The 243,793-nt window shown below is 37.5% G+C and overlaps 2 long non-coding RNA genes across 2 annotated transcripts, besides 4 other annotated features; one reads left to right on the forward strand and one right to left on the reverse strand.

Moving 5' to 3' along the window:
- Window positions 24,467-24,968: an enhancer, noted in NCBI's record as "NANOG hESC enhancer chr13:37846978-37847479 (GRCh37/hg19 assembly coordinates)". NCBI's record gives its function as "activates a minimal SCP1, AML or CMV promoter by ChIP-STARR-seq in primed H9 embryonic stem cells {active_cell/tissue: H9 hESC(primed)}" and the evidence as "EXISTENCE:reporter gene assay evidence [ECO:0000049][PMID:30033119]".
- Window positions 31,446-32,005: an enhancer, noted in NCBI's record as "H3K27ac hESC enhancer chr13:37853957-37854516 (GRCh37/hg19 assembly coordinates)". NCBI's record gives its function as "activates a minimal SCP1, AML or CMV promoter by ChIP-STARR-seq in primed H9 embryonic stem cells {active_cell/tissue: H9 hESC(primed)}" and the evidence as "EXISTENCE:reporter gene assay evidence [ECO:0000049][PMID:30033119]".
- Window positions 32,006-32,565: an enhancer, noted in NCBI's record as "NANOG-H3K27ac hESC enhancer chr13:37854517-37855076 (GRCh37/hg19 assembly coordinates)". NCBI's record gives its function as "activates a minimal SCP1, AML or CMV promoter by ChIP-STARR-seq in primed H9 embryonic stem cells {active_cell/tissue: H9 hESC(primed)}" and the evidence as "EXISTENCE:reporter gene assay evidence [ECO:0000049][PMID:30033119]".
- LOC124903159 (uncharacterized) lies at window positions 113,796-242,459 on the forward strand. The gene is made up of 4 exons (XR_007063761.1): window positions 113,796-113,884; window positions 115,623-115,776; window positions 230,231-230,329; window positions 242,053-242,459. It is a non-coding gene; the product is annotated as an uncharacterized LOC124903159 (long non-coding RNA).
- Window positions 147,238-147,532: a silencer, noted in NCBI's record as "tiled region #1712; K562 Repressive non-DNase unmatched - State 24:Quies". NCBI's record gives its function as "represses a minimal TATA promoter and a strong SV40 promoter by Sharpr-MPRA in K562 cells {active_cell/tissue: K562}" and the evidence as "EXISTENCE:reporter gene assay evidence [ECO:0000049][PMID:27701403]".
- LINC01048 (long intergenic non-protein coding RNA 1048) lies at window positions 233,090-236,410 on the reverse strand. Its single transcript, NR_125762.1, has 4 exons — window positions 236,331-236,410; window positions 236,096-236,171; window positions 235,911-236,019; window positions 233,090-233,353 (listed from the first exon to the last, which is right to left on the reverse strand). It is a non-coding gene; the product is annotated as a long intergenic non-protein coding RNA 1048 (long non-coding RNA).
- Window positions 242,460-243,793: the final 1,334 nt, after the last annotated feature.

A 243,793-nucleotide genomic window follows, 5' to 3' on the forward strand; every position in this document is an offset into this window, starting at 1 on the left:
AATGTAAGTAACTATACACATATATAAAAAGGATTTTAAAAATCATAAGCAAATATGAATAATCACATACTAATTTGAAAATCAAAATGACATGGTTACATTTCTGGAAAAAATTAAAATGCTGCAATTGGTTCTTAATGAAATAGAAATAGAAAAGAAACAAAATACTTGAAAAGATAATGAGCATGAAATAATTTGAAATAGCGATAAAACTATCCCTTCTGTAAACGTACTAGTTTAGATGATTTTTCAGGCTAGTTCTACTTTCAAGTGTGAAAGTTGATTATACAAATTGGGTCATTCTTGTCATACCCCACTAAATCAGAATCAAGGGGCCAAAGGAAAATGTTACATAGTACCTGCTCCAATAACTGAATTTTCTGCAAGCCCAGTGGCTGAAATGGCCTGCTGTAAACCTCAAATCAGTTTTACCTAGTAGCTGCTGAAACAACCTGCTGTGATGCCAGCATCACTCACCTATCAGAGCTTGCCAGCTTCCAAAAACCTCTCTAGTGTCAATGAGCTTGTTTTCAAAATAGTATGTAGCATTTTTCTAACAAAACCCCAACCTTTCCTTTCTTCTTTGGACACACTGAAGATCACCCTGCTCTGTGTGTATGCCCCTAATCGCAACTCAGCAATTCTCAAATAAAACTTTAAATTTAGAGATTTGTCTCTATATTTTATTTTTATTTCAATGCTAATACTACCCTAAATTAGATTGTCCGTGAAAAGAGTAAAAGAGGCAAAAAAACCTGATCAATTCCTGTGAGGTTTTTTTTTTTTTTTTTTTTTTTTTTTTTTTGAGACAATGTTTCACTCTGTCACCCAGGCTGGAGTGCAGTGGTGCAATCATAGGTCACTGAAGCCTTGAACTCCAGGGCTCAAACTATTCTCCTGCCTTAGCCTCCTGAATAACTGGGACTACAGGTGCACACCACCATGCTGGGCTAAATTTTAAATTTTTAGTAGAGATGGGGTCTTGCTATGTTGCCCAGGCTGGTCTTGAACTCCTGGTTTTAGACTTCAGCCTCAGCATGCCAAAGTGCTGGGATTACAGGGATGAGCCACCATGCTAGGCCAAACTCAAATTCTTTTTGAGGCTAGTATAATGTAGATATCAAAAATTCAAAGACAGAAAGAGAAAAGAAAGTTATGGACAAATTACATTTATGATTAGAGGTGAAAAATCTATAATAAAAACATGTAACAGTAATTAAAAGGCTAAACCTGCAGATTTGGTGTTTTGATAAATAATTTAAAGAATATATTACAGTTGTTAAAATAAGAAAAGTGCATTGGAATTAGTATTATCTTGATTCCTTAACTCTTTTTGCATATGCAGAGTTAAATAGGTGCTTCTAAATGAAAAACAATGGGTATAACTAATATTAATGTGGCAGGTAACTTGCCAGGATTAACTTGACAAAGATATTTTGATATACCTCTCATAAAATGAGAATATGAATTGTTCTATTAATTAATTGAGTTAATTGTGTAGCAAATTCTTTGCAATCAGTTGATTTCCAATGCTTTGTTTTCAACAGTACTGGGGAAAGACCTAATTGAATTTTCAGCTGGTTGATCAGAAAAAGTAATTTTTGATTTTAAGTCACTGTAATTTTGGTGAAGGAGTACAAAAAACTGCATGACATTTGCTCAACAAACAAAATTTCTCCCATTATCATCTGTCTTTTTATGTGACTAAGGTTTCTTTGTACTTAGGCCTATAAAAACGAAAAAATACAAGGAAAATCAGTGCTGTGCATTATTTCATGCTAGCCATAGGTCATATCTACTGTGGATACATTACTTAATGGAAAAACTAAAAAATACCTTTAATCAATGGATGCATTTCTAATAAGATTTACTTTTGTGTTTTAAAGTTATTTAAGAAAATTTATAATGTTGTTTTGATGAACTGTGTGTTAATAATATTAACAAATCTATTCCAAATAATGTTTTTGGGGGGAGCCAAGATGGCCGAATAGGAACAGCTCCGGTCTACTGCTCCCAGCGTGAGCGACGCAGAAGACGGGTGATTTCTGCATTTCCATCTGAGGTACCGGGTTCATGGTTCATCTCACTAGGGAGTGCCAGACAGTGGGCGCATGTCAGTGGGTGCGCGCACCGTGCGCGAGCCGAAGCAGGGGGAGGCATTGCCTCACTTGGGAAGCGCAAGGGGTCAGGGAGTTCCCTTTCCTAGTCAAAGAAAGGGGTGACTGACGGCACCTGGAAAGTCGGGTCACTCCCACCTGAATACTGCGCTTTTCCGACGGGCTTAAAAAACGGCACACCACGAGATTATATCCCGCACGTGGCTCGGAGGGTCCTATGCCCATGGAGTCTCGCTGATTACTAGCACAGCAGTCTGAGATCAAACTGCAAGGTGGCAGCGAGGCTGGGGGAGGGGCGCCCGCCATTGCCCAGGCTTGCTTAGGTAAACAAAGGAGCCAGGAAGCTCGAACTGGGTGGAGCCCACCACAGCTCAAGGAGGCCTGCCTGCCTCTGTAGGCTCCACCTCTGGGGGCAGGGCACAGACAAACAAAAAGACAGCAGTAACCTCTGCAGACTTAAATGTCCCTGTCTGACAGCTTTGAAGAGAGCAGTGGTTCTCCCAGCACGCAGCTGGAGATCTGAGAACGGGCAGACTGCCTCCTCAAGTGGGTCCCTGACCCCTGACCCCCGAGCAGCCTAACTGGGAGGCACCCCCCAGCAGGGGCACACTGACACCTCACACGGCAGGGTACTCCAACAGACCTGCAGCTGAGGGTCCTGTCTGTTAGAAGGAAAACTAACAAACGGAAAGGACATCCACACCAAAAACCCATCTGTACATCACCATCATCAAAGACCAAAAGTAGATAAAACCACAAAGATGGGGAAAAAACAGAACAGAAAAACTGGAAACTCTTAAAAGCAGAGCACCACTCCTCCTCCAAAGGAACGCAGTTCCTCACCAGCAACAGAACAAAGCTGGATGGAGAATGACTTTGACGAGCTGAGAGAAGAAGGCTTCAGACGATCAAATTACTCTGAGCTACGGGAGGACATTCAAACCAAAGGCAAAGAAGTTGAAAACTTTGAAAAAAATTTAGAAGAATGTATAACTAGAATAACCAATACAGAGAAGTGCTTAAAGGAGCTGTTGGAGCTGAAAACCAAGGCTGGAGAACTACGTGAAGAATGCAGAAGCCTCAGGAGCCGATGCGATCAACTGGAAGAAAGGGTATCAGCAATGGAAGATGAAATGAATGAAATGAAGCGAGAAGGGAAGTTTAGAGAAAAAAGAATAAAAAGAAATCAGCAAAGCCTCCAAGAAATATGGGACTATGTGAAAAGACCAAATCTACGTCTGATTGGTGTACCTGAAAGTGACGGGGAGAATGGAACCAAGTTGGAAAACACTCTGCAGGATATTATCCAGGAGAACTTCCCCAATCTAGCAAGGCAGGTCAACGTTCAGATTCAGGAAATACAGAGAACACCACAAAGATACCCCTCGAGAAGAGCAACTCCAAGACACATAATTGTCAGATTCACCAAAGTTGAAATGAAGGAAAAAATGTTAAGGGCAGCCAGAGAGAAAGGTCGGGTTACCCTCAAAGGGAAGCCCATCAGACTAACAGCGGATCTCTCGGCAGAAACCCTACAAGCCAGAGGAGAGTGGGGGCCAATATTCAACATTCTTAAAGAAAAGAATTTTCAACCCAGAATTTCATATCCAGCCAAACTAAGCTTCATAAGTGAAGGAGAAATAAAATACTTTACAGACAAGCAAATGCTGAGAGATTTTGTCACCACCAGGCCTGCCCTAACAGAGCTCCTGAAGGAAGCGCTAAACATGGAAAGGAACAACCGGTACCAGCCGCTGCAAAATTATGCCAAAATGTAAAGACCATCGAGACTAGGAAGAAACTGCATCAACTAATGAGCAAAATCACCAGCTAACAGTATCATGACAGGATCAAATTCACACATAACAATATTAACTTTAAATGTAAATGGACTAAATGCTCCAATTAAAAGACACAGACTAGCAAACTGGATAAAGAGTCAAGACCCATCAGTGTGCTGTATTCAGGAAACCCATCTCACATGCAGAGACACACATAGGCTCAAAATAAAAGGATGGAGGAAGATCTACCAAGCAAATGGAAAACAAAAAAAGACAGGGGTTGCAATCCTAGTCTCTGATAAAACAGACTTTAAACCAACAAAGGTCAAAAGAGACAAAGAAGGCCATTACATAATGGTAAAGGGATCAATTCAACAAGAAGAGCTAACTATCCTAAATATATATGCACCCAATACAGGAGCACCCAGATTCATAAAGCAAGTCCTGAATGACCTACAAAGAGACTTAGACTCCCACACATTAATAATGGGAGACTTTAACACCCCACTGTCAACATTAGACAGATCAACGAGACAGAAAGTCAACAAGGATACCCAGGAATTGAACTCAGCTCTGCACCAAGTGGACCTAATAGACATCTCCAGAACTCTCCACCCCAAATCAACAGAATATACATTTTTTTCAGCACCACACCACACCTATTCCAAAATTGACCACATACTTGGAAGTAAAGCTCTCCTCAGCAAATGTAAAAGAACAAGAACAGAAATTATAACAAACTATCTCTCAGACCACAGTGCAATCAAACTAGAACTCAGGATTAAGAATCTCACTCAAAACCGCTGGACTACATGGAAACTGAACAACCTGCTCCTGAATGACTACTGGCTACATAACGAAATGAAGGCAGAAATAAAGATGTTCTTTGAAACCAACGAGAACAAAGACACAATATACCAGAATCTCTGGGACACATTCAAAGCAGTGTGTAGAGGGAAATTTATAGCACTAAATGCCCACAAGAGAAAGCAGGAAAGATCCAAAATTGACACCCTAACATCACAATTAAAAGAACTAGAAAAGCAAGAGCAAACACATTCAAAAGCTAGCAGAAGGCAAGAAATAACTAAAATCAGAGCAGAACTCAAGGAAATAGAGACACAAAAAACCCTTCAAAAATTAATGAATCCAGGAGCTGGTTTTTTGAAAGGATCAACAAAATAAATAGACCGCTAGCAAGACTAATAAAGAAAAAAAGAGAGAAGAATCTAATAGACACAATAAAAAATGATAAAGGGGATATCACCACCGATCCCACAGAAATACAAACTACCATCAGAGAATACTACAAACACTTCTATGCAAATCAACTAGAAAATCTTGAAGAAATGGATAAATTCCTCGACACATACACTCTCCCAAGACTAAACCAGGAAGAAGTTGAATCTCTGAATAGACCAATAACAGGAGCTGAAATTGTGGCAATAATCAATAGCTTACCAACCAAAAAGAGTCCAGGACCACATGGATTCACAGCCGAATTCTACCAGAGGTACAAGGAGGAACTGGTACCATTCCTTCTGAAACTATTCCAATCAATAGAAAAAGAGGGAATCCTCCCTAACTCATTTTATGAGGCCAGCATCATTCTGATACCAAAGCCGGGCAGAGACACAACCAAAAAAGAGAATTTTAGACCAATATCCTTGATGAACATTGATGCAAAAATCCTCAATAAAATACTGGCAAACCGAATCCAGCAGCACATCAAAAAGCTTATCCACCATGATCGAGTGGGCTTCATCCCTGGGATGCAAGGCTGGTTCAATATACGCAAATCAATAAATGTAATCCAGCATATAAACAGAGCCAAAGACAAAAACCACATGATTATCTCAATAGATGCAGAAAAGGCCTTTGACAAAATTCAACAACCCTTCATGCTAAAAACTCTCAATAAATTAGGTATTGATGGGACGTATTTCAAAATAATAAGAGCTATCTATGACAAACACACAGCCAATATCATACTGCATGGGCAAAAACTGGAAGCATTCCCTTTGAAAACTGGCACAAGACAGAGAAGCCCTCTCTCACCACTCCTATTCAACATAGTGTTGGAAGTTCTGGCCAGGGCAATTAGGCAGGAGAAGGAAATAAAGGGTATTCAATTAGGAAAAGAGGAAGTAAAATTGTCCCTTTTTGCAGACAACATGATTGTATATCTAGAAAACCCCATTGTCTCAGCCCAAAATCTCCTTAAGCTGATAAGCAACTTCAGCAAAGTCTCAGGATACAAAATCAACGTACAAAAATCACAAGCATTCTTATACACCAACAACAGACAAACAGAGAGCCAAATCATGAGTGAACTCCCATTCACAATTGCTTCAAAGAGAATAAAATACCTAGGAATCCAACTTACAAGGGATGTGAAGGACCTCTTCAAGGAGAACTACAAACCACTGCTCAATGAAATAAAAGAGGATACAAACAAATGGAAGAACATTCCATGCTCATGAGTAGGAAGAATCAATATTGTGAAAATGGCCATACTGCCCAAGGTAATTTACAGATTCAATGCCATCCCCGTCAAGCTACCAATGCCTTTCTTCACAGAATTGGAAAAAACTACTTTAAAGTTCATATGGAACCAAAAAAGAGCCTGCATCGCCAAGTCAATCCTAAGCCAAAAGAACAAAGCTGGAGGCATCACACTACCTGACTTCAAACTATACTACGAGGCTACAGTAACCAAAACAGCATGGTACTGGTACCAAAACAGAGATGTAGATCAATGGAACAGAACAGAGCCCTCAGAAATAATGCCGCATATCTACAACTATCTGATCTTTGACAAACCTGAGAAAAACAAGCAATGGGAAAAGGATTTCCTATTTAATAAATGGTGCTGGGAAAACTGGCTAGCCATATGTAGAAAGCTGAAACTGGATCCCTTCCTTACACCTTATACAAAAATGAATTCAAGATGGATTAAAGACTTAAACGTTAGACCTAAAACCATAAAAACCCTAGAAGAAAACCTAGGCAATACCATTCAGGACATAGGCATGGGCAAGGACTTCATGTCCAAAACACCAAAAGCAATGGCAACAAAAGACAAAATTGACAAATGGGATCTAATTAAACTAAAGAGCTTCTGCACAGCAAAAGAAACTACCATCAGAGAGAACAGGCAACCTACAGAATGGGAGAAAATTTTTGTAACCTACTCGTCTGACAAAGGGCTAGTATCCAGAATCTATAATGAACTCAAACAAATTTGCAAGAAAAAAACAAACAACCCCATCAAAAAGTGGGCAAAGGACATGAACAGACACTTCTCAAAAGAAGACATTTATGCAGCCAAAAAACACATGAAAAAATGCTCATCATCATTGGCCATCAGAGAAATGCAAATCAAAACCACAATGAGATACCATCTCACACCAGTTAGAATGGCGATCATTAAAAAGTCAGGAAACAACAGGTGCTGGAGAGGATGTGGAGAAATAGGAACACTTTTACACTGTTCGTGGGACTGTAAACTAGTTCAACCATTGTGGAAGTCAGTGTGGCGATTCCTCAGGGATCTAGAACTAGAAATACCATTTGACCCAGCGATCCCATTACTGGGTATATACCCAAAGGACTATAAATCATGCTGCTATAAAGACACATGCACACGTATGTTTATTGCGGCACTATTCACAATAGCAAAGACTTGGAACCAACCCAAATGTCCAACAATGATAGACTGGATTGAGAAAATGTGGCACATATACACCATGGAATACTATGCAGCCATAAAAAATGATGAGTTCATGTCCGTCGTAGGGACATGGATGAAATTGGAAATCATCATTCTCAGTAAACTATCTCAAGAACAAAAAACCAAACACCGCATATTCTCACTCATAGGTGGGAATTGAACAATGAGATCACATGGACACAGGAAGGGGAACATCACACTCTGGGGACTGTTGTGGGATGGGGGGAGGGGGGAGGGATAGCATTGGGAGATATACCTAATGCTAGGTGACGAGTTAGTGGGTGCAGCGCACCAGTGTGGCACATGTATACATATGTAACTAACCTGCACAATGTGCACATGTACCCTAAAACTTAAAGTATAATAATAAAAGAAACAAAAAAAGAATGTTTTTAACCCAGCTTAGTTCCCCAGTAAGCTCCCACTTGATGACAATGCTGTTGGTCTAGAACCATGTTTTGAGAAGTGAGGTTCTAATACATGCTTGAGAAGCTTGTTAACTGTTCTGAAAACACCAACTCACTGACGGAAAGTAAAAAAGGTACCGTGGCCTGTGTGTTCCAACTAGGTGAGGCACCAGAGAGCCATTCAGAAGAAGGTGAAACTGTGAAAACTAACAAAAGTCTAAGCTGGCCCCTGTTGTGCAGTTTGGATGACTTAAAGTTGACACGATCAGAAACAGAAGTCAGTGATCTGGAATCAATAATACCTCATGAATGAAACCATGAAATGAGGGAAATTTTGCTACATTTGAACAGCCAAATAACTCTTCTTTTCTAAAGAAGTACAGTCTTAGTGTCTGCTCTTAAAGGTGGATCAGAAACTTACCTTATGCAATGATGCTTTTAATATAATATTATTAAGTGGTTTGGCTCAAAATAATCAGTCTTTTCAGGAGTGTAAAATTGAGGCAGAATGTGAGTATACCTGTACTACTTTGATTTGAGTCTGAATTGAGGGCTTTTAACTATGAGGAGAGTCCGAGTACACATTTAATAACCTAATTACTCAGTAAAAAAATTCACTACATGCATGTCATATTGAATTATTAGGTTTATGATATTGAATTAGGGAAAATTCATTTAAAAATGAACTAGTACTGTGGTTATTAAGAAGTAAAACTTAATTGCTAAATTGTGTCAGTGATATTCTCCAGCTGCATGGGTATTTTGAGAATATTAAGTTGTGATGTCCCTAGACTTGAAGGATATTCCTTCCTTTAGGCAATGGTATACTTTAACTAGCTCCCATGGGATATTTAGTATTTGTCAATTTCCCTGTGGGGCAATTTAAACTTTTGCTTTTTACTCCTATGCTGGAACTGTGGCTAAATTACTATATCTTGCAGAAATTAGTTCTACCTCTTTATGAAGATAGTCTCATCCGGAATTGTGCAATACCAATTTGAAAACTAATGACATTCATGATGTGGTTAAGAGAGCAGTTTTCAAGATCAGACTGATTGTGTTTAAATCCTAACTCTATTATTAAATAGTTGGTTAATCTTAGTTAATTTTTAACTTCTCACAGCTTCTGTTTTTCTCCTCTGTAAATGGAAAATAATAATTAGATTAAATAAAATAACACATGAAAACACTTAGCATGGAGGGTGGCACAGAGAAATTATCAATAAATGTTAGCTATTATGGTTATTATATTTAGTCATCTATTCATTTGTTCATTCAACTTATTTTATATTGCATGCCCACTGGTTAGGTGCATGGAAATCAGAGATAGACTCTGCTCCAGTCATTGATGCACTAATGAACTCATTGTCCAGTTGGAGATAGAGACAAGTAAAGAAATGAATACTATTCAGTGTTATAAGTGGTAAGACAGAGGATCTAATGAGCCATCTATCATGAGTGGGAGTGGACGTCATAGAAGATTAACTGGAGGAGGTGATATCTGGATTGAGGCTTAAAGGATGAGTGGGATTTTCTAGGGCAGTAGGTAACAGTGTTCCAGGCAGAAGGAATAGGATTTAGGACTGATATTATATCTGAGTGTGACTCATCCATGTAAGATCATCTTTTAAAGTTTATGATAGCAATTGTAAGATTGTTTGGTTTTTGATTCGTCAATTTTTATTTCTCACTCTCTATTTTTAATTTGAATCCTACTCAATCATGAGCTGGATCCTGCCGGATCATGGCACCTCGGTGACTAATAGAATGGCTGGCACACAGCAAGAGATAAAAAATGTTCATTGAATTGAATAAAATGAAATTAAATATCAGGAGGAAAAGTCTTTTAGGGTTAAACATATAAACCAGGATATCTACTCCAAGGAAGGTCTAGCAATGAAGAGATTAATTACAAATATATCATGGGTTGCAGTGGGGAGGTAAATCAAATTCAGGTTGAATGGGCCAGAAACTCTATTACTCTTTTTGAGGCAAGTCAATCAAAATACATTTTTGTAATATCAGATAACTTTAAATACAAGCATGAAGAGAATTCTAAAAATAATTCAAAATATTTTCATTATTTCACTTGCTCCTGTTTAGTAGTATAAACAATTGAGAAATATGTATAGTCTAATATACTTGAGATTAAAAATAAATATAAGATGAAAACACAGTTTAAAACATATAAAAGGATGTCTAATTTATTGAGCATTAAAAAGATGTTTAGGAATGACAACCTGAGAAGACTTGCAAACCCTTTGCTATAGAACAAAACTGTTTTATCACTGAGGAACAATTTTCAATTGTTTGCATATTTTCTGAGCAGCATGTAGTCTAGACAGGTAGATCTCAAGTGAGAAAATGGGGACATTTGGCTGTATTGAAATAATGATCTGAAGCAGTAAATTGATTTTCAAAGGACATTTTTGGACTTTGGTGTTCTTGCTTCAGATAATTTGTTCTTATCATTCTCCCCAGCCTTTGGTGTTATCTACAAATGCTGTATAATTGTACCAACAACTGAAATTATTTTGTGACTACTTTATTATTTTCATGCCTTGAAGATTATTCAGTTGTGTATCAAATCATACAAATCAAACTAAGGAAGGAGAACAGGATAGGCAATTGGGGACTTGCATTTAATATACTTTTATAGTTAACACCAAATTAGATAATCATGTCAGCCTTAATATTCCCTTCAGATTGACTAGATTTTAGACAGGCTAATTCCTGAGTCTGGACTCCTGACACCCCTTTTCTTAAAGCATTTACTTAACTTGTAACTGTAAATTTTTTCTCCACTCCTTTGAGATGTATATAAATATTTTATAACACAACTTGCCAGTTTTACAACCCAGGAATGTCTTTCTTACGAACCTGGGATCCATCATCTATGGCCTGTTAAGATCAGAATAAATGACTTCTTATTTAAGATAGTAAAGAAGAGCCAGATTTTAAAATTCCCCCCAAATCTAAAAATATAAGTAAAAATTATTAGGAAAAAAGAGAATCTGGCAAAAAAAAAAAAAAAAAAAAATGCCAGCACACATTAAACAACCCAAAGGAAGAGCTTGTGGTCTATAAAAGAATAAGTGGGGTTTCCAAGAGTTAGCAAGGCATTGCTTGGGGCCACTCAGGGCATCTCCTAAGTTTTTCACAGAGAGACAATTTGGCATACAGGTCAGGGTGGAGATGGAAGTGTGGGGAGAGGGCTGCGAATAAACACAACTCTGAAACATCTAACTCCTCAGGAGGCAGATGGAGAGACAGAAGAGGAGGACAGGCATGGGAGAAGTGAAAATGTGCTTGAAAGATAAAAATTATTTTTTGCCTTTTCCTTTACCCTTCAGTGTCAGAGAAAATAAGAGTTTTCCATATGATAGCCCTCTGGTTGGAATGAAAGAGGAGGAAAAAAAGACATGATGATCCCAAAAATAACAAATACTCATTAATACAGGAATAACCAGAAATCAGGTGAAACAAAAGGCAAAAGAGGGGATCTTAGATGAGATCTTCTGAGGGAGACAGAAAAGGAGGTGAGTGGGAGATTCTGGTAAAGTTTCCTCCAACGAGCTGTGGCCTCAACAAAGGGGTAAAACAAAACAAACAACAAAACAAAAAGAAACAAACAAAAAAACCACAAAGGCAAAATTTTCAACTTCTTTTGTAGAATAGAAGTGGCTGGTGAGAAAGGAAAGGTAAAATGTGATTAGGAAAAATCCAGGCTGACCTTCATAGAACTCTCTGTAGGGACTTATGTTTAATTGAGGAATTATTTAAATTTCAAATTATCTTGCACTGGATTAAGACAAACTCAAGATTAAGTAGAGAGAACTGGGAGACAGGCTATTTAACAAAATCCCTGAAGACAGAGAAGAGCTCAGTTTTGCTAATCAAGACTGCTCACAACCTCAACTGAAACTTACTTTTCTCCAAACCTAAGTAATAAGGCCTGAGGCTATTAAAATAGAACTATAAAACTACAGTGTGGAAAGGGAGTAAAGGGAAGTCCATTCAGAGTCCATCAGATCAAATAGCAGATCCTGGCTCAGTCACTCAATCAGCCCCTTTGCATGAACAATATACAAATTAAACAAAAAACAGTACATAAGCCTGGAGTCTATGTAGCTAAATTGTAGTAAATATATTAGGGAAGAAGTAACAGGCAGGGGAAGAAAGAAAAAAATTACTGCAGGAAAAATACAGATTTAAAAACTTTTTAGAAGTCAACTTGACCCAAGAAATAGAAGAAGCATCTCTGTAAAAGCATTTCATTATTTAAGAATTTACAAAAAGTATGAATTAAAAAACTCCTCAAAGATAAAAACAGAAAAATCAGACTGAGAATGAAAAAGTAAAAGACTGCATGGAACTGGAAACAAATTGAAGACAAAGAATTACAATTGAAGAACTAATAAAAAATTACAAACAGAATAGATATAGCTGATGGTTTATTGTCATAATGAAAGACTTAAAGTAATTAAAGTAAAAGTAGAAAAGAAATACATGAAGATTAAAACAATTAAGGAGACTTTAATAGAGACATAGAAGAGCTAAAGATGGTCCAACAAAAGGATAAATGATGTCCCTGGTGCAGAGAATTCAAGTTTTAGGAAAAAGTGAATCATCAGGAGATTTATGGACTCTAAATGAATAACCCCTTATAATGGTTAAATCTTATTTTGAACATGTATCTTCCTTCCTGCCATTTGATTGCTGATACATTGAACTTAAAACATAACAAAACAAGATCCCCCAAAACATGTTTATAATTGATATTTTAGGCTAGCTTTTTTTTTTCTCAAAATGTTAGAATTTGAGCTTGTTAATTACTGAGGGAAGAAATGTTAAATGATCAGCTAATATTTAGTGACTATTTTCTGGACTCAAACTTGAGATGCATGGTCTGACAAATGTGTTTACTTTTTAAAAACTGTTCTTGCTGGTCTTTAAGCATTGTTAACAAAGCTTTTTATCTAGAAGTTGAGAAACCATGGGATTTGGAAAAGCAAAGACAGGTAAATTATTACAGACCCACTCATTCAAACATCCTTTGCTTGATGCTTACTACATACAAGAGTCTTCATCAGAATCTCTTGCACTAGGTATCTTATAATTCAATATAGGAGGCAAATCAGCAGAGGCAGCTACATTGCTGTGTGATTGGGTAGCATGGTGTGCTATGATAGCATAACTATCAAGGACCAAGGTATGCTTTCTCCTAGAGAAGCTGTCTGCTAAGGAGGAACTTATTCAGGAGGCTCTTTCCATTATGCCATATAGACTCTTTTTAAAACTGGTTTTAAGAGGATATCTACTTGGTTGGAATCTAACTGAGGGGTTGACTTTTTAGAACCTTCTGTATACAGTATATAAAAAATAACAGAATTCAGGTTGTTTCACAAATAAACTTTAATTTAGATTTCTCTATATGTAAGGCAAGCCTTTCTTCTCCTTCATCCCAAGGGACCATATTGTTGAATATAATGTAGTTATGGGGAGATTACTGAAGACCATCCCTACTAATCCCTGAGAATGAATTCCTCCTTCCTCAGTGCTCCTACAGCAAATGGTTGATTCTCCTGTAGCACTTAGAGATTGAACTTAATTATTTATGTACACACTTTGACCCATCCTTCCAGTACCTTCATATTCCAAAGACTGAGTAAAATTTTGTAAAATTTCGAGAAAAGGAAGGTAACATGTTTAATTTGATATCACTTAGTAGAGAGCTGGGCATATAGTTAGTTCTCAATAAATATTTGTTAAATTGACTATTGGAAGATTGAATTAACATGTAACAGCATGTTAAAACAAGTTTCAGCTGAGGCAGACACCAAAGTGAATGTAAGTCGTATGACTGCAAAGGAATCTTCAAAGCCGATTATTGAAGAACTACGTTTGTGATGCTTAAATCCCTTTCTCACTTTGAAAATATAAAAGAGCAGAGTGAGAGGGTGGATCTAACTACACTACTACCAATGGCAGGGCAAAAAGACAGGCAGCCTACCCTAGATGATCGTTCCACGCTTGAGCATTGATGGGGAAAGTGGCCAGTGGAGGCGCAGCACAGCTCATGTCAGGGGAGCTGTGGTCAGAAGAACCCACAGAAAGGCCCACAAGAGTCCAAAGCAGAGCTTATGGTAGAGAGAGTAAATTTTTGACACATGATGGGGCCAAAGAGACCAGAGTTAATCCCAGGACCGCCCATTCACTAACTAAAACTTTTTCCATCTGGTTTCCCTGCCTTTCCTCCATCGCCTTGACTGGGTGGAAATGAATGCTACAGAATCAGGAGGAGGTGAGAGGAGAAGACAATCACATCATCCCCATCCCCCAATTCAGACACTCTGCCAATGCAAGCCTTAGGCAGCCAGGAGGTTGTCCTACATTTCAATAAACATTGAAGTGTCAGTTAATACCTTCGACTGAACAGATTACGTTTCTGTGATACATCCAAGGGACTGTAGAATTATTTTATATGCAAAGTGAAAAGAAAATCAGGAGTGATTTCTGGTGAGATTTTATCCAGTGACAGGGACATGCTTCTCCCATTGAAATGGAAGACCAAAAGAGCTGCGTTTTCATGATGCTTCTAGTTGTTCTTGTTCAAGGTAATATAATGATTGTCACGTGTCTCTTAGTACATTTTCTGTCTTTCAAATCTGGGAAATATCTCAGTGAATAGACTGTGTGGATCTGATCTTGTTTCTGTTGAGAAGGAAAATTATAACTTGTGTTCAGTTGTGTTGCTTTGGGTGTGTCGGAAACCCAGTGGGATATCTGGGTGATTACATTTGGTAATAGGAGGCCAACTCCCCTTCATGCAGGACAGGGGAAGGAGGCAGAGACTACTATGCACCTAGTGTCTATCTCTTAGAGCTCTCTGAGCCCTGGACAGACTCCCCAGCAAACAGCCCATCTCAGGTTTGGAGCACAGCTTCAGCAATACTTTTGAAATTAAGATTAAAGACTAGGTGTGTGGGGTGCTGGCCAATCATGTTTTCCCTCAGGCCATTTTTTGCATGTTTAATTTGTAGACAAACTGCCTGTTCCAAAATTGAAATAGCAAAATCTCTGTGGAAAAGGCATGTATGTGCGAGCCCATGGGAAGGCAGAGCACGTGTTGCCCTGGGGAATGCCAGCAGTGTTATCTTGATGATTTTGTCTCATGCCAACTTCTTCTGACTTTTATCTTTTGGAATTAGAAATATGATTTTGGCAGTGCCAAGATCAGATCCATTTCATGGGAGGAGATTCTCAGAAACCAGGTTAAAAATAATCATATATAAAACTAAAATGACAACATAATAATTCAATTATTAAGAGGGAAAAGGCCAGGCGCGGTGGCTCACGCCTGTAATCCCAGCACTTTGGGAGGCTGAAGCAGGCAGATCACTTGAGGTCAGGAGTTCAAGACCAGCCTGGCCAACATGGCGAAACCCCATCTCTACTTAAAATACAAAAGTTAGCTTGGCATCGTGGTGCAACACCAAACCTGCAGCTCTAAAAGTGGAAAGCACAAACAAAAGCTAGGAAAGAGATTCTTCCAAGCAGCCTTTGTGTTGGGTTGTGCTCCTGCCTCCTAGTTAACCTGTCACTCAGAGGTTGAAATGTTAAGAGTGTTTCTGAGCCCTGTGGGAACCTGCTTCTTTGTATCTCAGGTTATGCAGAAAGCAGACCCCCACCTGCTGTGACTACCCTGGACTGAGACAAGCAGTAGTGCCTGAAACTAACTCCAAATACAAAGAGTCTGGCCGTTTGGAGAAGCTTTTTCCTCCTCCTCAACTCAGTTTTCTCCACAGTGACCTTGGTTCTGAGCAACCAGATCAGGACCAGTCCAGAGCAAAGAAAGAGGTGGGAAGTATGAAGGATGTAAGGGTGACAGGGAGAAGAAGAGAGGAGAAAGAAAAAGCGGGGACTTATGGGTGGTTTATCTCAGCCCTGGCTCTCTTTTGTTAAGCAATGATTCTTTCAATTATTTTGATTTTGGGGGACTGACAACCATCTTACATGAGCCAAAGATATGAATGCTAGCCACAGATACAGATTTTGCTCTTGAAAACAAGACTTCAATGACCTTTCAACAAAAATAGCCTAGCACATTGAATGACAAACATGATGGCATTAAATTGTATGATAATTTGAAATAAGTGACAAGTAATTCATACAAGTGACTATAATTTCTGTTAATTTTATAAGACCATAGTATTTTTATCCTATGTCTTTTTACTTCGTGACTTCTCTAGCCTCTGTTACCATTATCAATATTCAGTCTTCCCTGAATACTCTGTGCCATTTAATTGTCTTGCGTGCATGCACACACGCACTCAATCCACACCACGTACCGCACACCACACGCAAGTATTCCTGGCTTCTACTTTGAATCCCACCACATTTCAGGGCATCATCCTTTATCCATGCATCCATAGCCTGTACCGGCTATTCTGCTCCCTCCGATGGCCTCTGCTCCAGTGTTGGTAACCCTGGAGATGGCCAATGGTTTGCGGGAGCAGAAACACAGGTCATGAGACTGTGAACTCCCTGGCTGTAAAAGCATGATCTCCTTACTTCAAGAATGGGGAGGGAAGACTCATGTGAATTGGTGGCACAGAAAAGGCACAGTTGAGGAGGACAGGCAGGGAAGATGGGCATTCAGGTCAGGAAAACAGCATGAATCATGACCAGCGGATTTAAGTGTTTGGCCTGTTAGGATGATGCCATGGGCTAAACTGGGTCTGCCTCCTTCCTCCCAAAAGCTACATTGGAGCTCTAACTACCATTACATCAGAATGGGACCTGATATGGATTGGATTTGTGACCCAACCCAAATCTCATGTTGAATTGTAATCATCAGTGTTACATCTGGGGCCTGGTTGGAGGTGATTGGATCATGGGGGCAGATTCCCCCCTTGTTTTCGTGATAGTGAGTGAGTTCTCACGAGATCTGGTTGTTTAAAAGTGTGTCGCACCCCCTCCCCTTCCTTCTCTTCCTCCTGCTCCAGCTATGTAAGACGTGCCTGCTTCCCCTTTCCCTTCTGCTGTGATTGAAAGTCTCCCCAGCCATGCTCCCTCCACAGCCTGTGGAACTGTGAGCCAATGGAACCTCTTTTCTTTATAAATTACCCAGTTTTAGGTATTTCTTTATAACAGTGCAAGAATGGGCTAAGACAAGACCTTATTTAGATATAGGTTCTGATATGGTTTGGATGTATGTTCCTGGCCAAATCTTATGTCAGGATGTAATCCCTGGTGTTGGGGGCGGGGCCCTGTGGGAGGTGATTGGCTCCTGTGGGCAGTTTCTCATGAATGATTTAGCACCATCCCTTTGCTGTTCTCACAAGAGCTGGTCTTCTGAAAGTGTGCAGCACCGCCCCTCCCCCTTCCTGTCGCTCTGGTCACGTGAACTGCTTGCTCCCCCATTGCCTTCCGCCATGATTGTAAATTTTTCTGAAGCCTGCCCAGAATCCAAGAAGAAGCCACTATGCTTCCCGTATAGTCTGCAGAACCGTGAGCCAATTAAACCTCTTGTCTTTATAAATTACTCAGTCTCAGGTATTACTTTATAGCAAAGTGAGAACTGACTAATACAGGTTCTTACAGAGGTAGTCAAGTTAAAATGCAGTCATTAGGGTGGGCCGTAATCCAATAGGACTGATGTCCTTATAAAAAGGAGAAATTTGCGCACAGAGACAAACAAGTTTAGTGGAAAAATGTTGTAAAGAGACAGGGAGAATATCATGTGAAGATAGAGACAGAGATTGGAATTATGCTACCACAGGCCAAGGAACATCTGGGGCTACCGGAAGCGAGAAGAGGCAAGAAAGGATCCTTCCCAAGCACCTTCACAGGGAACACGTCCTTGCTGACACTTCAGTTTTAGACTTCAGGTCTCCAAGACTGTGAGACAATACATGTCAGTTGCTTTAATCTGCCCAGTTTGGTGTACTGCAGCCCTGGAAAATGAATACAGATGGCTACAGGTAGTTTTCTGATACTGGAGGACAAGAAATGCAGGATCAAAGTCAGTCTTGATCCTTGAATACCATACTAAGGAAATTATATTTTATTCTCTAGGCAAAAACTGGATGGAGAAAAAGCTAAAGCAAATATTGATCTATCAAAGGTATTAAAGAGAGGATTAGCATGATCAGAAGTGTCCAGAGAGTGCTGGGCACGGTGGCTCATGCCTGTAATCCCAGCACTTTGGGAGGCCAAGGGGGGGCAGATAATCTGAGGTCGGGAGTTCGAGACCAGCCTGACCAACATGGAAAGATCTCTTCTCAACTAAAAATACAAAATTAGGTGGGCATGGTGGTGCGCGCCTGTAATCCTAGCTACTCGGGAGGCTGAGGCAGGAGAATTGCTTGAACCTGGAAGCCGAGATTGCACCATTGTACTCCAGCCTGGGCAACTCTGTCTCAGAAGAAAAAAAAAAAAAAAAAAAAAAAAGAAGTGTCCAGAGAAGTATATCTAAAGATGCTCTGGAAACAGTAAGCTTCTATAAAATCAAAGTTATCATTAGTACAGACATTCTGAGTTCTGGAAACAGAGGGTGAGTTAGAAAAGGTTTATAATTGTGTAATAGAGCCTAGTTAGGAAGCTTTCATAGTAATCCAGGCAGTGAGGAAGTGGCTTTATACTAAGGCAGTGTTCCTTTGGGTGAGTAGAAAAATGCAGTTTTCAGAGACTTCAGATAGGATGATCTAGAGAATTTTGAGACTGATGGATGGTTGGTTTTGAAAGAGATCTGAGTTGAAAGTGCCTCAGTGATTCAAAATTTTTGGTTACGGAATAGTCGTTAGCCAGAAAAATGGTTACAGAAGAAAGAGTGTGTTTGGAGAGAAGAAGATGAATTCTATCTCAGCTGTGTTTCAGTTTGAGGTGCCTTTAGACATAGTGATATTTAGTCTGCCATTAAAAACCTGAATTTTGAAGAGACTGGTATCCAGACATTTTTGTTACTAGTCTAGGGCACTTTCAGTTTATCACAGTAGCTGTGAGAGGAGCCACGGAAGTGACTGGACTTCTACTGTACGATGGCAAGCAGGGACGACTGGTGTCTAAAAGCAATTATAAAATAATGGGGGAATTTATTACACTGAGAATTTTAAAAATGATCTTTTCTATCCAACAAACATTTTCTTTTAGGCTCCAATATTATGATGATAGTATTAGTATATTTTGTAATCCTGTGGCTATTTAAAACACATGAAAGTAATCTGTCATGAGATTAGAGTAAAAGGAAAAAATTGCTCTTAAACATGAGTTGCTTTTGGATGTACATTGTGGGCTATATATGAGCATTTTAAAGTTCTTCATTAATTTTTTTTTCTATCGAATGTATCCCAGATATGTGATAAATAAGGGCGAGGAACTAGAAGTAACTGTTTTTGTGAAACCAGAACTAAAGCAAATAATAGGCCAAATAGAGGGGTTTTGAGGTAAAAGAAATTTTTGAACTAGAAAATTGTGAAGATCTATGTAAGAACAAGAAAAAATATTTCTAGGCAAATTCCCCAGGACATTTAATTTATAGAACTTTTGGAATCACAAGAGGACACCTATTGATATTGGATGCTTTGCTTAAATTCTCATCTATAAAATTATTTCATGTCATTTAACCTCGGTTATTCAGTTATAAACTAAATTATCAAGGCAGTTTAGCAAGTTGAAGTTGTCTGGGATGTAATATAGATTAATGGCATTCCTTAGAAAACCAGTAAAAGAATGATAATATTTTACTCTTCCTATAAATATAAATAAATAAGCAGGCTGGGCGTGATGGCTCACGCCTGTAATCCCAGCACTTAGGGAGGCCGAGGCAGGCAGATCACTTGAGGTCAGGAGTTTGAGACCACCCTGGCCAATATGGTGAAACCCCATCTCTACTAAAAATACAAAAAATCAACCAGGCATGGTGGCGCATGCTTGTAATTCCAGCTACTAGGGAGGCTGAGGCAGGAGAATCGCTTGAACCCAGAGGCAGAGATTGCAGTGAGCTGAGAGCACCACTGCACTCACTCCAGCCTGGGTGACAAGAGCAGAAACTCTGTCTCAAAAAAAAAAAAAAAAGCAAATAATATGATACAATTTATAACAACAACTTGTAACATGGTTTTCTCTCTTGCTTTTGTCCTTGTTGGCCTGAGGTACCCTTCTACCTGAAGGATGACTGGGGGAATAGGCAGCCTCTGATGTCCAAAACAGGACATTTCAATGAACATCCACCTTGCAAACCAGATTACTCTCTTTAGGCAGGTTTTAAAAAATTATATCTTCTGTCCCTTTAGATGGTTAGTAACAAAGCCTGGAGAATTAGGCTCCCAGAGTTCCACTTGCATACAGAGATGATATCCCTTTGCCTATAACAGTAAGTTCATGAAGCCTCCTTTCAGGGAGGATGTGACCCAGGGGAAGTGAAACCAAAGGCAAACTGCTTTCCACCATGCGGGAACTGTGGGGTGGAGAAAGAGGGGGCACAAGGCAGGTATGTGTGTGTGTTCTGATTTTCTACTCCCCAAACTTTGGCCCCAAGTAACGTGCATTAGTTAAGTGGGGGTAACATGGAGAGTGTAGGGAGGTCTCCTCACCCTCCACTCTTTGACCCTTTCCTCTTCCCCTACCTTTCTCTACCCCTGCCATAATGTCTGTTTATTATTTTGGAAAGTGATCACCTTGCCACAGAGCCAAGCTGACTTGTTGGTACTGTAGGGAAGCAGAGGGAATCCCTGAGGTTGAGCTTTGCTCATCTGCCTGTGGTTCCCTTAAGGCGTGGATGGGTCTGGCTGCTGAGCTTGCTAGAGAGGGCCACTCTAGCTGGGGCAAGGTGTATGGCCACGCCAGAGAGAGTGGACTGCCTGGACAGGGACAGGAGAGAGTCCTAGGTGACTTTAGAAGGGTTGTTAGCATCCATGGGAGCTGATGTGAGGCTGAGTCAGCCAGGAAGTGGCCACAGACCTTACTAAGCAGATGAAGAGAAGATCAAGAGCAGCCCCACGAATGGACCTCTGACATGAATGTCAGCAAGGTAAGTGACACCAGGTCAAAAAGCACATTGCCCTGAGACCAGGGGTGCCAGAAGACCACTGTAGGTAACAGAAGCCACAGCCCTCCCTCATGCATCCCCACAGTATCTTAGAGAACCAAGCTGGGGGCAAGGAAAGCTGTCTGAGAGGCCAACTTGGCATTCATGAGATAGTGAGAGGAACAGTTTAAATGATCAGATTGGACTGAGGTTTAAACTACACTGAACACCATTATTTTTCCATCATTATTCCATCCTCCTGTGCCCCTTCTTTTCCCCTGTCTTTAACTAAAGGGTTCAAAGCAATCATGTGGGAGACCAGGTGATTAAAGGACAAATTTAAGAAGTTAAACTTTCTCTGCATATATGAGCTGCCCTTGGTAATACGTAATATACTAATTTTGCAAGTTGAGTTTGCATTTCCTCAATTGCTAGTGAGGCTGATTATCTCTCTTGGGTGATTTTGTTTTCCCTTCTAGGAATTGCCTAGTTGTGTACTTTTTCCTTTTCTTCGTTAACTTTCCTGACATTTTCTTTCTGGATTGAAAAATTCCTCTATATTTTGGATACTAATCCCTTGTCAGTTTTATATGTCACAAATATTTTTTCCCAAGTGGTCTATTGAATTTTCTTTGATGACTTTTATTTAAAAGAACATTTTATGGTTGTCAAAATGATGTAATTTATATATATTGTTCTGTTGTTTAAGAAACCCCTTTACATCTTAAGATTGCAAAGGCATTCCTCTGTATTTTCTTCTATTAGCTTTATAGCTTATATTTCACATTTGGACCTGTGAGCATTACTGTGGGGAGGGCTCCCTTAAAGCCTGCTTTTTGCAATTTTCATCCTTCTGTTCATTAACTTATGAATTATGCAGGGAACCACAGTCTGCTATAAATATGCTTATTTTACAGATGAGGAAACCAGCTAGTCATAAAATGATGAAGCATCTTCTTAAATACTTGCCAAGAGAATTCTTTTGCCCACAAACAGCTGTTTCGGCTCATGCAGATGTTTAAAATATAGATGTGAGGTTGGGTTTTTCAAGACATTGCAGGCGGATATACTAATATGCTAGAAAAATTGGCAAGGATACAAGTAATTTATGAAGGGTAAACAAAAGAAAACACACTGAAGAGCTGTTAAAAATAAAATGGTGCCTGAGAAAGCCCAAGTACCTTTGGTCAGAGCAAATGAGTTTCCCATAGTGTATACATACTAAATGTATACATACTATACACACACTTCCCACAGGATATACATACTAAGCATATACATACATATGCTTCCTACAGCGTATACATACTTTAGACTTTGGACTAAAGGAGTGGTCCTCAAGTGGGGGGATTTTTTTCTCTTCCTCCACACTGCCACCCACTGGGGACATTTGACAATGTTTGAAGGCATTTACGGTTGTCATAAATGTGGGGGAAAGGTGTGGGGAGTGTTGCTACTGGCATACAGTAGGTAGAAATGACGGATGCTGCTAAACATCCTAGAATGTGAGGACAGCCCCTCATAACAAAGGATTATCTGGCCCCAGTGTCAATAGTGCTGTGGCTAAGAAATTCTGAATTAGAGACCACTCAGAGCCTGAGGAAACAGTGACTCCAAGTAGATGAGGTCAAGTGGTGTGATGGGTAATTTTATGTGTCAACTTGATTGGGGTAAGGAGTGCCTAAGTAGCTGGTAAAATATGGTTTCTGGATGTGTCCTAGAAGGTGTTTCCAGTCCAGTTAGCATTTGAATCAGTACTGAGTAAAGAAGATCTGCCCTCACCAATGTAGATGGGCCACATCCCTGGAGGGCTTGAATAGAACAAAAAGGCAGAGGAAGGACAATTTCACCCTCTCTGCTTGACCTGGGACATCTGTCTTCTCCTGCTCTCCTTCTCTTGACATTGATGCTCCTAATTCTTGGACATTCAGACATAAACAATTGTCCCCTCTACACTCCCAGTTATTGGGCTTTTGGACTGAGACTTTCATCATTGGTTCTTCTGGTCCTCAGGTCTGTGGGCTTGGGCTGGAATTACTGCACTGGCTCTTCTTGGCGTTCAGTTTACAGATGGCAGATGGTGAGGCTTCTCTGCCTTTATAATTATGTGAGCCAATCTTTCATAATAAATCCATTTCTTTTTATCTCTGTATATCCTATTGGTTCTGTTTCTCTGGAGAACTCCCACTAATCTAAATGGTAATTGCAAGGATGAGGAAAATTGATTTGGAAGTGTCCCGAAGTTGGAGGCTATGTAAGGTAATGGGGTGCCCTTTGTGCAGAACATATCCTTATGAAGAGCAGAAATTTTAAGACTGAAAAGGCCTTATCCCACCAAAGCAGAAGCATGTATATATTTATTTATGTTAAATACATGCTTTTGGATGGTTAGAATGATCTGCAGTCATGCTGCCTCCTTCTGAGAGGCCTCCAAGTGCTTTTCATGCCCACAGACTCTTTCTGAGAGGTTCTTTGTGCGCCTGGTAGCTCTATTCTTTTCCCTGAGATCTCCTCTATTCATCCTCCCAACACTGGCCACTGCTAATTTCCACCAGACATGGATATTGAATCCAATAAGGCTTTCATCTATAAGGTTTCCAAGAGCCAAATCATGATCTTTAGCTCTTGGTAAATGGCAGCTTCATCAAAACCATCATTGGGAGAGTTTGAATTCTGTACCTGCAGAGAGAGACTTGTTCAGTATCTAAGCAGGAAGAGGAAGCAACATTCCTTCTTTCATGTCAAATTAAATGGAAGCAATTAGAAAATGGGTCAAAATCTAAGGTCATTCAGAGTCAGATCCCAAAGGCTCAGATCTGTAGGAGAGTAGAGGTAGGACTCTTGGGACAACATCCCAAGAGCCAGGTTAGTAGCACTAAGATGGGGAGAAGCTCAGGATGGGAAGCACTGTCTTTGGCTTCTCTTTAGGCCTTCTTCTTGGCATAGGTAGGTAAAAACAGGCTTAGTCCATAGATGGCAGCTGGCTCCCAGGCTGAGGCAGGATTCTACCCATGACAGTGACTTTGGCAAAAGATAGGCTGCTGGATCCTCTGGGTTGTCTGCCTGGCTCCAAGGGCTATGCGCTGTCTCCTGGACCACATTGTGGAAACATATTTCAGAAAGGAACTGTAATAATAGATGCTGAAGTTTCACAGACAACTGGTCCCTTACTCAATAGGTAAGATCAGTTCTTTTGATTTTCTAAATATTATTGGACTTATTAGGTTATGGAATAGTGCTAACAATTCTGGAATACTGGTGATGATTCTCAAGTTTAATCCAGATACTAGATGGCAGCAATATCATTTACCGAGTGTTTCTTATGTGTCAGGCATGGCTTTAAGTTCTTTATATATATTAACTTTTGAAATCCTGATATTGATCCTGTGAAGTTGGCATTGTTTTTTTATCCCCATTGTACAGGTTTAGAAACTGAGATATGAAGGGATTGTGCAACTGCTCATGGTCACACAGCTAGCAAGTGTCTGAGGTGGATAAGCACCCAGGCAAGTCTATTTTTAGAGCCTGGGCTCAAACTCTCAGCTCTGTTGCCTGCCTGACTGTAGCATCTTAGTATCCATGCCCATTTGGGCCCTCAGGTACTAGGGGTGCTAGTTCCATCTCATGGGGTGCCTAGGCGTACTCATTTTGGCTTTCAAGTTCAGAGGACAGAACCTCTCTTCACCAATCCATTAGGTATTCATGGGGTGTCCTCAATGGGTTGCTGAAGCTTAGCTTGTGTGTGGTTCTCATTTCCACAATAATGGGTTAAGGTACTCTTTGAAGGTAAAGGGAAGTTCGTTTACTCGATGCAGACAGTGTAGCAAGCTGGCTAAGACTGTTCAACAACAGAGCTTCTAGACTTGAGCAGAGGCCACAGCAGCAGTTCTTGCCTGGGTCACTTGCCAGAACCTCCCAAAGCAACACTCCACTTTTGTAACTCTCTTAGTTTGGTGGCCCATGGCAATTAGGTTCCTTTCTCCATCTGTCTTCCTTCCATTCCTTCCCAAGCTCCCCACTTTCTACTCTTCCCTGGTTTTATTTCCCTATGCAAGAAACTTATTCTTTTTCTTCTCTCTCATAACATTGACCTTGATATCTGATCTGGAAGGTCTGCAATCTCTCGTTTAAAATTGCTTCCAAAAACAAATGTAGAAAAACAGAAAACTCACCTTCCTCTCCCTTTAGGTAGAAAGGCTTCCTCTTTAGAAACACAGTATCTGATTCTTATTCCTCACATCTGAGAGCAAAGATTCAAATTCCATTGAGGGGAAGGTTGTCCTCCTTCTTAGCCAAAACAATAAAGTCATGGAATACAATTGAGATTTCATATTAAAAATAGATTAAATATTTGTGTCTTGTTACAACTGGTTGAGAGCTAGAAGGAATCTTAAAATCCCTTATGGCTCTTTGGAACAGTTCAAACAGTTTCATTCTATAATACTTTAAGAAAAAGATGAAACAATCCTGGGCAGTAGAAAAAAGTTTGGAGTCAGGTGGTTTGGATTTCAAATCTTGATTCTACCACTTGATATTTAAAGGTCTTGAATAAGTAACTTAAAAGTTTTTTGAGCCTTGCCTCAGGGAGCTAATTATGATCAAGTGGTGGTAAGTTTTGAGGGAGTTGGGGAGGACAGCACGTATTCCTTGCCTTGTAGATTCTTCCCAGTGAAAGAGGCTTTAGTTTCACTAGCAGATGGCCTCATTCTGCCATCAGCATCTCTCCAGGGAAGATGTGGCTTATTGATGGTAGATTAGGGAGAGAAACTAAGCATGCTTAGCTCAAGCCTTTATTCTCTCTTCTTTCTCTTGGACCCACTCCTGTCCTGTCTATACTTTATGCTATGGTATGAGATTGTACAGATAAGGATCCTGGACTGATCACTGGTCCAGTTGGGGTAACCTGCCTAATTCCAGGACTCAACACACCTGGCCATGTTCTCTCCCATAGACTTCATCAATGATGAAGGTGATATTTCCATCTCTTTCTGGATAAACTGTTTTGTTTTTTAATTGGTTCTGATCTTTGGCTAGGAAAAGGGAAACTATTTATGGAGTCTCTTAAATTTTAAAGGAGAATCCGTATGTTTAGAGGTGATCAGCTCTTAAAAGTGCTTTACAAATTTAGTTCTCTTTCTCTCTTTGGTTCTCTCTCCCTTTCAGTTGACTGTTCTTCTCTTTAACAGGTCTTACTATCAGAGAGTCTAAACCAATCTTTTCTACCACAGCCTGTTTCTTTTTGTTCGCTTTTCAGAGAAAATAAATTGATGGTGGAAGAAGAACAGCTGGTTGCAATTTCTTTGGGTTTTTTAATCAGAAAATTCCCCAGTTTATTTCATTTGGCTGCTTTTTAGAGTATTATTGTTTAGATTGAACATTTAAATAGCTTTCTTGAAACTTCCACCAAAGATTTGGAACCCAAGGGGAATAAATGTATAAACTAGAAATGTTAGTGAAGATGAAAGGTAAAGCTTAAAAATAACTAAATTAAAGATCTTATAAAATATTTAGACTCAGCCTTTCTTTATATAGACTTAGAAAACTTTATATATTTGTCCTTGGGGACTACTGTACTGAAGATATATGCCTGCATTCCAATTCATTACTCTGAATGGGGAAAGAAAGTGAACGACAATTATTACTGTATCGCTGGGGCCATTGTTTCTTGAGTTATTCCAATGCCATAGTTGAAAGTTTCTTTATTACACTGCTTTGTTTCAAATTTCTGTCTTAGTTTTAATGTTTCTCACCTGTATAGTTTAATTCATGCACAGTCTGACTGTCTCTGTTTAGGTCAAGTGAAATAAAGAAGAGATGGGAAAAGCCCTATGATTGACGATAAAACAGATTTCTCATCTGGATTTATCGAGGTTATGCAATTGCTCACATTTATGCTGTAACTGCTAGTATTCAGTTGGCTTCCCACAGATACAAACTCAGTAAGAAAAGAGCAGAAAAAATAACATCACACAGCGACACCAGGCATTAAAATTCCTCTCTTCTAGTGTTCTCTCCTTCTACCTATTTTTAGCCCCTCCAATCCAGTCTCTATATAGTTTGTAAAGTGATTTTTCTGAGGGTCCAGTTGTAGTTTGTTAGCTTTGTACAAAAACCTCTGCAAGAACTGACTGGCTGACATCACCATATCTTCCCACAAACTTTAGACTGCAACAATGTCAAAGGATTTGTGGTTCCCTATGTTAGTTGTAAGGAAGACAAACATCCTTGGTTTCTTTAGTTTGTAGGATTTTATGGTAAGAAGATGTGGGGAGGTATGTGAAACCATGGCAGTCCCTTAGACAGCCATGTGGGGAGCAGGAACTGTGTCATTCTAGATCAGCCCCATTCATTCAATGGCCACCCAAAATTGATCTCCTCGGACAAGGGCAACTGTGGCCTCTCTTCTAGGGTCTGCAGTCTGTTCTCAGCTTCTTGTTTTTGTTTTTATTTCTAGCTACTTCTTCCTGCTGTCTTCATGATTCCTTTTCCATGGTCTCTGTCTTCCATTCAGGAGAAGGAGTACTGTAAGAGTAGTAACAGGTCATCCTCTCCTGCGTGACTTGGGGAAGGGCCTTCTCAAAAATATCTCTGATTTGGTCACTTGATAATGGGACTTAATGGAGAAGACTGAGTTTCCTACCGAGGAACTCAGGACCAGCTACTGGGCTGTTGTGGGTTCTGATGGTCAGCTTTGCTAGGTTCTGTGTGAAGACAGCCCCTGTGACAAGAGCTATTCTTTCCTTTCTTCCCAGTGAGTTGGAGGAACCAGAGACCACATCAATCCTTACCCAGACCTCTAAACTTTCAAAAAGAAAGAGGACTAGGGGGTCAAGCTGAGATCTCCCCATCCCTGGGGGGAGTAGAGTTTCCATGCCAAGGTCAGGGGTCAATGGGTGAGGGCCCATTGCACTTCTTGGACCTTTCAGATACCGGTGCACAGGTGACTGTGATCTCCACAACCCTGGGTACTAGAGTGTGGGTGAAGCAGACGATGCTGTCTGGTTTTAGGTTCTGTTTAGGTTTTAGATGCTAAGGCTAGCATCACTGAGACTCTTGCTTGGGTACTTTCAGGCTCCTGCAAACCTCCATTGTTATGGCGTCCACTACCAAAAGTATTAATGGTATCGATGTATTGTCTATGTGCATTCATGACTAAGTGTCTCCTCAAACTCTGATTGGAATTTCTGCAATTAAGATTGTGTTAATAGGGTATGTAGAAGACCATGAGCTACTTGACTACAGGTGCCTAGTACCATTGTCTTTCCCAAACGACATTGACAGCTTGGGGAAACAAAAGAAAGAACTGCCCTCACACTGCCAAGCTTAAGGAAGCCAAAATCCCCTGGAAACTATTTCTCCACTCAGTAGTTCCAGCTGGCCTGCGTGTAAGGGAAGGCACTGGGTAGCTGAAAAATCACCATGGAGGTGGCTCAACACAGTGCTGGCTTTGGCACTGGCAGAACCTAATGTGACTATCACAGATGCTGTTGCCCAATCTGAGAGAACTTGGTGTACAGCAATTGACATCTCAAATGGCTTCTTCAGCATAACTGATGAATTGATCCTAATCATCCATCTAGGTGATCAGGATCAATTTGCCTTTATTTGGAAGTGGGAGCAACATGCCTCTAATGTCCATTCACAAAGGTAACTAACCTCCTTGTCTACCTGCTATCGGTGGGTATGCCATGCCCTAGTAAAAGTCCTGCTTCCCAGTGGAGCACTGGCCTTTCACTCTGTTGATCTCTTGGTTAGCCCAGACAAGGGAACTGCCTGGTAAAAAGTGGATATCCTGTTGACCCATGTGCAGTAACAGAGCTAGGCCATTAACACAGACAATGTAGAAGGACTTAGTACCCAAGTGAAATTGCTGGGCCTAATCTGGAAAGGGGAAGAATGTCTCATTCCAGAGATGATTGCCAAGTTTTGGCCTTGTCTGCCCCAACAGATTTTAAAAAAAGCCTAGTGATTGGAGGACCTATGTGGCTACTGGCATTCTTCCAGTTTATTGAAGGTATGTGAGAATCTTGATAGTACCTTTCTATTGAATTACCAGACAGGCTGCTATCTTTGAGTGAGGCCATGACCCATAGGATGTTCTGGAAGTCCTCCAATGAGACATTCAGGCTGCCCTCCCCCGGGCCCCACATATCCAAATTGCCCTTTGAGTTACAGGTTTTAGCAATCTCTGTTTGCCGACTAGAATCTGTGGCAGAAGGGCACCACCATAGGCTGGTAATTCTCACTGGACTTTTAGACCCATGAGCTCCCGGAATCACCTAAAAGCTATACACCCTTTGAGAGACAATTATTGGCTTCTTATTGGGCCTTAGTGGATTTTGAATGCATGGCTCATGGCTTTGAAATACTCTCATTATCAGAAATCCCAATCAAGTTGAGGAGCCAAGCAGAAGCCTCAAGTGTAAGATAGGGGTGGCTCAGGAATTCTCTTTAGTGAAATGAAAATGACTCATCCAGGAGTGAGAAAAACTCTGGATGAGATTTCTCAATTCTATGAAAAGGTCTCAGGAATGTCCCTCTGTCTGCCAAAAGCTGCTACTTCCACTGACCCAATGGGGGAACATGAATGGCCCTAGTTGTATGATGGCTTCTTCTGGTTAACTTTATTTATTTATTTGACACATTTTAATCATACATATTTATGGGGTACAATTTGATATTTTGATACATATCTATGTTACATAATGATCAAATCAGTGTAGTTAGTATATCCATAACTTCATGCATTTACCATTTTTTTTGTGGTGAGAATTTTCAAAGCCTCTCTTATAGCTATTTTATAGTATGCAATATTTTACTATTAACAATAGTCACCCTATTGTGCAAAAGAACACCAGAATTTATTCCTTATATCTAATTGGTAACTTTGTACCCGTTGACCAACCTCTCCCCATCATCCCCTCTTCCCCTCCCAAGCAGTCTCTGGTAACCGCTATTCTACTCTCTGCTTCTATAACTTTTTTCTTTTTTAGATTCCACATAAAAATGAGATCATGCAGTATTTTTCTTTTCCTTTCTGGCTCATTTCACTTAACGTGGTGTACTACAGATTCATCCATGCTGTCACAAATGATGTTATTCTTTTTCATGGCTGAATAGAATTCCCTTGTGTGTATTTATCACACTTTATTTATCTATTCATCTGTTGTTGGACACTTAGGTTAATTTAATATCCTGGCTGCTGTAAATAGTGTGGCAATAAACATGGGAGTGCAGATATCTCTTCAAAACACTGATTTTATTTTCTTTTGGTATATACACAGGAGGGTAATTGCTGAATCATATGATAGTTTTATTTTTAATTTTTTGAGGAATCTCCATACTCTTTTTTTTAATAATGGCAGTACTAGTTTATAATCCTATCAACAGTATGTGTTTCCTTTTCTCCACATCCTTGCTAACACTTGTTTTCTTTTGTCTTTTTCATAATGGCCATTATAATGAAGTAATATCTCACTGTACTTTTGATTTGCATTTTCCTGATGATTAGTAATGAGTATTTTTCAATATACCTGTTGGCCACGTGTATGTCTTCTTTTGGGAAATGTCTATTAAGGTCTTTCACCCTTTTTTTAAGTTGGTTGCTTATTTTTTTGCTGTTAAGTTTCCTGTAAAGTTTGGATATTTACCTCTTGTCAGATGTGTAGTTTGCAAGTATTTTCTCCCATTTTGTAGGTTGTCTCTTTACATGCAGAAGCTTTTTACATTAATGTAATTCTATTTGTCTGTTTTTACTTTTGTTGCCTGTGCTTTTGAGGTCTTACTTTAAAAATCTTTGCCCAGCCTGATGTTGTGAAGAGTTCCCCAACATTTTCTTTTAGTAGTTTCATAGTTTTAAGTTTTACATTTAAGTATTTGGTTTATTTTGAGTTGATTTTTGTATATGTTGAGAGGTAGGGATCTAGTCGCATTCTTCTGCATGTACATATCTAATTTTCCCAGCATCATTTACTACAGAGGCTGCCTTTCCCCCAATGTGTGTTTTTGGTACCTTTCTCAAAAAATCAATTGGCTGGATAAGATTGTCTTAAAAAGTATTACTTTCCCTCTCCCTCTCCCTCTCCCTCTCCCTCTCCCTCTCCCTCTCCCCACGGTCTCCCTCTCCCCACGGTCTCCCTCTCCCCACGGTCTCCGTCTCCCTCTCCCTCTCCCCACGGTCTCCCTCTCCCCCTCCCCACGGTCTCCCTCTCCCCACGGTCTCCCTCTCCCTCTCTTTCCACGGTCTCCCCCTGATGCCGAGCCGAAGCTGGACTGTACTGCTGCCATCTCGGCTCACTGCAACCTCCCTGCCTGATTCTCCTGCCTCAGCCTGCCGAGTGCCTGCGATTGCAGGCGTGCGCCGCCACGCCTGACTGGTTTTCGTATTTTTTTGGTGGAGACGGGGTTTCGCTGTGTTGGCCGGGCTGGTCTCCAGCCCCTAACCGCGAGTGATCCGCCAGCCTCGGCCTCCGGAGGTGCCGGGATTGCAGACGGTGTCTGGTTCACTCAGTGCTCAATGGTGCCCAGGCTGGAGTGCAGTGGTGTGATCTTGGCTCGCTACAACCTCCACCTCCCAGCCGCCTGCCTTGGCCTCCCAAAGTGCCCAGAGTGCAGCCTCTGCCCGGCCGCCACCCCGTCTGGGAAGTGAGGAGCATCTCTGCCTGGCCGCCCATTGTCTGGGATGTGAGGAGCCCCTCTGCCTGGCTGCCCAGTCTGCAAAGTGAGGAGCATCTCTGCCCGGCCGCCATCCCATCTAGGAAGTGAGGAGCTTCTCTGCCCGGCCGCCCATCGTCTGAGATGTGGGGAGCGCCTTTGCCCCGCCGCCCCGTCTGGGATGTGAGGAGCGCCTCTGCCCGGCCACGACCCCATCTGGGAGGTGAGGAGCGTCTCTGCCCAGCCACCCCATCTGAGAAGGGAGGAGACCCTCCGCCCGGCAACCACCCCGTCTGAGAAGTGAGGAGCCCCTCCGCCCGGCAGCTGCCCCGTCTGGGAGGGAGGTGGGGGGGTCAGCCCCCCCGCCAGGCCAGCCACCCGTCCGGGAGGGAGGTGGGGGGGTCAGCCCCCCACCCGGCCAGCCGCCCGATCCGGGAGGGAGGTGGGGGGGTAGCCCTCCGCCCGGCCAGCTGCCCCGTCCGGGAGGTGAGGGGCGCCTCTGCCCAGCCGCCCCTACTGGGAAGTGAGGAGCCCCTCTGCCCGGCCAGCCGCTCCGTCCGGGAGGGAGGTGGGGGGGTCAGCCCCCCACCCGGCCAGCCGCCCCGTCCGGGAGGGAGGTGGGGGGTCAGCCCCCCGCCCGGCCAGCCGCCCCGTCCGGGAGGGAGGTGGGGGGGGTCAGCCCCCCGCCCGGCCAGCCGCCTCATCCTGGAGGTGAGGGGCGCCTCTGCCCGGCCGCCCCTACTGGGAAGTGAGGAGCCCCTCTGCCCGGCCACCACCCCGTCTGGGAGGTGTGCCCAATAGCTCATTGAGAACGGGCCAGGATGACAATGGCGGCTTTGTGGAATAGAAAGCGGGGAAAGGTGGGGAAAAGATTGAGAAATCAGATGGTTGCCGTGTCTGCGTGGAAAGAAGTAGACATGGGAGACTTTTCATTTTGTTCTGTACTAAGAAAAATTCTTCTGCCTTGGGATCCTGTTGATCTGTGACCTTACCCCCCAACCCTGTGCTCTCTGAAACATGTGCTGTGTCCACTCAGGGTTAAATGGATTAAGGGCAGTGCAAGATGTGCTTTGTTAAACAGATGCTTGAAGGCAGCATGCTCGTTAAGAGTCATCACCACTCCCTAATCTCAAGTACCCAGGGACACAAACACTGTGGAAGGCCTCAGGGTCCTCTGCCTAGGAAAACCAGAGACCTTTGTGCAATTGTTTATCTGCTGACCTTCCCTCCACTATTGTCCTATGACCCTGCCAAATCCCCCTCTGTGAGAAACACCCAAGAATGATCAATAAAAATAAAAATGAAAATTAAAAAAAAAAATCAATTGGCTGTAAGGTGCATGAATTTATTTCTGGGCTCTATTCTATTCCATCAGCCTATGTGTCTGTTTTTATGCCAGTATCAAGCTGTTTTGGTTACTACTGCTTTGTAGTATACTTTGAAGTCAGGTAGTGAAATGCCTCTAGTTTGTTCTTTTTGTTTAGGATTGCTTTATATATTTAGGCCCTTTTGGAGTCTCATATGAATTTTAGGATTTTTTTTCTATTTCTGCAAAATATGCCTTTGGTATTTTGATAGAAATTGCATTAAAACTGTAGATCGCTTTGGGTGGTATGGGTATTTTAACAATAGTAATTCTTCCAATCCATGAGCATGAGATACCTTTTCATTTATATGTGTCAGTTTCTTTCATCAAAGTTTTATAGTTTTCAGTGTAGAGATTTTTTTTAACCTAGTTGGTTACATTTATTTCTAGGTATATTATTACCTTTTATAACTATTGTAATTGAAATTTTTTTATTGATTTTTTCCAGATAGTTCACTATTAGCATATCGAAATGCTACTGATTTTTTGTACGTTGACTTTGTATCCTGCAACTTTACTGAATTTGTTTGTTAGTTGTAACAGTATTTTCATGGGGTCTTTAGGGTTTTCTATATAATGTGATCATGTTTTCTGCAAAAAAGGACAATTTGGCTTTCTATTTTCCAGTTTGGATGCCTATCATTTCTCTCTCTTACCTAGCTGCTCTGGCTAGAACTTCCAATACTATGTTGAATAGAAATGGTAAAAGTGGGCATCTTTGGCTTGTTCCTGATCTTAGAGGGAAAGTTTTCAGCTTTTACCTATTCAGTATGATGTTAGCTGTGGATTTGTCATATATGGCCTTTATTGTTTTGAGGTACATACCTCTACACCTAATTCATTTAGAGTTTTTATTATGAAGGGATGTTAAAGATTGTTAAATGCATTTTCTGTGTTTATTAAACTGATCGCATGATTTTTGTCTTTCTGTTAACATGGTGTATCACATTTATTGATTTGTGTATGTTAAATTATACTTGCATCCCTGGGATGAATTCCATTTGATAATAGTGAATGATATTTTTAATGTGCTATTGGATCCAGTGTGCTGCTTGTATCTTGCTAAGAATTTTTGCATCTATATTCATCTAGGATATTGGCCTGTAGTTTTCTTTTTTTGTAGTGTCCTTGTATGATTTTGGAATCAGTGTAATGCTGGCTTCATAAAATGAGTTCAGAAGTATTCCTCTCTCTTTAATTTTCTAAAATAGTTTGAGGAGAATTAGCATTATTTCTTCTTTAAATGTTTGGTAGAATTCAACAATCAAGCCATTGAGTCTTGGGCTTTCCTTTAATGGAAGACTTCTTATTACTGATTTAATTTCCTTACTTGTTATTGGTCTGCTTAGATTTTCTATTACTTCATAATTCAATCTTGGTAGATTGTATGTATCCAATAATTTGTCATTTCTTCTATGTTATCAATTCATTGGCATAGCTGATCAGAGTAGTCCATTATGACCCTTTGTATTTCTGTGATGTCAGTTGTAATGTCTTTTTTCATTTCTGATTTTATTTATTTGAGTCTTTTTTTTTCCTTAGGCTAGCTAAATGTTTGTAGATTTTACCTTTTCACAAAATAATCTCTTCATTTTGTTAATCTTTTGAATTGCTTTTTCAGTCTCTGTGGTTTGTTTCTGCTCTGATCTTTATTATTTCTTTCCTTTTACCAAATTTTGGGTCAGTTTGTTCTTGTTTTTCTAGTTCCTTGAGATGCATCATTAGGTTATCCCATCTCTACTAAAAATACAAAAAATTAGCCCAGCATAGTGATGTATACCTGTAATCCCAGCTACTCGGGAGGCTGAAGCAGGAGAATCATTTGAACCCGGGAGGTGGAGGTTGTGGTGAGCCGAGATCGTGCCATTGTACTCTAGCCTGGACAACAAGAGCGAAACTCCATCTCAAAAAAAAAAAAAAAAAAAAAAAGGAAAAAAACTTTCTTGTTTTTTCCATGCAGGTGTTTATCGCTATAAACTTTCCTCTTAAAACACTTTTGCTGTGTCCCATAGGTTTTGATTTGATGTGTTTTTATTCTTGTTTATCTAAAGGAAATTTTTTATGTTTCTTTTAATTTTTTGAGAGATTCATTGCTAATTTAAGAGCACATTGTTTCATTTCCATGTATTTGTAAAGTTTCCAGAGTTTTCTTGTAGTTGGTTTCTAGTTTTATACCATGTAGTCAGAAAAGAGACTTGATACAATCTCTGTCTTCTTAAGTTTGTTAAGACTTGTTTTGTCACCTACCATCTAATTTAAACTGGAGGCTGTTCTATGTGCAGTTACAAAGAGTATTTATTCTGCAGTTATTTGATAGAATGTTCTGTAAATTGTTTTGAATTATAATGTAATGGTTTTGAATTGTTCCTGAACTAAATGTCTGTTAGGTTGTGTTGGTCTGTGGTGCAATTTAAGTCTATGATGTTTCTTTGTTAATTTTTGGTCTAGATGATCTGGCCATTGTTGAAAGTAGGGTTTTGGAGTCTTCTACTTTTATTTATTGTATTGCAGGCTATCTATTCTCTTAGGTCCAGTAATGTTTGTTTTATTTATTTGGGTGCTCTGGTGTTGGGTGCTTATATATTTACAATTGTTATATTTTCTTGTAAAATTGGTCCCTTTATCATTGTATAATGACTTTCTTTGTCTCTTTTTTTACAATTTTTAATGTCTATTTTATCTGGTTTCTGTTTGCATGAGATATCTTTTTCCATTTCTTCACTTTTATTCTGTTTGTTTTTAGCAGCGAGGTGAGTCTCTTCTTGGCAGCACATATTTGGGTCTTGAAAAAAATCCATTTGGCTACTATACATTTTTTAGTTGAAGAATTTAATCAATTTACGTTCAAGGTTATTACTGATAAAGACTTGCTCTTGCCATTTTGTTAATTATTTCTAGTTTCTTTGCACAGCCTTTGATTTTTTCTTCCTATCTTATTGTTTACCTCTGTAGTTTGGTGGTTTTCTGTGGTGCTAAACTTTGTTTTCTTTCTCCTTCTTATTTGTGTATCTGCTGCAATTTCTTTCTTTGTGGTTACCATGGGGCTAGGATTAAAAGTGCTATAGTTATAATAGACTATTTTAAACTGATAGCAACTTAATTTTGATTGCATAAAAATACTCTAGACTTTTCCCCTCCACTCATAATTCATATTTTGTGGCTGTAATTTGCTTCTTTATCTATTATGTCTTCCTTAGCCACTAATTGTAGCTGTTGTTATTTTTGACTATTTTGATTTTAAACCCTTCATGCCAGAAAATTAAGTAATGCTCTGATTGCTGTGCCACAAATGGATGTTTCCCTAACCATAGACTTTTCTGACACCTCAAGTACCTAACTTTATTAATCTAGACTTGATGCATTTCTGCAATTGGACTCTGACACTGCAGGAGCAAAATGTCCTCCTAAATGCAAACTCCTCCTGTCAAAACTGGAACATCTGTAGGATAGGGTGCAGGATCCACCACTGGGGCTATTTAGGTTATAATGATAGTGGCCTTCTCCTCCTATACATGCACTCTTGATATTACTCAGAGAAGTTGCCAGATGGTATTACTGATGTTTTGCTCATGTGTATATTCTGGGTGGTCATTCCTGCTATTGGGGCTATCCAATTAGAAAAGGTTATGCACAACTTGTATTTGGTTTCTCTGATTTTCTCTATTATTTTCTATTTTCTATTTAATTTATTTCTGTTGTTATTTAATTATTTTCTTCCTAGGCTTAGTTTGCCCTTTTGTTTCTATGTTCTTAAGGTGAAAAGTTGGGTTATTTATCTTTTTTTTAATAATTAGATTTTTACTTTTCAAATAGCATAATATTCTTAAAGCTGTAATTTGTCTGTAATCAATGCTTTAGATGCATTCTATAGGTTTGGTATGTTTTATTTTCATTTATCTTAAAAAGTATTTTCTAATTTCAGACCAGATTTTTTATTTGCTCTTTGTGATTCATTTCCTGGCAATTTCTTCTTTAACTCCTTGTTTATTTAGCAGTGTATTGTTTAATTTTTACATATTTGTGAATTTTCCAAAGTTATATTATTGATTTATAATTTAATTCTATTGTGGTTGGAAAACATACTTTGTGTAATTTAAATTATTTAAAATTAATCCTTTTAAATTATTTTAAATTTATTAAAGGTGTTCTATAGCCTAAAATAAGGCATATCCTGGGTAATGTTTTATGTGCACTTGAGAAAAATGTGTATTCTGGTGTTTTTGTGGAGTGTCCTGCAGATATCTGTTAGATCTAGACATACTTATTTTTACGGAATTTTCCTAGGGGTGACAATTAACAGTTTATTTATATCAATCTAGTTCAAAAATAACACCAACTAGTTTTAATAGTATACACAACTTTGTTCCTGTATAGAGCTCCATGTCCTCCCCACTTGTGCTATTGTCATAAAATACATCTTTAAACATTACAAGTCCATTCACACCGTTTTATAAATATTGCTTTATGCAATTTTCTTTTAAATTACTCAGAAAAAGAAAATAGTTGCAAAGGAAAAAGATATCTATACTGTATTTTATGTTTACCTACATAGTTAACATTACTGATGTTTTTTATTTCTTTGTATGGATTCAAGTTTCTGTCCAGTGTCCAGGGCTCCCTAGGAGCCCCTGGGAACAATCATTTCATTTCAGCCTGCAGGGCTTCCTTATTGTTTCTTAGAGGGCTGCAAGTGCTCTCAGTGTTTTGTTTACCTGGAAATGTCTTAATTTAGTCCTTGTTTTTGAAGGGTTATTTTCCTGGATTCTTGATTAGCTGTCTTTTTCTTTCATGACTTTGAATATGCAATTCCACTGCCATCTGGCCTCCATTGTTTCTGATGAACTGTTGCCTATACATCTTATTGATGATTATTTTTAAATGTTGAATCACCTCTTTTACTGCTTTAAAAGTTCTCTGTCTGCCTTTTGACAGTTTGATTATTTTGTATCTAGGTAATCTCTTTCAGTTTATCCTACCTGTAGTTTGTTGAGCTATTTATATGTATGGGTTGATGTTTGTTATCCAAGTTGGGATGTTTTCAGTTATTGTTTCCCTCAAATATTCTTTCTGTCAGTTTTCTCTTTTCTTTTCCCTTGAGACTCTTATTATGTGTTTGTTGCTATGTTTGATAGTGTACCATTGGTCTCTGGGGGCTTTCTTCATGCTTCTTGTTCTTTTTTTTTTCTGCTACTCATGCAGGATAATCTCAATTTGCCTATATTCAAGTTCATTGATTATTTCTTCTGCCAGCTCAGATCTGCTGTTGAGCCCCTCTAGTGAATTTACAAATTAAATTATTATTCTTTTCAACTCTAGAATTTCTATTTGGCTCATTTAAAAATAATTTATATATTTTAATTTATGTTCTCTATTTGGTAAAATATCATTCTTATGCTTTCATTTAGTTCTTTAGACATGGTTTCTGTTATTTCTTTATCATAAGGAGTTAAAAATCTTTGTCTAGTAAGTCTACAACATGGACTTCCTAAGAGACTGGTTTTCCCCTGCATATGAGTTGTACTTTCCTGTCTTTTGCATGTCTCATATTTTTGTTGTTGTTGTTGTTGAAAACTGAACATTTAAGATAATATAATGAGGCAACTCTGGAACTCATATCTCCTCTCTAAGGTGTTTTATTGCTGTTTTTATATTGTAGTTGTTGCTGTTGATTTTGTTTGTTTAGTGACTTTCCTGAACTAATTTTCTAAAGTCTCTATTCTTTCTCATGTGTGACCACTGAAGTCTCTACTTCGTTAAGCTTGTGGTAAGCCAAAGCTTGGACAGAGATGTTCTTATTACCTTACCCAACTTGTCTCTCAACCTTTTTTGAGTGTCTCTGTGTAAAAATTGGGACATACCTTCACTGTCCTGGTAGTTTACAACTCTGTTTAGTTTTTATTTTGCTTGTACAGAGACTCATGGTCAACATAAGCAGGAAGTTAGGAATTTCTCAAGTCACTCCCTGCTATGTCCATAGTCCTCCTGTTTTTTTTTTTTGTGATTATCAGTAAGGTGTTTCCACAAGAGGGGACATAGGACAGACTCAAAATAACAAAGTTTAATGTACTCACAGGTCTTAGAAACAAGAGACATGACATAACTACCACAACTATGTGAAAAACTTCTTTGGCAAACTTAACAAAGTAATAGGCTCGGATGTTTTCTCTAATTCGGTGCACTCTACATATGTTCTCCTCGATCTCTGCTCCTAAAGATGAAATATTTGTAGCCACATAAAGAAATTTACCATGATTTCTCAATGCAATATGGAATCTTCTTGTGTATAATCTTTCTCTATTTATTGCTTTCTATATAACGTGTGTTTTAATAGCTTTCAGAGATAATTTGTTTTATTTTTCCAACTCAAATGAGAGACTCTAGCAATGAATATATATAAGATAAAGTGGATAAAAAAGGTGAGAAATGTCAAGGCAAAAAAATGTAGATAATTTAGACTTCTGTGGATGTCTCTCAAATAATACTCTTCAGATTATGGCTTATTCCATTTATGTTTAAGGCTAGCACTATGTAAAACCTCTGTCTCTTAACCCAAAGTATAACTTGCTCTTTCTAAATAGGAAACTAGAAATAATTTTGAAAACGAATCAATAAAAATTTCAAATTATTGCATGAGTAGAACTCAAATTAAAATCTGTCTAGTAAGCTACATTATGCAGTTGCCAATGAAAGCAGCAGGAAGTGTCAACTGTTTGGGAGGATCTGCGGTGTACTTGGACTTGCCTGGCATTGTTATTTGCTTCTAATCACTCTGGGAAGTGTTGTGGTGGAAAATAAGGCTAAGAGGAAATGTGCAGAACAGCCAAGGAAGCTCCTGGGAACAATCAAAGCAGGCTATGCCAAAAGGTTCCTGATATTCCTTCTAGACGCTCTGTACTGCTTCTCTGCGCTATCACTTCACAAAAGAGGGGCTCTGCTTTCTTCCACTTCAGATTTTATGTTGGTTTGCATCCGTAGATTATCTCCACCTGTGTTTAAAATGTCTCATGTGAAATGCCTGCAAGAGAGTGGGATCACTGGGTTATCCTGTATCTGAGCAGTGTAAAGGAAAATTTCTCTAATTTTGGTAACTATCCAAGGTTTGGGTTTGAAGAAGAACATATACAGCATGATTTAAAGGGAAACAAGGACTATTTATTGATATATTGGCCATATAGCTCTTCGTCTTTTAAATTGTTTTTTTAAAAATATGCATTGAGGATTTAAAAATCCTTTAAAACTAGTTTTAGAAGAACTGGTATAATATTAAGTAGATTATTTTAACTTACCTAATAGTATGATTCAAAGTAGCACAAGTTTTTTTTTTTTTGCTTTTCCCACAAAATCCATTTTAAAAAGCTATAATTGTCTTTATATCTATATGCTGATGTTGTGTGCAATATAGTGGAATGAAATGAGTCTGGGTCATACTTAGTTCAAAATATTATTCTACCTCTTCTTTTTTATGACTCCTTGAATAAGTTACTTAACACTCTTGCATCTCAATTTTTCTTCCTGTGATGTGGTTAAGTATTTAATTGTAAAAAAATGCAATCATTTATGAAAGTATTAGCTTAGTGCTTGACACAGTGAGCACTTGATAATAGTTACTTTGAATTGGAATATGGTCTCTATTGCTCCTCTGTCCTTACCTCCATGGATCATCCAACTGGGAGGTAGAAATCTTTTTCACATCACCTTTGTAATTGTAGAGTTGCTAAATAGCCTTATTTACTACAAATTGTTACTTTTAAGAAGCATATTTCTTCTAACCATTTGAAAAAGGAGGAAGAGTAGAATTCAGCAAATATCCAGTATATACTGTGTTCTGGGAGTAAGGAAGACAAATATTTCTTGGTATCCAACTCATGTTGTTAGCAAGTAAGTGCCTGGAGCACGGTAGGTTGTTTTGTAGTCTGTTACATGATAGGCCCTGTGCCAGGCTCTTTGCACATTGCTGGCGGTGGAGAGAAAGGTCCTATCCACAGAGTTTGTCTTTCCATGTGGAAGGAATTCCACAAGTATAAGACTCTTGGTGGCTTATCCAACTCTCTCCTTCAGTGCTCCCAAGATTACTCGTGAGTTTGGAAAGAGGAATTTTGCATATGTAGCCTAATTCTTTTTATCTCATCAGTGTCAGCCTGCAGAGAGAACATATTCATCTATGACCTTCCTTCTATTCCAGTGGAGAGATCTACAGCCTTCAGTATTGCCTGTGACTGGAGTAACTCTGTTTAATTTGAGGATCCAGTATTAGAAAGCTCGTGATTACTGAACACTGAAGCCACATTCATGAATCCATCAGTAATAAAAGCTATCTTTGTTTTCCTTCTGCCTAACCCTGCTTTAATCTCGCAAACATTTCTAAAGTTAGGAGGGAAAAGGATGTTTTCACTTATTAGCTTTAAAAAATCCTATTATACATTTAACCCACATATCTGCTGACTTGTTCGCCTCTATCTGCATAACAGCAGGATCTCAATACCTCCCAGTTATTTCCATATATTTCCAGAATGATGTCTCAAAATGTCCACACTCTAGATGTGGTTGTCCTTTGGGCCCAGACTTTTTCTTCTTATGTTTTAGCTCCCAAGTGCATAGAACTGCTACCTGAGAAGGTTCATTACTGTCATTGCACATCATGGTTTACTAATTTACTTTAAGATAAATGTCTCCCCCCAAAATACTTTGCATCAAGCTATAGCCCTTGAGTTGCCAAAATGTTGTAGGGTTTCATGGATGGCCTTTTCCCAATACTATCCCTCAATTTAAAATAAAATTAAAGGCCCAGAGAACCTCTTCTTGGGCTCAATGTCTTACAGAATCTTTCATGGAGAAGAGTTTAGTAATTTTTGACCTCATCCCACTAATTATACGGGCTGAAACATAGAACTGTAGTTCTGTTTGGAACAGACATGATAGCATCCCTACCATTTATCTCTTCTCAGAGTATAAAACTCCAGTCACAAAGTCCCTTTTCTTATTCTTTTTGCAAAACACAAGCTCCTATGTATATCACTTGCTGCAAATGGTTATCTTGGATATAGGTGTCAGAATGAGGGTTGATGGATGGTGGCCTGGTGATGAGCCCTGACTTAATCTGCCTTAGACCATAGATTGTGTACCTTTTGTTTTACTTCTTTTCAGTGTTACTCTAAACACCCTTGGGTGTTTACTACTATTATAGAAGACAGGTTGTATAGGTATCTCCATAATCTGATATATATTTATCTTCATGAATAGAGAGGCATGGTATGTGAATAATTGGACTTTATGTATTCACCATTGCTTAGCCAAGTGCATTTCCATGAAAATTATCCTGTGGAAATGACAATATTCATTTCATTAAGAGGTGGTTGGTTAGAGAGTCACAAAACATATTTTTGTTCTCCTAGTTATGTGCAGGTGTTTGGAGGCAACTCAAACCTCAGACTTTGTGGACCAAAATGAATCAGAGACCTGAAATTGACTCCTCTTTTCCACTTTGGCTGACTTCCTTTAGTTCATGAAATTAATCTCTGAGTCTGAGAACTCATTTTAAGGTCGACTATGTGTACAGATGAGGATAAGAATAAGAGATGTAGGTAGAGCAATGAAGAGGTAACACGACATAAGCATTTAGAAAGCAGTGTTTAATCCTTGACTTTCCACTAAAATGGCCATTAAAAATTAATCCTACCCCAACTCCGGCTACATACAAATAAAGTAATTTTCAAGGAAAATAAAAAACACAAGAGAAAAATCTCATCCTAAAGTGTGTTTACATTTTCCAAGAGATTTCAAAATGGCAACAATAATTCATTTTCAATTGTTTCCACATTTTGCATTGAAAATATGTTGGCTATGAAAATTACTAGAAAACAAATACAGAAATGTGTTCTTTACCATTGATATAGATGCGTCGTCATGAATCTAATATCTATTTAGCCTTCTTCCTTTCATTTTGGCGGGGGCTGAAATTTCAGCAGGGACAGTGAAAAGCCCATGGAAATAAAAATTAGAATGTCTCCAGAAAGAAAGAGGAAGTAAAAGGCAAGTACTAACTGGTAAATATCATTTGAGGTGATTTCAGATAAGGCCATAACCCAGGTTAAAAATATATCAAAACACAATTGTCATTATTATAACATAAACTAATAAATATTAATTAGATCCCTATTTTGGGCGAAGTACTGTGTTGAGCACTATGGTAGATACAAAGATGTTAAAATGGACTCAATGTGTGTAAGAGGATTACAGTCTAGAACAGGTAGTTGTATATATGCTATTGAATACAGCTATGCATGTAAGATGTAGTCTATTATAGTACAGATGTATAAGTTATTTCAAAGTAGCACATTAATAATTGACAAATAAATAGTAAAACTAGTAAGTGCTTAAGAGGAGAAGTAAGGCAGAAAGACACCACTGCCTTCTGGGGTGAGTTTAATTCTAGCATCAGCCAACATTTATTCAACCCTTACTATGGGCCAGGCAATGTTCTATGGACTTCACATGTATTAACTAATTTTATCCATATGATAACCCTACGAGGTAGAAACAATTATTATCATTCCATGTTGCATATATGTATTTGTTTTCTAGTAATTTTGATAGCCAACATATTTTCAATGTAAATGTGGAAACAATTGAAAATGAATACTTCTTCTTGCCATTTTGAAATCTCTTGGAAAATGTGAACATACTTTAGGATGAGATTTTTCTCTTGTGTTTTTTATTTTCCTTGAAAATTACTTTATTTGTATGTAGCTGGAGTTGGGGTAGGATTAATTTTTAATGGCCATTTTAGCTATATATGGAATGATATTATTATCATTCCATGTTGCAGAGAGGTTGAGTAACTTGCCTAAGAATTCTGGAGAGTCAGAATTTGCACCTCAGCTGTCATGCTTCGGATGCTGTGTTCTTAATTACGGCTCAAGACTCTGCATGAGGAATTTTGGTTGCTGGTCCTTCAAATTGTTGTGATCCAGATATGTCCAAGCAATTTGCTTCTAAAACAACTATGAATACTAAATGCATAACACAAATCATACATTATCTAAATTAATTGTTAAATGTATGTTTTTTGGAAATTAATGGCCAGCCAGGGTCATTTGGTCATTTTTGACTCTGCCCCATTTCTTTTTCCCTTTACTATTGTTAAGAGCTATTGTTGGAGAAAAATGCTTGGGAAAGCTCATGGGTTGGATGGTGAGACCTTGTGAACATTTCAACAATGAAAAACAGTCACCAAATTGTTAAGCCATAGAGAAGAAAAAAACTTTCATTTCCTAAGATGGAGGGGGAAGAAAATAAGAAGAAAGGTCGGTGGGAAGTAAGAGCAGTTAGGAAGATGTGAGGTTGGGAGACCAGATGAGGTACAAGCTGGAGAAGGGGTAAAGAAAGGAATTCCAAAACCCATGTTTGTCAGGGAAATTTTGAGAAAAAAGGGTGTCTGAAAGATGGAATTTAAAATTTGAGCTATGCCACATCCTTCTTTTCTGAAATCTTGAATACAATCTCCATTGCTCATAAAGGTCAGTGTGAGTAAAATTTTTTAAATAAGGTAATGTTTGTTTTAAGTTTTTGAAATCAGTGAAAGGTATGTTTTCACAATTCAATTGCCACCATGAAACACTGAGACAGACCGTCCATGGGGAAGGAGAGGATGAGGCAGAAGGAGATCATGGGAAGGCTTAACACACTCCCACAGCTGTGGAATTGTGGGCTGAAGTCTCATTCAGATTTAGTGGGACGGGATATCCACCAGTCACTTCCACTGACACAGCTGGCATAGTTACAAGACCTGATCAGTTGAAGGTGGTTAACGATTTTCTTTTCAGTTACAATCAACTTCCAGACTGTGAGTTTTCCCTTTGCCTGATAATACTGTAATTTTCCTCACAAGCCTTTTTCAAGTTGTCATGTCTTTTGGGAGTCTTACGATTACACTCAAATTCTATTAAACTCTGTTTTTACTTGACTATGGTGGAGATATTAATTACCGGTTACAAGCAACTTTCACCCACAGCTATCCTGTTATGGCTGAAATCGTGGTGTTCTAATCCCAGATTCTTCTTCTTTTTTTTATAGCACCTGTCAGGACTTTTGCATTAGTGTCAGTCATACTAATGCTAAAGCTGTTCTCATTTTTTAGTGAATTCCTTAGAGGTTGAAATTATTACTTTTGATGTCAGTTCTCCTTCCTTTATTAAAAATTTTCTGTCAGAGACCTAGTCAGAATTGCTAAGGATCTTTTGAGGCTCCATTAGTCTCTCTTCCTTTTAGATCATGTGTTTTCTTTTTGCATTTCACCCAATAGAAGGGAATTCTAAGCGGCCTCATCCCTTGCACATTTTCGGAGCAGTTGCAGAAAATGCTTTGTGCTGAGGGTCAGGGGCTTAGAATTAGGTTCTGGCTTTTATTTCTGCATCTACAAAACAGTGGTCGGAACATATGATTCTTAGTGTTCTGGTTGTGGGGCAGCATTTTGTAAACTATAAATAGCTGTAAACATTTTTGGATATTATTATAAAAGAAAAAGATATAAAAATGTCAGTCAAAATATTTTCTGGGTTGAAGAAAATAACCTGTTTTTCCTCTTAAACTCTTTGACGTTAGAAAATGGGTGCAGAGGAAATCTTAGCTGCTTTGGCAAGGGAACTCACCCAGGGTGAAGTCTTTCACTCTTGGTTGCCACTTGGGAGAAGAATCATAATTCTGAGTTTTTACTGAGACAATAATGAAAAATAGAGTTGCAAAGCACAGTGATGTGGACCCAGGAAGGCATGAAGAAACACAGCAGAAGGCGGAACTGACCTTTTTGTTAAAATTAACAGCTTATGATAATTTTCGGCTCTCCCTTATTCTTTGCATGATAAGACATAGATCAGATAGGATTTTATTTTATTTAATGTATTGTATAGAACCTCAATACATTTATTTGGAAAGAATATGTTGTTTCAGTAACAAGATTTTTTGTGTCAGAAAATATGTATCTTTTTGTAAATTGAATGTAAATAGCCATTGTAAGACAGAAATGTTAGTATGTGTAACATGAGTAATCGTATTTATATAGCTTCCCAAATCTTTGAAGTTCACAGAATTTTAATAATTAACCTTTCTTTCCACTTATAGGATCTTTTGGCATGCTCAGGTGCTCCGTGAAGTCTACTGTAATATGCTATATGTAAAGTGATTTCCCGTCTGTTTTGGGAGAATATCTAGCTCTGCATTCGCCACGTACAGGCATGCTCATATTTTCCAGTTTTAGACATAATGAGTAAATGCCACATAGTAGCATTTGAAATAAATTAACCAAAGAAGACTTAAAGATTGTGTGAATAAATATTCAATAATTGGCTATGAATCATGTACTTGTCACTATGCAAGGTGTATAGAAACTCGGTTTCTAACTACTGAATTTGCAATTGAAGAACAAGGGCAAGAATAGATGGTGGATCTGGTAGGGTACATTTTGTGAGTTAAGTTTTCTCTTTTAATTTTTTCTCCACTTTGTAGAGATGTGAAGACAAGGTGCCTTCTCTTCTGGCCTAAAAGGGAAAATATTTAGACATATGGGTCACAAAAGCCATTTATGCTTAAAATATTTCCTTAAAGCCATGATTAAATATCTCTGGCGTTACGAGTTCCTGGAAAAACTCAGAGTGTACTCTTCTGATTAGGCCTGGGATGTTGTCCCAGCCGTCTTGTCTCCTTGCCTCCACCTGGCTGAGGCACATCCTCTGTACAGTATGTGCAGTACTGTTGGACTGCTGTTTCACTACTAATCAGAGTAGGTTGCACACGTGGGCTGGCCACAGGGGGCCTGCGCCCATGGTACACTGTTTGAGTGGAGTTTTCCACTCAGTGTTTGGTTTGGCCCGATCTGCGCGATGTCTTGCCAAACCTGCAACTCCTGTCAGAAGTCACTCATCCCTGGATGGGAAATACTCCTCACGCTGTTGTCAGCAAACTCTGATCTTTCACTATAAACCTGGCAGGATGTCTTTTTGGCCAGACAAAAGTATCGAGAAGACAGATTTTTACTCTGTGAAGAACGTGTCTGCAGTGGATAGTACTTGTACTAGTAAAAGTATTTAGGGCTGTGGTGTGGGTCAGCTTTATCCACTTAAAAAAACAACAAACTCATAAATGTAGCACTGAGAAGCCCCCCAATTAAAAATAAGAGAGGCAATGACTATTCCAGTTGAGTTGCCAAAGTAAAGCGTAAGGTATGGTACAGGATGTTATCTTAGAAACAGAATTTTGTGTTTGGGTTTTCTTCTACAAAGTGATTGTGAGTTCTTCTACAAAGTGGCACATGGGCATACACATAGCTGTGCCAAGGGTGTAGTGATTTTGGCACAGACGTTCGGGTCTGACTTTCCACAGGTGTGAGAACAATGTTCTGGTTTTTATATTTTGTTCCTGTGCCCAGATCTCCCATTCTTTTGATACACTGTGGGTATGACAAGTGAAGTCCACAAATTAAATCAATAGATAAATGTTTCCTTTTATCTAGTATTGTACTAGGCATGCAACTTATTATTTTTTAGAAGTTAAGTACACAGATCGTATGTGTACTGCTCCATAAATGTTCACAGACTAAACACCCTCATATTCCTACTACCCATGTCAAGAAATGGGACATATATCAGCACCCCAGGATTCTTTCTGTGCCCCTCATTGTCACTACCTGATGCTCCTTTTCCTGAACAATCTCCATGCATACTTTTGAAGTATATATAAATGAAATTATACAGTCTGTACTTTTTCAGGGTTTGGTTTTGTTCAAAGTTAAGATTCTGAGATGCATCCATTTTATTGTAGGTAGCCATAACTTGTTATTTTTTGTCATAGTGTTCTGTTGCATGAGTATGGCAAAATTGTTGGTCTGTTCTGTTGTGAATGGATAGCTGGGTTGTTTTCAGTTTTGAACTATTGTAACTCAGGCATCTGTGATCATGTGTGTATAGTTTTTGATGAAAATTTATATGTGCATTTTTGTTAGCTATAAAAGTAAAAGTAGAATTTCTGGGTCATGAGGTATGTTTATTTTAGCTATAGAAGATATTGTTGAAAGGTTTTCCAAAGCAATCATAACACATGCTCCAATCAGCAATATATGAGAGTTCCAGTTTCTCTAGATGCTTACCAACAGTTAGTATTGCTGATAGTTTCAGTTTTACCATTCATAGTTGTAAAGTGCTTTTTCCTAATGACTAATGAAGTTGTACACTTTTTCGTACGTTTAATGGTCATTTATTTGCATATGAACCAATTCTTTTAAATAATTTGTCAAGTTTTTTGCCTAGCTTTGTATTGGGATTATCTATTTCTTATTGATTTAATAGTTGTCCTTTGACGGTATAGAATCAAATTCTTTGTTGATTCTCCCATTCTGTGTCTTTCTAATGTCATAATGGGGTCTTTTGATGAACAGATGATTAGTTGTGTGTGTGTGTGTGTGTGTGTGTTTCCTGTTTAAGAGACCTTTTCCTATACCAAAGTTACAAATATACTTCTCTATATTATCTTCTAGAAGCTTTACTCTTTTATCTTTTATATTTATATCTACAGTCCATGTAGAATTGATTTTTGAGTATGAGATGAGGTAGGTGATAAGTTTCATTTTTTTCATATACAAATGAATTGATTCAAAATTTTATGTTGAGATGACCATTCTTCCCCTGTTGCTCTTCAGCATCACCTGGTCATAAGTCAAGCGTCGGTCTGTGTGTTTCTGAACACTCTATTCTATTCCATTGGTCTATTTAGCTATCTTTTTGCCACTACCACATTCTTTTCATGGCTGTGGTTCTATAAGTTATGATTTCCTATATTAAGTAGATTCCCCAAATTTGTTCTTCTTCATTTGAGGGAGGAGGTATTTGCTTTCCATATAAATGTTAAAATCAGCATGATTTTTTTTTTTTTCTGAGATGGAGTCTTGCTCTGTAGCCCAGATCTGGAGTGCAATGGTGCGATCTCAGCTCATTGCAACCTCCGCCTCCTGGGTTCAAGCAATTCTCCTGTTTCAGCCTCCCAAGTAGCTGGGATTACAGATGCACAATATCATGCCTGGCTAATTTTTGTATTTTTAGTGGGGACGGGGTTTCACCATGTTGGCCAGGCTGGTCTCAAACTCCTGACCTCATGATCCACCCGCCTCGGCCTCCCAAAGTGCTAGGATTACAGGTGTGAGCCAGTGCACCCAGCGAAATTTTTTTTTCAAATAGAACTTGCTGAGGTATTTGTTGGGATTACATTTCATTTGTAGGTCAATTTGGGGAGAATAAGAATCTGTGCAATATTGACTTTCAGTCCATGAACATGAATTATCCCTTCATTTACTTTATCTTCCTTAATTTTTCTTAATATAATTTTGCATTTATTGAGACCTCATGCATCTTTTGTTAGATTTGTTCTTGGATATTTGGGGTTTTTTTTTTTTTTTTTGAGACAGGGTCTCGCTCTGTCTCCCAGGCTGGAGTGCAGTGGCACGATCTCAGCTCACTGAAATCTCTGCCTCCTGGGATCAAGCGATTCTCCTGCCTCTGCCTCCTGAGTAGCTGGGATTACAGGTGCCTCCCACCACACCCAGCTAATTTTTGTATTTTTAGTAGAAATGGGTTTTCACTATGCTGGCCAGGCTGTTCTCGAACTCCTGACCTCACGTGATCTGCCTGCCTTGGCCTCCCAAAGTGCTGAGGCGTGAGCCATCATGCTTGGCCATTCAGTGTTTTTCGATGATCATCATAGGTAGAGTACTTCAGAAGCTGCTAAGAAAAGGTTTGGTGAACAGGCTATTTATGAGGGGTCAACACCTGCGGAAGGAAGGAAAAGGAGGCAGGATTGGGAAGATGAAGAAGTCAAACTGCAATGTAAAGGTGACAAAGACTCAGCCAACCCAATGAGGTGCTCTAGAGCAAATATAGCTCTTCAGAGAAGACCCTTGATGGGCTGAAATGGTCAGACCTTTATGCTCCTGCAGCAATCAGTCATTGGGCATGGACTGCCTTGGAAAAGTACACACTCGTGTGAGGTGGCTCTTTGCAGCTGACATCTTTAAGGAGCTCCCAGAGCTCCCAGCCCCTAGGACAATAAGACCTTCTTTGGAGTGGAATCTAGGTGGTGCATCTCTATGTCCACTATAGTCTACCCTCTGTGGTGTATCCATCACACAAGACCTTTTATGCTGCTCAAATCCACTTCTTCATGTAATTCAAGCAGTAGCTCCTTCAGGACTCTGGTGGACCTGAACTTAGAAGAGGAAGTTTAGTAGGAAGAACTGTATCCCCCAACAGTGCAGATGGTGTTGGGCTGGAATTGGTATTCATTGTCTGTGTTAGTCCATTTTTGCATTGCTGTAAAGAAATATCTGAGGGTGGGTAACTTATGAAGAAAAGAGGTTTAATTTGCTCACAGTTCTGCAGGTTAGACAAGATGTGTGGTACTGGCATCTGCTTCTGATGAGGCCTCATGAAGCTTACAATCATGGCGGAAGGCAAAGGGGGAGCAGGTGCATCAAATGGCAAGAGCAGAAGCAAGAGAAAGAGATGGGGGAGGTGTCACATTTTTTTAAACAACCAGATCTCACATGAACTATCAGAGTGAGAACTCACTTGTTACTGTAGGGGCAGCACCAAGACATTCACAAGGGATCCACCACCATGACCCAAACACCTCCTACTAAGCCTTATCTCCAGCACTGGGAATTACACTTCAACATGAGATTTGGAGGGGACACACATCCAAACCATATCATTGTCTCTTCAACCTCCACTTCCTACCCCTACTCTCTATTCCAGATTTCCTTCAGTCTCAGCTTATCTTTATAGCTAATCCTGAGGGGTCTGAGATCCTAAATTCCTTGCTGTTTTCAAGCCCAGGTTTCCATGCCTGTCACAATGTGGTCACAAAACGTTGGTCAACCCCAGGGAAACTTCTAAGCAAATAAGTCTTATCAGAGTTGCTGCAGTCAACTGATCAGAGTTGCTGCAGTCACTCTGAGCCACTGCTCAGAGCCGATTTACTGAGACAGCAGAACTGCAATAGTAAAAGAGTTTAATAAATGCAGGGCCAGCTGAACAGAAGACCACAGTTTGTTATTCAAATCAATTTCCCCAGATTTGGAGATTGGGGCTTTTAAAGGATAATTTGGTGGGTGGGGAACCTACAGAATGGAGAATGCTGATTGATTGGGTCAGGGATAAATCACAGGGGGTCAAAGTGGGATCTTCCTTCTGTCTTCAGTTCCTGGGTGGGATTACAGGACTGGTGGAGCCAGTTTATTGGTCGGGTGGCACCGGCTGGTCCAACAGAATGCAGGGTCTTAAGAATGTCTTGAACACCAACCTTAGGTTTTATCATAGTGATGTTATCCACAGGAGCAATTGCGGAGGTTACAAATCTTGTGGCCTCTGGCTGGATGACTCCTGAGCCATAATTTCTAATCTTGTGGTCAATTTATTGGTTTTACAAAGGCAGTTTTGGTCCCCAAACAAAGATGGGATTTGTTTTAGGAAGGGGCTGTTATTATCTTTGTTTAAAAGTTAAACTCTTAATTCTTCCTATAGTTAGTTTGGCCTATGCCTAGGAATGAGTAAGGGCCACTTGGAGGTTAGAAGCAAGATGAAATTGATTAGGTCAGATTTGTTTCACTGTCATAATTTTCCTATGTCAGATTTTTCTTACAGTCATAATTTTTGCAAAGGCAGTTTCATTGCCTTCCAGGATGATCAGTTATTGTATGTGAACTGCCTCAGGAAGGGCGTGCTCTTGAGCAAGATGGCTCTTTGATATTGAGGGAAATCACAAAGGGACTGAGAGAGAGGATGAGACCAGAGGACTACTTGAGCCCAGGAGTTCGAGACCAGTCTGGGCAACATAGTGAGACCTCATCTGTATAAGAAATAAAAAAATTTGGCCAGGCGTGGTGGCACACGCCAGTAGTCTCATCTATTCAGGAAGCTGAGTGGGGAGGATCATTTGAGCTCAGAAGTTCAAGGCTGCAGTGAGCCGAGATCACGCCACTTCACTCCAGCCTGGATGACAGAGTGAGACCCTGTCTCAAAAAGAAAAATAAGTTAATAATAAAAGAGAAAATAGGACATATTGAAACTTGTGGGAAACAGCTAAAGAGGCAAATGTATAGCTATAACTGCATATACTAGAAAGGAAAAAAGAATAAAATTAATGATTTAAATATTCATCTCAACAAATTAGAAAAAAATTAGGAAAGTAAATCCAATTAAAATAGAAAAAATAGTAAATATAACAGAATTTCTACCCTAGTTGCTAAGAGATTATACATATGTTTTTGACATATTAGATCTACTCCAAAATAGTATTTTTATTACTTTCTAGATCATGTTAGGACAGTGTATTTCCATCCTTTTTGTGATTTTATGACACACATTTTAAATTCAAATAAGTTAATATTATTTTTATATAATAAATAGTCATTTAGATTTACTCGTATATTTTTACTCTCTATTGTTGTGCATTTGTTTCTCAATTTCCATGCTTTCACCTGGGATATTTTTCCTTTCGCTGGAAGAAATCTCTTTAGTATACTTTTTTGGAGCAGTTCTCCTGGAGATAGATTTTCCTCAATGTTTGTTTGTCTAAAGACATCTTTATTTTATTTTCCTTTTTGAAAAATATTTTCTCCAGATGTAGAACTCTAAGCAGTTTCTTTTCTGCACATCAGTCACATTTTTCTATCATCTCATGGCCTCCATTCTTTTTTTTTTTTTTTTTTTGTAGACAGTCTCACTCTATCACACAGGCTGGAGTACAGTGGCACGATCTTGGCTCACTGCAGCCTCTGCCTCCCAGGTTCAAGCTATTCTCCTGCTTCAGCCTCCCAAGTAGCTGGGACTGCAGGAGCCCGCCACCATGCCCGGCTAATTTTTGCATTTTTTAGTAGAGACGGCGCATCACCATGTTGGCCAGGCTGGTCTCAAACTCCTGACCTAAGGTGATCTGCCTGCCTCGGCCTCCCAAAGTGGTGAGATTACAAGCATGAGCCACCATGCCCGGCTGGCTTCCATTACTTCTGTTGAAAGTCAGCCTTATTCTTTGGAGCTACTAACTATTTTTTTCCCCTCTGGCTAGTTAAAAATGTTTCTTTTTGCCATTGGTTTTTGGCATTTTTACTATGATACAAAACTGGATATGTTGTTTTGTATTTATCCTTCTTGGGTTTGATAGAGCTTTTTGAATTTGTGGATTGAAGTCTCTGTTGTTTTGGAATATTCTCAAGCAATGTCATATAAGATACTTGTGCCCTACCAGCTCCTCTCCTTCTAGGGTTTCAGTAACTTGTCTGTTAGATCTTTGAATCATGTCCTGTAAGTTTCTTATCACCTTTGTTTATTTTCCATCTTTTTTCTCCTTCTCTGTTATTTAGTTTGGATACTTCAAATTGACCTATTGACCTATTTTCCAGTTCCAATTCTCTTTTAATTAATCTGGAAATTCTAATCTATTTAATAAAGTTCTTAATTTTAATATTTGCCATTTTCATTTTAGAATTTTTAAATGATTATAGTTTTTGGTCAGTTTCTTTATCTTGCCATCTATTTTTAAAAAATGTTAATCACATTTATTTTAACATCCTTCTGTGAGAACTCAAAAGTCTACATTACCTGGAGTCTCTTCCTGTATTTTATTTTTACACTTTTTCTTGATTTCTGAACATTTAACTCTTTCTCTCCTGGTATACCTAAAAATTTTGTAAATTAAATGCCAGATAGGACTGAAAAAATACAGAGATAATTTGTAGAGTTTTGCCTCTTTCTCCAGGGAGGACTTAATGTTAATCTACCTGGCAGTTAGAGCGGGAGCAGATTACCTTTACCAAATCTGGGATTGAGCTCGTTCAACACTGGATTTTTATAAGAGCTTTGTTCTTAATCCTACAGTCTGGTCCTTTCAAAGTCTTTTCCAGAGGTCTGGGTTGTTTATCGGGGCTGTCTTTTTTGGGAGCCCCAGAACTCCCATGTTTTCCTCCTCAGGCTCATTAGGCTGTTGTGAAAACTCAACTCAACTCATAGTTTCAGGGTTTTGGTCACTGTTTTCTGCTTTGCTTCTTGGCCTCTTCACCTGGCTCTTCTTATAGCCTGACAAATGCCTGGAAGGGAAAAACACTATGCTCCACTTCCCTTCTCTTCATGATCTTGAATTCTCAAATTATTATCTTCAAACAAATACATGGTGTATTTTCTCCAACTTTTCTAATTGTTTCAGACTAAGCTTGTGGAAGAATTGTTCTGCAATTCTGCACTAACATCAGGAACAGGCAATCTTGTAGGCTTTCTTCAGTGAGAGAAAGGTACTCAGTTTCATGTTATACTCCCAGTGACTTTCACAACTCTTGATGCATGAAAGTGCTCAGAAATTTTTTCAACGAATAAAAATGTGCAAGAGAAGCATGACCTAACCCATATTCAGAAGCAGGTTTTGATCTGAAGAAACAGCCAAGGTTTAGTCAAGAATTCCTTAATGCTTAGTTTAATACCAAGATATTTCATAGAATCTTTCTTCACATCTTGAATTCTCTTATCCTTTTCTGCCCTGAAAAATATTTGAAATTCCTCAAATACAATTTATCCTTTAATCTTATATTGTATTAATAGTGCATTTGATGTTATAAGCTGGGAAATATATTGGGCATATTAGCATAAGGTGAGTTCTAGAAGACAGGCTCTGTCATATGTCTGCTACGTTCTTCAAGATATCTCAAGCAGTGCTAAACACATCGATGGTGTGTGACACTTCCTTTAAGATATAATACAGTCAATATTGAAATTTTATATTCTAAGAGTGAAGGGCTAAAAATATGTATTTTATGCATATTTTAATAAAAATCATTTTGGTGTATTTAAAAAGTTTTAGGAAATAGGCTGCATATAAAGCATTGTTTTTTATGTTCATAAGTAAGCATCCAAATACACCATCAGTGTCATTCATGGCTGCCACCATGGCCTGGTGAGAGGGTGGCAAAATCATAGTGACAAAAAGCAAGAAGAGCTGTTTATTGCAAGCTTGATATGCACCCAATACCATGGTAATTATTTTATAGAGATGGTCTCATTAGTCCTTATAATAACTCAATTCAGAGGTGCTATGGTAGTCCCAATTTTTAGATGAGGACACTGAAGCAGAGAAAGATTAAGTCACTATCCAAGGTTATAGAGCTAGGAAGAGGAGGAACTAGGTCAGTGATTGTGGTAGGATGTGACCTAGGAAAATATGTTACTCTGTTCAACTCTCCATTTCAAATTCTCCAGTCAATCCCTGATCCTGGTAATGAAGGAGAAAGAGAGATGTATGACTCACTTGACTGTTTCATTGCCATTAGCATAGAAACACTGAAAGGGGTGGAGTGCTTATTTGAAAGTTTCCTTTCGCCTTAGGTGTATATAATTAAGCAGCGGTTGGTTTTTCCTACAGTAAGCATCAGTTGGCTGAACAATTTGTTTCTTTCATATTATGGTTTCCCTTCTTTCTTCATTTTCCACTGGAAAATTCTGTTAAACTCAAGAAATATGTAACCTAATGTTGAAAGTGTCAGAGAAGCACACTTAAAGTATTAAATGAGATAAAAGTGTTGTTCTATAGAAACAGACCAAAACATTAGGCTGTTATTTTTCCAAACCTTTAGTGGGGAAGAATAAGTGCTAAGTGGATATCCTCAAAGTCGAGAAAGTGACAAAGATTATTTTTTGGATGAACAAAGATATGTGAAAGTGCTAGAGAAGAGCAGTAAAAGTATTAAATGCAAAACACTAAAAGTATTAAAATATTGTATAAGGAGTTGCAGAGAAGTGCTGTGACATGGATGAACCAAACTACAGGATGAAAGGCCAGGAGAGAGGGTTTCCTGAATGGATCTTTTGCTAATGGTGAAAACGGACTAGCATGTGTGCCCCATGCCAAGGAGAGAGAAGAAAGAAAAAGTAATGGTGGGATAATGTAATTTTTCTCTCATTAATATCTCTTTTGATCTGTAAATAATACATTCCTCCACATTCTATATTAAACCCAGAAATAAAATCACAATGTTAATTAAAGAGAAAGTGAGGAGAATAATTTCTAACATGTTGAAGGCACAGAATAAACTTTAGAGAATTATTAATATGTCATGAATTTTTCTCTCTTTCTACCAGAAGGCATCCCAAGAATTATGTGTCCCAGACAAATGACTGTTTACGTTTCTGAGCCTTTATGTTAAAATCTGGTGATTGTGGAGCATAAAATATTTGAAATTGTTCAATCTGTGATGTTAAATATCTTAAGTATATAATTTATAAAATAAAATAAATCACTGAATCAAAAGAATCATTAAACATATAGAAAAATTATTTTAAAAATTTTGAATAAATAAAATAATGTGTATAACTATAATAAATACTAGATCATATCCTAAAGGTGGCAAAATACCAAAAAAATTTTATATTAATACCAAATTTTTTATTTGACATAATTGTTTCAATGATGAATACCAAAATGACAGTAACTTAAAAAAGTTAGAAAGTGAGATCCGTGTAAGGCAAAGGTTTGTAGGTATGTAGATCAGCCCTGTTGTGGTGGCTTTGCTTCACAAAGCAGTAAGGACTTAAGATTTCTTCTAGCTTACAGTTTTTCTGGGATGTCCTCCATTTCCAAAGACACCCCATGGCCCATAATGGCAGCTTTCTCTTTAGCCATCATATTCATATTCTACTAGCAAGTAAAAGCAAAGGAGAAAGAAGAAAGGGAAGAAAGGGAAGATCATGTATCAGCTGCCTTTTAAGGAAAGTTTTCTTTCTGTTTTTTTTTTTTTTTTTGAGATGGGGTTTCACTCTGTCACTCAGGCCACTGGGTGGCGTGATCATGGCTCACTGCAGCCTTGTGACCTCCCCAGGCTCAGGTGATTCTCCCACCTCAGTTTTTATATTTTTAGTAGAGATCGGTTTCACCATGTTGCCCAGACTGATCTTAAATTCCTGAGCTCAAGTGATCCGCCTGCCTCGGCCTCCCAAAGTGCTGGGATTACAGGCGTGAGCCACCATGCCTGGCCTACCTTTTAAGGAAAGTTTTCTGAAGCTACCTCAAGGAACATCTGCTTACATCTTATTGACCCGAAGAACCAGGTCACTTGGCCAAATCTACTTGTAAGGGAGTCTTTATTGTGGCTCGCTAAATGCCCAGCTGAAATGAGGTGTCCTGTCAACATGATAGACGAGCAGAATAATTTTTGGAGAACAACTAGCATTCTCAAATATGCAGCGTTTCTAGACTCGTATGTATTCTGGTTGCCCTTTCAGAGGTGAATTTTAGTTTTTAGTTGTTTTATCCTAATGAACACAGTACTCTGGGATGTGTAAAAATGTTATATGCTTTGATTTTCAACATCACCTAAGATAGCGGCTGTTTCAGAGTTCACATCTTCACCATGGGTTATAGTTAAGAGTAGGTAAAAAGCTGTTCTGTGCCATTCTGGCCTCCTTATTTTGTGACACACAAGAAGTACAGCATGCTTTTAGGTCACCTAACACATTTTTGAATAAAATCTGAAACGATTTGAGTTGATACTTCTAAGATTTAATAAAATTAAATATTTCATCAATATCATCATTGTAATTGCCTGCTATGTTATAGTCACTGTGCTAAGTGCTTTACACACATTATGTCTGTTAATACTCTCAATAATCCTGTAAGGTAGATATTTTTGTGTCCATGTTAGAGTGTGAATATTGATGCTGAGAGATTTAAGCAACTTACCCCAAATCTCAAAAGTGGTAGCAGAGTTGAACTTTTAAGTTCAATTCAAAATCTGCTTTTAATTACTATGCTGTATTGATTCTAGCCCTCTGCTGCTGCTTCTAAAATTAACATTGATTAAAAAAGAGTATATATATATATATACATATACCTATATATATACCTATATATATATACCTATATATATACCTATATATATATACCTATATATATACCTATATATATATACCTATATATATACCTATATATATATACCTATATATATACCTATATATATATACCTATATATATATATACCTATATATATATATACACACACACACACACACATATATACTGAATATATACATATGTTACTACTCTACTGTTTATACACACACAGTATATATCATCACAGTATAAATTTTTTTCTGGGTATCTGAATTATTGTTAAAACTGTCTTTGAATATGTTTATAAGGCCATTTTATAAGTTTCAGAGATAAAATCTTTTAGATTTTCAGTTATTACCCATGGATTTTTGGGCTTTGTGAAAATATATAGTACAGAAAATTTCTGCAGGTCCAGCAGAAATCAACTTTATGGGGATAGACTGGGTATAAAAATTAATGGAGAGTATAAAGCCACTGCAGACTTCTTGGATTACTAGTAGATTCGAAAATGAACAAGTATTTGCATGAGCAGTAGTTTGACTGCTTATTATACTTTGCTCTTTTCTCTGGTCACATTACATGATGTAAGCCGATGAATCAGAAATTGGATCTGCATGGGGGATGTGGGTGACCACAATTTCCTACTAGTCATTGCTTCTACAGACATTCCCAAATCCCCTGAAGTCATTTTGGAAATCAACCAAAGCTCCAGATTTGTTAGGGACATTTGCTAAAGTGCTTACAGGTAGAGCAGATAGTGCTGATCTGATGCCTGTTCCAGAAACATCTGTGCCTGACCTTCAAGTAATCTTTCTAGATTTAATCCCTTTGTTTTATATAATCCTGCTCACTGTCTTCACCTCAAAAATGCACCATGTCCCCATTGTGTCAGTGTTTGTTTTCAGGAGTCTTTGTGTTCATCATAAATTCTGCTCTCTATGTCTCTAGTAACTGGTCTTCATCCACATTTTCTGTTCTCTGCAGGCTTGTATTTATAAAACAGAACTGAACTAGCTGGTAGCATTTACTCTGGAATGAAGGATGGAACTGGTAAGTCCACTCTCCCCTACTCTTACAATGCATTGTAGTTCTTCTTAAAATTTTGGGTTTATTAGTTAGACCAGTTTTTGATTTAGCCCTAAAGAAATTTGGGAGGCTGAGGCGAGTGGATCACGAGGTCAGGAGTTCAAGATCAGCTTGGCCAAAAAAGTGAAACTCTGTCTTCACTAAAAATAAAAAAATTAGCTGGGCATGGTGGCGGGTGCCTGTAATCCCAGCTACTCGGAAGACTGAGGCAGGGAATTGGTTGAACCTGGGAGGCAGAGGTTGCGGTGAGCCGAGATCGCACCACTGCACTCCAGCCTGGACAACAGAATGAGACTCTGTCTCAAAAAAAAAAAAAAAAAAAAAAAAAAAGATAGTATCTTAGCCTCCTTCCAAACAAACAGAATCAGAATGTCTGGGAGTAGGGCTCAAAAATCTGCATTTTAAGTGTTTCCCTGGTGACCTGATGTACATGATAATTTATAAACTTCTACCTTGGAGGACTAAGCACCTTGTGTCAAGGTGTTTGACTTTCTTCTTTCTCCTTTTGTATGAATTTTTTTTCCTTTTCCTTATCTCCTTCTTTCCTCTCCCCAAATGTAAAATGAACCTTGGGACAAATTTGTGATCCGTAGGGAATTTCAAGTTCTATTCTGCAGGTGTCTTTTGACATTCACTATGTCTGGGTTTTGGGGCTGATCATATATATCGGGGACCCTTAAATTATTTGACCGTCTGGGCACTGCCAGGTTTCTCTTATCACTAAGAATCTCCCATTATAGGCTTCCCAATCCTTTCTCTCAGACGGATATTAAAAAACAAATGTCATATCTTTGGGTTACATGGTGGCTTTTACAGTTGTCCAGTTACAGAGTGTGTGGCAGTCATAAGGTTCTAGAAATGTTTAATACCGTAACACATAACAAAATTATAGTTAAATAATACTTTATATTAAATACCATCTGCTATGGTGAAGAACCCGATTCTTGGATTATGGCATTTTGATAGTAGAATGCTTCATTTAGATTCTTGTGGTTTGAAGTGTAAAGGTGAAAAAAAGGGGAAAATACAGTAATTGTCAATACATTTCTGTTAAGATGAGTCCTTGTTACATAGGAAAGAAGAAATGGTCCAGGAAGTTATTCTCAAAGTAAGATGTTCATATTTTCTCACAACGCTTAGTAACAACATGCACACATTGATGTCTAAGTCTAGGCCTACACAAATAATTGTGAGTGTGTTGGCTGGATCTGACATAATATGGTATCTGTTTCCATGAGACAATTGCCATAAATATTGGCCTATTAGTCAATCACATTCTCCAGACTATGATCGTTGGCTCAGAATGCATCTATTAATAAGACCAAAGCAGCTACAATCAGAATGAATCTCAGGGCTCTTGAGGAACCTATTGGAAAAGTGGCTCTCTTTTGCTGTTCCTGAAATTTTGATGATATGAGGCTACAGCTACTATAGCTATCTCGTCTCTATGAGGTGAGAGCTAGTTGGATAATGCCATCATTTCAGAGAAGGAGAGCCAGAGGACGGAGACAAAGAAAAAAGTTTGGGGTGACATCATTTAAACTTCTCTATCAAACATCACTTGGCGTTAAATGTATGTTTAAATTTTTTTCAGTTGTATGAGCCGTTACATTTCCCCCACCTTTTTTTTTTTTTTTTTTTTTTGGCTTAAGCCAAACCTCTGTGTGTGTGTGTGTGTGTGTGTGTGTGTGTGTGTGTTTAACTTACAACTAAAAAAGTGTCCTAACCAATATGTCTTCATACAATGCTGATCACCCTTTCTTATTTTTGCTTATGTAAGATCTGACCTGACTCCCTTGCTAGACTGTAATCTCCATGAGAGCCATGTCTGTCTTACCTGCTGTTGTGATAGATGAAGATCTACCACAATGTTAGCACAGAGTAGGTATGCAATAAACATTTTTGAACAAGAAATATATAATTTATTACACTTAATGAATTTAATGTTACAGCATTTTTGTTATAAATTATTTGTTTATTTCCATATTTTTAAAGAAAAAACATCCTACATTCCAGATCCACTTTCCTTATTTCCTGGGCTGATCTTAAGATACATCTTGCCATCTACATTGTTTTCTCTTGTACCTTACTCTGGCATTAAAATGAATTAAAACAATTTTTTTTTGTCTGCTGATTTTTACCAGTTACTCCTGTTTTTTTAGCCATTCCTTTGTCTGTGTTCACACATTATTTTATTGGTACTCCAATTACAGCAGATTTTACAGCATATTATAACTAATAGTTCATTATTTTCTCTGTTCCTCAAACTGTATTGTTTGAAAACAACCAAGTCTCTTTTTACCTTTATATTGCCAGTGACTATTACAGTGCTTTATATTTGTGTTTCAAAAATGGAAAAGCTTGCAGACATTTTTCCTTAATTTTTTGTTTTACTCTTGCCAGTGTTTTATGCTATAATAAAAATAACTGAATATTCCAATATTTTTCTTATTCTCATTTGAGGGTTGTTATTTATACTTATATGCCACCAGTTGGCATATTTTGTATGCACTCCAAAAAGCACCTCAGGGATGGCCAAAATACTGTGAAGGGAGGCTTGAAAAAATTAGATTTTGGCAATAATCATCCATAAGCACGGATTTTGAAAATCATCTGGAAATGATAATTATCCCAGGTAAAAAATGAAAATAGAAAATTCAAGAACTGAACTGTGAAAGCAGAGACCCATGAAGAATGCTCACAGTGAGGAGAGAGCATTTGTGTTAAAGATGTTTTGGATTACTTGGACTTTCATAAAGAATTTATGGACAGCGAGGTGCTAGTGGCGGTCACTGTTGCCTATTGACCTATTGCCTATTGCCCCAATCCTTCTTTCTTGACAAAACCCACATTGGTTTAGGTATTGGGCAGATAGTAATGTTCTCAGGAAGGTAATTTCCTTTTTCATCAGTAGATGATATTATTTTTCTCTGTCAATGATGTTCTAATTGCCAATGACATTCTAATGATGAGCATTTGACCAATTCTTATTAATGAGATATAAGTCTATCTGGGTATCTAGGGATTATGGGAAACATTTTCTCTCTATATATTATAATACACACACATATGGAGAGTGCTATGAAAGGAGAGCACTCTGGCTACTTGTTGCCTTTTGTTTTTGGATGCAATTATAACATCTGGCTCTACAGCAGCCATCTTATGCTCATGAGGAGACAAATCTAAGGATAAGGAGTCAAAATATTCAGGATGGTGAAGCAAAGTACAGAAGGAGCCTAGGTTTACTGATGGCATTGTTCAATGGTTGAATCAACACTGATACTGCCTACTTCTGGACTTGTCAAATGTCTGATCTAAGTCATTAAGATTTCTGTCACTTGTAAACACACTCTAATAGATACACTGCCATAGTTAAGGCAAAGAGCAAAAAGGTGGGGATGTCTTCTTCAGATGTCTGCCTCACTTTGTGGTGTGCAATTGTGTGAGACTCTGGATTACAGAGATTTGTTACAACAGATACTATGCAATTCTAGAATTTTGTGGAAAAGTAACTTGGCATGTCACATTGGTTTTGATTGCTCCATTTCATCTTAAGCACTTCTACCAAGTTTAGTGTAATATGAGGCATTTAAAAGTTGTCTGTAGGTTGACAGAATTTGAATGAATACTTTTCTAGTAAAATATGATGGCTGCCTAAGCCCAGCCTTTTGATATGTATAAACTGAAAAAGGAAAAGAAATCCATACTTTATGGTAACCATACCTGCCTTGCGGTAACCATACCTGCCTTGCCTGACACTATTTATTATCCCTGTGGTTCAAGAGATTAAAACTCCCTGGCCTCCAGTGATTTGTCATTGGGAGAATCCAGGCATAAGGGCATATGATCTCCCTGAATTAACACCATCCTGCTTAACATGGAGCCACCTATTCAGAATAATCAGTATTGTTTACATTTTGACTAATTTGCCTCCCTCATATACCTTTGTCAGCAAGATATCACACAATGACAACTGCAATGAATTCAGAAAATATAAACACTTCAGAGAAAGATTATGGTGACTATCTATGTATGTAAGAAAAATGAAATTGTGTTTGTACATTTGAAATGTGAAAACATGGAATATGTAAATGTCCAAAAATGTTGGAGTTTTATAAAGGCTATTTGAAGTTTAGTGATACAATAAATTTCTGATCAGCTTGGAGATTTCCCTGCTGCCTCTCTTTAGAATATAAAAATACTTGTCACCCGTTGTGCTCTGGAGCCTGTAATGGTTAATTATATGTGGCAAAATGGCTAGATTATGGTGACCAGTTGTTTGGTCAAATACCAGTATAGATGTTACTGTGAAGGTATATATTTTAGCCATGATTAGCATTTAAATCAATAGGCTTTGACTAAAGCAGATTATTCTCCATAATGTGTGTGGGGGGGCTCATCCAATTAGTTGAAGGCCTTAAGAGCAAGCATGGTGATTTCCTGAAGAAAGAGGAATTCTTTTCAAGACTATCACAACATGGAAACCCTACCTATTTTTTCAGCCTCTTGCCCTGCTGAATTCAGACTCAAGACTGGAACAACAACTCTTATCTGAATTTTCAACATGCTTGAAATCTAGATTTCAGATTTGTCAGCTCCCCACATTGTCTGAACCAATTCTTTAAAATAAATCTCTCTCTATCTCTACCTAAAAGATATATGTACATATCTTATTGGTTCTGTTTCTCTGGAGAATCCTAATACAGGGGGCCTCAGTTCAAATTCCAAGACAATAGCATAAGTCCCTTTGAATTACCTATTACACAAATTAAGATCAAATTTGATTAATTCTGAAAATTTTTAATACCTCTCAGGAGATGTTTCTTGTAACATCTAGTCACACACACACATACACACACACATGTTTAAAGAGAGAGAACCCTCCAGTCCCCTGCAATAAGTCACAACAGATTACAAGATGAACATTAAATATTAGGGAAAAACAGAAATAGGCAAATATTAGAAGAGAAGCTAAAAAAAAGGATTTTTACAAATTTGGAAACCTTTCCCTGGTGGCAATTGGCTGTAGCCATAGAAAATAATAGACTGTTGCTCTACACATTATCAGAAAGTCCTTACCCCGAAATGTTACCAATCTAAGAGGATTTATAAAGTTAAATGTTGGTAATAACTGTACAAGATTACAGAAAAAGAGAGATGTTATAATAGTAACTATAAGCAGACGGGATATGACCCTTGTGTATAAAAAGAACGTAAAGTAAAAATATATCATTGTAACTTCAGTATTACACAAGGAGGAGATAACTTGACCCACTGACATGAGGATCCTGTTTGGGTTGATATTTATACTCTTTTGAATGAGAAAAGGGAGAATCAAAAGATTACTATAGCTTGAGAAAAATATTCACTTGTTTGCCCTGAGTTGGTTATCATTAAGCAGAAGTCTGATTATGCATTAGATTTCCCAAATAACTTCATTTTAAGAAGAAGAAAGTTTGATTATCTGACTGACACATATGGCTAGTCCAGTGGCTATCAACATTGCTTAAGTTATCACGAACCCATTTCTATGAGCCTAGTTTCCTTTATGTGAATTTGATATCTGGACCTGTGTGCCCTTGGAATATAGAGAAGATAGCTAACCTGAAAGACCATGCCAGCCTTGCATGAAACGTTAACTCAGCCATCTTGGAGATGACCAGCCTTGCACCAAGAAGGACCAGACTGCAGCTGTATCTTGAGGGGAGAGGCAACCCAGTCACCTAAAGACACCCCTTTGAACCAAGAGAGTTTCCTGATTGAATGGAGCTACAGAATGATGCTTTCCTGCTGGGCTGTCTGGTGCTTCCTTCAGTTCACTTCCACTGATCTCCGAAGGTACAGGACAAGCTGTGGGGAAGCACCCAGGTGCATGATTCTGGCTTTCAAAAAAGTTGGAACAAATCTAATTGCCTCTCAGCACAATTTAAATTCTAAGCCTGCAGGGTAGGCTCCTATCCATCTTTTTTGTTTGGCACATTGGGAGTATTCCACTAGGAATGCAATAGGAAGCACTTTATTCCACACACAGGTGTCTTGGTAGATGTAGGGGAAACATTAACATTTCTGTAGGACTAGTTAAAACTTGCTTTCCGAAATGAAATTCCACAGCAGCTTAGTCTCCTTTATGAACAAACCAACCACATGACTGCCAGAAATCAATGCACATTGATTCTATCCAAATGTTTTCAGTGAGTCAGCGCTAGAATTCTTGCCAGTAGGTTTGTTGTGTTTTTTGGATAGCTTCTTATGCATTACCAAGAGTTCCAGTGTGGGTAATATATTTTATTTAATATTTCTCCTCTCAATGAAAAATAAAGCAAATATTTATATGGTTTTACCTAAATTTGACTTTCCACTAGCAAATCAGTGCTATAGCTTGTCTTTTATTGGTGAAAATTGACCTTTTAATTTTGCCAATACCACTATTTTTTTTGTCTGTCGAGTTTCTTACCTATCCAAAAGCATCTTCGAAGAAAACGTATTCATAATGTTGAAAATAAAAATTGGAATTTGTTGTCTACTTTACTGAGTTTTAGTAAAAGCTCAATTTCTCACATTGCCTGTTATAGCCTTTTATGGTGTAACAAACTCATGATGAAAACTTCCCCAGGAAAAACAACCTGGGAGAGGGAGCCAAGATGGCTGACTAGATGCAGCCAGAAAGAGACTCTCCCAGCAAGAGACCAGACTGTCAAAAAGACTGACACACTACTCTGAGCAGATCTTCAGGAGGAAGGCATTGAGAGTGGTCAAAGGGAGGATGCAGACCCCGGGCTGAAAGAGAGAGGAAACTAGCAACCCTGCATAGGACTGCTATGCATCAGGACTTGTACTTGACCCCCAGCGGCTCCAGGGGAAGGGGTGAGTTAGATAGGTGAGAAGTGGCCCACTTTTATCATAGACCACCAGAATCCTAGCATCAGGAATGCCATGTCCCCCACAGACATTTGAGCTGACAGAGAGAGCTACTGGGAGAGGTGGCAGGGACAGGATTCCAGCCTGATTCCAGTTTTAGTTTCATCAGTCTTTTGGATGGTTTATTGCATCTCAATTTCCTTCAGTTCAGCTCTGATTTTGGTTATCTCTTTTCTTCTGCTAGCTTTGGGATTTGTTTGCTCTTCGTTTTCTACTTCCTCTCAGTGTGATGTTAGGTTGTTAATTTGAGATCTGTCTTATTTTTTGATGTGGGCATTTAGCAATATAAACTTTCCTCTTAAAACTGTTTTAGCATGTCCCAGAGATGCTGGCATGTTCTGTCTTTGTTTTCGTAGTTCCAAAGAATTTCTTGATTTCTACCTTAATACACTGTTTACCCAAAAGTCATTCAAGAGCAGATTGTTTAATTTCCATGTAATCGTGTGGTTTTGAGAAATCTTCTTAGTATTGATTTCTATTTTTATTGGTGCTATGGTCCAAGAGTGTGGTTGGTATGATTTCTGTTTTTTGAATTTGTTGAGAATTGTTTTATGACCAATTGTGTGGTCTATTTCAGAGTATGTGCCATGTGCATATGAGAAGAATGTATATTCTGTTGTCGTTGGGTGGAGTGTTCTATAGATGTCTGTTAAGTCCATTTGGTCAAATGTTAACTTTAGGTCCCAGATATCTTTGTTAATTTTCTGTCTCAATGATCTGTCTAGTACACACTCAATGGCGTGTTGAAGAATCCCACTATTATTTTGGGGCTTACCTAAGCCCTTTTGTAGGGCTCTCACAACTTGTTTTATGAATCTGAGTGTTCCTGTGTTGGGTGTATATATATTTAGGATGGTTAAGTCTTCTTGTTGAATTGAATCCTTTATCATGTAATGGTGTTCTTTGTCTTTTTTGATACTTGTTTTAAAGTCTGTTTTGTCTGAAATTAAGACAGCAACCTCTGCCCTTTTTGTTTTCTCTTGGCTTAGATTTTTCTCCTTCCCTTTACTTTGAGCCTATGGGCATCATTTCATGTGAGATGGCTCTCTTGAAGACAATATACAATTGGGTCTTGCTTCCCTATCCAACTTACCACTCTTTGCCTTTTAAGTGGGACATTTAGCCCATTTGCATTCACTGTTAATATTGATATGTACAGATTTGGTTCTGTCATCGTGTTGTTAGCTAGTTATTATACAGACTTAATTGTGTAGTTGCTTTATAGTGTGAGTGGTCTGTGTACTTAAGTATGTTTTTGTGGTGACCAGTAACAGTATTTAATTTCCATGCTTAGCACCCTCTTGAAGACCTCTTTTAAGGTGGGTATGGTGGTAATGAATTCCCTTAGCATCTTCTTGTCTGAAAAGGATCTTATTTCTCCTTTGCTTATGAAGCTTAGTTTGGCTGGATATAAAATTATTAATTGGAATTTATTTTCTTTAAGAATTTTTAATATAGGCCCATTCATCTTTTCTGGCTTGTAGGGTTCCTGTTGAGAGGTACGCTATTAGGTGTCTTTATTTTTTTTTTTCTTTCTCATTGACCTTGGAGAACCTGATAACTATGTGTCTTGGGATGGTTGTCTTGTATAGTATCTCACAGGGGTTCTCTGCATTTCTTGAATTTGAATCTCAATCTCTCTAGCAAGGTTAGGGAAAGTTTCATGGACAATATCCTCAAATATGTTTTTCAAGTTGCTTGCCCTTTCTCTCTCTCTTTCAGGGATGCCAATGAGCCATAGGTTTAGTCCCTATATATAATGACTTGTTTCTCGGAGGTTTTGTTCATTCTTTTGTATTCTCTTTTCTTTAGTTTTGCCTGACTGAACTGATTCTAAGAACAAGTCTTTGAGCTCTGAGATTATTTCCTCATCTTGGTCTATTTTGCTGTTAATACTTCTGATTGTGCTATGAAATTCTTATACTGTATTTTTCATCTCTATCAGTTTGGTTTGGTTCCCTCTTAAAATGACAATTGTGTCTTTCAGCTTTCGTATCATTTATTGGAATCCTTAAATTTTTTTTTGGATTGGGTTTTTACTTTCTCCTGAATCTTGATAATCTTCATTCCTATCCAGATTCTGTATTCTATGTCTGTCGTTTAAGCCATTTCAGCCAGTTGAGAACCATTGCCAGGGAGTTAGTGTAGTCATTCGGAGGTAAGAAGACACTCTGGCTTTTTGAATTGCACTAGTTCTTTTTCATATGTGTGGGCTGATATCCCTTTATTGTTTGAAGTTGCTGTCCTTTGGATGGGTGTTTTGGGGTTTTGGGGTTTGGGGTTTTTTTTTTGTCTTTATATTCTTTGATGTCCTTAAGTGTTTGACTATGGTATAAAGTGGGTTCTGTCAACTGACTTCATTTCTGGAAGATTCTAGGGGTCTGAGACTCAGTTTAGCACTCCTGAGCTTCATGCTTTAACCCTGCAGGGCAGGTACCAAACACAGGGCTTTGTTCTCTGGCCCCTCGAGGGTAAGCACCTGCTGTGCTGAAAGAGTGAATGCGTTCCTGGTCTGCTGACAATAACACTCAGTGGAGGATGCCAGCTAAAATGTTTCATTGGGGTGGTGGCAGCAGGGCCTGCACTCACATGTGCATGCCAGCAGCAGTGGCTTGTGGTGCGGGCATGCATTGGTGGAAGCAGAGCACTGGTGGGGATAGGGTAGTAACATCCCTGTGGAGGCAAGGTGGTGTCTAGCCAAATGTGTTGACAGCAGAGGCTGTGCGGCAGGGCACACTCACATCAGGGGCAGGGTGCCAGCAAGGCAGGTTGGTGGCATCTGCACAGGGGCAGGATAGCAGCGTAGGTGTGCATGTATCGTCGGTGCATGGCAAGGTGCATACACTTATGCTGACAGCAGCTGGGTGGTGGGGCGCACATATGTGTGCCAGCAGGGGAAGGCAGTGAAGACCACTCACTCATGAGCACTGGCAAAGCAGTGGTGGGGGCACAGTGAATGAGTGTATGGCAGTAAAGCAGTGGGGAGAGGGGCTGCAGGTGAGTGTACCTCAGCAAAGCAGTTGGGGAAGGCTGTAGGTGGGGAGGCTTCAGGGGGGTGGGTGCCTGTCAGTGGGGGCTTGTTTGCTGGAACCCCGCAATGGTCAGGTGCAGTCTGCCACCAAAGGAGCTATGGTGGCCGCTGCTAGAAGTACCATAGTTGGCCATTCCAGGCTGCACTGCTAGTGGGTGCAGCCAGGCAGCCACCTTGAGAGAAGCCGACAGAAAGGGAAGCACTCAGATCAGACCGGCCCCATTCCACAGGCAAGACCACCATGCTGTGTCTAGGTTTGACAGTCAACAAGGGCCCAAGCCACCTAGAGGAACTGTGTGAGCCTTGGGGGATGGGCATCCCTGACTGTGCCCTACTGCAGTCGTTCTTGTGCTAAACCCCCAACACAGGAACACTCAGATTCATAAAACAAGTTGTGAGAGCCCTACAAAAGGGCTTAGGTAAGCCCCAAAATAATAGTGGGATTCTTCAACACGCCATTGAGTGTGTACTAGACAGATCATTGAGACAGAAAATTAACAAAGATATCTGGGACCTAAAGTTAACATTTGACCAAATGGACTTAACAGACATCTATAGAACACTCCACCCAACGACAACAGAATATACATTCTTCTCATATGCACATGGCACATACTCTGAAATAGACCACACAATTGGTCATAAAACAATTCTCAACAAATTCAAAAAACAGAAATCATACCAACCACACTCTTGGACCATAGCACCAATAAAAATAGAAATCAATACTAAGAAGATTTCTCAAAACCACACGATTACATGGAAATTAAACAATCTGCTCTTGAATGACTTTTGGGTAAACAGTGTATTAAGGTAGAAATCAAGAAATTCTTTGGAACTACGAAAACAAAGACAGAACATGCCAGCATCTCTGGGACATGCTAAAACAGTTTTAAGAGGAAAGTTTATATTGCTAAATGCCCACATCAAAAAATAAGACAGATCTCAAATTAACAACCTAACATCACACTGAGAGGAAGTAGAAAACGAAGAGCAAACAAATCCCAAAGCTAGCAGAAGAAAAGAGATAACCAAAATCAGAGCTGAACTGAAGGAAATTGAGATGCAATAAACCATCCAAAAGACTGATGAAACTAAAACTTTGTTTTTTGAAAGAATAAATACGACTGATAGACTTCTAGCTAGAGTAATAAAGAAAAAAGGAGAAAAGATCCAAATAAATATAATTAGAAATGACAAAGGGAACACTACCATTGGCACCCCACAGAAAGACAAAAAAACCCTTAGTGACTATTATGAACACCTCTATGCACACAAACTAGGAAACCTTAAAGAAATAAATTCCTGAAAACATATGAACTCCCAAGATTGAGCCAGGAAGAAATGAAAAACCTGAACAGACCAATAATGAGTTTTAAAATTGAATCAATAATAAAAAGTCTACAACCCAAAAAGATTCCTGGACCAGTTGGATTCACAGATGGATTCACCCAGACATGTAAAGAAGAGCTTAGTACCAATCCTACTGAAACTATTTCGAAAATTTGTGGAGGGGAGAACTCCTCCTTAACTTATTCTATAAGGCCAGCATCATTCTATTACCAACAACCAAAAAAAAATTTTGGGGCAATATCTCTGGTGAACACAGATGCAAAAATCCTCAACAAGATACTAGAAAACCAAATCCAGCAACACACTGACAAGCTAATCCACCATGATTAAGTAGTGTTTATTCCTGGAATGCAAGGTTGTTTCAATATACACAATTAAATCAGTGTGATTCATCACATAAACAAGAACCATATGATTATCTCAATAGATGCAGAAGGGGCTTTTGATAAAAGTCAACATACCTTCATGTTGAAAACTCTAGACAAAGTAGGAATTGAGGGAACATATTTCAAAATAATAAGAGCCATCTATGAAAAACCCACAGCTGATATCATAACAAATGGGCAAAAGCTGGAAGCATTTCCTTTGAGAACTGGAACAAGACAAGGATTCCCACTGTCACCACTCCTAGTCAACACAGTACTGGGAGCACTTGCAGAGCAATGAGGCAAGAGAAAGAAATAAAAGGCATCCAAATAGGAAGTGAGGAAGTCAAGCTATCACTGTAGACAATATGATTTTATGCCTAGAAAACTGCATTGTGTCTACCCGAAAGCTCCTAGGTTTGATAAACAACTTCGGTATCAATGTACAAAAATCAGAAGCATTTCTACACTAACAACATCCTAGCTGAGAGCCAAATCAAAAATCAATCCCATTCACAATTAGCTGGAAAAAGAATAAAATAGCTAGGAATAGAACTAACGAGAGAGGTGAAAGATCTCTACAATAAGAATTACAAAACACTGCTGAAAGAAATCACAGACAATACAAAGAAATGGAAAAAAATTCCATGCTCATGGATACGAATAATCACATTGTTAAAATGGTCATACTGCCCAAAGCAATGTATAGATTCAATGCTATTCCTAGCAAATCATCAATGACATTTTTCACAGAATTAGAGAAAGCTATTTTAAAATTCATATTGAAACAAAAAAGAGCCTGAAGAACAAAGTCAATCCTAAGCAAAAAACAAAATTGGAGACATCACATTACTCAACTTCAAACCATACTACAAGACTGCAATAACCAAAACAGCATAGCTCTGGTACAAAAACAGACACATAAAACAATGGGATAAAAATAGAGATCCTAGAAATAAAAGCTCCATACTACATCCAACTGATACTTGACAAAGTCAACAAAACCAAGCAATGGGGAATGGAGTTTCTATTCAAGGAATGGTGCTGGGATAACTGGTTAGCCACATGCAGAAGGTTGAAACTGGACACCTTCTTTTTACCGTTCACAAAAATCAATTCAATATGGATTAAAGACTTAAATGTGAAGCCTAAAACTAGAAAAATCCTAAAAGAAAATGGAAATACCATTATGGACATAGTCCCTGTCAAAGATTTTATGGCGAAGACTATAAAAGCAATTGCAACAAAAACAAAAATTGTCAATGAGATCTAGTTAAACTGAAAAGCCTCTGCATAGCAAAATAAACTGTCAGTAAAGAGACAACCTACGGAATGGAAGAAAATATTTGCAAACTATGTATCTGACAAAGTTCTAATATCCAGAGTCATAAGAAACTTAAATCAACAAGCAAAAAACAACCCCACTGAAAACAGGGCAAAGGACATGAACAGACACTTCTCAAAAGAAGACATACATACAACCAACAAGCATATGAAAAAATGTTCAACATGATTGATCATTAGAGAAATGCAAGTCAAAACTACCTGAGATACCATCTCATGCCAGTAAGAATGGCTATTAATAAAAAGTAAAAAAATAAAAGATGCTGGTAAGGTTGTGGAGAAGAGGGAATGCTTATACTTTGCTGGTAGGAATGTAAATTAATTCAGCTACTGTGGAAAGCTGTTTGAAGATTTCTTATAGAATTTAAAATGGAGCTGCCATTCGGCCCAGAGCTACCATTCAGCTCAGCAATCTCATACTGGGTATATACCCAAAGGAGTGTAATTCATTCAATCATAAAGGCACATGCATGTACATATTCACTGCAGAACTATTCACAATAGCAAAGACATGGAATCAATCCAGATGCCCATCAATGGTGGACTGGATAAAGAAAACGTGGGTACATATACACCATGGAATACTATACAGCAATAAAAAAGAATGAGATCATGTCTTGTGCAGCAAGTTGGTTGGAGCTGGAGGCCATTATCCTAGGTGAATTAATGCAGTTATGGAAAACCAACTACTTCACGTTCTCACTTATAAGTGGGAGCTAATCATTGAGTACCCAAGGACACAAAGAAAGGAAGGATAGACACCAGAGCCTACTTGAGAGTGGAGAGAGGGAGAAGGGTCGAGATAAAAGAAGTACTTCTCAGGTACTATGCTTATTGCCTGGGTGATGAAATAATCTGTGCATTAAACCCCCGTGGCATGCAATTTACCCATATAACAAACAGACACATGTATCCCTGGAACCTAAAGTAAAAGTTGGAAGAAAAGTAAAAAACGGCCGGGCACGGTGGCTCACGCTTGTAATCCCAGCACTTTGGGAGGCCGAGGAGGGCGGATCATGAGTTCAGGAGATCGAGACCATCCTGGCTAACGCAGTGAAACCCTGTCTCTACTAAAAATACAAAAAATTAGCCGGGAGTGGTGGTGGGCGCCTGTACTCCCAGCTACTCGGGAGGGTGAGGCAGGAGAATGGCGTGAACCCGGTAGGCGGAGCTTGCAGAGAGCCAAGATCGCGCCACTGCACTCCAGCTTGGGCGGCAGAGCTAGACTCCGCCTCAAAAAAAAGAAAAAGAAAAAGAAAAAGAAAAAAAATATTTCCCAAATATAATCTCTGAATCAAGTTTTTTTCTTACATATTTTTCTTTTGTTAGTAGAAGATAAATCTTTATTATTTTATTATGTGGCATAATTCTTTCTTTTTGTCATTACTTAACTTACATATTTGTAGGACAACTTCACCTTCTCTCCTCCACATCTCTGATATATCTTCTTTTCAATATCAGACATCATTTCCCTACTTTTTATGCACACTATCAGGTACTCAGACAATGGCTTTAAACCTTATTTTATTTCCTTTTGTTCCCAATCATATGGACAGTTAATTTTCCTTGATGTAGTATTTTGGTTACAAAAGAATGTGATAATATGCCTTCTAGAAAGTGCATATTAGAAAGAAGCACTGTCATATTTTTCCAGTTGTACCAAGGAGTGGGTTTTAAGGTTTCAGTAGAGAATCTTGTGATATTGTTTCTTTATAATAATGATCATAGCAATGGCAACTTATTGAGTATTTACTTGGTGTTAGATACAAAACAAAGTGTATTATTTAAATGATCATATTCAATCTTTACTGCTGCTCATGAGTGAATATTGTTTCCAAGCTAAGATAAAGTAACTGGAGACCACGAATGGTCTGGCCAAGATGGCCTTAGCATTTTCCTTAATTGACTTAATTTAACAGGCTTCTTTGTAACTCAGGCCCCTGATGTCCTTTTTCCTTAGAACATTTTCTTGAGAAAACTTGTTATTGTCAATTCTTTCTTTGTCTATTTGAGATATACATCTTTTTAAAAGCTTCTTGCCAATTTTACAACTCAGGAATGTCTCTCTCAAGGTCCTGGAAGACATGTCTTTGAAATGTCATCAGCAGGAAAAATAGAGCCCCTCTGTGCCAGTCTCTGTGGGAGGGCAGGAGTCTAACTTGGTGGGCTTATGTATTTATTTTGAAAATAAATACTGGAATAATAAATATATAAATAAAGTTTTCCTTGCAATATAAATGGGTGTATAAATGAAGAATAGGGTAAAAGGACTGTAGCGTTAGGAATATATATTGACGTGTAGATTAAAACCATTCGCAACTACAAACTAAACACAAAATGCTTCCTGACCGGTGTGTGCATTTTCATCTTTTACTGTGGATTCTGATGATTAAATAGCCAACTTTTTAAGCACATACCCAGTATATAAATAAATGATGATAGAACTTTATAAAGGACTTTCTGTCTGAAACCTCCAATTAGTGTTAAACGAACTGAGTGAAGATCATCTTGCTTATGGCTTAGTAATCTTTGACTTTATGTTTCTTATTAAAGATAAACCCATACGTTTATTGTGTGTGTGTGTGTGTGTGTGTGTGTGTGTGTTTTATTAAAGCAATGAGAGATAATAGGAGAGGCATCTGAGATGGAGTCTTGCTCTTGTCGCCCAGGCTGGAGTACAAGGGTATGATCTCCGCTCACTGCAACCTCTGTCTCCAGGGTTCAAGCAATTCTCCTGCCTCAGCCTCCCGAGTAGCTGGGATTACAGGTGCCTGCCACCACGCTCAGCTAATTTTTGTATTTTTAGTAGAGACAGGGTTTCACCATATTTGCCAGGCTGGTCTCGAACTCCTGACCTCAGGTGATCTGCCCGCCTCAGCCTCCCAAAGTGCTGGGATTACAGGAGTGAGCCACTGCATCCAGCAAGTTCAAAATATATTTCTGATCAATGATAAACTAGAATAAACTTGAGTGGACAGATAGGTATTTGAATAAAAAGATTCTGGCTATACGTCTTTTAAATAATACATTTATGGTTATGTTAATTCACAGGACCTGGTTTTATTAGGGAACTAAAATATGTCAAAAAAAGGAGAAAAGTTTTTGCCTTTATAATACTAATAGCATTATTAATACTCTTGTGAAAGACTTGAAAGAGAGCAGTTTTTCAATAAAAACTTGAAGCAGAGCAAAAAGTTAACTGAGCGTCTTCAACGGAAAAACTAGGCCTTGTCTAAGTACATCCCCCGGGTTACTTGATTCTATGATGTCTCTGAACCTTTCACTGCAAATTATTCTTGCTCATAGATATGCAAATGAATATCATCTGGGTGTGGTGCAATTGATTCCCTATTCTCATCTTTTGGAATAAGCTAATTTTTCAATTGTGTATGTTAATTTCAGCAGTTATAACAACTTACTTGTTTCTTCATTAACTCACAAGTTAAATAAAATATTTGACATGTATTTATATTTGTATGAGTCATGATTATATCTGTTAAAAATTATTTAATACCATACTTAGCTATGTTGTTAGAATATCTTTTGTTTATTACCTAGAGGTGTTGAAGTACGTCTGAAAATTTATTCTTAAGATGGAGAAATAACACCTTGATGAATGACATGTGTGGTATAAAAATATTATTATGTTTATATGGCTATTTAAAGTTTCCACAAATATTAAATATTTATAAGACTGATATTGAGAATTGCTAAGTAACTCAATGGCAATGTTGAAAGTGTGGTTCAGTTCTAATTTTTTTACCACTTATGTCTCTATTAAACAATACAATTGGCCAGGCATGGTTGCTCACGCCTGTAATCCCAGCACTTTGGGAGGCCGAGGCAGGCAGATCACCTGAGGTCAGGAGTTCAAGACCAGCCTGACTAACATGGTGAAACCCTATCTCTACTAAATACAAAAAAATTAGCTGGGCATGGTGGCGCATGCCTGTAATCTGAGTTACTTGGGAGGCTGAAACAGGAGAATCGCTTGTACCTGGGAGGCGGAGGTTGCAGTGAGCCAAGCTTGCACCACTGCACTCCAGCCTGGGCAACAAGAGTGAAACTCTGTCTCAAAGACAAAAAAAAATAGTAGTAATAATACAACCATTATGGCCCATTCTCCAAAAGTATAATAGATGTCTTTGAACTTAAAAATTGTGCTAAAATTCCGTCTCAATAGAAGGCTTATTTCATAGTTTCTAATCAAAATAATTTTGTAATGATTGACTTTGAAAGGTTTATAATTGAATAAGTAGTTTTCATTTTCTTGATAATTTTGTTTTTGAGACTCATACGGTAATGTAAAATACAGAAATGAGACTTAAGCCTTTTAATAAAAATGCTATTTTGTCAATTTGTCTTGACTCATTTTTTTAAGAAAGCAAAAATATGAATAAGAAAAATTTTACAATAAATAATAATATCTAGTTATAATTATATTGAAGTTGAAATGTGAAAAGACAAGTGGTGCTGCTTCAAAGAATCACTTGTTTGTCATTAGATAGATGGATCTTTATATGCCAAATCTACCTACCTAGATAGAAACAACTTAATGCCTGTGGAAATAACAAATGCCATCTATCGTTTGTCTACCCTTTGTAGGAATTCATTTTTATGCAGAACAATTTGTGTGGGCATTTTACAGAAGAGAAAATCCAAATGGCCAAGGAATAAAATGAAGCCACTCAACTTCACTGGTTGTCTTCAAAATGCAAATTGAACACATAATAAGCTGGTATTTCTTATCCATCAAATTGACAAAAGGATGATAACACCTAGTATCTATAAAGATATGGTATATTTTATACATTGCTGTAATAATTTTATTTTATTTTATTTTTTGAAGTGGAGTTTCACTGTTGTTGCCTAGGCTGGAGTGCAATGGCGCGATCTCGGCTCACTGCAACCTCTGCTTCCTGGGTTCAAGCTATTCTCCCACTTCAGCCTCCCGAGTAGCTGGGATTACAGACACCTGCCACCATGCCTGGCTAATTTTTGTATTTTTAGTAGAGATGGGGTTTCACCATGTTGGCCAGGCTGGTCTGGAACTCCTGACTACAGGTGATCCACCTGTCTCGGCCTCCCAAAGTGCTGGGATTACAGGCGTGAGCCACCACGCACGGCCTTGCTGTAATAATTTTAAATGTGGTTAGCAGTATCTATTAAAATTAATGTATGCATATTCTTTGGCCTACATATGAAAATATTTCATTTACATATGAAAATCTATGTTACAGAATTTAAAACATCAGTATTTAAGAGGTTATTTTAAAAGCTGTTTATTGTGGCATTGTTAACGGTGTCAAAAATCTCCAAAAAACATACAAATAATAAAATTCCATTAAAACACCCCAAATATCCTTCACTAGGGGAGCAGTTGGAGAAACTGTTTCACATTCCATCTATGGAATACTGTGCAACTATTGAAAAGAATGATTTAGATCTCTATTGGCTCACTTAGGAGATGTTCCTGGTGAACCAATGGAGATGATTATTTAAACTGAAGAACCATGTTGCTATTTTAACTGAAGGAGCAAATTGATTTAAACAATGTTTACAATTAGATACCTTTTTAAATATAAAACAAAAACAGTATAGAAAGCTCTGAATGCAGATATTGATATGTTTGTGTATGTTTGAGGGTAGGAAAGTGGAAAAGGTAGGAGATGACTTACATTCTCTGTAAATGTCCTTCTAGAATTTCATTAGTCATAATGATTAAATGATACTTTGACAAATTAAATAATAATAATAATGAGTTTAAGAGAAGATTTATGTAGAAGTCATATGAAAAAGAATATATTTCCCTTTATGTTTATTTTTCTGTTTTTTTTCTCCTTTTCAGATTAGAGTGTTTTTTTGTTCAAAACTTAGAGAATAATGCATATGTATTGTTAAACTTCTTGGGAAGAAAAACACTCATCAGCTCTGAGCACACTCTCTGAATTCACATAGCTCTGATTGGAAAGTTGGTGTAGCTACTAATTAGCTGTGTGACTGTGTGGATATCACTGGCCTTTTAAGAACGTATTTCATCATCTCTCAAAAGGGAAACAACTGCTTCTTGGAGTCTTTGTGAGAATTCTGGGCTAGTGGAAGCACAGCACTTAATACCATGACTGCTGTGTTATAAACATGCAGCAAATGCTCCTCATTGTCATCAGTAACATGCCGGTTACACAGTGGGCACTAAAAGAGTGCTAGTTTCCTTATGTTTCAGCCCACAGAAGACTTTTCATATAATCCTTATTCATTTCCTAGTAAATTATTGATAGTTCTCAGATATTTGTAATCATGCATCATTCTAAGTGCTGGAGATACAGCAGTAAATAAAATTGACAAACTCCCTGCCTTCTTGTAATGTACACTCCAGTGTGGGACCATACACTGTATACAAAAGAAGTAAACATGTAATGTCACATAGAGATAAGGGCTATGACATAGAGCAAGGCGAAGGTCAAAAAGTGATAGGGGCTGCTGGATTAGATGGTCAGAGATGCCTCTGTTGTAGCTATTATTAAGCCTCAGTAGAGACTTAACTGAAGGAAAGGAATGAACCTTGTTATTAACTGAGAGGAGTGCATGTCAGCTGGAGGAAAAAGGAATTATAAAGCCTTCAAGCATTTTTGGTTTGTTGAACAGCAAAGAGGGCAGTGTGGATGAAACAGAATGAATGAATAGAGTAGTGAGATGAGATTGAAGAGGGCGCCAGGCGCTAAATTGAGTAAGGCTTTGAATTCTATTTTTAGTGGAATGGAAATTCACTGAAAGGTTTTGAGAAGGTATGGGGGCTGAGCGAACATAGATTAAGGCCATTGGTAAACATATGAAGTGGCAATAGCCCAGGTGAGAGAAATGTGAGAGGATTTAGGCAAAGATCCTTGAGCAGGAGGGGTTGAAAAATGCTCACATCCTAGATACCCTTTAAAGTTATAACTGATTGACTGTGGGGTGTAAGAGGAGCTAAGGATGACTCCACACTTTTATGATTTATGGTTATTCTAAACAGAAAGAATGGTGTTGCATTTCTGGCATGTGGAATATGGGGGAAGATGGGTTTTATGGAAGGGAATAAAAAGTTATGTTTTGGTTATTTAGATTTCAGAGGTTTATTTAAAGTTCAAATGCAGACATTATTAGTAAGTCAGATATAATAGGGTGACCAAATAATTGGTCATTTTAAACAGGGCACTTTTTAGAGTGAAAGAGGCTACTAACTTGTGGGAAGCTAAGACAGGTATGAACTTGAACTGTCCTAGGGGTGAGTGGTCACCTTCAATGTAAGAATTTAGAATTTAATGAAAAGACTTAATGGCTAGAGTTATATGTGGAAGTCATCAGTGTATAACAGTATTTAGCCAGGGGATCAGATGAGGTCACCTAAGGAGTGAGTATAAAAAGACAAGAGGTTAGGAGATCAACAACTGAACGCTGATTGCAACACTTAGTAATAGAGAATAAATTTATAACAAAGAAATAAGGACCATTGTGTGAGAGATATAAGTACCATGTTATATAAGAGTAGCAAGTGGTAAATTAAACCTAGAATCAAGATCTGTCCTTTTACTTAGGTTATTTACATTACTGTAGGTGATAAACAAGGAAAATATGCTTGGTAAAAGAGCAAGTTTAATTTTTTAGTTGATTTTTATTTTTATTTTATCAAAGTACGTATTTGGTGAAAAAAATCAAATATTATTATAAGATAACTTAATCAGAATCATCCTTTTCTAATACTTTATATGACATAGGTTGAAAATGAAAGGGCAATTGTTTTTACCTCTTCTTTTGACCTTTAATTCGTATTTCTAAATATTAAAGTAATGTGAATAATAATAGCACCTACCTTATAGGAATGTTGGGAAGATTAAATAAAGTAATATATATAAAATGTAAGGGCTAAATGTGTTAATTGTTGTATTAGTCCATTTTCATGCTGCTGATAAAGACATACCCAAGACTAAGAAGAAAAAGAGGTTTAATCGGACTTACAGTTGTATATGGCTGGGGAGACCTCAAAATCATGGTGGAGGCAAAAGGCACTTCTTAAATGGTGGTGGCAAGAGAAAAATGAGGAAGAAGCAAAAGGAGAAACCCCTGATAAACCCTTCAGATCTCGTGAGACTTATTCACTATCATGAGAATAGCACGGGAAAGACCAGCCCCCATGATTCGATTACCTCCCCCTGGGTTCTTTCCACAACGTGGGAATTCTGGGAGATACAATTCATCTTGAGATATGGGTGGGGACACAGGCAAACCTTATCAGTTGTTATTGTTACTTTTAAAATTCATTAATATTTTTAAATTTAATTTTTCTTTTTTACTTTTTATAGACAAGGTTTTGTTATGTCCCCCAGGTCTTGGGCTCAAGTGTTTCATCTTAGTCTCACAAGTAGCTGGACCTATAGGTGCACATCACTATACCTAGCTGTTACTTTTAATTTTTAATTACTGTTATGGGAGAAGAAAGATTGGTTCCTATATACATTTCCTTACATTTCCCTATATACATCGCTTCTATATTCTTCCCAATATTATTATATGATGATTTTGAAATAAATCAATATTTAGTGTTAAGATTAATAACACTGTAAATACGTATTAGCGACTTACTATATAATGATCACTCTTTCTTATACAGCATTTAAATGATTTTTCCTGAACTTAATAATTACCTTAGTTTTTGTTTGTTTAGTTTTCTGTATTTCTCTCTACCCTGCAGACTCCTCTCAATAGAACCAAAAACATCAGGAAATTTATTCTCTTTAAAGAATTTTTAGTAAACAGAAGTTTCAATTTTAGTGAGGTCAGACTTGTTAGTTTTCCCCTTCCGAAGGCACTTTTCAGGTGTTTTTGAAAGACATTCTTCCCTATCCCCATATTATAAAGATATTGTTCTACATTTTCTTCCAAATTAAAAAAAATTTAAAACCCATCTGGAATCAACATTTTGGTTTAGTGTTAGAAAGGGATCAATTTCTTTTTTCACATATAAATAAGCAACTGCCCCGGCATTATTTGTTGCTTAATCCTACATTTCCCCACTGATTTAGAATCATGTATCAAGCTTTCAAATATGTGTTTCTGTTTCTCAGATCTCTAGATTCTAATCTGATAGAGTACATGAGGTAAAACCTCATTTTCATTTCTTTTTCTTTGTTATATTCCCTGCTTCCTCCCATTGTACCCTCAGAGTCTTCTCTCTCTTCCTCCAAACTGTACTAACTGCTCTCCAGGCTTATTGCATGGCTGTTGTGCTGGGATATGTCTTCACCACTGAACTTGGAATTTTCTTTTTTTTTCCTCCCCTATTTTGGTCTTCTAGTGCCTCCTAGACCCCATGTTTCTTTCTTTCTTTCTTGTTTTACTCCTTCCTTTTGCTGAAGCATATTCTATAGTAGCTTTCTGAGAAAAGGTATATGCAGGGGTGCATTTCAGATTTTGCATGTCTGCAAATGCTTTTATGTCTATACTCTCGATTGATACTTTGGATGAATATGTAATTTGAGGGTGAATACTATTATCTCTTAAAATATTTTTTCCTAGTTTCTGCTATTGGTCTTGAGATTTCAGATACCTTTCTGACTCTCGAACATTTCAATAAAAAAATACATTTCCTTCAATTATCTACCATTCTATGTTATCTCTATTTGCATTTTCTGGAACTCTAATTAGTTGAATGTTTGATGTACTTAATGTTATAGCTATTAAAAAAAATTTCTTGTCCTATTTCATTTTCTTTTTTTTTTAAACTTCATTCCATTAAAGTCAGATATATTTAGAAAATGTAATTTAAGGAAAAAACATTTTTGTAATCAATGATAAATACTGCATTCCAAAGATTTATTTGTTTTAATTTAGGCTAAAAGAAGATAAAACTTGATTTAGGATAATATTTGTGTAAAAGAAAAAGATTTCCATAAACTCTAAATTATTAAACAGATGATAAACTTCTGATTTTTTCAAAAGAGCAATCAATTACTCTTCTCTTTTTTCCTGCTCCAAAATATGTGCTAGGGCATCACAGAACTTTCTTATGTTTGTTCTCTGGATAGGAAAGAACATACATACAGAAAACCTGAACCCCCCATTCCCTTTCCAATTCCATTTATTTGAGGGTGGTGTGGTGAGGAAAATTCCAATTTTACTGTCTGTCCTGTTAAATAAAGTTGGGCAGAGTACTGACAGGTTGCTTGCAAAGGGATAAATGTAAAAGGACATAGGAAAAAAAAGCTTCATATCTTTCTGTTTCCAAGTCTAATATTCTACCAAGTAGCCTACACAGAATATTATTTCTGTAGACAACAGTTTAAATTATATAAGTTTATCCTGATATCTAGGGGAATCAGTTGGCTATGCAAAGAAAAGTCAATTAGTGATATAGATCAGTTTTTATTCATTCTTTCAGAAAATTTAAACTTTGCTAGGTGAAAATCACATTTCTTTACTTACTCCACAAAATTGTCACCAAAGTTCTACAAAGAGTAGAAAAATATGCCTAAGTGAGTTGTATAAGTATCATTATCTATCTTAGCCTTTTAAAATTTCTATAGGTTTAGGCATTATTCAAAATACTGTATATTTCTAAAACCTGTTCATTCAAACCTCTATAAAGTATCAAACTTGCAAAGACTGAATTAGGTAATTATTGGATCTTATAAGGTTCTGTTCTATCTTCTATCTCTTTGTGTTTTGCTAGTATCTGGGAGATTTCCCCTACCATAGATTACAAAACTAATGTTGAATTTTTACATTTATACCACCACATTTAAAAACTCTTGGTAGTTCTTTCTTATTCTGTGGATATTTTCAAACCTTTTTTTTTTAATGGCATCCTACTCGTTTCCTAAAAGCAATATTTTCTCTTATCTGAGGATCTTAACGTTTTGAAAAAATAACTTTTCTCCTGTTTTCCGCAGCATCTTTGTTTTATTTTAGTGAATCTCTTTCAAGTTGGATGGCGTCCTTACATATCTAGCCATTGTAGGCTATTTATATTTAAGAACAAGACATTTAAAAGCTTATTGGGGCTGTATAGATTGTAGGGCTGCCAAGTGGATTTCTGATTTTTTCATTGAGGAACCACCAAATGTTTGATTCTGTGGGTTTTTTCCCTTGAATTGATCTGTTTCTTTAGAATCTTTAAATCTCTCATCCTTAGAGGTATCAATGCACGCATGCTATTCTCTGTTCAGTATGTTAAATTCTCATTTCTAAGTTTGGCACTTCTTTTTTAGTTTTAGCTCAGACTATTATCCTTTAGCTCAGAACTTCTCTGGACTAAACTCTCCAGAGAGTAAATCTCACATTTTCAGCCAGGGTAGCAGAAGGAGAGTTGCCTGGTTGTGCAGGATAGTCAAAGTGTCTAGGGATCTGTCTGACTTTTTTTTTTTTTTGAGACGGAGTCTAGCTTTGTCACCCAGGCTGGAATGCAGTGGCTCTATCTTGGCTCACTGCAAGCTCCGTCTCCCGGGTTCATGCCATTCTCCTGCCTCAGACTCCTGAGTAGCTGGGACTACAGACGCCTGCCACCACGCCTGGGTAATTTTTTGTGTTTTTAGTAGAGTAGGGGTTTCACCGTGTTAGCCAGGATGGTCTCGATCTCCTGACCTCGTAATCCACCCACCTCAGCCTCCCAAAGTGCTGGGATTACAGGCGTGAGCCACCGCACCCGGCCAGCTCTATCAGATTTTTAAACCAGCCTTCCTGGGCTTAGTCACAACCCACACACTTTTGAAAGGTGAAGTCAGCTGGACTTCCTGGGTCAAGTAGGGGCTTGGAGAACTTTTCTGTCTTACAAGAGGTTTGTAAAACGCACCAATCAGTGCTCCATAAAACACACCAATCAGCGCTCTGTAGCTAGCATGAGGTTTGTAAAGTGGACCAATCAGCACCCTGTAAAATGGGCCAATAAGCACCCTGTAAAATGGACCAAACAGCAGGACGAGGGTGGGGAAAAAAAAGGGAATAAAAGCTGGCCACCCCAGCCAGCAGAGGCAACTTGCTCTGGTCTGGTTCCACGCTGTGGAAGCTTTGTTCTTTCACTCTTTTCACTAAATCTTGCTGCTGCTCACTCTTTGGGTCTCTGCCACCTTTGAGAGCTGTAACACTCATGGTGAAGGTCCGTGGCATCATTCTTCAAGTCAGCAAGAACACGAACCCACTGCAAAAACTCCAGACACGTCTGAAGGAACAAACTCCGGACACACCACCTTTAAGAGCTGTTAACACTCACCACGAAGGTCCGCAGCTTCATTCTTGAAGTCAGCGAGACCATGAACCCACCGGAAGGAACAAACTCCGGACACACTTTCAGGATGCCAGTGTTTCCAGGAGTTGCAGCAACCTATAGTGGCATCCTCCTTCTTTGGGCTTGTTTAGATTAGGTGAATTAGGTAACACACATGTATTAGCTTTCAACTTGTTTCCACCTCTTATTTTATGTTTTTTAACTGCCAGTCTTCTTTTTTTAGAGTTGTCTTATTCCTTTGAGAATTTATTAATTCTCTGTTCTGTGTGATGTCAGTAGGAAAAACATGTATGCTTAATCTACCATGTTTACATAGTTTGTCTCCTTTCTTTTTTAAAAATTTCTTCCATAAAGTTTTGGTCTCAGGGATGCATTTCATCTTTGAGTTTTGCAGTCTTTTAATACATCAGCCTGAAAATTAGTATGACTTCTCTTGTCAATAAGCTGGAAGTATGATTGTGATTGTCTTCTATTGCTATCACTATTTCAGTGTGTGTTTGTGGTATTTAATTTCATTAGTACTGGAGAAAAATGCTTTTGACACATATTTGCCATTACGGCAAAAACTGTCAACACAAAAAGAATTTGACCGCTTGGCAAGTGGACTTGGATAACAACTAGTTCTCAGTGAGACCTTAATAATAATGGTCAAATAATAATAACTGTTGGATATAAATCGATTTGGCTGAAGAAAATGTTGTAAGGCTGTTTCCAAGCATAAAATACGAACTTTTATTTGTTAGGTTTAAGGAAATGTACAGCTAGAAATCTTAACTGTTCTCACCAAGATAAATCAATGGAATTATATATTAAACCACTCCAAAAGCTGCATATTGAGAGCCTTGATCAGATTTAGCACGGAAAAATGCTAGTTCTGGTTGTTACTTGCTTTCATTATTTATCTGCATTTCTCTATACAAGTGTCTGAATTACAAAGAGCAAGTTTAAAAAGTAATCAGCCCAACAAACCAACACAGACTTTGCAATTCATTTGGATTTGCATTCATAGTTGTAGGATCAGATTTTACCAAGTGAAGCAAACTCGGCCAGTTAAAAATACATTGACATTGTATTAGTAAATATGCCTTTTTTAGAATTCCTTTTGGGAAAGTTAGTAATTCTCCTCTTTTAATTCTAAAATTTGCATATACCACAGGTGTTGGTAACTGATGGCATATTCAGCTCAGCAGAACTAGATTTACGTTGGGGGTGCATCGTGTTCCAAACTTAGGCCGGTCAAAGGATAAAAGACAGCGAAGGAGTAGAAATAATAGAAAAGTTTACTCTGAATGGTAATACAGATTCAGTCTCCAGTCGTTCTTCTGTGGAGGAGGTACTTTCCTCTTCTTTTCTATTCACATCTGGGTGGGCATTTGTACTCATTGCACCTCTCAGACTTCAGTGCTCAGAAGCACAATAGTTCATTAGATAGGTTATTATATTTGGCTCTGGGAAATTAGGCTTGTGAATTTTGAACTACTCAGTCCAGTAGGTAAATATCACCCCAGATGATCAAGAATTTAGTCTTTTGTATGTTTGACTATGGAACAAAATTCTGAATATAAAGTAAGCCAAAAAGACCACAGAAAGTCAAAATTATACTCACAAAGTCCCAGTAATAAAGCTCACATTTTTCGTTAAAAAGGCTTTCATCCGGGGATTATATCAATGAACTAGACATGATCTTAGTATGTTTGTTATATAGTGTTTCAGCCTCCTGTTCTCCTGTTGATAAATAACATGTAGGTGGCCCGAGGTAGTAGAAAACTTTTAGAGGTAGAAGTGATATGATGGCTGACTGTTAGAGAAGGGAGGAAAATATCATGTCAATAAAGAGAAGAACTACTTATAGTATAGTAGTTTGGGGCCATTAAGTGAAAGAGTAAGCATATTTATATAACTAAACATTTGATGCATCTCCTTTTAGAACAGAACAATAATTTTTAATTAGGAGGGCTAATTATTAGGACATTGCTGTGAATTAGCTACAGTTTTTAGGGCCGAAAGATTGTTGTTATTTACCTCCGGTCACCATCCCTTCCTCCATAGAGAAACTGCACACTGGACAAGCTGGGACTTTTTTATGGCCTAGCCATAGCAGATTCTTTCATGCGTTCATGGATTTGCTCATTCTGAATTCTTTGTTAGGAAGCTGGTCTCTTTATTTGGTGAATTCCTGTGCATCTTGTAGAGACCAGCACAAACGTAATTTCCTCTGAGATTGCTGCATCCTTACTCTCCTCTGGTGGAATGTATACATAATATTGAAACAAAAGTACACACACACACACGTATATTGTGTTGAATCAATGAAATTGCCTTTTATATCGGTCTTTATAAATTCAAGTGTTGGCAGTTTCATATAGTTCTTTGTCTTTTGGCCATTATGATTCTGGAAAATAAGTGCAAACACTTCATGAATAAATTCATAAAATAAATCTATTTTTCTAATTTTTATGTGATATATTTCATTAATACCTACACCGTATGGAATTTTCAGAATCAAAACAGAAACGTGATTATCACTGTTGAATCAAAACAGAAATGTGATTGTCACTGGTAGACACTTTCTCAGATGACATAGGCCCTAGCTTGAAAACCCACCACTTGGAAGGGAAATATTGTTATAGATAAAAAGATCTAAGAAATCATATATTTAAATAAGACAATGAAAAAGAGAGAAGAGAAAAATGCATAAATATGTATGTTTATACAAATGTTATTAATTTATAACAAGATTATTATAAATTAATAATTCCATTACACCATTTACCCCAATGCTTATTATTTAGGTTTGATTATTTAAGTTTCTGTTTCTCATACTGTGTTATTAATTCCTTAAGGCAAAGTGCTATATCCTATTCATTTTTGCAGGATCTTTCAATTAAAATGGTGAATTTCCAAAGTAGGAAAACGGTGTTGAGACATTGTATTGGTTATGGTATTTAAATGGATATAACCTATTGGGGCAATATTTACTAAGAGATGTAAACATTTTCTTTACATCTAATCAAATAATCACACTTCTTGGATGTTAATCTAATAAAGTCATCTGAAATATGGAGAAAATGCAAATGCTTGAATGTGTTTATGGCGCTGTTCCTTAAAGCAGTGAAATACTAGAAGCAATATAAAGGGTTAATATTAGGACAATATTTAAATAAATAACAATTTATCTATTTAATAATATGCTCTATAATGACAAAAATGATAGCTATGAATATGGTGAATTAGCAGTGGAAAAATGCTAAGTAAAGAAAAAAATCAGGTATGAAATATTACGATGTTTTAAAATGACACATATGCATATTTATAAAAGCCTGAGGGACATACATAGTTTTTGTTGTGTTCTTTGAGTTTGAGGCAACTGTTTGTTATAAAGTATTATTATTATTGTGTAAAACAATTTCAAATTATTTCTATAATTTAAAAATATGTAATGACAAAACGCCTAAAATTTGGGGCCCAAATCAGGTGAATTTGTAACTAATGTAAATAAAATATTGTTCATTGCATTTCCATTATTATTCTTTACATGCTGTTTATGAATATATAATAGGAAGTTGTCAACATGTTAATCCTCATGAATTTCTATATGGAATAATCTTGTTTCCAATGATGTTTAATGCATAAATATTTACTTAAAAAGACTTTTTAGTTCCTTTGTTTGAAAGTTCTTACACTATAAAACAATTTGCTTTCAATTTACTTTAACCCTTTCTTTATTAAAAGTTATTTGTAATTTCTCTCTTACCATACTGAAATAAAATTCACAGGTAGTATAATATGCCTAGACACATAATTTAACTATAATTATTATAATTATCTGGGTTTAATTTTAATATGAAGAGAAGCAGAATAAAACTAATTTTAATAAAGTAATATGCATTTTAATTGAAAATAAGCATAAGTAGGCAAGAAGATATAATGAAATATAAAATATTTCTGATATTTAAAATAGCATTTAACATAAATGAGCTCACAAGCCAGCCTATTTGTGTAAGTTCAGGAAAAAGACGGAACAAAAGTATGAGTATACACTACAATAAAACTAGTGTTATAATAAGTGATATATACTTATTTGTATATGATGAAGTAATGAGGGAAATGACCTTAGCTAATGTATTGATATTGTGCCAAGACTAATTACAAACTATAGACTAGAGTAAATGAGGAAGTGTGATACAAGCTGAAAATAATCTGGGCCTTAGGTGTAGTGTCAAAAGTATTCTTTATATTATGACATAGAAAAGAGTAGTGACTTTCTTAGATGATTTCTCCTAATGTGAACTCCCATTCAGGCAGCATACATTTTAGTAACTGGTACTTAAAAGATCATGGTGGACATATCCTTTGATAGGCAATTATAAATAGATGATGGATTGGAAAAGTAAGCATCGATACATAACAGGTTATTAGAAATGATGATAGACCTTTTGTATAGTAACAGATATGAAAACAATAGGCAACCCAACAACATTTCTAATGGTCAATTTTGTAAACAAATTTTAAAACAGTATAAAAATATAGGGTGGCCATAACATTATATATTTTAAAATTGCATTTGTTAATGAAATGCAGATTCCTGTATTTCCTGTGCTTTGGTAATTTTATAGTGTTGGTCTTATGTCTGTTAAAAGCAATCTCAAACCTCCACTTTATACACATATGCAATTATTTCATTATTTTTCAGTGCCTGCATCCTAGCATTGAAACAATTCCCATATAGATAATTTCAGTAGAGTGTGATTGTATGTGTATAAGTGTGCATATGTGCGTGCCTGGGCAAACACCATCAGCATTTTCAGTATAAACATTTCCTGAAATCGTTAGTTAAAATTTGCATTAGGTAATGAATAATGCTGCTTTTGATTGGAAATATAAGAAAGAGTTTTGTGAAATGCTCCATTCAACAACTAATCCTCAATAAAGGCTTCCAATTTGATTTTGATGGATAATGTGAAGAAAGACCCAAAATGTGGAAATAAGGAAAATGCTTTTTGCAAAACTTTATTACAATCCACAAAAAGTGAGGAAAATAGGGTTTTGCATATTAATGCATAACTTCCCAAATTCTAAGGAAAATAATTCTAGTTATTGTATCCGAGTCTCCTTTTAGGAAGATGCAGTTTATAATTTTGCAGATAATATACTACATGACAAGGTTTAGGAAAACCTAATTTTTCGAAGCTGAGATATAGCATTGCTAGATAAGTCCTTATGTTCCTAGAACAAGTGGCCTAGGCAGGGCTCATTGCAAAAAGATATTATTTGTATACACAGTCATCTTTTTGGTATCCTGAGGAATAGGTTCCAGGACTTCTACAGATATCAAACTCCCCAGATGATCAAGTCCCTTATATAAAATGGCATAGTATTTGCATGCTGTGTAACCTACACAATCCTCCCCTGTAGTTTAAATCATCTCAAAATTACTTATGATACCTAGTACCACGTAAATACTAGGTAAGTAGTAGTTATACTGTATTGTTTTTAAACTTGTATTTTTAAAATTTTTGTTTTTTTTATTATTTTTTTCAAAATACTTTTAATCTGTTGGTTGAATCTGCAGCTGTGGAACCAGTAGATACATGAGGTTACTGTATTTTTGCATATGATATAAGATAATAAACATGTGTCATATAATTATTGCTATTATTATTATTGTTGGGAAAAATAGAATTATGAATGACAATTAGCCCAAGTCTCTAAGCCTTCAATAGGGGTGAGATGTGGGGAGAAACTACAATGTGAACCAAAGCACTGGGTAGGGCTCAAAGGATAGAAAAAGTACTTAACTGAGAGGGATTTCTGGATCCATCATTTATTTATAAAGCAATTCTTATGTTCTTTCTTTAGCTAAAAAATTTTCCAATCTTCATACATATTTCTACATGTATTATACAAATTATGGTATAATTATTGTATTGTTTGTAGGTAATATGAGGTATAGACTAAAAATAAGTAGTTAAAGCCTACTATTCTGTGCCAAAGCAGGACAAAAAGTAATTTTCAGTGAAGGGTGGGTAGGGGATTTTAACGTAGTTCATATATCAGCAACTTTCTCTGCAGTGCATAATTTCCTATAGGTCTGGACAAATTATGTAAGTTTATAAAACCCTAGGACTAGGGAAGTTGGTGGTGGGGAGGTGGCTGGCTGCAGTTCAAACAGCATTGAATGTTAGTCTTGCCAAATTTCCATAGCTTGTAGCTAAGGAAGGTACAGAATACAATCTGATTGATACAAATTCCTGTTTCCTTCCATATAGCAAACACATACTTTCCACAGCAGCATAGTAACATGATTCATAATTCCTTCAGGTATTAAGTGGAAAAACATCTGTTCACTTGATTACATTTATAGATATACACAGATATTATAATGGCTAATTTGGAATAGGTCATTTACTTGTCAGTTATAGGTAATGTTAATATACATAAATTCTGTATATGTGAAGAGTTGCGATCTCAAAAAGATCTAGAGGCAAAATCGACTCTAATTTTTTTCTTTACATGTGTTGTACATGTGAGCAACTCAGCTCTGATTCAACGGCTTTTTCCTCTGCTTGTAAACGAGCTAATATGATAGGTTATAAATAGGGGATGCCAAACTTGCATTTTAAGTTTTTACTGAGCCAGGAGAGAACCATTAATATTATTAAATGATTGGCCAGTATCCTCAAGGAACTTTGAATTTTTAAATACGAAGGAAGGCTTGAGGGAGGAAGATTAACTAACATTTGTTAAACCTATGGATTTATTCAATTTACGGTTAGCTCTTAGCAAAATTGTAAGAGAAATTTGCCTCTAGGGAGATAATCTATTGGCTTTCTTCTCCCTTTATGATCTCCTTTCTCTGCCTCCACCCATTTCAACATATCAACTCCTTATTTCCTGGGTAGCTTCCATCACCAATCTCTGCACTAACAATCTACTCTCTTAGCAATAATCAAATCTGTAATATATTAATATTAACTATAGTCACCATGTTGTACAAAAGATCTCTTACATTTCTTCCTCCTGTCTAAAATTTTGTGCCCTTTGACCAACATCTCCCCAACTGCCTCTCCCCAGCCTCTGGTAACCATCCTTCTCCTCTGTTTATATAAGTTTGATTTTTTTAGAGTCCACACATAAGTGAGTAGATTTTAAGTATTCTAAATGCAAATAGATAAGTATATGAGGCAATGATTATGTTAATTAGCTTGATTTAGCCATTCCACAATGTATACATGTTTTAAAACATCATACCCCATAAAATATGCATACTCTTTATTTGTCAACTAAAAAATAAGTCTGCCCTCAGTCACACATTAAGATATGACACACTCATATCATTCTAAACATATTTCTTGGTATAATAACCCCACATTAAAAAGATTGGCCAAAATTGTAAAGCTCTTTTGAGGACTTTTAATAGGAGGTATGGACTAAAAATAAGTAGGTAAAGCCTACAATTCTGAAAGAATGTTCAGGGAACCTGAGTCTTAAGTAACTTTTTAAAAGAAGGTTCTATGGTCAAATGTTTAGTAAAGGTTATTTATCCCTATATTGGGATTTCAGTATTCACTTTAGGACAGTTAAGACTCAGTTTTTGAAAAAAAAATTCTTTAATTCTGTTTGACGTGGCATTTGGCAATTGTATTTGACTACGAAAAGCAATTACGGTTGGCCCCCTGTATCTATGAGTTATGCATTGATAGATTCAATTAACCACAGATCAAAAAATATTGGATAAAAAGATGTGCCTGGGCTGGGTGCAGTGGCTCATGCCTGTAATCCCAGCACTTTGGGAAGCCGAGACAGGTGGATCACTTGAGGTCAGGAGTTGGAAACCAGCCTGGCCAACAGGATGAAACCCCATCTCTACTAAAAATATGAAAATTAGCCGGGCATGGTGGTGGGTGCCTGTACTCCCAGCTACTTGGGAGGCTGAGGCAGGAGAATCGTTTGAACCCCTGGAAGGTGGAGGTTGCACTGAGCCGAGATTGTGCCATTGCACTCCAGCCTGGGCAACAGAGTGAGACTCCATCTCAAAAAAAGAAAAAAAAGTTGTGTCTATACTAAACATGTACAGACTTTTTTCTTGTCATTATTCCCTAAACAATGCAGTATAACAACTATTTACACAGCATTGACATTGTATTAGGTATTGTAAGTAATCAAGCAATGATTCAATGTATAGGGGAGGGTGTTCATGGGTTATATGCAAATAACCACTTTATATCAGGGACTTGAGCACCCTTACATTTTGGTATCCATGGAGATCCTGGTAGCAACTGTCCAAAGATATCAAGGAATGATTATTGATGGCAGCAGTAGCTCATCTGGAGCAGCCGCTGCCATGACGCCAGCTGCAATGGGGGAGTTGCAGCTGGGGTTGCATGCTCCATGGAGCCTGGCAGTAGCCAGGAACAGGCAGAAGCCCTGCCCCCTTCCAACTTGGAGGGGCAGGAGCTCCACCTTCTTGGGTGGCAGCCACCCAGCCATGGCTGTAGATCCGGGCATCTCAGCACTCTTGGGGGCTCAGGAAGCCCCTCTTCCCCTGCAGGCTTGGAAGTGCCTGCTCCCGCTGCCTAGCCTTTCCCTGCTCCCAGCACCTGCTTCGATTTTGGAGCAAAGTTGTGGCCAAGCCTAGGCACTGTCACCAACCAGCTGAGTGTGCACACACCTGGGGCAGTGCTGACATGCCAGGCCCCTGCTGCCTCAATCCTCTCCAAACTTTGGGCACTGACGAGCATGGGAGGGAGGCCAAGGGAGACTAAGGGCAGCTTGGTGCAGGCCTGCAGCCACCCCTCAGCACAAACAGCCTGGGTGTCATGAGCACCATGGATGGCAGGTTAATGGCAGCAGGAGGCAGACAGGCTTCTGGGTGGAAAGGGATGGGTCCCAGTGAAACCCCACCTTCAGGCCATGGACGGCCTGAGGGCTGGGCACTGGGCTGTCAATTCTGTGGATCAGAGTGAGAACTTATAGTGCTTTTCTGGGCCCACCCATGGCCACCCATGGACCAATCAGCACACACTTGCTCCCCTCTAAAGCCCTTAAACCCCTAGACTCAGCCAGACTCTGAGAGACAAAAAGACAACCTGCCTGCAGAGAGAAGCTAACCACTGTGTGTTTCCTGTCTGCTGAGAGCTGAACAGACAATGGATGCCCTGCCTGCAGAGAGAAGCTATCCACTGAAGGTCTCCTCTGAGCTGTTGTTGCTCAATAAAGTACCTCTTCACCTTGCTCACCCTCTACTTGTTGGCATACCTTATTCTTTCTGGACACGGGACAAGAACTGGGGACCTGTCAAATGGTAGGGCTGAAAGAGCTGTACCCAGGGTTTTTATGGCCTGCAGAGGGGAGGAAGTATGTGCTGATTGGTCCATGGGCAGCCATGGGCAGGCCTGGAAAAAAGGCTGAAACATGCCCCTTGTTCACCATGTTGCAGGTGATGACCTAGGAGCTCCCTGAGCCAGGGCTGTGATACCCTCTTTGGGCCTCTGCGGTTCTTGCTGTCTCCAAGCTTCTGGGTGCCACCACATTCCCCACTGCCAGCCATGGAAGCTGCTTGCAGTATGCCTGGTGTAGCCACAGCCTCAAAGGGAGCTGGCACCCATGCTGGCACCTGGAGCTGCCCTCCCCACCACAGCTAGTGTCCCTGCCTGTGTGCAGTGGCTTGACCTCATGCTGGCTTGCTCACACAACCCTTGCCAGTCTGCACCTGGCTCGACCTTTGCAGGTGTGAGATCCAGGCCACTAGCGAGAGCTGAGCACAGCCTGCCAGGCTGAGTGGCGGAATGAGCCCAGGGGGTCCAAGCAAAACTCGGGCAAAGGAGCCATCGGCCACAGAGCTTTCCAGGGAAAAGCAACACCCTGAGGATCCTGTGACAGTATTATTTGTTTCTATATCACCTATTAATATTTATCAGAGTAAGTGTTTCATGAAAAGCTTTACTGAAAATGCTGCTTTAGGGGGCTTGTCCATTGCCTCTGAACTTACACCACACTAGTGGTTTGGCATTATGACATTCTTGGGACAGAGGACTGTGCCCAATGGTCTTTTCCACAAAGTACAGAGGAAATAAACTAAAATTATTTACTGATAAGATTTCTGTGACACTGATCATACTTTATATTTCACATTATCTCGAGAAGATCTAAGGACTTTAGAATGAAAGATGGTTTTTAATCTTTTTGGATTAATTTAAGATGTGAGATGTTGTATTGTCTTATTACATGAGGCCCAATAAATATACATGAAATTTCCAAAGTTTGTTGCAGAAAGATTTTATTTTGCTGGACTTTAAATTCCTATTGTTTAATGCTCAAATAAGTACTATCTTCTTCCTTCTGCATTATTTTCATCATAGCATTTACTACCATCTAATATGTATTTTGCTTATTTATTTTGCTTATTGTTGCTTTTCCCTTCCTCCACTAGAATGTAATCTCTAAGATGAAAGTAACTTAAAATTTTTTTAAATTGATGTATAATAGATGCACATAACTTTGGGATACATATAATAGTTTAATGCATTCATGTGATTTGTAAAGATCAAATCCATTTAATTGAGATATCTATCACCTTAAATATTTGTTTTTATGCTAGCAACATTTAAATTATTCTTTTCTAGCTATTTTGAATATAAAGAGTAGATCATATTTTAATATAAAATAGAAGTATAACCAATTATTATAAACTATAGTCACCTTACAGATCTATCAAACACTAGATCTTATTTCTTCCATCAAACTGTACATTTGTACTTGTTAATGAACCACAAATGAATTCCCCCCTTTTACTTTATTGTTGTACCTCCAGACTCTAGAATAGTGCTCAGCACATGAAAAGGATTCAAAATGCTGTATTTTTTAAATAAATGAAGTAGGCCCTGAAGTGAATATATATTAATATTTAGCAGTTTCATCAGCATATAGGTAATAGATATATCGACAAAAATAGATGAACTCATCAAAAGAGGATATGTAAAATGAGATTCTAAAAATTCTTGAGTTGAAACAATGAGCCTCACCAACATGTACAGGGAGGCAGGGGAAGACAAACCCCGGTGGGCACTGAGAAGGAGAAAGGGGGAGTCAATGGGAGAACCAAGAGAGAATAGTGTCTTAGAGATAATTGGAGAAGAAACCGCAGAGAGGGAAAATTTGCTAAGACTTCAGAAAGATTGGATATGATAAACATCTCTCCTCTGTAAAGGCCCACTTTTAATTATCATGCTATCTTTTGTAGGAGGTATTATATACCTGATTTTATATAATTTGTACCAGGGAAATTTTTTAGTAGCTTTTACACCATGGTAGTTATAGAGAACTTTTAATGCTCATCTTATGCTGTATTTATTTATTTATTTAATGTGCCTTTGATTTGGAAAAAAACAACATGTAATCAGATTAACCTTTGGAAGTGACTCTGGAAGTGAAAGAGTTAATTTTTTAGCATCCTGTGTAGCTCTAGGGGAAGCGTGCAGAGTAAATGAAAAATGGAGCCGTAGTCCCAACTCTGTATAATCTCGAATCATGTGATATTCTCCTGGGGCTGATTCTAATCAAGTTTGCTGTACAAAAGGTCATTTCCATTACCCTGTGAGGCAGATCCTAAATAGAATTATGACAGACATTAGCTTTTAATAATGCAATAGGAGTTGAATTCTCTTGACCATAGGCAGATGTCAAACCTCTTTGTGGTGGCTTTTATGCCCATTTACATGTAATTTGTAATATATTGGTGAATTGGTATAGTATGAATGTGCTATGGATATTTTTTCTTTCTAGCTAAGTCTGTTTATACATCCAGAGCTCCCTAGTTGTTGGAATAATGACAATGAAATTATTTATACTTGACATTATATTTGGATTCAGAGTGTGGTGGCCTTTTAAGTTTAATAAGGAGGATTCTAGGAATATATGTATTTCTGGTGATTTGTAAAAATATTAAATCACCATCTCTATAACCAATAGCAGCATGCACGTTTGGGAAGCTGACTTCTACTATTCTCTTAATGATTGAATTCAGTGAAGTTTTCATTTACTACTTTGTACTTCAGAATTATACATGAGAAAGAAAAGGTAAGAGTTTATGCGTATATTCTTTAACATCAACAGTTGTGGTCCCATTTACTATGTTTCTGTAGTGTATACATGTGCTACAGCAATTATAATGATTAATATTGATTGATAAGTGATTATCGTATTAGCCTATTTTAAAAGACATACCAGAATGGCATAAAAATCTAAGTTACCAACTACTGTTATACTTTTTAAAGAGTGGGCCACACTTTAATTCTAAAAAAAGAAAATGCTTTTGCCTAAAATAGGTGTTTTTATTAATAGTGAATATATTAATATGAAATTTGACACAATCAGCATCTTGATGTAGTGGAAAGAAAATTAGACTCTCAATTAGGAATCTTGGGTTCCAGCCCTAGTTCTATCACTATGTGTTTGCCCTTTGATGATCTCTGGGCCTCTGTTTCTTTGTATGATTCCTTTCTTATCCCACTCTGTCTTTAATATCTTATGATTATAAGTTATATTGATGAATGAAAAAAAAACCCATGTACAAATTTGGATTATGTCCACATTTGGATAATCTATTGAAATTGCATCAGGTTTTTAAGTACAATAAGATAAATGAGGGATTTTATTTTTCTTTTAATGCCAGAATCCTCATAGAATAAGAGATGTTCAAATCCTATGGTAGAGAGTGTTGTAAATTTTGTTCTATCAACAGCCAAATTCTCCTGACGTGTTTTATTTTTGCTGTTGAGGGGTCTTTGAAGTTTCTTGGAAGAAGCTCTCAGTGTTCGATGGAGAGACAAACCAGGATAGTCAAAGTTAATATGAGGAATGCGGCACATGAGCTTGAGGTTGCTGGTGCTATTTGTCATTTCTTGCCAAGGATGGGTGCAGCTTTAGTTGCTGGGAGTGGGAGCCTGGCGTTATCTTTTCACTAAAGCATTAAGCCGGGGCTAAAGAATTGCTGTCATCTTAGTTAGTACCTCATTTTGCATTCTTTAAAATATGAACTGTCATTTTCTTAACTTTTTTTGCAATAATTTTTTATGTTGGTGATCTGTGTTGAAAAACATCGGGGAAAATAAGAATAATCCGAACTCTAGGTCTCTGCTACAGTTGTAAAGTTCTAGGTGTGTGTTTGACATGCTTTTTAAACTTAATTGGAAAGCAGAGCAGGAGAAAATATGCTTTAAAAACACTTGCAGTTCTTGATATATGAGCCAGAAATGGGAACGGCTAGGAATAGGTTTGTTTGATGTGCAAAAATCCATTTAACATTACATAACCCACCCCCCAACAGCCCCATCCAACTCTTTGATGTGGGATATCAGGAGTCTCCTAAGTGTATTCTGTTGAAATAGATAAGACAATTACAGGCTCTGGGCTGAAGTTCTTAGGGTATTATGTGTGTGGGTATAATCATACCTTTTCATCTGAAACTTTTAGAGAACACTTTCCAGATGTGGTCTTTATTCATTTTGGACATTAAAAATATTGTGTCTTGAATATACCCAGAGCTTGTGAGAACAGGCTTGGAGAAGAAAAGAGAACTGCTGAGTAAGATTATATTGAAGGAACTCACAGTCTAATTTTGAGGAGACATTAACACAAATAAAGCAAAGAGAGTACTCTACAAGATGTTGTTAGATTATGGACTAAAGGAATTCTGAAATACAGTAATTCACTTAGGTCTCTATTACAATGTTTTTAAAAATTTATCTCTATTCTTGGAAAATAAAATATTCCATTTGGGAATTTTTTCAAATAATTGAAACGTACCACCTTGATATTTTTATGACATATAATCTCTTCCTGAATAAAAATCTTTTACTTTTATCATGTGATATATCAGGATCACATTACGGACATTACATTACAGATTCTTTGAGCTAGAAATAAATTTAGAAATGGTCTTGTCTAATCTTTTCATTAGATGGTTGCAGAAACTGAGCCTAGAGACTGTCCCAAGGGAGAACAGGGACTAGAATCTAAGCTTTGCTGACTGTTGGGATTTTATTGTGTTATCATATTGTGCTTTGGATATTATCTTCTGGCTCTCTGAGGTATGTAGGGCTATTTTTTTTTCACTGTGGTAAATGGTCCTAGGCTGTTACGTTTTTATAATTTTTCTCTTTGTTATTTATGGTTTTCTCTACGTTTTTCTCCACTGTCAGCCTTACAGCAGTTTCTAGCACTGCCAAGGTACCTGGCTTAAACTGGGAAATGGGTTCTAATTGCTCCTCCCAAAATTCAGTAAGTACCGTGGAGAAAAGGGAAATGCTTATTTCATGGGTTTTGAGAAGACAAGCATGTGGTTTCCTGTCTTCCCTTCTTTTCCATATTTTATCTTCATCCTGGTTGATTTCAATAGTTCTGATGATGATGGATCCAAATGCTGGATTCCCAGTTCTTTGAGGGCCTCATTTCCCTTGTTATTTACCTCTACTCCACTTCAGTCACTCATTTTCATGACCATTCCCTTGGCCTTGTCATTACTCAGACACTTTACCACTGAAATTTTAAATTAAGACATTCTTTCTCATTTAGTGCCTTTCACTGCATCAGTGCTAAAATAAAGGGACAGGTCTGGCATGGTGACTTATGCCCGTAATCTTAGCACTTTGGGAGGCCAAGGCAAGAGAAGCATTTGAGGCCAGGAGTTCAAGATCTGCCTGGGCAGCACAGTAAGTTCCCCGACTCTACAAAGAAAAAAAAAATAAATAAATAAGCAAAGTGTAGTGGTGCATGCCTGTAGTCCTAGCTACTCAGAGGCTGAGGATTGTTCCATTGTATTCCAGCCTCAGTGACAGAGAGAGACCTTGCCTCTATTAAAATTAAATAAATAAAGAGACACCTAGGTCCTTGAACTGATTTATATTTATTCTTCTGTCTCCTCCTGTGTCTGTTTTCTTTCCTGACCAGCTTGTAGTTCATACTCAATCACTTTTATCACTCTCTTGGCATTATTCTTAACTCCTTTCAACCCATTTTTAAATTTCTTAGTCTGTGATCAGCAACTTATGCAAAATGTCTCCATTAAGTTTATACCAGAAAGCTATTGGAAAGCTGAATAGCTTTGAGATGGGTGCCACCATAAATTCAGTTTCCTATCTCTTATGGTATTTTAATACTGTCCAGAATTTCCTCTTCCTTTGCCTGGAACAACTCTTTCTCCTATTCTCCACAACTTACAAAGCTCTTTGTTTTTTCAAACATGTTTTTCTCTTACTTTTGCTGTCACTCTCATTGGGCGTTCTTACCCCACAAAAAAAGAAACCACCAGGTGAGAGCACCTCAACCTCCTGCCACCAACCCTAAAATACAGTAGCCTTTGTATCTTTTGTTTCCTTTTTGTTAAAGGGTAGATTGTGAGCTAGGGACCAATTTTATTTTACTTTTTCCATATGAATAATTAGTTGTCCCAAGGCCATGTATTGATTAAGTAATTTCCTCACAGGATTTTTTGAAAAGTTATTACCGTATTTTTTTCCTTTTATGCTTGCTCTGTTCATGAACTCTGTATCTGGTTAATAAGTCGATTTCTCTTTCATTTGTAAATTATCATATAGTTTAATGACTACAGCTTTTTTGTAGATCTTGATATCTGAAGGGCAATTCCTTCTACACATTCTTTTCATCAAAATTATTTTATCTATTATTGGGGCTCTCTTCTATATGAATTTAGAACCATGTTTTTAAGTTATGTTTAAAAAGTCTTTTGGGGATTTTAATTGGAATAGCACTGAATTTATACATTAACTTGAGTGAGAACAGAAATCTTTATAACACTGAGTCTTCCAATCCATGAATATGGTATATCCCTTCATTTAATTATTCTTTTATCTCCTCTAATAATGGTTTATATTTTTCTCTATGAAAGTGTTTTCAATATTTCTAGAATTTTCTCTGAGTATCTTATATTTTTTTAGGCTATTTTGAATAAGAATTTTTCTACTAGAGTAATCTTTCAAATCACTCAATGATCTTTGAGCATTATTTGCTCAAAGCAAGACAGCTGCCTAAAATCTTTTAAGATATTTTCATTACCCTTGGTATTAACATTTAGACTCTGACAGGAGATGTATATTTCTCTTAAACTGTTTCTTCTCTCCCCAGCCTCATCTTTCTTACTAGCCTCATCATTCTCTTTAAATTCCAGCCAGGTAGAACTTGTGTTAACCTTGATTTATTTTTCCCCTTAGCTCCTCATGTCTATTGAATTCATGGATAAGTGCTGTTAACTCCAAACCTCTATATCCAAAATGCAACCACTTTTGTCATCTCCAGTGCTTATATTCTAGACTGAGCCAGCATTCTCTCTATCGTGGCTGACTATAGTAGACTCTGATTGATTTCCTTGCTTCCTTTGTCAGCTCTCCACAATACATTTTCTACATAATAGTCAGAGTGATCTTTGAAAAATGTAAATCAGACTACTTACTTCCTCTGCCTAAAGCCGTCTGGTGGCAAATAAAATAAAAACCTCTTATTCTAAGAAAGCCATATAGGACTTGATTTCTGCCTAGATGCTCACTTTATTGCAGGCCACTCTTCTCCTTGGACAGTATATTGCAGCCACTTTGGTCCATTCTTTGTTTCTCAAACACATCAGGGCCTTGCAGTTTTTACTGTTTCCTCTGCCTTAAATGTATTTTGCCTAACCAAAATGTAAACAGTAATAGAGCAGAGGCTTTGTTTGTCTTTTTCATGGCTCTATTCCCAGCCATCTAACGGTTCAATAAATATTTGTTGAATAAATGTCTGAATGCATTTTTTTTTGTTTCCTCAGATGCACTGGGCTCTTGTCTTTAGTTCATCTCATATGTTTCTCTTTGCCTGAAACAACATCTTTCTCTGTTTCTCTCTCACAACCTTTCCCACCTTTGCCCAGAAATATTAGTTTGCTTTCAACCTTTGGAAAGCTTTCCCTGATCCCTATCCTGTCATCTTCCTTATGGACTTATGGAGTGTTGGGGACAAGGGTTTCTGATATGTATCCTGTATACTATGTACCTCTGCATTTTTTTTTTTTTTTTGTGACAGAGTCTCACGCTGGTGTGCAGTGGTGTGATCTTGGCTCACTGCAACCTCCACCTCCTGAGTTCAAGCAATTCTCGTGCCTCAGCCTCCAGAGTAGCTGGGATTACAAGCGTGTACCACCATGCCTGTTTAATTTTTGTATTTTTACAGGTTTTCACCATGTTGGCCAGGCTGGTCTTGAACTCCTGACCTCAAGTGATCCACTTGCTTCGGCTTCCCAAAGTGTTGAAATTACAGGCATGAGCCACCACGCCCGGCCTACATCTGCTTTTATATCATTGTATTTTCTACTAGACTATAAATCCCTTGGGGGCAGGGGTTATTTCCCCCACTGTGTTTGCAATGTCTAGCACTTTCCCTTGCTCATGGTATAATTACTCAACAAATGTCTGATGAATCGACAAAAGAGTGAATGAATGACTAAATCTGTTTTAAATTCCCAAAGCACCCATTCAATTTCATTTATCTCTCTTATCTATGTCCTAGAATACTGGTAGTATCTGAAAAATAAACTCTAGAGATCAAATTAATATAGTTCATTTGTGGTTCCTTTTATCCAAGAACCCCAGAGAAATTTAGAAATATTATTTGAACAAAGTCTATTTTTCTGGCTTTGTAGTGTATCCCTAATGAAGGTGGATAAAAGTTGTTGACAGGAAAAAAGGAATATTTTCAGGGTACTAACATACTAATCTCTACCATTATTATTATTGTTTTCTTAGACCACACATCAACCCTTTAAATGCCTCAAGAACATCCTGATCCAGGAGCAAGAAAACACTTTGGACCAGCAAGCAATCTTGTTGGAGTAAACGTTCTGCAATTTGGGATCTGCAAATCTCTGAATTTGGTGTCTTTTCTCTATTATCTGGAGGTTTTCTCTGGTTTTATCCTGGCTTCATTCCTTGTCTGTCTGGCTTCCTGGTTTATTCCGTCTTGGTTCTCTGAATATCTGTGCTTGCTCATTTGTTGAGCTGCATTTTGGACCTGGGTGCAAGCCTTCTTTTGCAGGTTACCTTCCCTTTCTGACACTCAAGCACTGGACCCAGCCATTGCCATTTTCCAGTTCCTCAGGGAGCAACATATTTTCTAAAACAAAAAAAAGCAAAGTATTTAAAAACCTATATTTACAGAAATATGGCATCTTAATCTTTATTTTTACATGACTGGTTAGAAGTTATAGTTTTAAAAATCTAAGTAGTAAATACTGCCTACTTAAAAGTAGTTCTACATTAGAAATCCTGTTTATCTTGGAGATTTTAATAATTAAATATTTTAAAATTACTATACCATAGACCAAATTTTAGCAATTAAATAAGGATTATCAAAAAGGATGATTTAACCATCAGAAAGATACTAAAATCACACATAACTGTGTGAGAAAAAAATCATCTTCAAGCTATGTATTAAATTAAAGCAAAATTTAATTTCAATGATGACGATGATGATGATGATAATGATGGTGATGATAAACTAATCTGGCATCTATTAATACAATGCTAAGTTTAGTTCAGCTAATGTTCTTCTTACTTGACATTCTCAAATATGGCATGATGAAGTTATTTTTCACTTTGGCTTCAGCTAAAATGATTCTTTCCAGTTTTCAGGAGAAAACATTTGCCAGGAAACAGATTATACTGTCCAACTTCTAATGAGTTACTATGATCAGTGAGCCAATTTTTCTTTAGCCTAGGTAATATTTTACCAGTAATATTTTAAAAAGCATAAAATATGATGGAAGTTACCTTTCCTCCATAACCATACCTAATAAATTCACCTCATGTTATATACCAGTTCGGCTTAAGAATAGTTTCAAAACAAGCGTTGCACTTTAAAAATTGCCTAGAGATCTAATTTGCAGTGGTATCTAATTTTCAGCTAGGGTGAGGTGAAGCATCAGAGCAGATACAGTTTACCTTGCCACAAAATATTGCTCAGTAAGAAGTAATTATCAATATTATTATTAATTACCATAATTCATTTCTCTCAGGGGATTTTCTTCCCATTGACTATAGGTAAGTGAAAAGCCCAGAACAATTAGTAATTGGAGATAAAAATCTTTCAAAACTGCATATGGTTGAAACACTGCAACAATTCTATAAGTCAGGGGTTGGAAGGGAGGGAGAACAGAAATTTTCATTTGAATTTTTTTTTTTTTTTGCAGAGGCTAAGGGGAAAAAATAACTACTTCAAGAAATGAAAATGGGTAGCCTAGACGTTTTTTTTTTTTGAAATGTAGAAAACCCCAGAATTCTGGAGAGCCATTGACCCAGTTCTTCCCTTTCTACTGCCCCTATTTGTCTGTGATTGAGACAATTCTGGGAGTATTTAACTCTATCTTCCTTTGTTTCTACTCTGAATCCTGGTCCCTACTGGTTCTGAGGAGCATTGCCTTATGGATTATTGTCTCTGTTTCATATATCTTAAATATATTTGTTTTTATAACTTCTTTGTCCCAGGTCATAGGCATACTCAAAGTGTTCCCTTCCAAAAACCAAAACTTATCACAAAATCCCACTCTGTTTCTCCTGCCCTTCTTACCTTCAACCTAGTTATATATCCCTTTCCTTCATTTCTTCAGGTCCATATTGCCTTTTATTTGCCTTTATTATCTTATTGAATTACCTAGGAATTCCAGTACAATGTTGAATAAAATAGGGTGAGAGGAGACATCCTTGCCTCATTCCTAATCATAGCAATAGAGTATCTAATTTTTCACTGTAAGTTTAATATTAGCTGTAGGTTTTTCATAAATATTCACCATCAAGTTGAGGAAATTCTCACTATTCCTGGTTTGGTGAGAGTTTTTATCATAAGCAGGTTTTGGATTGTCAAAAGACTTTTTCTGCATCAGTTGATAAAAAAGTGTTATCTTTCATTAGCCTGTTGATGTAATGGGTAAGACTGATATTCTAATGTTGAACCAGGCTTTCATATGTGAAATAAAATCCACTTGGTTATGATGTGTAGTTCTTTTTATGCATTGATTCTATTTGCTAATATTTTGTTGACACTTTTTGTATCTGTGTTCATAAGAGATACTAGTCTGTAGTTTATCTTTCTTTTCGAAAAAATAATTTTATTTTTTAATTATTGATTTAATTAATGAATAAAAAATTATACATGTGTATGGTGTATGACATGTTTTAAAACTTGTATACACTGTGGAATGACAAAATCAAACCAATTAACATATGCATTGTCTCATATGCTTGTGTTTTTGTGGTGGAGACCACTTAAAATCTACTCTCTTAGCAATTTTCAAGTATATAATATATTGTTATTAATTATAGTAGACATGATACACAATAGATTTCTTGAACTTATTCTTCCTCTGTAACTGAAATTCTCTGTCTTTTGGCAAACATTTCCCCTATCCCCTCTGGCTCCAGCCCCTGACAACTACCAACCAACTCTCTGGTTTCTGTGTATTTGATTACATTAGTTACCTAGTATAAGTGGGGCCATACAGTATTTGTCCTTCTGTGATTGGCTTATTTTGCTTAATGTCCTCAAGGTTCATCCATGTTGTCACATATAACAGGATTCCCTTCTTATTTAAGGCTAAATAACATTCCATCATGTGTAAATGCCACATTTTCCTTATCTATTCATCCATTGTTGAAATTTAGGTTGTTTCTATATCTTGGATTGCAAATAACATTCCAGTGAACATGTAAGTGCAAATATCTCTTTGCGATTCTGATTTAAATATTTTTTGAATAAGTACCCAAAATGGGATTACTAGATCATGTTTTTTAAAAATAGTTTTTCACATTTTAAATTGTAGTCATTTTGAGGAACCTTCATATTGTTCTCCATAGTGGCTGCACCATTTTACATTCCCACCAACAGAGCAGAGGGGTTCTAATTTCTCCAATTCTTGCTAACACTTAAAATTATTATATACAGTATATTTTTAATAGAAAAACATTCTACCAGATGTCAGATAATATCTCATTGTGGTTTTGATTTGCATTTCCCTTATGATTAGTGATTTTGAACATATTTACTTAGGTATGTTGGCCATTTATTTTTCTTCTCTTGAGAAAATGTATATTCACATACTTTGCCCACTTTCTAATTGGATTTTTTTTTTTTTTTGCTATTGTGTTCTAGATCTCTTTCACTTTATAAAAATGATTTCTCTGGTCAGGGAATGCTTTTTATTATTTCTTTCAACACTTTCTATCTCGTTTTAATCCACTATAATCATGTGCAATTAACACTAATGACTTTCCCCTCTAGTTGGAATAAAATCTAAATTCCTTATTATGACCAAGAATGTCCTAGTAATCTGACCTCCACCCAAATCTCCAGCCTCTATCTGTTTCCTCCACTCCATCCACACTGACTATCTGTTCTTTTGGTCCCTCACATCATAACTGTATGCTCACTGGGGCAGTTCATGGCACGCGCATTCTCTAGCTCAGTGCTTCTCAACTTTTGGAACTCATGCTTCCTCCTCGTGAATGTAGAAGGTGCAAGCCCTACTTTGTGCTCCCATTTTCTAATATTTTTCCAAGAGGCCAAGAAGATTTCACTTTAATTTCTACAGTTATTATTATCAAAATCAAAGTGTTTCATTTATCTTCCAATTATAAGATTATATTCTTTTTTTTTTTTTTTTTTTTGAGATGGAGTCTCGCTCTGTCACCCAGGCTGGAGTGCAGTGGCGTGATCTCGGCTCACTGCAAGCTCTGCCTCCCGGGTTCACGCCATTCTCCTGCCTCAGCCTCCTGAGTAGCTGGGACTACAGGCGTCCGCCACCACGCCAGGCTAATTTTTTGTATTTTTAGTAGAGACGGGGTTTCACCTTGTTAGCCAGGATGGCCTCGATCTCCTGACCTCATGATCCGCCTGCCTCGGCCTCCCAAAGTGCTGGGATTACAGGCGTTAGCCACCGCGCCCGGCCTATAAGATTATATTCTGATATATGTCTCTTTGCGGTTAAGGTGTGGATTAGTGGGAAAAGGCCAACACACAATAGCTACTTTAAATATCTAGTATATAGTGGCATGCCTGTAATCCCAGGACTTTGAGAGGCCGAGGTGGGCTGATCACCTGAGGTCAGGAGTTCGAGACCAGCCTGGCCAACATGGTGAAACCCTGTCTCTACTAAAAATACAAAAAATTAGCCGGGCCTGGTGGAAGGCGCCTGTAATCCCACCTGCTAGGGAGGCTGAGGCAGGAGAATGGCTTAAACCCAGGGGGCAGAGGTTTCAGTGAGCCAAGATGGTGCCACTGCACTCCAGCCTGGGCAACAAGAGCAAAACTCCATCTCAAAAACAAAAACAAAAACAAAAACAAACCCCAAAAACCAAATATCCAGTATATCTCAGTCCAAAACATAGAATTTAATAGAAATGAAATGGCTGCATTCAGCAGGAGCAAACAGCAAAATCTCTTGGTTTTTGGTTTCTAGCTGGTGCCAGTCTTCAAGATGGTAACATCCTGCTACAGTTGAGAAAGAAGTACAATTTTTGCACTGCCACTGCTTGACTTTACCTTACAAAACAAATCTAACTTACATTGTTGTTGCCTAGATACAAATATTTGTTTCCTGCCTATAATACAAACAAAAAATTAATTTTAACTTTATTTACCAATGTGTCAAAGGACTTGATTAGATTAAAAAGATACCCAAGAACTGATTTATAGCAACTTGTCAGCACATAATTATTTTAAAAGGGTAACTATGTAGTGGAGGGTGGGTATTTGGTATTTTTTGGAAATATTTATCATTGTTTCCTTATCAAAGTCATTGAATGACATGAAAAAGGACTTCCACAAGTTTTCCTGGATATACAACTTACGCAACTAATTAAAGATCTAAAAATTTAACTATTTTTGGAATTGAATTAGACGATTTCATTTGGTAAATGGGTTTTAGAAAAGATAGAAAAAACAAGGATGGCATTTATTTATTATTCCTGCTGTCTGTAATTTTCAGGAATATAAAGGGCACATACATTTACAGAGTATAAAGTGGATGACTTTTATGTTCTGAAAGACAGATAGAGGCATGAAAACACCAATAAGAATGTAATGGGATTCATTTGACTTTCATTTTGCATGGCTGCACATGTCTAGAATTCAGTGTGGTATCTTTAAAATAGTAAGAACTCCCTTCTCTATGAAAGTATAAATAAATACACACATATTAACCAAAAAATATTTGAATGTATATTTTAATTATATAAAAATATTTGTTGATGTGTTTTTTGATTGTTAATGAGAAATAATTCACAAGAATTGAGAAAATAGATGGACTTACTGTTAAGTAAATCAATAGAATTGCTAAAAAGTTTCGAATTTTATATTTCAAAATGTGCAAATAACCATAAAAATTAAAAATAGAGTTGCTTTTTTTGAAATTTACTTTTTATTATTGCCTATCACAAGTATCTATCCCACACATTCATTTGAAATAAAGTTAAATTCGTTAATGTCATAGAGGCTAGCAGGACTGGATTAATGAAATGTTTGCTTATATTAGATAATATTTAGGTTGTTTATGAATAGAAGTATTAGAGAAGTAATTTTTTTTTCAAATCTGGTTTTCATTCTTTACCAATTTTTATCTCTTTGAAATTGAAGATAAAAATATCATAGCACAGAATATTTTTGATGATTAAATAAAAACTGAGGGATATATAATTGTAAATGGAGTTACATTAATTAATTCAACAAACATTCATTGAGTCACTTACTTTGTGTTGGGGATACTGCAGAGAAAAAGATGATAAGGTTTGTGATCTTATGGAGTTTGTACTATCCCAGCGCAACCCAGACAATGAAATGTAAACAATACAGTTCATTTGAAATTGTACTGATTGCTGTAAAGAATTATCTGTAACTGGATGATAATAGAGAGGGTGCTGTTTTGGTAGTATGGTGGAGGAGGGCCTTTCTCCATTATATTTGAGCTGAGAATTAATGACAACAGTCAGTCCTACTATGATTTGGGGTCTGTGCTTCATAAGTGTAAAGGTCCTACCTGGTAGTTTAGTGATAAAAAGAGACGTTAGAACCCAATAAATAGTAGAGAAGAAAGATTATGATTATTTATACCTCTGATTAGGTATAAGTAAGACATCATAAGCTGATTTTAGGGTGTAGTAAGTACCGGAACACAGGTGAAATACAGGGTGTAGTAAGTTCCTGAACAAAAGTATCCAGTAACTTACTTCATTTACATGACATTTAAAATGGTAACAACCTATTTCCCTTTTCAGATGTGTTACCTGGACTTTAATGGTTGCAATGGACTGAATGTTTGTCTCCTTTCAAAATTCATATGTTGAAATCCAATCCCCAATGTGATGGTGTTTGGCGGTGGGCATTTTGGAGTTAATTAAGTCATGGGGTGGAACCCTCATGAATAGGATGAGTGCCCTTATGAGAAGAGGCCAGAGAGTTAGTTCACATGGGAACACAGTTAGAAGTTGGCCCATCTGCAACCCAGTCAAGAGTCCTTAGTAGAACCTGATCATGCTGGTCCTCTGCTCTTGAGCTTTCAGCCTCCAGAACTGTGAGGACATTTCTGTGGTTTGTAAGTCACCCAGTTTATGGTACTTTGCTCTAGCAGCCCAAACTAAGACAACTGAACTTTATTAACTCATCCATATATTAATTTTCAAATGGTGTATTTTAAAATTTCCAATTTATTAGTCTTGGAAGACATAGCCATAATAAACATGAGAGGTAAGTACATTAGTTTTGGAAGGAGGTGGGCTTAGAGAACCATGATTTAGTAAGCATATTTAAAAAATGTAAATTTGATAATGTCATCTCTGTGCTAAAACTTTCCAGCAGTTGCCATTACTTTAGGATAGTGTCCCCCATTTTTAACATGGCTTCTAAGTCACTGCATGATCTGGCCCTTGCTCATGTTTCCCCAACCCCTGCAACCCCACACTGAAGTGCACTCTCACTTCCTTGCTATGCTTCTGATTCAGGACTTAGCACACATGCTGGTCCACCTGCCTGCAGCACTTTCTCTGGCTGCCCTTGGGAGTCTGTCGCCTCAATAAGCCCTTCTAACTCTAGCTTATCCTTTAAAGTTCCAGGTTATGTCACTTTCTCAGGAAGTTCCTCCTTGATCCCCTGACCTAGCTTTAGTTTCTCTGTGAAATGCTCTTATGGCAGTCTTTCTTTACCTTTTCTGTATCATTTTTATTGTTTATTTTTCTTGCTATGTTATAACACAAAATGGGCCAGGCCTGGGTCTGCCCTGTTCTCTGTGATTTTCCAAGAGATTCAACAGTAGGGACTATGCTAGCAATTTGTACATATTTTATTTAATCTTTATTTCAATGGCATTAGCTAATTAATATTTCCATTTTATAAACGAAGAAACTGAGAGTCTGAAAGCCAGGAATTCGGAGCTATGAATAAAAAGTCCAGGTTGGTTTGGATACATGCTTGTCACTGCTTACTAATAGGTTAAAATAGAAGGGTAGGATATAAAGATAAATAGAGATTAAATAAATTTGCAGAGAAGTTAAAAGTGATTTCAAAAGAGCCTGGGGTTAAATCAGAGGCTTGAGGACAGTGGTAGAGGTTTGGGATGGCATCTAGAGGAGCAGAGAAAAGAAGCTGACAAAGAATAAATAGAATTGTCTAGCAGTTTCAAAGGCCTCATTTGTGTTAGCAACTGTAACTTTGAAATGGTACCAACCAGGACAGCTGGGTGACTTTCTCCAGGAAGGCTCGGCTGTGTATGGGCAAGGGCAGCCAGAGCTTGATGCTGGTAAGACCCAGAGCTGGAAACAGGTGAGTCAGCTCAGTGAGAGTGAGCTGTTAGGGGGATTGGAGGTACTGGAGAAAATAGTTAAAAAAGAAAGCCATCAGATCCAAGTTAGATAAGGAAAGGAGTAAGAATACGGGGATGGATTGGGAAAGTGTACATCAGGTTGAAGATATACTGAACTTGAAAAATTGTTAATAGCTCCAAGCACGTCACTGCTTTTGTCAAAACACTTTAAATAGCTCCCCAAATTCAAAAGGACTATAATATCCTTATTTTCAACTTGGAAAATAGATCTACCCTACCTGTTTGGCCTCTCCTCTTCAGTCCTGTTTTTCATTATTGAGCCTGGGCTTCCCAGGTATTTTCCCACATCTGCACCTTTATTCCTGCCAGCCTGTTCTCCAGGGTTGATTTCCACTGTCTCAGCAGCTGTTTCCTCATTGCAGTTTAACTCATGGAAACACTAGTATGGATTGGCTGAGAAGGGAGCAGTCTGACACCAACAGGGTAGGCCAGAAAGTAAAAGGTCAGGCCGGGCACGGTGGCTCACATCTGTAATCCCAGCACTTTGGGAGGCTGAGGCGGGCGGATCACAAGGTCAGGAGTTCGAGACCAGCCTGGCCAATATGGTGAAACCCATCTGTACTAAAAATACTAAAATTAGCCGGGAGTGGTGGCAGGTGCCTATAGTCCCAGCTACTCAGGAGGCTTAGGCAGGAGAACCGCTTGAACCTGGGAGGTGGAGGTTGCAGTGAGCTGAGATTGTGCCACTGCACTCCAGCCTGGGTGACAGAGTGAGACTCCATCTCAAAAAAAAAAAAAAAAAAAAAAGTAAAAGGTCAAGTCTAACACTGGAGACTTCAAATAAGCCACAGATGAAAACAATATCAACATACTAAAGCTGGAGAAGATACTTAATCAGGTCCTTAAATTGCACATTGATGCGTCTTTTTGAAAGTGTTTTGGAAGGTTGAGCTTGTGTCTGGGCATCCACAATTAAACTGACCCTTCCCTAAGAGGAAAGAGGTAAGCATGACTTGATGATTTGATTGCTAATTAATCATGGAAGGCAAGTAGGTGACAGAACAGAAGCCAAAGTGGTGCGATATCAGATTGTCTGGCTATCCAGTGGCTCTTATTGGGGGTTGGAAGTGGAAGATACTGCAGATTGACCCTCCTCTGATGGTCATTTGCAGGAAATCTCTAGTAGTCAAGTGAGGACTTTCAGGAGAAATGGAATTTGTCTTGTTTATGTCCATGCTGCCAACACCCATGCGCATGGCTGACATATAGTGAGTAGCAAATAAATGTTTGTTAACTGAATCCATGAATATTTTGACTATTAGAAATAGACTTTCTTAGAAATAGGTTGTGAAATTGGGTTTTAATTGTGCTGTGAGTTTATTTAGAGGTACCACTGCCCCTGTTTCCTGTATATGCTACTGGATTTCTCTTCCACTATTAATCAATTGCGTTATCTTAATGATCAGGTTAATGGAGTTTTTATGTTCTTTATTATATGAAAATAACCTACAAATTTTCATGAAAGCCTTATAGGCACAGATTTAGAATTTAGTGTGCATTTTTAAATCATTAACTACAAACTGGAGAAACATCCCACTATGGGATTATATATTATAGTTTTGATTAACAATTCTGTTACACCCTTTTCTGCAGATAGAAATCATAGAATTTAAAAAAAGTTGTTTATTTTTTATTCTTTAGCTTTTTGTATTTTAAGAAATCATTGCTTTCATTTGAAGTTAATAAGTATTCTGGATTTTATAAATGATATAATGTTTCTAAAATGTTTCCTTAGGCTATGTAATAGCAAAACTGAGGCACTATAAGACACAAGGTAAACTAAGGACAGGGTCATGTTTATGGGAATAAAACCTTCCTGACAACGTTTACATGCTTAAATAGAAGTGAGTGGTAAAATAATAAAAAAAAAAAGAGAGAGAAAGAAAATATGCTCCAATGTGTGCCTTAAGTTTTACCTTGTTTTCATTTTGTTCATTGTTTCCTTGTGAATTGTCTTTGCTTTTTCATTCTGTAGCCTGTTTTCAGTGAACAGATCACATTCCATGAGAAAGCGGAGCTGCTACAAGGGATAATTCATCCTTAAAACATTGTTTTTTTTTTTAAGTTCTTATAAATGGAAAAATGAACTAGCATATCCTCTTCAGCTATCAGGGAAATTGCCAGAGAGGTAGATTTTAAGCATGGGAATATGTTTAAGATACTTGTTGTAAAATACACTTCCTGGTCCCTAAATTCCTAAGAATTTATCAACATGTTTCATTTCCTCTTCTTCGGAAAAAAGCTGTTTCACAACCTCTAATCTTTACTTTTATAAGGAAAACCAAAAACCAAACCCCAAAACCCTACTGCATCACTTAACCTCATTTTGGATTTTCTTGAGGTTATTCAAGGTAAAGTAAATAATAAACAATATGTAATATGTACACAAGTGTTAACTTGTTTGTTTATGTTGGGCTAATTGTGAAGGAAGAGAATCTGTCTGACTGAGGACTGGTCACTGTGATGCTTTCACTCATTCACTGATGTCCGACAAGGAGCAAGTAACTATTGATTAAATAGTTGTCAGGAATTTCTGATTTTCTGTGCTAGCATTTATTCATATTTGTGCTGTTGATTAGGGCATAAATAAGAGCTTATTTTGATACTAAATTGTCAGAGTAATCATTAATACAAAATATTTAATAACCCATGTCTCCTCAGCTGTATGATCACTTACATATTTTCCTGAGAAAAAAATAAGTTGTTTACTGAATGCTAGCTTTTAAGTCCTTTGAGAATTTGGAGTAGAGGGAAAAACAGCACAGTCAGGAGGACAAAAGAAAAAAAAGTAAAACAAAATCATCTTCAGACAGATTTGGGAAAAGTTATCCTAGAATACTTTAAAAGCAGAAGGAAAGCATTGCAGAATAAAAGAACTCCTGGGGATGAAAAATACTAGAGCAGGAATAAAAATGTTAGTAAAGTTTGGAAGATATTAATGCAATTTCCTCATAACTAAACAAGTAAATAAAGAGATACAATATAAGCAAAAGGATAAAGGATACAAGAGGTAGACAGTCAAGCTCGAAGATCTGACATCTAGCTAATCTTAGTTTCGAAAGGATAGTGACTATGGAGAGAAGAAAAATAGCAACACAATGCCAGAAAATGTTCTATAACTGAAGTTATCAGTTTCTAGACTGAAAGGTTTGGCCAGGTATCCAGCACATAAATGAGAAATGAGTCACGCTAAGCCTCATCATTGCAAGAGTCCAGAATACCAAGAAGAAGACAACCCTAAAATCTTCCAAAGAGAACCAAAGCAGAGGATATACACAAAGGGACAGAGATCAGGATGACAGATTTTTCAAGGGCAACAATACTAACTGGTGGACAAAGGAGCAAATTGACCATGGAAATTAACTTTTCAACCTAGAATTATACATCCAGCCAAATTATACATCATACATTGCAGCTATAATAAGACAATTTGAGACATGGGAATTCTAAAAAATGTTATGTCTCTTAAAAGCACTCTTATCTCATGAAGTGAACAGTTGATCTGCTGCAACAGAAAGAGGGAGAAGCCATGAATGAGGATGACCTGGGGTCCAGAAAATAGAGTCCAGCAGGAGAGAAGAAATCTCCAGGATGTGGATAAAGAGAAATACCATTGGCCAGCTGAGCAGCAGGTATAGCTGACAACAGGCTGGAGCAGGTTAGGGAGTGCTCCTGGAGCCATGCAGCAAAGAAAGAGAAGTTGGAACCTTTTGATTAGGATGTTTGATTGTATTAAAGGAGCTTTTTTTTTTTTTACTAGTCCTTTAAAATAACGTGGGTAAGAATTAGTGTTAGGTGTTTAGAAAACAAGAAAAATGCAAAAATTGGCAATTCTAAGAGGAACAAAATTTTAGTACATGATGTGAATCAGTTGTGGATAAGATTTAAGTCCTATTAATGTGAGCTATGACCATTGCTTTGACATTTGTGATATTGAGAGGAGTGATATTGAGAGGGGGGTGGTAGAAGAGGAGTGAGAGAGCAAGTTTGTGGGAATACAAAACAGGTAAATCTCCATCCTTCATAGGAGGAAACTGATCAATAATGTTTGAAACTGTCAAGTCAAAAGTAGATATGTATGTCTGTCTTTAGAAATATAGAGACAGATACCAGAAGAAACAGCTAAAAGGAGTTGAAATTGGTTTCCTCTGGAGGAAGCCCTAAAAGGGTGGGTATGGTAGAAAGGACTCTTTTTTTTTTTCATTATAAGTTTTGTAGTACTATCTTTTAAAGCTAAGCACATGAATTCTTATTCTTATTCTTATTTTGAGACAAAGTCCACTCTCTTGCCCAGTCTAGAGTCCAGTGGCATGATCATAGCTCACTGCAGTCCTGGAACTCCTGGTTCAAGGGATCTTCCTGCCATTTGTGTGTGTATGTAGAAAAGGGGTCTCACTATGCTGCCCATGCTGGTATTCAACTCCTGGCCTCAAGCAGTTCTCCCGCCTCGGCCTCCTAAAGTGTTGGGATTACAGGCGTGAGCCATCTCACCGGGCACACATGAATTATCTTGATATTTAAAAAGGAAGTAAGAGAGGCTGAGGGAAACCTCTGTTTTCTTGTTCTAGTGGGTGTTCATTTCTGGTCATGAAGCCCTAGAACTTGTGTGGTGGTTGATTATTGGCTGGAATGAGTTTAGTGCTCAGCCAATTAAATGGAAGAAGGAGACCTGAAGTAAGTACACTCCCAGGTTAATTCCAGCTCCACCATCTTCCTTATGACCTTGTTCGTTGGACATTCAGGAACGCAGGACTCACTCCGGAAGCTACTGCCCATAAAGAGTCGTCAGCTGTCAGTCCCCAGTGGGGATGGTCATGGCTGAAGAGAGTGAACCTGGGACGTCTTGCCAAGTTGCTTCATTTTCCTGAGCCTCAGCTTCTCTCATTACTCTTTCACAGAGATGATAGGGAAATCCCACCTCAGACTCACATCCACAGAGAAGGGTGGTTGTCTGTGTGGAAATAAAGATGTACTGGAAAATATAAACTTGTTACCTACATGGCTAGCTTCATCCAGCTGTGGAAAGAGTAGTTAGACAGAGTTGGAAGACTTTCCTTGGAATAACACAGGCCTAACTACTTTGATTAGTTATTGGATATTATAAGGGGATAGGAGAGGAGAAGAAAGGAGCAAAAGGAAACTGATCTTGCTTCAACATCCTGGTGTTGACAGTGAGGGAACCATTAAACTCAACACATGAAAACTGTTTGAAATTACTAATTAAGAAAATAATGTCGTACTTTTATAAGCATGAAAGCTGACAAAATTACCACCATGAACTATAATCCGGAGTTTATCCCTAAAGTCCCTTCTAGGTTACATGCAGGAGCACATTCAATCAAATTGTCAAATTGCTGTTTTCTTCTGCAGATGGGATTTTCCAAAAGGAGCAGAAAGTCAGTAGGAGAAAAGTTGGAGCTGTACATCCTCAATGAGTTGCTACTTCTGTTATACACAGAAAATTAAAAGTTGAATGAAACCCGCAACTAAGAAATACCAAGTTCAACTAAATTAATAAAATGTGGTAAGTGGCTATGATTCATGTAGTTGAGCTTCACCATTGATCTGTAGGGAATAAAGAGGCAGCTGAGTTATCAAAATGAACAAAAGCAGTTGCTAAAGTTGGCAGTAAATGAGGGGCTGACAGGAATTTCCAGAGTTCAGACTTCTTGTAGTAGACACAGGAGTAAGCAGCCATAAGCCTCTTTTTTTTTTTTTTTTTGGAAATTAAAAGGAAAGTGAATCTATTTTTTTATCCTCAATTAGCAAGTGATTACCATATATCATGAACATGAATATAATTTTTTTAATTTTGTATTATAAAAATAAATTTGAATGAGGCAGACAAGCAAAAAAGATATCACTTCTAATCCAAGTATACAGGCATAATCACTATCAAAACTTAGTAGATGTCTTTTAAGAAACTATCAAAACTTAGTAGATGTCTTTTAAGAACTTTGTCCTACTTACTAACCAACTATTAGCAAGATACATGATGATACAATATTTATTAATTTTATCTATATGTTTTACGTTTCAATGTCAATTCCATTCTTTAATGATAAATTTAAACCATTGCAAATGTGATTCAGGCAACCAGAATATTATTGATAACTTACTTATGAGATTATTTGCCTGTTTGTGGTTATTTGCCTTATTAATGAGATTATTTGTTCTGTTCGAGGAATTTTTTTTTTTTTTTTTTGGATGGAACACTGTGTTAACCAAGCCTAGTGCAGGATTTCTTTTGAGTTATAGTACGGCTAAGAGCAAGTATAGCCTTTTTAGTCTACCATTCCAAATGTGAGAAATTTTCTGAAGCATCTATGATGTCGAACTTCTGTAAATTTGATACAAGTAGCTTACTATTTATCCAAATTATAAACCTGGTAGTCTCTGTTTCTTAGTGGAGTCAATTGGGTTAGAGTATTATTAATGTGAAAGTAAGTTTTCCATATGAATATATTATTAGGAATTTAGAAAATGTGTGTTTTCCAGATTCCCAACTTATGTTTTACTCTGAGTAGCTTGAGTGTGTTCTACAAACACCGCTTTCCTGAATACCAAGGGCTCTTGATTGACAATTATTTTTCTTTGAAATAAAGAGCAATAACTAGGACAATGTATTATGGAATGGAAAAAAAGCACTGATAAAAATTTCCTGCTCTTTATGCTTCCAGAGTTTTCCTTATGACCCACCTTTAGCTTTATCTGAGGGGTGATATAGACGGGGTAGCCTCTGTTTGTGTGTGTGTGTGGGCAGGGCAGGGGGCGGGTGGGTCGTTGTGGAGTGTAGCCAAATTAAAAAATAGCTCTTGAGTGATACTCTTTTCTGGTTTTCTACTTTTCACTTTCCCTTTTTAAATAGTAGGATTTTTGTTCATTAAAAATAAATTTTATTTTACCTTTTTTGCCTAAACTGCCTCTCTTCCTCTCTGTATCGATGAATCAGGATCACATGTGATCATCATTCATTCATTCATTTATTCAACAAATATTGTTTGAGGGCTGTGTATCAAGTGAGCCAATGTTCCTTTGAAAAAAAAAAAAAAGAAATACTGCCAAGTGGAAACACATCACTCTTTATGCCTACTCTCCTGGGAAAGACAAAACAAAGTGTTCATTTATGTAAAAAATAGACTATGTAAAACATTTCTTTATGTTCATAGTAGCAAGAACTAATTTGAATAAGTTCTTCTTAAATTAATGATATTCCAGGCTATAAAGCAGTAGGATGTAACACGTTAATGTCTTTCAGTCAATATTGCAATCAAATTTTTGTGTAGTACTGTTTATTAATATTTAATATATTAAAGACATGAATTTATTGTTTTTACTCAGTTCTTCAAGCATTAATTTTTTAAAAAGCTTGATCCCCGAGGATGTATTAGGATAACATGAAATTCCATACTCTACCAAAATGCTATATTGATTTCAGTTCATATATTAAAACATCTGTTCTAATTCTCAATGTTATTATACACCAAAAAATAATGAAGTGGCAAGTTATCTGAGAAATTTGTCAATCCACAGCACACATTTTCTTTGGATAGTTTTAGATTTCACAACATGAGAAAACAGGCCTAGAAGGAGCTGGAAAATATGTTAGTCAATGGATGATGGAGTATTGGATTTTGGCTCTGCTTAGATTTCAAATCCTAACGTAGAGAAAGGAAAAATAGAATGCATTACGCATAGAGGCATAATGTGAGATGTCAGTGACACTTATTTAATTTTACCTGAAATAACAAATTTGTTTTGAATGTCACTTAATGTCTTACAGCACTTTTCTCAGAAATGTGAATCACTGCTGGTCGAGTCCCTAATTTGAGGTCTCAGGTCTCAGCCTACCTGCAAGGAAGGCAGTAACTATGTGGTGTTAATAAAACTGTTTCCCCTCTGCTTGCCTCCTCTTAGTGCTGTGGGCTGAAGATGTATATTCTGGCATTCCTCCTTTCCTCGAATGTCCTGCCAAGGCATTTCTGCCTGAATACACTGAGACCAAGGATGGCATATTAGAAAAAAATTTCTTTTCCAAGCTAGATGAATCACTGCTTCTTCTCTGAATTTCAGCTCTCCGTGACTATGGTGGAGAAGCTGTTGACAAAGTGTTGTATGCAGGGGCCACCTTTGACTCTCTTATCCTTTTCTTTATCTCCACCTTATACTCATCTATAGTTCTATGAACTCTATCTTCCTCTCCCTATTGTTGGAAATTCTGATTCTGAATACTAAACCAGAATTAGACGTGGAAGTCTGGTAAAGATTATTACCTTTATTATTGCTAAAACTGGGTTGGAAAATGAAGCCTGAATTGATGGTCAAAATGAGGCTTCCCACTGCTTTACCCAGGTTTGAATCTCAGGATTCATCTGGGGAAACCATGGTACAGCCTACACTATGTAGCAGACAGCACAGGGAACAGAAACTCAACTTACACACCTGAGGAGAAATCCTGAAAACAGGGATCTCTAAGTAGACATGGGCCTGCTGACTTGCCTCTGAAAGGCAGTCCCTGGACTCTGACACGGGTTTGTTAGTGTGTGATGGACTCCAGTGGAGAAGGGCAATGACCCCTCCTTCATGCGGGTCTGTTCTCAAAGGCAACTAGAGGCAAAGCCTGCACAGTGGAGCCGTTTCCTTTCCCCTGTGCTGTCCATTGGGTCAATCAGTTCTCCTCCTGGGAGCAGAGTGAGCAGGTGGGTTGGTGAAGTGGTGGAGAGGAGGTCTGAAGCCACCTTCCATACTTTTTTGGTGGTGTTTGTATTTTATGTGTTGTTGATGGGAAATGTGGAGAGAAGGAAAAAGAAGTGCTTTTCCATGTTATTCTCCTCAATCATCAGCTTAATCAGGCCTTCGAGATATCTACATTGAATTGATGACTGTCTGACTGCACTTAAAATCCATTGGAATAAATGTTCTCTTAAAAAAAAGATTATGTCACCCCCTCAGTTAAAATTTCCCTATTGGTTTTCCATAGTTGTTTGGATGTAATCCAAAATCCATGCTGTCTTGCCATGGCATTCTAGCCTTTTTATACCCAAGTCCATGATCAACTACTCAGTCTGATTTGTCATTACACTCGCTGTCAACTTTTGCTCCAGGCTTATCGAACTCCTTGCAGTTTTCCAAGCATGTATGTCTTTGCCTACCCCGTTGCCTTCATTTTTGCTGCTCCCTTCCCGGGAAATACATTCTCTTGCTTTCTTTATCTGGATAGATTTCACTGAGCCTTCAGAACTCAGCTTAGGCATAATTAGCTCCTATTGGACACCTTCACTGAATTATTGAGGTGTGCCACCTCAAGTGAGGTGAGGTTTCTTCCAATGTTCCTTATAGTATTTCCTGCTTGCCTACTGTGATAGGGTCTTCTTATCTGCATATTCATATTGAATGTAGTCCCTAGCATATAATAAACCATTGATAACTATTGCCAGCATCTCTCACATTGCTTCCTTCCTTAAACAGAGCCATAGTTTCAATATTTGTTTTGCTCTCAAATGTGGATTACAATAACAATTGCCTAGATTTGTATAGAAATAGGCTTACCAGTTGTTTATTAAAATCTTGATAGCTTTGCGGATATTGGAAGAATGTTTTTCTCACTAAATAATATTTTTGTTTTTCTGTTATCATTCCTTCAAAATATAAATAAGATGATTTTAATAAACTTTTTCTAGTGTTTATAGTGATCAAATTGTAATAAAAATTACTGTACATCATTATTCAAATTCTCAGATATTCATTTTTAACAACTTATAAACCTTCATGAAGAGAGATTTTTACTCTGACCCAAGTGGTCTGGATGGTGTAATTGTGAAATGGATTTCTTACAAATTTAGTGACATGCTGCATCAAGCAGTAAAAATGACGGATGGATCATATGGGAAACAGAAAATATGTTATGTCATCCTGTTCTGAAAGGCATCCCGAAACCTTATCAAATAGATGTTCAATATTTTACACAAAAGAAAAGTTGCATGCCCCATGAGAGTTAAAGAGTTGAGAGCTAATTTGTTACGTACAGGTTGAAGTAGAAAGTGACTGCATGGTTAGCCTTTTAACCTATCTTTAAATCCACTGGGAAGAAAAGCCAAAATGATTTTGGGGATAAATTGACTTCTTGTTTATCTTTGTGCTCGAATTTGTCCAATCAAGTAAAAATATTTGCATGGTGTGCATTGTGATATGATTATCTGGGGACTGAAAAATGTGGTATGAATTATAAAGATTGGATCTCGAATTCTTAATAAAACCTTTACTGTTTCACAGTTTTTTCCTAACTTACAAAAAGCTTTTATATTTGTAAGAAGACAGTTTTATTCATTCAACCTTTAATAAATATATATTGAGCACCTTTTTTGTGGTATTTTTCTGTGCATAAGAAACTTCATACTCATTTAAAAATATTCTGCAGGCTTTTTTTTGGTAGTTTTAGAGTTTTTATTTGATTTGTTTTTAGTTTTATATGTAAATTTAAGGAAAAGTTGCTAGAACAGTAAAAGTACCCTGGATATTCTTTAATCTATGTTTGCCAATTGTTTACATTTATTTCATTTGCTTTATCATTTATATTTATATGTATTTGTAAAATTTATATGAATATATATAATTTAAATTTGTAATTATGAATTTATAAATTCATAAGTTATGTTTATAATATACATGTATAATTTATTTGTATTTTTAATATTTATATTTACACATATATTTATGTATGTGATCATAGTTTATTTTCCTAATCATTTTAGGATAAGCTGGAGATATGGTACCCTTTTACAATAATTCTTCTAGTATACTTGCTAAAATTAGAGGATTTTCTTACCTTACCATTGTATAATTATTGAAACCATGTGCTTTTTCATTGGTGCATTAGTATTATCTAGTACACAGCCCATATTTAAATTCTATCAGTTGTCCCAATAATTTCCTTTATAGCTATTTTTTTTCCCTGATCCGGGATCCACCTAATAGTAAATTAGTAATGAAGCAATTCAATCATGCATTGCCTTCGGTTTTTAGCCAGCTTTAAGCTAGAACAGTTTGTGAGTCGTTTTTGACCGTTTTGACTGGTATTTTTTAAAGATTATGGACTAGCTGTTTTGTAGTATGACCTTCAATTTGGATTTGTGGGACAGTTTTTCATGATTATATTAAAGCTATCCATTTTCAGCAGAAATACCACAGCAATGATTCGTGTCCTTCTGAGTGCATCATGTCAGGAATCATGTGATGTTGGCTTGGTCCAAAACTGCTTATCATTAAGGTTATGTCAGCCAGGTCTCTCCATTGTAAAATAATTTTCCTTTTGATTTAACAAGTAACTTGTGGGGAGATACACTGATAACATGTAAATGATGCTCCTTAAAATTTTCATTCACTGATTTTAGCATTCATGGATGTGTTTCTCCTTGTTACTTCTACATGTATTAGAGTAGCATTCCACTACTCAAAGGATGTTTTCTTCTCCTCCATTTATTTATTCATTGTTCCAGAATTTTTTCATTGTCTGGTAGGAGCCTCTTCACACTGTTCTCTGTGTCCTTTTGTTGTCTACACAACTTTTTGAGTACTTTCTTGTACTGTAAGTCAGATATTCTAGGCTCATTTATGCCCTCCTTGTCCCAGACCTAGAATCAGCCTTTTCTCTAGGGAGCCTCGATGCCGTTTAGTGTAAAATGGTATTTAGAAACTAAAATCTCCGTGCTAGGTATGGTTACTACTACTGGCCTGTCCTTGTTCCTAGGCTTTGTCAGCAAACAGAGGTAGGAAATGTGTGTGCGTGAATGTGGGTGTACATGCAGCTGTATCTATATTTATGTCTGTATCTATTCAGTAGAAACCATGCATTCATACTGATACCTCCAATTCCGATTCAGTGTCACAGGATATATTTTAAAACTTCTTCATTTTTATAGTTGTAAATCCCTTTGTGATGGTTAGTTTTATATGTCAACTTGGCCAGAGTATGGTAACCAGTTATATGGTCAACAGTCTAGATGTTGCTGTGAAGATATTTTAGGTGTGATTAACATTTAAATCAGTAGACTTTGAGTAAAGCAGATTACTCTGCATGTGGTGGGTGGGACTCATCTGACTGAGATCCCTCATGGAAAAGGGAATTCCACTTTCAGACTGCCTTTGTATTCTGGACTGCAGCATCAATGGTTCCCTGGGTCTCCAGCTTGCCAGCCTGCTCTGTAGATTTTAGACTTACCAGCCCCCATCATCATGTGAGCCAACTCCTTAAAATAAATCGCTCTATCTTTTTTCTGTATTCACGTCTACATCTATATCTTTATATCTATGTCTATGTCTATATCTATATCCATCTATTGTCTGTATATCTACATACATCTTATTGGTTCTGTTTATCTTGGGAGCCCTAATACACCCTTCTAGACTAGAATGCCTAGAAAATAGTTTCAGAATTGCTAACCCACACTACCGTGAAAAGCCAGTCTCCAAACAAGAGTTCAATATTTGTTTGCAACATTTTTTGAAGGTAAAATTATATACCAAAATTTTGTATGCACAAAATTCAGTGGAAAATACAACAAATTTAGGCAAATGCATTCATTGATGTGAAGCACACACATCTGCAAGATAGAGAGTAGTTTCATCATCTCAGAAAGTTGCCTGAAGCCCCTTCTGAGTCAATACCCTTGCCTTTCCTTTAATTATTGTTTTCCTGATTTTATTGGCCATGGATTAATTTTTCCTGTTCTGGAACTTCATCTATATGTACTCTACCATATTCAAATCCTTTAGCACAGCACAATGTCTGTAAGATTTATTCATGTTTTATTATAATAGTTCTGTTTTGTTGCTGAATAGTATTCCATTTGTGAATATATTATAATTTATTTGTTTTCCTGTTAATGGACATTTGAGTTTTTTTCATTTGGAGGCTATAATGAAGGAAACTTTGTAAATATTTGTGTACCAGTCTTTGTGTGAACAGATGTTTTTAAATTTCTGTTTAATAAATACCCAGAAATGAAGTGCTGAGTTGTAGTAGGGGTGAATATTTAACTTTACAGGAAACTGAGGAACACTTGTCCAAAGGGGTTGTACCATTTACATTCTCATCAGCAATGAATGAGAGTTCAAATTGTATCTGCATCATATGCATCACTTGATATTTTCAGTCTGTTTAATTTTAGTTATTCTAGTGGCTATAAATGGTATTTTATTGTAACTTTAGTTGTAATATTCTGATGATGAATTAATGATGTTGAGCACTTTTGTGAGCTTAATGACTATTGTACATCTTTCCTTGTAAAGTGTTCACATTTTTGCTCATTTAAAAAAAGTGAGTTGTCTTTTAAAACTTTGGATTCTAAGAATTCTTAACATATTCTGGATATGGGTCCATGATCAGATATATGTTTTGTGAATATTTTCTCCCAGTGGTGGTTGCTTGTTCATTTTCTTAACAATTTCCTTTGATGAGCAGATATTTAATTTTGATGAAGTCCAATATGTCAATATTTTCCTTTTTTCTTATTATTTTCTGTGTCTAATCTAGATCTTTTCCTACTGGTAGGTAGTAATGCTATTATCCTATCTTCTCTTCTAAAAGCTTTATGTTTTTGAATTTTCAGTTAGGTCTATGATCTATCTCAAATTGATTTTTATGTATGGTGTGAGTAAGAGTTGAGGGGTTTTTTTTTCCGTATGATATAGACTTCTTTATATTTCATCAGTTAGAAGATTTTCCTTTCTCCATTTAATTGCTTTAGTCCCTTTGTCAAAAATCAATTGGCTAAGTGTGGGTCTCTTTCTGGACTTTATTCTCCATTTGCCTATCCTTGTACCAATATCAAAGTATTTTCATTGCTATAGATTTGTAATAAGTCTCCAAGTGAGGACCCATAAGTCCTCCAGATTTGTTCTTTTACAAGATTGTTTTGGCTATGCATTTCCATATCAATTTTAGGAGCATCTTATCAAAGTATATTAAAAAATTATCTTGTGTTAGTATTGAGATTATATTAAATCTATAAATTAATTTAAGAAGAATTAACATCCTAACAATATTGTGTCTTTCAATCAATAAACATGTATATATTTCTCCTTTTATTTAGATCTTTAATTTCTTTCAGAAATAGTTTTTGTGGAGGTTTTGTGTGTATTTTGTTAAATTTATTCTCAAATATTTAATGTTTTTTTTACCATGTGTTAAAAAATTGTTTTAAATTTTATTTTCCAAACCTTTGCTGTTGGTATACAGGACTGTAATTATATTTTGTATGTTAACCTTGTATCTTACAATGTTATTAATTCACTTGTTAGTTTTAGCAGTTTCTGTTTTAACTCCTGAGAGTTTTATATCATCTTCAAATTGAGTCAGTTTTCTTTCTTTCATTCTGATCTCAATGCCTTCAAATTTGCTGCCATAATATTGCAAATAATACTCATTATATTTGTAATATCTATAGGAGCGCTGGGGAAAAACTCTCTTTCATTGTATTATTGGTAAGTTGTGTTTTCTCTTTTCTTCCTCATTAATCTTTCAAAGGTCTTAGATTCAAAGAGCTAACATTTAGCTTCGTGAATTTTCTCCATAGTTTGTTTCCTGTTTCACTGAGTCCTCCCTTATTTTCTTTCTGCTTAATTCAGGTTTAATTTGCTTATCGTTTTCTAATTTCTGTAGGGAGACACATAGATAATTGATTTTGAACCTCTCCTCTTTAGAAAATAAACAAATCTATCAGTTTTTTTCTAAACCCTGATTTAGTAGTATTCACAAGTTTACAAACACACACAATTTTTTAAATTGTCATTCAATTAAACATATTTTCTTATTCCATCTGTGATTTGTTTTTTATTTATGGGTTATTTATAAGTTGTTTTTTAAAATTCTAAATGGGGGATTCCCCAGGTGCGTGTGTACGTGTGTATATATTTTTAAAAAATTGACATAAAATATATGTATTTGTCATGTACAGCATGATGTTCTGAAATATGTACACATTTTGGAATGACTAAATCTAGCTAATTAACATATGCTTTACCTCATATAGTTATCACTTTTGTGGTGGGAATACCTAATATGCACTATCTTGGCATTTTTAAGAATACAATATATTGTTATTAACTATGGTCACCCTGTTGCATAACAGATATTTTGAACTTATTCCTCCTAACTAATTGAAATTTTGTGTCCTTTGACCAACCTCCCAAATCCCCTCCCCAAATGTTCCAGCCATTCTGTAAAAAATGGCAAGATTTCCTTCTTTTTATGGCTGAATAGTATTCCATTGTGAATATATATCACCTTTTCTTTATCAATTTATTCACTGATGGACACTTGGGTTGAGTCCATATGCTGGCTATTCTGAACAATGCTGCAATAACATGAAAATGCAGATGTCTCTTCACATACTATTTCATTTTCTGTGGACATCTTTTCATTCACAATTTCTGGTTAAATCTTGTGATAGAGAGCATGCTCTATAAATTTCAGTCTTTTAAAACTTATTAGGAATTACTTTGTAGCCAAACAGATTTCTAACTTGGTGAACATTCTATGTGTACTTGATAAAAATGTGCATTTTGTAGTTGTTGAATGAATAAAAAGGTTGTTAGGTAAAACTGATAGATTCAGATCTTTTATATTCTTATCTTTTTTGTCTCATTCAATAAATTACTAGGAGAGTATTTTTAAAGACTTCACCTATTATTGTGGATTTGTCTATTCTCTGACTTACAGCTTTTTTTGTATGACAGTTTAAATAAGTACCTTGTGAAAATGTACGGTAACTTTTAACATCTTTCATACAATAAAGACAGCAGACAGCAATTATAAGTATTAAACAGAAATAAAATACTCCATGGATATGCCATTTAAACTCACTATATTCATATCTCAAAGCTTTTTAGAACCTACTTTGTGCCAGGCCACATGGTAGATACAGATAAACATGTTTTCTATCCTGAGAGTCTCCTTCTCCAGATAGATACGTAAATGATGTAAACTCTTAAAAATATAATGCTATGTACTCTACAATACAGCAAGTCATAATTACAAAATATAAGACTTCTTTGTCAGTAAGTAAACTATCTTTGTTAAAATAAATCTCTATCTTAAAGTCTGAAATTATATTTAGACATTACATGTCTGGCATATTGAGAAATATTTTAGTGTTATAAAAATACTATTCGACTTGGTGTCAGTGCTGAGTTTGAGTTCAGACTCTATCACTGGTTGTTTAATCCTGGGCAATCGCCTGAGTCTCAGTTTTCTGAATTGTAAAATGAGACAAATATTAACATGCATATAAACTAGCTTTTAAGGTAAAGTAAGAGAAGAATATATAAAAGATTGCTATAAAGTGCTACCAAATGTAAGATATTGTTAATAAAACTAATGCAGGTTGCTTCGCGGTAGTTCCAATTCACAGCATTCATTTAACTCTTTTTACTTTGGCTTTAAAAAATAGACAATTGAATAATATACTCAGATAACATGTGTATGATATTAGAGTGATTAGAATTTGACCAAATTGGTGATGAATTTGGCAGTTTGTCTGCTGACAGCTGAGGCTTCTTGGGCTGGAAGAAACATTAGAAGTAGTACATTCCCTATCCCTCAGTATCAAACAATAAAACAGACACTCAGATCACTTGAGTGACTCACCCAAGTTTGCACAGTCAGGTGCTGTAAGGGCTAGGTAAGGCTGTGATCCAGACGTTTGAACTCCAAGACCAATAGAATTTTCAATACACAGTTCTGCATTTCTTGTTTGTCTGTAGAGTATCTTAATAATACTGTAACAAGAAGTCTGAAACTCTGGGTTCAAGAAAGTCTACTTTCCTATTAAATGTGTAATAAAAGGGATATAGATGAATTTGGAGAGCTGCTTGGAAATATATTAATGGAAATGGAATAATGAGAATTCTTACAATATTTTCCCATTTACCCATGAAATAAAATGGTAGTGATCTTGGTTGTTTTGAATAAGATTTCTAATTTAATTAGAAATGTGTAGATGAGGGATATTTAGAAAAATTTTATGACTTGACAGCTCAATTTGGGTATACACTATCATCACTTTATCTCAAATTTAATGAACCCGAAATTGAACCAATCTATCCTTCCAGAATAATTTTCATTCTCAACTCCCTATAGATACTATTATTTCAGCGTTTTAAGTTAGAAAACTTATGATTGATTTTTCTTTCTCCTTGAATCCTATTTTTAGTACCAAGACCTTTATTTATTTTTTTGTCTTTGCTGCTTCCTTTCAATTCTTGGGTGTATACTTTGAGTCATAGCATTTCATCATCTTACCTCTGGATTATTAGAGCATTATTTGTATTGGGCTCTCAGTATTCTCCTGTGAGATAAATCTCCCTAAAATACTGCTTTCATCACCTCTCTTAAAAACTCACGTTTCCCTAGCATCAATTATTTGGCTTTTGGGGCACTGCATCATCTGTGCCAGTCTTATCTGTTCGATACTATTCCTATGGTTTCCCCACACATACTCCCTATTTAACCTCTGTTTGCATCGTGGCTACCAGGTACAGTGGTGCCCTGCCCTTGGAACAATTTCTGACCACTGGCAGCATCCCATCCCTGGTGCCTTCTTCTCTGCCTGCGACTGTCTCCTAAATCTGTGAATTTGCTCAGCTGTATGCAGGTACAGCCCAGGGCAACCTGCAACCAATCGTCCAGGCTAGAAATTAGAGTCGTGTGCCCCAAGTTTCCCATCCTTGTAGTGGTGGGAGAATGGTTCTGAAGTGTTTTCCACATGGTATCTAAGCAGGCAGAACAATGGTCACCCAAAGATACCCACGTGCTAACCCGCAGACCTGTGACTAAGTTACCTGACAGATCAAAAGGGACTTTGATGACTGATGTGACTGAATTAAGAATTTTGAGATGGGGAGAATTATGTTGGTGGTCTCAATGTAATCACAGGGGGACTTATAAGAAAGAGATGTAATGATGGAAGTGGAGTGAGGCTGTTAAGGAAGGGGCAGCAAGTCAAGGAATGTGGGCAATCCCTAGAAGTTGGAAAAGGCCAAGAAACAGCTTTTCCCATAGAAGTTCCTGAAGGAACACAGCTTTGTTGATGCCTTGATTTTAGCTTTGTTGGACCCATTTTTGCACTTCTGACTTCCAAAACTATACGATAATAAATTTCTGTTGAATTACACTGCTAAGTTTGTAGTAACTTGTTATAGCAGCTATAGAAAGCTAATAGAATGTGTTAGATTCTCCAGGAAAATTGAGCTACAGTGCCCATAGCGGTTACCCAGTCATTGTCATACACTTGATTAGTTTCTGTCTCTTTTCTGTGTCATTTTCCCTCCTTCCCCACTTGTGCTTCCTGGAATTACATGGAAATAAGTTGTCCTCCCCCCAGGTCGGCTTGAGGGATAATCCAAACTAAGATACCGTCATCATTTCTGTTCCTGCTTTGCCAACTTTTCCTCCCTGCTCAGAAATTTCTTCTTCCTCCTCATTCCTTCCAGTTCCATTTTCTTCAAGGCCAAGCTTAAGAGCCATTTCCCTCTCTATGAGGCTTCTCTCCTACGCCAGCCCCCAAGGTTCTCTCTTGATTTTCTCACCTTCCTTTTCTCCTGTCATGAGTAAGTATATCCTTATCCCTTGAGTGTTTTCCTTGCTCTTTCTATTTACCTAACCAGTCCACATTCCAGATGCTGAAAGTCTTGTTTCTTGTGAGATGGACCATATTGGAGAAGTGAGGCTACTTGAACTGAATAACTGGTCACCCTCGGTCAGACTCAAAGGTAAATGTCTATTGAGGGAGCTCCTTTCCCAAATCCCTGCCTATAGGGAGTGTATATATTTGAGTGCCTATGTTGGAACACAGATAATAAGAAAATGAATAAAATGAATAAGTAAAATATATAGCCTGTTAGATAGTAATAATGGCCAAAGAGAAAAACAAAGCTGGAGAAGGATACAGATTAGCTATGTGGTAGTTTTAGATAGTGGATCAAGGGGACACCTGACTTCACTGAGGAAGGTAAGGACTCAAAGGTGAGGAAGCAGACTGACAGAGTTTCTTGGAGAAGAATGTTTAAGGCAAAGAGAATAGTGGTGAAAAGGGCCTAGGCTGAAGCATGCCTAGGTGTATTCAAGAAACAGTGAGAAGCACCATGCAGCTGTAGTAGGGTAAGCAAGGGAAAACTAGTAGGTCATAAGATCCAAATCCACATAGGTGAAATTCACTTCTCACTTTGCCCAAATTTCCAACTAATGTGTATTGTTCTGATGTAGTTATCAATGGTGCTCCTTTTTTATTCTACTCTTAGGCCATTGTAGGGCATAACTTTTCTGCTGAGCATGATGGAAAGTCATTGGGGGTTGTGGAATTGGGGGGGTTCTAAGGAGATAAATGACACAATCTGATTAACATTTTAATTAGACCAATGTGGCTGCTGTATTGAGAAGAAGATCAAGGGCAACTTCTAGTTTTTAGGGAAATAGGCAGTAAGATTATCAGTTCAGTGTGTGGATAGGTGACAAGATGTTGGAGATTGAGAAGAAAGGAGAGAGATGGCTAGAAATTGAGATATGGTAGGTCTGCAAACATTGGTAATGACAAGTTTGAGGCTATGGCCATGTGAGTGAGTGGTTGAAGTGGAGTAGAGGAGAAGGCCATTGGTGGAGAAGGTGGTCAAGGCACTGAGAGCCAGAGTGTTGGAAACACATCTATAGCCACACAAATAAAATTAGAATCACATTTGAAGATCTGTATAGTAAAAGTTATGGCCATCAATAATAAGCACTCCACATGGAATGTAATTTCAAATATGATTTTCCGATGTGTTTTTCAAATGCTATCTGCAGATAAATAGAAAAGTATTAAAGAGTTTTGAGTTATAAATGAGTGGTCAAGGGAGGCAGTGTAGTGCAATATCAATTTGTATGTCAGCATGATAGATTCACTTAATAAAATATTTCTTCCATAATTAAAATTCAGCTGTACTGGTTCATTGTAGTTCTCATGTTTTAAAAAATTTCTGGCAGCAAAAACAAAAGGGGGATTGGATTTAGTTTTCCAGGGTAATTGCACGCTATGATTTCATTTCCAGGCAGACTGTTCTGACAACTTGGAAAAATAAGTGGAGCATTACATGTGGTGGGACCTGGGAAATCATGATCATGTTAAGGATCAACATTATCTTTTACTATTTATTGAATTGCCATGTGCAGGGTTTATGTTATTGTAAACAACCTTATGAAGTAGGTATGTTTATTGTCGTTTTTAGTGACATGTCAAATTTCAGAGTGTTTAAGTAACTTGCCCACAGTCCTCCACCACTCTTGGTGTCTTGCTCCTGCAACTGGCAGTGGTGGCATTGGAGGCCATCGCCTTTTGTTTTGAAAACATAGTGGAAGAGATGTGAAGAAATGTTCCCCAGGGCCTTAAGACTGTTAGTCTCAGAGTAGATGTTTAAGGATATGGGTTGCAGTGTGTCTGGCTAGGCGCCTATTCTACTGATAAAAGCTCCAGGTGCTTTTTAACATAGTTTCTATGTGCATGCATGCACATGTGTGTGCTTGTAGATGTGTGTGTTTGTGATATGTGGAAACTTCCAAAATGAGCACCCTACCAGATGTCCTTGTGGCCTGGGTTTAAGGGAAGCACTTTAGGAAATATGTATGGAGAGGGACAGAGGACCAGAGCATGTTGTAATCATATCCAAATTTTTGGTTTTCATCATAAAATCAATAAGAAGCCATTGGCATTTATTATTATGGACTCTTGCATTATTGTGGAGAAGAGACAAGGGGGAATAAAAGTGATTTGTGGGGAAACTAACCAGTGGGCAATTTCAAGAGAAAATGGTGACTTGGACCAGAACAAAGGGATGGGGATGCAGAAGAGTCTATTGATACAATACTTACGAGGCAAATAGACAGCCTCACTGACAGACTATATGATAAGGGGAGAGGGGTAGTCCAGAATGACCTTTAGGCATGTGGCTCATGTAACTGGATGGACGGGGGTACTATTTCTGAGATGAGAAAAACTGGAAGAGGAACAGGCTACTGTTCAGGTTAGGGGTGTGTTAAACTTTGGAGGAGATTATAACTTCAACTTTTGAACTGTTGATTTTGAGATGTTTTTGAGAAAATTAAATGGAGATGCCAAGTAGACAATTGATTATAAGGGACTGAATATCAAATGAGAGGCATCAGTGGAGAACATAAATGAAATGTGAGCCATCCATGTGTATGTATGCGGTAATTGAAGTCATGGACTTCGATGAGCTTGCTGAAGGAGGAGACACAGAGATCAAAGAAAACTCTAAGTCTTCAAGAGTACCAGTATCCCAAATATCTCAAGGCTAAGCACTTCTCACTATCTTCAATGCCACACATTCCATTCTCAGTCGCCATCAGCTCTCATCTGGCTTACTGCATCACCCTTCTTATTGGTCTGTAAGTGGCAGTGGGGAAAGAGTAGGATACAAACTGTCTTAGTCAGCTCTAGCTACTATAGCAAAAAAACCCATAGACTGGGTGGCTTAAACAATAGAAATTTAATCCTTACAGTTCTGAAGGCTGAGAAGCCCAATATCAAGGTGCTGGTGACTTAAGTTCCTGGCGAGGTTTCTCTTCCTGGTTACAGACACACACCTTGCTGTATCCTCACATGTTGAAGAGAGACACCACCTCTCTCCTGTCCCTTCTTATAAGGGCACGAATTCCATTTATAAGTGTTCCACCCTTATGACCCAATTACCTTCTAAAGGCTACATCTCCAACTACCATCATCTTGGGGTTTAGAGTTCAACATATGAATTTTGGGCAGGACACAACCTTCAGTCCACAGCACCAACATTCCTCTGCATGCTGAGGTACTTAGTGTGAGCACTCACTTATAAGGCTTGCAGGGGAAATGAGTATCATCAGACAAGTTAAGGATATGAGGGACAGGGGGAAGCTAAGAAAAGATACAGAGAATTCCAAAAAAAATTCTGATTTTACAAAGGCGGTTCCAGAGGGCCTAGTGCCAGGGTTTGGGATGTGGGGCAGATGTGATTTGAAGTTTTGATATAACCAGTAAAAGCAAGAATGAAAAGCCTGGTGACAGCATTATCAGTCTCTTTGAGGGGGGAGACTGGGCTTAGTGCCCAGACACCATTTTTCCAATAGAAAGTTTGACTGTGGTTCTTCAAGATTCTATACATTGGTGTCCCAAAATTATCAAACACTTACTGAGTAACTTTTCTGTTAGTGGTTATTAAACTTCAGTGTCCATAAGAAATACTTGGAGAACTTATTAAAAGTGCAGGTTTCTGTGATCTACTCAAAAGTTTCTGTTTTAAGATATAAGAGGTGAGGCCTACAAATTTGCACTTGAACTCCCTGTGTGATAGGGGCAGGTGGTTTTCATTGTCCTGGGAGGCAGGCACTGTGCTAGGTCCTCTGGTGTCAGCCATGTAAATAAGAAATATTCCTCACTCTCGAAGGATTTACATTATTTCAACATGATGTGGTAACAAAATCTTTCTAGTTTTTCATGAGGCCCCAAGCAGAATATTTATTTTAAATAAAATATAATTAAGATGGACTATACATATTGAAAATGCTTTTTTTTTTTTTTTTTTGCACCTGTGTAAACTTTTCTACCAGACTTTTATTTTAAATGAGTCTATCATTTTTGGTTGTTATGGTAGTACGTGGATGTGGGATTATATCACCATCTGACATTTGGAGTTTTGAATGTTAGTACTAAATGTGTTTGGCATTCAATTTTGGGTGGCTGTTCCATTATTGTGTCTTTTGGAAAAGAGTAATTTGTGATCCGTATTTGCTTTCTGGTAGCTTTCTAATTCATTATTATCTGAAATTTTCAAATGTTTTGAAAAGTCTAATTCAGACCTATGTCACAAAGACAGATGACACAAAGTAGTTTAACAATTGTATATTTGACTTTCTTCTCCAATATATTGATTAGTTACTTTACCTCCTAGTTACTTGACCTCCTGAAATCTAGGTCATGCTTATTCTGAAGAAATGTCTGCATAAGTTGGTGAAGGACATATTTTTTTTCTGTCATGACTCACCCAGATTGGAAGATGACCGAATGAAAAATTTCAGACTAAATGTGGCTTTAAGTGTTATTTATTTAAAATTCCTTGGGGGAAAATCTCCATTACATAGAAATGATTTTCTTGTCATCAAAAAACCAATTTCCTTACTAGGAAGAAAAATATCTAAAAATATCTATTTCTAGCTCTGGAGAACTTTTCATTCAAGTGTCTCATAGGAGGACCCAGTAAACTGATGCAAGTCGGACAAACTGGAGGTTGGTTGGGGAGCAAGGGTGGGTGATGGAGAAGAATGTCCAAACATCTGGATAAATGTATATGGGCAATGAGAGAACCTGTAAATGTTAATAATTCTACCAGTTTAATAGAGGAGAGTCAACACTACTTAATGTGTAATGATTCTGATCAGCAAAGCAGCAAGTTAATAACACAGTGTCTTAAATTTCAGGAAGCAAGAAGTTTAAATTATTCTTTAAGTTGCCTGTATCAATGCCCACAAATTGCAGCTATACAGTACTTCTTCCTCCTTTAGATGTGTAAAGTTTAGATGTGTAACTCACAAACTATTCAAACCTTATAGAAAACAAAATCAGGGAAGTAGCCACATTTTTTTCCATCTGGGAATGTTAGCATTCTCAGAGTCTGTGAGGCTTACCCGTGGTTTTGCCAGGGCTACATTTTTGACAAATACTAAACCACTATTCTCAAATGTCAGCATTTATTTTTGATGCAAATCTTTGTGTACCATACAGACTGTTTGTGGATGGTGAAAAACCCTTTAAGCTTTTTGATTTCTCTTTCCAAACTTTTGATGTCCCTTTGGGTATTTGGTGGCGTGGTTTACTGTCCTTGAAAGGGAGTTCAGTGGTTTGGGACTGCAACTAAAGCAAGAATAGCAGAGTTTGATATCAATCTGAGTTCTAGGACTGTGAATAAACTGTCTTTATCTTATCCAAACATTGAATATATGGTAATTTTATGAAAGCGGAGGAAACCAGAAGCCACATCAATCTCTGAACCTCATGAATATATCAGATAAAATTTTAGATATGATCTTTTTGAGAAAAGTACTTATTTTAACTGGACACTTTTTTGCATAACGTATTTTTTAAAAAACATATTTGCTATATTTTCAGAACATTTTTCCATGTATTTTTACAAATGTTCTACTGAAGAACCTGAATATATATCACACATGTTCCCATTTTGTGATGGGAAGGCTCTTAATGGGTTTGAAAGTCAAGACCAGTGGACACAATTGTGAAACCATGCTTTGGGTCAGACGAATGCAGGCTTACTTATGAAACTTGTGTTTTTGCTGAAAGATTTGTTTACCAGAACTTACTATAGTTTTGTTTACTGAGTTAAATAATTTCTGGGTAGTCCAACCTGATACTCTTCAAGATTTTAAACTTACAGAGAGCTCCCAGGGGAAGTCGTAGAATCCCCTTGTCTCCCTAATTAGAATCAAGTGCTCCATCTTGCCTGAGTTTTGTTTTGTGATTAGTGGAATCTTAGAAATGTTATGACAGAGGCAGTGTATCTATGGTATAAGGGCTTTAGAATGAGGCAGCCTAAGACTGAATCTCAGTTCAGGCTTTTACAAGCTGTGTCACTGTGGGCAAGTTATTTGATCTTATTGAGCTTAAATTTGCTCCACTGCAAAATGTAGATAATGACATTTCTTTTATTTTTTCTTCCTCCCCTCAGGGTTTTCGTGAGAATTGAGATATTGCATGGAAAGCATGTAGTGACTGGTGCATGTTAATTCAGTAAATGATTATAATGATTATTTAAATTAATGTTAACACTGTAAACTGACAGTTTTCACGTGTGTGGGAACCATTGATCATTTCATTTCCCTATCTTCCAAGATATAAAATTGGTTTAGAGTGGTAACAGTAGTCAATGGCTTGCAAATAAAAGGTGACACATATGTCATATAAGGTATACACATATACTATTATACTTTTTTTTCATATTTTTGGATTTACAACAAATAGCTAGATTGAAGCTTTTATTTATAAATTTCTAATATTGAGGCTTCTGAAAAGCCAGAACTTAGTAAGTAGTATACCTCATTTTCTCTGTCAGTATAGCAGCTAAAAATGTAAAGAAATTATCTGAAGGCTTAAATGAATAATTATCTTTTCAAGCTATTAAGCTTATTGACTTAACAGATGCAATTTAAAGAGGTAAAGAGAAGAACAGTGAAGTAATTACTTTTGAAAACAGAGAATCAGCTTAGCTTGTTCAAGTTCCCAAATTGCCTTAGTAGCTCTAAAGAAACAAAGAATACTGTATGCCCTGCAAATCAGGAAAGCCCTTGTTATCCCCACTTTACTTTCTTTATGTTGAAGAGCCTTTATTAAACAACTAAGTTGTTGTTTAAGATTTGAATGAATCAGAGACTCTTAGAAAGCAGAGGTTGTGTCCACGCAACATGGACTGCTACCTCCCACTAAGTGCCTGACATTTGATGTTGGTTGAATGAATTATAAAGCGGGGTCTGGATTTTCTTGAAAAATGAATTAAAGCACTAGTGATTGAGATAACTTGGGGCAAACAGAGATTAGGATGAGTACTTTCCATCTGTCTGGCTTGTGTCAGGGCCAATCTCTCCAGCTTTTCTCAAGAAATTGGAATATTAAATCTGTGATGAATAAATGGTTGCAAAATCTTTGTATTATGGTAGATGGTACTTATTTATACAAACTGTTGTGCTGCTTGAAACATCTGTACTTTTGGGTGTAATTCATAATTCTTTCAAAAATCCAAATTCTTTGTTTGGATTGTAATAAAAGGAAAATTATTTCCTTGACGTAGTTACAGTTAATATTTTGGGTATGTCAGAGACATTTGAACCAGAGCAACTCCATCTTGAATAGGGGCTGGGACTTTCTTCAGCCTTAAAATAAGGCTGAGAACTGCTGAGCTGCATTCCTATTAAATTAGGCATTCTAAGTCAGAAGATGAGAAAGGAGGTTGGTGCAAGATACAGGTCATAAAGATCTTGCTGATAAAACAGTGTGCAATAAAGAAGCCCGCCAACACCCACCAAAACCAAGATGGCAATGAAACTAACCTTTGGTTGTTCTCACTGCTCATTACAGGCTAATTATAATGCTAAGAGACACTCTCACTGGTGCCATGACAGTTTACAGGTGCCATGGCAATGTCAGGAAATTACCCAATATGGTCTAAAAAGGGGAGGAACCCTCAGTTCCGGGAACTGGCTACCCCTTTTCCAGAAAACTCAGTAATAATCCACCCCTTGTTTAGCGTATAATAAAGAAAGAACCATAAGAATTGACAACCATCAGCCCTTGGGGCTGCTCTGTCTATGGAGTAGCCATTCTTCATTCCCTTACTTTCCTAATAAACTTGCTTTCACTTATCAACATGGACTTTCCCAAATTCTTTCTTGTGCAAGATCCAAGAACTCTCTCTTGGGGTCTGGACCTGGACTGCTTTTTGGTAACAGGTAGCTCTGACTTGCTTAGGCTGAATTTTTGTTCTTTCTTGAAACTATGAAAGGAAAAGTAAATCTTGGGACCCCCCAAATCACTAAGCCAAGAGAAAAGTGAATCTGGGCACTATGTCAGGCAAACCTGCCCCTCATTTCATTCCTAAATAAGAGAGCTACAAGGTAAGATACGTACCTCCTTCACAATTTGCCCACAGAAAATTCCTTGTGGACAAAGAACAGGCAGAACTCAAAGTCATCCCTCTGAGGCTCACCTGAGACAAAGGTTATCTAATTGCTTCCTTTGACCTATTGTTTACGTAAAAATGCAGGTTCGCTGAGCCAGACTAAATTGTGTATTCAGCGGAAGGCTGATCAAGGACTCAAAAGAATGAAACCTTTTTGTCTCTTATCTACATCTAACCTGGAAGCCTCCACTTCTAGTTGTCTCACCTTACCAGACTGAACCAATGTATATCTTACCCATATTGATTGATGTCTCACATCTCTCTAAAATGTATAAAAGCAAATTGTACTCCCAATCACCTTGAGCACATGTCATCAGGCCTTCCTGAGGCTGTTTCATGGATGCATCTTTAACTTTGGCAAAATAAACTTTCTAAATCGACTGATACATGTCTCAGATATTTTGGGTTAAAACCAAGAAATATGTATTTTTATAATTATAATTATTAGCTAGTATCTTGCTTGGTGCAGATACTGGAAGCCTGCTCTGTTAGACAAATGATAAATCCAGCATTCTGAATTTACAAGTCTTTGGGACAGATACAGAAAATTCTTATTTTCTGTCTCAAAGAAATGTTCAGATCTCTGAAAATCTTCACTTCTCCTATTTACCTGCCTGTACTTCATCCAGACCGAAGACAATAGAATGATGCTTTCATTTTACTTCTCCTCCCTCTTCCCTCATACTCAGTAGCTTGACCCTGCTGAGAGATGATGCATCTTATTCCTGTGGTTCCTTTCCACTCCACAATGTGAAAAGTGTCTCATCACCTCAAGCAGTCTCCTCCTGCCAATCTTGTCTCCACTTTGTGCCCATGGCCAGCAAGCACCCATGTACACCCATCTCTGCTCAGGGATTCTGGGGACTTCCTATTTCCTGAAGAAAACTTTCAAATTTCCAACTCACTAATGTTATTATGGTGCCTACCTTCTCCTTTAACCAATTCTTACCCAGCTTCCTGTTCCCACCAAAGTGGCCACCCTTGTGCCCATTCCTGCTGTGAGGCTTTGCTCCTGGGACACCATTCCTCCCTACCCCCACCGCCCTGATGCTGACATCCTTCCAGCATTTGTGATTCATTTCCAAGTTAGCTTTTCCAAGAAATCTTCCCAGACTTCTTCAGCCTGGTATCATTCAGATTTCTTGAATTCCTTCTTTTCTAAATACCAGAAACTTTAGTGTCTCTGCTCTTCAACTGGTAACTAGTGTTTGAGGTAGCAGAGAGAGAACAAATATCAATTAAGCATCTACAATGAAACATTGTTCTGGACACTTATTGTCACAACCTGTGGAAACATAGGCTCAAGAGGCCACGTTATTTTCATATGGGTATAAGAGCTGTTGATTCAAGGTTTAAATTCAAGTCCATCTGATACCAAAGTTCATGTTCTTTTTATATAGCACCTTAGCCAATCACTACAAAATGACAAATGGAGAACAAGAGCTGTGTCTTTGATTTGAAATTTCCGTTCAACATTCATTTAGCCAACACGTATTTTATGAACAATTGTTATGTGATAGACATGGTTGTACATGCTTTGGGAGGACTCAAATAATAATGATGATAGCAATGAAAATGATAGTGGTAGCAGTAGTTAACAATTATGTAGCAGTTTGTGTGTGGCAGACACTGTTCTAAGTGATTTACATGTTTTATCTAATTTCTTCTTTATAACGACACTGTGAGAAGGCTCTAGAATGATCCTCTTTATACCTGAGGAAACTGAGGCACATGAGGAACCTGCATGAGATCACAAAGCTAGTAATGGCACACTGGATTGGAACCCAGGGGTCTGGAGCCTAACCACAGTGCTGCACTGTTCCTCAGATAAGACCCCATCCCTGTCCTCAAGGTGATAAACCGAATATGCTGGACAAGTTTGGTTCTTAATTCTATCCATGAATACCTAGGACAATCAGTAATATGGGTGAATATTTTATTACTTATTCTATAAAGTTTTAATTTATAATTTTCTTCCCTCTGCTGTGTATTTTAAATAAATGATAATTTGAAACAGGTGCCTTTTCTCTCAACCTAGAAAAGGCCAAGCTCTGATCTGAATTTCAGATGCCAACTTTCTCTAGGACATCATTGTCCCATGGCCCTAGCTAGGCTTGAGTAACCATTTATTCATTGGTTAACATCAACTTCCCTCAAGCTGGCAAAACCAACAAATGATATCAGAAGCAAGCAATTTTGTCATCTAATTTAGATTAGATCTGTGATGTTAAGGAAGACCTTTTTGAGATTATATATATTATATATATATATAATGCAAATTATCTGCTTGTATTATCTGATACCAATAAAAACAGATGTTGAGTAGATAAGGACTTGGTAAAGCATTGTAAAATAATGGATAGCACTATTTAGCAAAGTTTTCAGAACATATATACCTGGTGAGTTCTTTCTTTCATGGATTAAAAGCTATTGTTAAAAGAAGAACAGAAAGATTCCATCATGGCTTGGGGGAAGGCTGCCCACATGTGGATAACACAGCGGCCAGTGTGTGGACTTTCATGGTGTTGCTGGCTTCACCCAGATATTGTAAAAATGTGTAAAAGGTATTCTTATCTCTCCCAGTGGCTTCCTAACCCCTTTCCCACTTCAAACAGCATTGGTACCTATTTGGAGTCTCCAAGTTAAATGTTTGGATGTGTCTTTTTTGGTGCTCATCCATATGATAATAAGAAATTCCAGGAGAAAATGAAAATTTTTGTGAGCGCATTGTTTTGTATTAGGAGGCCATTTTATTGTCTCTGTTCTAGAGTTCTGGAAATGTTTCGACCCAGGATAGCCTGGCCGGGATTTGGTCAGATTTGGGCAGTTGGACACCATCTAGCATAGCCTTCCCATCCTTTTTTTGTTGTTTTTGAGACGGAATCTTTCTTGTCAGCCAAGCTGGAGTGCAGTGACACGATCTTGGCTCACTGCAACCTCTGCCTCCTGGGTTCAAGCCATTCTCTTGCCTCGGCCTCCCCAGTAGCTGAGATCACAGGTGCGCACCACCATGTCCAGCTAATTTTTGTATTTTTAGTGGAGACAGGGTTTCACCATGTTGGCCAGGGTAGTCTCGAACTCCTGACCTCATGATCCACCTGCCTCGGCCTCCCAAAGTACTGGGATTACAGGTGTGAGCCACTGTGCCCAGCCACCGTCCATTTTTTCTAGAAATAACAACCTTATAAGAACTGCCAGTTTGGGCTGAGTGCGGTGGCTCAGCACTTTGGGAGGCCGAGGTGGGCAGATCACCTGAGATCAGGAGTTCCAGACCAGCCTGGCCAACATGGTGAAATCCCGTCTCTACTAAAAATACAAAAAATAAAAATACAAAAAATAAAATAAAATAAGCCTGGCGTGGTGGCACGTGCCTGTAGTCCCAGATACTTAGGAGGCTGAGGCAGGAGAATCACTTGAACCCGGGAGGTGGAGGTTGCACTGAGCCGAGATCACGCCATTTCACTCCTGCCTGGGTGATGAGAGCGAAACTCCTTCTAAAAGAAAAAAAAGAACTACCAGTTTCATTTCCATGTCTACCTACCATTCTGCCATCAGGCTCAGTAAACGAAATGGGCAAGTAACATTTATCCAGCATAGACTACTGGCCATAACTCAAATTAGCTGTTGATGAATATCACTTTATTGAACTATTCATAAGACTTTCTGAATTAGGTTTCTTAATGTATTCATTTTATAGAGAAACAAACAAGCTCAGAGACTTAAAGTTGTCCAAGATCAGTGTATTTGGTGGCAACACAGACCTAACCCAACTTACTATGAGGGCATCTGTACCCAAGAAGAATGGAGATGGAACTGAGAACAGGCACATATTAATTCAGGATCACGAATGTTTATCGCACTCTCATTCTGCCTCTCTCCATTCTCCTTCAGTTCTATATCTCAGGTGCATTTTCCTTTGAGTAGCCCTCATTCTTTTCAACCAAACAGGGCTTCCCCTGTACATACTGGGCAGGTAGTTCTTCCCAGCTTAGCCACCTCAGGGGAGAGCGTTTCTCTTTTAATGTCTGAAACAAATCTCTTCAAGACAAGGACTCTTATTGCTCTGCTTGAGAACATGCCCATTTCTGAACTGTCACTGCATCGAGGGGCATAGGATCCTGTCCCTGAGAAGACCAGATCAGGTGAGGGACTCCTCCTGCTGGGACGTATATGTGTGTATGTGAGTGTGTGAGCCTGTGTGAGTGTGATTGTGTGACTGTGTGTGTGTATGGCTTTATAGCACACTAAAGGGTATTAGGAAAAGGACATATAAAATTGGAGCTGAAGATACATTTTTTGCCCTCCACTAACTCTTAAAAATGGTTTTTCACATCTAGTGGTAATGGGTAGATATCATAAATTATCTAAAGATAATTATTAATGTGCTTTAAAAAATACTTTTTTTCCAGTCATATACTTATGGTTCAAGGGAATTTGTAGACAAAATAAGATACTACTCCAGCTTTGTGACATGGCATGCTTTGTGATATGGCACATGCTTTGCGATATGGCACAGGTCACTATAGGAAAAGTTAAGACTCAAAAATTCTCCTGAGAGGCCATCTTACTTCAATTTATAGGAAGAAAATGTCACTGTGTAGATCATTACTTATAACAAAGACTCTATATACATTTTATAGATGGTCATTATGCATATCTTTTCACAGAAATTTCTTTTTTCATTGACATTTAATTTTCAGATAGCAGGAGATCCTTGAACTTCTTTTTGGGCAGGGAAAGAATAATTTCAGAGGATAATTATTACTATTGTTGATACTTGTTGTATACAAACTCTTTCTAAAGATGAAAGCCTTTTCCTGAGAATAGCTGCTTAGAATATGTAACTGAGCATGAAAAGAGAAGGTAGAAAGTGGTTGGCGTCCTAGACATTCATGTGTAGCCTGAAAGTAGGATTTGGCTACTTTTTTTTTTTTTTTTTTGACGGAGTCTTGCTCTGTCACCCAGGTTGGAGTGCAGTGGCGCAATCTCGGCTCACTGCAAGCTCCACTTCCCGGGTTCACGCCATTCTCCTGCCTCAGCCTCCCGAGTAGCTGGGACTACAGGCGTCCGCCACCACGCCTGTCTAATTTTTTGTTTTTTAGTAGAGATGGGGTTTCACCATGTTAGCCAGGATGGTCTCAATCTCCTGACCTTATGATCCACTCGCCTCGGCCTCCCAAAGTGCTGGGATTACAGGCGTGAGCCACCACGCCTGGCCTTGGCTACTCTTTAAGTTGTCTTTTTAATACAATGCTTGTTTCAAACAGATGTCATAAATAACCAATTTGGTGTGTTTTGAGGTGATCACAGTAAGATGAAGGCAGCATGACCTTCAGAGACAAGGAAGTAGTAGATAATGTAAAGCGACTAAAACATTCCACCACTTTTTGTCAAGGCAGGTTATTTTTCCATGAGAAATGACTCTTCAGCTATGGTCAGGAGGATGCTAACAAACCAGACCCTAAAAAGTCAGACTGTTCTGCAGAAATCATTAACCCACTGTAATTTTGGTCCATTTCAAGACGAACTGAGAGCATAGCTTTGTCCAAGACATACATCTGGGCTGTCTGCCATATACTGGCAAGGAAGGAAGTTGCTCTTTTGGAGGTAAGATTCAGATAGACTTGGACTCTGCTGTCTACCTGCACAAGCAAGCTGGACTCGACCTGGCTCGGTGGGATCTCATCTGGTCCTATTGCTTTAACTGCACCTTAGTGGATTTATTTCTAAAATGAATTTACTGCTTCATTTAACATGTCTCTCTTTTTTTTTTCTTTCTTTCTTTCTTGAGACGGAGTTTTGCTCTTGTTCCCCAGGCTGCAATACAATGGCGTGATCTCAGCTCACTGTAACCTCTGCCTCCCAGGTTCAAGCTATTCTTCTGCCTCAACCCCTCCGAGCTGCTGGAATTACAGGCACGCGCCACCATGCCCAGCTAATTTTTGTATTTTTAGGAGAGACGGGATTTCACCACATTGGCCAGGCTGGTCTTGAACTCCTGACCTCAATTGATCCACCCACCTTGGCCTCCCAAAGTGCTAGGATTACAAGCATGAGCCACTGTGCCTGGCCATTTAATAGATCTTTATTGAGCAATGATTTGTGTCAAATTTAAGCATGAGATATTCAGGATGAATAAGAAAGAGTGCCATGGATCTTGTTCAATTAACAGCGTCCTATCAGGCATTGTTCTAGAAAAAGTACTTGTGAACACAGAGTTTATGTCCACAGCAAAGCAGCAGAAAACAAACAAATGATGCACATACAAATGTTATTATGTGAAGTGGGGATCAGCGATGAGAATTTAAATCAAGCAGTGTCAAAAGACTGAGAGTGACTTGAGCCAGTGCTGTGATCTGATGAGGTGAGACATGAATTTAGTGAGAAGAGCTATGTTAACACCTGGATGAACAACGTGCCAGCCAGAAAAGAGAGCAAGTACAGTGGCCATGAGGGGGACCATTTTTGGTGGCTTTGAAAAGCAGCAAGGTGGCCAGTGTTACTGTGATAGAATAATAAGGGGCAGAGAAGGAGTAGGGGGCATCTGAGCAGTAGCCGGAGAGCAGATCATGTAGGGCTTTGCAGGATATGGTAAGGAATCCTGGCTTTATTCAGAGTAAGATGGAAAGGAATGGGAAAAAACAGTATGATCAGAACATGATCTGAGTTAGTTTCTGCAGGGATCCCTGTCATGTGGGATGGGGGTTGGGAAAGTGGAAGTCAGATGAACATCTGGCAGCCCTTGCAATGGTCCAAACCAGAAGATAATTGCTTCAATAAATGCTGTGTGTGTTAAAGGATTAGTGATTAGCTGGAGTGGGAAGAAGCTGTTGGATTCTGGATATAGTTTAGGACTGAGCAACAAAATTTGCTGCTAAGTTGGATATAGGATGTGAGGGAAGGAGAGAGGAGTCATGGTTGACACCAAGATTTTTGTCTGTGATGTGCAGTTATCATTTGCTGATGTGAATAAGACAGAAGAGAGATGGGCTGAGGGGGATAATTAGAAACCAAGAGTTCAGTTTTGGATACATTAAGTGTATACACAAATGTGCACATACAAGTGCACACACTTATACACACACTTAAGTAGAAGTGTTTGAGTGGGTAGTTAGATATATAAGTCTGCAAGTTCAGGAAAGAGGCCCAGTTGGAGTGGGAGTTGTCAGCGGATAGGTGCTATTTAAGGCCATGCTATTAGATGAGGCCACTCAGAGATCTAGAAAGCATGACCTTCAGATAACACAGTCTCTGAGTAAAGAATGTGGCGAGAACACTTTATCTCATACTGCTTGTACGTTATTTATATCAAATCAAGGATTCATTCATTCTCATTTACTCATTCCTTTATTTATTCACTCACATTTTATTTAACAGATATCTGATAGTGCCCTGCCAGGCACTAAACCAGGTACTAAGGACATAGTGAAGAACAACAGAGGCATGCTCGTTGGACAGTTCTATAAATCCCAGCTACAGGCATACCTCATTGTATCACATTTCATTTTACTGCACTTTGTAGATATTGCATTTTTCGCAAATTGAAGGTTTGTGGCAACCTTGCATTTAGCAAATCAATCAGTGCTGTTTTTCCAACAGCGTTTGCTTACTACGTGTCTTTGTATCATATTTGATAACTCTCACAATCTTTGAAACATTTTCGTTATTATATCTGTTATGGTTATCTGTGATCGGTGCTCTTTGATGTTACTATTTTAGTTGTTTTGGTGCATGATGAAGTATGCTCATATAGGACGGTGAACGTAATCAATAAATGCTGTGTGTGTTCTGACTGCTCCTCTGACTGGTCATTCCCCTGTTTTTCTCCCATACCCTGAGATACAATATTGAAATTAGACCAGTTAATAACCCTACGCTAGCCTCAAAATGTTCAAGTGAATGGAAGAGTCACCCATCTCTTACTTTAAGTCAAAAGCTAGAAATGATTAAGCTTAGCAAGGAAGGCATGTCAAAAGTGAAAAAGGCTGAAAGCTTGGCCTATTGTGCCAAATAGCCAAGTTCTGAATGCTAAGAAATAGTTCCTGATGGAAATTAAAAGTGCTCCTCCTCTAGTGAACACATAAATGATAAGAAAGCTAAACAGCCTATTGTGTGGTGTTTTGTTTGTTAGTTTGTTTTTACAGGGTCTCACTCTGTGGCCCAGGCTGAAGTGCAGTGGTGTAATCACAGCTCACTGCAGCCTTGACCTCCCAGGCTTAAGCGTTCCTCCCTCCTCAGCCCCTTAAGTAGCTGCGACTACAGGCAGGCAACACCACACCCGGCTAATTTTTGTATTTTTTGTACAGCTGGGGTTTCACCATGTTACCCAGGCTGGTCTCAAACTCCTGGACTCAGCTGATCGGTCTGCCTTGGCCTCCCAAAGTGCTGGGATTACAGGCATGAGCCACCGTGCCTGGCCAAGGCAGCCTTTCTTATCAAATTTTAGTAGGCTGGATAGAAGATTAAAGCAGCCGCAATATTCCCTTAAACCAAGTCTAATCCAGAGCAGGCCCTAACTCTCTTCAATGCTATGAAGGCTGAGAGAGACGAAGAAACTGCAGAAAAAAGTTTGAAAGAGGAGTCGGCTGACTGGAAGCAGCTGGTGGGTGCCGCTCACAGGGAGAGAAGAAAGAGTGGTGAGTGGACACTAGCTCTTCAACTGGAACATCCAGGTGGACACACTGGGATTCATCAAGGAAACAATTTGACCCCCATGCAATGAAGGGGAAGGAGACTGGATGACTGCCTGCCATGGAATGGCATGGAGCCGGGGCAGTCCCCTTCACCATGGAGAAATGGGTGAGTGAGAGTCCTTGCCACGACCTTTGCAACCCTGTACCCAGTACATGCCTCTTGGGGGGGAGATCCCCTATGTGGTGCCTTCAGACTGACACAGAGAGCTACATGGAGTCTGGGCAGAGCCTCCACTCAGGCACACATGGAGTCCTGGGAGCCTTGGATCCCACGGCATCCTGGCAGTAGTGGCTGCAGCTCCCGCAGTGGAGTAGGTCAGTCTTCCTCACATGCCTGCATGAAAGGGGCTGAGCATTGAGGAACTGTAGGCCTCCCCACCCCTTATGTTCACAGGATAAGGCCTACTAGCCTCTGACCCTAGCCTGGCCATACCAGCCCTGCCTGGGCCCTCAGGCTGGTACCAGCTCTTCACTTCTCTGGGATAGAGCTCCCAGAGGAAGAGGCTGGCTGCCATTTTTGCTGCTCTGCGGCCATCACCCCTGTTGCCCTCAGGCTCTCGGGTGTGGGCAGTGACTAGGGTCTGGTGCAGACCCCCAGCAAAATGCAGCCACGCTATGGAAAAGTGGCCAGATTGTTCTCCATATGTGTCTTCACCCCTGCTTCTCACAGGGCAGGGCCTCCCAACCCAGGACTTCAGCACAACTGTCCCCATCAGAACACTTCAGTCAGTGGTGGCTTTGCATTTCTCTGAGGAGGAATTCCCAGGGACAACCCACAGCCTCTCTCCCACTGCAGCTGCAGTGGTAAGGCCCTTGGTGCTCTCCAGCTGGGGAAGGAACAAAGAGCCTGGTTGCTACACTAGCACCTCCAGCACACCACAGCCACCATGTGGAGAGGATCCCAGTCTCTCTTCCCTGTACTACCCGACTCTTCACCAGGCAGGCCCCTAGCTCAGGACCACAGAATAGCTGCCTACCCCTGCTGAGCATACCCACTGCTAGTGGCTCTTTGTTTCCCTGGGGAGTGGCTCCCAGAGACAACCGATGGCCTCTCTTTCACTGCCATGGCTGCAGCAGCCTGCTTTTGCTGCCCTTGGACTGGAGAAGGAACAGAGCCTGAGGGCTTTACTCATGCTTCTAGCACACCACAATCACCATACAGAGAGAAGCCTAATTCTCTCCTTACTGTGAGCCCCTGTCCCCCACCACCCATCACCAGCCAGAGCCCCCAGACTGGGGCAGCAGTGTAGCCACCCCAACCCCTGGCTGAATGTTCCCAGTAACAGCGGCTCTGGGAGTGGTGCTGCCCTGGCTGCCCTAAGACCAGGGAAGAAGCAAAGACCCTGCATGGTTTAAACACATATCCAGCAAGCCACAGCCACCCTAAGGAGAAGAGGCCAGATTGTCTCTCCTGCATCCCACCCACCACCCCTGCTCATCACTAGGCAGAGGCCCCCCAGCTTGGGCCCATAGCACTACTGCCCCATCCTTGGCCGATCACACTGATTGACAGCAGCTCTGCATGTCTCTGTTGTGGAGCCCCAAGAGACAAATGAAAGACCCTCTGCTGCTTTCTCCTGCTGCCTCCAGGATGGGAAGAGAACATAAAGCCTGGCTGAGATCACCCTAGACTGTGGTATGCAGCTCAGGAATGCCCAGCCAAGATCTGCAGCCAGCACTCAAGTGGGAGAGGAGTCCTCACTTTCAGAACACTGAGAGGGAGCACAGCTCCAATCCTGAGGAAATACAGAGGAGCCGCGTGACTGAACAAGCACCTACCTACTGGCCATTACACTTAAGTGCCACCTACTGGATCTCAGCCCAAAACATCAACACCAAAAATACTTTATAATATATCCCCATGAAACCAAGGACAAGAATCAGCTACGAATGAACAACTGGCACAAAAGCCTGGGCCCTCTGAAAACATCCAGAAAAGAAGTCAACTGTACTCAAATTACACCACAGTTAAAGGAACAGTTACCCACAAAGATGAGAAAGAATGAGCGCAAGGACTCCGGCAACTCAAAAAGCCAGTGTGTTTTCTTTTCTCCAAATGACTGCGCTAGTTCCAGCAAGGGTTCTTAACCAGGCTGAAATGACAGAAATAGAATTCAGAACATAGATAGGAATGAAGATTATCAATATGCAAGAGGAAGTTAAAACTCAATTCAAGGAATCTAAGGATTCCAGTAAAATGCTACAGGACCTGATAGACAAATGGCCATTAGAAGAAAGAATCAAACTAATCTGATACAACTCAAAAACATACTACAAGAATTTCATAATGCAATCACACATATTAACAGGAGAATAGGCCAAGCAGAGGAAAGAATCTCAGCGCTCAAAGACTAGTTCTCTGAACTTAGACAAAAATAAAGAAAAAAGAATTAGAAAAGAATGAACAATACCTCTGAGAAATATGGGTTTGTGTAAAGAGACCAAATTTACAACTCATTGGCAACTCTGAAAGAGAAAGGGAGAAAGCAAACAACTTGGAAAACATATTCAGGGTATCATCCATGAAAAAACTTCCCCAACCTTGCTGGAGAGGCCAACGTTCAAATTCAGGAAATGCAGAGAACTCCTGTGAGATACTACACCAGAATACCATCCCCAAGACATGTAACCATCAGATTCTCCAAGGTCAAAATGAAATTCAAAAGTGTTAAAGGTAGCTAGAGAGAAGGGGCAGGTCAGGGAACCCCATCAGGCTAAACCCTACAAGCAGAAACCTACAAGCCAGAAGAGATTGGGGGGGCCTATATTCAGCATTCTTAAAGAAAAGAATTTCCAACCAATAATTTTATATCCAGCCAATTTAAACTTCATAAGTGAAAGACAAATAAGGTCATTTTCAGACAAGCAAATGCTGAGGGAATTCATTACCACCAGACCTACCTTACAAGAGATCTTGAAAGTAGTGCTAAGTATGGAAAGGAAAGACCATTGCCAGTCATTACAAAAACACATTTAAGTACCAGACCATTGACACTATAAAGCAACCACACAAAAAAGTCTGCCTAATAACCAGCTAACAACATGAGGGCAAAATCAAATCAGCATCATATCACATTAGCTTTAAATGTAAATGTGCTAAACGCCCCAGTTAAAAGACACAGAGTGATAAGCTGGATAAAGAAACAAGACACAATGATACGCTGTCTCTTGGGCAGCATAGGCTCAAAATAAAGGAATGCAGAAAAATCTACCAAGCAAGTGGAAAACAGAAAAAAAAACTGGGGTTGCTATCCTAATCTCATATAAAACAAACTTTAAACAAACAAAAATAAACACGCAGACACACACACACACACACACACACACACACACACACACACACAAAGAAGGGCATTACGTAATGGTAAAAGGTGCAATTCAACAAGAAGACCTAATTCTCTCTTAAATATGTAAGCACCCAACACAGGAGCACCCCGATTCATAAAGCAAGTTCTCAGAGACCTATAAAGACACTTAGATTTCCACATAATAATAGTGGAAGACTTCAACATCCCTCTGACAGTATTAGACAAATCATCGAGGAAGAAAATTAACCAAGATATTTAGGACTTAAACTCTGTACTTGACCAAATGAACCTAATAGACGTCTGTAGAACTTTCCACCCCACAGCAACCGAATGTATATTTTTCTCATTACCAGATGACACATACTCTAAAATTGACCACACAATTGAACATAAAACAATCCTCAGTAAGTTAAAAAAAACAAATCATACCAACCATCCTTTCAGACCATAGCACAATAAAAATAGAAATCAATACAAAAAAAAACCTCTCAAAACCATACAATTACATGGAATTTCAATAAACTGCTCCTTAAGGAGTTTTGGGTAAATGAAATTAAGGCAGAAATCAAGAAATTCTTTGAAACTAATGAAAACAAAGAAGCAACACACCAGAATCTTTGGGACACAACCAAGGCAGTGTTATAAGGAAGTTTACAGTGCTAAACATCAACGCCCAAAAGTTAGAAAGATCTCAAATTAACAACCTAGCATCATAACTAGAGGAACTAAAGAACCAAGAGCAAACCAATCCCAAAGATAGCAGAAGACAAGAAATAACCCAAATGAGAGCTAGCTGAAGTCAATTAAAATGTGAAAACCACACAAAACATCAACAAAACCAAGAATCTGTTCTTTTGAAAAATTAATCAGATAGACTGCTAGCTAAACTAACAAAGAAAAAAGAGAGAACATCAAAATGAAGACAATCAGGAATGACAAAGGGAATGTTACCACTAATCTCAAAGAAATACAAAAAATGCCCTCAGAGACTACTGTGAACACCTCTATGCACACAAACTAGAAAGCCTAGAATAAATGGATAAATTACTGGACACATGCAACCTCCCAAGACTGAACCAAGAAGAAATTGAACTTCTGAACAGACCAATTATGAGTTCTGAAATTGAATCAGTAATAACAAGCCTACCAAGAAAAAGCCCAGGACCAGACAGATTCACAGCTGAATTTTTACCAGTTATACAAAGAAGAGCTGATACCATTTTTATCAGAACTCTGCCCCCAAATTGAGCAAAACACATTCCTCCCTAACTCAATCTATGAGGCCAGCATCATTCTGATACCAAAACCTGGCAGAGATACAACAAAAAAAGAAAACTTCAGGCCAATATCCTTGATGAACATCAGTGCAAAAACCCTCAACAAAATACTAGCAAACTGAATCCAGCAGCACATCAAAAACCTAATCCACCATCATCAAGTAGACTTTATCCCTGGGATGCAAGGTTGGTTCAACATACATGAATAAATAAATGTAATTCATCACATAAACACAACTACAAACTAAACCACTGATTATGTCAATAGATGCAGAAATGTTTTCAATAAAATTCAACATTTCTTCATGTTAGAAACTTTCAACAAACTAGGTATTGCAGGAACATACTTCAAAATAATAAGAGCCATCTATGAAAAACCCATGACTAACATCATACTGAATGGGCAAAAGCTGGAAGCATTCCCACAGAAAACCAAAACAAGACAAGGAAGCCCTCTCTTGCCATTCCTATTCAACATAGTACTGGAAATCCTGGCCAGAGCAATCAGGCAAGAGAAAGAAATGAAAGGCGTTCAAATAGTAACAGAGAAAGTCAAACTATTCCTGTTTGCAGACAAGATGATTCTATGCCTAAGAAAACTCATAGTGTCTGCCCAAAAGTTTATTGACCTGATAAACAACTTTAGCAAAATTTCAGGATATAAAATTAATGTACAAAAATTAGTAGCATTCCTATATGTCAACAATATCCAAGCTGATAGCCAAATCAATTATGTAATACTATTTACAATAACCACAAAAAGTATAAGATATCTAGGTATTTCAACCAGAGAGGTGAAAGATCTCTACAAAGAGAACTACAAAACACTGCTGAAAGAAATCAGAGATGACACAAACAAATGGAAAAACATTCCATGCTCATGGGGAATAGGAAGAATCAATATTGTTAAAATGGACATACTACCCAAAGCAATTTATAGATTCAGTGCTGTTCTTATCAAACTACTAATAACATTCATCACAGAATTAGAAAAAAACTGTTTTGAAATTCATATGGAACTAAAAAGAGCCCAAATAGTCAAGGCAGTCCTAAGCAAAAAGAACAAAGCTGGAGGCATCGCATTACCCAACTTCAAATTTTACTACAAGGCTACAGTTATCAAAACAGCATGGTACTGGTACAAAAATAGACAGATAGACTGGTAGAACAGAATAGAGATCCCAGAAATAACATCACACATCTACATCGATCTGATCTTTGACACAGTGGACAAAAACAAGCAATGGGGAAAAGGTTCCCTATTCAATAAATGGCGCTGGGATATGGCTAGTCATATGCAGAATATTGAAAGTAGATCCCTTCCTTACATCATATACAAAAATCAACTCAAGATGGATTAAAAACTTAAATGTAAAACCTAAAACTATAAAAATCCCAGAAATAACCTAGGAAAAACTATTATGGACATAGGACCTGGCAAAGATTTCATGAGGAAGACACCAAAAGCAATTGCTGCAAGAACAAAAGTTGACAAATGGGACCTAATTAAATAGCTACTTCACAGCAAAAGAAAAATATTGACAGAGTAAACAAACAGCCTACAGAATGGGGTAATGTATCTGCAAACTATTCAACTGACAAAGGTTGAATATCCAGAATCTATGAGTATCTTAAATTTATATGCAAAAAACAATCAGGCCTATTAATAAATGAGCAAAGGTCATGAGCAGACGCTTTTGAAAAGAAGGCATACATGTGGCCAACATGCATACAAAAATGCTCAATATTTTGTTATTATGCTCAACTAGTTATTAGAGACATGCAAATCGAAAACATAATGAAATACCATCTCACACTGGTCAAAATGGCTATTATTAAAAAGTCAAAAAATAACAGATGCTAGTGAGATTGCTGAGAAAAGGGAATGCTTATACACTGCTAGTCGAAACTTAAATTAGTATAGCTACTGTGGAAAGCAATGTGGCGATTCCTCAAATAACTTGGAATTATCATTTGACTCAGCAATTCCATCACTGGGCATATATCCCAAGGAATATAAATCATTCTGCTACGTGTATGTTTTTTGGAACACTATGCACAATAGCAAAAGCAGAAATCAAACTAAATGCTCATCAATAGTAGACTGGATAAAGAAAATCTGGTACATATACACTATGGAATATTATGCAGTCATTAAAGAGAATGAGATCATGTCTTTTGCAGCAACATGGGTGGAGCTGGAGACCATTATCCTAAGTAAACTAACAGAGGAACAGAAAACCATATACTACATGTTCTCACTTATAAGTGGGAGCTAAACACTGAGTATGTATGGACACAAAGAAGGGAACAACAGACACTAGGGCCTACTTGAGAGTGGAGGGTGGGAGGAGAGAGAGGATCAAAAAACTACCCATCAGGCACTATGCTTATTACCTGGATGATGAAATAATCTGTACACTAAACCCCATGACATGCAGTTTACCTATATAACAAACTTACACATGTACCCCTGAATGTAAAATAAAAGTTTGAAAAAAATAGAAAATAGAGAGAAAGGTTTGAAGGTAGCAGAAATTAGTTCATAGGGTTAAAGGAAACTAAACTATCTATATAATATAAACCAACATAAAAATGCAAGGTGAAATTGCAAATGCTGATGTAGACGCTGCAACAAATTATCTAGAAAATCTAGCTAAGATCATTGATGAAGGTGGCTATGCTAAACCATAGATTTTTAATGTAGACAAACAGCCGTATATTGGAAGAAGATGCCATCTAGGACTTTGGTAGCTAGAGAGGAGAAATCAATGCCAAGTTTCAAAGGACAGGCTGACTCTCTTGTTAGAGACAAATGCAATCAGTGACTATAAGTGGAAGCCGATGCTCATTGTTTATTCTGAAAATCCTAGAACTCTTAAGAATTTTGCTAAACTACTCTGCCTGGAGTAACAAAGCCTGGATGACAGTATATCTGATTATTTTATGGTTTACTGAATATTTTAAGCCTGCTATTGAGACCTACTGTTCAGCAAAAAAGATTCCTTTAAAAATATTATTGCTCATTGACAATGCACCTGGTCACCCAAGAGCTCTGATGGAGATGTACAAGGAGATTAATGTTGTTTTTCTGCCTGCCAACACAACACTCATTCTGTAAGCCATGGATCAAGGACTAATTTTGACTTTCAAATCTTATTATTTGAGGAACATATTTTGTAAGACTAGCTGTCAGAGATAGTGATTCCTTTGATGGATCTGGGCAAACTAAGTTGAAAACATCTGGAAAGAATTTATCATTCTAGATGTTATTAAGAACATCCATGATTCATGGGAGAAGGTCAAAATAATAATGTTAACAGGAATGTGGAGAAAGTTGATTCCAACCTTTATAGATGACTTTGAGGGGTTCAAGACTTCAGTGAAGGAAGTAATTGTATGTCTGGGGGAAGTATCAAGAGAATCAGAAGTGGAGCCTGAAGATGTGACTGCATTGCTGCAATTTTATGGATGATAAAACTTGAATGGATGAGGAGTTGCTTCTTATGGATGATCAAAGAAAATGTTTTTTGGAGATGGAATCTACCCCCTGGTAAAAATGTTATGAACACTGTTGAAATGACAATAAAAAATTTAGGCTATTACATAAATTTAGTTGATAAAGCTGTGGAAGGTTTAGAGAAGACTGACTCCAATTTTGAAAGAAGTTCTACTGTGGGTAAAATGCTATCAAATGCTTGCTACAGAGAAATATTTCATGAAAGGAAGAGTCAATTGATACAGCAAACTTCATTGTTGTCTTATTTTAGGAAATTGTCATAACCACCACAGCCTTCAGCAACCACTACTTTGATCAGTCAATAGCTATCAAGACTGAGATAAGACACTCCACCAACAAAAACAGGGTAAGCCACTGAAGGCTCAGATGATCATTAGCAATTTTTAGCAAAAAATATTTTTTCCAGTCAACAATATTTATTGAGTAGTGATGCTGTGGGTGGTCTATATATCCCCTTGGACTTCATCTTTCCTACACATATCAATAGGTTCTTTTTAAAAATTATAAAACAAAATTTAAAAAATATTTTTTGACATAGTAATTTATTGTTACATAATTATACATATTTATGGGTTTCATGTGATATTTTGGTACATATATACAATGTGTAATGATTGAATCAGGACAATTAGATACCCATCACCTTGAACATTGATCATTTCTTTGTGTTGGGAGCATTTCAAATCTTCTAGATATTGTATATTGATATATACAATAAATTATTGTTAACTAAATTATAGTCACCCTACTGTATTATCAAACACTAGACTTTATTCTTCCATCTGACTGTATGTCTGCATCCATTAACCAACTCTCTTTAGTCCCCTTCTATCTTCCCAGCCTCTGGTAACCATTATTTTACTCTCTACCTCCATGAAAGCAACATTTTTAGCTCCTACATATGAGTAAGAATAAATGATATTTGTACCAACAAAGTATTTTTAATTAAGGTATATACATTGTTTAGATATAATGCTATTGCACACTTAATAGACTACAGTATGATGTTAACATAACTTTTGTGTGTACTGGGTCACCAAAAAATTTGTGGTTTATTTTGATATTTGCTTTATCCTGGTGGTTCAGAATATCTGCAGTATCTCCAAGGTATGCCCATATAGTGTACACCAAAGCACCAAGACCAGTGTAATATTAACGACTAGCTTTTAATATATATTTTCACCTATAATTCCTATCTCTTGTTATTAACCTAGTTATCTTTAAAGAATACTCATAAATATTGAGTGGTTAGGGTTATCTGATATTTGACTCTAAATGTTTGCTTTGGTTATATAATAGATGTTGTCCTAATAACTTGTGTGGAAATCATATTTTGAAAATTCTTATTTTAAGACTTTGAGAGGAGGTTAGTTCTTAAAAAATAATCCTAGTACTTTCAAGTATTAGAATATAGAATATACTTCATTTGGTATTTCAGATATAGAATGCTGAATTTGGAGTCCTTGGCTAACCAACTTTATTGAAATAAAATTTAGGGGAAAAATAGAACAGTTCATTGAGTTATATTGGTCAGGAATGACTGAAAATAAGTCAACTGCACTTTTCCATATAGTTTATAAAATATGGTTTCATGACTCGTGAGATGAGGTAAGCTTCAGTAAATCCACTGGATTGACTACATGTGAGTTTCTAAAAGTTACGGGGTTACAGAAACGGAGCAGGAGATCCCATGAAACAATGATGATAATGTTTATTTGTGGTATAAAAGTATGCCATAGTCTGATTGAGATGGACCCACAGCGTGATCTTTTTCTTGTGTAACTGAGGTTGTTTCGTGAGGGATAGCCAAGCTTGAGGTCAGAGTCTTGCCAGCCAGACCATTTTTTTTCCTGGCTTGGAGAGGCTGCCATACATTCCAGTCCAGAGAGTGAAACATTAGCAACTTTTCACTTGAAGGATTATAAAATTACTGGAAAGAGAAACTGGACAGTTGCTCTGGCCCTTTTTAGACATTTACCAAGCTAAAGTCCAGTTAAGACTTCCTCAGCAATACGTCCTACTGGATAGGTCAGAAACCACTTCCATCTGATTTCAGCTTCAGGCTATGTATTTCTAACTATCTGTGATTTTAATCAATTCCAGCAGCTAACCAGTCGCTTCAGGGAGTGGGGTAGCAGCATAGTACACACATAAATACACAAAACAAACACAAATGGTCAAGCTAGTTTCTGATTTATTTGAGTACATATTGACATTCACTTGTGTGCTACTGGGGCCCACATGTCTGCTGCTGTGGGCTCTGTTGGTAGGGAATAGATCTCTGGACTTTCTCCCATCCAGATGATTCTGTACCACTCAACCAGAACAACTATCCTAGCATTTGTCAAACTTAAGAGACACAAGCTAAGAAATCTTCAATGTTTTCCCACTTCCTAATAAAGTATATATCCAAGTTTGGCACTAAAATTTTTTACAAGGTAGCTCCTAAATACCTTTTATTTATTTAATAATTTAGTTTTCAAGCATCTTTTTAGTTTTTTTTAGATGAAGTCTTGCTCTGTCATTCAGGCTGGAGTGCAGTGGTGCTATTTTGGCTCACTACAACCTCTGCCTCCTGGGTTCAAGCAAGTCTCCTGTCTCAGCATCCCAATTAACTGGGATTAAAGGTACCCATCACCACACCCAGCTAATTTTTGTATTTTGAGCAGAGACGAGGTTTTAACCATGTTGGCCAGGCTGGTCTTGAACTCCTGACCTCAGGTGATCTGCCCACCTTATCCTCCCAAAGTGCTGGAATTACAGGCATGAGCCACCATGCCTGGCCACATCTGCTTAGTTTTTAAGCAGCATATATTGTGTTTGGTGCTGTCTATAGAGTAATGAGCTAGAGTGATATGTCCTTATGAAACCACCTATTTTCCTGTGGTAAGGCAGGCATTTAACAAATAGACACAAAATGATTAATTATAATGTGAAAACAAGAACATGCAAAGAAAACTGAAAAGGCCCTTAGCTCTGGCAATTAAGTCATTGACTTTAGTCTGTAAAGACTGTGGTTTCAGAAGTGGGAGACCAGTTTTAGGAGTGTAAGGGGTAATCCAGAAAACACACAGACTTTAGAAGAAAAGGAGTATGACTACTGGATGCATCAATGCCTGGCTGATCTATGGCTCCATTCTGATAATTCATTTGCTTTTGCCTTAGTGTGTGCCTCACAGTCACTCTTTAGTAGTTACATTGGCAGGTGTAACTATTGTGCAAAATGGTCGCAACATGGGACAAAAGTAAATCTAAAATCCTGCTGTTCATGATGATGTGGAGTGAGGGCTGGGATCTCCGCAGCAACCTCCAGTTCCTGGAACACTTGATCCTCAGCACTTTCCCATGTTTTAATTTGCCTGGTGTCAGAACAACGGATGTATACTTTCTTTATTTAACACATCAAATATTTTTGCTCCTAAGTAAAGATGACTCTTGAATTACTCTAATATAACCAATGTTGTAGTCACTTTGGGCTGCTATAACAAAGAATTATAGAACAGACGATTCTAAGAACAGGTCTGGAGGCTGAGCGAGGCCCTCTTCCTCTTTGCAGACTGCTGATGTCTCATGTCTTCACACGGCGGAAAGAAAAAAAGGCAGCTCTCTTGGGCCTCTCTTATAAGGGCACTAATCTTATTCATGAGGGCGCTACTCTTATGATTTAATTACCTCCCAAAGGCCCCACATCCTACTATCATCATCTTGGACATTAGGATTTCAACATATAGATTTTGAGAGCTACAAACATTTATCCATAACAACTGACCAGCTATAAGATGTATCCTTTCATGTGTTTTAATAATATCTTTGAGAATTTTCCTGGCTCCCTAACATAATAATCAGTATCATATTTCCAGTTTTGTAACAAAGGAAAGAGCTATGCATCTATAGTGGGGCAGTGGGACCTCATAGTTCCTATTCTTATTCCACTGTGATGCATCTCCTGGAGGCTATTAATGCCATCACTGACCTAGTGGACGTGAGTTCCTACTCCTTTAAGGCTCTGACTAACTAGACACTACCAGGTAGTACCAGGCTGGAACATTGTAATAAGACATTACTAAATGCTTAGTGCAAACACAAGGGAAATAACTAGAAAGCAACATACACCTACAGGAAATGACAAGGCAGATTCTGTTTATCCTCATTTGTAGTTTGCTAAAGTGATGACCTTCTGTCAGCTAAATCTCCTGATTTCATAGGACAAAGAGTGTCTGTGATCCTTAATGCTGTCAGTTTATTGAACAAGTTGGTGGCTAGGCACAAGAAGATCTGTTATTTCTCACCACACTTCATTAAGCTCCATAAAATAGCACCTGCATCTTGGCCATGTGACATGATATTTCTGGTTACTCTTAAACAATAAAATGTCTACTTTGGGCCAGGCATAGTGGCTCACGCCTGTAATCCCAGCACTTTGGGAAGGTGAGGTGGGCGGATCACAAGTTCAGGAGTTCAAGACCAGCCTGACCAACATGGTGAAACCCTGTCTCTACTAAAAATACAAAAATTAGCCGGGCATGGTGGCACATGCCTGTAATCCCAACCACTCAGGAGGCTGAGGCAGGAGAATTGCTTGAACCCAGGAGGCGGAGGTTACAGTGAGCCGAGATTGTGCCACTGCACTCCAGCCTGGGTGACAGAGCGAGACTCTGTCTCGAAAGAAAAAAAAAATTCCGTAATCACATTATCTCGCATTGTGTGCAGTTTCAAATTTATCTCTTCCCCCAGTTCAGGTATATTTCAGGTTTGGAAGGCTCAGACCCCCTGCAGTAAGGGAGTCACTATAGTCAGTGTCTTTTCTGTCTGTCCATCTTCTTCAGCTCTACTCATTCTCTATTATTCTGCTGGGCACGTGACTCTTCCAGGTTCAGAGCAGGAGGGGCAGGAGACCTAAGGTGTAGAAAGGTCTTACTAGGTGAGGTGTATCTGGTGTTGATGTCCTCTGGAAGGTGCTGACTCAAAACGATATTTTGTTGCTGTTTTTAGGGACTCTTGTGATTCTTTTGAGGACTCCCCTTTCAGTTCCTTTGACATGGTAGATGCTTCCTGTTGTTAGTTGCTTACAATCTTCCTCCAAGGCCCTTGGATTCCTAGTGATGGATCTGATTATTCCTGCTTGATCCTCTCATACCCCTAGGCCTTCCTCTTTAGCAGAGGCCCACTCAGGATGACTCAGTCCAGCTTCTCTCTGTGGCGTTCCCATCCAACTCTAGAGAAACTCACACAGCCCCGAATGTACAGGACATTCTAACCTAGCTGTCGTTTGTTGCTCTAATGCCCCAGGACAATTGGCTAACACAATGCCTTTCTTTTGTACTCCAGGTGGGAGACCAAACCAGCCCCCTTATCCCTCAACTTTCAGGGAAAGCCATCATTTTTTATAACAGTCTCTCTTAAAAGCTTGCTGTTTTGCAAACTAACACGGGAACAGAAAATGCAACACCGCATGCTCTCACTTGTAAGTGGGAGTTGAACGATGAGAACGCAGGGACACAGGGAGGGGAACGTCACACACAGGGGCCTGTCAGGGGATGGGAGGGCTAGGGGAGGGATAGCATTAGGAGAAATACCTAATGTAGATGACGGGTTGATGGGTGCAGCAAACCACCAAGATAAGTGTATACCTATGTAACAAACCTGCACGTTCTGCACATGTATCCCAGAACTTAAAGTATAATTTTTTTAAAAAAGAAAGAAATGTGCAGAATAGGCAACTCTATAGAGGTCGAAGGTAGATTAGTGATTGCTTAGGGATGGTGGGTAGTGGTGGGACAGCAGATTGGTATCTAAGGGCTATGGAGTTTCTTTGTGAAGTGATGAAATGTTTTAAAAATAACTGTGGGGGGATGGTTGCACATATATTGAAAAATGTTAAAACTGCTGAATTGTATATTTTAAATTTGTGATTTATATGGCATGTGAGTTTTATCTCATGAAGGCATTTTTAAACAAAACAACACTGCTGTAACTTAGACCAAACCAAAGTTTGTGTCAAATCCTGCTGTGTAATATTGGTTAAATTTTATAGTCTAAAATCTAAGCTTCATTTATGAGGATACTCACTTAATTGCTGAGGTGTGACGACAAAACATATTAGTAAATTTATAGGAACAAAATATTAGACCTATTACTGAGAAAATACAAAACCTGGAAATATGATTATATCTTTAAAAAGAATCTTATTTAGAATCAAGGGAAGTTATGAAACATATCAAAGAAATTAGTAGCTGCTAAATACAGAGTTAATACGTTAGACATTCCTTATCAGTGATTACAGAATACTTATATCAAATGAAATTAGATTATATATATTTGAATGGTAAACATCCAAAGTAGAATAAATTTATCATTTTGTATCCTAGAAAAAAAAGGTTGCTGTTTTTAGAGACGCTTTGCAAGAAAATGAACATGGAAAGCATCTCTGTGGAGCGAATTGTTTCATATTCTGCAGTATTTCACCAGTATCCCACATTCCAGATGAATGAAGAAACTAATTCTTCTACTTGTTTGTACACAAATTTCTCAAGATATGAGCTTTCCATTGGCAAACAACAATTACTCAAACATTGAATAACTACCATGTTGTGACAATATTTTTGGAAAATTTATCCTTTAGTCTTGAAACTTCTGAAATCATCTGAAAGTTATCTTTCTATTAATCGATCTACATGCCTCTGAATTCTGAAGAGAGAAAATTATGTATTGTCCCAATGTCCACAAGTATGGATTTAAACTGGGAACATTTATGTGGCAATGCATTAATGATTATTTGTGTCTGTGTCTATGTTGCCAATAGATGTTCATTTGTCTGGCTTGGACTTAAAAAGAAAACAGGCAGATTCCATTGTTATTGTAAGGCTTAGGTTTACCTGTTGCCTTCGTCTTCTCAGTGACCCCAAATACAGTCACCAATGCTCTCCACCTTCAAACTCAGCTTTAGCTGAATTTCCAAATCAGTCCAACCTTGTAATGGAGCCCGGATCTAGAATTCAGAGTTCCAGGAATGGACCCTGGGCATCTCTTTAGTTCCTTAGCATTTCTCCTTGTTCCTGCATTATTGTCCTATCTGGGAATAGGTGGCTTATTGCTCATCAGGGGCTTGAAATCCTGCCTAACTTCTGAGCACTGCCTTATAGCACTATTGTTGTTGGACCAGAGTCCTTCATAAACTTACTAATTGCTTGGAACCAAGGCCCTCCCTGCTGCCTTCATTAGGGCTTGCCTCCTAAACCTCTAATACCTTCTAGGCCGGATTAAATTCTACTGATATTAATGATTTGCAAACCATATCTAATGCAAATTTTCCCAAACAGCTATTCTTGAAAACTCCACTCTCTACTCTCTCCCTTTTTTCCCTGCTCCACATTTCTGAGATTCTAGAACACCTTGTACTTGTGCTCTAGCAATTGAGGGAGGGTCTGTAGAAATGAACATTCATAGCATACCTGGAATTTCTAAGAATTTGGCAGATGTGGACAAGAAAATCTCATTGACGAAAGGCAATAAATGGGTGGAAAAAAGTCCTGTTGAATGAATTATAGGTGTTTGATGATCAGTGTGTATTGGTAGAAAGCAAAGCTTTGCTAATAGATTTGGGTGTGAAGTTCAACACTTCCAATTTCTAAGTTTGTGACTTTTGGCAAGTTACTTTGCTACCCTGAGCCCCAATTTCCTCATCTGTCAAAAGAAAGCTTCTAATAGCCAGCTCCTATGACTCATATGAGAATTAAATAACACATGCCACAAGCTCTAGGCACTCATTGATCTTGCATGAAGTGTCTAATCCATATTTGTCTGGGTGCTAACCTGGAGAGCTGTCTTTAGTGGTATCCTGTTGACTCAGAATATGTTTAATACATTAATCTTTCTGGTTGGTTGAAGGTTTTTATTATACACTTTGGGTACATAAGCATGAATTGAGTTTATTTCTTCTAATACTGGCCCCCAACTCTGTTATTCAACCTTTTTTTCCTCCTCTACTGAATAGTAAGTTCCCTAAGAGTGTTTTGGGCAACAGTGCAGACGTATAAAAGTGAATTACTCATTTGGAAAAAGTCAAATAGTTTGAGTAAGCAAATCAAGAAGATTTTCTGTCAGGAAGAGGTGTGAGTATTTTATAAATGAGGCAAAGATGGCCTCTGTGTATTGACCCCAAGTTGTTAATTTCTTCCCCAGAGGCTGAGAACTGTTAGCACAAAAGCCCACCAAGTGCCAAACTCAAATTTCCTCCATATTCAGTTATTTCAAAAATAGCACAAACAAGCAGATTTTTAGCTACTTAGAACTACGCTGCTTCTGCCCTTGGGACGGATCCAGAGACTCCCCACAGTGCTGCCAAGTGGATATCGGCAGACACCTAAGCCCCTGGTCCAGACTGCCTCGCCCCCAGAGGCTTCTTTGCCCTCTACCGCCTCCGTGTTGGGACATCTGTGCCATTCATTGGGACAGACTGCTACTGTTAGGGACTTCACCCACATGCACACCCATCCAGCCATCACCCAGTAAAGCTTGTGTGTGCTATTGCTTCTTGGCATATCTTTTCTTTTATCAGTTCCCCAAACCTCTCCCTACAAGAGGTTAATGGGTTCACAGATATAGTTAGATAAAACAAATAATATGTTGTATTAGATAACACAACAGGGTGACTACAATCAATAATCATTTATTGTATATTTTAAAATAACTAAAAAAATGGGATCAGTGTGTTCATAACAGAAAGAAAGGATAAATGCTTGAGGTGATGGATACTCCAATTATCCTGATCTGATTTTAACACATCGTATGTCTGTATCAAAACATCACATGTGTCAGGCTTGGTGGCTCACCCCTGTAATCCTAGCACTTTTGGAGGCCAAGGTGGGCGGATCACTTGAGGTCAGGAGTTCGAAACCAGCCTGGTCATCATGTGAAACCCCGTCTCTACTAAAAATACAAAACAAACTAGCCAGGCATAGTGGTGGGCATCTGTAATTCCAGCTACTTGGGAGGCTGAGGCAGGAAAATCGCTTGCACCTGGTTGGTGGAGGTTACAGTGAGCCGAGATCACGCCATTGCACACCAGCCTGGACAACAGAGTGAGACTCTGTCTCAAAAAAAAAAAAAAAAATCACACAGACCCCATAAATATACACATCTCGTAAATACCCATAATAATTAAGAATACAAAATAATAGGTAAGGTTGAAGAAGCAGCAGAAGATAGTTTGTGAAGGAACTTGCATATTATGCTAAGATGTTGGGATATTATCTTTAAGGACAGTAAGCAGGGGAGGGACATGCTTCCCTTTATGTTTTAGGAGGTTCACTCTGGCTGCAGTGTGGAGAATGAGTTGAAAGGAGCAACGATGGAGGTAGAGGTGCTGTTGTCATAATGAAGAAAAGTAGTGCTGAAGACTAGGGGGAAGGAGATGCAGGGTATAGAGCTTGGTGGTCAGTTGGAGTTTGGCAGGTGGGTGGGTAAAAAATGAAGAGTCAAAGTAACTCCAAGACTTTTGGTTTGGGTGTCTAAAAATTATTGTTGTCATTATCCTTGGCAGAGAAAATAAAGGGAAAGAGCTGATGAGGTGAGAAGGATGAGAGTTTCAGCTTAGGGTAAAGTGGTTTTCATAGGAACAAGGTGGTGAGGCTTTTGGAGTGAATTAATCCTCTTAGAAGAGTAGGCAAAGTAGCCAGGTATGGTGGTTCACACCTGTAATCCCAGCGAGACAAGAGGGTCACTTGAGGGCAGGTGTTGGAGACCAACCTGGGAAACATAGAGACCTTCATCTCTACCAAAAGTTTAAAAATTACCCTGTTATGGTGGCACCCAAGTAATCCCAGCTACTTGGGAAGCTGAGGTGGAAGAATTGCTTGAGCCCAGTTTGACGGTGCAGTGAACTATGATCTTATCACTGCACACCACTCCAGCCTGGGCAACAGAGCAAGGCCCTGACTCAAAAAAAAAAAAAAAAAAAAAAAAAAAAGGAGCAGAAGATTGTAGAAAGTAAGATGTTAAGAAGACTGAGGACTGAAGATAGAAACTTCAGCAACACTGGGATCTAAGAAACCTGCAGAAGACGGCCAAGAATCCACAAATGAGGCTGGGAAGAAAGAATGTGAGAAGTTGGGGAAAACTCAGAATAGAGTGCTGTTGTGTGAGCCAAAGGTAGAATATTTCAAAAAAAAAGAGCAATGATCAGCAACAAGTCAAATGCCACAGAGTTCACATCACAGAAGGACTGGGAGTTGTCCTGGAATTTTAGCAGCCTTGAGAGCATCTGGACTTCTTTGAAAGAGATAGAATTCATTTCTCTGATTACATTACCTAGAAATAGACATTACATGATTAACATTCATGAGCAATGATGAGGCATATGAATAATTATTAGAAAATTGTGCAATTTAAATGGTTATGTCAACTAAGTGATACAAATATGATGATAAATTTATAGATGCATTGCCTCTGAGAAAACAGCACTAAACATATCTGAACTTTGCATTTGACCTGGTGAATTTAAAACCCCATGGAGATCCCAGATAATATGGAAAATATGTATAACTTTAGTTCATATGAATTCCTATGTGCCTAATGATGATTTGTGTTTGAAAGAAAAAATGTGTTGGAAAGAAAAAAAGACTTTTCCACCAGAATTCATAAGGTTTTATGTCAGTATACATAATAGTTGTTGCTATAGAAATTTTATTTGTTTTACTAAAGTGATTTTCAACATTTTACATTTACGCAATAAAAGCTGCTATAATGGGTTTTCTTCCTAATACCTTTACTGCATTAAAGTATTTACATATAGTCATATTGTATGTTTTTCTTCCTAAAGAACAGTATGTAGATACCGTCCCAAAATAATACCTTATTATTAGTTTCTAATTGTTTTATTTCTCACTCAGAATTTGGCTATCATAAATATTGTCTTTGCACTTGAGAAAGTTAACTGGATTGTATCTATATGTCAGTTAAAAACTACTTTTGAGTTCTTATTTTTTCTTCAGGGAGAAAAAATGTAATCATATAATCTAGAAAGAACAAACCAGATGGGATTGATAGACAATTACTGGGGCAAATATTTCTAATGTCTGACTGGAATATCCTTCCTCTTCACTCTCCAGCTCAATTCCTCATTCTTTAACTGGCAAATCTTTATTCTTTAAAACAATAGTACCATCCTGTTTGTGCGGTAGCGTCAGCCCTGTTTTGCCCAGGCAGTATCCATTGCCCTGTTCTTATCTCCGGTATAGGACATTCACCCCATTGTTTGTTGATGTCTATTTGAGTTCCTTTAAGTTGTGATCACTTTGAGGGTGAAAAGTGACATCTTTATATTTGCAAAGGGCAGAAAATGTTATCATATGTTTGTTGTACAATAATATTTTTAAGTTACTAGTGATTAATTTCACTTTTCTAATCCTAATCATACAATTAGGTAGGCAGGCTAGATTATCTCCGTTTTACAGATCAAGAAACTGATGACCAGAATACACCTCTGGCAGACGTGGAAAACCATGCTCTGATTCTATTTCTACCACAGGATACAAACAATCTTTTAGTAGTTGTCTGATTACATTGTGATATCAATGTTATTCTTACGAACTGTTCTTTATACTTCTTTTATTGGAAATTCTCATTAGAATTTCTTGACCACTGTGATTTTCTTTTTATTTTCGCTTCCCATTTCCACCAAGGATTTTATCTTTGGTAAATTGTTTCTATATCAACTTGAGGTTTAGAATCTTGGATGGGAAAAAATATCTTTATTTTTATTTGTCTCTAACCATAATTTAGCATCTGTGACTGGTTACTGGTATAAAACACAGATTTCATTTAATATCACTGCTGTTGAAGCTAGCTTGAAAAATGATTTATATTCATCAGTGCTTTGAAATTATGGTATTTATTAGACCTGCTAGATCCCTTTATTTAATGTATTAATAAAGGAGACTGTATTTTATTGTATCACAAATGTAATTGTTAAAAATATTGATAGCTTTATCATAAATGCTTCTCATTTTAATCTTATGTATTTTATTTTTTAATTTGAAAACATTATTCTGGGAAGGGGACTAAGTTTCAAGGGGTCTATGATGCAAAGCATTTTATTATTATTATTATTATTATTATTGAGACGGAGTTTTGCTCTTGTTGCCCAGGCTGGAGTGCAATAGCACAATCTTAGCTCACTGCAACCTCTGCCTTACTGCAACCTCTGCCTCCCAGGTTCAAGTGATTCTCCTGCCTCAGCCTCCCGAGTAGCTGGAATTATAGGTGCTTGCCACCAAGCCCGGTTAATTTTTTGTATTTTTAGTAGAGATGGGGTTTCACTATGTTGGCCAGGATGGTCTCGAACTCCTGACCTCAAGTGATCCACCCGCCTCAGCCTCCCAAAGTGCTGGGATTACAGGCATGAGTCACCATGCCTGGCCTAAAGCATTTTAAAGAATGACTGCTACAATGGAAAACCAGTTTCACAGAATCCTTCCCTTTGAAGCTTCGTGTCCAGACATTCCATCATCGAATCTACTTTCTTTTTTTTTCTTTTTTTTAGTGAGTGGATGAGACTGGGTAACTGTAGTGAAGGCTGCGATGTGCCAGTTAGGTTCCCTCCTTCCCCTGAATAGGACAACTGCTCTCAGCTGATTCTGGCGGAGAGTTTCCTTGGCTGAAAAGAGCCACCTGGATGAGGTCATGCCCCCTTCTGGGACAAACTGCATTCAATGACTGTTGTGAAGGGGTCCAAAGGCCTGGCTCCTCCCTTCCCAAATGGGGGATGATTCTGAAGGGTCATGTATCTCCAGAGCTCCCTCTAGAATGGGCCTAGTGAGACCTTTGCTGTAATTGCAACTTCCTTTTCTGTGGAGTGTTTCTTCACTTCCCATGGTAGTTGATCCTGAAAGTACTTCCAAGTAGAGTGCCACGTAAAACACAATTAAATTAGAATTTCAAACAAATAATTTTTAGTAGAAGCATGTCCCAAATATGACATGGGACATAAAATATACTAAAAAAATTTATTGTTTATCTGAAATTCAAATTTAACCAGGCATCCTGAATTTTTGTTTGCTAAATGTGGCAAACCTCCCCTAGCACACAAATATCTGTCTCAGAGTTTACTTCCCAGGTAACCCAACCTACAACAGCAGGTCCTTATGATAGTTAATGACAGCCAGGACTACAGCTAGGGTGGGCTGAATCATACATAACCCTTTCTGAGTCCTCTACACACTGCCTTCTGTGATGTCAGGTAGGAAAACAACAAAGGACAATGGGGTGATAATGAGTAGACAAATATTCACTAGTTTGAGGATACCTGAGATTGGGGAAATCTGTCATGTTAGGTATGAAAGTGACACTATCACTCATTTCAAAAACATCCTTGGAGCTGCATGAGGCATATGTGAAGAGTGTTAAACATAAGAGTGTACAGAGCATTTAATATAACTTGCCCAAACTTCATAGCTTTAGAGCAGGGCAGAATGTTGTAATTGCTTTTACTGTCACTATCTACACTAGTTATACCAAGAAACAGTAGAGCTTGGTGATCATTTAATTTTTAGCATGCAACAATAAAAGCATTATTATGTTTTAAAATTGTTTTAGAGATGAGGTCTTGCTATGTTTCCCAGGCTAGACTCAAACTCTTGAGCTCAAGTAATCCTCCCACTTCAGCTTCCTGAGTTGACTACAGGCTCACAGCACTATACCCAGCCCAGAAGCATTATTTTATCTGTATGAAATAGAACACAAAAAGTTTAGGGATTCTAGTTCTACTTTTGCTTACCTTTTAAGTGCTCTGGCACTTTGAGAAACATAAAATATGGCAGCATGCTACTGGAGGTTCCACCAATGATTAAAGACCTTGCTAAGAGGTCATAGACTGAATATATATTAAGGAACATCTCACCTTTCCAGGAAGGCTTTTTGCTGGTGGTTTCTGTTACTCTGAAGAATGGGGATGGGACAAGGGTAGGAAAGGGATATTGAAGTATGATGGGAGTAATAATACTTTCTGATTTCCAACATGTAAAAACTGAATTACTCTTTTAATATTTTACAAGAAGAGCCAGGACATATATTCAATAAAATAAATGTACTCCATTTTTTCTTCCTGAAGCTAGATTTAAAAAAAACTGTGGAATCAAATGTCTCTGGTATGCTGTCTTTTACACATCTTCATGTCACAGAGTTCAATAAATTGCCCATAATGACAGCCTTTATGATTTTAATGTCTGTGTAAACATTCCTTTGGAAGCTTTCTCAAGAGTATCTTTCAACATATGTTAATGTTTGCCAACAGAAAAAAAGAACAAATTATTTAAAATAACATATTTGGATCTTAATTCCCCTTGTTATCTTTGACAATGACACTTGTAAAAAAAAGAAATCCCAGTGTAACAAATGACTTGAGTTGTGTATGAGTTAAGGGCCCAGTTATGAGCTTCATTCTAAACCTAAATAATAATAAATAATGTTTTATTTAATTACGTCGTTGGTAATACTTATTTCTAGAAGTAGTTTTCTATGAGTTTCTGTATTCAACTTGGCATGTGGAAATAAATCTGAGATTATTATTTTCTCAATTTTTATTAGGTGGTTTTTCAAACTAAATGAGGCAAGAATCACATTTATAACCCTTGAATACTGTTTAGCTTCCTTCTGGACCAAGTAAGCCCATTTATTTAACTACATAAATGGGAAACAGCTTCAAGTATTAACTTTTTGCTTGTTAAGTGTTAGGACTTGACTGCAGAGAATTGTTCCATCCAGAACTTTAGAGAACAGTGTAATCTATCACAGTTAGACAGATGTGTGTGTGTGTGTATATATGTGTGTGTGTGTGTATGTACATACACACACACTTTTATTAAAGAAAAACAAAAATCACTTGGTGAATATTTTCAAATCCCTAGAAGTGAGAGAATTCTATGGGAATTATCTGCTCTGAAAACTCAATATGTTTAAGCTACACAGAATTGCTAAATACTTGTCCATCAAGATTAGTTTTCAGACAGGGTAATGGTCTTAGCCAATACTATGCACTATGTTTCACAAACTAATACATACAACGAACCATGCCAATTACAACTTCCGGCTAAGTGAATCAGTGCATCCTGTCTTCAAAGTAAACACTTTATGTATCTATTTTCAACATGTGTGGAGATTCATAACACATATATCCCTTCCTGTAAACCCTATGATTAGTAATAAAAACCGTTTTTTCCTGTAATATAACAATATAGGAGTTAATATAAACTCTTTAGCACAAAAACAGACGAATCTACACATTGTATTTTTCAAGGCACATAGAAAGCACTCGCCAGTCAACGTGGATGAGATTAGTTTATTTCATTAAAACAAAAGAGAATACTTTATTCTCCCAAATCAATGACCAAGATGTATTTATTTGAGGTATGTGGCACAAATCCTTTTTTTCATTTTTTTTTTTTTGGTGCATACCAATAAGATATCTGAGAAGGCATTTTATTTTGATGGAAGTAACAATTTAAACTAGAAACAGGGGAAATAGCTGAAGATTGAATTGAACTTAAAAAACAGTAAGGAAATATTGTAAATGATTCATTTTCACCTTGACAAGGAGGAGGAACGTCTGTGGAAGATGTGGTAGAGTGCTTTCATCCTAGATGCCTGCATTCTGGAGAGTGACTTCCAGGCAACGCTACTTGTTTGGTGTGCAGGGTATGAATGAACAGCAGAGTGCCTCCTGCATTTGGTGCCAGAAGAAACTCTTAAATGCTTCAAGGTCCTGAGTGAAAAAAAAACGTCTTATACAGAGAAACTAGTTAATGTTAAGAACTGTCCTTTATACAGAGATTCTGATCTTTTTAGTGTTTGGTACGATATATGATTCCTTTTATGAAATGAAGGTTACAGTACATGGGAGGGTGCTTGTGTGTATTTTCTTCTTTTCCTCCTCCCTTTTCTCATCCTTCTCCTTCTCCTTTTTCTTCTCTATCTCCTTCTCCTTTTTTCTTTCTGCTTCTTTCCTGTTTTTGTTTGTTTTTATATGTCCTAAGATGACAAAATAGAAATTTATACTTCATGTAAGTTAGTTAACTGTTTTTCTTTTAATATTTTACTGGTTCATAATAGTTAAAAGCATGGGCACCTCTTGAGCTACTTCGAGGGCATGGGTTTCTAATAAATCTTAGTAGGAATTATGGTTCTACGTCTAATTGGACGTATGGGCTTGAGCCTGTTACTTAACTGACAATTAGTTTAAAAAATAAAATAAATATACCTCCTTCTTAAAATTGAGCTGAGAAACAGATAAGATCATATGTTAAAGCATGTAGCAAGGTGAGTGGCTCAAAGTAGATTATCAGCATGTTTAGTTTCCCTTCCTTCTTTTGAATGGCACAGGAAACAATGCATTTCTTCCCCAGTCAGTGTGATCCTAAGTACAACTATACTACACAGAGGAATTCTTACTGTAAACTGACTAATGGTCAAAAGCTGGATATTGTTTTCAGTTTAAATCCTGATTCAGTCCCTTCCTTGTTGCATAACCTTGAACAAGTTACGTTCTCAAAGCTCACCAGAGTTTTACTAGAGCTTACTGGTAAGTGGGGCAATAATAACACTCATTCATAGAATAAAAAAATAATTTAGTCTAGCCAAATCAGAACAGGCTCTGTCTCCTTTCCAACCCACACCCTCTTTTGAGCAAACTACTCTTACTCCACTAACGTAGTTTTAGTGGGTGGAGCCAAACACCATCTTACCCCCAGGCTTCAAGAGTGGGCTTTTGTCTCAGGCTACCCAAATATGAGATTCTGTCATTCTGGCTGCAGGGATGCCCTGGAGTCCCAAACAGGGGCCCAGTTGTACAACTCTCTGTGACTTGTTCTTTGTAGAGCCAGGGCTGCTAGGAAAATGTCTTCCGGACAAGTTTCCAAATGATGTGATTCTAGAGAAATTCTGTGTCTATATTCTTTATAATCTGGATGAAGTCCCACACAAAGAGAGAGAGAGAGAGAAAGAGAGAGAGAGAGAGAGAGAGAAATGACAGTGATGGAGTCCCTGTTCTGGTTCAGTTCTGTGAACTAAAACATCATTCCAATAGTTCCTGTGTTTAAGCTAGTGCTCCCTGAGTTCTAGGCACTTATCCCTGAATGTCCAGAATGACCCATTGCTTCCTATACTCGTTTTAGGAGTTACATAGTGTAATGCATCCATAGAGTAAGAGATGCTGGTTACTGGCAAAATAGAAGAGTGTGATGATTAAGAGGAGGGACTTGGGGACAGACTGCCTGTGTTACATTCTCAGGTCTACCACTCACTAGGTTGTGTCTTTTGGCTACTTTATATATATTCTCACATTCTGCATTTGTAAAACCATGTGTAATGATAGTATCTACCTCATGGTTTTGTTATATGAATTAAAAATGTTTAAAAATTTTGTCATTTGTGAAACATGGATAGAACTGGAGGACAGTATGTTAAGTGAAATAAGCTAGGTACAGAAAGACAAACACTGCATGATCTCACTTATGTTTGGAATCTTAAAAAGTTGATCTCATAGAAACAGAGTAGAGAGGTGGTTACCAGAGGCTGTGGGGAAGATGAAGGATGCGGAAAGGGGAGATGTTGATCAAAGGGTACAAAGTTTCAGTTAGACTGGAGGAATTATCTATTGTACTGTATGGTGACCACAGATAATAATGTACATGTCAAAATTGCCAAAGTAATAGATTTTTAATGTTCTCACCACAAAAAAATAAGTTGGGGAGGTGATGGATATATCAGTTTGATTTTTCTGCAATGTATACATAGATCAAAATATCACATTTTGGCCGGGCATGGTGGCTCACGCCTGTAATCCCAGCACTTTGGGAGGCCAGGGCAGGTGGATCACCTGAGGTCAGGAGTTCAAGACCAGCCTGGCCAACAGGGTGAAACCCTGTCTCTACTAAAAATTCAAAAAATTAGCTGGGCATGGTGGTGGGCACCTGTAATCCAGGAGAGGAGGCTGAGGCAGGAGAATCACTTGAACCTGGGAGGCGGAGGTTGTCAGCCGAGATCCACCACTGTACTCCAGCCTGGGTGACAGAGCGAGACTCTGTCTCAAAAAAAAATTCATTTTACCCCATAAATATACACAATTATTATTTGCCAATTAGAGATAAATAAATAGAAAGAAACTTCAAAATGATGCTAATATTTGTAAAGTGCTTAGGCCCGTGACTGACATAATCATTTTGTGTATATTAATTACTAAAAATAAATAATAATATAAAGACAACAAGCCAAATGGCTAGCACATTGTAAATACTCAAGGTATGCATTTCACTTACAGGAAATAGTTGGATGGTTTCACTTTAATATGATGGCTAATTTAGAGGTGAAGGTGAAAAAATCATGAAAAGCTCTATAATTAAGAAACACTTGTAAAGTGACACTTTGAGCATTGTGTGAGAGAAGTCCCCTTTAAATTTTCTCAACTAAGTAAAGGAGATAATGGTGAAAAACTGCTTTCTAAACTAATAGACCTGACCTTTTCAAGAGAGAAACAACAGTAATATGAATATGGCTCTTGGAAATGAGGTTTATTCACCTTGTAAAAAGGAAGGACTACCCTTATGCTACACGTGAAGGCAAGGATGGAAAGAAGAGAGCTAAGAGAAGTTGTAAGCTGAGTTTGTAGGTATAGGTGAAGTTGGGGAAAAATTCTGTAATTTAAATTAATTTTGAAAATATAGTACTATTGTAGCTAAATACAAAATAGGTGGAGTCACTTCTTATGCTCCTGTGGGGGCTAGCTACCTATCTTTCTTTGCAATTGTCTATATATATGAACCTGGCAACTACATACAGCTTACTTCAAGCTAGTCTCTTAAAAATAAAGCCAGTAGAGTAAGTATTACTTATTAAAGTAGAATTTGAAAATATGAAATGTCCAAATGGCTAGACTTATGAGTATGCTTAACTTACACTTACTGATTTTGACTTGTTTTCAAAAACTCTGAAGCTAAGTGAAAAAAAAGTAAGATGAAAAAAACATTTATTTAAATATGAAAAGAGATGAGACATTCCATCTCAACCCAAGACTAAAGAAAACAAGGGAACAATAAAAATAAGTGTATATAAAAAATAAAAAATAATTTGAAAGTAAATAAAGACTGTAGATAAAACAATGTAATCAAAGATTATTGAGCTCTCTGAGGGATAAGAAAACTGGAGGGCAAGAGTGTTTGCTGGAGCTGGTATGAGAGGGCATTGTCCTTTGGAAGGTGCAATGCTGTACCATTATCTCCTTCTAGGGACTCAATGTATTAGTTTCTGTTGCTGCTATAAAAAAAAACACAAACTTAGTGATTTTAAACAAAACAAATTTATTATCTTATAGTTCAGGAAATCAGAAGTCCAAAATCTAGATATCAGTGGGGCTTTATTTTCTTCTAGGCTTCAGAGGGAAAATCTATTTCCTTACCTTTTTTCCAGCATCTAGAAGTAGCCTGAATTCTTTGGTTCATGGCCTGTGTCCATCTTCAAAGCTAGCTGTGGGCTTTCCAGATTTGTCTCTCACTGCTTCATTGTGACATTGCTCTTTGTGGTAAAATATCCTTCTGACTCCCTTTTATAAAGACCCGTGTGAATGCACTGGGAACACATTGTGCTCACCCAGAAAATCCAGGATAATCTCCCCGTCTCTTGATCTTTAATGAAATCACACCTGCAAAATTCCTGTTATGATGTAATGTAGTATATTCACAGGTGCTGGGGATTAAATCATAAACATGTTTCGGGGAACATTATTTAGCCCACCACACTCAGAGTTATCTTGCACTCAAATGTCTCTTAAAAATAAAAGTGTAGGATAGAAAAACACCTTTAGAGTAAAAATAAAGACTAAATATGAACATTCTCTGAAACATGTAATGTTACAATAGACTGAAGAGTCAAAAATACGTGACCTAATTTCCTCCTTCACTTGGTGCATGTAAACAAGGCAAATAAAACTAAGAGGAGCAAGATGGCCAAATAGAAGTCTCCACCAGTTGTCATCCGTGCAGGAACAGCAAGTTGAACAACTATCCATACACACAAAAATACCTTCATAAGTACCAAAAATCAGATGAACAACCATATTACCTGGTTTTAACTACATATTGCTGAAAGGGACACTGAAGAGGGTAGGAAAGACAATCTTGAATTGCTGATGCCATCCCTCCTCAAGACCCCAGCAATAGTGACATTGTGCAGAGAGAGAATCTGTGCACTTGGAGGAGGAAAAGCATAGTGATTGGGAGACTTTGCATTCGAACCCTCTGCTGCCCTGTCACAGCAGAAAGCAACCCTGGACGAACACAGCCAGTGCCTGCAGAGGAGCATTTAGATCATCCCTAGCCAGAGGGGGATCACCCATCCTAGCTGTTGGAATCTGAGTTCCAGCAAGCCTTGTCATTGTGGGCTAAAGGGCTCTGGGGTCCTAAATAAACTTGAAAGGCAGTCTACGCCACAAGGACTCCAATTCTTAGGCAAGTCTTGGTGCTGTCCTGGGCTCAGAGCCAGTGGACTAGGAGGGCACACAGTCCAGTGAGACACCAGCCAGGGCAGCCAAAGGAGCACTTGCATCACCTCTCCCCAAACCCCAGGCAATGCAACCTGCAGCTCCAGGAGAGGCTCCTTCCTTCAGCTTAAGGAGACGAGAGAGAAGAGTAGAGAGGACTTTGTCTTGCAACTTCAAATACCAGCTCAGCCACAATAGGATAGGGCACCAGGCAGAGTGCCTCCATTCCAGGCCCTGGCACCCAGAATAATTTCTAGACACACCCTAGGACAGAAGGGAACACATAGCCTTGAAGAGAAGGACCCAGTCCTGGAAGGGTTCACCACCTGCTCACTAAAGAGATCTTGGTCTCTGAATAGTCAGTAGTGGTGCCCTCACAGAGCTCACTATGGGACTTGGGTGAGACTCAGAGACATGCTGGCTTCAGGTGTGACCTAGCACATTCTCAGATGTGACCATGGGAAGATACTCCTTCTTCTAGACTCCTTCTTAAGAAAAAGAGAGGGAAGAGTAAAGGGAACTTAACTTCATCTTGAAGCATAGTTACCAACTCGACCACAATAGGATACCAAGTGGGCTCATGGGGTTCCTGATTCTAGGACTTGGCTCTTGGAGGGCATTTCTGAACCTGCCCTGGGCCAGAGGGGAGCCCACTAACCTGAATAGAGAGTCCCAGACCTGGAAGCATTCACCACAAGCTGACTGAAGCGACTTTGGGCCTTGAATGAACATTAGCAATAGCCAGGCAGAACTTTCCATAGGTCTGGAGCAGTGGTGGCCACGGGGAGAGACACTTCTACCTGTGGAAAGAGGAGGGAAGAGTGGGAAGGACTTTGTCTCGTGGCTTGGGTGCCAGTTCTGCTGCATGAGACTAGAGCACCAGGTAGATTCGTAAGGTTGCAACTCTAGGCCCTGGCTTCTGGATGGAGTCTCTGGATCCACCCAGGACCAGGGGAAACTTGTCTCCCTGAAGGGAAGGACACAAGCCTTGCTTGCTTCACCACTTCCTGACTGTAGAGCCCTAAGGCCTTGAGTGAACAGAGGTTGTAGCTAGGCAGTGGTTACTGCGGGCCTTGGGCAAGACCTAGTACTGTGCTGGCTGTATGTTAACGCAGTGCCATCCCAGTGGTGGCAGCCACAGGGGTTCTTGTGTCACCCTTCTCCTAGCTCAGGCAGCTCAGCATAGAGAGTGACTCCATATGTTTGGGAGAAAGTAAGGGAAGAGAACAAGAGTCTCTTTCTGGTAATCCAGATAATTCTTTCAGATCTTGTCCAAGTCTACCAAGGCAGTACCTCTATGAGTCTGCAAGAGCCACGGCATTACCGGGCTTGTGGTGTCTCCTAATGCAGAATCCGCTGCAGTGACCAAAAACTTAGATCACAACACCCAAGTCCCTTCAAATACCTGGAAAGTCTTTCCAAGAAGGATGGGTACAAACAAGCCTAGACTATGGAGACTATAGTAAATAGCTAACACTTCAATGCCCAGACACTGACAAACATCCATGAGCATCAAGACCATCCAGAAGAATATGATTTCACCAAATGAACTAAATAAGTACCAAAGGATCAATCATGCAGAGACAGAGATATGCGACCTTTCAGACAGAGAATTGAAAATAACTATTTTGAGGAAACTCAATGAAATTCAAGATAACACAGAAAAGTGATTCGTAATCCTATGAGATAAATATTACAAAGATATGGGAATAATTAAAAAGAGTAAAGCAAAAATTCTGAAGTTGAAAAATGCAATTGACATATGGAAGAATGCATCAGAGTCTCTTAAGAGCATAATTCATTAAGCAGAAGAAAGAATTAGTGAGCTTGAAGACAGACTATTTGAAAATATACAGCCAGAGGAAATATAAGAAAAAAGAATAAAAAAAGAATGTAGCACACCTATGAGATCTAGAAAATAGCCTCAAAAGGGCAAATCTAAGAGTTATTGGCCTTAAAGAGAAAGTAGTGAGAGAGATGGGATAGAAAGTTCATTCAAAGGGATAACAAGAGAGAACTTCCCAAACCTAGAGAAAAATATCAATATCTAGTACAAGAAGGTTATAAAACACCAAGCAGATTTAATCCAAATAAGACTACCTGAAGACATTTAACACTTACATTTTCAAAGGTCAAGGATAAAGAAAGAATCCTAAAAGCAGCGAGAGCATGTATACATATGTAACAAACCTGCATGTTGTGCACATGTATCCTAAAACTTAAAGTATAATAATAATTAAAAAAAAACAGGGCTCAACACTGCAGCTTCTTAAAGGCGAAAGTTAATAAAGCCTTGTTTTTGGTTGTGAAAAAAATAAAAAAATAAAAGCAGCAAGAGAAATGAAATAAATAACATGCAATGGACTTCTAATACGTCTGTCAGCAGTCTTTTCAGTGGAAACCTTACAGGCCAGGAGAGAGTTGCATGACATATTTACAGTGCTGAAGGGAAAAAGCTTTTCACCCTACAACAGTATATCCAGTGAAAATATACTTCAAGCATGAAGGAGAAATAAAGACTTTCTCAGATAAACAAAAGCGGAGGGATTTTATGAACACCAGACCTGTCCTACAAGAAATTCTAAAGGGAGTTCTTCAATCTAAAGAAAAGGACATTAATGAGCAATAAGAAATCATCTGAAGGTACAAAACTCTCTAGTAATAGTAAGCACACAAAGAATCCACAGAATATCATAATACTGTAATTGTGGCATGTAAATGACTCATATCTTGAGTAGAAAGACTAAAAGATAAACCTATTAAAATAATAATTACAACTTTTTATTACATGGACAGTATAATAATACAAAATTAGAAACAACAAAACATCAAAAAGCCAAGAGAGGAAGCTAAGGTGTCAAATTTTTACTAGTTTTCTCTTTGCTTGTTTGTTTGTTTATGCAATCAGTGTTAAGTTGTCATAGTTTAAAATAATGGCTTAGAAGATATTATTTGCAAGCCTCATGGTAACCTCAAGTCAAAAATAAAAATCAAGAAATTAAAGAATACCACCAGAGAAAATCACCTTCACTAAAAGGAAGACAGAAAAGAAGGAAAGAAGGAAGGCAAGACTATAAAACAACAAGAAAACAAAATGGCAGGAATAAGTCCTTGCTTATCAATAATAACATTGAATGCAACTAAACTAAACTCTCTATTCAAAAGACATAGAATAGCTCAAGGGATAAAAATATAAGACCCAGTGATCTGTGGACTACAAAAAATATGCTTCACCTATAAACACACACATAAACATTAAAAATAAAGGGATGGGAAAAGATAGTCCATGCAAATGGAATCCAAAAGAGAGTAGGAGTAGCTATACTTATACTGGAAAAAATAGATTTCAAGACAAAAACTATAAAAAGAGACAATGTTATTACATGATGATAAAAGAGTCAGTTCAACAAGATGATGTAATCATTGTAAAAGTATATGCACCTAATGCTGGAGCACCAACATATATAAAGAAAATATTATTAGTGGTAAAGAGAGTGATAGACCCCAATAAAATAATAGCTTGAGACTTCAACACTCCACTTTCAGCATTGGTCAGATCATCCAAACAGAATCAACAAAGAAACCTCAGTCTTAATCTACACTATTGACCAAATGGACCTAATACTATTTATAGAACATTTTATCCAACAGCTACAGAATACACATTCTTTTCCTCAGCATATGGATCATTCTCAAGGGTAGAATATATATTAGGCCATAAAACAAATCTTAAACATTAAAACAATAAATTATATCAAGCATTTTCTCTGACTACAATGGAATAAAACTAGAAATCAATGACAGAGCAATTTTGGAAACTATACAAACACATGTAAATTAAACAACATGCTCCTGAATGACCAGTAAATTAATGAGAAATTAAGAAGGAAGTTGAAAAATTTATTGAAACAAATATAATGGAAACACAACATACCAAAACTTATGGGATACAGCAAAAGCAGTTCTCAGAGTAAAGTTTATAGTGATAAGCAACTACATCAAAAAAGTAGAAAAACTTCATAAATAACCTAACAATGCACCTTAAAGAAAACAGTATGGAGATTCTTTAAAGAATTAAAGTAGATCTACCATTTGATCCAGCAATCCCACTACTGGATATCTACCCAGAGGAAAATAAGTCATTCTATGAAAAAGACGCTTGCACATGCATGTTTATTGAAGCACAGTTCGCAATTGCAGAAATATGGAATTAGCCCAAATGCCCATCAGTCAATGAGTGAATAAAATAATGTGGTATATATATCATGGAATACTACTCAGCTATAAAAAGTAACAAAACAATGCCATTCGCAGTAATCTGGATGGAGTTGGAGACCATTATTCTAAGTGAAGTAACTCAGGAATGGAAAAGCAAACATTGTATGTTCTTATAAGTGGGAGCTAAGCTATGAGGAGACAAAGGTATAAGAATGATACAATGGACTTGGGGACTTGGAGGGAAGAGTGGGAGGGGGTTAAGGGATAAAAGACTACACACTGGGTGCAATGTACACTGCTCAGGTGATGGGGGCACCAATATCTCAGTAATCACTACTAAAGAACTTATCCATGTAATCAAACACCACCTGTTCCCCCAAAAACTATTGAAATAAAAAAAGAAAAGTGAAAAATAAAAACGAAATAAAGGTAAAATTAGGAGAAAAAAAAACTAGAAAAGCAAGAGCAAACCAAACCCCAAATTAGTAGAAGAAAAAAGAAATAGAAATCAGAGCAGAAATAAATGAAACTGAAAAGAAAACATTAGAAACGATTAATGAAACACAAAGTTGGTTTCTTAAAAAAGATAAACAAAATTGACAAGGCTTTCGCTAGATTAAGAAAGAGAGAAGACCCAAATAAAATCAGAAATGAAAAAGGAGACATTACAACTGATACCACATAAATTGAAAGGATTGCTAGAGGCTACTATGAGCAATCATGGGTGCCAATAAATTGGAAAACCTAGAAGAAATGAATAAATTCCTAGACACATAGAACCTGCCAAGATGTAATCATGAAGAAATCCAGAATCTGAACAGACCAATAACAAATAATGAGACCGAAGCTGTAATAAAAATGTGATAGTTTCCCTCCTTTCCCTCTCTTTTCACCAGAATTTTCTATAAGCATGGTAGAGTGGTGATCTTAATCATTTATCCCAAAAGTTACAGCCTAGTGAGAGAGGAGCATGCCTAAGTTTGAGGAGAGCTAATCAATCATCCAGCAGTAGATGCAATGCTTGATGAACTCTTTTAAGTGGGGTGTTTAGCTATTGTTACCTGGAAATGTTAAGTGTGGGAGTTCATGTATGTACTGACGTTGAGTAGCCACAAGGTGGGCTGTGACTAGCAATGCAATTGGCTTATTACACACCCACTTAGGGTCTGTGGTACCTACAAATATAAGTGAAAGATAAAAGCTACATTTATCAGATTGCTTTTCAGCTATGGTGTGCTTATGACCTAGGTTTTAGCCAACTGGACATTTTCAGAATGGTGATCATGAGTGAAGAGATGGGATATTCTGTCAAGAATGCTGGCAAGTGGATTTGTTTTTCTTGTAGGGCTTGAATAGTGACAACAGCTTCCTTATCTGGCTACTTTCTAATTACGGAGCAAAGTGTTGACAGCAGCTGCCCTTTTAGCTGGAAAATTTTACCACGTGCTTCTGGGAATTATCAAAAAGTCATTCTTTTACTTCAGTTGTACTAAAGATAAAGGGAACTGTCTCATAATTTTCCTCAGATCAGCTAGAGCACATTCTGTCATCTTTAATAATGCTTATCAATATAGATATTCTTGCCATGTTCATTGAACCAATATTTAGTCTTTAGTATATGCCAGGCAAGACAGACAATAGACAACAAATGTAATCAGTTAAATTATGCAGTATGTTAGAAAGTGTTAAATTATATGGATGTTTTAAAAATGTAGATGAGAGAAAAGAAAAAGGGAAATGCAGAGGGAATAGAAGTGTGGAGAGTTGGCTGTAATTTTTAAATTGAGTGGTCAAAATAACCCTCATGAAATAAATAAGGATTAACGCATTCCAGTAAAAGGAAAGAGCCTGTGCAAAGTCCCTGAGGTGGCCACATGCCATGTGTGCTGGAGAAATAGCAGAGGCGAATGTGAAGTGAGCAAGGGGATGAATTTAGAGAGGTAATGCTACACCACTGGGAGGAATTTGGCCATTTCTCTAGTGTCATTGGGAACCTCTGGAGACTTTTGAGAAGTATGACATTACATTACTTATGTCATAAAAGAATAGATTGTAGTAGGAAAATAATAGAAGCAGAGAACTTGTGAGGAGCTATTGGGTCATCAAAGTGAGATGTGATGGTGGCCTAAACTTAAGTGGAGTTTGTGAGGGGCATTGGGGTTTGGATGTGTTCTGAAGTTTGAGCCAATAGTATTTTCTGAGATCGGATGTATGGTGTGAGAGAGAGGACACAGGTATTATTCTAACAATTTTAGGGCTGGGGAAATTTAAATACAAAATTGGCCTCAGTTATAAGAGGGTGGAGACAGTTTATGACCAATGGCTCTGTCAAGGCAATAGTCATCAGAATATAGATGGCATTTAAAGTCTAGAGTCTGGATGAGGTCAACAAAGGAGGAAGTGATGATGGGGAAGGGTTCAAGAACAAATTGTTGGAAGACTCCAACTTTAACAATGAGAGAAGAGGAGCTAATGCAGGAGACAGAGCAATGATTGAGCAAGTGAGGAGTCCCTAAGAAGGAAGTGAGGACAGTGTACTTACGAAGACAGGGTGAACACCTGTGTCAAGTGCTATGGAAGAAAGATAAAGTTCGAGAATTAACCATTTTACAGATGCTGCTTGACTTACGACGGGGTTATATTCCAATAAATCCATTGTAAGTTGAAACTATTATAAATAAAAAATGCGTTTAATACACCTAATCTACCAGACATTATAGCTTAGCCGAGCTTACCTTAAACATGTTCAGAACACTTACATTAACCTACAACTGGGCAAAATCATTTCATTTAACACAAGGCCTATTTTATAATAAGGTATTGAATATCTCATGTAATTTTGAATACTGTACTGAAAGTGAAAATAAGAATGGTTGTATGGGTATTCAAAGTGCAATTTCTACAGAATGCTTACCACTTTCACACCATCATAAAGTAGAAAACCTCTAAGTTGAACCATCATAAGTTGGGGACCATCTGTATTTGATAACTGAGTAGTCATTAGCAATCTGAGAGGAGCAGTCACAGTAGAGCAGTGGGTTTGAATTGTTTAAGATAACATGCTTGCTGAGGAAATGGTGACTCTAAAAACAGATGAGTCCTCAGGGATGTTTGATGCAAAAAGTCAAAGAAAAATGAGACAGTAACCTACAGGCAAAGGAGATCACTCAGAAGACCAGAGATCAGAGTTGGAAACTACATCGGGGAATAAGTCTTTTGCCTTAGTGATTCAGCAGAGCTTGCTATAAACAGATGAGTAATATAAGCTGTTGAGCAAGGATGGATATGAGAATAGGCAAGATGATCCAAAAAAGCTAAATGGCGCCATGAGACCCAAGACCACATGCAGACAGCAGTGAGCTTAGTGCTTCAACAGACAGAGATTGCAGGAACCATTTTTGAATTGGGTATTATGAAAATCAGATAAAAATTATTTAAGAAATATGAAGCTGTGTAAAATAATTTAAAAAAAGGTGATAGTGAAAAGCTAATGCAACTGAACTCAAAATTTAACTCAGAGCTTCAACCCAGTAGGCAGAGTGTTATAAATCTTTCATTATCCAGTAATGGGAAGGTTAGCAGTTTGTCAACTATATTTATATTTTTATTCTGGCCCTGAGATTAGAGAGAAATTTGTCATGTGGATGTTTTCTTAATGACAAAATTAATAATGTCATTGATAATATTTTTGCAACAATTGGAGGCAGCTTATGTGAAAGTGAAAGGCATAATGTGAGGTCAGGCATAGCCTGTTCCAATTTTGTGGTTTTATGGATATCTGGTTTAATGGAGGACTCAAGTTTGGAGACTTTAGGGGCATACATAGCTGCTATAGTTACCAGGTATTTGGTCATTACTAAAAGCTGAGTAGGGTAATTTGAGATGGGAGTCACTAGTAAAAAGCCAGGACAGGTAAACTAGAGATTCATGTTAGTTGTGCAAATGGCAGAGATGGTATTTTGATGTGAAAATTCCAGACCTGTTTTCTTACCTTAATTAAGGGCTATCCACCTCTTCATGAAGGTGGGCTGGAGGAATGCCTGCAGCCATACAGCACATTTCCCAATAGCAGTGTTCAAGCCTTATCTGTGGTTGAAAAGAGACACCAGTTTTTTACATCTAAATAATATCAAATGCCTCCATCTATCACACAGAAACTCAATATGGTTCTTGTCACACATTCAGTTCTAGTGATGACTATGTACCAATGAGATGAATTGCAAAAGACTCCCCCAAAAAATGTGTTAACATTTGAATGACAGATGATTTTTCTATATAGCTGGCATAATGAATCTGCTGAAAACAACAACAATAACAACAACAAATGTAGTTAGGCATAATTTATAACTCTGGATGTTTTTCCAGACAACAATTAATATTAATGTCTATTATTAGTTGACTACTTACTACATACCACACAAAACATTAAGAGCTTTATAGAGATTATGTAATTAGATCCTCATAACAATTGGAAATAGTTTTATTGTCCATTCGACAGACGATATTAATAAAAACTTGTGTGATGTTTCACAAGTAGCAATCAGAGGCCACGAATTAGAGCACTCAAACTATGGAGCTTATAATCTTAGTCACTAAACTGTCTCACCTACTTACTTGCTCCCTCTACTTCGTAGATGGTCCTGGAAAAAGGAAATTTCAGGTACTAAAGGCATTTTTATCTTCCCATTTGCATGGCAGAAGAACATATGAAGAGCTGGCCTTAGAGTGATAATAAATTAGGTACAGCTTGAAAAAATGGTGTAAGTGTGTAGAGGGAATGGGGTGTGTTATGAGTGTTGTGCGTGGGTGTTGGAGAGAGAAGGAAAAATTAGAGACTACAGTATTTTCCCTGTTTCACTACTTTTTGAAATTGAAACTAGCTCCAAAAGCTAACCTTAAAATATGTGAAACCTATTAAACTGAGAGTTCTTGAGATGGAAGATCTGTTTTTGTTTAATTGTACTATCAATTGGCTATGAAAACATGGCTTTATTATGGTATGGGGAAACCAGGAGTGTAGTAATTATGCAGGTAGCTCTGAAGTCAGATTTCTGGGGGTCAAATCCTAGTTCTGCTGATTTCTTAGCTCCTGTAGGCCTCAATTTTCTCTTTTCTTCTTAGGTCTTAGGATCATGAGGAACAAATGAAGCAATCTATATGAGACATTTATTACATCCATTACTGTGAGCTTTTATCATAATGAGTTTTGATTTAATGTTGGGAATCCATTCCTAGAATTTAGGAAGGATATTTGTGGAGACGATTTTCTGCATACACTTAAAAGCAAAATACCCTCTAAATAGTCTGAGATGGCTTACATTTGATTTTGCCTGCATCTGGACGTGCAGATGTACCTTGAAGATCTTCTACCACCTTTTGATCTGTCACTTTTCTCCAAGTTGTTCCATTTCTCTATTCTTGCTGGGTTTTCTTCACAATGTGGTTGCATAGTCCATTCTATCTCTAAAAAAGAACATTTTTAAATTTATGATACCATACACTTTTTTTTGTTTGTTTGTTTTTAGACAGGGTCTCTGTCTTGTCACCCAGACTGGAGTGCAGTGGTGCGATCACAGTAAACTGCAGCCTCAACCTCCAGGAGTAAGGCAATCCTCTCGCCTCAGCCACCTGAATAGCTGGGACTATAGGTGTGCACCACTGTGTCTGGCAAAGGCTTTTATTTTTTGTTGAGATAAGGTTTCCTTCCCCATTTTGCCCAGGCTGGCCTCCAACTCCTAGGCTCAAGCGATTCACACTCCTCCGCCTCCCAATGTGATGGGATTACAGGAGTGACCATTGAGCCTGGCTAGTTACACAGACTTTTTTGTAGGCTAGTTTCAATTTTAGCTAAAAACAAAAAAACAGCCAATGAAACAAACAAACAAAAAAGTTCTTCTAAAAATAAAATATTTCAAAATAATTTCAGTTAAAAATTTAAATAATATTTTTAAGGCTAAAATTACCAAAAAAGGCTAGGTAAAAAATTACAGGGAAGATACAACTATATCTTCATTCTCTTGTATTTCCATTTGTTCACTAATTCATGGATTCATTTCATAATAGATACAAAGATCACGAACCTACTGAGTGCCCACTGCTTTTTATGCTGGCTGTCTGGGTGGGTGCAGAGTTCTGCAGTCCATGATTCCTTCCCTAGGGGAGTTTGGAAAAATTTTGGACATGAAAACAGCATGCTAATTCCAAAGTTACATAAAATTTTGAGAAAATAGTGCAAGTGGTATTTTAAGAAAGCATATAATATTTTTCAGTTTTCTTTCCAAATAATATGAATAAACATAAGAATAACCACCGCTTATTTGGCTCAGCCAGACTTAGATCATCTTCCACTCCTTTGCTTCTGAAACACATGGACTCCTTATGACACAGAGCTAATTTGATAGAATAGTTCTTACAAGGCCTAATCCTGCTTCTCTCAAACTAAAGTCACTGTAGTTAGACTGTTTGAATGATGAATTAATTAGGAACAAATATCAGAATACTAGTACATGTCAAAAGTGGAGAGACACACAGAAAATATAAGAATTGTCATTTGGAGCTTATTCAGACCTTCTCTTTTATCATTGGCCATGCCAAGTAAAGTTTTTGATGAAGTTGGTTATCACTTTGAAAGATGAGAAAATAAAAAGTCATGAGTGCATAGGAACATAAAATTGTTAATTGAAAAGAAATATTTTCTAAAATAAATGTATGCTATGATATGCTGAGTTCTATGTCAGGAACTACAAATAAAAAGTAAAGGTGATGTTTTCTTTATTCTCAGGGTAGTCACACTTCAGTGTGACATACATACAAAGAAACAATTATATTTGTTATGTGGAACAGGGACAAGGGCCTGATCAACTTTTGGGGAGATTTACATAATATTTCACAGAGACTGAGATACGCTATGCCTTGAAGGAGTGTTTCAGGACTCGACAGTTTTTGTCTATGTTTGAGCCCTCAATCCCTCTTGTAATAAGATTTAACATGTTCAAACGTGCTTATGTTGCTCACAAGTTGGGTTAAAATACTAACTGCAGAAATCAATAAATAATAAATATACATGGTAAAATTTCAAAGGTCATCCCTTTTAAAAAATAAAGAAGAATAAATTATATATCTGTAAGAAGTGAAAAAATGGAAAAAGAAGAAAATAAAGAAAAAAATCCGGTTAATCCTAAAATACTAAAGGAAAGATAGAAAGGAAGAGAAATAGCAGGAACAATAGAAAGTAAGAAAGAAGATGCTAGAACTTAATCACAATATACATAAATGGGCTAAATTGAGCAATTAAAAGATGGCCAATTATCAGGTAAGATGAAGTAAAAATTACCGTCATATGCTATTATCAGGAAACACACCTAAAAAAATTAAAAAGTTGATGTAAAAACTGGAAAAAGATTCTTCAGGAAAAAAGAAGATTGAATAATTACATTAATGTCAAAAAAAAAAAACTTTAAGGTTAAAAAGACTGACAAGATATACAGAGCGATACTACTTAGTGATAAACATTTTAATTTGCCATAACTGCAACAATTCTAATCATGTGCACTTAAGAAAATATCTTCAAAGTGTATAAATTAAAAATTAACAGAAACATCTAGAAAAATAAAAATCTATTGTAGCGGGGGATTTCAATATACTATATCTCAATGTTGATAGGTTATACAAACAAATTTTCACAAGGATATAGAATTGGCAAATACAATTCAAAAACATTTAATAGGCACATATAGAATGAAAAAACAAATTGTGGCATATTTACATAGTCAAATATTATACAGCAGTGAACGAGACAGAACTAAGGACTATATGTAACAAGATGGTGACAGTAAGAACTGTAAGATTAAGTGAAGAAAAGACAAGTAAGAAAAGACCACATTGTTATACTATTTTATAAAGCTCTAAAACAGACAAAGCTAAAAATATTGCCTAGGGATACATACATATGCGATGGAGTTATATTTTTTAAAAAGTAATAGATTAAATGGCATAGCAACTTTGGAAAACAGGTTAGCATTTTCTTATATAGTTAAACATATACTTATCATATTAACCAGGAATTCCACCTCTAGGAATAAGAAATGAAAACATAAGAGTAATGAAAACGTATCCAGTACAAAGACTTGTATTCAATACTCATAGCAACTTTATTCATAATAGCCCACAATGGAAACAACCCAAATCGTCATCAACTGGTAAACAGACAAACAATTTATGGTATATCCACACAATGGAATGCTACTCAGCAATAAAAAGGTACTATGGTACACACACAAACAGGGATGAATCTCAAGATCATTACGGTAAGTGAAATAGATTGGACATGAAAGGCTATACTGTATGTTGTAAGTTCCATTTATATGACATTCGAGAAAAGGCTAAACAAGAATGACAGAAAACAGGTTAGTGTTTGCCAGGAGCCAGAGGTTCAGGAGAAGAAACTGACTACAAAGATGAAGAGACATCTTCTCGGAGTGATGGAAATCTTTTTTATCGTGATTGTGGTGGTGATTAAACATTTATGAAAACTCATTAAGTAAAACTAATGAATTACATTGTAAATAAAAATTACTGCAGTAAGAGTAATAAAAAAAAAGGAAATAGAATGTCAGACACAAAATTCAGAGTGGTGGGGGTTTGGGGGTGGGAAACAAGGACAACCCACAGGCAATACAATGTCCCAGATCTTAAGTGGGGTGAAGGATTGGACTCACAAGTATTCATTTAATTATTCATTATGCCTCATAGCCAACATATATATATATATATTTTGCATAAATCAACTATTATAAAATAAAATTTATTGAAAGAATTTTTTCCATAGAGAAAGAATTGCAGGGGATTATGTAGGAAAAGGAAGTGATAAACTGAGAAATCAATTTAATAAATTTTAACTCTATAATAATGTGTTTTTAAACTCGAGCAGGAATTTTGATGCAGACACTTCTACCAGTGAACAAAATACATCTTGTTCTTTTGGAATTGTTTCATATAATTTGTTTACAAATAAGATTCAGTCAGACTGTAGACAACTTATGGCTTATTACACAGAAATGAACTCATGAGCTCTTTCCCATGATTTGTGCCAGTATTTTAACCATCGTTTCTATAAAAGTCATAGATGATGCTTAATGCTGACTAGCACTGGATTTACCCTGATATTTTGGTGTTAAGAGGGAGAATTTTAAGAAGAATTACTTTAGGATTAAGTGATGTTGATGTTAAGTTATAAACTTTTCTCATATTATCTACATTTGGATCATGAAAGAGGAGAGTCAGTAAATATATTGTAAAAAGAATGAGGCAATAATTATATATCTTTACTGAAGTTTTTCCATGGAAGCAAAACACATTCCTCATGTCAAGGATTTAACACACAAGTGAATTTTTTTAATGCATAAATTCAACAGAAAGACAGTCTCAGATATGGATGGCATAAAACAACTTACCACCCACATATACTAAAAAAAAAATAAATTTAACATCCCAAGAATTGGAAAGTGCCAAATTAAAGATCTTAGATATGAACAGTAAAGCCAGTTGAATTTAGAGTCATGCTTAATTAGTAGTTAAAGAATATTTATAACTCTGAATACAAATAGTGAGTCTTTGATGGCTGAATATTTAACTCAAAAGTCTGCAGTTGAAAATCTCAGACATATTCATAAGCATTGCACACTATGATTAGTTTATCAGTCAGGATTCGAAGAAGCAGACCACTAAGAAATATTCTTATCTCTCTTATCTATCTATCTATCTATCTATCTACCTAACAATCATCTACCTATATCTATTAAGGGTTTGATCTTATACAGTTGTGAGAGCTGCTCTATAATACTTTTGTCTTCATGTCTAATATTGTAGTTTGATGTCCTTACAACAGGCATTCAGGAAGCAAAGATTGTCGTAAAGTGAGAGTGAGCCAGAACGGGCTGGAACAAAGGTGCCAAGGCAATCCAATGAATGAAATAATACAAATTTCAAGAAGTGATTCTTGGACCATTTTATATCTATAGGCAAAAAAATAAACTTAGATCCTTACCTCACACCATGAACAAAAATTAACTAGAAATGAATGATACAGCTAAATATAAAAGTAAAACTTCTGGAAGAACACATAGGAGAAAATCTTGATGATTTTGGGTTAGGCACAGAGTTCTTAGCGATGAAACAAAAAGCACAAACCATGAAGGAAAAAAGATGTTATAAAAATGTAAAACTTTTGTGCTTCCAAAGACACTCGAGTCACAGACAGAGAAAACATTTTCAAATCATATATTTGATAAATAATTTGCATCTGAAATATATAAAGAAATCTTACAACTCAATCATTATGAAAATAACCAAATTTTAAAAATGGGCAAAAGACTTGAATAGGCATCCCATCAAAGAAGACATACAAATATCTAATAAAAATATGAAGAGGTACTCAATGATCATAAATAGAGAAATGCAAATCAAAAAACAATGAAATACCAATACACACCTATTAGAATGGCTATAATAAAGAAAGAAAGTCAATAAGAAATATTGACTAGATGTGGAGAAACAGAAACACTTATACATTACTGAGGGAATGCAAAATGGTACAGCCTCTATGGAAATCAGGTTGGCAGTTTCATAAATGGTTATATAAAAACTTACCATAGAATTCAGCAACCAATTCCTGGTGAATCTATCCAAGCAGAGAAATGAAAACATATATTCACTAAAAGACTTGAACACAAATGCTCATAGCAGCCTTAATCAAAATAGAGAAAAACTGGAAACATTTCAAATGTCTATCAACTGATCAATATATAAGCAAAATATATAAAGCATTTGCAGACAATAAAAAACAAAATATTGATATATACTAAAACATGGATGAACCTCAAAGCCACTATACTAGATGAGAGATGTCAGACACAAACTACTGTATTTGCAAGATGCCATTTACTTGAAAAATCCAGAAAAGTCGCATTTACAGAGACAGTAAAACAGATAAGTGGCTGCCTGCGGCTGGTGGTTGGAAAAGCAATTTGCTGCAAATGAACTTAAGGAAATTTTTTTTGTGGGGGGGTGATAGAAATATTCTAAAACTGAATTATTTTGGTGGTTGCACAATTTCATATATTTACTAAAAGTTAATGAAATTTACCCTTATAATGAGTGATTTTATGGTAAGTAACATATACTTCAATAAATCTGTTAAGAAACACCCAATGGCCTGAAATCCACAAGCATGAGTTGGAGCCACTAGGATGGACTGAAACCAGTTATGTTTGAGCCTCTGAACTTGATAGTGTAGTTGTCTTGCAGAAACCAGGGCTCTTCATCAACAGAGCTAAACATACACACCTGGTCTGGCCCAGGAGTTGGAGAAGCTGAAGGAGGATCTAGATGAAGATAGAGCAATTTCAGGCTTAGCTACTGTCTCACACCAATGAAGTAAGGCAGCTTATAAATGACAATGTGTGTCAACTAAAACTGCATCCTTCAATTCTGCCCATGGTACCTTGTCCAGGAGCATACAGGAAAGGGAATTCCAAGCTACATAGGTCAGCCTTGCCAACATTATGAAGCTACCGTTATAGGAAGGGGCAGAGGGAACCTAAATGTTCTTTTTTTTTTCTTTTCTTTTTTTAACATATAAGGGAGTTACTTAAATGATGCCCATTTATTCTTTCTTTTGACAGAGCCCTATGATGAAATTATTTTATCAAGCTTTATCAAGGTAAATTGACAAAAATTGTATTATTTAAAGCATACAACTTGATGTTTTGTTGTATGTATACATTGTGGAATGATCACCACAATCAAGCTAATTAGCATATCCATCACCCCACAAAGCCACAAAGTTACCATTTTCTTTATTTTTTGAGAGTGAGTCTCACTCTCTCGCCCGGGCTGGAGTGCAGTGGCACAATCTTTCTTTTTATGGTAACAACACTTGAGATCTACCTTCTTAGCAACTTTCAAATATAGAGTACTGCTAGCTATATTCACCATTATTTCATGACTGAAACTTTGTGCCATTTGATCAATGTGTCCCCATTTCTGTCACGTGCAAACCCTGGAAACCACATTTTACTCTCTCTTATGAGTTTGACTATTTGAGATTCCACGTATGAGTGAAATGACGCAGTATTTGTCTCTTGTATCTGACTTATTTCACCTAACATAATGTTCTTCAGGTTTATTCATGCTATTACAAATGGCAAGATGTCCTTTTTTAAGGCTGAATAATATTACACTGTGTGTGTATGAGTGTGTGTTTGTGTATATAACATTGTCTTTATGCATTTATCTGACAACAGGCATTTTGGTTGTTTTCATGTTTTGGCTAGTGTGAATAGGCTGAAATCCACATGGAAATGCAGATATCTCTTTGAGATACTAATTATACTGGATATATACTCAGCAGTAGGATTATTGAATGATATGGTAGTTATATGTTTAATTTTCTGAGGAATCTCTATACTGCTTTTCAAATGTACCAATTTGCATTTCCACCAACAGCGTATGAGTTCCCTTTTCTCCATCCACATCCTCGCCAACATGTTATCTTTTGTCTTTTCGATAATAACTATTCTAATAGGTGTGAGGTGATATCTCATTTTGGTTCCAATTTGCATTTCCCTAATGATTGATGTTGAGCATTTTTTCATGTACTTGTTGGTCATTCGTATGTCTTCTTTGGAGAAATGTCTATTCAGGTACTGTGCCCATTTTTTAATCAAATTATTTATTTTTTGCTATTGAGTTGTATGAGTTCTTTATATATTAACTCTTTATTACAGATATGGTTTACAAATATTAAAAAATATTAAGGGATATTAACCCCTTATTAGAGATATGGTTTACAAATATTTTCTCCAATTCTGTAGGTTGCTTTTTCATTCTGTTGATGGTTCCCTTTGTTGTAGAGGAGATTTTTAGTTTGATGCAATCCCACTTGTCTAGTTTTGCATTTTTTCCTGTGTTTTTTGTGTATTATAAAAAATGATTGTCAAAACCAATGTCTAGAAGCTTTTTCCTTGTGTTTTCTTCTAGTAGTTTTATGGATTTCAGGTCTTACATTTAAGTCAATATTTTAAGTCTAAAATATATTTTGAGTTAATTTTTGTATATGGTATGAGATAAAGGCCTAATTTCATTTTTCTGCATGTGGGGATCTAGTTTTTCCAGCACTGTTTATTGATTGCTTTGGCCATTTGGGGCTGTGGTCCTTTGTAAATTTTAGTATTTTTTTTTCTTCTGTAAAGAATGCCATTAGGACTTTGATAAGGATTGTATTGAATCTGTAGATCACTTGGGTAGTATGGGCATTTTAATACCATTTATTCTTCCAATTCATAAACATAGGATATCTTTCAACTTATCTATCTTCTTTAATTTCCTTCATCAATGTTTTCTAATTTTCAGTGTAGAAATCTGTCATCTATTTGGTTAAGTTTATTCCTAAATATTTTATTATTTTTGATGCTATCGTGATTGGATTGTTTTCTTAATTTCCCTTTTCAAACAGTTCATTGTTAGTGATTAGAAATGCCACCCATTTTTATGTTGATTTTGTACCCTAAAATTTTGCTGATTGTTTAGTAGTTCTAACAGGTTTTTTTTTTTTTTTGAGTCTTTAGGGTTTTCTACATATATGATCAGATCATGTGCTGAGATAATGTTACTTCTTCCTTTTCCATTTGTATGCCTTTTATCTTTTTTTCTTTCTTTTTTTTTTTTGAGGCAGAGTCTCGCTCTGTCACACAGGCTGGAGTATAGTGGTGCGATCTCGGCTCACTGCAAGCTCCGCCTCACGGGTTCATGCCATTCTCCTGCCTCAGCTTCCTGAGTAGCTGGGACTACAGGCACCCGCCACCACTCCCGGCTAATTTTTTGTATTTTTAGTAGAGACAGGGTTTCACCAGGTTAGCCAGGATGGTCTCAATCTCCTGACCTCGTGATCCCCCCGCCTTGGCCTCCTAAAGTGCTGGGGTTACAGGCGTGAGCCACCGTGCCTGGCCCTTTTATCTTTTTTTCTTGTCTGATTGCTCTGGCCAGGACTTCCAGTGCTATATTGAATAGAAGTGGCAACAGTGGACATCCTTGCCTTGTATGAGATCTTAGAGAAAAAGGTGTCATTTTTTTCCCCATTGATTATAATATTAGCTGTAGGGTTTTTTTTTTAAATATGGCTCTTATTGTGTTGAAGAAATTTTCTTCTATAACTATTTTGCTGAGAGTTTGGGATGTTGAACTTTGTCAAATGCTTTTTCTACACCTATTTGAGGTGATCACGTGGCTTTTGGTCCTTCATTCTGTTACTGTGGTGTATTACATTGATAGATTTGTGTGTATTCAACCATCCTTGCATCCCAAGGATAAATCCCACTTTGTCATAGTATGTAATCCTTTTGATGTGCTGTTGAATCTGATTTGCAACCATTTTATTGGGGATATGTGTTTATTTGGGATATTGGCCTGAAGTTTTCTTTAAGTGTGTTATGTTTCTGCCTTTGGTGTCACAGTGATGCCGGCCTCATGAAATGACTTTGGGAGTGTTTCCTCCTCTGATTTTTGGAAGAGCTTAAGATGGATTGACATTAATTTTTCTTTAAATGTTTGGCAGAATTTAACCATGAAGGCTTTTGGTCTTGGCCTTTTCTTTGTTAGGAGGTTTTAGATGATTGATTCAATAGCCTTAGTAGGTCTGTTCAGATTTTCAAATCTCTTTATGATTCAGTCTTATATGTTTCTAGAAATTTATCCATTTCTTCTAGGTTATCCAACTTGGAATGTAATTTTTTATAATTTTCCCTCTGATCCTTTTTATTCTGAGGCTTCTGCTGTAATGTCTTCTCTTTTATTCCTGATTTTATTTGTCTTTTCTCTTTTTTTCTTAGTATAGTTAAGAGTTTGTTGATTTTGTTTATCTTAAAAAAATACAACACTTAGTTTTGTTTATTTTTCTATTTTCTGTTTGATTTGTTTCTGCCCTATTCTTTATAATTTCTTTTCCTCTGCTAACTTTCGGCTCAGCTTGTTCTTTTTCTTGTTCCTTGAGGTGTGAAATTGGCTTGTTTACTCAATATCTTTCACTTTTCTTTTGACGGAGTTTCGCTCTTGTTGCCCAGGCTAGAGTGCAATGGCACAATCTCAGCTCACCGCAACCTCCACCTCCCAGGTTCAAGTGATTCTTCTGCCTCAGCCTCCCAAGCAGCTGGGATTACAGGCATGTGCCACCACACCCAGATAATTTTTTGTATTTTCAGTAGAGATGGGGTTTCTCCTTGATGGTCAGGCTGGTCTCGAACTCCCAGCCTCAGGTGATGCTGCCTGCCTCGGCCTCCCCAAGTGCTGAGATTACAGGCATGAGCCACCGTGCCTGGCCTAATGTAGGTTTTTATTGTTAGAAACTTTCCTCTTAGTACTGCTTTTGCTGCATTCTATAAGCTTTATTATGTTGTGTTTTCACTTTCCTTGTTCCAAGATATATTAAAATTCCCTTGTCTTAGAAGAATCCTTAAATTAACCATTAGTACCAGTAGACTTTTTTCAAGAAACTTGAGTTAAAACCAAACAAAATATAGTCCATGGAGCAAAAGAGAATGCAGACATATCATGAACAACAGAAAATGTCTTAAAACAGATAAATGCTTGTGATATAATTTTAAATATAAAATAAAGGGGTATATTAAATTTTTGTAAAATATACCAGAACGTTTACTTTGTTTGTATTATGGGATTAGAGTGAAGTGAGTTTTATTTCTCTTTATACTTACTTGTATTTTATATATTTTTTACAATGACCAAATATTTCCAGGAAAAAAATTATAAAATATATTTAACTTCAACCAAATAGTTAGGCTTAGAATATTTATTAAGTGAGCAAATTTTATTTCTCTGAAGAGTTAGTATTACTTTCCTTAAAATACAAAAACAATGGTAAGTACACTTATCATTAATTGGTAAAATTGTATTGGTAAAATACAAAAAGTAATTGTATGGGTAAAATACAAAAACAATGGTAAGTACACTTACCATTAATTGGTGAGTACAGTGGTAAGTATATTTACCATTAAAGGTAAATACACTTAATATAGTGATATGCAATGAAATATTTGTGTTTCTTGTAAGTTTTAGTGTATCTTCTATAAATTATTTTAAGTAGTTCAGGAGTAAAATACATTTGATAGTCCATAACAACATTGTTTGTGGGTACATAAGCAATGGTGAATACAATCATGCAAAACTTCCCAGGCAGTCCTTCTTTTGTTTGCGAAAGCACATTTTGCAACAGTGTATTTCTATTTCAATAGAACATCCTAATCATGGCTTAAAAACAGAAAGTGCTTGAGAAAGCAATTATGTTAGATGAAGAAAACTCAATTCTTAACAGACTTTAGAGCATCTTTTAAATTGTCAATTTTTGATCAGATTCTTAGGGTATTTTCAGGAGGATGGAGGGGGATGCCTTCCTTTGGTGGCGTGGGGTTGGGTACAGGTGAGGGGTGGGTTTAATTCAGGAGTCAAATAGAAAAATCCTGGTTGTTCATGGGGCAACTTGTTTTCCTCTTACCCAACCCCACCCCTTAAGGAACAGATGGAAGTAACATGTCTTACCATTCTTGGGATCTCTACCTAGTGTCTGGGTATTACACTTTGTCAGGCCTCTGGGCAGATGCTGAGTAACAATGCTTAGGAGTATGGTGTTGAACTTTCTGCTAAGGAAGGTGTTATCAATGTGTCAGCACCTTTAATTTGTTTGCTTTCCTTCTGAACAGTTAGCAGAAACACGAGAATAAACCACAATTTTACTTTGTACAGCAACAATGACTTCACTCCCAAAGTTGCATAACTATGCAAATGCAATTCTTCTAAAACACATATTTTAAAAACCATGATGAGTCTCATGTGATGTGATCCTACTTCCCATGATAGAAGTCATTGAAGATGTGTCATTAGGATGTGTGGGAGAAAATGCTTCCTCAAGTCTCCAGGATTTGAGACAAAGTATTGCAGGTTAGATTAACTAAATGAAGATAATGACGGATCTTAGGTATAGCATAGTGGTAATTTTTTTTTTTTGTAGAGATGGGGTCTTGCTATGTTGCCCAGACTGGTCTTGACCTCCTGGATTCAACTGATCCTCCTGCCTCAGCCTCCCAAAGTGCTGGGATTACAGGTGTGAGCCACTGTGCCTGGTCCATAGTGGTAAATTTGTGTGCACATTTGACAATCTTCTTTTGATTAATATCTCCCATTGAACTCCTGCAATGACTTCAGCTGTTTGTCCTTCCTGTATCACTTCATATAGACCCAGTACATTTTAGGCAAGTATCAGGGCCCTGTAAATTTTCGACTCAAGTGATGAATACTTGAATACATAGATGTGGCTCTGACAACTATGAAAATTAACACTTTATTTTAGATACATCTAATTTAGCATAACCCCATGACTGGATTTTGTAATTTGGGACAGTAGATTTGAGGGTTGCCTCTGTGAATAGATTAGATTACCGTTCATGTCCCTCTCAACTCTGAAATTTCATAAGTCTATGGCTAGACACTTAACCCATAAGTCCCTCAAAAAATATTTCAATTGTTTCCTTCTTTCTGTTCTTAGCTTTGGTTTATGCATTAGTAAATAATTAAGATATAAGAATTGTTATAATTTGTTGAGCTGTATGTAATAAAGGACCAAAATAACAGTGGTTTAAATAGATAGACACTTTTTTTCTCATGTAAAGTTAGGATCTAGAATGTTCGGGGCACAACAGTTGCCTGGGACTCAGGCTACTTTGAGATGTCCACAATGCCACCCTTAAGGAGCAATTTTTATTCACCTAATCTACATTTTACCTCCATTCATCACATTCATGATCTAAGCAGGGTAGAAGAAAGGGAGAAAAAGTGGCTAGCACTTTCCCTTAAGGTGTATCTTATAAGTCATTTACATCTTCTCTCCTAACACTCCATTGATCAGAATTTTCCACAGGGTTACAGCTAGTGGCAAATGAGGCTGGTAAGGTTGTCTTCCCTCCCACCCTCCAAATATCCATGTGCTTGGCTTAAATTGGATTTCTATTATTGTTAAAAGAAAGAGTGCTTATTAAAACATGCTTATATGCTTGGGCACAACATCCATCCATCTATCTATCTATCTATCTATCTATCAGTTTTACACACACACACACAGAGACACATACACATATACACAAACAAATTGGTTTTCCAGAAAATCTCATTATTTTTCCCTCTACCACAGTGCAAGGCAGGTTTATTTTCCATATGTCATTTAAAATTTGATTCAATAGAAATTAATTACATGCCTATTTTGAATCAAAACTTAATCTAGTGTTTAAGTATGTTGGCTTTTGTCTTAGATGAGTACAGTGTTGTCAGTTGCCACCTGTGTGATATGAACAAGTTAATCTCCATAAGTTTTCATTTTCTCACCTGAAAATATATGTAATAATATATAACTTGCAGATGTGTTGTTATATTTAAATAATAAAAATTTATATAAAACTCTTAACAGTGTTAGGCACATACAAATAATCAGTAAACCAAGTTTTTAAAAATTTCTTCTTAATTCTTAGGTACTGTGAGAATAAAACATGACTACTTCCATTCCTTTCATTAAATTACTTTATAAGGCATTATGTCATCTGCACTGTAGAGAAGAAAAGAATGAAAGTAAGAAGCAGTCAAGAACTTTTTTAGGCAGGGCACAGTGGCTCATACCTGTAATCCCAGCACTTTGGGAGACCGAGGCGGGTGGATCACCTGAGGTTAAGAGTTCGTGACCAGCCTAGCCAACATGGTGAAACCCCCGTCTGTACTAAAAATACAAATTTAGCCGGGCGTGGTGGTGCATACCTGTAATCCCAGCTACTTGGGAGGCTGAAGCAGGAGAATTGCTAGAACCAACCTGCGAGGCTGAGGTTGCCATGAGCCGAGAGCACGCCATTGCACTCCAGCCTGGGCAAGAAGAGCGAAACTCTGTCTCAAAAAAAAAAAAACTTTTGTAATTCTTACCTAATTATACGACCTGGAGCAAGTCCCTTCTCTTGAGTCTGAGGTTTTTCATCTGAAAAATGGCAACAGTTATAATACATGTTAGAACTTCATGAGTAGCAAATGTCATTATGTTTCTGACATACTTTGAAAACTCTAATACACTTAAGGTGAGCAACGATAAAATAGCTGCTGTTAACTAGTGTTAATTCACACCAAAATTGTGCTGAGATCTTTACGTGTATTATCTCATTTAACCTCTTTAATCATCCTGTAACATATATATTATGAAATCTATTTATCATGAGCAAAAAAAGGACTTAGAGTTCCAAGATCACACCAGTTTGTGGCCAAGAATTCAAACCCAGATATGTTTATGTCCAAAATCAATACTGTAAAATATATTTTATGGTGCTACTAGTAATGAAGTGGTTCAGTGCATGGGAAAAATGTGCTAAGGACAGTGGATACTTTAATTTTGCCAGATCGTAGGGAATGTAGAACTGTGGAAGTCAGGACTGGAGGACAGGCTGGAGACACCATTTGGAAAGTTCTGAATGTAACGGCGAGGATTCAATTTAAATGAGGAAGATATGAGGAACTATGGAAGATTCTTATGAACATTCAAGCTGTGACTTAGAAGGGTTGAAATAGATGAATTAAATACGGGTGGGGAAAAAAAGCAGAGAGATGACTAAGAAGCTGTTTCAGCATTCTGCTATGGACCAGAACTAGGGCGCCGGTCATGGGAATGCTGCACAGTGAGTCTGTGTCTAGGAATGTTCTAGTGCTCACATGCCACTTATTAAGGATGTGTTCAGGAGGAACTTGTTGATGTGCCACTTTAACACTTTAAGGCAACCCTCCCATATCAGCAGCAGGGCACCAAAGGCATACTCCCATCAGTATTCTGGGTTTGCATGAGTTCCTTCTGAGCCAGACTTTTGCCACATTATCCCTACTTGTGACTTATCTCTTATTTCCTCTTGCTTGCTTCAAACCCATCTCTGATTTTGGCACCTTTAGTTTTCTTGGCTTTTGACCTCTGTTTTGCAAAATGTAGGTTTTGTTATTATTATGCAGGTGACCAGATTAGGAGATGGTTGCCATTGAAAAGGTAGTTTGTTACTCACAGTTCCAGGAGGAAGGGGTACACCATGCCACACCTGGCCACCCTGGGGAAGCGCTGGCATCAGGAGGCAGAGGGAGTGAGGGGAAAATGTGGACAAAAGTCTTTATTATGGTTTCCACAGGAAGTGACTGGCAAGGAAGGGCAAACAGGTTTGGTATTGATGAGTTCGAGTAATTTCAGCACGCTATGGGATCTAGGGGCTGTCCCTAGTTGTCTGGTATCTGGGTCTGGGGTGAGTAGGGCAGGCGGGTAGTGGTCCTCAGTGTAAAGGACTAATAAAGAAGGTGGTTGAGATGTGGGCTCTGGATTGGTTACTTGGTATATGAAAGGTGCACTCATAAGCTAGTCTTTTACTATCTCTAAGAATTAACTAGGGTCAGTCTTTCCAGAGTCTGCAAGTCTCCAAGATGTCAAAGCATCAAATATAAAGAAACTAGAAAATGTGGTTATTATATTTTGACCCACTGTTTTTATTCCTAGCTTATAATCAATAGTTTTCTTCTTGACTCATCAAAATCAGACCTACTTACAGATATTTTCTGAGCTTTCTTACTTAGCCAAAGGCATTCATTCTCGTGCATGAGGAGGTGGGGCAAGGCCGTTCCCATAAACAAAGTCCCACATGATGGTAATGGCTACATACCTAGGTCTAAAGTGGTCCAGACAGTGAGAAAAAGAACTTACATGTTTCAGAATGCTGTGACATGACCTGTATGATATGTGGCACTGATCAGTAGTTACCATCAGTGTATGCTGCATTAGAAATCAGGAGAATTGAGCCTACTATCTATGTTGACACTAACTATCTATGTGACTTTAAATCATTTTGCTTCATTGGTTTTCAGTTTTGTCTTTTGTAAAGAAAGAATTGGATTAGGTACTTCTGCAGCTCTTCTAGCTTCAGTATTCTATGATGCTAGCCCATGAAATACATATGCTGCAGTACTTAAATGGATTTCTTTTCATTTCTAACTTGATATGCCAACTAGACAGTCTCTTTTAGCTTTTAGCTGAAAATGTTCTATTATATCCCTCATTCTTCCCTTCAAAAAGAGTACAATGTTAGGGAATTTATTACACTTAACATAACATGTGTTTATGGTTCAGTATGAGAACCCACTATTTTTTCCTCTGCTAAGGTTGGATAAAAAACAGCAGCCTAATCAGTGATTATGAACTCTGAGCTCAGCTTTCCATTTACAAACAGTGAGGCTGAAAGCTATAAACATTCTTACTTCTGCCTGGGAAGAGTTGAATGTTCCAGCAAATGTACATTACACTGGAAAATCCAGGATTAGTTTTCAATGTCTCTGTAACATGTTGTTTCCACAATTACTCCCCACGTTAGCAGAATGTCCTCAAGTTTTTGGAGGGTGCTTTGCCTGGAGCTTGGCAGGACTCATACTGCATCCTCAGAGCTGGATGCTTTCAAATAAAGCTCTCCTGGAAGTAAAAACTTGTTTTGTCCTCATCCACCCTCCCTTGTTTGTTTAGCTTCCTTTGGTGGGAATGAAGTGGGTGAAACAGTCTGTTAACTCGTAAAAGCCTAAGGCATTTGCATTTAAGAAAACAATACATATATTAGTATGTTGGATAAGGAGAGGCAGGGCTGCTTATTTATGCTAGATGAGTAGCAATCTTCAAATTCATATCATAATTTTAATTTATAATTTTTGTCCAAAATGGGACAAAAAAAAAAAAAACGGCAAGGGAGCAGAATGGTGGTGATGGGGAGAAGTAGAAAAAGGGGAAAAAAAGGACCCATTTGAATTCTCAAGAAATAATTATTTGGTAGTGTTTTATTAATTTGAATTATAGGAAAGCTCAATGATATCACTCTTACATGTAGATAGGTTGTAGGGCATCTTTAAGGTCAAGTGTTCAGAAAAGCGAGTTAACAGACTTTTAATGGTGGGCATTTCTTTAGCAGCAGATGTGACCCCATGTTTCTCAATGACCCCAAGGCAAGAGTGATGGGCCCCCATATTTCTCAATGCCCCCAAGGCAAGAGTGATGGGCCCCCATGTTTCTCAATGCCCCCAAGGCAAGAGTGATGGGCCCCCATGTTTCTCAATGCCCCCAAGGCAAGAGTGATGGGCCCCCATGTTTCTCAATGCCCCCAAGGCAAGAGTGATGGGCCCCCATGTTTCTCAATGCCCCCAAGGCAAGAGTGATGGGCCCCCATGTTTCTCAATGCCCCCAAGGCAAGAGTGATGGGCCAGGGGCTAGAGGAAGCTCCAGAAGAAACACAGCCATTGCCCATCTTCCTGGAACATCAGTTCTTCATGGAGAATTATGTTTATATTGAGATAAACATTATGAAAATTTTAAAGTGTCTATATTTAAAACAGAACATAAAATTGAATCAAATTTCCACTGATGACAGGCCGTTTGGAGTTATACTGCATCACCCCCTGAGAGTAAGTATTTATTTTTCTCTGTAGGTAGAAAAATTTAAGAGTCACTGATCTAGACCATCCCCCTTGACTTTAGAGTTTAGGAAATTGTGCCACAGAGATATTAAATTGCCATGGCAACCCAAATCTGTAAACTCTGGTGCTGTTTATTCATACAGGCTGTACCTTCACGGTCCTAGGACGATGGGAACAGCTCCAAACCTTACAATGTCCCATTTTCACATCAAACATGGAAAGCAAAATCTATTTTCCACAAATAACAGGTTTATAAGAGTTTACTGCATCTCATTAGGTCTAATTGGGTCATGTCCTTACAAAACCAATCACCCCTTCTGAGGTAATTATAATGCTTTTCTTGGCTTATGCCCAAATGCTCCATCTCTTCCTGGGATGGAGGTTTACTCAAAGCACGTGGTTAGAAATTAGGGGATGGATTGGTTGCCATCCACTCAGGAAAAAAAATAGGTTATGATCATGAAAGGAAGGGTAACTGGATTCTGGGTGGCAAAAATAAGAGATGTGCACTAATAATACTCTTCTGATGAATAATGATGATAATGATTATTACTATTTTTATCATTTAAAAAACATAGATTTTCATAGTACTGTGGCAGAGGTTGTAATTTGGTAGCCCTTGGGCTGAATTTAACCTGCACCATGTTCTTAAACAGTAAGTTTGAATGCTTTAGAGAGAAGAAGCTTTCCACAATTCACTCTATGTTGCTTCTAGCACCACCACTTCAGTCACACACATTATTCATGGCCTCTGACTATATTCAAGAGGGACACTGTGGAGTCTTCAAGAAGATCATAATTAACTAACAATAATTTTAAGAATGGTTATCCTCCTACAGAAAGAAATCTGATACTCTCTGGCTTTAAGTAATTTCCTACTAACTTCTCCCCGCCCCCCATGACTTTTTATGTATCATGAGTTATTTCTATTTTGAAGTTTCTAAAACTTTTAGCACAAGTTAACAAATGGGCCCATGGGAAAGACTAAAATTTTGTGCCAGAACATTCTCTCATCTCCCATATGTTCACTCCTCATAGCTTTGACGGCTTCCCAGAAAATCTATCTAGTAAATAGTTTTTTTCCCCTACATCCACTAACCTTGAGGTAACACAGAAGATAGCCCTAGTAGGATGTCAACTTGATTTGAGCAATGTTTCTTTTTGCACACAATTATTTCCTCAGCCCCTAGAACAGTACCAGGCATAAAACAAGTGCTCAACATTTATTAAGATAAATGAAAGAGGGACATGTGTCCAGTGCGTGAGTTCCAAAGAAACAATGCACGGATAGTTTTCCTTTTCTACTTTCTTTTCTTCTCAATGTGAAATGTGGCATTGTTTTCTTTCTTGCTCATTTTTCTCTTCAACTAGCACAACTCTCAGAGAGTAACTGCGTAACTGACTTTTCTCCTTGTTGCATGGCACTGACCAATATACCCTGGCCAATCTGGGTTAGTCTGGAGAGGTGAGAGTCATCAATGAGAACTGTGTTCATGACTAAGCGTGCTGGGCCACACTGCACAGTTACACCTTTATTGCAAAATTCAGATATTACGAGGGTTCTAAGACCAGAACAAGTGGTCTCCTGTACATATTTACTGTTGCCTATGTGGTGAATTATTTCAGCATCTGCAAAAAGTTATATCTGTTTATGAATCTGGGCCTTGAATTCCAGGCCTGGAAGTTGGACTTTCAGACAAAGTAAAGGCCTTATTCTTTCTGATGCTTTATTCTCATCTGTTTAATCTAGGTGTGGATTTTGGGGTTCAGAAGCTTGTACCTCTCTCTCAGAAAGTGTTACTTGTTTCTCTGCCCTGTATCCTGATGGTACTTCTTTGTGTTTTTGCCTTTTAGGTTAGTAAACTTGATTCTGTTTACCTAAATTGTGCTATATCTCGTAGTTCCATTAATCCAAGACTACAATTGATATTTTTAATGTAACGGTTGTACAATGTGGCCCATTTCTCAGGGGATGGTGATGGAAGCAGTGGAAAGCTTTCCTTCTCTATGTTCAAGCAACATGAAAAATACAGTATTTGATCTAGACTAAAATAGGAAGTGCTTTGTATAAGTGTCTCATATATGTGCAAAGGAACTAAAGCTACCAGAAGAAATTCAAACTGCCCATTCTGATTTTCAAATATAATACTATAGTGAAACTAGAATATTTATATCCACTTTTAATACTATGTGTCAACCATTCAATTTTGTTTTGGCAATTAACACAAAGTTACTGCTCACAGAAAATTCATTTTCTTCTATAGATGCTATTTTAATATTTAACCTTGGAGGAGAAAAAGGATATTTTTTAGTTTGTTTATAACCAGAATTCTAAGTAATGGTATTTTAAAAGAAACAACCATAATTGACCACAAATTTGAATAAAGAATTCCCTTCTGATAAAACAAAGCCACTATTGTGGATTAGTGGAAAAATAAGTAACAAAATAGTTTGTGTCGATATTCTTTTAACTTAAACATGGAAGTGACTTCTACTCCAATGAAAACACTGACCCCTCACAGTGTTTCTTACTCTGTCAGCTGTGTCCTGAGCCTTATTCTGGAGCAACCAAGAAGATGACTGTTTAGATCAATCACATATGAGTTTAAAATGTAGCATAAAAATAGCTGTTAAGATAAATATTTGATAGTGAATACTGCTGATGTTCATAAAACTGATTTGATTACAATTTCAAACTAAAATACACTTTCATTTCTTTCTACAAGGAGACTTCTCTTCCAAGTTAAAGCTTTAATTATGTATTTACAAGGAGAAGATAGAATCCAGGTTTCTGAGTAATGTGATTTTATATCCGACTCATAGAAATAATTATGACTACCAAATAACACTTGACTCAATTCCCATTACATGGAAATAAATGTTGTGGATTCCTGGGCATCTTATGTTCTAGTTATTCTTTCCTAAAGAAGTCTTCCCCTCTAGTTTAAAAGCTTTACCTAAAGATGGAAGTAGACTGTTTTCATTCTGTGATGGGCCGCCTCTAACTTCAGCATCTGAGTTTGGTTTTAGTCTAATCATGTGTTTTGCCAGCAGTGGCTTGAGTGGGGAGTGAGGAAAAACTGTGGGTTCTGGAAACTGTGGAAATTGTGGGGAGAGAAATGCACAGAAAGGCAAGAAAGAGTTCCACAAAATTAGAGATGGCAGCGACATGGCTTGGTAAAATGTGGGACACCCTTCTTCGCGTGTGTGTTTTCTTCCACTGTGCATTGGTCTGGACTTTATGCTGTCATCCCACAGAGCCTTGGATGCATGTCCCTTATTTTAAGAAAAGGCCTGATTCAAGGGAAATTCTAGATGAGCTTTGATGTTCAACAGTACGTTGCTAATACTTTTTATCCCACCCTCTTTCATTTTGTGCTGAGCATTTTCTCTATCTGTAGTGGCTAAAAAACCCAGATACCCAATTAAGCACCAAATGTGTGTGGCTGGAAATGCTACTTTCTTACTTTTTGTTAATATTATTATTATTCTAAAGTATCTGATTGTATTTCATCTTACAGACCAAATACCTGAATGGTGGCCTTGGACTGTTGTCTTCCCTTTCCTTTTTTTTTTTTCTTCAAGGTCAGTATCTATAACTTCAAACTTGCAACCATCTCTTAAGTCTTTGCTTTAATCATTGAGAGTTGAATATATCCTCTCAGATTTCAATGTGAGCATTAGTGAGTATGGATCATAAATAAATAAATAGAAATATATTGAAACTTGTTTCACTTACTCAACTTGACCTAGGTTTAATCCTAGCCTCAGATAGAAACTAGATCCTCAAGGCCCAGTATATTTTGCAGTTGTTGATATTTTGTGCCTCAAAGTTGACTCTAGACCCAGAGTCAAAGAAATTTTGATGTTAGTATGAGAAAAAATTGGTGTAACATTTATTCCACATTCTCAGCACAGAATACCCTAGGGAGAAATCCCTTGGTTCTCTTGGGGGAATTTCTCAACTTCCTTTCCCAGTTCACATGGTTATGAGTCAACGCATAGAAGACTATTCTACCTTGGCTCCATCCATCATCCTTGTCAATCCTTTGCTTTCTCTCCAGTGAAATTAAGATGTCGTTCTGAGAATTATATCTATTTCTGATTTTTTTCCTCTCACCAAAAACTACATATACAGCCACTATTTTAGCTCTGACATCTGTATTTTTCTCTCAATATCATCATTTTTTGATAATGCATAATAGCATAGAAGTTGCTATATGATTGGAAATAGTGCAGCTTTTGCATGAATGGTAGAACTAGAGTGGTGTGTAGCACCCAACTCAGGCCACATTTTCTGCTGGTAACTAGCATACACTGAAAGCTAAATCTTTGGTGCACTTAATATACATGTCAAAAAGGAACATTTTCATGTAAACATAGAAAAATATTAATACATGAAAAATACTACTAATATAGTGTCTTAAGTTGGAATTTAATTAATGATTCAATAGACACAGAAGAACAAGAAAATAGGGGATGATTTCAACAGAGAAGCCTTCATTGAAAGACAGTATGTTTTTAACTTTTAAGTTCAGGGGTACATAAGCAGGTTTATTACATACATAAACTTGTGTCACAGGGCTTTATTGTACAGATTGTCACCCAGATATTAAGCCTAGTACTCATTAGTTATTTTTCCTGATCCTCTTCCACCTCCCACCCTCCGCCCTCTGGTAGATCCCAGTATCTGTCGTTCCCCTCTTTGTGTCCATGTGTTCTTATCATTTAGCTCCCACTTATAAGTGAGAACATGCAGTATTTGGTTTTCTGTTCCTGCATTAGTTTGCTAAGGATAATGGCCTCGAGCTTCATACATGCTCCTGCAAAGGACATGATCTTGTTCTTTTTTATGCCTGCATAGTATTCCATGATATATATGTACCACATTTCCTTTATCCAGTCTACCACTGATAGGCATTAGGTTGATTCCATGTCTTTGCTATTGTGAATAGTGCTGTGACAAATATATGCATGCATGTGGAAAGCAGTATTTTTAACAGAGCATTCAAATGTAAATAGCCTTTCATCAGGAAAAGAAAGAATGGAAAGAACTCCTGGGCCTGGTGTATAAAAATATATAGCTTTTTAGGGAATTTGGGTAAACTCAGTGAGCGTGGGTGAGTCAAATGGACTGGGGTGGTTATGAGAGAGGAAGGATGGGGAGACACTGTGGAAAACTTTGAATGCTGGCTAGACAGTTTGGAACGCAGATAATGAAAAAAAAATTCAAGATTTTGGGATAAGGGAGGGGCATAATTTAACCCTTTTGCTAAATAAATGGTTAGTGCATCAGTTAAAAAACAGATAGCACATTGAAATCAGGTAACCTGAAAAAAGTTTAATAAAGAGATTCTGCAAAAGATGTGGGCAGATTGGATGAAAATCAAAAGAAATAAAGCCTCTAAGACTTGAAACTGGGGCTGGGGGTGGGGCTTCACCATTCACACCTCTAAATGAGAAAATCTGGAGAGAAAGCTGTGTAAAGAAGGCCACCTAATAGGATCAAAGACACCAGGAGAATTAAATAACCTGGATTTCCTCTCTGCCCACCCTTTGAACTCCTACCAGCATTTCCTGGCGGTCAAACCCAACTGGGAGCTAGAGGAGAAGAACTCTTGATATATTCCACACACTTCAGCTTCCAGGAGAACAGATCAAAGTGGAGGGGAGTGAAGAGTAGATCTGAAGGAACAAATGAGAGAAATTCAGGACAGTTGCAGTTTGACAAATAGTTTCAGATGGTAAGAGAATGAGGTAGGCAGTCAAGAGGATAAAGGAGATATTGTAATAGTCCAGGAAAAGATACTAAGAATTTGAAATAGATCAGCATTAGCAACAATGGAAAGAAGGAAAAGATAGAAGGCACACAAAGAAGGAATTACTGGCTGGGTGCGGTGGCTCACGCCAGTAATCCCAGCACTTTGGGAGTCTGAGGCAGGCGGATCATGATCACAAGGGATCGAGACAATCCTGTCCAACATGGTGAAATCCCGTCTCTACTAAAAACACAAAAATTAACTGGGTGTGGTGGTGCGCCCCTGTAGGCCCAGCTACTCGGGAGGCTGAGGCAGGAGAACTGCTTGAACCTGTTAGGCAGATGTTGCAGTGAGCCAAGATTGTGCCACTACACTCCAGCCTGGCAACAGAACGAGACTCTTTGTATAACAACTACCATGATTAACGAGAATCAATTGTAATGCTATAAAGCCAGTTTCACTCTTCACATCTCTCTTATCATGAGTAGTTCTACTGTTAACGCATGCTTCAGTTTACCATTTTTAAATCTTGTAATGGTAAACTGTTACACAAAAGAGATGTTAGTGGTGTTTTCTGTGAGCCAGCCTTAATATATCCCAATGAACTAGGAGCTAGATTTCCTGGTGCATATTTTGTTCAATCTCCAAGTAAAACCAGTTTCTTTCTTTTTCTGATTAACCATAGAATTCTCCAGGCCATATAATTTATCATTTAAAAATATATAGCCTTATGTCTATTCTAATGTAAAAAGTTAAATTATTTACAAACCTAGGTATTCTAGCTATTGTTAGGAGCATTACCTGTGACACAGGTTCCAACTTTATTCACACACCCAAACATTGTCATGTTGAAGATGAGAGTGACTCACTGCTTTTTCTACACAGCTTGGAGTTATCCCATCTCTTACTGGTTGAATTGTGATCTCTCGAAATTCATGTGTTGAAGTCCTAGCCTTCAGTGTCTCAGAATGTGACCTCATTTGGAAATAGGATTGTTACAGATGTAATTAGTTAAAATGAGGTCATATTTGAGTAGGATGGGCTCCTAATCCAGTAGGACTAGTGTTTTTATAAGAAAGGGAAAATTTGGACAGAGACAAGCATGTAGAGAGAACTCCATGGGAAGGCTGGAGATGTGTAGCCATCAGGCAAAAAACTCTCAGAACCTAGGAGGGAGGCCTGGGACAGATCCCCAGCACCTTCAGAGAAAGCATGGCCCTGCACACACCTTGACACCTTGACCTCAGACTTCTGGGCTCCAGAATCGTAAGCCAACAAATTTCTATTGTTTAAGGCATTCAATTTGTAGTACTTTGTTATGGCAGCCTAGCAAACTAATACACCATCTTATCCTCATCCAAGCTTTCACTTACCATTATAAGCCTACTGTTTTCCAGGAAAGAAGTTTCCAAAGTGTGAACCTTCCGAACACTAGTCTCTGGAGAGGATCTGCAGAGAAGGGTTTTATGGCCAAGCACCTCCTGGAACTCTATAACACACCGTAAAAAATGGTCTCTCAGGAGTCCTGTAGCTGAGAACCCAGAATCCCTCCCATATGTGAAAAAACATGATTTTATTCTAGCATCTTTTGAGAGTTTTGTTCTTTGTATATGCAGCTCTAGTGCAATACACTCCATACGTTCACATTTTTAGTGTCATTTGATGTAATAAATGCTGATCACAAAGCACTTGATGTCATGAATATGTTTTAAATGTACGTTATTTAAAAATTTGGACAATTTTAACACCTTTATCATAATGTGTAATGTTTTTGCATTTCCTCAAACACATTTTGCTAATTGCTGCTTTAGAGACATCTTAAGAAACATGACTTCAAAGTAGCGTGCTGAGTTCTATACTACAAAATTACATCTTTTGGATCTTCAAAAGCACATTGACTTTTACTTAAACAGTAATTTGTCTCAATTTATTTCTGTAAATAAATTGGAGAGTTGGAATAATTTTGGGTGGACACATTACCCTAATTATTGCAATTCCCCACAGAATTTTGTTTTATAAACTCTTCATTAAAATAAACATATTATTGGAAGGAACCTCGAGAGTCAAGTTTTTCTTTCTGCAGAATAGAACCAACCACTTGCTAGTCATTTTGTCCATCATAATTCTAATTATTAACAGGGAAAAAGCCTCAGGTTTTTTTCTTGGGAACATTTCATTTTGTTTTTTACTAATGAGAAATTTCCACTAATCAGTATGTTAGAAGTCACTGAGTTCTAGTTAGAGCAAATTGGTGATCATTTCATCTTTCACAGTTCTATTTTTCTGTCTTATTTTCACTGGTTTTAGTGTGATTGTTTTTATGTGTATGCGAGATATCTGTTATATTCTATCTGCTTAAAATGATTGCTACTTTGTTCCACTGCCAAATGCTGATTGTGTGACAACCAAATTACTTGCTCTATATATGTTGCTTCAGCCACATGGATGCAACTTTAGAACGGAATGAACAGGCAAACATGATGACAGAAACACTAAAAGTGTAGGGAAATAATAGTCTATAAATCAGCCAGGGTTTACTCCTTTTGGACATACCTTTTGCATTGCATCATTTTAATAACTTCTGAGAAATGTTTGTACCAGAAATGTAAGGATACGCCCATAGGTTTTAATGCTTTATACTTCACATGAAGGCTTTGGCTCGTGAAGTCAGCAGATTTGGGCTTACTGAAGGAAAATTTTTATTCTTCACCCATTCTTTTCCTAGACGAGTGAGGTAGCTTTAAAAGAAATCTAACCTTGCCTCACACATAGTGAAAGAAAGTTAACAGGGACAGAGAAAATAGTTTCTTTTTTTTTTTTTTTGAGACGGGGTTTTGCTTTTGTTGCCCAGGCTGGAGTACAATGGCACGATCTCGGCTCACCGCAACCTCCGCCTCCTGGGTTCAAGCGATTCTCCTGCCTCAGCCTCCCGAGTAGCTGGAATTACAGGCATGCGCCACCACACCTGGCTAATTTTTTTTTTTGTATTTTTAGTAGAGACGGGTCAGGCTGGTCTCGAACTCCCTACCTCAGGTGATCCGCCCACCTCGGCCTCCCAAAGTGCTGGGATTACTGGTGTGAGCCACCACGCCTGGCAGAAAATAGTTTCTAACTCTCTGCATGACCCTCTGGATGCTATGCCTATAAATATGGGTATCTCAAAGTCAATAAAAACAATTGACATCTAAAACTCTTCATGTTTTATGCACTAGCAATATTGACTATTTTTTGGAGGAAACGGCATAGCAAGCTAAGCTTATGGTAAACTCATTAAAGGTTTGAGTCCAAGGTCTAGTTTTTTCTTAAGCATCTTTAGCTCACATATTCCTTCCTAATGATTGTGTTCTGCCCACAGCGAGCTCGCTTTTCTCCTTTCCAATCTAGATAGCACTGAAGGTCTACACGGGGGAAGAGACTTGCCTGAGCATATATTAATTTCTGATTTTTTGGCACGGAGGTGACTAGTATAACGTCTGTCCTTCTTGGAGTTTAACTTTACACATTTGACATACCCTTGGGTCTCTTATGTTCTTTATTCAGTTCTTTGCTTTGCTACTGGGGCAAATTTTAAACTATATCCTTTTCTAGTTCAGATGGTCAGAGGCTTGGCAGTGTTTGAAAGTCAAATCATCTCAACCTCCCACCTGCCTTTCAGGTACTTCTCACAGATTCTCCATTAAAGTGGCCTATAGTTCAGGGCTGTGTATGAGAAAGCAGAAACCTTACCTTTCTTTTTTCTTTTCTTTTCTTTTTTTTTTTTTTTTTTTTGAGACAGGGTCTCACTGTTACCCAGGCTGGAGTGCAGTGGCGTGATCAAAACTCACTGCAGCCTCAACCTCCTGGGTTCCAGCGATTCCCTTACCTCAGCCTCCCAAGTAGCTGCGGCTACAGGCATGCGCCATCACACACAGCTAAGTTGTATTTTTTTGTAGAGACGAGTTTTACCATGTTGCCCAGGCTGGTCTTGAACTTGTGGGCTTAAACAATCCACTCACTGCAGCCCACCAGAGTGTTGGGATTACAGGCATGAGCCACTGTGCCTGGTCAGGAACCTTATCTTGCCAGTGGATTCGTGTTGTAATCTTCATTGCTAAAGATGAATTTAGCATTTTGTTCACCTTGCCAATCGAACACACCTTTCAAATAAATATGCAGTGCTATGTTATAATGTAGCTGTTTGGCAAATTATCTAGCTTTCATTTTGTATAGGACAGTGGGTAATCTGGATGAATTTTGCAATGAATGTATATTTAGGGGTGTCTCTGTATGTGTGTGTCTGTGTGTGTCTGCGCGCACACACAGACACCCCTAAATACACACACACACACACACACACAGAGTGAGTGCTTGTTGGAAAGAGTGAAAGAAGGAGGAGAGAGAGAGGAGGGAGAATGAATAGGATAAAGTGGTAAGTGCAATAGGAAGTGGAAATTGGGTGAATGAGCAGGGATAAAGGGGATATTTGGGAAATTTGCTCATGTACAATATATTTCCCTCTTCTATTTCCCCAAAACAACTGTACAAGAAATCTGTTTCATTATTTTCCCCAAGTTTTCATCTTGAAAATAAAAAAAAAGAGCACCTGTATACACTTCATGTAGATTTAGTTTTTATGCTTGTGCAACATTTGCTTCTTTCCCAATGCACACACATTATTTGCTAAGCCATTTGAAAGTAATAATAATTTGCAAACATCATGACATCTCAATCCCAAATATTTTAGCATCTAACTTCTAAGAATAAATTCTCCTACACATAAGAAAATTAACAACAATTTGGTAATATAAAATTCTACACATATCATATTCAAATGTCCCCAGTGATCCTAAAAATGTATTTCATAGCTGGTTATTATTTTTTAAATTCCAGGATTCAATCAAAATTTATATCTTGCATTTGACAGTTATATCTCTGTAGTATCTTTTCACCCAGAACAGCCTCCTGCCCACTGATTTTTTTCTATCATTGACTTTTTGAGGAGTTCAGGCTAGTTGTCATGCAGAATGTCTCACATTCTTTATTGTTTCCACATGATTAGATTAAGGTTACACATTTTTGGCAAAAATTGTAGGTGATGTTATATAATTTTTATTGTATAACATAATGACCAGATGTCCAACTATTACTTGGTTAAGTTGTTGAATGCCAGATCTCTTCATTGTAAAAGTACATTTTCTTCTTTCTAATTATAAGTAATTTATGGGTTAGTATCTTGGGTCCATGTAAACATTCTGCCTTCAGCAACCTTTAACTCAACAGTTTGGCATTCTTGTTGAATCAGTTATTACATTGGAGGTTATAAAATTTCATTTTAAAAAACCCTATCATTCTTTCTACATTTATTAGCTGATATTATGCTGCAAAGTAGAATTTCTCTCTCTTTCAACTATTCCTATTGATTTATGGCCTCCCTGTGTTATTTATTATCTATTATCTTTATCATCTTTGATGATCCAATTATGCAAAACATGCCTAGTTGGAGCCTTCAAATTGCAACTACTTTGTATTGTGTTAAAAAAATCACATAACTTAAAATGCACCATGTTAACTATTTTTTAAGTATACTGTATAGTAATGTTAACTATATATCCATGGATTTGCAGCAGATCTCTAGAACTTTTTCATCTTGTAGGACTGTAACTTATTTCCACTGAACAATAACTCTCTTTTTCCCTGCCTCCCAGCTCCTTGAAACTACCATTCTAGTTTCTGTTTTTAAGAGTTTGACTACTTAGATATCTCATATAAGTAGAATCATGCAGCATTTACCTTTTCGTGAGTGCCTTATTTCACTTATCGTAATACACTGGCGATTCATCCATGCTGTAGTAATATTACAGAGTTTTCTTCTTTGCATGACTGAATAGCATTTTACTGTATATATAAACACATTTTCTTTATCCATTCATCCATTAACAGACATTTAAGTTGCTTCTACTTCTTGGCTATTGTGAATAATGCTTCTGTGAACTTAGGTGTTCTAATATCTGAGATTCTGTTTTCAATTCATTTGGATAAATATTAAGCAGATAAATTACTCTATCTTATGGTAATTATACTTTTAATTTTTTGAGAAACCTCCATAATGTTTTTCATAGCAGCTGCACCATTTTGTATTCCCACCAACAGTATATAAGTGTTCCAACTTTGCTAAATCCTTACCACAACTTTTGATTTTCTGTTTTGTGTATAGCGGCCATCCTAAGGAGTATTAGTTAATATCTCACTGTGGTTTTCATTTACATTTCCATGATGATTAGTGAGATTGACCATCTTTTAATATTCTTCATTGGTGATTTGCATAATCATCTTTGGAGAGATGTCTATCCAAGTTCTTTGATCACTTCTAATCAGGTTTTTGTTTGTTGTTGTTGTTGTTGTTGAGTTGTTCTTTTTTTTTTAATTTTATTTATTATTATTATACTTTAAGTTTTAGGGTACATGTGCACAATGTGCAGGTTTGTTACATATGTATACATGTGCCATGCTGGTGTGCTGCACCCATTAACGTGACATTTAGCATTAGGTATATCTCCTAATGCTATCCCTCCCCCGACCCCACAACAGTCCCCGGAGTGTGATGTTCGCCTTCCTGTGTCCATGTGATCTCATTGTTCAATTCCCACCTATGAGTGAGAACATGCTGTGTTTGGTTTTTTGTCCCTGCAATAGTTTACTTAGAATGATGATTTCCAATTTCATCCATGTCCCTACAAAGGACATGAACTCATCATTTTTTATGGCTGCATAGTATTCCATGGTGTATATGTGCCACATTTTCTTAATCCAGTCTATCATTGTTGGACATTTGTATTGCTATTGTGAATAATGCCGCAATAAACATACGTGTACATGTGTCTTTATAGCAGCATGATTTATAGTCCTTTGGGTATATACCCAGTAATGGGATGGCTGGGTCAAATGGTATTTCTAGTTCTAGATCCCTGAGGAATCACCACACTGACTTCCACAATGGTTGAACTAGTTTACAGTCCCACCAACAGTGTAAAAGCGTTCCTATTTCTCCACATCCTCTCCAGCACCTGTTGTTTCCTAACTTGATTTAATGATCGCCATTCTAACTGGTGTGAGATGGTATCTCATTGTGGTTGTGATTTGCATTTCTCTGATGGCTAGTGATGGTGAGCATTTTTTCATGTGTTTTTTGGCTGCATAAATGTCTTCTTTTGAGAAGTATCTGTTCATGTCCTTTGCCCACTTTTTGATGGGGTTGTTTGTTTTTTTCTTGTAAATTTGTTGGAGTTCATTGTAGATTGTGGATATTAGCCCTTTGTCAGATGAGTAGGTTGCGAAAATTTTCTCCCATTTTGTAGGTTGCCTGTTCACTCTGATGGTAGTTTCTTTTGCTGTGCAGAAGCTCTTTAGTTTAATTAGATCCCATTTGTCAATTTTGGCTTTTATTGCCATTGCTTTTGGTGTTTTAGACATGAAGTCCTTGCCCATGCCTATGTCCTGAATGGTAATGCCTAGGTTTTCTTCTAGGGTTTTTATGGTTTTAGGTCTTTGTATATTCTGTATATTAACTTTTTATCAGATATATGGTTTGCAAATATTTTCTCCCATTCCATAGGTTGTGTTTTCACTTTATGGATGGTTTCCTTTGCTGTACACAAGCTTTTTAGTTTGATGCAACTTTACTTGTCTATTCTTGCGTTTCTTTCTTGTGCTTTTCATGTTATAGTCAGAAAATTATTGCCAAAACCAGTGTCTTGAAGCTTTCCCCTATATTTTCTTCCAAAAGTTTTATAGTTGTAGATTTTATTATTGGTTCTTTAATATATTTTGAGTTATTTTTTGAGTTATATACTATAAAGTAGGGCCCAATTTTATTCGTCTGCATGTGGATATCCAGTTTTCCCAACTCTATTTGTTGAAAAGTGTACCCTTTCCCCTTCAGCCTTGGTATACTTGTTTGAGATCATTTGACCATGTGTATGAGTTTATATCTGGGGTCTCTATTCTGTTCCATTGGTCTGTATGTCTGTCTTATACCAGTATCATATTGTTTTGATTGCTGCAGCTTTGTAATATGCTTTCAAGTCAGGAAATGTGAGGCCTCCAACTTTGTTTTTTCTTTCTGAAGAGGGTTTTTACTTTTGGGGGGTCCTTTGTGGTTCCATGTAAATTTTAGAATTTTTTCTATTTCTGTAAAAAAATGAGATTTTCATAGAAATTTCATTGAATTTGTAGGTTGCTTTGGGTAGAATAAACATTTTAACAATATTAAGTCTTTCAATCAATAAACACAGATGTCTTAGTTCGTTTAGTGTTGCTATAAAGGAATACCTGAGGCTGAGTAGTTTATAAATAAAAGTTTTTATTTGTCTCATGATTCTGTTGACTGGAAGACTGGGCTTCTGGTGAAGGCTTCAGGCTGCTTCCACTCATGACAGATGGCAAAGGAGAACCAGCATGTACAGAGGTCTCATGGTAAAAGTGGAGGCAACAGTGAGATGGGGAGGTGTCAAGCTCTTTTTGACAACCAGCTATCCTGGGAAGTAATAGCATGAGAACTCACTCATTACTGTGAAAATGGCACCAAGACATTCATGAGGGATCCACTGCCATGACGCTAACATTTCCCATTAGTCCCCACCTCCAATACTGGAGATCAAACTTCAACACGAGGCTTAGGGGTACAGACATCCACACTATAGCAAGAGATGTCTTTCTATTTATGTGTGTTTTAAATTTCTTTCAATAATGTTTTGTAGTTTTCAGCCTTTTACCTTTTTGGTTATGTTTATTACTAAGAATTGTATTATTTATGATGCTGTTTTAAATGGGATTTTCTAAAAAAAACTTTTTTGGATTGTTCATTTTTAGTTTGTATAAACACAACTCATTTTTATAGCTTGCAGAATTGTTTATTAGTTCTAACATTTCACGTGCGCGCGCACACGTGTGTGTGTGTAGTCTTTAGGAGTTTCTACATGTAGCATCATGTTTTCTGAAAACAGATAATTTTACCTCTTGCTTTTCAATTTGAATGCATTTTATTTCTTTTTCTTGTTTAATTTCTTTGGCTAGGATTGCCATCACTATGTTGGATAGAAGTGGCAAAAGTGGGCATCCTTGCTTTGTTTCCAAACTTAGAGAAAAAACTTTCCATTTCTACCACTGAGTATGAGGTTAGTTTTCACATATGGCCCTTTGTTATATTGAGAACATTTTCTGTTATTTCTAGTTTGTCAAGTGTTTTTTTAAATCATGAAAGGCTGTTGAATTTTGTCGAATTAGTTTTCTGTATGGATTGAGATGATCAGGTAGCTTTTGTTCTTCAATCTGTTAACATGATGTATTATATTGATTTGATTTTTTTATGTTGTACCATCTTTGCATGCCAGGAATAAGTCTCACCTGATCATCTTGTAGTATTTTTTTTATGTGCCATTGAATTTGATTTGCTAGTATTTTGTTGAGTATTATTGCATCAATATTCAGTAGAGATATTGATCTATAGTTATCTTTTCTTGTAATATATTTGTCTGGTTTTAATACCAGGGTAATGCTTGCCTCATAAAATGAGTTTGAAAGTGCTTCCCCCTCTTTAATTGCTCGAAGAGTTTGAGAAGGATTAGTGCTAATTCTTCTTTAAATGTTTGGTAGAATTCTTCAGTGAAAGCATCAGGTCTGGGCTTTTCTTTGATGGGATTCTCTTTATTACTGATTCAATCTCCTTGCTACTTATAGGTTTGTTTAGATTTTCTGTTTCTTCATGATTCAGTCTTTGTAGGCTGCACACTTCTAGGAACTTGTCTATTTCTTCTATGTTATCTAGGTTGTCGGTGTGTGATTGTTTATAATAGTCTCTTATGATTCTGTTTATATATGTGGCATCAATTTTAATGTCTCTTCTTCCATTTCTGGTTTTATTTTTTTGAAGGTTCTTTCCTTTTTTCCTGCTTAGTCTAGTTATGAGCTTGTCAATTTTGTTTATATTTTCAAATAACCAACTCAAATCTTGTCACTTTTATAGTTAGATGTTTATGTGTGTGTATATTTTGAAGCAAAATCATGGAGGCATCTAGTAGTTCTTGTTGCACTTTTGATCATGCTTTTTAAAAATTCTCTTTTACTTTTCTTGAGAAACATCTTATGACAGGGACATGGAATTGTAAAATATAACATGCAAATGTTGAAGACAAAGTAAATGGCTGAAAGCAAACTGATGCTTGATAAAGAATATAGAGCAGCTGTGTGTGATCAGCCATGAATTAATAATAGCATACTATCTGCAACTTCAGAAAACTGCTAGTTTGCAAGTAGTTTCGGTGGATATTTTATCCTGTGGTTTCTCAAACTTATCTCAGTCAGAATTTTTTCAATCCTATGGTGACTAGCTTTATCTGAACCCAAGCCATCTCATACATGGATTATCAGTTTCCCTTCAAATTTCTTGCCATCACCATCAGTCATAACCACTAATGTTCCTTGCCATGTGTTTCCTATAGGTCATACTTGGATTGTGTTATCTCTATAGACTCTTTAAGATCCTGTAAAGACTCTTAAAATAATTTTATCTATTTTGGACACTGCTTTCAAGCTCTTTTGTGACATCTCGTTTTCCAGTTTTTTTTTCAAGACTCTTATGGATCCAATTTGTCCTTTAGTCATTTCACACCCCTTTTGTAGCCTTCTTCCAGAACAAACCCTATCATTTTTCTATTCCAAGTGTTTACTCATGATTTGGAAGTTCTGAATAGGAACTAGATTGTATGGGGCCTTGAAAGACATGGTAATAACTTTGGATTTTTTTCTATTTTTATATATCATATTACCTACAAATCCTAACATTTAGGAAGGAGTAGTTTCTGTGTCATATCAGCTCTCTCCTTATAAGGAATATAACAATAGAACAATAGATAGAACTCTTTGAAATGGAATACAGTCTGGAAACCTTTAAGAAGGAACTACCATGTTTTATCACATTCCAATTAGGTTATATCTGGGCAGCATCCAAAGATAATCCAGGTTTTAAAATATAAGAAGCTGAATATGCTGTTAGTCTAAGTAAAATTGCTGTTTATGATACTTGCTAAAGAAAAAATAAATGATAAAAGCAGATGACATATTCAAATCGTTTAACCCTGGGCTCAAGCTGCATGTGTGCGTATGTTTGTGTGTATGAAAGATGGAGAAAAAGAAGACACAATTGAGTAACTGCTGCTCAGTGAACCACGAAAGACAAAGTCCATATGGAATCCAAATGTTCATAGCAAATATTCACTTTTTTGCTAAGACTGTGCTGAAAATAAAACAACAATAAATAAATTATAGTAATAATGTTAAAAATTAATTAATAATCTTATAATGATAAATTGATATATCAACACTGTTAGTAACAAAAAATATTTCTGATGCTAGTTGTCTTTCTAATTCATCTGGTAATATAATTAACTCCTAGAAAGCAGGGGCAGTGGTTTATAAATGGTAAACTACTGTGTATTTACAAGGAATTATTTATTTTCCATAGCAATGCCTTATATATAATAGGTTCTAAACAAATGTTTTAATTATAATTAAGTGCTTTACATATCCCTAGTGTCTTAGAAATTTTTATTTAATTTAAAAACTAAATTTTATAGATTAAAATCTTTTCTTGGTTCCTGGATAATCAGCTTTATAGTTGACTGTGGATTTTGCATTTTGTGCTTAATACACGTATTACTGTACTTGATACATTGATAGGTTTCATCAGTTGTTCTTGTAAATCTCTCCTTTCTTGCTTCTCGTGATATTCATATTCCTTAAGTTCTCTGCCTATTTTCCTCTGGGCTCCTCCCAGCCAATAACTGCATGGCAGGGATGGTAATGCAGACCTGTTCCTGACAGACAGGGCACTCTTCTGACTTTGGCTCAAAGACTCCCCTTTAGCTTGGCCAAAATATCTGTAGAACTTCACTGCAGTTTTCTTCTTACCCAGACTTCCTTCTTTCCCTCTTTTCTGCACAATGTCAGAACATAATGGTCTGCCAGCTCTCCTGGCCCCTGTGACTTCCCCTCTATTTCATCCCACAGTCTTTTCCATCAGTAGATTTCTTACACTTGGAATCTTCTCAGAGGACCTGGACTGGTATATATACCCACCTGGAACAGGCAGTCTAGCCATCAAAGAGCAGGAGAGAAAACTTACTCTCTCTAAGAACTCTCTTCCAAGAGAAGAAAGGGTCTGGTTGGCCAAGGCACGGCAATTTAATATTCACAAATTTACCAGGCAGATAGATGTGGAGTGAATGAAGCTAATTGAACTGTTTTCAACTAGCCAGTAATTGCACTAATTGAAGACAAAACTGGAGTACTGAAAAAGCATTCCTCAAACAGTGCAGGAGACAAATAGAGTAGGCACACACCCCACTCTATTGATGCATGAATGCTAGAGTCTATCTGTCCCCATTTCCCATATACCTCCCTGAAGAACAAGCTCAGGATTTCACTGATAATGCCAGGATCATATTGCAGCCAAAATACCATTTAAGGTAAAGTAATAAGACATATGAGAGAGCAATCATTTTTAAAAACAAAGAAGAAAATGACATTGATTATCAGAGGGAACAAATCTAATGGTCTAGAAATTAAAAAATGTTTAATAAGCAAAACAAATACCCTTAATGACAAGAAACAATATTAGAGATATGGAGCAGGAAAAAGTTAATAATGAAGAACAACAAATTGGAGACATTGTGTATGAAAGATAAAATACCTTAAATGAAAAACTTAGAAGGTTAAATGGCAAAATTAATATCATTGAAGAATGAATATGTAGGCTGGTAAATAAAATCAAGAAATTGAAGGGATTATAGGGTTGTACAGAGGTGGGAAGTATGAGGAAAAAGTTAAGATGAATAAATAATAAGATGAAAATTATAATAGATTTCCAAAATGACAAAAATGCTGGTTAAAATATTTTGGAATATAATACAGAAATTATCTAAAATAAAAGAATACATAGTCCCAAGCTTGAGTATCAATAAGGATAATCAAGAACATATTATAGTAAAATTATGAGTCTTGAAAAGAAATAGAAATTCAGACAGTTTCCCACAAAATCCTCTACATTCTTGTCACCTCCCCACCCAACTTGAAAGTACTTTCAAAAGAAATACTCTAGGAAGAAGAGGTATAAATCCAGGAGAAATTAACAAGATATGGGAAGTAAGAGATAACATTAAAAATTTACTATTATATGAATTAAAAATTATAGAAAAAACAAAGAAGGAGAAGAAATATCTAAATCACTACAAAATGAGAAATTTCGATGATACCAATGTGGTGTGAGATGAGGGAGAGAGGAACAAAAATAGATGTGAGTGAGACCATGCTGTGGTATTTATGTGGTTCAGGAGCAATACATAGATATTGATAAGCTCAATAAATTGAAAAAAACCTTAAATGTGGTCCTTAATGAATATATATGAGAGATCAGAAGATTACAAGTAGAATACAAAATTTTCAAATGACGGAATTTAACAAATATCTTAAGATACAATAAATAGAAAATAGAAAACAGTTTGGTAAAATAAACTTTATCATAGCAAAGTGGCCCTCAGTAAAAGTGTGAAATCTAATGTTTTGGTTTTTAAAACAGTTCCAGAAATATAATGTTGTATTTTTAAAAATAAGATAATAGGATACTGAAAAGTTGAAAATAATGAAAAAGATGTACTTACCACCAAATTATACCCCAAATACATCCAGGGTAGCAAAGTAGCATTTTTAGAAAACCCAGACAACATAGATTTTACGGGAGAAAGTATCATATGAGGTAGAAAAGAATGTTATACTTTTGTCAAAGGCACAATAAAATAAGATAAGATATCAAAGTTGGGATAGGCAGAATTTTAAGATAATCCCCCCAATGACCCACTCTTATAAAATCCCTTCTCCTTGAGTGTTGTCAGGCCCTGTAATTTCTTTCTAATTAATGGAATATGACAAAGATTAAGGGATTGTGCAGGTGCAATTAAGGCCCAAAATAAGCTGACTTTAATCAAAAGGGAGATCATTCTGGGTACGTCTGACCAAACAGGTTAACCCATCCAAAGAAGTCTCCTACCTTCTATGAATACAGAGGTTCCAACTAGCAGCCTCACTCTTTCTCTGTCAGTCTCTCTTTCCTTTGCTAGCTTTGAAGAAACAGTTTGAGCTGAATTCTATAGTCATAAGAAAATGCAATTCACCAAGGTCCCTAGGTATCTTGGAAGCAGATTGTTCTCTAGTCAAACCTCCAAATGAGAATGTGGCCTGACCATCATCGTCATTTCAATAGTCTTGTAAGATCCTGAGTAGAGAACCTGGCTAAGTTATGCCTGGATTCCTGACCCACCTAATAAATATATATTATTTTAAGCCAATAAATATGTGGTAGTTTCTAATGCATTGTGAGGGTTACTGTTAGGTGTCTACTTGGTTGGATTGAGGAATGCCTAGATGGCTGGTAAGTATTGTTTCTGAGTGTGTCTGTGAAGATGTTGCCAGAGGAGACTGACATTTGAGTTGGTGGACTGGGAGAAGAAGACCCACTCTCAGTGTGGCAGGACACCATCCAATTGACTGCCAGTGCAGCTGGAACAAGGCAGGCAGAAGAAGGAGGGTTAACTTTGTTGTGCTGAGGCTTTTGGCTCTTTTCTTCTTCCTGTGTTGGATGCTTGATTACACTTCTTCTGCCCTTGGACATCAGACTCCAGGTTCTTTAGCCTTTGGCCTCTGACACTTGCACCAGTGGCTTGGCAGGGCATGCAGGCCTTCCTATATACATATAGATAGATATGTATGTGTGTGTGTGTGTGTATGTGTACATATGTATGTATGTAAAAAATCTCCTATTGATTCTGTCCCTCTGGAGAACCCTGATTAATAAATGCACTAATAGATAACCATGACAAAAATTGAACATATATGCACCAAATGTTATACTTTTAAATACATAATGCAATAATTGACAGAAATATAGGGAGAAATGGATAAATCAAGAATGGATGTGAAGAGTTTCGACATGCTCTTCTCAGAAAATAATAAATAAAAAATTTAAAATACAAGCAAAACTATTAAATATTTAAATATTATCAACAAACTCTAATATATATTTAGGGCATGATCTTTTATCTCAAATCCACAAGACCAGATGAATTTCAAAATTTAGATTTTTGTGATATAAAATTAATATAATTCTTATGTTATATACAATACACCATCCTTGATGAGATACAGCATAGGACTTCATAATCAAATATTAGTATTTCTACAGCTAAAGAAGTAGTAAATAAAGACATGAAATAATGGCATCAGTTCAATATAGGTTTTTATCACTAAATCCATATAGGTTAGATTTCCTCACCAAATGAGTTACAAAAACCTTAATTTTGGAGCTTTTTGAGTTTTAGAATTGCAAATAAGGGGTTGCAATTAATGAAAATTGGCCTTGTGTTAGGCTTTTAAAAAAATCTTCACTTTTAAAAAAAGGTCTAAGGAGTCAGCACCAAAGAGACCATGTTTTCTGATCTCAGTGAAATAAAAGTTGAAGTCAGTAACGAAAGTATATCTTTTAAAAACCTCAACATACTCCTATGCCTAGAAAGAAAACAAAATAGTAAATAACCCTTCAGAAGAATAGGAAATTATAAAATATATATGGAATGCACCATAAAAGTACTTATGAGTATATTTATTACTTCAAATGTATTTATAACAATGTAAATAAATTGAAAAATAAGCTAAGAATACACACACACACACACACACACACACACACACAATCAGAAGGGCCACAGATGAAAAAGGAGAGAACAATACAAATGACGACACAACAATCAGAGCAGCATGTGCTTTTACTGAAGGGGGCGTGGAAAATCAACTTCTCACTCCATCCCTCTGACACTGTCCCAGGAGGGAAACTGGAGCATCACCTGTTTCTGCCTGGTGAGGATGAAAGGATAGCTGCCTGGCTGGCTGTGCCAACAATACCTGGAAGGGGAGTCAGGACACTCCTGCTTCTCCAGGAGGGGAAGGGGTGGGATGGGAGATTTGCTCTTTGCTTTGGTGAGAATTCCATTTTCCACAAGGTTGGGGCATGAAGTGTAAAATCAGCTCCCTACTGGGCCTGCTGAACCTGTGATAGGTGAGTGGGAGGAAGCGGTTTTCTCATTGCTGTGTGTGGCTAGAGTAGGGAAGGTATTGCCACAAGGTTTTCTGCTGTTAGGCTTCCTGTTTCCCAGTTCCTTGGCTAGCAGAAACAGGTTTTCTTGGGGATTATCTGGTCAGTCTGTTGCCAGTTCTTGTTTGGAAGCTGCTATAGCACCTCTTCCAGGATGCATGGGAGGCTGCAAGAAATCCAGAAAACTTGACCCTCAAGTACTGGGGTCCCTATGTGTCCGGAATTGGTTCCTTCCGGTGGGTTCTTGGTCTCACTGACTTCAAGAATGAAGCCACAGACACTCGTGGTGAGTGTTACAGTTCTTAAAGATGGTGTGTCCGGCGTTTGTTCCTTCAGATGTTCAGACGTGTCCAGAGTTTCTCCCTTCTGGTGGGTTCATGGTCTTGCTGACTTCAGAAGTGAAGCCACAGACCTCTGCAGTGAGTGTTACAGCTCTTAAAGGTGGCGCATCTGGAGTTGTTTGTTCCTCCCAGTAGGTTCGTGGTCTTGCTGACTTCAGGAGTGAAGCTGCAGACCTTCGCGGTGAGTGTTATAGCTCATAAAGGTGGCGCGTCTGGAGTTGTTCGTTCCTCTGATGGGTTCATGGTCTTGCTGACTTCAGGAGTGAAGCCACAGACCTTTGCAGTGAGTGTTACAGCTCTTAAAGGTGGTGCATCCAGAGTTATTTGTTCCTCCCAGTGGGTTGGTGGTCTCGCTGACTTCAGGAGTGAAGCTGCAGACCCTGCGGTGTTACAGCTCATAAAGGTAGTGCAGACCCAAACAGTGAGCAGCAGCAAGATTTATTGTGAACAGTGAAAGAACAAAGCTCGCACAGAGTAGAAGGGGATCCCAGTGGGTTGCTGCTACTGGCTTGGGTGGCCAGCTTTTATTCCCATATTTGGCCCCAGCCACCTCCTGCTGATTGGTCCATTTTACAGGGCACTGATTGGTCCATCTTACAGAGGGCTGATTGGTCCATTTTTACAGAGTGCTGATTGGTGCGTTTACAAACCTTTAGCTAGACACAGAGTGCTGACTGGTGCATTTTTACAGAGTGCTGATTGGTGCGTTTACAAACCTTTAGCTAGACACAGAGCGCTGATTAGTGGGTTTTTACAGAGTGCTGACTGGTGCATTTACAAACCTTTAGCTAGACACAGAGCGCTTATTGGTGTGTTTACAAACCTTTAGCTAGACAGAAAAGCTCTCCAAGACCCCACCTGACCCAGAAGCTCAGCTGACTTCACCTCTCACCTAGATGGTCAATCTTTATTTGCCTACCTTTCAGGGTCTTCCTAAGCTTGCTTGTGTTTGTCCAGGGATTTTAGTTGCAAGACGAAGGATCTGGGAGGAATGAGGCTAGTCTGTCTTGGAGAACTGGAAGTTTCCTAAGCACTGTGATTTTTATTGTTGAGACATGCGAATGGTCACCTCATTCCCTTTTCTTTGGTACATACTGTTGGAGAAGAGGTTTCAAGATCATGTTGACCTATTGATTTTTCAAATGAGATTTTAGCAGTGTTGCTTCCAGTTCCTGCTATCTCCAGAACCCAAAGATGATTCCAATAAAGAAGGGGACTCTTTTGGAAACAAACGCAGCAGTTACGCTGTACTTAAACCTACCCCTGCTCCCTCTGGTTCCTTCTTACCTTGGAGTGAATTATTTCAAGAGGCTTCTCAACTATCATGCAATGGGACTTATCTGCCTAGCACGGGGTTTCTGAGCCTTAGCACCATTGATGTTTTGGACCAGATAATTCTTTGCTGAGGGGTATGTCCTGAATATTATGGGATATTTAGCGGCATCCCTGCCTCTACCCCTAGGTGGCAGTAGCAATGCCGCCCTCCAAACCTCCCCCACCACGCCTCCTATCCCCTATCCCCCACCCTGCAGTTGTAACAGCCAAAAAGTTTCCAGATGTTTACAAATGTTGGCAAAATTACTGAATGAGAACCACTGGTTTAGCCCATTTGCCAGATACAGCCAACGTGTCAGAATATTATTTGAGTTCAAGGCATTGTCTCTCTTTAATGAATTCTGCAAGTAATAAAAACTCACTTCTACTTTTATCTTGCACATGTATTCTTACTGATTTGGGTAGAGGCAGAATGTGATTATTTACAACAACCCATCTTTATTTTTTGTAGAAAAGGCACTGTTGTGACTGTGATTAAGTTGTTTTAAAAAGTAATTCAATAAATGTAGTGCTCACTGTGTGCAGAATAGAAGGAATGGTTTTGGTACCCAAGAGCACATTCACAGATAATTCCTTGGGGAAGATTTTCCTGGAGAAGTGTATGCAGCCTGGGAGTTAGTGAAAAGAAGAATCTGTTTCATTAGGGGTAGACCTAATTGAAGAAGAAAATGGAAGAAAATAGAAAATTTTATTTCTTTTGTTGTTTTCATTGAGTTTCTTCTCCATGCCCAGTATATGCACCAGATGGAAAGAGGAGATTTGTGTCCAATACTGTAGCTTGATTCCTGGGAACCCCAGAGGCCTCTCTAGTAATCCCTCCTGCCTTTGCTGTTTTCTTTGTAAATTGAATTTTTTTTAATACTTCGAAAGTTTTTTGTGGATTTCATTTTATCCTCCAAAGAATTCTCTGCATACTTATCAGGTATCCTAAAACACAACATCATTCTAAATCAATGTGCTTAAATTGAATAAAAGACAATATGCTTAAAATGAATATGAAGCCATAAATACAAGTCATTCTAAAATGACATGCCTAAATTGATTTTTAAAATGAAACACAACATATTAAAGCACAGTTTGCACATTCTGTACCCTAGAACAAAACTCAGGGCAGAGGCTTAGGCACCTAACAAGCTCTGATGAATGGTAGCTCAGTTTGACGGGACAAATAGCTCCATTTGACAATGACGTTTGGCAATGTAGGTTATTCAGTAGCCCAGGTAGCAGACTGTCTGATATTTCTAAGCAGACAGGCAGGACAAAATTGTGCTGAGGATCTTGACATCAAGCAAAATCAGGCAAGGTCCCTGTAGGAACTGTCACATAACAAATGTAGGATGCATGAACTTGGATTAGCTCCTGGTGGGATGAGAAGATGAAAATAGCAAGATGTTGGAGTAATGGGGTAATAGATAGATTGTAAGGCAAGGTAGCTTCTTTAGAGAAGCCAAGAGCAATAGCCTATGAAGGAAACAAAGTGGGATGTTATTCTGGAAGCCAAGTAAAACACCCATTATTAAAACCGTGTGATTAAAGTCAGCCTATTACTGACTCTTGAGTTATTGAGCTAGAATTTCTTAACTTCTCTACATCTTATTCAAAATTGGATTACTGTTAGGTCCTGAATCAATCAGTACTGAGCTTGTAGTCAAGGGTCATATCACCCCAACCACAGAAGGAGAATTCTAGAAGACTTGTCGAAGAAAAATTGCAAAGGACAAGTTAACCAGGCCAGGAGGGCTTTATTCAAGACTATTGCAATAGGGGGAACTAAACTCTATTGAAACAAAAGGAAAACTAACATAGGAACAGGAAACCAAATACTGTGTGTTCTCACTTATAGATGGGAGCTAAATGATGAGAACACATGGACACAAAAAGGGGAACAACAGACACTGGGGCCTACATGAGGCTAGAGGGTGGGAGGAGGGAGAGGAGCAGAAAAAAGAACTGTTGAGTACTAGGCTTAGCACCTGGGTCACAAAATGATCTGTACAATGAACTCCTGTGACATGAGTTTACCTATATAACACGCCTGCGTATGTGACCCTGAACCTAAAATAAAAATAATCACAATAAAAAGAAACTAAAGGCAAGAGAATTTTCCAGCTCTGGGGTGGGTTAGTGGAAAAGTCCCGGATGACATCAGGAGGGAGGCAGTCAATGTGGTTATCTGTGTTTGCTAATCATTGCTTATTGAAGTTAGGCTCCGGAGACTAGGGCCCTATCATTATTGATGATTACATTTCAAAAGGATGGCCTTCAGGTCCTTGAGGAAGACATTCCTGGCTTGTAAAACTGGCAAGTGGCTAGAAGAAGATTTACATGTCAAAAGGGCATAGAAAGAATTTATACATTGCAAGTTTTCTTAAAGTAAACACTTTTAAGAAAAGGGAGGTCAGGGGCCAATAGTCAGAAAGAAATCTGTCTAAAAGTTTAGTCAAACTAAGGGAAACATTAAGGTCATCTTGGTCAGAGTAACAGTGGGATGGAGAGAGGAACACCCTATTATAATACTGAACAGGAATCTTGTGAAGTAGATATTTTTATTGCTTTTTTTAGACAGAGAAATTAAGTTTTAGAGAGATTAAGAACCTTAAGTTATATAACCAGTCAGTAGAGCAGTCAGTATTTGAAACCAAGTGTCTCAGCTTTTACTGTACAAGGTGGACCATCTTAAATCGTATACATTAAAAAAAATCCCACCTTTGTTTTCTCATCTAAGTATAATGGATAATTTCTGGATATTATATACATATATATGTATTCACACTCACTTTCTATTGCTTAATTTTTTAACATAGTTCTGAGTAGTCTCTCACTCATACTCACGGAATACACTGGTTGAGTATTTATGAATACTTACAAAATACACTCCTATCCAATACAATCTATTATCAGCATCTAGGATATTGTATTTTCTCACTCTATAGATCAGGAAAAGAAGACAATGACTTCATTTGGAAACAATATTCTGATAATATAAGCATGAGTCTCATGATTATCCTGTTGTAGACATTCAATGATGATTGCTCACAGCAGTGCATGCCACAGGAACTCACATAATAGTGTGGATTTCAAGAAAGAAAATCTAACTATACCTCCAGGCAAAATGCTGAAAATAGGACTGACATATGCATTTCGTCTAACATTACTATTGTATTTCATGGGGTAAATGAAAAAAAAAGTGCAGCCAACATTAAGAAAAACTTCCTGCAGGTGTTCTAGAATAAACTGTTTACACATTTTAATTTTGCCCTTTCACAGTTATTTAAATATAAGTAAAGTGAGAGAAAAGCAAAGAACTTCACAATAATCACATGTCGGGTCTAATTTCGTGATACACATGATATCATGGTATCACCTAGTTTGGAAAGAATATCCTAACCAGACGCAGTTGTCTTTGCCCAATATGCTATTCTTAATGATGTCCTGAATTGCAAATCATACAAAAACTTATAATTTCCACAAATATTTTAACAGAATTTCAATAATTAAGAAGGATACATTTGACATTTTAGTTCATGATAAACAACCAAAAGTTATTTCCACTTAATTTTAGATAGATGCATCCAGAACATACCATTTTGTAAAAGTTGCTTTTCCTATATGTAAGCTAAGTTTTATATTTGTTTCTATTTTAGGTGTCAGTACTTATATAAATCCTTTCTACCTCTGACAGGAAATTTTCTACTTAATCCATTTTGTTAATTCATAATGCTTTAATGAAATGGCTGTAGTTTTGATGTTTTTGAGTGATCATACTCCATTTTTGTATACTTGCTTTTGACAAGAAACATTGGGGTATGTGGCCTGTAGCTTCTTCCATTCTTTGATCTAGTCAATTAGCAGCTTACGTACTCATAAACTGTGGCACAGTGCTGCTCAGGAGCTGCCAAATCCCCAGGCTCAGATTAGATGCCATTGTCTCAGTGCTCACGAGAGAGGAAAAGCAGAGGAGCTGTGAGCCATGGAAGAAGCACAAATGCCGGAGGACAGGCTGGCTGTTGAGTCATTAGCCATACATGGACACCCACAATAAATAAAGGAATAAGATGGGATTGATCTAACCTCAGAGGATTAGCTCATAGTTAAATCTTGTTTGCACTTTCTGTTAAAATATAGACTATTGCATTTTAGAAATAACGTTTATTTTAATAATGCTGATATGATTGAGAAGACTGGATATAGAGAGAAGAGATGGAAAACTTCACTTTCCCCAGGAACAGCTTTCATGGTCATAAAATAAAGAGTTATGATGGAGTTACTTCAAAGCCACTTCTAGTGTCCAACTTTTATCATTTTATGTCTATAATGATTTATACTTATGTACAAAGATACATCTTATAAGGAATAGATAAAGTCAGAATCCGAGCACTGATTTTTTTGGCATATTGTTCATTTTTCTCACTCTACCTCTGTTTTACCCCCAAATTTCCCTTCTCTATTTCTCAGTCTTTCCAAATACTGAACAAACCTTCCATTTCCTTGTCAGTCCTGGCACTGAAGAAGATCACTGTACTCAGAAAATTCTGTCGTACAGCGTTCCTTCCAGAAGGGACTCTGAATTGGAGTTCACTTAGCCTATGTCTCAGTCAATGTCTGGGGTGTTGCTATTCTTTAAAGTACTGCTAACAGCATGATTGAGGAATCATTTAAATATAAATATTGCATTTATAAATGGGGCTCAGTGTGAACTTTTAATTGTTCACAGACAGATGCACACACAATTCCAATATCACTTTTACAATGAAAATAAAAGGCAGAAAATAGAAACCGTAGAAGTGTCATGTTTGTAAAGAATAGAATGCTGACCTCAGTCGATCTGCCTGCTTTGGCCTCCAAAAGTGCTGGGATTACAGGCCAGCCTAGCCAACATGGTGAAAACCTGTCTCTACTAAAAATACAAAAATTAGCTGGGTGTGGTGGTGCATGCCTGTAATCCCAGCTACTTGGGAGGCTGCGGCAGGAGTATTGCTTGAACCTGGGAGGCAGAGGTTGCAGTGAGCCAAAATCGCGCCACTGCACTCCAGCCTGGGTGACAGAGCAAGACTCTATCTCAAAAGGAAAAAAAAAAAAAAAAAAAAAAAAAAAAAAGAATAGAATGCTTAGCTTTGTATTGTTTTAAATAAATAATTTACTATTTTTATTACTATATTTCAGTCAATTTTATCTCAGTTTTACTTATTTTAGCATTTGTTATCTGAGTACAGTGTTAATCTGAGTACAGATTACAGTGTGGAATCAATTTGGCATCTTTAGTTTGGCTAAAAGGCACATACATGTTGAGTGTTTATTTAGAGTTTGCTGTGGTTTGAACGTTTGTCCCCTCCAAAACTCATGTTGAAATGTAATCCCCAATGTGGCAGAATTGAGATGTGGGATCTTGAAGAGATGATTCATGGATTAATGGATTGATGGATTATTATGGGAGTGGGACTGGTGGCTTTTTAATAAGTAGAAGATAGACCAGAGCTGACATGCTCAGCCTCCTTTCCAGGTGATGTCCTGTGCTATTTTGGGATTCTGCAGCGTCCCAAAAGCAAGAAGACCCTCACCAGGTGTGGTCCCTCAGCCTTGGATCCTCACCTCCATAACTGTGAGTAATAAACTTATTTTCTTTATACATTACCCAGTTTCAGGTATTCTGTTATAAGCAACAGGAAGCAGACTGAGATAGGGTTCATTGACTCTGATGCATATGTTTCTTCTTTTTATCATTGTTTGTATTGTAAACAGAGCACCCTTTTGCTGAGCTACTATTCTATACTGAATAAGGGAACTATTCATCATGTATTTTTAATATGACTTTGCCATTGGCTTGGCTCAATGAATTCACGTATTGTTTTTGAATTGCCTTTCTTTTTACTACTTTCCTGAAATTTCAGCAACTTCTTATTTAGAAATTAGAATAGGGCATAAATCAACACTATGAAATAAATTTAAAAGAATAACTTAGGTTCATAAATCAATATCAATGTTATCCATGAAATCAATTTAAAAGAATAACAGGTTTAGAGTGGAAATATGCCTGTCTCTCTCTCTTTCAATCCAAGGAAGTTGTCAAATCCTGGATCTTCTACATTTCCTTGTATCCATCCATCTCCTCTATTCTTCTCCTACGCCTCTCTCAGGCTTCCTTTGCCTATTATTTAGGTTAGTATAGGGAATATCCAAGCTATCTCTGATTTCAAATTTTTCCCTTCCCATTCATTCTAGATAGCTGTCAGATTAATGTTTCTGGATACCTCTGACTTACTAGAAAACCATCAATGGCTCACCATTTCAAAATAAATAAAATCTATGCAATTTAGCCCAATATTACAGACCCAAATTTGTCTTTTACATTTGCTTCTCTCACTCTCTTCCTTCAGATTTCTACTGCATTAGAGAAGCCAGATTAACTGGAAGATATCTCTGCACATTTTATATACTTTTCTACCTTCATTACTTTGTTCAACTTTTTTCCTTCCTCTGGAAAACCTCTCTCCTCCCATGTCTGTTTTCTCAAATTGTAACTACATTGGGCCCAGATCACATACAGTCCCTGAAACTGACTATGACTTTTCAAGTTTCTGCTCTTCTTTAGTGGCTTTAATGATATGTCTCTTGATGACACCCAGAACTTCCTGTATTCTATATTAATGATTTGTGTACATGAAGACTTTCTCCTGAGAGACTATAGCTCCTTGAAAACAGATAGGAGACTCCTTTATTTCGTATTTGTGATTGAGAAATACTTATTTTCTTTCCTAGAGTGCCCAAATACTCAATAAATATCTAATAGATGACGGAAATGCTCTTTGAGTAGATGGATGAGAAAAGAAATGAGGGAGGGCATTTTTAAATAGAATTTGAGAGTGTTTTGAGCTGATCATCTTGTTTTTCTCTCTGAAGCAGTTATGAGATTGTTACTGTTGGGAAAGAAGAAAGATAAAGGAGAAAAAAATCTTAGGCAATACATGAACAGTTTTAAGAACAGATGTAGCTTGTGGCCACATTATATTTAATAAGATAATAACAGTAAATTCTGCTTTCCCATGTGGTTGGAAATGGAAATGGGCCAGGTCAACTCGGTATATAAATTTTTTTCCAGCAACATTTTGCTCTTTAGGCTCAGAATTTGAGGCAGTGCATGGTAGAAAAAGCCTGTAAGTTTAATTCAAAAACTGTTTTGCCATACTTGAAAAATAGTTTTTGTAAAGGCTTAAAATAATTGCAGACAAATAATACAGGGGAATATGTAATACAGCCAGGGACCAAAATAATATAAATGATTCCATTAAAAAAAAAAACTCTCACAATTGTCAAATAGACAATGGATGCTGCATTTGACAGTGTGAATCTATATAGCTGTCTTCTCTCTATGTACTTAGAAAATGGTCAGAGTATATAGTGAGCTGTTCAGATCAGGCAGGGAGCCAAGTTAAATTATTATCATTAGGAAAACAAAGTCCTTGAACAGAGGAAGATAATGATCTCTTCTGGAGAATCAAGGTGATATTTGATAAATTGTGTCACACTCTTTCTTTTTTCCTCTTTTTTTTTTTTTTTTTTTTTTTGAGACAGAGTCTCGCTCTGTCACCCAGGCTGGAGTGCGGTGGCATGATCTTGGCTCACTGCGACCTCTGCCTCCTGGGTTCAAGCAATTCTCCTGCCTCGGCCTCCTAAGTAGCTGGGATTGCAGGTGCCTATCACCACTCCCAGCTAATTTTTGTATTTTTAGTAGAGACGGGGTTTCACCATGTAGGCCAGACAAGGGCCGCTTTTGAATCATGGGACTAGTTTTAAGTAGAAAAGATATTCAATAGAAAGTTTAGTAAATAAAGAACGGACAAGGAGAAACACAGCTAAATAGAAAATAACAAAAGGGAAAAGCTAGAAAAATATCTTAGGTACCTATACTAAAGATTTGGTTTCTGATAGTTCTTTAAGAAGGATGAAACATCAGGAGAAAGATGCCTGCACTAGGCTGAGATTCAAGAGACCTTGGCTTTTGTCCCTGGTAAAACTTGGCAAAATGTCTCATGTGATTCTGTGATCATGTCTCTGAACTGACTCAGGTCCAGCACTCAGACTCTCCCTCAGGCCCATTTACATCTCCTTTTTCTTTGTGTACCCCAGTAATAGAATCCATTGGGTAACATTGAAGCAATGACTTCAGTTTTCAGCTTGAAGGTCCAGATGGTTTAGCCAAAGTGCAAGTCAGTTCCTGAGAGCAATAACAACATGAGGTTATCAGAACTGTGTATGCCGTGACTCTCAGATGTCTGAAGGCTATCATGCGAAACCTGGCTGTTCGTGGAAAGAATTAGTACATGGCTACAGCTACTTAAAACATTGACCTAAAATAACAGAGTTTCAAACAAAATAGAGTTTTATTTCCTTCCCATGTAAAAGTCGGAGGAGAGAAATTCTACTCAGCCATCAGATACCTAGGCAATTGCATCATGCGCTGCACCATCTCTCCAGTGCTGTTCTCATCCTTGTGGTTTTCCAGGGCTTGTCACCACATCCATTTTTCAGGTAGCAGGATGGAGCAAGGAAAAGGAGATGATACATCTCTTCCACTTTAAGTTTCAGACATCTCATTAGCCAGAACTTGGTCACGTGCCACATCCATCTGCAAGGTAAACAGAAATATAGTCTCCATCCTGAGAGGTCATGTGATCTAGATAAAAACTCTATTACTATGAAAGGAAAGAATGGACTAATGAGGTAAACAAGTGTTTCCGTGGAAACATGGCCACCCATGCATGAGCACACACTCCCTTCCTGTATCTCTCTCTTTTTACCAGTGTAATTTTCAATAAAACCACACTCCAGTCATTTGTTAAAAAGTGCATGTTAGTATTCTCACTATATAGACATTCTCAATGTTTCATTTGGCCAATTTATTAAAGTCAGCATTTGAGGCAGGCCATATGGGTGTGTTTAGCTGCAGTGAATCAGTCATTTTGACTAAAGGAAATGTTTTTGGAAGGACATTGCAGAGAGAGCCCAGCGTGGGCTCAAAGTGATGAATGCTTTGTTTTGCAGACTACATTAGACCAGGTGATTTTGGGGGTGAAGAAGTAAGGTGGGGAAAATCAAGTATTCTAATTAGACAGCTGATGATGGATTATAAATTGTAAATAATTCTCTTAAATAGGCAAAGAGAAAAGGCTTTTCTTGATAGAATCAGGAACTAACACAGTCCCAATAGCAACTGATAATGATTAAACTGACTGGGGAATGATTAGGAGACATAAAAGGGAATATACAAAAATACTGGAAAGAAGCATCCATCATTAGCTAGGAGAATAACCTGAAAACCATGGCAATAATAAAAGAAAAAAACAAGTGCTTCACTAAAGAGTCTGAGGTTGGCACAAATACCAAAGTATTCTCCAGAAACTTCAACCCAATAGTATGCACTGATGAAGTGATATTCCATCCCATACATTTCACAACATTTTAATGTTCTCTTATTTCCGCATTAGAAAATAAGAATATCCATATTCGGAACAACTGTTCATCCTGAGTCTAGTCATATTTTTGGCAATTATATTCAGCAACATTTTTAGGAGAATGTTATATTTCACCATGATATCAAAAGCTGGAGATTATTTAAATTCTTCTCAACTCAAATCCTGTATACCTCTGAACATTTAGAAAGAGCTCTTTTTCTTGCCAGTGAAAGCACCTGAGAAAATAAGGCCCTTTGATTTTTTTATATGGGCCTTTCCAAATATTCTACTGCACATGACATTTTATTAAATCTGGGTTCTCTAAAAAGGAACTTTATAAATATTCACACAAAGATACCTTTCATTCCTTGTACAACCATGTGTACATTGTATACCTATGTGTTTGTCCATGTGTGCGGATGCCATGCAAGAGAGAAACTTAACTAATTGTTTAATGATTGTTCCACACAAACTTTGCTGAAAGTACATATAAGTGCTGGTTTCACAGATTGTCTAATGAGTTGGTTTTTGTTTAATTATAGAAAGCAATTAAGTCTGCTGTGACATTTGAAGAAAGCCAGCAGGGTTTTCTTCTCAGATGTTTTCAGTTTTAAAGTCCAAAGAACTAGAATGAGAGTTGTGTTTGTCTCCAGCTATGAGTATTTCAAATGAGCTGTAAGTAAATAATATTTTGTGATGAGATTTTCTAATAAGCAGTAATTAAGATTTTCTTACTTATTTCTTAAATGATGACAGACACAGCTCACTCCAATTCTAGTTTGGTTTAACTCTGTGTGTGTGAAATACATTTTTATTTTTCATATTTTTAAGGCACAACTATTTACTATCAGCATTTTGTTATTTATACATCTTTTTAGTCAAAATTTTATAACAGTGGCCACATAATTTTTTGGAATAAAGTCGTAGTCAATTTTTTTAAAGAGGCATTTAAGGGTTCACTGTGGATTATAATCTATTTCTGGAAGCACTCAGCTGGAAAAAAAGAAGTGAAAGCAATTTCAAGTTTTGACCAGCATCTTTAAAATATAAGAACATCATTTCCCAGGGAAACAATGAAAGCAACAAATGGTAATGTCATTTAAAAAAAAATTCAGGTCAGGCGGTGGCTCACGCCTGTAATCCCAACACTTTGGGAGGCTGAGGCGGGTGGATCATGAGGTCAGAACCTCGAGGCCATCCTGGCCAACATGGTGAAATCTCGTCTCTACTAAAAATACAAAAATTAGCCAGGCTTGATGGGAGGTGCCTGTAATCCCAGCTACTTGGGAGGCTGAGGCAGGAGAATTGCTTGAACCTGGGAGATGGAGGTTACAGTGAGCCGAGATCATGCCACTGCACTCCAGCCTGGGTGACAGAGCAAGACTCTATAAAAAAAAATAAATAAATAATTGGAGGACTTCCACAAACATTTAAATGATCAGAATCAACTTTGAAATATGTTATTTAACTAAGTCTGTTTTACCTTCAAAATGAACCAAGTTAGTATGATATAATTTATGAGTAAAATCTGTTGAAATCTTGAGCTTTATGTAATAAGAGTTTGAGAAAGCACAAGAATGAGGCAGCAAGAATGAACAAGCCATGAAAAAGCACAGCCTCAGTTTTGTAGGTTGATTTGCTTCATGGGCCAAAACTGCTTTCAGAAAATATTCTGACATTAGCAAGAATGCTTTAAGAACAGAGATTTTTGTCTACTGCATTCATACTTACCAAATCAGCCACTTGCAATGCTGTGTTGAGAAGCAGTAAAAATAAGCCGGGATTAGGAGTCTTAACGACTGTCTCACTCCCTTTTCTTCTTTTTGGCCCTCTGAAGTCACTAGTGTATACAAACAAAAACTTAGAAAGAAAAAAATCTCAAATACAGTGTTGCCCAACAAATGCAGTGTCCTCACCTCCTCACTCTTCAGAAAGCCCTCTGATCACCTCTGCTCACAAGTGCTACTTTGGGAAGGGTGGCTCTCATGACACCTAGGCAGGGGACAGGCCATGTTTAGCAAACACTAGTTCTTTCCTGTTACAAATCCTAAAACCACAATACCCATCTGTATGAGTCCGTTTTCACACTGCTGATAAAGACATACCTGAGACTCGATAATTTATAAGGAAAAAGAGGTTTCATGAACTCACAATTCTATGTGGCTGGGGAGGCCTCACAATCATGATGGAAGGTGAAAGCCATGTCTCACATGGTGACAGACAAGAGAAAAGAGCTTGTGCAGGGAAACTCCCCTTTATAAAAACCATCAGATCTCATGAGACTTATTCACTATTATGAGAACAGCACAGGAAAGACCCACCCTCATGATTCCATTACCTCCCACCGGGTCCCTCCCACCACATGTGGGAATTCAAAATGAGATTTGGGTGGGGACACAGCCAAACCATATCACCATCCCTATATGTATTTGTCATTGAATTGCTGATTCTTTGGTCAAAATTACCTAATATTACCTTTTTTCCTGATACTTGATTTTGAAATAAGTCCTATGAATCTGTAAGGCATCAGTTCTTTACTTGAGAGCCACCTGCTTGTTTCCTGATTGCAGAATAATGCAGCAAAATTATACAGGATGGAATCCCCTCAAAGACAATGCCTCTGGAGAGAGATCCAGCAACTTACAGGAATGGGTCCACCTAGTTCAGGGCAGCCTATATTTGTGGAAAACCATACAGCCTATATTTGTGGTAAACCATAAAGAACTTCACTCCAAACATATGGATAATTAATGTGTTTGAAATGAGAAAGAGGATGCAAGTCTGTAAGGTGATCATATTAGCAACATGGTTTTCAGAGAAAGAATGTGCACCCTAGCTCCTTTGGAAGGAGTTGCTTGACATTTCCCAGTATCTGAAATCAAAGTGCGGATGCCCTGCCCAATCCCCCTCAGAGGAGCACCTTTGCAGCTGATCACTGCCAGCCAGGAGCAGCCTTGTGTGTTCTGTGTGTGCAAGGTCAGGAAAAAGTTTGAAAACATAGCTATGAAGTAATAGAATATCTCTGTCAAAAAAGAAGTAGGGTCACTTATGATTGGAAATGTTTGAGCTGTAGAAACTGTTGAAAAACTAAAGGATACTGCTTTTGTTTTTGAGTTATCACTCTTTTCTTGTCCTCAAAACAGAATGGAATATAGACACCTATGTGGGTGCACACACACACTCTCACACGCACGCATGTACACACACATCTTTCCTCTCTCACCAGAAAAAAATGTTGTGTTGGAGAATAATGCAAACAGGCAAGGAACAAGCAGACTTTAGACAAGACATTCATTTATTGTTACAAAGTGATTTGTGGCTACTCATTGCCAAATGACTGGAGCATGCAGTAATGGAAACCTGGGAATTAAAAAAAAACAAAACCTCAAAACACCAAAACTTACTGCCAACTCCACTGGTCAACAATACACTTAATATCTCAATCCCCTACTCCCTATCAAATAAACAACCTTTGACTCAGAAGCCTCCTTTATATCTTTGAACATGGAAAAACAATGGGCTTTGCTGTTTTATTGGTGTTTAATTCCCAAGCACTTGTCCTTACTTAGGGATGGGGTTGCTCATGCAATTTAAATGTCCTCACATAAGTAGATTTTTGGCGATTGCTCCTGCACTTTTCATTTCAGTCAGCTGAGCAGGGTTTCTACATCCTATTTGCCTCCCTCGGAGAAGAGGAAATTTCTGCAAATTATTTTCTGTTTATTCTTGTGGTAAGGTAATTCACTTCCTCTAAGGCTCGACCTTCGGATTTGAAAACGAAGTGAAAGTGAGTGTGAATACTGATATGACATCAATGTTTTGGAGATTGAGGGAAATTTCCCTTTGGCCAGTGGCTGATTTAAAGATGTAAAGAGTCCTATGTGGGGCATACTGAGTCCTGCCAAACCGACCTTCCCGTTCAGATGGTTTGGAAACTAGGCTGTGCCACATGCTATCTAATTTAGAGGTTTCTCTTAATCCTGCTATTTCCTATCATACATCAGGGGCTTTCACAACATAGCACATGTGTCTGGGAAAAACTGTAAGTGAAACAACCAGGGCAAATCTAAAGACCTAAGAGAATGGTGAGCAACTTTTTATTTTTTCATCCTGCCCAATATCTTAAGTGCCTCTCCACCAAGAAAACCCCCCAAAAACCAAAAAAAAAAAACAATAAAAAAGATTAGCTGTCCACTTTGACCACTTTTTTTCACTCAAAATGAATCATGGAATTCCACAGATTAATTGTGAATTCTTATATCTTAGGCTGCCTTCATTGAATAGACAGATTTTAAAGGAAAAATTGGCACTCACTCAAACAATAAAATGGTAGTATTAAGGAACCTTTAAGAATTAGGATCCGGGAGGCAATGTTCCATTATTTCATCATTTAAATTTATTTGGGTTTTTGGGAATGTATGAGTGAGTTTACACCCACTTTCATTTCATTTCCGAATTTGAAGATTGAGCTTTACAAAGAGGTAGTGACTTACCTCAACTCACACAATGAACTTCCCCAAAGAGGTGTGGTTGGAATTAGAGCTTGTTCTACCCACGCCAGTGTTCACATAGCAAGTGTGCTCTCTAATAGCTGATATTCATATAGTGTTCGGTAACGGCCAGTTTCCACATACATCTTTTCTTTTAATCACACTCATATTGTGTGACAAGCATATTCTCTTTTTATGGACTAGAGACCGTAGATTACAGGCTACTGCAAAGCAGGGATCTTGTCTACTTTGTGCACCATGCTATTCATATGGCCTGCTGTGTTGTAAGTGCTGGACAAGTAAATGAGGGAGAACTTGTCCCACAGTTCAGAAGGGGTGCTGTGGCCTTCTATCTATAAATTGTTATTAGACCTCTGCTCAAACATTTTCAGTGATGAGAAATTCATTGCCTTCCAAAGCAGCCATGGTACATATCCTTTCTTATTTTAGTTTAGTTTAGTTTAGTTTTGCCTGTTTGTTTTTGCTTCACAGCTCCTCATTGCCTTCTCTTCTACTCAGAGTGGTTCTGTTGATGTCAGTTATGGTTGCCGGGCTCTTAGGGGCAGACGCATAGCCTAGGGTAGGCCTTTCACAGCATCCATCCCCCATCTACAGTCACTGGTCCAAGAAGTGACCACTTTGGGAACCAGTCATGGTTCTCCATCACACCTGTCAAGTGGAAGATGAAGGAGAAAGGGCCACTTTCTTCTTTTCTGATTGCAAACTCTGGTAAACCCAGTGCTTCCAGAGGCCCTCTTTGCTCTTGTGTATCAAGAGACTGCCTGAGAAAGAAACCAAACACAAGACAAAAACCAAACAGAAATGGACAGCATGATGGCAGCTATTGAAACCTCTAAATCCTCTGTTCCTAGAGCTAGCTCCACCTTTGGGTTTCTCAATTGTGTGGTTAATACCTTTCTCTTTTTTTCTCTTTTTGTTTTACTACTTATAAGCAAAAGAGGTCTAACATGACTACCCATTCCATGATGACACAGTTTGGACTTTTGAAACATTCTTATGTGGATCCCAGATCCCCTTTATAGAGACAAGAAGAACAGGTGTAACTCTTTCATGTAACAGTGTTTCTGACACTTGGAGAAAACTACCCTCTCTTTTCCTCAGCTTTTGCTTAAGTCTTCTGTCCAGGTTCTGCACCCTATTTTGTCAACTTCCCTTCATGTGATGTAGTGTCCCACACCATCTTAGTTGCTAACATTTCATTACATCTCCATTTGCCCACAGCTATCTTAATATGAGGGAAGATTAACACAATGTTCAGCAACATAACATAGGATAATAATTTTCTTTCTTTCATACATTGTAATTTTTCACTGCTCCTGAAGGTCTCATTGGCCTTTTTAAATATTATAATACATAATTGACTTGAAATACAAGTGTTATGAATTGAAACTCTCAAGCTTGACACATTTTTTGATAATAAAGTATGTCTCCCATAACTTTTAATAATTTTGTTCTTTTTAACTGATTTTACCTTTATTTCAAATTAACTTCCATTTATAGGTAGAAATGTTCCATATTTTATACTCATTGGTTTTTATGTTGGGTCTATCAGAAAATGAATTTGCTATTTCCTTTCATTTTATATTTTCAGAAAGCTATGTTTAAAGCTTGTGTTTTTAAAATTTTTATTTATTTATTTACTTGTGATAGCATCAAGGAAGTTAAACATTTCTATGGCAGAATGCTATTTGGAAGTCCAGGATAGTTACTTAATAGTTTTCTTACATGAATGTAGTGTCTATTTATTTGTGGATCTTTTACTTTCCTAAATCTTTATTCATCTTGAAGCTCTGGTGACTATTAGTATAAAGAATGTGATTTTCATTCAGTTCCTGTCTGAGACACTAGAAAAAAAATGGTTTCTTTGCTTCATTTGCCAAATATTCTGCACAGTGCTTATTTTGTATTTTTTCCCATATTAAGTGTAATACAAGACTCATTGGCACATTATAAATAAGAAATTAATGCTGAAAAGGAAGCCACTTCCAAAAGCAGCATTTCCCCAGGAAATAAAGAAGAGGTGAGATCAGTACCCCCAGAGAGTCTACAACTGTCTTCTGTCTGTTCCCCTTCTTCTTTTACAGGATAAAATGAAAATTGAGAAAGAATTCAGATAATTGAGACTAAAACGTGCTGCCTTAGTTATTTCAATTTCTCATACAAAATGTATGCTTGGCTTGAGGTATATTATTATCTTCCATGTTTTAGTTATAGTCTTACTGAATTGTACAAGAAGGAAAAAGGTTAAAAAATTAAAGTGGATTGCATGTATATGTGTGTGCCTAAAGGCATATTGATAACATAGAAACATAAATATGTTATAGAAAAATTATACCATGAGGATCAATTAATGTATCAAAGGGAAGGTAATGTTATGATGATTGATCAGATTCATTTCACTGTGACCCAGATTAAAGCTTTTTACTATTAACCCGTGGCTTCTGCATTTACTGGGGTGGATTTTTCCTTTTTGTATAGCTGGATAGGAACATTTTCATGTCTTTTCACTTTAAATTTGCTCAAACAAAGCACTAAACCAAAAATGATACAGATTTAAATGAAGATTCTGTAGGAGAAAGAGAGAGGGTGAAACCATGTACCACAAAACCTTGTCCTCATTAAATATTTTTATTTTCTGCAAGTTCTCACTGCCATCATAACAAAACTGCTGGTTTTCGTTATCCTCCCTTTGGTCACTCTGTATCCCTTCTTACTGGATCCTTTATTTTGTCATTCTTATTTTTCCTCAGAACCTCAAATCCTCCATCTTTTCATATACAGGGCAATTTCTTCACAGCCTTTTGTTAGTCAGGAAGTCCTTTTCATCATAATTGGTTTATTTTAGCTTCGAAATCTTTCCTCTAAATATGCACAAGGCTTTCTCTGAAAGGGACTTTGTTTTATTTTTCCATCTTGTTACAATTTCCTCCATCACAGTACATAATTCTGTAGTTGAGGATAGTTGTGAATAACAATTCAGAAAGCAGGAATTGAAGCCTATTTCTCCAAACTCATTGATATTATTATCCTGTAACTAAACTCTAAGAATTTTAAGAAATGTATCTCTATGGGGTCACCTATAGCAGTAAAACATCAATCATCAATAACTTTTATGTAGGCTTTGCTTAATACATTGTAAACTTTGATCTCATATTATTTTCTAGGTATAAGGGTTAAAAATAAGTGCCAGTCTAGATTTTGCTGAAAATAACTTCTGTTTTAATATCCTGTGATTTTCACCACAATCATTCCCTTCATTGCCAAACAATGAATTGGCAAGGATTCTTGTTCAATTGAGGTTTAATGGAAACTGGTTGCCTTAAGAAGAAATTGACTTATGTGCATGATGTGTTCATTTGCAGGCAGCTTCAAAGATCACCAACTGTAAGAAACAGGAAGAGACTTTGAAGTAGATAACTTCTTGTGTTTTTTTCACATATTCCCTGGTGGAATTTTAGTTTTGTATCATGCTTTTCCAAGTTTTTCTCCAGATGTTGTATAGTTTTTTGTTTTTGTTTTTTTTTTTTTTTTTCCCGGAAAAGTTTAGACATCTTGTACACAGACATCAAGATCTAAAAACGGAGGCGCCAGCTCTATTTTACAAAAATATCTGATAGTATCTTATTGAAGAATGTTGGAATCATTCAAGCGACTGCTTCTATCCAGTTTCCACGCTGTCTGAAGATCCTCCTTGAAATCCCATGTAACCTTTAGTATAATGCCCACGTTAAGAAAAGTGGGTCAGTGATTAAAGACATATTGAATCATGTTTCTGGCTTTTTGTGTTTATAAATTATGTATATAATTATAAATATAGTATTTATATAAAAATATAAATGTATACATGTTTATATTTATTATAAATTATTATAAATAATCAGTAAAACATCAGTGGACCAAACATTCTCTGTACAATTAATTACGCAGATAATAGAGTACCTAAGAATCTCTTAAAAAATGAGTGTAACATATGTTTGTTTAGTACACAGTCTGTAGAAGAGAGTTGTTGGTAATGTACTGTGGACTGGGGTCATATTGCCGGTTCCCATGCATTTTCCTTGGAAGATAAAGACAGCGATCAGGTTTCAAGTCATTCAAGACAGAGACACAAGCAAAGGCACAGATATTTGAAGGTAAATAAATAGGCAAATTTGACTAAGGAGGATGCTATGCTAGTATTTGTTATAGTATTAGTGTTAATATAAGGTTAATGCATGTTAGTTAGAAAGAAATAATGCAAAATTAATCTTCTTCCTCTCCCATTTGAACTATATAATTAAATAGTACATTCATCTTAATATTCAGGTAATATTTAACCAACTCAGGTTAGTCATATTAATAAACCTATCACAAGCTGAAAACAAAATCAAGAGAAATCAAAACATTGACTTTTAACTCCAATCTTATAATTACTTTAAAATATTCAAACAGGAGGCTTTGGGAAAGAGAGTGACTTGTATTTAAATGGGCATAGTAAGAGTGAAAGAAACAGAGAGTACTGCTCTGCCCCAGGCACTGTGCCAGTCATCATGCCCACACTAACTAGCTTACCACCTGATTTAGAAGCCGCATTAACCAACATGAATGGGTTCTTACCCTTGGTGCCTACCTTTGCCTTGCCAGGACATGATGGACAGGGCCCTGGGAAGCCTCTGAGAAGAAAGTGAGGACACAACACACAGTTCGCTTTGAAACTATAGACAAGGTGTAGCATATGGCTTTGATTTATTAGTATATGCTTGTAGTCAGTGGCTTCGGGTTTTAGAGAGGACACTTTCGAATGTATTTCTGTGCTGATTCCAAGGTGTTTTCAATTAATGCCCTGAAAAGCTTTCAGTTTCTCATTTACTTGGCTGATGGATGGCTCCTTAGATGTATATTGGCTCTTGAAGGGTTTCTCTGTCTCTGAACAAGGGTGAAATTAAAGAAGCATTTTGTAAAGTGGAACTTTTGCCCTGGCAGGAGGAACCAGACATTTCCACAAATAAACACATGCATCTGTGAATCTGTAAATAGATTGATTATTATTTTTTCTGTCAAGTGATTAAGAGCCTAGGGCTAGTTAATTAGCAGCTAATGAGAGAGAGAGTGTGTGTGTGTGTG

The sequence above is a fragment of the Homo sapiens genome, chromosome 13 (genome assembly GCF_000001405.40).
Source record: "Homo sapiens chromosome 13, GRCh38.p14 Primary Assembly".
Classification (NCBI taxonomy): Eukaryota; Metazoa; Chordata; class Mammalia; order Primates; family Hominidae; genus Homo; species Homo sapiens.